The sequence below is a fragment of the Aedes albopictus genome, chromosome 3 (genome assembly GCF_035046485.1).
Source record: "Aedes albopictus strain Foshan chromosome 3, AalbF5, whole genome shotgun sequence".
NCBI classification, from domain to species: domain Eukaryota; kingdom Metazoa; phylum Arthropoda; class Insecta; order Diptera; family Culicidae; genus Aedes; species Aedes albopictus.
This window is the reverse complement of record NC_085138.1, coordinates 229,954,373-230,204,372: the sequence shown is the minus strand read 5'-3', so window position 1 is coordinate 230,204,372 and position 250,000 is coordinate 229,954,373. Positions and strand designations below refer to the sequence as shown.

The window sequence follows — 250,000 nt, the reverse complement described above, 5'->3', positions numbered from 1 at the left end:
TCAAAGTCTCATTTATCTATTGTAAGCACAATGTATTCAACGCTCACTCTTCACTTGATTATAGTAATGGCAAGAGAAGTGTCACACAAATATTCCTATTATAATGATTTATAATAATAAGGAACATAATAATTGTAAAAATAACGTTTGATGAATCGCGTTGGTCACAAATTCATGTAGACCGGTGTAAATTCCAATGTGCAAAAATCAATCTGAATCGATTGGAAACGAGCCAACGTTCCACCAAACGTTATCACCATTATGCTTTGATCGCGTAGCGTTATGGAAGAGACTGTTTTGGATAAACACATAATCCAGCGCGGAACAAACCGCGCGTAGTAAACGATTAGTCCAGAGCACATATTTATAAACAAATCATTTGCTTTCGACTTCCCTGATGCTACTACGGTTATGCTTGGCAATGGCACTCTAGCGCAAGATCAATGTCAATTATTAAGCGTATGATACGCAGATCGCATACATTCAGAATATTTTAGGGAATGAACGGTCAAGTTATATTGAATGAAAACGTTTTCATATTCAGGATCAATCATGATCTTTACTACGCGTTTTCATATTCAGGTTCATTCATGATCCTTATGATGCAATAATTCTAGATGTGTGGTAGTACAGAAATTAGATCGATTCATGTAGGCATCTCCGGTAATACGCATGCGTGAGATGAATTATGCGATCGGATTTGATATTGCGCTCTCAGATAAAGACTTGCCACTTATACATAAGCACTATGATTAAGCAATATTGTGAAACCCTATTAAACCAAACAAGCACCGCTAGGATTACAATTGTATGCAACTATCCATGCTCACCACCAAGAGTTAATCCAGGAAAACTCTAATGTATTGCAGAGGCTTAATTGCTGAAAAGATTCTCAACTCGGCAAAATTAATTGTAAGCAAGATTTGCTTGGAAGGTTTATAGCAAGATTATATGTATGCAAGTTAGAATCTCGATCGATCATGGCAAATTAATGATGTGAAAAGGATGAGCATACTTTATGGATGGCACATATACAAATGGAATAGTTTTCCACAGGATCAGGAAAAAACATGTTAAAAAGAGAATGCGAAAATGTCTGGAGAGGTCTGGACGAGGGTATATAAGGAGACCCCGTTTCATGAATAAAGCATTCGCGGTAGATTCTAGTACGAGTCAAGTCAGACTCTTTGTTTTGAAATATCCGAAACCACCTAATTCTCTTCGGGTAACCAGTCCCTTTTGGAGGAGAATTTTGTTTTAGAACTAGCCACAGAGTGGATCTCTTCGGGTAACCAGCCCCTTTTGGAAGAGAAGTTCAACCTTAATCCTCTTCGGGTAACCAGTCCCTTTTGGAGGAGGATTAACCCATCAGGGAACAATCAGTGAAGCTCTTCGGGTAGCCAGTCCCTTTTGGAGGAGGCCACTGACCTTGATGGTTATTGTCGTGAGAGTTTTTGAGGTACGGAAATTCTGTATCTGCTCGACGGCAATAAAGAGGAAATCCTTCGCTTCCTCTAGGTTGAACACTCCCTCACACCCGTTGTGGTATGGTCTATGAGCTCTCGTTGCGCTTATGCGTTCATTCCCTCTTCTAGGGCACCCCTTCCTATTTCATCACCTTTCCCTTTCCTAATCCCGTTCCATTCCTTGTCCCATTCCCTCAGGTAAATGATGAAATAGGCTTATATGTATGGCGATGGCACAAATGTCCCAAATGGAGGATAACGTGCCTCTGGAGCCGGCCTTCTTAAAAAAAAGTTCAGTTTTTAGAGCTATGTACTGGAATGTCAATTATTTCGTTTTTCCAAATTTCATGGTGTTCAGTTCTAGGTTATCAATAAAGTCCTAAATACAAATATCCCCATTTTTCCCTAATAGAGAACTAATTTTGCAACAACTTTGCCGAAGGCAGTATTCTGTTTTATCGAATGGGTGAATTTATACAGCCGTTTCTATGTTGGGGTCACCCCTCCGGCTTCATAGGGTTAAATTTTGTACGACAGGCTATCGCATAAGTAAACTTAAAAATTACAATTTATAGCCTCCCACTCAAAAATCTATTATCTCGTATGGTTCATTTTTTGGGCGTTGGAGGGTTAAATAGTAATTTTGTCTTATTTGTGCAACAATATGTTTTACTCAAAACAACATGCAAGATAACATGTGCCAGAAGATAAATCACGCTGATCTATCGCCTAAAAGCTACTTCTAAGCTACGCCTAAAAGCTTTCTATAAATTATATAACTAATATAAATAAATATAAAAAATACTCACTTGTTCGTTATATCCAGCACGTCGGAAATTCTCAGCCTATACTTCTTGACGAAGCTCAGCCCCACGGTGGTGCGCAATATCAGCTTGTTCAGAAACTCGGTTAGCGCCACAAAGTAGACGAAGCCCAAACTGATCAGTAATGCGCCCCGCTGGACCGTGATTCGATCCGATGGTTTCAGCTCCCACAGGCTGGCACAGGCCAGCCCAAAAGATCCCAACGAGTAGAGCAACGGAAAGATGCATCCCCGGGGATCGGTTTTGATTGCTCCTCCTCCACTCATGGCGATGCGATTTCTCCTCCTGGCGCCGCCGACACGTCTGTTCTTTACGTTGGCTGTAGGTATGGGTCGAAAAAGTTGACGATGCCCGATAAGCCGCTGCTCTAGATTAGATGTTGCGTCGTTGTTTTTCTCTTGACTGTTTCGTTTTTTTTTTTTCGCGTAGACTATCTAATTAAGTCGGTAGGTACTTTGTAGGCCCTGCTTCGGATTCAGTCATGCGTTAAGCAGCAGCAGCAGCTCTCTTGCACTTCAGCAGGCGGGGTTTCTGCAAAGGTGATTGATAGAAATCGCTTTAATTAATGTTTTGATGCCATCTAACTAGATCACACATAGGGTCAGATCACGAAATATAAGTAGGCCTAGACTGCCTTTATCTATAAAACATCAACTTCACTCAATGGATTAATATAGATTAAATGCGGGGTGCCTACCTTTGAAATAGGTCATTTGTTACACAATTCCTTTATTTGTTCTTGAATTTGGACTTTGAACTTTCGTGATTGTTAGCTAGGCATCTAGATGCCTATCTAATCGTCATATTGCAATCTATCACAAACTAGAATCGGCCATAAAAGATGGCCATGGATTGAAACCTTGTGACTCTCGGCTTTCGACCACCCATAACATCATATACAACAAAAATTGCCGAAAAGATACACATATCAGACATTATCCAGTTTGTCTTGGAAAACAAAAGCTTATCACATTTCCATACAATATGTTACGCAACTAAAATGACCCATATTTTACCAGGCTATTCTTGGGTCATTCATAATATTGCATCCCGTAGTAAACACCCACTTAAAATGTATCATCTTTTTGTGCGGAAAAATAACATTTACACTTACCCGCGGATGCAAAACTCGATCAGAACATTTTGCGCTGCTGAACGATGGTGCAAACTACAGTAATGATAAGAAAAAATTGCGCTTTGCGACTAAAAAAATCCACTAATCCAAAGCGCTCTCGACTTTTGCTGATGTTTTTCACACCACCCCCAGGTAGACAAACTGCATCACCGTTGTTGCGCTCGGCGCTCGCTCTGTCGCCGTTTGCGGAAAATTCTCAGAGATGTGAGGCGATTTTGACAACTGTTACAAGCGTTATTCTACACGGAGAAAGAAACTACACGGAAAAATATTATAACCCAAAGAATAAGTTTTAAAAACTCAAATTTGGCTAAACTGCTTAAAGATTTAACTCAAAGTTGGGTTGTTTTCTCCCTCGCCCCACCGCAATGTTGTCGAAAACAAAGAGAGAAGCACCGACGCATCCGCTGCTCTTCCGTGGAAGAAGCCAAATTTGGGTTTTCTTGAGTTAACCCAAATTTGCGTCATTTGAGGCCTCCGTTGGGTGAAAATAACTTACCACTGGGTTAATTTTTTTGCCGCTCTCAAACGAGAACTACTCACTCACCACTTTCGCTGTTTAACGCAAATTTGAGTAATTCTACGGAAGACCGGGATTGCGTCAAAACAACCTAAATTTGGGTTGATTTGTAGTTCCGTGTATAGAAAAAATCCAACGGGGTTGCGGTGGTTTCGACTAAAGTGTCTCGAGTATACCAAAGTGGCGAATCCTGGTCGTTTTGACAGGTCTCCTGCTCGATTGGAACTATGGGGATGACAGCAAATCGGCTGTTCCAATTTTGACGTTTCTCCTCTTTGTTATTCCAGACTCGTTAGTTTCGACTATTAATAGACACTATAGTAGACGCTATAATATTATGGTTTTGGTTGAAATACGAACACTCAGTAATAAAAGTATACACGGAATTACTATTATTGCTGGTTGCTTTGAAAGATGGATTTTTGATGCACTTCATCTATCACACTATTTTTGTGCTCCAGCACGGTTGCCGATATCAATTTTATAAATTACACATTTTATGATCTTTTTCTACAAGAGAAATGCATAAACCTGTATGTATCGAGTAAGTATTTAGTAGTAGGTATAATCATTGACGGTATAACGAACAGACACCACTTGTGTACGACAACCGTTCTGTCGATCGGGAGTCGAGTCAGTCTATGTTCAGACGCGGCGTCTATCGGACACCAAGGAAGCACGGGCATCAAAGCACATCTACGGTCAAAGGTCTGGTTTCCCGGCATGGATAAAATGATTGAACAAACTGTGAGAAGCTGCAAACCATGTCAAATGACTGGACTTCCCGATAAACCAAATCCAATCACACGACGCATACCGACAGAGCCGTGGCAAGACCTTGCGATGGACTTCAAAAAAGGATTGCCTTCAGGAGAATCTCTACTCGTTGTAGTGTGTTATACCAGCAGGTTCATCCAAATCGAACCGATGTCTCCAGCAACGTCACAAAAAGTTATAAGAGCATTGCTAAAGATGTTTGCATCATTCGGGATTCCTCGTTCTATTACAGCAGACAATGGTCTTCAGTTTCGATCATCAGAGCTCAAACAATTTTGTGCGAGTTTCGGTATACATTTAAACCTATCTACGCCGTATTGGCCGGAACCAAGGGGGAGACGCTGAGCACATCTTTACTTGTGCCAATTATTTTCAGTGTGCCAACGGGTATTCAATTGTGCCTCAGTGTGCCCCGAAGTGCCACTGCTTGATGATTCAGATTTTGCTTGGCAACTACCAAGACAACCAACTGTTTGTTTTTATTTTGCAGGTCAAATGCACATGGTTGCCTAGTTTTTTCACCCAAACTCAAGTGTCAAAATTGTGCCTCAGAGTGCCTCGGTGTGCCACACAGCGTATAAGACGGTGTGCTTGGCACCTCTTGGCACAATGTTCCAAGCGACTAGCCCCTTGGCCGGAACAAAACGGGGCCGTAGAACGACAAATGAGGAATTTGGGACGTCGAATTAAGATCAGCACCATCCAGGAATCAGATTGGAAATCAGATCTCTTGGAATATATTCTCATGTACCATTCTACACCACAAGAAACAACAGGTATCTCTCCAGGCCGAATGATGTTTGGAAGAGAATTGAGGAACAAAATTCCTTCCATCCACAAAAACCAAAGTTTGTTTTTGGAGGAATCAAGGGATCGCGATATGATGCTGAAAGAGAAAAACAGGATAAGAGCGGACTCAACTAGACGTGCTACACCACACACGATTCAGGTAGGAGATACAGTGATCATGAAAAATTTGAAGCAGGGATCGCTACAGCCTACTTTCACTTCCGAAGAGTTCATGGTCACTGAAATAAAAGGTGGGGAGATAACTGTAAGATCAGCAGATTCTGGTAAGACATACAAGAGAAATAGTACACATTTCAAAGTATTGAAAAAGGGGGTAGAGTGTAGAGAGGTAGAGGAATCTATGTTACACATTTCAGAAGAAGAAGGTTCGGAAACACAAGAAACAAGTGAGGTACTCGGAAATCAAGGTACTGCTAGACAACGACGATCAGTTCAAGTGCCAGGAAGATTCAAAGATTTTGTATTGGAATAGTTCTAAAGTAAAAGAGTCTGTGACTACACATGTAAGGGTGATTCACAAAAAAAATTATATATAAGAGATATACAAATACAAATAAGACAGTTCATATTCAACTCGTGTATGGCACATCCGAAATTATTTGAAGCTAACCAATTACTTTAAGTTGGGAGAGATGTATCGAGTAAGTATTTAGTAGTAGGTATAATCATTGACGGTATAACGAACAGACACCACTTGTGTACGACAACCGTTCTGTCGATCGGGAGTCGAGTCAGTCTATGTTCAGACGCGGCGTCTATCGGCCACCGGGCGCGACTCGTGAGAGTGAAATCGTATTGGTCGATACACTGTATAACTGGCCACCCGGTCATGACTCTGGGTGAGAAAAAAGAAAGAAAGCCAAATGCGTGGGTTGTCAGATGGATGAGAATCAAAACAAAATCGAGAAAGAATCAGGCGAAACACACACCACGTGCTTATTTGTGACATTTCTCGACGTCAAAATGCTGTCAGAGAGCGCGGTTGCACTTATCGTCACACTTTTCAACCGTCACACTTTCATACTGTGCAGTTCGATTTAGTGGGAACTGTGCAATATTTATGCATTTTGTATCCGCATCTCTCTCACTCTCTTTCTGTTTTCATGCTATCTAGTGCTTCTTCTGGGTTGACGAAACAGTTCTCTTCAACCCAGGCTAAACGGCAGATAGCATGAAAACAGAAAGAGAGTGACAGAGATGCGGATACAAAATGCATAAATAATAGTAATTCCGTGTATACTTTTATTTCTGAGTGAAGTGACCGAACGTGCGAAAATTGATTTTTAACCTACTTAGAAATGTCGCAACTCAATTTGGATTAGTGCATATTGTTGCTCTTAATAAGCTTAATGATGCGCAACAGAAAAAATAGATTCAAATTTATTGTCTATCCGGTTGGAATCAAGACCGACATTCAATCAAAAATTGCTATTTTCTTGGTCCACAAGTGTCGCAACTGTTTCGCATCTAGTGCGCTGTGTTGCTGACAACAACGGGAAGGATGCGCACTACATTTGACATGATTAAAAAACGTCGCGAGTTGGGTCGCGTCGCGACTTGATTGTGCGAAGTCCGGTTTGGTGGCGGCCCGACAATACTTCGCTGCTGCAACTTCGCATGTGCTTCTAGCGACGACTTCGATTTGGTGGTGCGACGATAATATAGGAATCTATAGATTCCATAGACTCGCGGAGACATGGTTGAGTAATACGATTTTAGTGTGTTTTGTCGTGAATTTAGAGTGTATCGAGCGAATATGACGTCACGCAATCCATTGTCGCTATTGAAATCGTGACATCATGCTCGTTTGGCTGCACGAACTGACAGTTCGTTTGGCTACAGTTGTCTTCGTCTCCGCGAGATTATGGAATCTATAGTGTCTGTGATGCTCTCCACCTGGCCGTAATCCGCCGGATTCCGGAATACCGAAATCCTCCGAACCGAGCTTACCGTTTCACAATACACTTCGAATCCTGTTCAATCCTGTGGTATCTGCTCTTCCGGCTACTTCGTTAATGTTCTCCCCGCTCAGATAGTGCACTGACAGATCCTACACTCTCAAACCCAAAATACTCATTTTTAGGAGTTTGTCAACCTTAGTGTCAAGGTGAATGAATGTTATAATTACAGGTCACCACATCTCCCCTTTTCTACGGATTTGAAATATTTGACTGTTTATAATAATCTAACTTCAGACTAGATTGTCGTTACTTCGGCTAATCATTTTTAACCAAAATCCTAAATACAAAATCATTTATGAGATTCACTCTTATCAAATGCAAGTTTGCAAAATAATAAAAACTGTTCTTATCCTTTGGAGTTTTTCTGATTTAATACTCCGACCAAATGAATCCAATAGACCATTCCCGTCTGACCTTACCCCTCTTTTTTATATTTTTCTTCGAAAGACAATCGTTTTTGCTGATTATTACCGTTTTTAGATTTTTTTTATATGCTCTCCTGATTTTCATACAAATTTTCAAAAACTGAGATATTCACCACATTTTGAAATAAAAATCACCATGCGAAGTAATTTTTGGCTGATTTTGGCAACCCTGACATGGTGATCTACTTTTTTCACCTCAGAAAATTAGCTGCATCTGGGAGCCCTGCTCATGTTTACTTTCAGAATTGTCAAACAGCCATCAGCCATCAGAAATTCCTTTAAATGCAGCAGTAAATATCGAAAATACTAACCCAACTGGTTCCAAATGAATCTGCGGCAAGCGTGTACTACGGAATCCTCAATGCGACCACCCGAGCGCCGACTGGATTAGATTGTGCCTTCATTGCCGCTGAAATGCGCCAAATTTACCGGCTGTATCGGACGGGGAAGTTGGTTTTAATAGGTTCTAACATGATCGGGATCGAACAGCAGATGGTGATATGGATTCAAAAGAGAAAACTGGAAATTAAGGATAACCAATCACAGAAGAATCGAACTGGACTTTCGCAAGGTATAAAATAATCTACGTGACTCTTCGTATGGTCCTGACGGGCCATCGAGCTAGAATTTGCCGACAAACAGTCTAAATTGGTGAACTGAAGACCGCTACTACACCTACGATGGTAATCAAGGCTTTTTTCCGGAGCCAGAACTGCTGCCACTGTCGGCGACGACCTAGGTCGAACTGCGGAGGATATGGCGGAAGTGATTTCATGAACACACATCAAAGTATGACGGGAGAATTTTATTGATGCTCCTCCATGGATACATATTGAAGAAAACATCCGGACGGGTTACTATTCCGTTGGAGTCGAATCTGTACTGCACCTGGAAATAGTACATTAAAATCGCATGTGCAAAAAGGTAGATGGCCAAGTATCTCGGTGATCTCCGAGTACGTTAGGGGCTGTCCTTGTCCATCAATTACGTTTGGGTTTATGGGAGGAGGGGGGTTTGGAAAATCTTACGAGCCATACAAAAATGTTTGGGCTCTCATACACAAAATCTTACAAGGGGGGTGGGGGTGTCGAAAAATTGTCCAATTTCCTTAACGTAATAAATGGACAGCCCCTTAGCCATCAATTCGAATTTAGCTCGTTGAACTGCCAGTGCGAGATGGGGTCAAGGTTTGTCTAATATGACCTGCAGTGGAAGAACGGTATGAATTTATTAATGATATTTACGAGCTAGTATGGTAAGTGGGGGCAGGATGGGTCACCTAAGAAATGGATCCCTATAACATTCTGAATATAAATAGCATTTCTCTGTTTTCTATCACGACTTCCAGATACACTAGTCAGCTATGATATAAGGGTATCGAAAGGTCATACAGTTTGAAACCTGCTTATTGACAAACAATTGTCAAAACATGACCCATCTTGCCCCACCTCATTTGTACGGGGGCAAGATGGGTCAGCTATCAGAAATTCGATTTTTCTCCAACAAAAAATACTAGATCTTCTATTTTTTCTCTATACATCTAAGCTTCACATACGTACAGATTACATGAAAGAAGTGTTGAAACAAATCGGTAGATTATTCTCAGAAATAGAATATTTTTATTCAGGTAGCCATAAAAAACTTAGAAAACTTATATTTTTTGTAGAAAAATATTAAAAATATGTTCACAAATTTTCAGCGCTCTAGTCGCTTCGATAATGTAGGTCACATAATAGCCTTTCTATGAAAAATAAAACATTTTTAAAAACTATGCAAACATACCGAAAAATTAGGGTGACCCATCTTGCCCCGTCTACACATTACACGTAGTAAAGGAATGTATAGCATAAGGAGTATAACGAAAAAATATTTTATTTTTTTTCTGCGTAAGAAACGTAAAGAATTTTAAAAACAATATATCACTTTTTTGTGTATCCACGTCGTTCATCTGGGAAAATTATAGAAAGATTCAAAAAATAAATAGTACGGTTGAAAACGGTACTGACCCATCTTGCCCCCACATACCATATTTATTATACCTTATAGGTAGAAGGAGAAACAGTGACGGTAACGACAAACGAGGTCGTGCAACAGTCGATTGTAATAAAACAAAGGCATTGACATAGTTATAGCAATTTTGGCCTTGTCGCCTACACCATCGGAAGTTCGCCCAGAGTTGGTGTCTCCATACTGGCATGTGGCCAAGTCGATCGAGTATTTTTTGAGTGGCTTCCGGTTAACCGGGTGTACTTGTGATCCGTCGTCAGCGCCACGTTGCGACCGGGGGAATTTCGACGACTCATAACCGGTACCATGAGGTCAAGTACCGAGGTCGATTCGTAGAATCAGGGTGACAGTTGACATCCTTGATGACATCTGGTATTCTGGGGTCCGGTGATCAACTACTGATGCAATATCGCATTCGTTTTGGTATAGCCTTCGGCGTCAATGGAAGTTCTATGAGAATCGGCACTTAGATACCGACGTGTTAGATGCCGCGGTTGATCCAGCGGTTTCGGTTCCCCGATGACGACCCGAAACCGATGATACCTTCCAGGTACTTGATCTAGGCCACTCCGACGCATGGTGCTATGAGATTACACTTCGTTCAATGTTGTAGTCGCCGTGACTGTCTAGGTCGTCGTAGCCAATGCGCGATTCTTCAGTCACCATGCCGTTGCAAGCCCAAAAACCTGCTGTCAGTTCGTCCGTTTGTACTCATGATTTCCAGGTACATATATATCAGGTCTCCTAGGATGGTGCTGAGCACTACATGTCGATTCCGGTAGTGCTGATGTTCCATACAATTTCTGAAAGATTGAAGCAGAAATGGTGAGGACATGATGTGCATCTATATGTTGATTACAGTTCTCAGGTTACAGTAAGGGTTTTGCTACCGGATAAACCCGAATAAGTAGGTAATTGCGCGCAGAACACGAATCCGAGCGGTCACCTGAACTGATGAGAGTAACTTACCGGCGGGCGTTTGTACCGTTTTGTTGTTGGCTGAGGCTGGAGGCGTTTTCATTGCTGCCGCCGCGGCGACTATTCGGTTTGCTAGTCCTCCATATTATAGCAAATTAAAAAAAAACCGTCGGGATCGTCTGCGAGTGGGCGTCGGAATGACAGCAACAGAATTGCTTGTAGCTAGTCGATCGTGTAGCAAATAGGACGCGTGTAACTAGCCAGATGTATCGGATGATATTCATTTATTTTCTAAGAATAAGGCCGATGCAAATATTATTTTTCTTTTATGTCCGAGACCTCTCATCGGGTACGAGGGGGGGGACAAAAATAAATAAGGAACAAACAAAAAAAACTATTCAAACATTTTAAATTTTACCAACTATTGAAAAAATATTTTTCAACTATTGAAAAATAGTTGTTTGTAAACATTTTTTCTATTGAAAATGAAGTCATGGGACGCCATGTTTTTTTTTTCGCCCCTTCAATATTTTGGGATTTTTGAAGGGGGGGGTGACATAAAACAAATTAAATATTTGCATCGGCCTAAAAAATGGAAAGAAAAGTATTTAACTTTAGCTGATTATTCTTAACTTACTTTCTTCATCAGCTCCTTTATGTCGACAGCGTTACATCTTTGAGAGTAACCGCTCCAATCCAAACCGTGATTCGATAGGGTGACGCTGCTGCTGTTCAGGCTGATATGGTCGTCTTGTCGGATTTTAGCATTGCACTATGTGGCAGTTCGTTTGGCCATCTAGACTGTTCTCGGGTTCGATTCGAACTATCGCAGCTCGTGTGTTGGATTCCCTTAGCTGTTAGGGCATATAGACCGCTGGTTGGTGTCGTGCAGTTGCACGTCAACTGTTCGATCACTATCTTCTCATGTCGACGGTGCTGTTTTTCGTCATGCGGATTACTCTTCCGGGCTAACGACTGGACTACTCCACGATTGCTTCCGTTGGTTTCTTGAACCTGCGCGAATCGAGGCAAAAATGCTGGCCTTTGCTGCTGCTTGCAGTAAATACTTTTTCACACACACTGAACTCTTGGATTACACGCCGGAATCGGATAAAAGGTCAACGGCGAGACCGGCTTGGCTTCGCAACATGCTCCGGTTTGTTGGTTCAAAAAAAAAGCGGATCAGCGAATCTTCGGAACCGATTTGTATACACACATTTGACCGATTATCAAATCAGAGCAAAACGATTGCGTAAGAACAGCGCCACCTCGGTCAAAAAGGATCCTACCGAATCAGACCAATGACTGGCATTCCTGGTGTCTGTCAGTTCATATAAACTCCTTATGCATTCAGGGTTGGACTACACTGGTTTAAACACTTTTGTCGGCCCTCTCCGGTCGGTCCCATCAACTTTCGTCATCTATTTATCGTGTTATCTCGACACGACAGCACCAACACCTTAAGCGGGCCACTCAGCGAAATCAGCTTCCGATTTGGGAAAAAATACCCCCGTGGCCTCGATATTTAGAACCACAAACTCATAAATGAGATTGTGATAGAACTGTTCCGCCTTCGGTTGCGTCAGATGAACCTGCTTCCTGGTTACACCAGCATACCGATCGCTTTTATTAGCCGCTCCACCATCCCATAGGTACCGGGTTCTTCGAGCGGTGGCAACGCTCATCTTGATTACTCCGCTTGCATGGTTGGATTGCTGATTGGCGACGAACGTTGAATGCAATTTCGACATTTACCTAAATATTCAGGTTCTCGATGTGCTGCTCTCAGATCCGAAAAACTGGGCCAACGGAAACCCAACCGAACACGATTAAACGTTGCAATTCCCCCGTCGATTTTTTTTTTCGATGCGAAACTGATTCAAAACAAAACAAACGTTTGACAGTTTGCTGATTAGAAACTCACCACATCGCTGTGGTCGAGGCATAGAGGAAATTGGGGTGCAACGGAAATTGGGGTGAAATAAATAATAGGAGATAGTAGAGCTAAAGTGCTACTTCGCAGGTTTTTCGCTATTTTTCAATAATTAGAGGCGTCAAAACATATGGGTTCCTTGGGAAACTTTGCTCTATAAATTGGCGGAAAGCCGTTGAACGCATAAAAAAATTTGACGGGAATGGTCTATTCTAAAATTTATGACCCTCAACTTTATTACTTTTCGCGTCACGATACTGTTTTTCAACCATATCTGCGTCCTTTTTTCAACAAAGATATCTTCTATTTATTTTTAAATGGACTTGATGGTCTAGTGGCTACCGCTTCTGATTCGTATACAGAAGTTCTGGGTTCAATCACTGGTCCGTCCCTTTCCTCATACTTTGTATCGTGTACTTTCTCTCTTTCTCTTCTCTACATATACAGCACATGTATATTTTTAAATCCATAGCCATCGCTAGAACAGAAACGGGTTGGAAAAGCCATTTCGCTTCCTTCCAACTTTCACAAATGTATCTGTTTGTTCAAAACACATGGAATTATCAATTCTTCACATTACACAAACTCACACCTTTGTAATAGTGTCATGTTCTCTTGTGCCTCCGCCATGGCAGGACGGCAGAATATTCAACCGTCGTTTTATTTCAATTATTCCGGAAACACCGAAAGAGGTCCGCCCGTGCGCGATCAGTATCATATAACGCCTACAAGTTGTCAACCAAACGATCTGTGCTGCTTCTCCTTCAGAGTAAAAGTGACTCATAAATCTCACATCCTACCCCACTAACAATTACCCTATCCGTGCTGGTTATGGGGACTCCGAATGATCTCGGTCTCTAATAGCAACAATTATCACACTCTACTATTCTTTTTCCTTCCCAACTGACTGTGAAACCTGACCGACTGCTTAAATTGCACTTTTAGAAATAGTGGAGCCAGCCCCTTATATCATAGGTTCCCAAACTTTCAGGTCGCGCGACCCCCTTTTGCCAGCAGCCCTAGTTTTCGCGACCCCCCCATAGAAATTGCCTCATTTGTTGTCTGTTACAGTAAAATATTTTACTGTCCCTCGCGACCCCCTGAATTAAGACCGGCGACCCCCCTGGGGGGTCGCGACCCACAGTTTGGGAAACCATGCCTTATATAGTTGGATCTCAGTACAATTCATAACTGTTCAGATCAATCACGGAGGAGCAACTATTGACATGTACAGTCAATCTAAGCTAAGCTATCTGTTTTCTATTTGTTTTCCTAACTTTTATCTGAACTATACTCCATAAACAACACGATGATTCATATGGAATACTTCATCACCTTAGCATGCCGAGTCGAGACATTTTCCACTGTCATCGGAGATCAAATGCCCACGCCACTGATTCTCTCTATCAATCCATGTAGTAGGTTTGCCCATCGTACCGAGTGCAGGCTTCTAGCTCTGACACTACAGCCACAGTTATTGTTTCGTTCAATTTCAACGTAAGTTATGTTCACACTGCGCTTTGTTTTTCTCCAAATTTCTTCGACTGAAACTAACCATAATGTCTTGTCAACAAAATCATACTACAGCTGTTTTTTTATTAGTTTCCACCGTCTTTCCGTTTCTGTCAGGCCCGCCTACGCGGCTGCATCAGCGCCTCCTAATATCCGTGTTCCATCTAAACAAATCCGGGAAAACCAACATTGGTGCAATATGCTTTCATAACACGAAGCTTTAAAGATAAATATAGCGGCTTTTTGTCTGTGGAACCAGTATTTCGTTTAATAACCCTCCTAAAACTAAGCCACACAATGCATTGGCCATTCAATTCAGAAATCTCTCCAAAAGCAAAACAGTGCATTTTCCCCAGCCGTTCTTATTGGTTAGTCTCTGGGATCTTTTCCCCTCTAAAGGACCTACTGTTTCAATAACTTCAGTCTCCAGGACTTTCTTTCCCTTTCCTATAACGCTCTCCGGGAGCAGAGCTGTGCCTTGCACCAGCTTTTCCTGTACGGTCTCCGGGACCAATTTCTCATACCAATTAGTCTATGGTGCCATGCACCAGCCTATTAAGTACGGTCTCCGGGACCAGTTTATCGTTTTCATCACGCTCTCCAGGAGCATCACTGCGTAATCTGCCAGCCTCGTTTACATCCGTTACTACCGATTACGAGGTTTCACTACTTCGCTTCCCTGTAATCGCAATAAATTCTGGGAACAACACTCCATCACTCTATCAGAATTACCGAGATGAATCTGTTAATTTTCCATATCCACACAATCACTTTTCAGAAGCCAGAAATCATCCCTTTTCAACAACAAAAACACTCCGCCACTGTCTAGGCCACCGATTGTAGCTCCATCCTTCACGTCGATTCAATCGTTGGGGAAATAACAAATTGTTCTTCTTTCCAAATCGAATCCCATCCCTGTCGCCACTGTGATGCTCTCCACCTGGCCGTAATCCGCCGGATTCCGGAATACCGAAATCCTCCGAACCGAGCTTACCGTTTCACAATACACTTCGAATCCTGTTCAATCCTGTGGCTGTGGTATCTGCTCTTCCGGCTACTTCGTTAATGTTCTCCCCGCTCAGATAGTGCACTGACAGATCCTACACTCTCAAACCCTAAATACTCATTTTTAGGAGTTTGTCAACCTTAGTGTCAAGGTGAATGAATGTTATAATTACAGGTCACCACAGTGTCTATAGTTTCGACCGCCGCAGTCGTTCCGCAAACGTCAAAAGTGCTCGGTGCACGCTAAAAAGCTCTCACTCACTTGGTTGCCATAAAATTCAAAAATAATGAAAATTGTTTCATTTATGGTTTTTGTAATCACAATTGCTGCCACAATATGTAACTTATTTTTAAACTATATTAGGTGTAGTTTCAGCACTTTTGTATGCAGCTGAACGCCATTAAACATAATTTAGATTTTCAGCTATTTCAGGCCAAACATTGCAATAGGTCCTATCTGCATTTGAGAGGCTCTCTTTGTTCACTTTCTCTTTCAATTATTGCAAAATAATGGTACACTTTTCAACTATTTTTGCAGTACAAATCAAAAGACGATTGTTTGGACCATCGTTCAATGCAAGGAGACAATCATAATACAAATAAACATCTGAGATATTAACGAAAGAGAGGGAAACCAAAGAGAGCCTCTCTTCTGCTGCAGTGTGCAGCAGTTTGACGTTTGCGGAACAGGTTTTCTTTGTCTTCTTCACTCCGCCAGGTTGGATGATTTCTCTGGATAAGCAATAAATGTAACCTAGTACAAAAAAAAAAGATAGGCTCTTTTCACATAGTTTGATAGAACTGGAAATTGACTGAAATGATCACTTTTTTGCTTGCTTTTTTGTTTTTGTTTCGAACATAAACAAGGACTGTAACTATATTTCAACGGGAGAATCCTTCACCAATTTCTACCGGAAGTTTACCAGTAGCTCCATCCAGTAAATCCTTCAGTGATTTATACTAGAAAACTGTATGGTGATTACATTTGAGGTAACCACCAGCAATGTTTTCGGAAAAATAGGAATCCTTTTTTGAAATTCAGTGGTAGATCGTTCCCAGGAATCGTCCAGCAATTCTTTCCGAAGAATCTTCCAGCAGTTCGTTACGCCTTAAGCTTTTAATTCCTAGAAAGTTTGAGCCTCCAGCTTCCAGAGAACCCATCTGTCATTGCCTCCGGCCAACCCACCAGCAATTTCTTCCAGATAACCACGATCCGGAGAAATTTTGAATGAACTCCCGCAGGACTTTCCGAAAGGAATTCTGCGAGAATTCACGAAATAAACTTCGGAGGAATTCGCCCAATGCAACTTATATGAAACTGACGAAGAGATTCTCAGCCCGTAACCCCGCAATGAGTTTCCGGCAAAAATTTTATATTATGGAAAAAAAATATATGAGCAGCTTTTAGGGTAATCTGCTATGTGATGCGCAAACTGTTTGTAATAATCGGAATCTCCACCGATACTCCATTTACAGTCGCATCTTCCAGCTATCCTTACCGATTATCCTTCAGTAATTCCAGCGGCGTCATGGTCGCATTTTTTTCCGCAGTCAAGTTCGCAGATTGTGAACAATCCTCGGTACTCACTTTGCGTAATTTATGTTTAGTCCCTTACTGTCAGAGCTGTCAGATCAGTGTAACACGCTAAATAAAATTTACACGAAAGGCAATTTACACGGAAAAAAATACACGGTTATGAATATTTATTGGGTACCGGACTGGTCACCGAAAATTTGATCGTTTTCTTTGGTACATCGAGGTTTTGAAATTAGTCTATGGTAATTCCTTCCAAACAACCTTATTGTTCACTAACCCTCCATCGAGCCCTCCATCAATTCATTCCAGAAAATCCGACAACCCGCTGGATATTCCTTCCGGAAAAAATTTCAGTAAACATTTCTTATGATGAATTTTACAACAATGAGCTCCGGAATACCTCCTGTAGTTCTTCAGCGATTTCTTCCCGGAAATCCTTCAGCTCGAGCTTCAGCTATACATTGTGCGAATGCTTCTGTTCGGCAAATCCCCCAACAATGCCTTCCGTAGAAACCTCCAGTAGTTTTCTAGAAAATTTGCCATCAGAACCGCCGTGGAACCCCACTTAATCCTCCATTAATTCCTTCCGGGGATTCCATTTGCCATTTCTTTCAGGCAATCCACCAGCAATTCCTTCCAACCAAGATGCGGAGAAAAAAAACTTTCGATTGACTTCCCGAAAAATCCTCCACAAGAAGTCACGATAGAAATCCCGGAGTTATTCCCAATGCAACTCCCGAAGTAGCTCCACAAGAAACGGAAACAGTTCTCACCCAAGTTCTCACCCTGGAACCCCGAAATGAGTGTCAAAATCTCTGATAGGAAAGGGGACGTTCAAAAATTAAGTCCAACATTTTGGGGAGGGGGGGGGGGGGGGTCTAGGAAAGTGTGACAGTACATGTATAAGGTATAGGGAAATAGCGTGACAGAGGGGGGAGGGGGGTCTACAAATCTCGAAAAACGATGGACGTAATAAATGAACCTTCCCAAACCTTTATTGAAATCTCGAGAAAAATATTTGTAGGAGCCCTTGCATTCCTCAGTTCCCGAAAATATGTCCGGAATGGTTCCTGGGCTCATCATTATCCAGGTTTATCTATTCAAAATCTATAAACAACCTTTGGATCAGTATGGTATGCGTTGCGCAGTTTGTGTTTAAAATTAAAAAAAGATCCTTGATTCCGATAGAAGAAGTTCTGACCAAGGTTCTGGCTTTCGATAGCAGTTACAGGATTCCAGGAAATAAATCCAGTGCACAGTAGCAATGCAGTTACCCGTTGGCACACTGAAAATAATTGGTAAAGATGTGCTCAGCGACTTTCCATTGTGATAAAGCGATCATAACATGTATGATTCCACAAAAATTTTGTTCGAGAAAAATGGCATTTTTGAATGGTAACGATACTTAACAACCCATTCGGTCTATCATCGAAACACCGAAAATGATAACTGCTATAATGAATACGATATGTCGTATCATCTATGTATCATCCAGTTTACGATAACACGTATGATCAGAAAATGATACACTGTTGAATAGGAGGCAATCAGTGAAGTACTAGATTGAAAGTAGTGAGCTGGATTTTAGTATGGTGAGATGATCAATTCTTCAATTCTGCAATGAAATGGAGCAAACAGCGTGGGTTATATGATTTCTTGACTAATTTGATGCTATTTGAGCAAAAGTTTGGGTAACTGTGATGTTGTATTATTTATTTCTTGCAACTTCAACAACACAATTACCCAAACTTTTGCTCAAATAGCATCGAGAACAGCATAAAATTGGGCATGAAATCATATAACCCACGCTGTTTGCTCCATTTCATTGCAGAAATGGAGAATACACTGAAAGGCGGCTTGCAGTAATGACAAGCATAACAATGTTTTTAAATTTACCATGGCAAAACATGATCATCGACCCACCAACGCTTCTTGTGTGCGTTTTGTTTCTTCTCCCATCAACCGGTTCGATAGCCGAGTGGTAGCGTGCGAGCCTGGTGGTGTCAAGGTTCTTGGTTCAAATCCGGTTGCCAACAGAAACTTTTTTTAATTGAAAATCGAGTCCATGGTAAAATTGAAAACATAATTCTGTTGAATTGAAACGAAAATCATTCTGCACAATTTTAGTGGCGTTGTGTATTTAAATTGACCCTCAGAATAGTAATTTTCACCGCAAGCCGCCGTTCAGTGTAGGACGCAATCAGTGAAGTACTAGATTGAAAGTAGTGAGCTGGATTTTTGTATGGTGAGATGATCAATTCTCCATTTCTGCAATAAAAAGGTGCAAACAGCGTAGGTTATATGATTTCTTGACTAATTTAATGCTGTTTGAGCAAAAGTTTGGATAACTGTGTTGTTGAAGTTGCAAGAAAAAATAATACAGCAACCCAGTTATCCAAACTTTTGCTCAAACAGCATCAAATTAGCCAATAAATCATATAACCCACGCTGTTTGCACCATTTCATTGCAGAAATGGAGAATTGATCATCTCACCATACAAAAATTCAGCTCACTACTTTCAATCTAGTACTTCACTGATTGCGTCCTATTGATCATCTCACCATACAAAAATCCAGCTCACTACTTTCAATCTAGTACTTCACTGATTGCTTCCTATTGTGTATGATACCGTTTTATTCGGGATTGAGTGAATGTTTGTATTAGTGTGCTCTGGTTGCGCATGATAAGCGGCATCAAAATCCGATCACCGTAGCATCCCCGTGATCGAAATGCACTGCCTGCACAAATTTGACACTTGATTGCTTTTTAATTGCAAACACGTGTCAAATTTTGCAATTAGCGGACTTGCAACCAAAAAGCATTGCAATTAGCGGGTTTGCAACGAGCGAACGGGCGCTGTACGTAATGCACGTAACGTTTACTCGACGAGATGTGAACGGGTAAACCGACGCATTTTTGCGTCGTCGCCAGTCTGTCACCGTCACCGTCGTCCTGTCGCTGTCAGACGCGCAGTTTCATTCGGAAGACAGCTCGGTTCGGTCGCGTAATCATTAGGCTCTCACAGAGCACGGGTCGTCACAGTAGGCTCACGGGTTGACAAAAAAATCTATTTTTTTTTGTGTGCAAGTGAAAAACGAAGATTTTGCACTTTTCCAAGGAGTTTTCGCAAGTGACTCGATTGGGAACGCAGAGTTTACGGATTGTTGTACTGTTCGAAGACGCGAGTGAAGTGAAAATCCAGGTGGAAGTTAAGAAAAAATCCAAGTTCAATTCCTGGTACAGTGGGAGAAAAAAAAACATGAGCAGAATGGTGAGTTTCTTTTTTGTTTTGTCCTACGAAAAGAGCGTCGTGTTCAGTTCAGATGCGTTTTGATTTCATTGCATCACATTTCTCTTTATTATGATGCATTTGGAAAGTAAAAAGCAAAAAGTTAGCAATAAAAAAATAATTCAAAACGTAAAAAGTAACATAACCAAGAAAAAAAAATATTTTGATCCACTCACACTCACACATTCAAGCGGCAAACGAGTGCGATCGGAAATGTCACTCCCACTGTGTGGAAGCACCTGCTCAGCTGTTCCTCCGGAACGGCACATTTCGGTGGAAAATGCTTGAAATCCAGCCCGACCGGAGCTGGTTTCCCGTTGGGTGTGGTTTTGCTTTATCGATCGCCGTCCCAGACAGCTATAGGCTGGAGTTTGGTCGAGGGTTGTAGAAGGAAATTTTCTTAGCGCCCACCACAGCGCGGCAGCCTGTCGCGCTCGCATCGTGGGATGGGGGAATATTTCCACATTGTCGCTAACCACACCGTTTGCACGTTGTGTTGTATAGTTATGTACGGGTACATAATCGTTCGCCGCCGCCGCGCGGTTCAAAGGAAGTGGAAGGAAGCAGCATAACACATGGAAGGACATATGGGTTTTGGGGAGCATGTAGTATCAAGTGTTTTTTTAGATTATTTTTTTGTTTTTAATTTAAACCAATATTTCTGGTATACCTATTATATAGTATATCATTTTGTTAAAAAAAAATCTCGAAAAAAATAACAGGATAAAGGCTAATTGGGGATCATTCCACGTTGAATATATTGAAATTACACATAATATGCAAATTGAGTTTCAAACATGATTATGTTCATTTATTCAATCACTTATTATAGCACAAGGGCATGGATTTAACGAGCAGGGTCGGGGTGAGTTGGCCAAGTCGAATGCAGAAAACAACGTTGAGTCTTTCGCACATCGTATAGTCAGAATGATTCTGATTATACTACACTAGTTCCATTAAAATATCATAGTCCAATCGTGTTTATATGCCAAAAAATGATTTTTGAAAAAAAATGTTGTTTTTGCGTTGATTTTGAACCGTCGGGTTAATTGAGCGAGCACCTTATTTTCAATGTAGAATTTATATCACCTAACGTAATACAAACTTAATTTGCTTCGATTGATATTGAATCATATAGGGAACGTTCATAAATTACGTTCAACATTTGGGGGAGGGGGGGGGCTGCTAGAAAAGTGTAACAGTACGTGTATGAGTTATAGCGAAATAGTGTGGCAGAGGGGGGAGGGGAGAGGGGGGTCTAGAAATCCCGAAAAACGATGGACGTAATATATGAACCGTCCCAGGTCGGACTCGATTATCCGGGTGACACCAAAATTATTTTACCCCGGGTAATCGAACCACCCGGATAATCGAGCCATGCTTTTTATCCTTCTTACATCCATAAGAAGAGTATAAATACCGCTCGAAAAAACGACTTTCGATCCGAGGCCCGCAGAGCCGAGTCTCATCATATACCAATCAACTCAGCTCGACCAACTGATCAAATGTCTGTGCGTGTATAAACTTTTTGAGATTTTTAACAAAATGTATCATAATAAATATCTCAGCCGTCTGTCAACCGATTTGGGTTCTCTTGGCACCAAATAAAAGCTACAGCATCCTAGTAAATCGCCCAAAAATTGTATTTCGATTGGACATTTGGTTACAGAGATATCTTTCAAAGAGTACTTAGTACTTATACAACTAAACTTTTTGAGATTTTTGTCCAAGTGCATCATAATAAATATTTCAGCCGTCTGTCAACCGATTTTGGTTCTCCTGGCACCAAATGAAAGCTACAAGATCCTAGTATGGTACCTGTACCAGTTATCGCACTACCTATACCTAAGAAGAAATCAAGAAGGGTCAAAAACTAGTTTTTAGTATTTATTACCGCGTGTGCCAATGATAAGAACCCTGTACCAGTTATGGACACATTTGTTAAATTGGGTTCCACTTCGCACTATTTACGTGCATTCCTTGGCTTATGGGATTAGCCATAACTGGTACACTATGGCGAAATAGGGTGCAAGGAAGCCGAAAAATTAAGAAAAATGATTTTGGTTCCGTTTCGGTTCCTGAGTATCTGTGCAAAATTTGAGCACGATCGGTTGCATCTACACTTTGCGCATTGCAATTGAAATTTGTATGGGATTTTATATGGAAAAACATACTTTTTTGCATTTTTGTCATAAGTTGAAAAAGTTTGTCTGAAACTTTTTAACCGATACTGCAAAATGATGGCCTAGGATGTTCTGAAAAACTTTGTTGAAGACCGCAAAGCGATCCGATGCTTGTGAAAATAGTTATGACCAACGAACTGCATGCATGAGTTTATGTTTTAACATGTAAAGGAATAACAATAGCAACAAAATCATGCTGTTTCGCCTAGCAATGCCAACGCTATATCTTTTTTCATAAGCATCAGATCACTTCGCGGTCTTCGACAAAGTTTTTCAGGACACCCTAGGCTATGCTTTCACTTTATCGGTAACGTGGTTTTAGAAAAGTTCGAGCTTGTTATAGGAGAAATGCAAAAAAGTGTGTTTTCCCATGTAAAACCCCATACAAACTTCAAACGCGATGCGCAAAACGTAGGCATAACTGATCGTGCCCAAATTTTGCGCACTTATTTGGGACCTGAAATGGGATCAAAAAAGCTTTGATCTGATGGGATACCATTGAATTTTTCATTTTTCCATATAAACGATGACCCACTCTATTGGGTACGTTTCTGTTGCCTTGCCACTTTAATTTCCAGAACCTCCAGATGAAATTACTTGAGAAATATACAGGGTGTTAGGTTCGTGAGTGCAAACTTTTTAAAGGGTGATAGAGGACCATAAATGGTAAAACAATTGTTCTACGCATATGGTCAAATCTCAATCGTTACGTAGTTATTGAACTTTCTATATTTTTGATTATTATTGCCTTAACTGGCTATAACTTGAAAATGGTCAAACTTATCGCAGTTTTTGACCCTTATTCAAAAGATTATTGAATTTGAATAGTTAAATAATTAAGTTTTCTAGAGCAAAGTAACTCAAAATAGTGTGTTTTAATTTGTTTTTGTCAATTCTCTTTGAAACATGCGTTATAAATTAAAATTCCTTCTCCGGCAAAATTGTAGCTCCTGTTCCACTCTACAATTCGTTCTTTGACACCAAACGTCTATCTCTTATCGTTTTCTTGCAATTTCGGTTTAAATGTGCGGCACAGTGCGCAAAAAAGTGCTTACCTTGACAGTTGCAAATTTATGATCTGAAATACGATGTTTACATCGAAATTACAAGAAAACGATAAGAGACAGAAGTTTGATGTCAAAGAACGAATTGTAGAGCAAAGCAGGGGTCGCAACTTTCCCTAAGAAAGAATTTTAATTTATTACGCATTTTTCAAAGATAATTGACAAAAACCAATTAAAACACGCTACTTTTGAGCTATTTGCTCTAGAAAACTTAGTTTTTACTAAACCAATCGATTCAAAGATGCCATTTGATAGAAAATTCAATAATCTTTCAAATAAGGGTAAAAAAAATCTGCGATACGTTTGACCATTTTCATGTTATAGCCAGTTAAGACAATAAGAGTCAAAAACATGGGAAGTTCAATAACTACGTAACGGTTAAGATTTGACCATATGCGCAGAACAATTTTTTCACCATTTTTCCCTGGCCAAGATCACAGGGTTCGACGGTATTAAAATGAAGGATGTTAATTGTAATTCTTGTAATGAAAATATCTCCTTTAACACTTTAATGCGCCTCCAACGGTTCATTGCGAACCGGCTGCTACAGATGGAGGAGTATGGCTGATTTATCAGAAATGCTCGATAAACAGGAGGGACCTACTGGGGCCTAGTAGATTCTATACCCAGAAAAAAGTTCCGGTCGATTGAGTCTGGGAAGGTTTCCAGAGTCGTTGTGAATCATTAATGCAAATTTTTGTGTTTTGTGACGAGTATCGGAATCTTTTTTGAGTCAGCAGACTTTGAGCTGTTTCCTGGGCTTCCCATTATTCGGTTAATTTTAACAAATACATGAGCATGAGCATGAGCGGTTAATTTTAACAAATACACTATACAAATACAAATTTAATTCAAATATGAAATAATTAGTAGTATCTCGCGTATTCAATTTGCTAATATGTACTTCGACTTTGACTAACGTAGACTATTTATGACAAATTAGAAATTTTTAAATTTTTCGACTGAGTGTATGAAAGGTTTTCTTTAATATGGACTTATTTGGACCGATGCTGATAGTGCTAGGGATGTGGACGAAAGACAACTTTCAAAGATAATAAAAACAATATTAACCCTCTAATACCCAATCCCTCCTGTAGACGGGGTATAGTTTGAGCATTTTTGTAATTTTTGTTTCGTGGAAAATCAATTTTTCAATATTTTTGGCTGATATTTAGGACTGTTCTGTATATCTCTAAATGGTTTTTGGTGTATTTTAAAGCGTATTTACATTTTTTAAAAATCATTGAAAAATTGATGTTTTAGTCACCTTTTGAAAGTCATTGTTTATTTTGTATTGAATCGCTACAATTAACACATTTAAAATTTTTCCCAAATCATTCTATCCTTGTTTAATAGTTTAAGGGAATCGAATACACTCTAAAATTATTTTCCTTAGAATTACACAGAAAACAAAATTTGCTGCGAAAAAAAATTAAAATAATATTTCAACAATACTCGTAAAATCTCAAAATGTTTTCATCTTAAAAAATCCGTTCCCCAAATTGGGTTTTTAAATTTTGAAAAATGTATTGATTTTTTGATTCTATTAGAAAGAGCACCTTTTTCTGAGCCACTATGACTTTATTCAGATTTTTAGAGCTTTATTTTGGTACCTAAAATCAATTTCAAAGAGATTTTTCGAAATCATCTTTTGACAGCTGGGCAACTGCTTGACAGCTCCGCGCAGTACAAATACAACGAGGGGTGATTCGACAAATCGCTCCCATACAAACTTCAAATTTATTTTTAAATAGGTTCCCGGGCTCCAAAAATCATGAAAATTTGGATTTCGGCTAAGTTTGGCATGTAGATTCAGAATATGGAGTTATCTCAACACCCCTAAAGAAGCCAATTGGCTTCCAGGAAAAATACAAAGGTGTGGGGATGTTCAAAAATAAAAATTAGAAAAATCAAAAACTGAAATTCACGAAATCGAGAATTAAAAAGAATCATCTTCTAAAACATGTTTAAATCGATTTTAGATGACGAAAAATGATATGTAGATCAAAATCAAAAATTTGGGTATTAGAGGGTTAAAATGAGGATCAACGAAAATGGACATATTTAACAAACACATCGACTATCTAACAGATCATAGGCACACCAAAGATTACTAAATTATAGGGCACAGCATAAATATGAACAATAACATTCTTTAAACCTTGACATGACAAAAAAATCAAATACAAAATTGGCCATATGACAACACCGAAACATTCACACCTTCTATCGTAACCTTCTGAGTCAGTACGCAACAGTGTCTTACTGCACTGTAAGATCAAAGTACTCTTTAAAGGGTGAAAGAGTACCCATTTCGAGAGTAACTAGGTGAACTCATAAAAAGAGTAAACGACCTTTACCCTTAAAAGAGTAAGAGACCTTTACCCAATTTAAAACAATACGTACGAGAATACTTTATTTTATCCAAATACAATAGGAAATGATCATAAATGACTACACTTTAACACTACTTGTAATGCGAAAACATTGTTTTAAAGTGCTTCATTGTGAGGCCGATCTTGCACCAATCCTTACTTCGCTTTTGAACTATACTGCAGTAATTGTCCCCGGAAAGTAATTGTGCTGCATTCGCTTGTCGAGATGTTCCGGAGGATCTTTCGTATGGTGGGGGAATCTTTTGGCATCCCAAGCTAGATCCCAAATTCTGGAAGGATATCGGCGTTTCAAATAAAACCTGCAATAAAAGAGTTATTTTCTCGATGATTAGAGCATGTTTCAAATATGTATAAACAGGACTTACCATCATTTCTGCAACTTCAGTTTTCTAACTTTGACGAAAATCTAATTTAAGATCTGTTCCTGCTGCTTTACCGAAAGGAGGACAGAGAAAAAGTTCAAGATGTTTTTCACCCACAAATGGGTAAGAGCTCCATTCATCAAACAGGGCAAAATTTACTCTTTTCGCAAAATTTAAAATTACCCTGTTTTTTGACAGCTCCATACATCTGCAAAAAATGGGTACGTTTTGCACTTTAAAGGGTAATGCAGAGTTCGCAGTGTGGACGACATGTTTCGTGCACGGCTGGTGAACTGCTTCTGAAGGATCACGTTCTCTATCCTATCCAAAGGCCTAGTGAACTGTCGTTGTCCGCGCAATCGCGAGACGCTTGTGCGCACAATGATGGGAGAGGTTTCTACGTCCGTCGGCGTGCCGCTAGGAACCTTCAAAAAAAAAAAAACAATTTTTTCACCATTTATGGTCCTCTATCACCCTTTAAAAAGTATGCACTCAGGAGCCTAACACCCTGTATAGAGGAAATCCCGAAAAAAGTACTGGGGAAATATCTGGAGCAGTTCCAGGAGGAATCACAACAATATTGGTATGAAATGGGTTGATAAATTTCAGCATGAATCTCAGGAGAATTCAGAAGCAATACACGCAGAGAAATTTCATCTTATTGAATCAAAAAAAAATATTTTTGAAGCTCATTATTGTTATAAACAGACTTTGAATTCTACAATTTTATTTTGTTCATTCAACTATAAAATTTGTTGTTTTCAATACGACAGCTGAACGAGACAAAAATTGTAAATAAAAAAAAATATTTTTTTTGTTTGAAATACTTTTTTATTTTTAATTCTAAAAAAATATTCTAGATCCAAAAAATGTTCACGTCTAAATGGCAGGCAGCTGACATACTAGTGTATGTGAAAAAGATTGCAACTTTGTAAGTGCCATCTGCCAAATTTTGAGCGTTGTTGGCACCAGGGATGAGAAATGTACTGGAAAAAACGGTTACCGGCTGTACATTTGACATTTTTCTACACGAAAAATAGGCCCAGCCAAACTCAAACTGTTCGAAAAATAAATGTCATAACATTTTTTTTTCCAGCAGCCTTCTTCATCGAAATGGTTTCCAAGCGCGAGAGCGCCGGTACTCGAGCACAACGACGACAAAAATTTCTGTCTCTCCCATTTTCGCATTTTTCTGCGTTGCAAACCGCTTCTAGACAAACTTCTTTATATGCATCACAAAGCTAGGAGTGTGCTCTAGCTATTTGTGCAAACAGATTCAAATTATTCACTAAAACAAATGAATGAGTTATTAGCAGTTGAAAATATTTAACATTTTTCGCAATCACCCGCCTCGGCATGACTGCTCATAAATATTTTTGTGGGGAAGCGAAAACTATCAAGCGCCAGCTTGACTGCCGACGGCGCGGCTGCTGATGGTATTGGTGCTGCCGTTGTTTTGTTTTTATTTTACTGTCGGTATCGATGAACGGAAAAGAGAAAAAAGTATTTTTGCCATACCTGGTTGGCACCTCCAACCATGAGGAAAATCACGCTAACCGATAATTTATGATCGATCATGTTTGGGCAATATCGGAAAGCGTCAAGCGTCCATAACGTAGAAAGTGATTCACAATTATTGATCAATTTTCAAGAGCAGTTGTGGCTATAATGAACAACGCGAAAAAGATTTTTCTGCATGTAGTTTTTCGTATAGGAATACCAAGAGGTAACCCTGAAAAAAATCCAAGAGGAACCCCATGTAAATTCATAGACGATGCCCAATTGGGAAATCTAATAGAGGAATTCTAGAGTAATTCCTTTATGAGTAATAACTGAAGACATTAATAGATTTATATTTTAAGAAATTCCTAGAAAAATCCCTGAAGAAATTCTAAAATGAATTCTTGAAAAAATCCTTAGGAAAATCGCTAGAATTATTTATCAGTAGGTCCTCTTGCCCCAGGAGCCCCCGTTATCATCCATTTGGGAAATTTGTGCCATCCGTAGATTTATTCGTGGATGAATGCACGGAATAATTCATGTAGGAATTATTGCAGAAATATCTACTGAAATCTCTGAATGCATCAATAGAGGTGTTCCTGTAGAAATTACTGAATAGAGTCCTGCAGGAACATCAGCAAGAATTTCTGGAGAAATTCCAGTAGGAGTTCCTGACGCATTTTTTTGGGGTATCATAGGAAGAATGCATGAACCATTTTTTTTTTATTCCTTGTTGGGTATATAAGTCACTGCGACCTGTTTTTAGATCTATTGTGACAATGAACCATTATTAGGAAAATATCTGAAAAGGTTCTTTTATAGAAATTAAAAGAAAATGTTGTAAAGGAACTCCAGCAGAAGTTACTGGATCAATCAAAGCAAATATATATTGTACATGTAGAAATTCCAGCATGATTTCTAAAAAGAACCCCTGGGAAAATCCCTGGATAAATCCATCTAGCAATTCTAGGAGGAACTATTAGAGAAATCCTTGTAGAATTTTTCGGAAAAAAGTCCTGCGGGAATCCCAGCAGGAGTTCCAGAAATAATCTCAAGAAAAGCTTCTGGAGGAATTACAGGAGCAGGGATGGAAAGTGTCGCGGAATTGCATGAAAAAAAAAATGTGATGACATTTTTTCTATTTACACCACTTTCGGTGTAAATTTCTGTTCGTCCGCATAACCAGTCCCCATAACGCTTATTAGTTATGTATGGATAATCAATGATGTCACCGATTTCCGACAAAATGCAATGAAATTAACAAATAACGAAATTACATTTTTATGACATTTCCCATTCCTACACAGGAGGAATGCCTGGAAAAATTCTTAAAGAGAAATATCTGAATAGATCGGTATAGATTGATTGATTGATTTGTTTTTATTTAAGAGACTTTCAGCCCTTGTTCGGTATAGAATCGCCGGAAGATTTCCTGGAAGAATTCTGGGAAGAGAAAATTATTATATATATTAGGAAAAAAAGGCCTACAAGAAGCGAATCATGAATACAACCGTTTCTGCAACATCCGACAGGGGCAAAATTTTGCCAATTGAACTTGAGTAAACACAAAATCCGGTTGTAACAATGTTTGGCAGAATCAAGAATACCAATGGTTGATAATAATGATAGAGGGTTTAATCTTGGTTTGAATCAAAGCAAACATAACTTAGGAAGAACCAAATAATTTAGGTAAAAAAATTGAAAAAAAAAAACATTTGTTTTGAATAGAACCCCAACGCCGAAACAAAATATGTTTACCTTGGAGCAATAAAAATCGAGCTATGAAAGTCAACCAAAATCTTGGTTGCTTCAAACTATTTAGTTTGATTTCTCTCTGTGATGAGATGCAAAATGTAATTGCGTACCACCCAGTGCTCTATATGTGTTATTATCAGCAGAATATATTGAAGCAAACCAAGATAGGGGATAGAAAAAATGACAGGGACAGGCAAAATTTTCACCCCTCAAAAAATTTCAGGTAGCTGTAACTTTTCGAAAAGTGCATCAAATATTCTCAAATTTTAACTGTAAGTTGATCATTTAGTTGTGTATTAGTGGTCCAATTTTGGAAAAGATCGAGCCATTCTGCACGAAGCTATAAAGATTGTAAGAAAAAGGTATATTTATCCGATAGCCAACTTTGAGCTGTTATATCTCCAGATTCAATGAACCGAATGAAATGAAATTTTGACCAATTATGACTTACATAATGAGCTTTAAAAAACTTTTGACGTAACTTAACATTCTTAACACAAAAGAAAATTATAACGGTTAGATTATTTTTCTAATAAAACACAAAATTATTCAAAACTTCAACATCGTTTCAAAATTCAATATGCAAATTATAGTTCATTTTAATTCTCTCTAAATGACTTATATATAAATGTGTTTTGAAGGAAAGTAACAACATAGCCGACAATAAATTGAGAAAGTAAGGGGATGCATATTAAAAATGGATCAATTTACTAAAAAATCGTGAAATAAATGAAATCGCTATAACTTTTTCCCTTGTTAAAAATTTCAAGTTAAGTCAAACGTTTTTTAGAGTTCATTATGTAAGTCATGAATGGTCATAAATTCATTGAAATCAGTTCATTGAACACGGAGATATAAAAGCTCAAAGTAGGCTATCGGATAATGTTACCTTTTCTACAATTTTTTAAAACTCCGTGTAGAATACCCCGAACGTTTTCAAATATTGACCACTATTTTACAACTTGTTGATGAACTTACATAAAAAATTTGAGAATATTCGATGCACTTTTCGAAAAGTTACAGCTAGTTGAACATTTTTTGAAAAGTGAAAATTTTGCCTGTCCCGATCATTTTGTTTATCCCCTGTATGTAGAATCCTTTGTGGGGACATTAACAGGAAGCAGCTCTGTTTGGCATTACCTTATGTTCAGTGGTACCGCACTTGTGTTCAAACAATTCGCCATTCCAACACAGTTCACCAGTGGCGGTGCTTATTTAGCTTTCGGTTAAATAATTAGGTTCACTGGCCAATCTCCCTGTGCATATACTGAAATTATAATATATGCGTCTTCCTATCTGTATCTCAAACGATACGCGTTTACTCACACCCTGTTCTATGTTGTATATTTGCAGGCCTCCAAGAAATCGTCCTACGGTTACGAAGACGATGAGGAAAATGATGACTCCTCTGAAACGGATTTTGACGATGACGAAGATCCAGATGCGATTGAAGTTCCAGGTAAGGTTTCTCTTTGGCATTTGTAATGTTGTTTATTTTTTATTTTATTTCAAACGTCCTACATTACGTGACGTTTTGGCGTTTCGTAACTTCACTTTTTACCTGTTCAACGACACTAAAGCTTGCATTTGCGAATAATTCAGGAGCAGAATCAAATTGGAAATGGACAGAAACGGCTATTTTCGTAATTTTCTACAAATTACAAGCTAATTTGATGAGAAAATTTAAGAATTTACGTTCGTTGAACAGGTGGATTTGAGCTTAGGGAATCGCTACTGGCCGTCCATAAACTATGCAGACTTTCCGAAATTTGTATGGAGCGTAGACTTTAGTCAGAACTCTTGTGATGGCCAAGACAAGATGGTTCCTATGAAGCAGTTCCCAGAGATGGTGGAGGGGATCATCGAGGGGCTTTTTCCGAGTCAAGATCCTAGTCCTTGGCCTCCTTTCGTAGGACAGCTGAAGACTGGGGCTGGCGATGTCCTACCTTAGCGTAGGTAAGGCCCAGGTCCGGACGGAGTTCCGAACTTGGCCTTGAAAGTAACTAGTGCAAAGGCTCCCGGGATGTTCAGGTCTGCTATGCAAAAATGCCTGGACGAGGAAGTTTTCCCAGAAGTCTGGAAACGGCAGAGTCCGGTTCTATTGCCAGGCGGGAAAACCACATGGAGACCCGTCTGCCTACAGATCAATATGCTTGATCGACACGGCGGGGAAGGCACTCGAAAAGGTCATCCTCTACCGAATGTGCAGGCACACTGAGAGTGAAAATGGTCTATCGAGCAGCCAGTTCGGCTTCCGGAAGGGGAGGTCGACCGTAGACGCTATCCTGTCGATTAAAAAGGCAGCCGAAATAGCGCTACACTTTAAGGGGAGGGAGATTCGTTACTGTGCAGTAATGACTCTGGATGTAAGGAACGCGTTCAATAGCACCAGTTGGGCGACTGTTGCTAATACGATCCTGCATCTGGCGATACCCGGGTACCTGTACAAAATTCTCGCAAATTACTCCCAGAATCGATTACTAGTTTACGACACAAAGGTGGGTTGGAAGAGCTTTCACATAACCTCAAGAGTCCCGCAAGGTTCCTTCCTGGTCCGGTGTTATGGAATGTCATGTACGATGAGGTGTTGGTTGAGGTTCCCGGTGGAAGTGGCAATCGTAGGCTTTGTTGTGAAATTACGCTGTAGGTCAAAGGTGAATCGATCGAAGAAGTGGAATTGACTGATGCCCACTCGATCGCAGTTGTGGAGGAGTGGAGTAGCCGCATGCGGCCCTCAGGAAGGTTTGGTGCGGCCGGTGATCTGATTTTGAAATATATTAGAATATGGCCCGCTGATAGATTGCAAAAGCTAAAACATTGTTATCAATCAAAACTCTTTAAAGAAGAAAAAAAAAGTTTCCTGTCAATACTGAGTTTTGTTTATCTGGGCATACCAATTTCCCGAAAATATGTTGAAAGTTATCCAAGACGTCTTTGAATATCCTAGATACGTATGTTTGACATTATAATGAGTTCAGAATTTTTGGCCAATTTAAAAAAAACATGTCTGTATTATTACTTCCATATTATGGCTTTTTAAACTTTAAGAGCACCATAACCTCAATAGCCTAGTTCCGCTAAGATAATAATAATAATACTAAATAACTATGCCTAAAATTTTGGCTTTTTCATTTTGACTTTGGAACATTATTCTGTAGAATATGAAGGATAAATTTTATGTCGAGGTTTAATCGTGAAACTATTAAAATTCGTACATAATAAATTTTTAAATGCTTTGTGGCCCTCGACTTTTTTGAATAATTCGCGCATGGACAGTAAGCCTGAGGACCACTGATTAGTCAGCTAGGCCAATGGTATTAGAAACTCACTTATGTAACATCGTTTTGTACCATCCGGCAGAGGGGCAAGATGATGCGTGTTTTATCAACGCATAAGAAAATATTTTAGCTAAAAAGAATCTTCATTACTTCATCCCTCATGTCCAACAAAAAATCAATCCAGCAAAGTTCACCGGCTTAGCTTGAAAAACAAAACTTTCGCTTCTTGTGGTAGACTTGCTTCACTGTGTCAAACTTTACGAAGACGAGACAAAAACATCAACATAGATGCTCCGTAAAAAACACTTCAAAATTTATTCCCGACAAAAACAATTGTTGTTTAAGGCTGCGGCCAGAGTGGACGCGTCACGCGACGCGACGCGGTGCGGCGCGTTTTTGACGCGGCTTCCAACGCGGCTTGATAGCCACAGTGAACGCGGTGCAACGCGTCTGTTCGTAAAGCAAACTGAAAAGTTTTCATAATTTCCGTCACCTTTGCACATGAATACTGACCATAACTATTTTATTTATTAACTACTAGCTGTCCCGGCAAACGTCGTACTGCCTGCCTACTGCGTTTTTTGACATGCAGCTCCGTAGAAAAATGCCCCGCACAATGAAATTTCAAACTTTCTAGTTTTCGGTGCTTTCCTGGTTGATTGTTCTAATTCTTTTTTCGCACGAACACGTCGGAGCCCTGCACGAATAAAACACTGAAAGAATGGTGCAGATTCGTTGGCCCGTTTTCGAGCCTATTCGTGACATACAAACACCATTCCATTTTTATTTATATAGATTTTATTAAACTGACCATAATTATGTCATCTTTCAAAATACAACAAACGGTGAGAAGTTTTGATAAGATTTTTTGGATATTGGATCACTTCACACCATCAATGTATAATTTCCAACTCGAGTTGCAGAGACAGATTGTGACAGGTTCGCCTTGACAACCAGTAGCACACAATCAAAGTGAGCTGTCTCCTCTCTATCGGTTTAAGAGTCATAACATTTCAACAGTTTTCTAGAGGTTTTTGATGAAAAATTTCCAAGAAATATGTGATTATTGTGCTCAACCTAAAATTAAAAATGAACCATTTATCTAAATTTACCTTCAAATGCTATTTACTTCTGATGATTCAAAAGAGGTGTACATTTGGGACAATGATGATTCCCTAACCTCAAATCTACCCGTCCTTTAGGTACAAATTTTAAAAGTTTATGAACAACAAGATTTACCGTATACAACAAGAGCTACCACAGGGTTGTATACGTTAAAAATGGCGCCCTACGTTTATTTTTAAACAGCAAGGCAATGGAACAAGTTTGTTAACTCAAAATAGTATATTTTTATTTTGAAACTATTTTTTAAGCTTACAGCCCTAGTAGAATACTTTGAGATAGTAAAATAAACGAGAGGGTGCAAACGCATTTTTGTGCATGAAACATGGTAGGGCTAATGTGAAAGCTCTGCTTGTAATGGGTGTAGAATGACAGAGATTTTGATTATTTCCGTTAAGTCTTTAGTCATAAATTCAAAGGAATTACTGATTTTGATTAACAGAATAGGTGATAAATGAGGTTACGAGACGCCACCGGATAATAAACATGTGGTATTATTCATGTTAATATTTTTTACATTCACATTCAAATGCATTTGAAAAACAATTTCGTAAAATAACCGCCATGATTTGGTAAAAACGGACGAAACCCACACAAAAATACAAAATTCTCCGCGCGAACCGCGTGACTTCCGCATCAAAAACAGTGCATGCACTGTTTTGTCGTGCGTCGCGCGGCTAAACGCTTTCCGCTTCGCATCGTTCCGCGCGCACTCTGGCATGTTATGATTGTTTTCCCTGTATTCCAATGAACGGAGTTCTGCCGCGCGTCGACGCGCGACCTGTCAAATGCCGCATTGCACCGCGTCGCGCCGCGTGACGCGTCCACTCTGGCCGGCACCTAAGAGTTGGTTCCTGGGCAAGTATTGCCGTAAATCGCATTTCTGTCCGATATTCATAGCAAATCCAGCAAACATGGGACTGATGCGATTCACGGCAGAGAACGCTGTAGTAATAGCATAGCACCGAAACATTGATTTTGTATTTCTATAGCCATCGTCAACCATCCATTGCGAAGTGCGGGTGGCTTTGAGTAATTTCCATTTACAGATATAATTAGCAAATTATTATAGGAATTGAGCGCAGGCTAGCCCAGTTTGTCCAATAAAAGAGGGAGACGGCGTTGCACATTGACTTGAGGAAACGAAGGGTTGCCTTCGAATATCGAATAAGGGTGGTGTGATATGAGTATTGTACGTTGTCCACACAGGTCGATAGAGGAGCATCAAGCAGGTGGAAGCATCACCTTAGCTCGCCGGGATGTATAATAGCCAGGAAGAGGAAATAACTACCGAGGATAATAAGTTAGAATGAGGAGTAGCACTGGAGGGTGGGTTTCAGTTGTTGGCTGTATTTGGCATCTGTATTTGCTCGGACGTATATAATAAAAGGATTCACATTATAATATATGTAACAAGTTTGAAACGTCTTGCAGATAAAGCCCCCGCGTCTCGCGAAATCTATTTCAATGACAGGTTAATTTGCAGTATTCGACGAATGGTAATAAATTGATTTTGCTAGAGCAGCAATTTTGCATAGCGCTTTCCAGATACAGGAGTAGGTATTTAAACATCCAACTGTTATCTATTATTCATGCTCAGTTTTATAGGATGAAGTTTCTTCAACATGCAATTATACATTTTCATTGTATGTATAATGAAATTCTACAGATTCACTTCACAAGGCAAAACCTCAAATGACGTTTTTAAAACTTTCAATGGAGATTGTCAATCTCAAAACCATACTGTATACTGTTAGGTAATATGGATGTTTCTGTTTGTAATTCCCAGACTTCTTATATGTTACATGTTAACGGTCAATGTGTTCCCAACTAAGCAAGATATTTACTTATAAAAAAAACAGGTTTGTCGTCTTCGCTAGTTTTCAGGGACGGAAAGAATTTATGAGAAAAATGATTGATGCAACTTCTTTACAAGCTTTTCATTTAAATTATAAACATTTTGTGTTAGCTATAGTTCTAAACATTAAAACAATTGATGTTTCTTTTTCCCAAATTAGGTGGTGGTATAGATTTAGCCACAGTGGCCACATTGACAAAACAGAAAGTGGACACTGCCCTGAAGGTACCTATGGGTAGCGTGCCGGCGTCGAACGTATCATCCAAGTCGACTGGTAAGATTCCCAGCGGCTTAGTCACAAAACCAGTCACAACTGGGGGCGGCTACGAAGTTATCCGACAGCCAAATCTTCTCAAACAGCCTGGTGCTGGCGGCAGTGGTGAGTATTGTGATCGTTCACAAGGCATTTAGTATCTGCTCGGCTAGGGACAAACTAATGGCTGGTAGCGGTACGCAATGACCATACGTGTTATAATGTATTTTGTGTATTTTGTCTCTCTCTCATCATCCTATCGCGGCTTCCGTGGCATAATCATGCAAATCATCTTGCGAACATGTTATCTCCACCCTTTACATACAACCGAACTCCCATTCCGTGCAAACGGTGATGGACAAATATGAATCACGTCTTCGCTTCTCGAATAATTAGCATATGGAATGGGTGGTGGTAGCAGTGGAATGAGTTCCTCATCTTCGGTTGGTAGTATTGGTAGTAGTTTGTCTAATCCGGGTGCTAGCACTACTGTCAAGATGGCAATGCAATCTGCGATACCCACCGGGACGCTTCCACCAGGAGCGACCAGCATTTTAGGTGGGCTTGGTAGCTATTATCCACCAAGTATTGCCACTCTACTGGCGCAAAGTAAGTTTCTGCTTTCTTCCCTTTTCATGAAATTATGTTATTAGTTCAGTTATCATTATTTGCATTCAGCTGGTAGCTGGTAGAATGTGGCATTATCCAAATACATTGTTATGTATCTGTTAGTTTTAACTTTAATTATTATAATTATTATCATTTACAAGTTCCAAATCTGCTAAATCTCATAAATTTCAAAGCATACAAGATCAGACAAATGCTAGCATGTTATCCGTTATCAAGTATCATTTTACAAAAGTTTGAATATAATTAATCTGATCAGTGTAACCAACCGTCACCGACACTACACTGCTATCTAGGCTGATCGGTAAATGATGTTAACATTTACGTCCTAACATATTTTGCGCACTCAAATGTTCATGACTCTATTTTCTTCAATTTTCACCCGATTTTGATGAAAATTTTACAGAACAACCTACAATTACACTTGTTTACAGTATTTTTGATCTCGGTAAGCTGATGATCATTTTTGGTGTAGAATCATGCCCTGAGTTCGAAAACACGAAGGAAAACAAATTACAGTAGAGCGGAATTTCCCTGGGGGCACCAAGTTTCTGGAACATCCGTAGAAGTGCCCAGTGTATCAAAAATCTCTAGAAACATGGTTCAATAGTCTAGTTTTGCAAAGTCATGAAGTTTGGAATGCCGCAAGCTAGTTTTCGAAGATGAATTATTATAGGTTTCGCCTCTATCTGTTAAGGAGGAACAACGAAAAAATCCGGAATTTTGTCATCAACTGTCAAAATTTCCTTGACTTTCTTTTTTTTTTTTTTTGCTAGGTTTCTAGCTGCACTCTGAATAGAGTTGAAACCTCTACACTAGGCCCGAAGATAGAAAAGAGTACGTAATCTTTGAGAAGCAGTTTGCCAGCCGTACGCGGAAAATGATATCCATTAAGACACTGTTGCACTGACTCAAAAAGTTACGGTAGAAGATTGGAAAGTTTTCAATTGGTCAGTCAGTCAGGATTTGCCTATGTAGTGTTATGGTCACACGGTTTGTGTTTGTCTCCTTGTTTGATTTTGTGGTATGGTTAAATATGTTTTTCTCCTCGTTAAGTCAGTTGTCGTATGTTTGGTTTTTTTTTCATCGAATCAATCGAACCCTGTATGTTAAAATATAGTCGATCCTGTGTCAAATTGTTTTCTTGATTTCGCTAATCGTTTTCTACTAGTGTTCATCTCTTGTGTCCTTAAATTGTCATCGGTCCAATATTCACAGAAACATGTAACTGAACTTCTGAACATCTAAGAGATAATTAAAAATAATTCGTCCAATTGTCCTATCGGTCCTACCTAGATGAACCATGTCATTTTCTCAAGCATAGCCTAGAAATGTCAACCTAGTCATACACAAGTAACGTTGTTCAGTTAATATGAAGCAGTCAGTTTTTGTCCAAAATTTCATGTCGAACGAATTGACGTCAACAATGCGTTTAAGTGTTCGCACGTTAGCTTCGAATCTATCAGCACAATTAAGTGCTGCAAATCTCCTTCCCACTATTGATTCTTCGGTCGATTTTAATTGCTTTATTTAAAGAAAATATGACCAACTAACGTGGAAAAAATTCGAAAAAGCGATTATGACATTAATAAATTACTAATCAAAATCAACCGAGAAACGTGGGAAATAGAGCCCAAACAACATTTTGAAGTCAGCTGGCTGTAAAAGGTTCCAAAACCTGTCACAAATCCTATAATACTTTTATTAGGATTTGTAACGATCATCAAAACCTTCTCAAATCCAACCGACTTGGAACTATTGCTTGGGAATAGACTCTACTGAGCCCCGGCGGTTCCTCCTGTTTATCGAGCATGTCTGATGCATATGATCAGCTATACTCCATCTGCAGCAGCCGGTTCGTGATGAACCGTTGGAGGTGCATTAAAGTGTTAAAAAGGTAATATGTTTCACTAAAGAACACTACATTACAATAATCAAAATGAAACTGCGAACTTGGCCAGGGTGTCAAAATTTCCTTGACTTTCGTTGAGAAATGGCTGAGTCAGAATTTCAAAGATTCGAAATTGGGTGCAAAAAGAGGCTCAGGTACATTATGTGTTGAAGAGACTTTCCTAAGTTTCGTATTGAGAATTAGTCAATTTGTATAGATGACGTTGACGATTCCCAACACTGTTTATTATAGTCCCTATTGAGTTCATTATGCGTATCGACCCATGGGAGTTTACAGTTTACTGTCAAATTTTGAATCGATAAATTGATTAATTGCATTAGAAGTTCCGATTCGAAATCGAATCGCTATAATTATAATTTATTTACTGTATATATCCGCTGTCGAACCGTCTATATATTTGTCAGTCAACGCAGCAAATTCAACTTAGGAAGATCCAACAGTGAATTGGTTCTACGTCTTCCATATCCTTGGCGCATTTTCGTTGGATTCCCATCCTACTGAAGCACTGTCGCTCGGTTGTCCTCCCGTTGCATTCCATATAGGGGGGTCTCTATCTCTCTGCTACGCTAATTAATGTGAGCCATCAATGTGTATGCAAACATCTTGCAATTGAATTAGCGCTGCTGCACCGGGATTCAAGATATATAAAGGAACATTGCGAAAACGCCGCTGTCCACGTCTCATGAGGAGGATGTATTGATTTTATGCATGTCGCTTCTTATTAGCTGCACCCTCTTCAGTTCCATTCGAAGTAGAATATCATCTAATATGTTACATACTGCGCAAAGATCTCATTTAGAAATTGCTAATCGTATTTCGAAATATTAATTTCATATTTGCTCTTTTCTCACCCCCTCCAAAAAGTGGGTATGGCGGCATCACTCGGATTCGGTGGCAGTTCGTCGATGAACAACATAAATCACATGACAAGCAATCAAATCCTAATGGAGCAGGTGAAGGCACTGCTGACCGCCAACCCGCACTACTTGACCAGTGGTATACCGACGAACCTAATCTCCCAGATCTTGATGGCCGACACAGCAAAGGTACAACAACAGCCGGTGTTCAATCATGTATGTGGTATTTTCAGTTTCATTATTTTTTGTTAAGTTTTACATAAGTTTTCATGTTTTTAATTATTGCCGTTAGATAAATCTTTACTTGTTCAAAGATACAATTGTTACTGTAATCTTTACTTGATTTTCTGTTTTTTTATTAGTTTTTGTTGCATCTTTTAGCCGAATATTCCAGATAATTTAGTCAGTTGTTCGGCCTATTTAAATATATTATATTTAAAACGCCACTCATCCTGCCATATCTCGTTTTTACGGAGGTTAGATGGGCCAGCTAATAGAAGACGCAATTTCTATTAGCTTTCTGTTGAATTTTGTTGATACATCAAACAATTTCTTTGTTGGACTAATTGTTTTAATTTGCTTTCTTGTTTTGATTAACAAAAAATCGAAACTCTTTAAATTCTTTGTGTAAATGCAGCTGTCCATGTAATAACAGAGGAGCAACCGCGGGCGATCAATCATGCTCATGCTCACAAAAAATCGAAACTCTTTAAATATTTGTCTATGTTTAGGTCTCATATAGTCTATAAATTGTCTTAATAAGTACGCATATGTGATATTTACTTAGTATTGGATTTTGGTACGCATATGTGATTTTGGTAATTTAGACGAACTATCTAAAGTTAACTTTAACTAATAAATAAAATAAACCCAATAGTAGTGAAAAAAAAACAAAGAAAAACATGAAAATAAGGATTTGGTTAGTTATAGCAAGTAAGCTATTCAATTCTACCTTTTCTATTTTCCGTAGCTTATACAGCCACCAGAAGAAGAGGAAGCGGAAGAGGAAGAAATGGGCGTTGCCGAAACGTATGCCGAATATTGGCCGGCGAAACGTGAGTGTTCATACTTTCGGTAACTCACCTATCGATCAGCTTACTCAAAGCGCACTCATTTCAGTGAAAATCGGCAAAAAGCATCCCGACCCGGTGGTGGAGACCGCCTCGCTGTCTTCGGTGGAACCGTCCGACGTGTATTACAAAATATCGATACCGCCGGAGCCTATCAACGCCGGCCAATTGAGCGCCCTCCAGTTGGAATCGATTACCTATGCCAGTCAAGCACATGACCACCTGCTGGCGGATGGTTCTAGAGCTGGTTTTCTGGTGGGAGACGGCGCTGGTGTGGGTAAGGGTCGAACAATCGCCGGAATAATCTATGAGAACTATTTGAAAGGTCGGAAAAAATCTATCTGGATCTCAGTTTCCAATGACCTACGCTATGATGCCGAACGGGACTTGCGGGATATCGGTGCCAGCAGAATTAACGTGTACGCTTTAAATAAGGTTTGTGTGTTTGTACAGTAATGTTCCGATTTTATCACGGCCTCCACGCGTCTGTCTTTTATTTTTCATTTATTTGCTATTACATTTGATAACAAGAGTTTCCCCTCTTCTTTAAGATAAATGCTGAAGGCGCGTTTTGCAACGCTAAAAATATTAAATATGCGTATAGATTTTGTGGAAAATTTAAAAGCATTTTTGAAAAGGGGCGTGATAAAATCGGAACAGTACTGTAGTGAATTCATGAACCGAATTTTTAATAAAATACGCCTTTCAGTTAAAATATGCCAAAATAAACTCCTCCGCAAATAACAACATCAAGAAGGGTGTCATATTTGGCACCTATTCGGCGTTGATCGGTGAATCGCAGAGCACTACCGGAAAGTACAAGACTAGGCTCAAACAGTTGCTGCAGTGGTGCGGCGAAGACTTCGACGGCGTAATCGTATTCGACGAGTGTCACAAGGCGAAAAACCTGTGCCCCGTGGGATCGAGCAAGCCAACCAAGACTGGTCTCACGGCGTTGGAGTTGCAGAATAAGTTGCCCAAGGCTCGTGTAGTTTATGCTTCCGCTACAGGAGCTTCGGAACCTAGAAATATGGCGTATATGGTGCGTCTCGGAATCTGGGGAACGGGAACTGCGTTTTCAAATTTTATGGATTTTATCTCTGCTGTCGAAAAGAGGTTTGTAGCTTGGACTCTTCCCCGTTTGGCATAATGACATTTGTAACACTAAGAACTACTGATTTGGAAAAAAAATGAGAATAATTATTGTTATGCCAAACGGCATTATGTCAAATGGGTAACCAGAGCCGTAGTTTGGTGTTTCCGTAAGCTTCGAGGGGAAATTTACGGATAAACTTTAAGACCACCCTAATCTAAACAATTCACATTTCAGAGGCGTTGGGGCGATGGAGATAGTGGCAATGGATATGAAACTGCGTGGCATGTACATTGCACGGCAGCTGAGTTTTCACGGGGTCACCTTCAAGATAGAGGAAGTACCGCTGACGAAAGACTTCCAACGAGTGTATGATGAGTCGGTAGAATTGGTAATTGTCAGCGAACCTAGGATGACACCCTTTCTGATACATGCTTTCCCTTTTTTTTCCTGTTGCATTTTTAGTGGGTGGAAGCCATGCAAAAGTTCACGGAAGCCGCCGAACTGATCGATGCGGAGAATCGCATGAAGAAGACCATGTGGGGACAATTTTGGTCGGCTCATCAACGGTTCTTCAAGTATCTCTGCATTGCATCCAAGGTCAACCATGCGGTGCGTGTGGCGCGGGAAGCTATCAAGTATGGGAAATGTGTTGTCATTGGTTTGCAGTCCACAGGCGAGGCTCGTACCCTGGAACAATTGGAGAGAGACGACGGAGAACTGACTGATTTTGTGTCGACGGCAAAGTAAGTGATTATTGCATTCAATGTAATTTATCCGGTGGTATCACATACAGTAGAGAATTCGATCAGTACAGTTACCGTCAAACGGGGTGACTTGCAACGGCGGGGTGACTTGCAACACTTGATGTCTTCTGTCTATGTTCATCAAAAAAACATAAAAATCGGACGTTTACATACCAAAACTCAGTTGAACTATAAAGTGCACATACTATCTGAGTAGTAGCCATGATTTTTACTTTTATGAAAATAGTTCCAACAAAATATTCATGAATTTAATATTAGTCTGAAAAAGTAACAAAAATGTGAGCCTCGAATCGTTGCCTGCAAAAGAATGAAAACAAAATTTCCCAAAAATAATATTCTATATGCGGATTCTATACATAATGAGCTATAAGAATTTCCATTTTACTTCATACAAATATTACAATATCTTTGTTATATTCATATGTTTTGAAATGTTGTATCTAGACGGGGTGACTTGCAACACTCATTTTCTTAACAATTCAAAGTCCAGAAAAACGAAATATTGTTGTTTAACTAATAATTAACCAGCAAAAATCTGAAGGATCATTATATGAACTGAAAAATACATGAAAACTTATATTAAATTAACAATTAGTAACTTGGTGTTTTTGAGCCCAATATTTCCATATAAAAATTCACAATTCCATTTCCTATGTAAAAACAAATGTAAAAATAAGTATGTCAGCCCAAACGATATCACAATAGTAGCAAGAATACATATCAAATATGCTTGAAACTTAAAATTGATATCTGCGTGTTTGAAAAGGGATTTACATTGGGTGTTGCAAGTCACCCCGCACGACGTCTTGTATCAAAAACGACCTTATTTGGCTTTTTCAACATGAAAAAATCAATCAATCTATAACTTGTTCACTTTATTTTATAGAGGGGCCGGCTATTAAAACTATTACAAATAGTTTGAATTTTAAAATTGAGTTTAATCAACATTTTTTGTTAGTTGAAGCTGAAAAGTGTTGCAAGTCACCCCGTTTGACGGTACGTTAATCAATGATACTAAGAGCAAAAGATGTTCGTTTTGTTGAAACCATTGCATGCAGTAGAACCTGTGATTAGCATCTTCATAGTTGGAGGGCAAACATTGCAATGACGTCCCGTACCATTAAGTCGAGTTCCAGGAGAAAGTTCATTCCGGAAAGTGTATTCTAAAGCCTCGTAGCAAGTCACTTTTAGTGCCTTGATAATTATTTTCCAACCAGTCAGTATAAGGTTTTGTTAAATGTTACTATTTTCGGCTAGATAATGCACATAAATTTCTACTCCACCGGAAAGTAAAATGTTTCCAATCGATATCGAATTGCTAACGAAGACACCTAGAAGCTAAGAATATTCAAATTCTAACTAAACACCTGAAGGAGCTTTTTATGGATTGTTTTTATAGTAGTATCGAGTACCGTGGGGTACCCCAATTTCGCGCGGGTCCAAATTTCGCTCACTGCACTGATAACATTTAGAGATCATAATCATAAAACTAATTGCTGAATTGTCCAAATTTCACTTCAGCTATAAAGTGAAATTTGGACAATTCAACAATTAGTTCTCAATAGGACGCCATCAGTGATTGAAAGTAGTGAGCTGGATTTTTGTATGGTGAGATGTTAAATTATCCGTTTCTGCAATGAAATGATGCAAACAGCGTGGGTGTTATGATTTCTTGCCTAATTTGGATGCTGTTTGAGCTCAAGTTTGAGTAAATGTGTTGTTGTATTATTTATTTCTTGCAACGTCAACAACAAAGCTACTCAAACCTCTGCTCAAACAGCATCACATTAGGCAAGAAATCATAATACCCACAAAAATCCAGCTCATTACTTCCATTCTAGTACTTCACCGATTGCTTCCTATTCATTAGAAGATGATAAGTGTATAGAAAACTTGAATTCAGCTTCTTGGGATTTGATTATTCATGAATTCTGGAATTATCTGAAGTTTCCAGAGTGTCTCAGGAACTTTGAAAATCCATAAATCAATGGGGCACGTTCGGTGTAGTACTAGATTTGTAGTAGTGAGCTGAATTTTAGTATGGTGAGAAGATCAATTCTCCGTTTCTGCAATGAAATGGTGCAAAAAGCGTGGGTATTATGATTCCTTGCCTAATTTGATGCTGTTTGAGCAAAACTTTGGATAACTATGTTGTTTATGTTGCGAGAAATAGAGAAAACAACAACACTGTTGCCCAAAGTTTTGCTCAAACAGCATCAAATTAGGCAAGGAATCATAATACCCACGCTTTTTGCACCATTTCATTGCAGAAACGGAGAATTGACCTTCTCACCATACTAAAATTCAGCTCATTACTACAAATCTAGTACTTCACCGATCTGTCCTATTACATTTCTTGCATTGTAAAGAATACAAGATACCAACATGTACAAGCATTTTTTCATCCACTTTCCAGGGGTGTATTCCAATCACTAGTTGAAAAGCACTTTCCGGCGCCGGACCGAAGTCGCATCAATCGCCTTCTCGGGCTGGAAGGACCCAAAAAGACTCAGCTGGAAAGCCTACTAGAGGAAATAGACTCGAAACCATCGGCGAGTGGTGATCTCAAGCGTAAAAATTTGCTTTCGAAAAATGATAGCAGCCCTCCTACGAAGCAGAAGAAAACGCACCGAATTTCGTCCGGTAGCGATTCGAACAGTGATTCCGACTCTGATGCGAAAGCATCGGATAGCGATCGGGATGATAGCAATAATGATTCGGATAGCGGCCAAAGCGATGACTACAATCCGTTTGGATTTGCAGGATCCGACAGTGATGATGATCCTTGGGTTGGAAAGGCCACCAAAGCCAAGCCAAAGAAGCCGAAAAGTCCGAAAAAGAAACCAGTTTCAACGCAGGACAAAATTCAAGCTCATCTATCGAAAAAACAGTCTGAAACGAAGCCGGTGCTGTTCAAAGCGAGCAACGGTATCTCTATCCAGCTTGGTCCGCCACCCAAGGATGCCATCGAGCGGGCTTGCCAAATGAAGGATGAATTGCTGGCGAAAATTGAACGACTTGGGGACCGTTTGCCGGCGAACACTCTCGATCAGCTGATTGATGAATTAGGTGGTCCAGAAAATGTAGCTGAAATGACCGGTCGAAAGGGCCGAGTAGTTCAAACAGATGACGGGGTTCAGTACGAGTCGCGATCAGAGCAGGACGTTCCTTTGGAGACTCTTAATATAACGGAGAAACAACGCTTCATGGACGGCGAGAAGGACGTCGCTATCATATCGGAAGCGGCATCTAGCGGTATTTCGCTGCAAAGTGATCGACGAGTGAGAAATCAGCGTCGACGCGTTCATATTACCCTTGAACTCCCCTGGTCGGCCGATCGCGCCATTCAGCAGTTTGGCCGAACGCATCGATCCAACCAGGTTAATGCACCAGAGTACATGTTCCTTATTTCCGATCTCGCTGGTGAGCGACGGTTTGCGTCAACGGTAGCTAAACGACTCGAATCGCTGGGTGCCCTGACCCATGGAGACCGACGAGCCACGGAAACTCGAGACTTGTCACAATTCAACATCGACAATAAGTATGGTCGGTCAGCACTCGAATCGGTTATGAAAACCATTATGGGCTACGAGCAACCGCTAGTTCCTCCACCAAGCGACTACAGAGGCGACTTTTTCAAAGACATTGCCGGAGCCCTGGTCGGGGTTGGTTTGATCGTCAACAGCGAACAGATGCCCGGGATGTTAAGCTTGGACAAGGACTACAACAATATTTCAAAGTTCCTCAATAGAATACTGGGTATGCCGGTAGAACTGCAAAATAGACTGTTTAAGTACTTTACGGACACCCTGGCGGCCATTATCGAACAGGCCAAGAAACGAGGACGATTCGACTTGGGAATTTTGGGTAAGCTAATTTGCTTTCATCACACAAAGTAGAATAAACTAATTCGTCAATATCTTCCATGCGTGTTACGCAGATCTTGGAGCGGCTGGTGAAAATGTTACGCGGATTAAGATTACCAAATTCATCCGGAAGCACTCGACTGGCGTAGCCCCCACGGAGTTGCACACTGTTCAAGTTGAACGAGGAATGATTTGGCAAGAAGCCATTGATAAGTAAGTATCGATATCATGAACTTAATATGAATACGTCTTTAAAAATCCAAACAGTAGATGAAGTTGTAATGTTGCCTTTCATTATCATTCCAGGTGGGCAGATCTGGGCGGTGAGAAAGAAGGATTCTACCTGTCCAAACAGGCGCGAAATGCAAAGCATTCCGCAGTGTTGGCAGTGGAAGTAGAGATCACAACCAGCGCCAACAAGAAGAAAACGGAACCGAAGAGCAAGAAGGACATCATGTTCCAAATATACCGACCGAACACTGGCTTGCAGGTCAAGCACGAATCCCTGGACGAACTGGAGAAAAAGTATAAGAAAGTTCTCAGCGATGAAGCCGAACCGCACTGGACGCGGCAGTTTGATGCCTCGGTCAATACCTGTTCGCACAGCTACTGGAAGGGGATGTGTCGATACGTGACTATGGGGCAAGATTGCGAGGTAATATTTCTCTATAATTGTGAATTATTAGTTAAACCCACATATTCTTTACTTTTGGTCTTTTTAAAATATTCAATCTAATCAAACAATTGTAAACAAGTTTACCCAAGTAATTGAATGTTGCGCTTCCTATAATGAAACACACTTTGAAGTTCCACGCAAAGTTTAAATAAAGTTCCAAAAAAAAGGGATAACCAACCCTGCAATTAAAACAGATGTTTCTATTTCACCCAGCATTTCATTATTATCAGTTTCGTCAGAAAACCATGTTAGAAGCACATTCGAATATTTAAAAATCGTTAAAAACATCTATCGGAAACACGTTAAGCATATATTAATTATAATTTCAGATCGGTCTTCGGAGGAGAACCTACTACGTTTTGTCCGGTTCTGTACTGTCCATATGGACCCGAGTGGAACGGAACCTTGCCGCTCGGGCGGGAAGCCAAAACCGCATGCAAGTAATTCGACTGAAAACCAAGGAAGGCAACAAAATTGTTGGAACGCTTATTCCCAAGAATTGCGTTGAACTGTTGACTACAGACTTGGCTAGTGATTCGGAGAAGGTCGAAGAGCAGTCCTTCATGGGTAAGTAAATCAGGAGGATGCATTTGACCGTCTCTCCCGAAACAACCGATACACACGTGATAGTACACCTAAGCGAGTCCTGTGTGAGTAGATATTATGATTATTGTGTAATAACTGGTCTGAAAACGAATCACTCGCTGGTTATCCAGCGCCCATCTCATAATCCGGTCAATCTTTACGGAAAACTATGTATGTGTTACACCTTTTATCAAACTGCAAAAGCGTAATCTTTATCATTGACAGTGGAAATGTATCCCATTAGATGGAGAATAATCTTAGCCTCAGCAAAATAATTATGTGTGCGAGTGAGTGAAAGTGATTTGTTGTAGATTACAGTTATCGAGTGACAGTTATTATGGTATATATTAACAAATTTTCCGCACGAAATGTTTTACAAGCCAAAAATTCGTACGCCCCTCGTTTTGTTATTGTTTGGTATTTTTGTTTTCTTTAGCGTTGGTCACCCTTGACTTCCCTTTCTGACAAATAGCTACTGAATGAAATTTGGTACACACAAGGTTTATTTTTAAAATTCAAGTTATTATTAAAATGTACAAAATAAATAAGTAGAAGTTAACTCGTAGGGTTATATCAAATAGAATATGACATTTAAAATAGAGAATAAAAAACTCATTGTGATGAATGGAGAGAAGCATAGCGGTTTGTTACTTTAGAGGGAATCCGAAATCCATATTTTCTTCTCATTTAAATGCATTGAAATACATAAATAATTAGGTTAGATCAAGCGTTCTGCCTTTATCACAATTGTTTGTCATATATTAGGATGATGTCTTCGTCCGTTCCACTAGCCTTTCGGGCTTTATCCATGGCATCGAAGGACATGAAGCATACCTCTGCAAAGAAAAAAAAAAGCAGAAAAATGTGTATTGTAAGAACAAGACGGTAACCGGAACCGGTGTTGCCTGTACTGCCCCCACTCGCATATCAGTCCCATTTGATTTTTCATCACTTTAGAGTTAACGACTTTTGTCGCCTGTGTTTTATGATGATGAGTAAATATTTGTGATTAAGGCTTTTTACGGCATCATCAGCATCGACAGCCATGTTGGATATGTGGCTCAAAATTTCAAAGTGATAATTCTCAGCCACGAAAGCCAATATTCGTATGAAAAAGTATCATCCCATATGCTCACTCGCAGTGATTACGATGATACTTTTTCAGCTGCGTTACTGCATAGTTAACAGTTATTTATCACTTCAAAAACGTGAGGCAAATAATCATTGAAAAGCAAAAAGTCAATGATTCGTTTGAAAGCCCAGTGATGCATCAAGACACCTTAATGATGTAATGTTGAATATTCCTGTTGCCTGATTGATTTTTCTTATTGAGTAATTCTCGCTGACACCGGCCCACTATTTACACCTTGTCTTCAAAAATATTTTGAGTGGCGATTTTCTGAAAGTCCTCGCTGAAAAAGTAAAGAAAATGCATTTGATTACTCAAATTGATGGACCTCCCGTTGGTTAGAGCCACAAAAATGTTTGCAGACCCCTCGATTTCGATCAAATAATGGCTCGTTTAAACCGTTATAATTTAAAAGTTTTTCCAAAAAACACCTCAAAACGAAATGTTGTTGAAAAGAGGAAAGATAGAGCTACTATTTACAATTATAAAACGTTTAGTCGGCCATATTGGTTTTTGGCCACCCTCTTGGATTTTTATACCTAAACTTTTTTTTTCACCATGATGGCAACCACCGATTTTTAAAACTTTTGCATCAATTGGAAGCTAAGACTTTAATGCATAAAATATGAAAAAAGTAGAGATGTCTTTTTCTTCATTCAAAAGTTATCTGCCGTTTTATAAACCATGCCGCTTTTGCGCACTGGGCCCGATACCGGCCGTTTACATGAATGTAGCGTTCTTGCGCAGTGTTTATGAACACGGTTCAAAAGCTTTTCAAAATATTAAAAAAGTTATAAAAGCAACGCCCGCATCATTGAGAAACAGTCAAAAACGGAATCGAACCTCCGATTTTCCTAAATTTTGCCTTTGTGTATACAAGCAGGTGTAAACTCTAATGCTGTTGCATGTCGTTGCCGGTGCGCATGGAAATGTATGGAGAAAACGTGGCTTGAATTACAAAACTGCAGAAACCTTTTGATATAAAAAAACATCTCTAATTTTTTTGATACGTTACACAAGTTTACAAAATAAAACGAAAGTCGTGAACTTCTGTCAACGACCAAAATTTTTGAAGCACAATTTAGTGCTGATTTCGAAACCGACCTTCAAAAAAATTAAAGTAGAACAGTTTTTGAGATTTAGCTCAATATCGAGTTTTGCAACTTTTCAAAATATGTAATTTACTAAAATTCAAATATATTGCGTTTTGTTCAACCAATTTTAAATCTTTTTCCATAAATTAAAAGCCGAATACAATACCATTCGGTCATCTGAATACAGGTTTTGCGTCAGATTGATGAAATTCAAGATATTGGCGAGTTTTAGGGACGATCTTCTTAAATTTTAGCAAAATTCCCTAATTTTTTTGAAAAAATGTATTTTTTTGAATAAGAAAAAACTAACTTAAAAATTCTTTCTCGACGTTTATTTGACATATCATATGTAGGCGAGATACAGTAAAAAATTCAGCTCAATCGGAGCATTGATTACGGAGAATGAGGTGTGTGAAGTGAGCGACGTTGCTTAAAAATAGAACAAAAATCGATTTCAAATCATCAACCTTGTATGGAAAGTCGAAAAATTTTCCGCTCTACTGTATTTTTTTTCCTTCGCGTTTTCGAACTCAGGGCATGATTCTACACCAAAAATGATCATCAGCTTACCGAGTTCGAAAATGCTGTAAACTAGTGTTATGTACAAATGTCTCAGCTTTCAATTGATGCAAAAATTTTGAAAATCGGTGGTTGCCATCATGGTGAAAAAAAAGTTTTGGTATAAAATCCAAGATGGCGGCCACAATCAATATGGCCGACCTATTTTTTTTAAATTGTAAATAGTAGCTCTATCTTTCCTCTTTTCAACAACAAGTCGAGTCAAGTACAAGACACTGAAGACGACCTTACAGTTGAGGTCGAAATAGGGTGCGGGCATCGGTTTTGGCCAGTCTAAGGGAAATAATTTTTATAAAAATAACCAATAATGCAATGAAAACAACCAATGTGTTAAATGAAAGATTTCGATCTATTCTTTATTAGAAAAATGCACTGCCCATAACTGCATATTTGTAACATTTGCAGTTTTTGTCAATATTGAGTTAATACCGGGGATTATCTCCAAATCATCAGTGCTTTCATCCACCCAAATGAACTTGACAAGTTTGTTCTATAAAATGTGAAACAAATACCAAGTCGTTTTGTCTCATTATCAAATATTTACGAATATAACCGCATAACAGTCACACTGGGAATACAAACAGGCCTCATTGCATACCGCTAATCATATTTTGATCTAATTATTTTTTCAACTATATGCCCAGCATGGAAGAAGAGTTATAGAAGATTTCATTTCAAAAGGATTCATTTTTAATTTTTGGCAAATTTTTGAAATTTCGATCCTTTTCCATACTAACGCAAACTGCAAACTTTGAGCTACATTTTCTCCAATACCTACTTTTGTCGAATGTGACTGTTATGCAGTTATGGGCAGTGCAGAAATCATGCTAATACTTGATGTTCGTATTAAAAGTGGCACTGGCCAAAATAGAAGCATTGTCGCAGTTTTGGCCATATTCTCAGCTTTGGTTTCTATTTTGGCCAATCACGTGTATTTCTTATGGGAGTGGCCAAATTAGAAGCACCCTGGCCAAAATAGATATATGGGAGCTGATTTTTTAAGAAAAGATATTTTTTTCTTCCAGTTTTTAATCAAAATGTATGGTTTTCACAGCTGTAATCATCATATTATATTAGAATCTACTGGTAAAAAATAAATTTATGCCGATTTAGATCGTAACAGGCTGAATACCGCACTATGGCCAAAACTCCGGGCTGGCCAAAACTGAAGCTTCTACCCTACGTATCTGTCAAAGGATGCAAATTCTTAGTTGAATTCAAAGGAACCGTACTTAACCCGATTTTTTTTTTATTTAACATTTCTTTTTTTTTATTTCTTTGTATTTGTGAATTTTAACTTAATGCTAATTCTTCACACAGCTCAACAACATTTCGTTTTGAGGTGGAAAATAGAAACTTTAAGCATTTTTAAAGACAAGGTGTAAATAGTGGGTCGCTCTCAGCGATAGTTACTCATTATAGAATAAGAATAAACTTATAAGTCAGTTAGAGCAAATAACAAATGAATGAATCTGGTTCGCGTAGCTGAACTTGTGCGTCGGCACGATCTCGAAGTGGACCCGAACATCTGGACCAGAGGTTGATCACATGTGGGTTAATCCTCGGTTTGCAACCAGATATGTCGGATAAATAGCGTCTTATGGAACTTCGGAACGGCGTAGCCAAAACCTACACGACGGCTGGGTGCTCTATTGAATAAAACTAGTCACAATTATGCACGTTTGATAGATATTAGCTTGTGAGTGCTGTCATTGTCAATGGTGGTTACGTCAACTATGCGATTATGGGCAGTGGGCATGCTTCGCATTCGTGAGTGTCATGGAAGTGTGTTGAACAACCTTGACGGTGCCATCGGGGAGACTTGTGGCCGTTCGTTGCCCTTAGTCCAGCTTCGGATCGTAGTGTGCATGAAGTAGACCCGAGGAGAGAATTGGCTTGAATTGCTCAAGCGCTTGACGACACTCCAGAGTGCACTCAAATTTCGCGTCTGTTTTCAGGAGATTGTCAAGCTGTTTGTTAAGCTCAACTCTTGGATTCGCTTCAAGACGTTCCGCAGGTTGCGATCGTGCCGATAATGATATCATTATGAATGCGGTATACGCACGGTGTGTTGAAACAGGATTATTATCGCACTTTCATGAACCTAAAATATTTTTTCGTTATAAGTTAGCCTTAGCAGTATATATTAAGATTCTGGAGGTTAAAAAATCTTTCATCGGGGAAAATTAAAATAAATTCGATTTTAGTAGTTTTCCACTTTTTTCATATAATTACGGTATTACGCAAATCTAATGAACCTAAACTCCGCAAGAAAAAGTCCCCTTTCTAATAATAAATTTGAAACCATTTAGAGAGAAACGGATGCAAAAGTCTTTACAACGAGTTTAATTTTGTTCGGCGTACGTTTCATGTGTCCAGCCCACTACAGTCTGCCGAAAATCTTAAATTATTAAAGTCTACATTCCTTCCATTTGTCTGGCACATAGATATTTGCAATGGAGGTAAACAAATACTTCCCATTAGTGCAACCCCTACATTTGAGGAAGCGCCATAACCCGTGACTGTGACAGACCATTTGCAGCACATACCCTTCATGTGCTAATTTGACTGAAATGGCGGGTATTAATTGAACATACTTTGCATCTCAAACCACATCCACATGGATATTTGCAAAAAGTGTGAGTCGACTATACTGAATGTGCATAACTTATTTGTAAAGGTTCTGCCTCTAATCTGTTGAAGATTTTCGTCCATACAAAATCATAAAAATTTCAAAGACTTATTGTTACTCCTTGTTACTTATAAATTGATACCTTTAGGGTTGAGTGGGCTCTAGAGTCTCAAATAACAAAAAGTTGACACAAAATACATTAGATTGGCGATGTCATATTATGTTCATGCATTTAAAAATGATAATTCAACATTCGGTTTAAAATAAGGTACACCGGGGCAAGTTGAAACGGGTGGAATGAGATGAAACAGCGTGTTAACGTGATATTATCTAAGCAATTTGAATTTCATTACATTTTTTTTTAATCAAACAATCATTTGGTCAAGGATAATTATACAAATAGTATTACAAACTTTTTCAAAACAACACAAGTTTATTATTAAGAAATTACTTTACCGAATGAAACGCATGCTTAATATATCTCAATGTGAATGACATCTGATAGTATAAGCCTAAAATATATTGGAAACATATCAATTTGCAAGTAATACGATGAATTTCAATAATAGTAGTCTCGTGTAGTGATTTTTTTTCTATGTTCGTAGTTTTACTTTATAAGACACTTTGGTCTTGATAAAAACTTCATGCATTTTAATGGTTTCAATGTTATGACTGCATAAAATAAAATTTCTTTTTCCAAAGTAAAATTCCTTCTTTTTTTGCAAAGTGAGTTTGGCAACAGATTTAGTAAGGAGAGAAGTGTCACTTGTCCTTGCAGAGCGTGATAAAAACGAAATAAAACGACTAGTCATAAAACTGAAAAACCACTGCACTGTACTTACAAAGTGGAAACTATTCATTAGAATTGAATTAAAAAGTCACCCGTACACTCGATACCTTCCAACCATCTTCTATGTATTATAACTATTAAGCTATCAAAATCTATTCAATGATTCCGAAATGAAGTATAAAATAACTAATAAATATAATAATAAAAGTTCTTAACAAGTTGTATTGAAACCTCAAATTGCGTCAATCTTGCCTCCCTTTTCCCAGAACTGACAACGATGACATTTCCAGAACATTGATGTCTTTTTAATCTTGTTCTACATTTTCAATTTTTATTTTATCTGTAAATTTAGTTAAATTTGTTCTCAGCATAAACAACAATGAGCATATTCAACATGAATATATCTAAAACTAAGTAAAAAGAAGATAGAGTTAGGGGTTGTTTCTTTTAATTGCACTTCGATTTTGCATTCTTTGACAGATACGTATTTCGACCTCAACTGTTAGGTCATCTTCAGTGTCTCGTACTTAATCCGATATAGGTCTTTTCATGTGACAGATCCGTGCATGCATTTGTTTACAAAGCTTGAACAACAGCTGCTAACAAGAACGTGTCATCTTCATAGAAGAACTGTCAAACGCCCGAACAATCAGCTGATTTAAGACGTCAAATGAAAAGGCCCATTCTTTTTACGTACATATATTCCGCTAGCATGCCCAGGTTCATCATCATCATATCTAAAACTGTTTCAATCAAACATTGATTGATTTCACAACAAAAAAAAGTGATTACAAATACTTACCTAAAAGTATGTGTATCAAGGGCGTGTGCCGAAAGAATAATTAAAAGCTATTCTCTAAGGGCCAGGGATGGGAACACTCACTTGCGAAGAGTTACACTCACTTGCTGTTTTCTCAGCTCAGAAGCGTGCTATCAAGAAACGATGTATGGGCGACTTTTGCCTTTTGGTTTTTTCTAAAAGTTTGCCGAACAAAGTATGGGTCGCACACGCATATCGAAGGCGTGAACGAGCTGAGAAAGCAACTCTCCACGAGGTGAATGTAAATTACACTCACCTCGTGGAGAGTCGCTTTCGCTGCTCTGTCACGACTTAGGTATGGGTTTGCGACTATAGACACTATAGATTCCATAGACTCGCAGAGACATGGTTGAGCAATGCGATTTTAGTGTGTTTTGCCGTGAATTTAGAGTGTACCGAGCGAATATGACGTCACGCAATCCATTGTCGCTATTGAATTCGTGACTTCATGCTCGTTTGGCTACACGAACTGACAGTTCGTTTGGCTACAGTTGTCTTCGTCTTCGCGAGTCTATGGAATCTATAGTGTCTATATTTGCGACCCGTACTCTATTCGACAAACTTTTAGACAAAACCACAAGCTACAAGTCGTCCATACATCGTTTCTTGATAGCACACTTCTGAGCTGAGAAAACAGCAAATGAGTGTAACTCTTCGCAAGTGAGTGTTCCCATCCCTGCTAAGGGCTGATTTCTTCACCTCGGATTAACCGGTAAACCAGGCTTACCCATATAGTAAAACCTGGATTAACGCTTTAGTCAGGGTGAAGAAATAGGCCCTATGTGTCCAACTTGCGAACAAAAGTATTCATAGGATAAATTTTCACTTTTTAGTAAAACATCGAGCCCTACAAAATCAGAGCACAATATACATAAAAGTTCTTATTATATTCGAAGAGCTATCAGTATTTCTGCTAAACAAGCTCAAAACAACTAAATTTACAGTTTTTACATGAATGTAAAAAAGGGCCCATATAGCCGAGGCGGTAAACGCACGGGTATTCAGCATGACCATGCTGAGGGTGACGGGTTCGATTCCCGGTCGGTCCAGGATCTTTTCGTAAAGGAAATTTCCTTGACTTCCTTGGGCATAGAGTATCTTCGTGCCTGCCACACGATATACACATGCAAAATGGTCATTGGCAGAGGAAGCTCTCAGTTAAAAACTGTGGAAGTGCTCATAGAACACTAAGCTGAGAAGCAGGCTTTGTCCCAGTGAGGACGTTACGCCAAGAAGAGAGAGAGAGATAGATGAATGTAAAAAAATACGGGTGATTAAGTCACCATGCAATCGAATCACCTTTCGTGGCCGTTGGATCGTCGTTTAGGTGTATCGTTGCATGGTGTGGCTTGCAAAATATGTGCAACTAATACCCGTAATTTTAGGCAAATTAGCACATGAAGGGTATGTGCTGCAAATGGTATGTCACAGTCACAGGTGTATGGCGCTTCCTCAAATGTACACAGATCGAAAAAAGAGTGCAAAATTCTGTGACATATGATGCACATAATTGGAGCGTGGGATATCGCAGAAGTTTACATGACATATCATGTAAAGTTCATGAAATATCATGTAAACTTCCATTATATGTCATGTAATTCAGCATGACTTTGAGAGTTTACATGACATATAACACAAATTTACATGACATATCATGTAAACCATCATAACACTAAGTTTACATGACTAAAATGAAGTTTACATGACGTGTAAATCTCATTATTTTTATCTGTGTAGGGGTTGCACTAATGGGAAGTATTTGTTTACCTCCATTGCAAATATCTATGTGCCAGACAAATGGAAGGAATGTAGACTTCAATAATTTAAGATTTTCGGCAGACTGTAGTGGGCTGGACACATGAAACGTACGCCGAACAAATTTAAACTCGTTGTAAAGACTTTTGCATTCGTTTCTCTCTAAATGGTTTCAAATTTATTATTAGAAAGGGGACTTTTTCTTGCGGAGTTTAGGTTCATTAGATTTGCGTAATACCGTAATTATATGAAAAAAGTGGAAAACTACTAAAATCGAATTTATTTTAATTTTCCCCGATGAAAGATTTATTAACCTCCAGAATCTTAATATATACTGCTAATGCTAACTTATAACGAAAAAATATTTTAGGTTCATGAAAGTGCGATAATAATCCTGTTTCAACACACCGTGATACGTAGTCGTTTCCTCTACTGCCTACGTTCTTTATGACCTTCCGGTGATAATCGATAAGCTCCTTCAACCTTCTACGTCAAAAAGCTCTTGTCCATATCCCTGCACATATTGGTTCGCATCATGAATGCGTTGGAGGCTTCGGGAAGATTTTGTATTTTTTGAAAAAGGACATTGCAGTTCCATTTCATTACACTCCACTTCTTCCAGGTGACGTTTGATTTCTCACGAAAGAGACTTTGTTGTTTGGGAAGCTTTATCTAATGAGACAATTTTGCGCAGAACGGGTAAGCAGGTCAGCTGCTTCTGCTTATATTTGTTTCTTTTCATGTTCTGTCTGGTTTCATGCTGCAGCATTTATCGCTCGGTCTGCGTGCTTCTCATAAACCTGCCAATTTCGTCGCACTATTTGCTGTGTCGATTCCGTTCTACGTAACCAACGGTGTTCTTGGTTGGGTCGTCGATGACTGCTTTCCAAGGTTGTAAAATGTCATTGCGTTGTATGTTCATTTCACTGCCCCTAGTAAAAAATGTGTATAGACTGTTACCCAAATCAGGGTTAAATTTACTACACCAAACATTAGTAGTTTTCCTCCAACTTTAAATAAAACAACAATTTTTTTCAACTTTGATCGCATTTTCTCACTAATTCCATCATTTTTGAAGACTATATGTACATTTTACACAATTTTAGGTTTTTACCTGAAGTTGCTACATGACTCGAACTTTTGCCCCACTATGTGTAAAATATGATTTCCAAATCTTTTTTGCTAAAAGTTATACATGCTAAAGCATCCAAGGATGGGAAAAAATCATTCATTTATTGTGTATCCCTCACTCACATCCACGCACAATCTGATGCGAGTGTGCTTCTCCCCTAGCCAAGCAAAATCTTTCCACTTTCATTGCCCATTCTTTCTAATCGCCGAGCGCCGGGCGACGCAAGCAACGACGGCCGAATTAATCGCTACCGAATCTGAGTGCCGAAGGCGAACGAACCAAGATTGAACGAATGTTTGCGTTGTGAGTCTGGTGCGAGAGCATTCATGTTGGAACGTTCATTTAGCGTTCAGTGGAAGCATTCAGTACTGGGAATTGAATCAGTGAGTGCGTTTTGATTCAATCAGCTGAATGCCACTCGGTAGTCGAGAGAGCGAACGTTCTTTCCGTTGTACACGCAGAACTCGATGTACACAGCGCAACGAGTAACTTTCACGCAGCGAGCAAAAAGACAAGAATTTTCACGCAGATTTGTGTAACACCGGATCAACACAAAAAATGTGCTGATCCGGTGTTACACAAATCTGCGTTAAAATTCTTTTGTCTTTTTGCTCGCTGCGTGAAAGTTACTCGTGCGCTGTGTTGTTTCATTTAAGGGTGTATACCGATGCAAGCTGATTCGTTTTGCACTCTATTTGTTTCTCTCCTGATTCGCTTCGGTGGCGTCGGTTGCGAGCCGTTCGTGTTGCGTTCGTTCTTAGTGTGCCGTGCTCTCACTCAGCATTGGGTTGTTGGCGTTCTTTTTGCTATTTTGCATCACCGACATTCGGGTGAGCGAATGAGTTTTCCCATGCTTGAAAGCATCTTCAAAATATACCTAGTTACGCCCCAAAATAAAAGACCGAGTTCGATTTCATTACAATTCCAATCCATGCGTTTGAAGCACCATCGCAAATTACATTTTTTTGATCAAAAATCAACGTTTTGTCATAACTACGAAACATTGATCAATATTCATAATTTTTGGAGTCTCTTTTTTAAAAAGGTTTCGAACAACCTTGACACCCGAAATCAAAAGAAACTCTTGCCCCACTCGAACTTTTGCCCCACTTTACTCTACTAAAGCAGTATAAGGGATAGGAATTCAGACAAAATATAAACATAATCGGAATATTGGTTGTTGAGATATTTAAGCTAGGGTATGTGTTCCATCATTAATCTCACGATCCCATATTCATCCTATTCGAAAACAAGCTATTATGGCACCGATTGTTTCCGTTCTTTTTGTTTTCATGGGTGCTCACTTCTAACAAAAAATACAAAAATAAGAAACAAGACAAACAGCGCTTCAATCCTTTGTTTTTCGTAGGATGAAAATGGGAGCCACATGCTTAACCCTCTAATACCCAATACCGCCTTTAGACGGGGTATAGTTTGAGCATTTTTGTAATTTTTGTTTCGTGGAAAATCAAAATTTTTATATTTTTGGCTGATATCTAGGACTGTTTTGTATATCTCAAAATGGTTTTTGGTGTATTTTAAAGCATATTTACATTTTTGAAAAATCATTGAAAAATTGATGTTCTAGTCACCTTCTAGAAGTCATTGTTTATTTTGCATTTAATCACTGCAATTAACATATTTTAAATTTTTCCCAAATCATTCTGTCCTAGTTTTATAGTTTAAGGGAATCGAATACACTCTAAAATTATTTTCCTTAAAATTACACGGAAAATAAAATTTTCTATGAAAAAAATTTAAAATAAAAATATTTCAACAACAATCATAATATCTCAAAATGTTTTCATCTCAAAAAATCCGTACCCCAAATAGGCTTCCAGGAAAAATATAAAACTTTGGGGATGTTCAAAAATAAAAATTAGAAAAATCAAAAACTAAAATTCACGAAATTGAGAATTAAAAAGAATCATCTTCCAAAACATGTTTAAATCGATTTTGGATGACGAAAAATGATATTTAGATCAAAATCAAAAATTTGGGTATTAGAGGGTTAAGAAGGGAACCAATACCCTATAAGTAGGATTTTTTGAATGAAATACATTTGTTAAACAAAAAAGTATGAAAATATTCAATTTACTATGTTTTCAAGGCATCAGTCGAAAGTATAAATAATGCAGTTTCAAATACAGAAAATCGCTTTTTTATAGCATTGTTGGCTTGACTTATCGTTATCTGAGTTATCGGAGTTAAAACATCTTCGTTCTTTGAAGGTTCTTTCAAATATCGTTGCAACTCATTCCAAATTTAACAATGATGCCGGAAATAAAACTTTACATGCAGTTATGTTCAAATAAGGTGTATTATCACATAGGATCAAGCACTGTTGAAGATAAAAAATAATAAGCTTCTCTAGAGTCGAAAAGTTTCATTAATGGGGCAAAAGTATGCAATTTTTCACTATGACCATCATTAAGGATCAAATTAATGATAAAGAATGTACATTAAAACATATTTTTCTTCGGCATAATTTAGAATGTGATTATCTACTACACTGGATACATTTTGAACTGAATCCGTAGTGTTATTACATCACTGGACACAAATAAGCATTTCTTATAATTTTCTTTGAAAACAAGTCAATTTACTATATCAAACTGAATAAAGCTTGATGAGTTATTACTGGCCAATTATTAAGCCCTACCTTTAGTATAATAGTATAAGATTCCAACACATTAAAAATATCATGCAGATGTAAAAGTTAAGTATGTGGAAAATTATGTAGAATTTGAGCAATCGGTTTTCATTGCGGTCTAACGAAAACCGCTGCAGTTACACAATAAAGGACATTTTCTATCATTTTATATTTTTCCTACATTATAGAATAGCTAATGAAAGCTATGCAAAAAACCGATAACGATTTTATTGACAAATCAAAAAGATGTCACATAAACAAGTTGTCCGTTTTATAAATTGAACAGTCCTTATTCCGATATCGTTGTTTACCATATCCATAGCATAATTGAAGGTTTGTGTTCACGGGCGGAAAATGTCATGAGTTTTTTCCATGAAATTTCCGTGACATTTCACAGCCCTGCTGATGGCACTTCAGCCTTATAGTTAACCACCATACGACAGTCTATAGGTCGATATCGTACATTGTTTTTGCTCCACACCGCTTATTCGATTCGTAACCAGATTCTATGCCTTCTGCCAAAATTTGAACTCATTTGATTGAAAATTGAGACTGCACAAGCCTTTCAAAGTTAGTATGGGAATTATACTATGGGAAAACGATGTTTTTCATTCAAAAGCCCGTAGCATTTCCCCAAGTGTCCTAGAGGGTTAGTTGACCTTGGCTACTCTATCAGCTACAACTTTGCCGAAGACCGCATTCAAATCAGACGCCTCACTAATTAGTTATCGATTTGTATCCATCTGGACAAACTTCAACAGTGATCCTCCAGCTTGCCAGCAGGCAACATTGCTGCATATGGCGCCAAAGATAGCACACTGAAATCATGGCTATTATGTTTCACTAATGCAGTGATGCCCACCGAATAGTTTAACCATCATGAGTAAAGATTTCGATTCTGGTACAGTCATTTTAAGTCAAAGCAAAGTTTAGTTAGAAAAGCGTTTCAAGCATTTTAGCTTGAACATTTTTTTACGAAATCAAAACTGAATAAATCCAAATTGTGTACTTACATAACATATGTTTCGCAAACATAGATTTTTGCTAGATATGTGTCATAAAATCATAATTCATATGTGTATGGGTGGAATTTTTTAGGTGAACTAAAAAAAAGTTTTGATTGTTTATCGATAGTTTTAGAAAAATGCCAATTCAAAATTTCACAAAAAAAAAATTGAAAAAAAATACCGCAAGGTTACCGTTACTCACCCTTAGGACGCACCCTAATCACCACAATATAGAATTAAACTTACTGTCCTTGAATGCAGGGTTTCGGTATACAAATTTCTGTATTCTTTGGTCATATCCGCATAGAATTACATAATGTCCCATATATGCCGCTTTCAATCCTAGACACGATCTACAAAACAAGAACGACACAGATTAATGATTTCTCTTTCGTCGCCCATCAAGAACGGCTCGTACCTCAGTTCAATGGAAAGCTTGTTAGCCTTACAAAGATCACAGTACAATAGAGAGGCGTTGGTTAACAAAATGATATTGCCATGGTTAGCTAAATGCTCTTGAAGGAACTGCTGCGTTACCGATTTGATCTCGACCGGAATGCCACAGGACGATGCCTTGTTAAACTTTTCATTCACTCGCTCCTCATCCTATAGAAACAAGAAATCAACACACGGGATAATTAATTAGCTAAGCTTTTTGGACTAACAAAGATCGTCCTTGACCTACCGCACTGAAGCACTTGTAGTACTCCTTCCCCAGATGCGATGGATTTGCTCCGAATGTAGTAGTGAGGTACTTGTGCTTTATTCCAAAGTCCTTGAGGATGTAGCACAGGTCGATGGTCCATGTACTGAAATGGAAGACCTTGAATTACAATACTAATCGAGAGTCTTCCAACGAACGGCTATAATAATACCTTTCCCCAAATCCCCCTTTTTCACAAATGTCTTTAAAGTCAGCCAAAAAAGATCTTTTCTCATTACGACCCAAAAGCATCAGGATGCACGATAGGCCGCAGTCCCATTCGTACCGTTGTCGGAAGTGAACCAAAGGATGTTCCACGAATGCTGGGATTATTTCTGTCGAAACACAAAAAAAATATGCGTAGAGTTATTGTTTTTCACAGAAAGAAATGAAACGTACCTTTCATTTTCGGCTCGGAGCAAAATTAATGATTCCTCATCGATAGTTATCGACATGTGAGAACCATGAATCAGTCTTATCAGTCCCGACGTAATGTTATCTGCTTCATTGTATATACCTACACTGACTGACTGACTGAAGGAATGACCAACCAGCTACAGCTGTACGCATCAATGTTGTTGTACAGTGTGCAATGGTAGAAAATCAGAAAAAGTACTTGCTCCGAAGCGGACGACTACATACATATGTTATTGATTTTTATCAGGATGTAAATAATAATCGTTAAACGTAAAACTTATTATTTATCATGTTTCTGGGTACATAGTTATTTATGTAACGGGCAATAGTTATTTATGTAACGAGTTCCAAAAAGTTTAGTTTTTCAACACGAGTAGTACAATTATCCAACGAGGCTTGCCGAGGATGCGTGATGTAATAAGGTTAAAAACATTTTGCACAAATTGGACTGATTTTTAAAAATTTTGTTTAGCACTTTTTCTTTTATGTGAAAAAATACGTTTGGTCCTGAAAGTCCATTCAAATTCAAAAAGTTATTTTTTACCGAAAAACAATTTTTACAACAACCGAAACGAGTCGCAAAAATTATACTAGAACATGTGTAAAACTTCAATTCAGGCCAAACATGTCTAAAGGTCCTATCTGCAGAAGAGAGGCTCTCTTTGGTTGCCCTCTCTTTCGTTAATATCTCAGCTGTTTATTTGTATTATATGATTGTCTCCTTGCATTGAACGATGGTCAAAACAATAGTCTTTTGATTTGTACTGCAAAAATAGTTGAAAAATGTACCATTACATTGCAATAACTGAAAGAGAATGTGAACAAAGAGAGCCTCTCAAATGCAGATAGGACCTATTGAAATGTTTGGCCTGAATTCAATGAATCAGGATGCCTCCTTAGGATTAGAAATCCCTAGGGGGCCGTTCATAAACCACGTAGACTTTTAGGGGGGAGGGGGGGTGTCTGACCAAAGTCTACGCTTCATACAAATTTCAAAATTTTTGTATGGAAAAAAGTCTACGAAGGGGGAGGGGGGGGTCTGAGATGGGCAAATTTTGGTCTACGTGGTTAATGAACAGCCCCTAGACCAAACTCAAGCTATGTACAACGCTGGGAACAAAAAAAAAAACAATTCGCTAGAAGAAATACGAACGATTACAGGAATGGCTTATGGGCCAAGAACAATAATGAAACCTCGTCATCCGGGGATGGGACTTCGCTATCTATTTATGTTAATAGTTTGTTCTGTAGTTTGTACATTTGTAGGATTCTGTGAATAGTTCGAAATGTGTCGCCCAACATGGGACACGTAGTAATCCTACATTATAGAGATCTGCGGAGGCGGCCATTGTGAGCCAATCGTGCAGAGAGAACTGTCAAAGTGTGAGCCAAATGAACATGCTTATCGTTCGTAGGAAGGCGTCGTTTGAACGGTATTGCAATTGGAACTAAATAAATTAAAATTATTTATTTTTAATATCGAGATATTGGCGGCATATGTATGTTTAGTAAAAAGATAAAAATTTATTATTTCTGCTTTCAAAAGCTCATGCTTATGACGACACTTTTGTTGCTGAACTTGTCGAAAAAACTTCCATTGCTGCTTCTTGCTTCACTTCTGCCGATATGATTAGCGTAACACTCTTTTGCAATGAATTTCAGATTTCTTTGATTGCTCCGCTATTTCAACAAAATTTTGAAAAAAAAATCTACCATAATTAGAAAATGTAAACAAAACAACTTGAGCCACAACGAAGTCACGCACAAAGTTTGAACATCTAGCTTTGTAGCAAGTGTTGGCAGCTGTTGTAAACAAAACAAACAGCGTTGCCGAATCGACGTATGTAACTTCCGCTCATCTCTATGTAGAGGATTTCTAGGGACACGATGCATTTGTAGTGTTCAGCAAATTTTTATCCGTTATAATTTGCCTAATCTTCTGTTATAATCAACGCACCCCCGGGCCGTGGCCAATCTGCGTTGAATCGCTGGGCGATACGTCTACCAGCAGACTCAAGATACAATTGTATCAGCCCAATGATAAACCGATTAGCAACTCTTTCTATCATAATGCTTTGAAAATTCCGAAATATTATATATAGTGGAAATCATTGAGATACCGTAAAACGGGGTAACATTGATCGGGTTGATCGACCTTATGAAATGTTCAAACAAACATTTTTCATTACATCGGTTTATGTTCACGAATAGTATTTCGTAAGCTGCTACCGGCAATAGTACAAAAGTATCAACGTTAACAAAGAAGAGTAGACAGCAGATAGCAAAATATGAGAAAATTATAGTTAAAAGTATTTACAGGGTGGCCACTGAACCGGGAAAAACGGGAAAACCGGGAAAAAGACGGGAACTCAGAACGACCGGGAAATCAGCGGGGAAAAGCCGGGAATTTGAGATGATTACCGGGAAATTTATTGTTGAGAGAAATTTGGTGAACAAATTTGAGTTTTGTACAACTTAAGAACTGTTCATTAAAGAAAGTAGACATCTGTTTACCAATAGTTTAGAGTTAAAACTAAACAAAAGATTGTGAATTTTTGCTCAGTGTTTAAAAACATTGTTCACTTCGGCAACACATTCAAGGAAAACGGAAAAAGTGAGACATTTTGAGCGATGGGTTGGATTAGCTTAGCGACCAGCAGATAAATTCTGCACAAATGGTGTTCCAAAAAGTTGTCGTTTCGAGAATTAGCATACTAGTACACTTCAGGTACCGCAATTTTTCAACGCTGAGCAGGGGACAGATGTGCTGGATGATATTGAGTACATCAGGGGGTGAATTCCGGCGCACAGTTTCTTCGAAGAGAAGAAATTTTCTTTCACTGCTCACCAGCAAGAAAATTTTCTTCTCTTCGAAGAAAATGTGCGCCGGAATTCGCCTACAGAACCGAAAAATTTGAGAAAAAGTTTTAGGTGTGGCTAGAAAATTGTTCATGCGGCTTAAGGGCGAACGGGACGGTCGGGGAAATATCCGCCATTGCTCTGTTGTTACTAAGATCGTAATCTCAGATTCTACTTCATATTTTGCAACAAAAACTTATCATTGTGTATGCTCACTTGCAGTGCATATGCTGATTGTTTTTCAGTATCTTCAATGCGATAGAACTCGAGATTACCATCTTCAAAATCGCGAGGCAAATTGTTAGAAAGAGAGGCAAGATAGGAAAAATAACACGGCGTCCCGTTTCACCTTAAACAGTTCTTCGTATTTCACAACAGGAACGATCAACGGTGAAAATAACATAAAGGAATGCATAAAAAAACGACTTCTACCCATCTATCGAAAACATACGGATCCTCCATTGTTTTGGCCGGATCTGGCATCCGCTCATTACGTTTCTTCTACACTAGAGATGCTCAAGACGGAAAAAGTCGATTTTGTCGAAAAATGGCAAAATCCATCAAACTTCCCTGAACTGCGTCCTGTGAAAAGATACTGGACTATAATTAAGCGGCATCTCAAGAAAGATGCAAGAGAAGCAAGTTCTGTTGATTGCCTCAACAAAATTTGGTCTGTGGCACAACGAAAGCTTACGGAGAAAGTTGTGCAGAATCTAATGGGAGGTGTCAAGAGGAAAGTCCGAGCGTTCTTCAGAAATGCGAAGTAAATGTTCAAACTCACGTGAATTCGGCCACATGTATGTTGATTGTCTTATATAAAAAATAAACTTATGAATTTGTTCGAAAATAAATCTTTTCTTTTGAAAAACAGGTGTCCACTTTTTTTAATGAACAGTCCTTATCAATAATCTGTATAAGCGAACTAAATTCCAAATTTTCCATATAGATCTTGTACAACCTTGCTTTTCTCGAAATTTTGCTAATTCATTATAGAATTTGTAAATAAATTTAGAACTTCAGCATAATTTCAAACATAAACAATTTCATGAAAGAATAACCCTGTCCTTCCCACGATTTTGAACGACTATTTTCGCATGTCAAGAAAGCGTTTCCGAAAAAAGTGCTCAAACAAAACTTATTCTACATTTATCGAAATTTTCTAAATCAACGAAAAAGTTTTACACTTGTAACTCATTAGTTGTTTGATTGTTTATCAATAGTTTATCAATAGTTGAAACGTGTGAGTTTACCTAATAAGATTACAATTGTATGGTAAAAACTATTGCATCATATTTATTTAATACCGTTTTTTTAGTTCGTCGAACATCGATGATGCTCTAGAGCAACCATGGGAAAATATTGAAGGTGAATTTGAAGAGGAAGAATTGTGTCTTTCGAACAGAATATTTAACATTTTCGACGAACTTGAGACAAACGGAATTAGATGTATTAGTTTTCAGAATATTATTGTAACGGTAACCCCATTAGTTTTGGATTAACTACTAACTACTTATTTAAATAGTGGAACCATTATCAAAAAATCCAAAACACTATTAATTTACAGCTATTTCAAAGGAAGTCAATTTGCAGAAATTGTTGTTCAGGTTTTTTTCGGGTATGCTTTTTTTGGCTGTTCAAAGGCGTAAGAAATTAAATATTAATTCATATATTTCTGGTAGCAAGCACGTGACTACGTCTTTAATCCAAAATTATTTTCGGACTTCTGTGATTAGAATCGATATGTAAAATTGGACAATTTTTTTCGGCTCGTTTAAAAACTTAAATTTACAGAGAGCAGTTCAAGTAAAATTTAAGTATTCAGAAGCAGCATAAGTACCAACCAGGTTTTTCTGTTCAACGTTCACTTAACGATGCCACGAAAATATCAACCTAATCTTCAAAAGGACCGTATTCCCAAAAACTTTTCTTTGATACACTTCCAACATAAATTGGCACTAGAAGCTACAGTATGCACGTGGGCAGTACTTTACTCACACTGTAAGATCCTAAAAACGATTCGTTTGATTGCATATTACTCGAATTACTCCACATCTGATGTGATGTGATTGATGTGAAATTTGTTATAAGAACAAATTTCTGTAATTTAGTTAAACATATTTGTTCAGAATTACCTACCCTTGGTTTCAGATAAACTTTTTTTTTATCCCCGCATTAGGGAGATATTAGAGGAAATCAAGCTGCGTCCAATAAGCTGAGCTAACATTGACTGAGAATATTTATAATCATTGGTTGGTGATCATTCTTAAAAGACGGAGAGGGTAGAGTATTTCTTCATTGCAGTGTGAAAAACAGTTAAACCTCACGTAGAAGAAAAATTTGAAAAAAAACCTTAATTCTAATCATAATTTAGAACGTTGTTGCAAGACAGTGCTAAAACAATTTGATTGTTTTCAACTATATTTTTTTACATTGTTCCAATTTTTACGTAAAACGAGAGATGGGTGTTACATACTCCAAAAATGTTCATTTTGAAAAACCGGGAAAAGTTGAAAATAACGTACCGGGAAAACCGGGAAAAAGACGGGAATACCAAAACTAAAATTGAGTGGCCACCCTGTATTTAGCAAAACTGCAAAAAAGAAAACAATAACAAGTTGAATGTAAGAAAATAATTGAATAAACAATAAATATGAGGATAAGAGTTGGAAGAATAAGCTATTATGGTCATATCAAAAGGAGACCTCAAAATCATCCACTAAAAATCACATATAGATTCAAGCTTAGCCGTAAAAAGGAGGGAAGGCCAAGTTTAACATGGAAGGATTCGCTGAATAGAGATCTGGGAAGATATAGATTAGGCCTGTCCACCTTTCCAAAAATGTTCTCTGATTCTCAAGTCCACCCCCATATTTTGATTGGCATCCTAAAAGAAGTAACTGCCCTACTAACAAAAGTAGCTGCATAAAAGCTTATGGAGCAAACGCCCTTGGAAGAAAGCTCGCTTAAGCTCTTATACAGCAAACATGTTAGTTGGGTGGTCAAAATTTCAGCCAAATCAATTGAAATTAAGAGGTGAATCAAATCAATTTTGCGTTTTCGACTATTTTTGAACTTCAAAAAAACATAACTACACTAAATCTTGCCAAAGCTTAATTCTTCCGGCACAAATTGAAAGATATATGGTATGTGGGGGCAAGATGGGTCAGGGGGCAAGATGGGTCAGTACCGTTTTCAATCGCACAAATGTTTTGAATCTTTCAATAATTTTCCCAGATGAACGACGGGGATACACAAAAAAGTGGTATATTGTTTTGAAAATTCTATACGTTCCTCGCACAGAAAAAAATAAAATATTTTTTCGTTATTCTCCTTATGCTATACATTCCATATAACTACGTGTATTGTGTAGACGGGGCGAGATGGGTTACCCTAATTTTTCGGTATGTTTGCATAGTTTTTGAAAATGTTTTATTTTTCATGGAAAGGCTATTCTGTGACCTACATTATCGAAGCGATGAGAGCACTGAAAATTTGAGAACATATTTTTTAAATTTTCCTTCAAAAAATATAGGTTTTCAAAGTCCGTTTATGGCTACCCGAACAAAAATCTTCTAGTTCTGAGAATAATCTACCGATATGTTTCAACACTTTCTTCATGTAATCTGTACGTCTATGAAGCATAGATGTATAGAGAAAAACAAGAAGATATAGTATTTTTTGTTGGAGGAAAATCGAGTTTTCTTATAGCTGACCCATCTTGCCCCCGTTAAAATGAGGTGGGGCAAGATGGGTCATGTTTTGAAAATTGTTTGTCAAGAAGCAGGTTTCAAACTTTATTACCTTTTTATACTCTTATATCATAGCTGACTAGTGTATCTGAGAGTCGTGGTAGAATACAGAGAAATGCGATTTATATTCAGAAAGTTATAGGGATCCATTTCTTAGGTGACCCATCCTGCCCCCACTTACCATACTTGTTTCCTTCAAGTTCTCCGAACAACGTATGCCAATAAAATTGAAGGAAACATGTGTAAATTATCACATTTGTAATCAGAAAAACCTTAAAAAGTTGATTTTTTGATAGATTTTGTTCTGGAACACCCTAATATACCTACGTAATAAGTTGGATATTTTAAAACGGTATCATATTCTCTCATGTTTTATGGTTATTTGCTTCTTTGACATCAATGCTATAGGAAGTGAGCAAAAATTCTGCTATTCTGCTATTATCCACGCATCCCCTGGCTTTCGCCCATCTGCGTTGTCTTTTCACTAGGCAATACGTCTACCAATTGATGTTTATGGGCTTGCCGGACCAAGTCATGTAGCTAAGCCAAACACCCCACCTACAACTGTTGGGTAGGCACCATTGTCCCGCCCACTGGTCTTTTACAGCTAGTTGTAGGTGCATGTGTGCGTGTGAGTATTGGAGTGTGTGTTAGTGTTGGTGTATTGTAGGCGCCAACTCGTTCCAATCCACTCTGATTGCTAACACCCTATTGAACCATTACCCTTAAATTTGGCAATTCATGAAATAGAATGAGTTAAACGCCTCTAACAAACAGTCAGTTAAATCAGACAAGGAATATTAGTATTAAAGCGAAGATACAACGAAGCAACGCCCCGAACCTCGCGAGCACAAACCCCAAGAACCAAATGACAGGCAGTGCCGATAAGTCGATCGACTGGCCACCATCAGTTAATAACCAATCGAGCAAACCCCCCAGCACAAACTGCCACCAGCTCTCCCGACCTGCGCCCAACAAATCCGAGGCACAGCCCAGCCTTAGCTTCATCATAAAACCAAACTCTAGATTACAGAGCACAATACTTCCCAAGTAACCACGCAGCTCAACCCGCAAATCACGCACAACACGGCACAAATAAAACAAACACTACCCCGCCCGTACAACCGAAACCGACCTAAATAGAGTAGAGAAGGGTCTCTTTTCACTCCAACCCTGGCTCAACTTCACCGACAGGGCAGCGCACCTCACACACACCGCACTCATTCATGCATCACTGTCCGAGCCGCACGGTCACCTGGGTTGAGTCTATCTGCATGACCTCGCCCAACCCGTAACACGGAGTTAACCTTCCGAAGGTGCTCAAAAAAAGTTACGTTTAAGGTGTTCGGGTCATATTGACCCGGATTTAGTACAATGATTTAACCGTCATTTCTCAATAAAATAATAAAGTTTTTGTACTCAAAAATATCGTTAGGGCTTAAATTTTGTGGATCCGGCTCTAAGCTAAGGTTCGGTTGGATGTTGCCACTTGGAACCGACGCCAGAGGGACCATGGTTTGGCCATTTTCGCTGGAGGGTATTTTTCGCAATAAGTTATGCGAAATGCAGCTGGTTTGAATGTTTGGAGTGCTAAATGCACCGGAAAAGCAGCATCAAACTGCCCCAACCACTAAGCTAACTGACCAGATGAGTTTTGGCTATCAGGTGGCCACAGGACTAAATCTTGAGGCCTCGGAATGGCTTCCCGGAGACCCCCGATAGGTGACCATTTTACAAATATGGTGAATCCATGCGTGCGACATATCAAAAGTTGCAGAATTTTATGGAGAATACATCAGTGACCATGTCAGAAGCCAGAAGCAAGATTGGCCACTTGGTGGTCCCGGAACCGATTCCCGGGACCCCGGAAATGTGGCCAATTCTCGCAGTTTATATGAGCTTGCCGTATGGCACATCGAAATTCGCAGAATTTCATTGATAATTCACCAGTCATCAAACCAGCAACTGAAGACAACATTGTCCGCTTGGTGATCTTGGAACCGGTTCCCAGGGCCGGTTCCGAGGCCCCCGGAAATGTGGTCAATTCTCGATTTTTTTTTACTATGCCGTGCGACATATCTAACTTTGCAGAATTTTGTTGCGAATATATCAGTGGCCACATCAGATACGAAAAGCGGGATTGGTCACTTAGTGGTCCTGGAACAGGTTCCCGGTAACCGGTTCCCAGGACTCCAAAAATGTGGCCAATTCTCGCAGTTTGTATGACCTTGCCGTATGGCACATCAAAATTCTCAGAACATCATGTGTAGGTAATTCATCAGTCATCAAACAAGCAACAGGAAACAACATTGTCCACTTGGTGGTCCTGGAGCCGGTTCCCAGGACCGGTTCCAAGGACCCCCAAAGTGTGATCAATTCTCGAATTTTTTTTCCATGCCGTGCGAATTTTTCAGAATTTTGATGCGAATGTATCAGTGGCCACATCAGGCACGACAAGCAGGATTGGCCACTTATTGGTCCCGGAACAGGTTCCCGGGACCGGTTTTCAAAACCCCGGAAATGTGGTCAATTCTTGAATTTTCTATAATCATGTTGTCTGATGCATCGAAATTCGCAGAATTTTGATGCGAATCCATCAGTGCTCACATCAGATATCAGAGGCAGGATTAGCCCCTTGGTGGTCCCGGAACCGGTTCCAGGACCCTGGAAATGTGGCCAATTCTCGCAGTTTGTATGGCCTTGCCATATGGCACATCGAAATTTGCAGAATTTCATAGATAATTCATTAGTCATCAAACCAGCAGCTGAAAACAACATTATTCGCTAGGCGGTCCCGGAACGATGCATCTACATTTGCAGAATTTTGTTGCGAATATATCAGTGGCCACATCAAATACGAAAAGCAGGATAGGCCACTTGGAGGTCACGGACCTGGTTCCGGAGGCTCCGGAAATGGTGCCAACTCTCACATTTTGTACGACCATCCCATGTGGCACATCAAAATTCGCAGAATTTCATAGATAATTCATCAGTTATCAAACCAGCAACTGAAGATAACGTTGTCCACCTGGTGGTTCCAGAACAGGTTCCCGGGACCGGTTTTCAAAATCCCGGAAATGTGATCAATTCATGCATTTTCTATGATCATGTTGTCTGATGTATCAAAATTTGCAGAATTTTGATGTTCACATCAGATATCAGAGGCAGGATTAGCCACTTGGTGGTCCCGGAACCGGTTCCCAGGACCCCGGAATTGTGGCCAATTTTCGCAGTTTGTATAGCCTTACCGTATGGGACAACAAAAATCGCAGAATTTCAAAGATTATTCATCAGTTATCAAATCAGCAACTGGAACCAACATTGCCCACTTGGTGGTCCCGGAACCGGTCCCCAGTACCGGTTCCCGAGGCCCCGAAAATGTGACCAATTCCCTGATTTTGTATGACCCTGCCATGTGGCGCATCAAAATTCGTTGAATTCCATGGATAATTTTCCAGTTATTAAATCAGCTACTGAAGGACCCTGAACCGGTTCCCTGGCCTCCTAGCATTATGCCAGTTCTCGCATTTTCAATAACCATGCCGTCCGATGTACCACAATTTCCAGACTTTTTGGAGAATGCATAAGTTTTCGAGCCAGCTACGGGAAGCAACATTATTCACTTGGTAGTCCCAGAATATGAGGACCCCGGATATGTAATAAATTATTTTATTTATGTATGGTAATACCACAGACAAACAGACGTAACACCTTGAAAGATTTTCATGGAAATCCATCGCCCAGTTCACACTACCATCGCCTGGTGGAAAAGTTGCACGAATCACTGTGTTGTGCAATATCGTCAACAGAAGGCGCTAATGTGAAACGTCAAACGCATAGAAAAACGATGCGCGCGCCTCTGGTTGTGAAAGTAACAACAATGAAAATTTGCCTATGTTCCTCTATGTTGTTTTGCCTATGTTCCCCTCGTTCTCCACGACCTGCAACCTGAAGCGCCATTCTCGCCAAAAAATAGGACACTACCAACACTGAATATCCCGAGCAGCTATCTCATTGGTTCCTTGTGTGAGTGAAGCTGATTTGGCGATACTGGTGTAGCAACTGCTGGCGATTAATCAAGCTCAAGCTCATGGCACATCAAAATTTTCAGACTTTCATCAATATTCAGAATGTAAAAGAAAGTTAGCATGTTCCCGATCAGAAAGGCATAACAAAAATGTAACAAAATTATATCAACGGTAGATATATATATCACCGTTTGTTATATTTAGATATATTTGACAAAAATTATTTGGAAACCTGATATAATTATATCAGAATTATAACAAGGTCAATTATAATACAAATCAATTTATTTTGATCATCTTTATATTAACATTATAACAAACTCTGTTATAGTTTTGAAAATGCAGTTTATGTCAAATAAACATTTTACAGGTGGTGTTTAGTACGTTGTTACACCGCTGTGCGGTGCTACTGTGCTTTCAAAATACAGTTTGTATCATGATCCAGACCTTTAGGAAAGCTCAGATAGATATTGTCGCACTTATCCCGCGTTGAACAATTCGTCAATGAAATCATCGCCGTCATCAAACATTTGAAAGCAGTTTTTTCTAAACCAAAGTCTTTACTATGAAAATATATTCACTGTACTCCACATGGGGAATAGAATGCATTGAATATATTTTCATGGTCGATGTTTTGATTTACAGCGAGAAAACTGCTTTTTATTTTCCGAAAATGACAGGTGCTTAAGCCTTAAGATCATCAGTATCTTAGTGATGAGGCCACAATAGTGAGGTCGTAAGCAGTGATTTAACCCTCCTAAGATGTTAGGTTTTTTGAACCACAATGGCGCAGTGCACGTTCAGTGTGACTGTCTGGGTCATATTGACCCCAATATCCTACTAGGGTTAATGCAACTCTCAAGCGGTCACATGAAGCTATGATATGTGAGGCAACAAAATGGATATGAAAAGAATGATTTTCATTGAAACTGTTAACATTCCTGAAGTGAGTTTTAAGTTTCACAATACTCCATAGGTTTTGTAGTCCCATTCATGATTATTTTAATAAAGTATTCTGAAATTAGAAGTTTTATTATTGTTATTGAATTAACATGATACAAATGGATCAATTAGTCGTCTGCAAATTAAAGTCACCTTAGTTTTTCAAGAATTGATTGATAACAAATTATTTGTGGAGCTTTGAAATGTATATCTAATTTCGTCACATCATGTCATAAGTCACGTTTCAATGCCATGCAATTAACGTCCATAATAATTCAGTAAAAATACAACTTCTTATCATCTGCAAACATGTGGATATTACATACGTTCAAAGATGATGGAAGGCCGTTGAAAAATAAGGTTAACATCAATGGCCCTGAAACCGATCCTTGTGGCACTCCCGATAGAGTACCGATCGGGCATCAATGATTTCCTTTAACTTCCACATTTTGAAAGCGGTTATTCAAATAGGATTTACTCAATGAAACAGAATCTCAACTGAAATCAAATAGGTGTGATAATCTGTGCAGTATTTAAAAATAGGAAACTCTGTTAAAAGCTTTTGAAAAATCAATCAATAGCAGAAGGCTATTTCTTTTTTACCAAAATGTTGAAGGACATCGTTATGCATTTTCAGCAAATTCCGAAGCAAATGCCGAATAGTTGTTTTCGACTAGTGGGAAAATTTCTTGTTTAAACTATTTTTGCTAAAAATGAAAACATTATATGAGATCACGAGGCAGAACAAACGATACAGAATTGCTTTAGTATGTTAATTGTTGTCGGGCTGTTTGCAGTTCACAAGAAATTTCTCAGCCTATCTTGATGCATGGGAAATTCCTTGCCTGAATCCCTCAAGAAACAGTTTTTTCTTCGATCGCAGTAAGTAGTTGTGAAGAAATGACAGTTCAAATGGCATTCACCGGAGAAAGTATCTGCCAGGAATCACTCAAGAAGTATCTTGAGCGTTTCCTTCCGAACTCGAAACTGCGCTTGTATCATGTAATGTTAAAATTGTGCAATAAAACACTTAATTTTTTATTTCAGAATTAGATGGCTTCTGAATCTCAAGAAATGCACACGAAGCGGTGAAATTTTCAACCACAAGACTACTGCATAACTTTGCAATAGGCAGAAACTTCCTTGACGGTGAGAAAATTTAGATAATTATTTCATAACACATGTCAAAATGTTCTAATTTAATTTATTTATTTATTTATTTATTTGTTTATTAACTCATCTGACGGGTATTATTATTACTCGCTTGCACCAACAGAAGGTGAAATTGTATACCACTATTTTCACTGTTGAAGAGCCATTAACTATCTCTACAACTTTGATTAAGATACGACATTTATTTCTGGTCTGAATCATGAGATGAAGCCAAAATACAGAGCAAATTCTTGAGTTACAATTATAACTCAATTATATTCACTTTTGTTATTATATCTTAAGATGACGTAATTGCGATCAATAGTAGCAACAACACTTTTATGTGACGTCATAAGTTCTCTCCCCTGTACGTTGGACAAACGAGTCTATTTATAGACCAGCCGCCAAAACGAAGAACCACATGACCATATACCACCCTTCACTTCAAGTGCTGAAATGGCCTCATTGGTAAAGGCGCCGGATTGCAGTTGAAGGCTGGCGTCCTTGGTTCGATTCCCGTCTAGGTGAGGGTTTTTTATATACTGAGTGGGGCAAGTTTTTTATACAAAAAACTTTTCGCTAAAAATAAATAACACTCTTAATAAATTTTTGGGAGATTTTGGCTTTCTCAGTCTAGGGAATCCAAACGATTAAATTGGCATTGCCCGACGTTTCGGCCTAATTTATTTGGCCTTTTTTCAAGGGTAAAGCTGTCTATCGTTTTTTGTTATAAATTATAACAAAAAACGATAGACAGCTTTACCCTTGAAAAAGGCCAAATAAATTAGGCCGAAACGTCGGGCAATGCCAATTTAATCGTTTGGATTCCCTAGACTGAGAAAGCCAAAATCTCCCAAACATTAAACTTCCAGTCGAAAATCTTACGCAAACTCTTAATAAAAATTACCCAAAAAATGAGTTAAAATTTACCCATGTCAATTTTTACCCAATATATTTATATCAAATTTATAACAACATGTGTTATAATTTTTTGATCATTCCAATATTTATTATATCTCACGTTGTTATAAATTTGTTAAAATTGTATCAACAACTGTTATAATTATGTTATGGCTAGAGCAATTTTAGTTATATTTTTTGTTATTTTAACACCTAACCGGCGAATTTTATAACTCATTCTGTTATGAAAAATCTTTGAAATAAATAACTCAATCGGTTATAATTTTGTTATGCCTTTCTGATCGGTAGTAATCGGTACTAATTAGTACTACATGTAAATATTCGCCTAGCGGCGTAGGACCTAGTTTCCGGAAAGTTGGAAATGCAGCAAATTTGCACATTGCACATAAATGTGGGTTTCAGGTGATCTATCCATTCATTCAAATTTCGCTGGGAACTGCGACAAGGTGACGGACATTCGCCTAAAACACGAAGCAGCAAAGGTCGCAGTGGTAGTGAATGCGGCACAAACAAAGTACATGCTGGTAGGCAGAACGGAACACGACCAGATCCGTCTAGACAGTAATGTAACGAAATACAGGGATACCTTCGAGGAGGTGGAGAAATTCGTCTACATCGGATCTTTACTGACAGCTGCCAACACAATAAGTCGTGCAATTCGAACGCGTACCATCAGTGTAAGTAGCTGCGGTCTAAAAGGTTCACTCACGCACCAAATGTACCATGAACAAAACGCCAATAAGACCGGTGGTCCTCTATGGACACGAGACACGGACCATGCTTGAGTGGAACCTGCAAGTATTTGGAGTTTCGACCGTTGCGTACTAATCTTCGGCGGTGTGAAGTAGAAGGGTGAGTGGCGGTAAAGGATGAATCACGAGCTCGTTGCACTGTACGGCGAACCCAGTATTCAGAAGGTGGACAAAGCCGGAAGTATACGATGAGCAGGGCATATTGCAAGAATGCTGGACAACAACCCTGCAAATTTGGTGATCGGGTTAGCACAAAAATTGACAACATTTCTCCGAGAACTGGTTCCGGGACCATCAGGTGGACAATGATGTTTCCAGTTGTTCGATAATTGATGAACTATCTATGAAATTCAATGAATTTTGATAAGTCTCACGGCACATTCCAGGTGTCCAGGGACCCGGGTTTCGAACCATCTAGTGGCCAATCCTGTTTTTGGCATTCAACTTGGCCACTGATGTATTCGCATAAAAATTCTGAACGCAACACTTCTTCCTTCGCTCTGGGCGGCTTTAGTTTTGGGAGCTTCTTTTTCCCCAACACTTTCTCCCTTCTGCGCCTTGAACTTTCGGCAATCGCGCCGCAGGTGACCCGGACGCTTGCAAAAGTGGCACACGCGAGACTCTTTCGGTTTGTTATCGATCGACCGCATTGCCTTCTCCGATTTCGAACCGGAACCACCACCGTCGCGCTCCAATCGTCGATGATATTCATCCGTCAGTTTGGATTTGACGATATCCAACGAGATATCATCATCTTCACGGCTATCAAGAGCCGACACAATGCCATCAAACGACGGGGGCAAACTTCTCAACAGCATACACACTTTAGTATCCTTGTCCAGCTCGGTACCGGCCGCGTCTAACCGATCGAACAGTTCGTCCACCTCGCGTAAATGTTCCTCTAAATTACCGCGCTCGGGGAGGTTAACCGCACACAGCTTTTTCAATAAAGAAACTCGTACCGAACGCGTCGTCTTTTGGTGGAACGATTTCAACGCGCGGAACACTTCGTGGGCACTCGCACAGTTTTTAATAAGCGACAGCTGGCTGTCTTCAAGCAGCAGCACCAAAGTGGCTTTCGCTTTCCGATCGGCGGTTTTCCACTCATCGTCCTGGTCTTCAGCCTCCGGGACGGCTTCACTCACAACAGTCCACAAATCTTCACGTTGAAGCAGCATCTCGATGCGCACCTTCCACGTGCCCCAATTTGTGCCATTCAACTTGGCAAAAGCAAATCGGGAATCAGCCATCTTGGCGAGCACTGTACCACTGTCCCGTTATCCCACACTCGCGACGCTTGTCGAGAACAAAAGCTTTTTCACCAAAGCCACCGGCGGCTCCGCATTCAGCAGCAGCAGCGCACCGACACACACACAAACGCCGTCGAACTTTCGCGATACTCCGTCACTTTCCGACCGGACTATTTCCTCCGTGATTTCTCAAATCCGTCTGCTTCCTGGGCCCATAACCTGACGACGATACGACCAGGCGGAGTAGCACAGCAGAATCAGCGAAGCGGCAGTTCGGATTTGCACGGGAAATAAAACACGCGAGCTAACTAATTAACGGTATAATTCGGGAGAGAAAATACAATATTGCGACATTTGCACCCATTTAGACTCGGCCGAAATTCATTATCATCACAGTCGAATTGCTCAACAGGTAAACAAAACAAGTTTGATTATTGTGAAATTTCGCTGGGAAATGATGATTCAGTGGATTCTCAAATTATCACAGTAGTCTAAACATTGATGAGAAACCCAATACAACCGTACGCGGGAAATGTGCTTTTGGAATGAGGGACAAATGTCAAACGTACCTGGGGGTACACAAATGCTTTTCTTGTAGTGATACTCACGGGGGGTGCTCGAATGCACCGCAGGGTTGCCAGGAGGTAATCATCGTTCCTCAACAGGCCAGCACAAATTCGTGCAGTGGACCATGACCCGAACACCTTAAGGTGAATATATAACGAAGCCACACCTCGATTTTTCAAAAGCACAAATCTGAAGAACCGAATGTTGGTTTGCGCTGAAAAGTTGATCGATTGGTTACCTGCTGGTGGTGACCAATCGATCAACTTTTCAGTGCAAATTGACATTCGGTTCTTCAGATTTGTGCTCTTGAAAATTCGAGGTGTGGCTTCGTCATATCTTCACCTTAAACGTAACTTTTTTTGTCCAGCCCTTCAGAAACGGCCAAAATTATCGGTCAAAATTTTAAAAATAAGTTTTTGGCAAAAGATTTAAAGTCTTCAAAGCTATAGCAAATCAGGATCAAAAGATATTGCTCCTGAAAAGTGCGATCCGGGTCATATTGACCCGAACACCGTAGGAAGGTTAAAACCCCTCTCTTGCATTACAAAGTGCTCCCTCTTCCCAAAAGTCTGTGCGTGGTATAAATGAGATCTTAAGGCTGAAGAAATCGTCACAAATACAACCGCCAACACTAAGCACTCAATGATGTCGGCCTTATCAACGACGACCCCCTCAGTCCCAAACCCAATTATCCCACACTACCCAAGTAACCACCCTGCTGAAGCCGTATGCACTGCACGCACAAAGCACACACGCCGACACGCACCACCCCACACAAACCACCAAGGCCGAACAAAAGCGGAAAGCGGTGCCACCATTGCTGAATCACGACTTTTTCAGTATAATTCAGCAATCGTAGATCCATTCCCCGACCCTACTCAGCCCTAACGGCTCATAGCAATGCCTGTCAATATATGCGCCTCACACATGCAACCCCTACACCCTAACAGTAAGGTCACTTGGGTATCCCTGGGTTTTTGACATGATGGTCAGGGATCACAGCCATCAAAACGTTCCACACTTTATCAGGGCTTACGACCTGTAGACATGATGATTTCTCAATAGTTTCAAGCTCTGTCGGACCTTCCGCTATGGGAGACCATCATGGCTAGCGGTGTTATCAATGCTATGGGAAGTGAGCCAAAATTATGAGAATTCTGGAAAGTCAAATACGTCCCAAAAACTAGCTTTTTGGAGGCAATCACGCAGTGGCGCGAAATTGTACTGAACGTAGTAGCTTTGCTTCCTTGTAGTTTGCCTTAGCTAACCCCTACCATGGGTGTCAACAAACAAGCGTGTTGACAGGTGTTGGCTATCAATAAATATCAGTGCTGACGCGATGTCACTTTCTGCGCGCCAAAGCGTGATTGCCCCCGAAAAGCTAGTTTTCAGGACACATTTGGCTTTCACGAATTCAAGTAATTTCTGCTCAACTCCTACAACATTGGTATCAAAGAAGCAAATAACCAAAAAAAAAAACATTAGAGAATATGATGCTGTTTTAAAAAACCCAACTTATTACGTATATTAGGGTGTTCCATAACGAAATCTATTAAAAAATCAACTTTTTATGGTTTTTCTGATTACAAATGTGATAATTACACGTTTTTCCTTCAATTTTTTGGCATACGTTGTTCGGAGAACTTGAAGCAAACAAGTATAGCTTTCAATTTGTGGCGAAAGAATTAAGTTTTGACTAGTTTTAGTGTAGTTATGATTTTTTTGAAGTTGAAATATAGTCGAAAAACACAAAATTGATTTTATGCACCTCTTAGTTTCAATGAATTTGGCTGAAATTTTGACCAGTTACTTCTTTTAGGATGCCGATCAAAATATGGGGATGGACTTGAGAATCAGAGAACATTTTTGAAAAAGTGGACAGGCCTAATATAGATGCATAAGCAAAGATGAGTGGAAAGTCTTTCGCAAAAAGATAAAGTTAAGTTGAAAGAAAAAGTGGAGTGAAATTCCAGACGAAGACTTAAAATGAATGGAATAAGAAAGAAACAAAAACAGTTGTAAATGGATACAGAGGTAATTTTTAGCTTAGGATTGTAGTTTTTATTCAAAAAAGGTGATAGTTATTTGATAAATAATTAGTTAAAGTAATTGTTTTTGCGGGTTTAATTGTTCATTTGCTCATCTTTCAAATGAGTATGAATAAATATTGTTTTATTTATGTTTATCATTATCGAGACATTAATTATTTAATTATTTAAAGAATTTTTAAAACATGCATAAGTTATTGCAAGACTTATTTAATTATTTATATATATATATTTATTTATTTATTTAATTATGTATTCATTGAAGTTTTTTTTAATTAGTGTATTATTTACTCAATTGCTGGCTTAATAATTTAATGTTAACGTTTGCATGCATGAACAAATGAACAATAAAAAAGATAACAATTGGAAGAGTAAGTTTAATTAATGATAGGGTAACCAATATAATTTGGACCCCCATATATTTTGGACCCCCTGGGTCGTATTATCACAACTTACACAGGTTTAATGATAGGATGACGGAAATTTTTAGAATCATTCACTAAATAAGATTGCTCTGCACGGGCAGCAATCATTTCCTTACTGGAAATATCCTTATTTGCCTTGAAATTATTTTTTGACGAATACTACAAAGCTGCAGTAAATCTGGAATACTTAAAATAACTAGGGGTTGTGTGCTAGTAGTGGACCCTGCGCCTATAGTGGACCCCTTCAGAAAAACTCAAATATAAATGCCCAAATCAACTGTTTCCCGGCAACTACCACCGGGGGAACATCAATTACATTGCTACACAGCAGTTCCTGGCAAACAAATGACCCAGTGGCCGCAACAATCGGTTATTTTAACTATTTAATGAATGTAAATACTCAAAAGGGTCCACTATACTAAAGACACTATATGCAAAGACACGAAATGTTCCAATTGGAATTCCAAATTTGCTGTCAATGTCATTCCAATCGAGCAGGAGACCTGTCAAACGCGCTTTAAAAGCATTGCTCGACAGCATCATCGTCATGACGCGACAATCATCATCAATAGCAACAATCATCAGATTTCGTGTCTTTAGCATACAATGTCTTTACACTATACGCACACTCAGGGAGGGTCCACTATAGGGCACTGCACTGTTTTGATTTTGTATGGGATTTTGACGTTTCGTGGCCTTGTTGTTTACAAAATGTCTGTAAGAGTAAACGAGAAGGAGATAATTTCATGCACTGCCCTATAGGCGCCAAGATATTTGTAAATAATCCTATAATGGACCCTGGTGGTGTCCATTATAGGCAACATCGATGCGTGTTTTCAAATGCGTATTTCACTGGAATAATTTATTAATGTTGTATGTTTGACGGTCTTAACATAAAGAGGGGACGTGAAACTTATTTAAAAAATCCACTTTGCAACAATCCACTGCCTTAACATAGATAAAAAGCCGCAGAAGTAAATTTCGATGGCTTAGGGGGTACCCAAACCCTACCTTCTGTTGTATATTCAACTGATGAATGGTATATTCAATAGTGGAGACAACAACCTTAACAAGAACACAACAAAATTGTAAAACATACCATATGTCTTCTTATAATAAGTATTGTGGTGTTTCTCTCTTGACAGTTCTACTAATAATGATCTTTCCAAGCACACCGCCTACTCAGCGGACTGCTAAACTACCACATCTCCTTTTCTTTAACGGAAGATGTTTGTTTTGTGACTGGTTTCCATTGGCGTAGCTAAGGGGGGTTCCAGGGGTGCCTGGCACCCCCTAGAATAAATTTGGCACCTCCTAGAATTTTTCCAGTCATGTAAAATATAAAACTGCACACAACATGTATTAATGGCACATTTGAACATATCCTAAGCACACCGGGAATTAATTTTATATATACATATGATATTTTTTTAAATAAAATCACTCATTAATTTGCTTTATGATTCGTTTAGTTCCATTTGGTTTTATTTGTCCGTTTTCCTAAGTTTTAGTAACATTTTGATAGAATTTGAGTTTGGGTTTCATCTTTTAAGAAGTTCTGCCGATTTTCCGTAAACTGTTACAAAATCCTCTGAGATACAGTCCCCAACAAAAGTTGGGCAAACCTAACACCACCGGTGGTCTCTCTTCACGAGAGTGGCGCATAAGCCACCGTGATTTAATTGAATCTCTCGAGCAAGTTTGCGAATGGTTACAACCTGTTGTACGTTTTGGCGTTTTGGATATTGGTAAGAACAATTAACAGACTTTTCCAAGGATTCCTCCAGAAATTCCTCTATCTATTCATACAGTGATTTTTCTAGGCTTCCTTTATGGATTCCTCCCGATATTTATACAATTAACTTCCCTTTGGATTCTCCAGGCAGTCCTGATGGCGTAGAAATTTCTGCAGAGATTCATCCAGCAATTTCTCCTAGGATTTCTTCTAGGGATTTCTCTAAAAAACAACTATTGGGATTCCTTCAGGAATTCCAAGTGGAATTATTCAAGACAATCTTCCGGGTCCTTTCAGAAGTTCCTCCGGTGATTCTTCCAGGAATCAAATCAGAGATTTTATACAGGGATTCTTTCAGAAATTTCTCATAGAATTCCTCCAGGAGCTTTTATTGGACTTCCTCCGGAAGTTGTGGTAAGGATTCCTCAAGCAACTCCTGCTGCGATTCTTCCAGCAATTTCTCTTAGAACTCCTAGAAAACTTCTTACTGTGGTACCTTCAGGAATTCTACAAGGGCAGTTCTTCCAGAAAATTTCCCTGGGATTTAAAAAAATCCCTTCGGCGATTCTTCTAGAAATTTCTTCAAGGATATATCCACGATCTCCCCCAGAGGTTCTTCTAGAAATTCCACATAGGGTTTTTTTTCAAGAACTTTTATTGACTTTCCTCCATGAATTCCAGCTGGAATTCTTCAAGCAATTCCCATTAGGACTCCTTCAGAAATACTTCTAGGGAAATCCTCCTGCGATTCCATCAGGGATTGCTATATTGCTACCGATTCTTTCAAGGAGAATTGTAGGTATTCTTTCAGACATCTGTTAGAAGGACTTCTCTAAGGATACCTCCGGCATTGCTGATTCTAGGATTTCTAGAAATAACTTCAATGATACCTCCTGGGATTCCTACAGATATTCCAGCTGGGATTCCTCAAGCAATTCATGCGGATCTTCCAGCTATTCTTCCTTCAGAAATTCTCACCTTGGTACTTCAGAATCTATGCTACGGATTCTTCTAGAGCTTTCTCCTGTTTTTTTTGCTGTGATCTTTCCATAGGCAATCTTCCTTAAATTATTGTAGAAATTCCTTTGATTGTTCTACCACGGACTTCTCCAAGGACTCATCCAGGAATTCCTTCAGAGATTTTATCTTAAAATTCCTCCTGAAATTCCTCATACCTCAAACAACTTCTCCTGCAGTTACTCCAGAAATTCTTACTATGATACGTCCAGAAATTCTTCTAGTGATGCCTTTACGAATTTATCCTAGCATTGTGGCTGGATTTTTTCCGGGAAATCTTCCTGAGATTCCTTCAGAAATTCCTCCTGCGAATTCTTCAGGGCTTTCTCTACAGATTCTTCCAGAATATCTCTACCGGTTCTTGCAGGGACTTCTCTAGGTATTCTTTGGATTCCCCCAGGCATTCCTGATGGGGTTTCTCTAGAAATTCCTGTATATTTTCATTCAGCAATTTCTCTTAGGATTTCTGCTGAGATTTCTACAATGATACATCCCAGAACCCTTCTAAGAATACCTCCTGCGTTTTTTTCTGTGATTTCTTGAGAAGCTCTCTGGTGATTTCTACAAGACTTTTTATCCATGGATTGTTTCATAATTTTCTCATGGGATATCTCTAGGAACTCCTCTTGATCTTCCCTTCCTCCAGGAATTTCAGCTGGATTTCTCAAGCTATTCCTGCTGTGGTTCTTCCAGAAATTCCTCCTGGGACTCCTAGAAATTCCTACTGTGATACTCTCGGAATTCTTGCAGGGATTCTTGCCTGGAATTACTCCAAATATTTATCATTGGATTTCTCCAGGAACACCTCTTGACTATCATCCAGGAACTCCTCCTGGGATTCCATAAGTGATTCCTGCTGCTTCTAATGTTTCATGAATACCACCTACTCCCGTTCTACGCATAATTGTCCCATGTTATAAGGGATTCCCATATGGCAGCTATATTATCGCTCAATTAAAAATTAGAAATTAGCAATAAACTTGATCAAAAACGCCTAACACTTTGTATGAGTGAAGCAATATAAATTCAGGTTTTTGTTGAATGACAGGGAATTCTATGGATATTTTTCAATAGTTTTTTGTGTAGATGATAAAAAGAAGGAACATCTCTCTGTTGGTAAAGACTTTGAATGTTTTTAAATATTTTTTTCTGTGAGATATTGGCTATTGCTAGTTTTTGCCGTTTCAGTGCGCGTTAATATTTTTGTCATTCCATTCCCATATAACATGGGACAGTTGGGCGTAGAACGGCAGCCTAGGTCTCCTCCAGAAATTCTTATTGTGATACCTGCAGGAATCCCTCTAGGGGTGATACACAAATTATGTCACGCAAAAATCGACCATTTTCAACCCCCCCTCCCCCCTATGTCACACTTTTTGTATGGGACCTCATTATTTATTGTATGGGTCGTCACGTTCTGTGAAACCCCCCCTCCCCCTAAAAGCGTGACGTAATTTGTGCATGACCCCCTAGGGGTTTCTCCTGGCATTCTTGCTGGCATTTTTTTAGGCAGTTTTCCTAGGGTACTTCCAGAAATGCCTTTGATTCCTCCAGGGATTTTTCAAAAGACTGATTCAGGAATTTCTCTAGAATTTTTATTCATGGGTTGCTCTAGATCTAGAAATTAATCATGGTTTACTCCTGGAACTCCTCTTGGCCTTTTTCAAAGAGTTCTAGCTGAAAGAATCCCAATAGAAACCTCTTGAGGAATCCCTAAACGAATTTAGGGAAAAGTTGAAATTTCCAATGAAATCCTAGGAGATGTTACCAGAGAAATCTCTAGTAAAATCCTATATGAAAAAAACTTGTAATTATAAATTTTCGAAGAAATCCGCAATCATCAAAGAAATTTCTAAAAAAAAGGAGGAATTCCTCAAAGTTATTGCCGTAAAATCCCCGTGAAAAGGTTTTTTATTTCAAATAAATTCCCGAAGGAAATCTTGAAGAAATTTGCCGAATTAATTTCCAAAGGAATTACCGAAGAAGTTCCCAAAGTAATAATCGAAGTATCATAAATTTCTCAAGGAATTGCTGATGAAATTTGCAAATAAATTTTCAATGCATGTAACATCGGAGTTGCCGAAGGTATTCCAGAATCATGTGCTGCAGGAATTCCGTACATAGTTACTGGAGAAATCTAGAAGAAATTGTCTAAAGAATTTTTCAATAAAATTATAGAAGCGATTTATAAAAGAATTTCCGAAGGAGTTTTTGAAGCAATTAGCGAAGGAATACCGAATAGCATGCTCAGATAATGAAAGTCCAAAAAGTTGACGAAAATACAAAAAAACAAAGAATAACAGTAAAATGAAAAAAAAATGTGAGGAAGTTTCCAGAGTCATTGGCGAATGAATTACCAAAGGCTTCACTAAAATAATTCTCAAAAGAATTTCGTGAAGAGTAATTGGAGAATTTAAAAAGAGTAAATATCAATGGAATAGGGTATCGGGATGCTTCGTTGGCATAGTCCCCTCGTTCGGCCTATCTTAACATAAACCAAAATCTGAAACAAACCCGCATAACTGGAGATCGGAAAAGCTATGCGCCAGACAACTGTAACATTTCGTTTCAATTTTAGCACTTTGGAGCATTAAAATTGAATGAAAATGTCACTTTGTTTAGCTTTTGTAGACGCCATGATTCTTCTGCTTAGTGGGTAGTCAATACACATGATCATAAATGTCTTGATTCTGGGATATTTCGAATTGACTTTTGAATAACTGAACATTTTATGTGACGGTCAAAGACGCTATTTTGAACTTGTATATTTGTTTTCAACAAAAAATAACTATTTTACAAATTAAATGTGGGCCGAATATTGAGGACATTTTTTTCACTATGTACCCAAATCTTGGCCCATCTGTAAAGTTTCGTCAACAACACCAAAAAAGTGACGTCAACAACATTGCTTGCGAATGAACCAGAAGAAGCGAACAGGAAGAAAGATTTTATGTGCGGAGATTGTAAAAATATAGCACAATAATAGGGTTGCGTTGATTTAGATACCAAATTAAGAAAGAGCTTTAGTTTAAGTGATTTATTTATAGTTATATGACAATTTGGCTCCGAATATGTAATTGGAAAGCAAGATTGGTGAACAAACAGTGATAATACTTCAGCAGAAATATTAAAAAAATAGAGAATAAGTTGTTCTAGTGCTTTGAAAGCAATAGGCCAACGTTGTATCCACTAATAGGCCAATTTTTGTACCGTAGACCAACGTTGCATACCATCGCATTGGATCTTCTCAACGTAATTAAGTAAGCTCTAGAGTATTTACGTTAGTTTACTTCCAATTGGAGAAACATGCACTGCTTAGAGTGCGTGATAGGGTCAACACATCATTTCTAGTGCTATTAATTTACGAGTTATGGTCAAAATTGTCAAGGCGACTGGCATATTAGGCCAAGGAATGGTACATATACCCTATATTGATTCCGGAATGCTGGCTTTCTCAGTCTTGGGCAAATCAAAACCCCTTGAAAAAGGCTTAATTTGGATTTGTCAACGAAATAAAAAAGCAAAATAAACTCCTAGTCCTAATGGAATTGCCGATGAAATTTTTAAAGAATGCTTGAAAGGTGTTTAGTATCAAATTCCAAACATATTATTGTCGATTTCCCCCCTTATCGAACGCGACGATTTTTCTCCGTCTCGGGTGAAACCGTCGCCAGAGTCGTTACCAGCCAATCAGTAGGCGGGAGTCTGACGTTTCTCCGATCTCACTAACACAAACGGCAACAGAGGTGGTGCTTGATTCCTCGCGATGATTCAGAAAGGAAATCACTGAAAGATTTCTGTTCCGTCGTGGAACGGGGATTTTGCGGGGTGAACGGATTCGGGACCGGTAGTTCGATTGGAAGTGTGGACTGTATAATTTGGGTTTGCACTGGTGAAGGAAAACGCGGATTGTTAACTAAACTAAACTAAAACTTGTATTTCGTTATTCGGTACACGTCGGGGCGATTCTATAATATTTCGGTGCGTACACGTCGGTGGTTGAAAGTTGACTGTTGCGGTGGCGGCGTCGAGCGATGGAGATGAGATGGAAGTAAAAGGATGCATGACGGAGACGGTCTTGGTGATGGAGGAAAATTCCTTGAACATAAGAAGCTGATTAGTTCGGGCGTCGATGATGATGGTTACTGCTGGAACATGAGGACGATTGATGATTTCGGGCATGATTTGCGGTTGGCACATATTGATCACGTTGTACATGAATGGGCGGTTGTTCTGTCGTAACATGATTGTCGTGCATGATTGATCATGTGATCGCTCGGTCGCACACTGGAGTAACAGGGTCCGATTCATGGCCAAAAAGTTTTAACACGTTTTTATGGTGTATTATGCATGTACTAGCGATAAAATTGTGAATTTAGATATTGAGGAAGCCTTTTGGATTATAAATAGCCATATTAATCCACTTAAAGGCTAGAAATAATTTCTTATAACCTCTCCAAGGACAACGTTTATTTTCACCCCCAAAAACCGCTTGAAACGTCGAACATTTTTGTTTGACAACAGAAAACTGAAAAATAATTATATTTCCATGAAAAATATTGTTTGGAAACAAGGGCCACCTCGTTTCATAGAAATTCTCCTAGAAGTGTGAGAGAAATTCAATTCTTTTTTAAGTGTAGATAACGTGTTTATGTCTTCAGCAAAGTTGTAAAGATTGTCATAATTGGGAAACTTGGTGAACAATTGTTCTATCTTCACAATTTTTTGGAATATGGGCCGTTATTTTTGAACGGCCCCTTAAACTTAGTTTAAATGTTGTACCTTTTTCTAGATATTTTGGGAATCACATTTTCATTTTTGAGTAACTTTTATAGTGCCCTGGAAAACACATCAACACTCAAAAATTAATCATGGATTGAAATTTTAGGAGTTTGAATATGATGATAGAAGCCGTGTGGAATATATCAGTTTGAATTTTTCTATTAAAACATGGCATTTTAACACAATTTTATACATAAAAGTAAGTTCGTGGAGTACTGAGTGAAAAACTCAATGAGTTTAGCTATAAAAAAAAAAAATTTTATCTGAAAATATTTTCTTAACGGTGCATCAACATATGATGACATGCTACAAATAGTGAGCTCTTTATTTGAGTTGTTTTTGATTTTTTTTATAACAAATTTTGAACACAACAGTTCTAGCTGCATTAGATTACTGCTGCATTGCATACATTTAGGCGTTTATCGGTGTATGGAGATTTCTGCCCAAATTTACTAAATTAATTTCATTTGACACATTTTGTTAAGAGATAGAAGACCAGATTTGTATTCTGCTATGATCTATCTACCGAGAGTAAGTGACCGTTCATTGAAAAAGTAGTCGAAACGAAGTTGCTTTTTCGAAATTAAACCTAAATTGTAACTAAAAACTAGTCAAAAAGGTGTAAATTTCAAAATGATTTATTTTTTCGTCTGGTACTTTCTGGTACCCGTTCTCTTGCGATTCACAAAGGATATGCCTTATATTTTATTGTAATTTTATCCAGATCGCGGAATGCTGCAGAATCTGAAAACTTTTTAAATGCTGAAAATGGTTAAAAATTGACAAAAAACATGATTTTGAAAACTCTTCTGTAAGAGAGCAAAATAAATGAAACCAGGTGAAGTTTTTTGTTTAAATGATACACCCTTATCAGGAGAACTGTGTTACATACTCAGTTATTTTTCAAATTGTCAATATTTCGATAATTGAAGTTCTTCCGATGAGTTATGATGCAAATGAAAAAAACAGTAGAGAAAATCGGCAAATTTCGGCATTTATTCTTAAAAAAATATGCATCCCAAAGTATTTTATTGATTGTCACATGATGAAGCATTACTTCATTTATCTTTAAAAAATATTAGACTATGGAAAACCCTGAAAAAAAATTTTCGACTTATGGCCAGGAATTTGGCCCATTTACGCCTGTGTGGGTCGGTTGGAAGGGCAGCCGAACGGCGTGGAATAAAGTAGGGAAATTGATGGCAAAAACATTCGTGCTATTCCTTCGCGTTGGCGCGAACAATTTTTCAAAAGAATTGAAATAAATTGCCATATTCCCGGCAATCACCGAAAGATTTTTTTGTTGCCGAAAACACAAATTTCTTGTTTTAAAGGTATTGTACCATTTGTCAGGTGTACCTATTTTGGGCACTTGTCTCTATAACTAAGTCAATTTCAAACCGATTGATTTGAATTTTTGTACAGAGTTAGATACTGTACGTGCTTAACCTTCCGTAACTCGCGCGGTTGACTACCTGCGTCAACACCACGCTAATGCTGAGTACAAAAAGCGAGATTTTTTTCAACGTGTTGTACAAAATACAACAGCGCGATTGCTCGCGGGTTAACTCTGGACAAAAATTCGAATCCAGCGGTTTTAAATTGACTTAGTTATAGCGGCAATTGCCCAAAATAGGTACACCTGTCCAAATGGTACAAGACCCTACGTACAAACCAGACTCGATACAATGTTGGTTTTACGTAAGTCAAAATTTGCGGACTATTTTTTCCCGCGACGCAGTATATCGTTATACTAAGAAATTGAGGGTGGATCGGTATTTCCTTTGACAAAAAAAACGCAAAACAACCAGAAAACCGATAAAACTGGCACCCCCTAGGCACCCCCTAGGAAAAAATCCAGGATACGCCAATGCTGGTTTCTTCTACTACACGGTAAAAATTCTGCACGCTAGATGTAAGGGAAAAATCCCTTAACTATTCAATGTCGTAATCAACATGATCAGAAGTGCTTTTCCTTTGAGATCGCAATGCTGACAGTGTTGATTTGAGGACCAAAACAAACCCACCAGAGAAATCAACAGAAAATCCCTTCGATTTGCACTACTGTAAAAAGCAATACGATCCAAAGTGAAAAGTTGTTGATTTGTTAATGACTGTTTTGGGCATGAAAGTAAATATAGATGACAGGCGGTAGAAAGTGCTTCGCTTCGATTCGCACCTCTCTATCAGATGTGAAGCAGTGTAGTGGTAAAATAGTTGATCGTGACTCTAAAGGTCCTGGTATCGAATCTGGGTGCGACTGTACACATTTTTTTTAAATTTTAGTTTTGAAATCAAAACATTGTCAACAACGAATTGATGTGAAGTTACATTAAAATTGAAGAGGCATTGGATGTTCTTTGTCAAATGATAAGTAATTGATAACAAACTGATTGAACAGTAGTGCGAATTCAAGTGCCAATCAGTTAATATCACAGTGCAGATTTTTTACCGTGTAGTGGTTGCATATCAAACACCGAGGAAGGAATGCAGCAGCTCCCTTTTCGGGCGTGCTTCTCATCTCATTTTCCACCTGACTCAACAGATTGCATCGTGAGCGATTCGGCGCTGTAGTCTCTGACTTGCGCAGGCCTCCAGCTAGGTACAACTATTTATGTATTAGATGGCTCTCGCTGAACCCTTCCAACAGACCCGAGCACGCGTCTTCGTACACGCTGGAGAACGCTTTGGTGGGGAATTCCTCTTCGTCCTCTGAGGGAGTTAGGACGCGAGGCATGTGGCGTTCCATCAAGAAGCGATTGGTGTTATAAGACACTAACGGCGGTTAATCGGACAAGATGAATAGATCTTACATGGCGATGCTACCAGAACTTAGTGATTAGTTCCCCAAGGATACCTTAACGCGACGTTTGTTGGTCGCGGACTTTCGTAGCATGAGTACGTGGTACATACTTCGGTTTAGACTTGGAATAAGGTCGCAGACTGGATGGCCGTTTGCCACACTTGGTTTTGCCGCTGCACGTTTTGCGTTTGCTGTTGTTTTGTCGCTGCCGTCGTTACCTCCCTTTTTCTTCTGCCACTACCGTTAGTGGTAGATGCAACGGAATTAACACTAACCGAATCTTTATCATCCACACTCATCGTCGACGCCGTGGATTCCTTCGATCGGGTTTCTCCCGAATTCAACGTCCTTTGCTGACTTCAGTTTCAACGTCCTTTGCTGATATTTCGACTATTTTCCAAATCCTGCAGATGGAATTTATTACGACCACCGGACCCGACAGATCGTATCTGCCGCTACGGTTGCTCCCTCCTAGGTGAGCATTACTTCGCTGGACCCAACGGATCGAATCCGTCGCTTCAGCAGCCCCCTTCGAAAAGCGAGCTTTTTTTTCAACTACCGGACCCGACAGTTCGAAACTGCCGCTTCGGTTGCTCCCTTATAGGCGAGCATTCTCTCGCTGGACCCAACGGATCGAATCCGTCGCTTCAGCAGCTCCCTTCGAAAGGCAAGCTTTTTTTCAACCACCGGACCCGACAGTTCGAAACTGTCGCTTCGGTTGCTTCCTTCTCAGGTAAGCATTCTTTCGCTGGTCCCGACGGATCGAATCCATCGCTTCAGCATCCAGCTCCCTTCGAAAGGCGAGCTTTTGTTTAACAACTTCCGCCGGACCCGACAGATCGTATCTGTCGCTACAGCAGCCCTTCTTTGAGGCGAGCTTTTATTTTTTTGCTTGCACCGGCCAGATTTTCATCCGCCGGTGGAGCATCTTATTCCTCTTTTTATCTGAACCGAGCAGATATTATCCGTCGGGATCAGACTACATATTTACCATTTATCATCAGAATTCGGAGTTAAATCACAATTAGCTTCAATTTTCTGCGCTGGGTTCTTGTTCGTCGTCGCCAATGTGGTGTTTCTCTCTTGACAGTTCTACTAATAATGATCTTTCCAAGCACACCGCCTACTCAGCGGACTGCTAAACTACCACAAGTATGATGTCACTTCGGTTGGAAAACGTTGGTGCGAGTCTGTTATTCACAACCCCCATTTTAGTAATTTCGACTATAAAGCTGTTTTCAGTGTAGTCTGCTAGTTTTAGCCAAAACTAATATACTGAAACATTATTGAGTTCTTAATTTCATATTATTGGCATTTTCATTATTTGTCCATTCCTTCGAACGAATTCCGAACAAAATTGCTGTTTTTCATACAATTTGGCTATACGCATTCTTGGCAGCTGCAATTTTCCTTATGTCGTTTTCGTTTTTGTGGCGGTGCTACACCGCTTCGTGCTACACTTTTCACTACAAAAACGAACATTTTCGGTGCAGTTGTATTGGTGTGCGTGAATAAAAACCAAAATATTTACAACTTTGCAAGCGTTGATTGGTGGACACGGTGTACACCCGATACACTCTCGAATTTTTGAGTGCTGCACTATTTTGAGCGGTGAAGAAAAAGTGCAACACCGGTGTAGCATGAAAATCAAAAACAAACACTATCGGTGCAAAAGTGCTACACCGGTGTAGCACCACCGCAAAAACGAAAACGACATTAATCAATTCTTCATACTTAGACGAGCGTTTGCACCGAATATCTGCGCTAGGAGTAGATGGTAGCGATTTGTAAGACACTTTGAAGTTGAAGTATAAGAATTTCTCGTACTAATAATATTTGATGTTTGCTTTGAAGAAAAAAGTTTTGTTTTGATCTCTTTTTTTCATTGCAGGTGCCTAAGATACACAAGAACTTACGAATATAGTTCTGGAAGCCATTGAATTATTTTTTTTCCTCATCTGTAGAGCCTTTTAACCACTGCGTCCATTATTTAGGAATATTGTGGTATAACCCATATTTAATTTGGTGCTAGTCAAGTATCCTGTCACAATTGAGCTGTGATGACAATGGTTGATATAACACCATTGAATTACTTATTTTATTAGACTTTTGAAGTGGTTGAACTTGCTTGTGTTCTTCAAAAAAATCAGCAAATTTTCCATCAGCAACTATTTAGCGCTGTAAAAAGATACAAAGTCATGATTTCCAATTTATTTAAAAGACAGTCAATGCTTTTGATATTGTAAATGAATGTTCGATATACTGAAACCCATTTAAAGGATGTTCAAAAATTGAGTTTCTGCCAGCTTTTCTCAAAATTGGACCATTGTGCGGTGGTCCTCTACGGGCACGAGACATGGACCATGCTCGAGGAGGACCTCCAAGCACTCGGAGTTTTTGAGCGAAGCGTGCTAAGTACGATCTTCGGCGGTGTGCAGGAGAACGGTGTGAGGCGGAGAAGGATGAACCACGAGCGCGCTGCACTTTACGGCGAACCCAGCATCCAGAAGGTGGCCAAAGCCGGAAGGATACGGTGGGCAGGACATGTTGCAAGAATTCCGGACAACAACCCTGCAAAGCTGGTATTTGCAACTGATCCGGTTGGCACAAGAAGATGTGGAGCGCAGAGAGCACGATGTTGAACAAATAAATGTATTGTCGGGCCGCCACCAAACCGGACTTCGCACAATCAAGTCGCGACGCGACCCAACTCGCGACGTTTTTAAATCATGTCAAAAGTAGTGCGCATCCTTCCCGTTATTATCAGCAACACAGCGCACTAGATGCGAAACAGTTGCGACACGTGTGGACCAAGAAAATAGCAATTTTTGATTGAATGTCGGTCTTGATTCCAACCGGATAGACAATATGTAATGTATGGTTCTGATTCGTCGTGTTCAGTTAGCAAATCCGTGCACAATATAATTACCAAAGTAGGGTCTGGGACCATTTGGGCAGAAGCACCTATTTTGGGCACTTGCTGTAATAACTCAGTAAATTTTGAACCGATTGACTTAATTTTTAGGACACGATCAGGTACGTACAGTAAATATCTATCCATGTTCATGTTCAAAAATTCAAGTCAATCGGTTTGAAATTGACTGAGTATAGCAGCAAGTGCCCAAAATAGGTGCTGGCAAAGGTGCTCTGGGACGATTTTGCGTCATATAGCGACCTTATGAAATTCATTCGAAACATTATGAATAATTCAGGCCAAACATTTCTATAGGCCCTAAGTGAAAATGAGAGGCTCTCTTTAAGTCTCCTCTAGTTGGATTATAACATGCTTGTATTTATAAATTTTTATTTACTTTCTACGTCGGAAGGTAGATTAAACCATCTTTTTCCGATCTACACATCACAAATTGTCGAAATGTCCACTGTCACATCGTAACAATTTAAGAGAATCGGAATCGATATGGACCAGTAGGTCTGTGCCAAAAAAGGAGATAAAGAAATAATCTGAACCAAGAGAACCTCTCTGTCTGTGCCTCTCTTTTGCAGATTGGACCATTAGATATGTTTGTCGCCAATTTAAAGGCCGTTTCATAAGTTAGGTCTAATGGAAATCTTAAGTTTATTTGGCTGAGTGCACGATTCGAAGCGAAATCGCAGTTTTTTCCACAATCCCGCACTTAATATGCTAACTGCGATAATGGTCCAGTGGGGTGGGAAATGCGCAATATGCTCTGTGTGCTCAGGCTAATTCATTTTGGCAGCACTGGTGATAATGTATAAAGAACGCAGCCATAAATCGGTCGAGACGAGCGCAGCTGATTTTGACGTTTCTCTCTGTGATGTTTTACTCTTTTGGCGTTGTTTTGCTCTCCCGTCCGTTCGGTTGCTCATCTTCAGTTCGCATTCGCAAACACAAGAGACAGTGATCACTCGCTTTATTGTGTAACCATGCTGACCCGGCATATTCGAACGGTAATTCCCCGGCTAGTTCCGATTCGCTTATCTAAAGCGTGCTACTCGGAACAACATCAGAAAGAGCGCAGTGAAAAACCGAACGAATCCGGAACTACCCATTTTGGCTACGAAACAGTGAAAGAAAGTGAAAAGTGGCAAAAGGTGCACAAAGTATTCGAACAAGTGGCGTCCTCATATGATCTGATGAACGATGCAATGTCCTTCGGGGTTCACCGGGTATGGAAGGACATATTTATGGAGCGTTTGGGGCCGATTGGCGGTGGCAATCGGTTGCTGGATATGGCCGGTGGAACCGGTGATATTGCTTTTCGGTATCTGAAATATCTGAACAACCAACAGCCGGAAGCCAATCAAGCGGCGAACCACGTCACTGTATCGGACATCAATCAAAATATGCTTGATGTTGGCCAGGAGAGATACAAAAGGTATGTTTATTTTTAGTGAACAGGAAGAAATGACAATTTTATTACATTTCTTCGAATGAGTGTGATCAGTTTCGTACCTTTTAATTCCGCCCTAATTGCTTATCCTGTGACAGATACGCGTATTTCGACTACCACAGTGGATAACTGACACTGAGGAAGATTACAAGTGGTAGTCGAAATACGCGTATCTGTTAAAGGATAAGCAATTTGGGCGGAATTAAAAGGTACGAAACTGATTACACTCATTCGAAGAGGGTATTCTGCTTAGAGGATTCGAAAAGTCGGTACAAGAATTTTATTACATTTCCCATCTCTAAATCACAGAGAAACAGACGTCTCACTCTACTCACTTCTCATCGTTTCCCTTTTTACCGGATAATTCAAATATTCTTTAGTTCGCAAATCGGTCGCTTACAGCGCTCGCATCGTTTTCGCTCCTGTTTGGCGTTTGTTCACTACCGCCATTTACTCAGTGAGTGTGCGAATCACATCATAATTAGCATTGGGCGATTATGTTTCGTGACGATGATTTTAACCGCATTTTGTTCCAAGTGATACGTCTGTTTGTGTCTAAATTATCAAACATAAAATATCTAGGAAATACAAAGCAAAGTACAAAACGTGTTATTCATTTTTCATTTTCCAGATTAAGTATAACACCCAAAAACTGCACAGTAGATTGGGTTTGCGCCAATGCAGAAAAACTGCCATTCGAGGATAACTCTTACACCGCATACACAATTGCATTCGGAATCCGCAACGTAACGCACATCGACAAGGTATACCAAAGAGAGAAAAACATTTCTTATGGACAACATAATCTTTCGTGCATTTCCTACAGGTGCTTTCTGAGGCTTACCGAGTACTTAAACCGGGTGGACGCTTTCTCTGCCTTGAGTTCAGTCATGTTTCCAATGATTATTTGAGATGGTAAGTAACTGTATTATGTTAAGGATGCTAAACTAGTTTTATTTTACATCTATTTTTTCAGGATTTACGACCAATACTCGTTCCAAGTTATCCCTCCCATGGGACAAATCCTTGCTAGCCAATGGCAGGCATATCAGTACCTAGTGGAGAGTATACGAAAATTCCCCAAGCAAGAAGAATTCAAAGCAATGATTCAGGATGCAGGCTTCAAGTGCGTTCAATACGAGGATCTTACGTTCGGTGTCTGTGCAATACATTCTGGATTTAAGTTGTAACTATGTTAGTTTGAATGGTATACAAAAGAAAAACGATGACTTCCATTTTACTTCCTTACTTACGTGTATACGTTCAATTATTGTATACCTCAACTACATTGAAAAAACTACACTCAATTGCAATACAATAATTATTGTTAACATGTTTTCATTGGCACACTACAAGGAAAACTATTCAATGCGTGATATGGAAAAAGGGTGGTCTCAATCATCAGTAACATTTATAACGTAAATGAATCTAGCTTTTATTTTCAATTCAAATATTTCATTATAATATACTTATAATTATTATTTATTTGCTTTTATGTTTAACATCAGGTACAATGAAATTTTAGAATTAATCTTTCGAACCAGTCGTTTATTGGTTCCACCTTGGCTAGGTGGTGCACTTCTTCATAATATTTAGGGTTCATTATTATGAAAATTTTAGCATTTAATGTTATGAATCTCTCGGAATCTCTGGGAAAGTTACGAATGAGAAAGTCACGATGGTTGCGCACATTTCATTTTTCTCTTTGGCACAAGTACGCAGCCAGTTTCCATTTTTGGTGCTTTGCGTGCCTCTAACGTCGAACATCAGAAAACTGCTTGCGTTGATCGAAGGCGTCTGCCGCCTTTTCTTTCATCGATCGCGCTCATCGGGGGTTGGTTGATCGATTTCCCAGCCAGCTTGTCAAACAGTTCGCTGAGAGAGCGCATCGCGTGCAGTGGTAAAAGAAAAGATTGCTCTTGTTGTGTTGCAACAATTTTGTGGACTTAAAAATTTGCAAATATTTCTTGTGTTTGTTTTTCAAAGCGAGTTGAATATTCGACGCTAAACTGTTGGAGGTTTACTGCAGCATTGATGCGGAAGTCAATTATGGTGGTAAGTAAAAATAAATTTTAATTGCACCTGAAGTCATCCATCTTCAGCACGTCGTCAAGCTTCAGCCAGATTCCTACACACTAAAACAAACACCCAAAGCATGTACACGGAAAATTTATAACACTTAAAATGAGTTAGAGATGGTCTATTCCCCGAGTTGATTCTTCTGCAACAGGGTTTGGATAGAAATTTAACCTCAATTTTCTTCCCGAGAAAGAAGAGAACGGCAACGAACGGGAATCAAAACAAACCACCGGAAACTGTCAAAATTCGTGTGGGAGAGAAGAGGACTGGAAGTAGTTAGTGAAGCAAACGTTCATCCGTGACGTCATCGTGCAAAATTCAACTGCGGGCACTGTTTACACAAAATGACACATTCATGAACATCCATGGATTGAAAGTTCACTAGATGTTCACCGGACCCACAGTTACCGTTTCACATCTTGCTGTTCGTTGACCTGTGACGTCACCGTGGACAATTTCATATAGGCCTAGGCTGACCAGATTTGTCCCGTTTAAATACGGGACACATGCTGGAAACTCAACAAAAAATAAATCAATGTCCGAAAACAGAATTGGATGTTTAAAATAATGCTATTTCAGGCGGAAAGAACGAATCAATCACGTAAAAACATAAACTATGTTCCAGTGGCGAGTATTTGAAAATTAAGTTGTCCCGTTAAATACGGGACGGATGGTCAGCCTATATAGGCCTAAATCAGAAGACGTTTGAAATCAGCTGATTTTTGGGGTTTTTGACAGTTCTCCTATCATGGAAATGACAGTTCAGCTTCTGCGCCTTTTTTCGGCAGTTGTACAGCGTGGATTCACTGGTTGGGTCCAGGGGGGGAGGGGAAATTTTTCGTTAGCAACGAAAAAAGTTTACCCGAAGCTGAGCCGAAATTTCTTATGGCAAACCCGATCAGCTGTTGGTGAGTTTTTGGAAAGTGTCGAAACATCACTGAAAAGTAGCAAACACCGATAGTATTTGCTACCAGATCGCATCAGAGGGATGCTAGCTTGTAATGGACCACAAATAACTAAAACGGCCGCTATGAAATGAACAGATAGCGCCACCGTAGCCTTGTGTGTTTGACGTAACTCGACTGCTGTCACTGTGTTACCGTCCATATACGATGGCGCTTTTGTTTTGATGCGGTGAGTAGCGGAAAAGTCGGCTAACGATTTCCTAATTTATTTTCACATTTGAAGAAATTTTCTGTTTTATGGTGCAAAAAGTTTCAATAACAAATTTCAATCGTGAACCCAAAGAACAGAAAAATAATAAGAAACTTAGAAAGTTCACCGAAAAACGGTAAAATTCACCAGCCGCCGATCACGCACACGACCATACTATCATTATACCAGAGAAGAGAAGGTCCTCTCCCGAGTCAGAAATTGATTAAAATTTCATGCTGTTGGTCGTGACACCTAGCGGTTGAAACCAAACTTTTTACACGGAAAATTTCAACCGTGTTGACACGATATAGCAAAGTATTTTGGAAGCAGGTATACCAACTCAAAAATTGATTCGCACAAAAGATTGTGTTCAATTAGAATGTATTTCGGGGACACAGTCAACGTTGCTTATTAATTAAAATCGTAAAAAGGGTACGCGATACAAAAATGCGGGGAATATGCGTATGGTAATTAAGAATTAAAGACATCGTTGGTACGTCTGCCATATTATTGCCATAGTGGTCGAAACAACAATTGATATGATCTCAATGAAACAAATTATCAAAAAATAAAAGAATAAATCATCGATATGACGTCATTTATTCATTAATTTTGGTTATACCTGAAAGTAATCAACATACTTTGAGTCATGCAGTTGTTTTGACGTTTAGACACGATGGAAACGAAATGAGCAGAAACAACATAAATCGGGTCGATTTTCGACGTCAAAAATTTATCAGTTTTCGTGTGGTCGATTTGTTCTAAGATGCCCTTCTCTTCTCTGTTTATACCCTATTTCAATATATCCTGGGTTGGGTCACGACTGCGCCCCGATTAGCTAATCGTGTCCGTTCGTTGGAGCAACTGACACCTGATCGAAATATAGGAGTTGCGATGCGACGTCGTTCAGACGTCAAACTCGTTTTGACATCTATTTTGACAGTGCTTTTTAGTTGGGGTTTGCCCCAACCAGTGAACATCCAACCATCGAGACACCCCATCTAACGGGCACTAAACGAGCGAATCAGCACTGTACACGGCAGTGGCATGTACTTGTCCTTGATAACGTCCCACACTAACGAACAGCAAGATGTGAAACCGGTAGCTGCGGGTCGTGTTGACATAAATCACTGCCTGCGTCTTGCATCCGGCGAGATTCGGTGAACGTCCAGTGAACTTCCGGTTGCTTGATGTTCATGAATGTGTCATTTTACGTATTGCGCATTTAGTTCACTACTGGACTGCACAGTGCACACTCAGTCTAAGTGCGAAACGTAAATGGTACACTCAGCGAAAAAAACTAGCAAAATTCATCGAAATACCTTATGAAAATTTGCTATAACTAATTCTTATGGATGACATAAGAATACCTTATGAAAATTGATCGTGCTTGCTATGACAAATTTCATAAGATAGACTTATGAAAAGAACAAAAAAATCTTAAAATGATGCAGACTGGATTCGATCCATGAACGTCGGGATCACCGAGCCCGTGTTTTATCCACACGGCTACCGACGCTTGAGAAAACCATGTCGCTAAACATGAATAGAAGCCAAGCTGTAAGACGATTTTACGTCATAGAGTGACCTTATGAAATTCATCCGAATCATTATGCATTATTTCAAGGCCGTTTCATAAGTTGGGCCTTATGGAAATCTTAAGGTTATTTGGCTGAGTGTAGAAGTTTTTGAGAGTCGACCCCGCTGTGGTGTCAAAATTCGCTTGTATTGGTAGAACGCAATTGGGTTGTTTAGTGAATAAAATATTATTGTGGATTTACCGGTTATTTGTATTCTACCGGTCGCTTCAGTATAAGCTCCAAAGTAGCCGTTTTATAAAAAGAGTAACTTAAAAATGATTTTAAACATTTTTATTGTATGCGCTATTCCTCGTTACCATTAGCTACTCAGCGACATTCATTTTTTGACAATCGAGTTGATTTTTATATGAAAACGGCTACTTTGTAACGGCTACTTAAGTAACCGGTAGAATACAAGTAGCCGGTAAATCCACAATACTATTTTCTATAGCCTAATCGATAGAGCTTATTTTATTGAGTATAACGTGATTTTATTGGATTCCAATAGCTTTGTTTTGATGGTTAAAACAACAAACCATTTTTAATTTTCGTGGATAGAATGACAGTTCAATCGATAAAATGACAGTTCGATCCGAACAAAAAAAAATCCCATACAAACTATAAATTCAATTTTAAAATAGTTTCCGTACTCCGAAAAATATGAAATTTTGGATTTCGACTAATTTTTGGGTGGAGAATCCGATTATAAAAAAAATCCGAATACCCCTGAAGAACCCAATTGAATGAAACTTAATGAAATCCTGAATAAATTTCCTATGAAGTCCTAAAAAAAATCCGGAATCTCTTTGAGGAATTGTAGGCAGAGTTGTGCATGTTCAGGATGGTTAATGTTAAATGACACTCACTCAAACCATCACTACAAAAGACAAACGCAGTCCATCTGAACAAAATCGATCGACTCGAGCCCAACAAACTCAAGCGCTAACCCTCGTTCGAGACAGATTCGACTACCGTCTACCCCCGTTGGTTTGATCGACATCTCATGCAAACCAACGGGGTTCATTTTTTAAATTAAAATTCTAGTAATCCCGTGGACATCGAAAAACACACTGGTGCTAACCCTTTTTGCTGTTTTAGTTTTGATTCTGCGTTCCGTTTCACCACGTTCGATGAGCAGAATAACGTTTGAACTATTTTTAGTTTGAACGATGTGCAGATTAAGAGCAGGTCAAATTAAAAAGTGTAAAAAGTGGGGGTAGACAGTACATCCAACAGCAGCGATCGTCCCTTGGGCTTGAATCAAGCGATGAAACGAGAAGCATCGCCTAGAGATGATTTTTCGTTCTAGGCCTTACATTTATATTCATTTGACGTGCTTTATTTGTGTTTGTTGCGCTGGGTAATACCCGTACAGTGCGTTCGTCGCGAATGTGTTTTTTAGTTACAAAAAGTTGGTCGGCTGTTGGGAGAAGAAGGTAAATGTAGATGTTGCGGCTTTTTTTTGTGTCAAGATGGTGATGGTGCACAAGACTGATTTTAGGTATTCCTGCAATTCTCGATCAACCCTAGGAAAAAATCGCAAAAAACTCCTGCACGATTTTTCGAGAAGCTCCTGGAGGAATTTCCAAGGAACTGCTGAAGGGATTCCCGAGAAACTCCTGGAGAAATTCCCCAGAAAAATTTGGAAGACTTACCTTAATAGTCATTTTACATAACATACACATACACAGGCCCGGATTAAGGATTATGGGGGCCCGGGGCCCGAGCAGTTGTGGAGGCCCTTCGAAGGTACAAATGTGATGACCAATACAGTTTTTCTTTGTTTTTGAGCAGTACTTGCACCAAAAATGGTTTTTGTGGGGGCCCTTAAAATGTGGGGGCCCGGGGCCCTGCCCCCCCTTAGATCCGGCCCTGCACATACAACAAGCAATAAATAAATTCGCATAGATAAATATATTTATAGAATTGAAGCATTCAAATTGGCCATAACTAGGGTTTGTGTGCCATCAGTAATCTCATGCTCCCAATTTCATCCTATTTGAAAACAAGCGATTACGGCACCGATTGATTCCGTTCTTTTTGTTTTCATGCGTGCTCACTTCTAACAAAAAATACAAAAATAAGAAACAAAACAAACAGTGCTTCAATCCTTTGTTTTTCGTAGGATGAAAATGGGAGCCACATGCTTAATAAGGGAGCTAATACCCTATATTCCCTCAAGGATGCTTCCAGAATTCTTCTGGATTGCTTTCTAAATTCTTCTGAAATATTTCCTGATTCCTTATGTTTTTTTCCAGATTCTTTACGGTATGCTTTCAGAATACTTCTGCTATGTTTTGAAATTTCTTATACCAAGGTTCCAGAAATCTTAAGGTATGCTTCCAGAATCCTTCAGAGATATTACAAAATTTCTTCTGGGATGCTTCCAGATTGCTTCTGAGAAATCACTAGATAAATTATCTGATAAACACCTGTAGAAGCTTCTTGAGAAATCACTGGACGATTCCCTGAAGAAATCTCCCGAAGAACTCTTGAAGGAATTCCTACAGCAATTCCTGGATAAATGATAAAACTTCGGGAGAAATGCCTGGAGAAATTCAGTTATTCCTGGTAAAATTCCCAAAGAAATTCATGGAATAATCACAAGAGGGATTTCTGTAGTTGGCATTTCTAGAGAGGCCACAGTGAGAATCCATGGAAAAAACTCAGAGAGAATTACTGAAGTAATTATTTAAAAAATCCTTCGAAAAATTCTTGGAAACATACACGAACTCCTGCGTGGAAAAATCTAATCAGGACTATTCGATGAAATTCCTGGTGGAATTTTATCCGGTATTTGTGGAGAAATTATTTTAAGATTTTATGGAAGAAGGAAATTTCTAAGGAATCCTTGGAAAAAAATCTTTGGAAACCAAATTTCTTTGGAGAATCCTACAGAAATCCATAGAGAAACCACAGGGAAAATTCCTGGAGGAATCATCAAGAACTTTTTGAGCAGTTACAGCAGGCATTCCAGGTCTCCAGTTAGCCTAGTGGTTAAGGCTATGGATCACCAAACCGGAGACAGCGGGTTCGATTCCCGTCCCAGTCGAGGAAATTTTCTCGACTCCCTGGGCATAGTGTATCATTGTAAGGACTGTTCAATTTATAAAACGGACAACTTTACAAGACTATAAAAAGGAGACGCGTAGTTCAAATTTAACACCCTTGTTTCGTTGTTCAGTACGTCATCTTCCATTATAGTCATCATTTTTGAATCGAATAAAAATAGTTTTATTTTATAGAAAATCGGCCAGGTGTTAAATGAGGTGAATTTTTCGATTGCTGAAAATTGAAAATGTATATAAAAATACTGTTCACATATGGTATATCGTTTTTAATACCAGAAAAGTATGTACCATGCTGCAGCAGCATGAGTTATAAACATTCTGGCAAAATTTGAACTCAATTGGAAAATTAAGTGTTGAGATATTAAAGTCTCAAGTGAGATTCGATTTTTTGAATAAAATTCAATTGTAAATCAAAAACGGCATGAAAATATTGAATAATCAATTTTTTTATGCATCCAGTCGAAAGTGGGAATAATGTGGTTTCAAATGCAGAAAACTGCGTCTTAATAGCATTGCTGGTTTGATTACTATGCGCCATTACAGACACAGTAATCAAAACAGTTTCGTTCTCTGAAAGTTCTTCCAAATAACCATGCAACCCAATGCAAATTTTGCATAACAATGATGTTGGAAATAAAAACTTTGCAACCGATTATTATTAAATAAGGTGTACAATAACATAGGACCAACTTTGTTGAAAATAAATAATAACAAGATTCGCTAGAGTCGAAAATCTGCATCAATGGAGCAAAAAGTATGAAATTTTTTAATACGACCATCTTTATGAATTAAATTTTTGATGAAAAATACAACTAAAAGTAAATTTTTCTTCTGTATCATTCAGAGAGCAATATTCTTCTACTCTGGACAAATTTTTAGCCGAATCAGTGATGCTATTGCAACACAGGACTTAAATAAACATTTTTTAAAAATTTCTATGAAAACAAGGCAACTCACTATATCAAGCTGGAGACTGCTTGGTGCGTTATTACTGATCAACTATTGAGCTTTACCTTTAGTAGAATAGTATAAGCTTCCAATTCATTTAAAACTTCATGAAAATGTGCATGTTAAGTATGTGGAAAGTTATGTCGAATTTTGAGAAATGGGTTTTTATTGATGTTTTACGAAAATCGCTTCAGTTACACAATAAAAAACAGTTTGCTTAATGTTACATTTTTCCTACATTTGAGAATAGCTATAGAAAGTTATGCAAAAAACTGATAATGATTTTAATGAAAAATAAAAAAGATATCGCACAAACAAGTTGTCCGTTTTATAAATTGAACAGTCCTTACTTGCCTCACAATGTACAAATTCATGTAATGGCAGGCAAAGAAAGCCCTTCAATTAATAACTGTGGAAGTGCTCAAAGAACACTAAGTTGAAGCGTGGCTGTCCAAGTCCCAGTGGGGACGTAGAGCCATAAAGAAGAAGAAGAAGCAGGCATTCCTAGAGAAATTCCAGCAGATCTAAAACCCAGTAACAATTTATGGAGGAATCATAGAAGACAGGAGGATCCTTGGATAGATCTCACCTTAAAGAACTCCAGGATGACTCACGAAAGGTTTAAGGTGAAACCATGATTTTTTTTGTTTGATAACGAATACGTAACGATTTTTTTTTTATTCGTAGAATACGAAGCACTCATTTCTTCTACCAAGCATATCTTTCTACGTTGTAAGCTTCGTAGATAAATGGTTAGTTTTTATCCGGGTTTAATGAGGAACTCTATCAGGAACTCATGGGTGAATTCCTGAATTAATTCTGGATGAATTACTGGAGGCATCATCGAATGGAGAAATTTTTATTTTCCACTGCGGTACATTCCTGCACCACATACTGCCTAGCAAATATTTTTACAAGAGTGGAACAAACCACTCTTAAACAAACTTTAGCTTATAAGAAACTGTAGTTCAGTTGGTTCTGCTTATTGGGTGAGAAAATGTCTTACTTATATTGCGGATTTTTAGAAAAATGTCCACTCTGCGGTAGCCGCCGAGTTCTACCGCAGCTGTCAAAGTCCTACCGCAGGCTTGAAAGTCATCCTATCATTGAAAATGAAGGCCAAATCAAAGCATGCTTGCAAGGTGAATTGAACTGAAAACAACAACAAACAATGATCATCGGCGTCGTATCCAAGGCTATCCAAGGCATCGCTAAGGCTCGCTAGGGTAGATCGATGATACCTCAGTGAAAATCAGTAGTCTGACAGCTGCGGTAGCTTTTCGTTCTACCGTAAAACGGGAAGTTTTCTCTAAATTAGCAATAATCACATCAACAGATAACAAAGGATGTTCACGATCACCTAGCAATCATCTGACTCATTTGTCTATAACTCAGTTGAGAATCCTAATATTACGAAGTGGTGTTCGGCAAACTTGTAGATAAGAGTTTTTGCTACAATAGGCTCCTAAAGTCCTATCTGGATTCTATTTTAAACCACAATATATGATACAAGAGTACATATTTACTCATTTTTTGACGTTTTTACTAACCGTAGTTGAAAATGTATAATTTTAATTTTTTTAGTCTTTTGTCTCGTCCCTAGCTTATAACAAACAGTTTAAGTGTTTTTTTTCACCATGTATGTCAGATAGGAACATTTTTGAATTCCCAGTGCGAAAAATGTCGAGCTCCGTCACACAAGGTTGACCTCAAGTGTCAAAGTAGAACTATTTATCATTTTACTTATTTTGAATTTTCTCATTATTCCTTTGTTTTTCAAGTTCGAGTGAAGTGAATTCCGATTAGAATAGCATGCTTGATCGTATTATTCAATATAAGCGAGATTTCGTTTTTAATTTTAGGACCCTATTATCACCCAGGAAGCCGTATTCTATCTCTAATAAGTATTTACGGCGTAAAAGTGTGAGTGCCCGAGTAACCATAAGCAAGAATTAGACTGAATATCAACCTTCGTAATGCGAAATACAGTAATTTTACACTTGTCATGCAATAGTCTTCTAGATTGGCATTATCAATGTAATGATGCATTACATTTTTCTTTACATTAGGGTGCATTAAAAGCTGATATACGATAATTCAATAATTCAACACTGCAAAAACTGAATGAATGCTATGTAAAAAGTAGCAAAGGTTGCTCTAACAATACAATTATATAAGCTTGACTCTAATGGTAAACAAATATAATCAAGAAGAGTGAACAACTTTACTCTAGCAGTCATCAACACTTCTGGTTCGACTCCCGACCAACTTAATCCCCGTTTGAACCACCGATCTACAACTTTTTTCAGCAAAACCTTTTTAGAGATTACCTTTTTTTCTGTTGGCTGCTATCGCATGCCAATAATAACGGAAACCACAGTTAGCATGTGAGCAGTGTGCGAAGGGTGTTTTAATTTCCTTATATTGATTAAATATATTCTAAAATGCATTATGTATTTATCAGTGACTATCAAAATGTGATTAAAGGGATTCTATTACATATGGCATAGTCGTTTTTCCCTCTACTGCAATGATTGAGGCAGAAGAACAGTCTCTTTGTAGTTAATGAAAATTTAATATCTGTTGTTATCACTGCAGCAGAAACGATCCAAGGCGCCAGCGCTTATGGAACTCATCTAGCGGTCTTTAACACTTCTGGCTCGACTTCCGACCCGGCGACAAATAAAAAAAATAATGGTTAAAACATTCATGTGTGGGGGCATTAGTACCATCGATAATGAAGCGATGATAAAAATAGATTTTTGTTTTGGTTTTTCGTGTTGCACGTATTAAGCATGTGTAAATGCAAATGTACAGCACAAGAATTTATGTTACTTTAGCAATAGTTGTCAACGTGCTGCAATATGTGGCACTAATTTGATTTTAGTGGGGCCCTTTTCGACTTAAATATTGCTTCAATGAGGTGTTTAAAGTAATGCAGCATTATCTATATTCACAATTTTAAATATCCATATATAGTAAAATTGATGCGCTTATATACGGCTTCGTGGTTACTTGGGTACCACCATAGACTAATTTCTACTAACCTACTCAATGACCTCATTTTTCGATCGTTTAGTATGAGTAGGTTGCACTCAAGCCCCCCTCCTTACTATCTAACGTTTTTTTGTATGAAAACACTAAAATTTGTATAAGGGCTGTAACGCACGGCCATACTCCCAACCTCGCCCTGTAGCGTTACCTAATTTGTGGACGGCTCCTGTTATGAAACATAGTTCAGATGGCTTACGCAGTTATTTAATCTAACTGTGAATCCCCCCAATATGAATCAACTGTGTTGCTAAATCTTTAACCCTCGAGCGATCGCGCTGTTGTATTTTGTAAAACACGTTGAAAAAATCTTGCTTTTTTACTCAGCATTGGCGTGTGCTGACGCAGGTTGTCAACCGCGCGAGTTACGGAAGGTTAATGTTTTATCTTCAAAACTAAAATTTTAATAAATCATTTTACACTGCCATCATTAAGAAAGTCATGCTTGAACTTGCACTTCTTTTTAATGTATGATAAGTACGCAGCCACTTGCATCTTTGGCGATTTGCGCACCCCCTGTGTCGGACACCACACAAACATGTTTTCATCGACGGCGTTTGCCGCCGAACACTCTCACCGGGTGATGGTCGATTTTACACTCCTGCTTGTCAAACAGTACGCTGAGAGAGTGCATCCCGTTCAGTGGCGACGACGGAAGTTTGCTCCAGTTGTAGACAATAAAATTTTGTAATAGCCAAAATTCCGAACTTTATTATCTTTGCGAAGTGAATTCAGCATTGTTTCCTAATGCCAAAGTACTGTGTGAGGTGTTGAGAGCTGTATCATCGAAGTGGTAGTATGGTGGTAAGCGATTGACGGCAAATTGCAGTTTAGTTAGGGCTACCGTGTGTGGGAATCCGTAGCGTTGTGATCCAAGAAAGCGATGGCTGCTGTTGTTCGTTGATTGGCAAGCGGCGGATGCGCCAAAAGCATAAACACAGGTAGACTGTACGTCGATTTTTACACTCGGTTCGGCTCGGGTGGTGGCAAGAGAGGAAAACGAACAAAGTGAGAGACGTCACAATAAAATCGATTAAGAGTGAGAAGTGAAAATCGATCAAAGTGCTTCCAATAGTGAAAAATAGTCTTCGTCACCATTTTGTAAGTGACCGCAGCGAAGTACAGTTCAGCAAATAATCAGCGCATAGGAAGAATAGTGAAAATATTTTTTATTTCATCTGACATCTTTTATGGTTTTCGGGTAATGATTGGTTTGAAATGAAAGCTTTTTGCACAAATAGGCTTCTTAAGTGAAAGGATCGTGTACAGTTTTTGAATAATGTTCACTTGTGAACATTCATGAGGATTGAAAACTACGCAGTGTAACATTCCGTTTCTTGTTTCGCTCTTTTGATGAAGTTATTTTTCAAAGTGTGTTTAAAATACTTTCTTATCGTTCTATTTTCATAACTTAATAGTAATATGAGCTTCCTGATCTGGATGATGACGAGAGGAATATAATTTTTTGACTTTGTAATTCCGTCTATATCACTTTATTTGTGTAGTACATAGAGTGAAATGGTTTTTAAATAGTGCTTCGCAAATATTGATGGGTGATAGTGGGTGATATTTGAATTGAAGTGGACGATTTTCTAAATATTCAATTGTGTTACATTGCAGCATTGTTCACCTAAGATTTTGATAATTGTTTTTGTATTTTGCTGTGGTAAGCTGCAATGCCGGGCAATATGAAAGATGTATGGGTAACCTGCTTTTTTATTAGCATTTAACCAGAATTTGTCCATGTGTGCAGCCTTGTGCATACAGTGTCGTCGCGTCACGCACACACCATATACGAATACAAAATGGTGCTTGTTAGAGAAAGGCAGTTCGAAATATTGAAGTGATCGCGAACAATGAAAGCAAACGTATTTTTGGGGAAGCTTTCGAGTGCAAGGATTTGAACTTCTACCCAACTCTTGTAGGTGTTTGACTTTTTTGTGTAACACAAGCTTTTTTTCAAAGAAAAACGCCAACTCTTGATAGAGTGATTGATCGTTTTGATGTCAATTGGGTTTTTAAATTAAGAAAAATTCAGTGATTTTATATATTGAAATGATAGAGCACCTTTTTTTGAGCCACTATATTTTTTTTCAGATTTTCAATACCTAAAATTAATTTCAAAGAGATTTTTTTCAAATCACCTTTTGACAGTTGGGCAACTGTATGACAGCTCCGCCCAGTACAAAATCCAACGAGGGGTGATTCATCAAATCGATCCCATACAAACTTAAAATTGATTTTTAAATAGGTTCCCGGGCACCAAAATTCATGAAAATTTGGAATTCGGCCCAATTTGGCATGTAGATTCAGAATACGGAATTATCTCAACATCGTCAAAAAAGCCAATTGTTTTTCAAAGTTATGTGATGCATATGTCATCGTTAACGCAATCGAACGCTACTTTTAATTATTTTTTTATCAGTATTGTAGGGCTAAAATACTTTCGTATGCGAAGTATGGAACATGCAAAACCCAATTTTGTTGGTTTTGAAATATCGTAGCTAAAACATACGGTGTCTACATATAAGGCAAGAGATGCGGCAAGGTTTGAAACAGTGTGCTAAACACATCCCTGTGGCAAACCGAGATATACATTTGACATTTGCATTGACGTGAAAAACTAGGCAACAATGTGCATATTCCCTGCAAAATGAAAACAAATGTCTGGTTGCCTTGGAAGTTGCCAAACAAAATCAAAATCATTTTTAGACTATCAGCGATGATATAGCAGCGACACTTTTTTTTATAGCGGCGCTCTAAATATAGTTCGCCCATTTAAGTGTGCAGAGGGACTCGTCTCCAAGCTAACTATTTCACGTTGAGTCTACATGTACCAACACAATAAACGCAGAAAAAGCTCTATTATTCCGTGAAGAAAAGTTAGGTTGTCAAAATTACTTGCGGAAAAGGGGAAATTTTACTTGAGCACTATTTGGGAGCAGCAACTTGCTTAATATTGAGGAAGTTGTAATAAAAAGTAATACGACGATAAATCAATTCCAAGCTTTATTGGGAGTTCCTTTTTTACTAAGAGCTTTGTTCAGAATGATCGGCAAATTGAACAACATCAAAAGTCATTTAAGTACAATCATAGATTTTCTTTGATTCATTGATTTTAGGCTATTTATAAAGTCCGTAAGTATTCCTTTTAATTCACAGCGCTCGAAAAAGGTCATGGTAATGCCAGTGGTAATGTAAAGTTTTTTTTTTATTTGATCTGTTCTGGTTTCGATTGTTTTCTCTTGTGATTTTTTTCCAAAGTTGGAATTGAAAATACCAACTGATTTCAAATTTATTTCGATGCGAATAAACGGAAAATATGTCTGTTGTTATTATTAATTACAGAATGGTGCTCTTCTTCTTGAAGTGTCGCTCTGAATGAAGTAGAGCCTGCCTCTCATATAGTATTTTGGGAGCACTTTCAAACTATGAGCTTTCTTGGGATATTGGTAGGTCTAAGAAAATCTATTAAAAATTAGATTGGAATGCAACATTTGGCTGCAAATATCTAGCGTATGAATTATGGGCATCTCAGTTGATATGATTATTCGGATAACCCTCAATTCTAGAGCCGTTTGATGAGATGAGGAGAAAATCGTATGTTCACATTAGAAGTTCATTTTTCGCTCTAGAAGTTGCTATTTTCCATTTGCAATGGCTTTTAATATCATCATTCTCGATGCCCATGCCGACGGACTTCGGATTGGCCAGCAAGCAAAAGATCCGGAAGATTTCCCGCCGGAGGCATAGCAAGAGCTCTTCAATTTAATCACATAAATTGTTCGTAAGTACCTACCGGATCTTAGCGCTCCTGAAAGAGAATTCAATTTTCTTTCCAAAAAGTTTGATTCTCTACAATGCAGAATTTGATAAGAAAAAAGTGCACTTTGCCTTTGCCTATGCTGCGCCTTGGCAAATTTTGGCGGAGTCACTCTTTTCATAGGGTTCTCATTCGTGCCACCAGAGAAACGAGTGATCGTTAGCTTCCGAAAAAAAAAATCTAAAGATCATCTACAGTACACTATTAACTATTAAGCTTTTTGATTCCAAGTAGACTCCAAATTGTTGCTACACAGCAAAAAATAAATGCAACCCGCCCGATGTAATTCATTCCGATGTACTAAATAATCGATGTAATCACGATTCCTATGTACGATTACATTGTTTTGATGTAAAATCTTTTGTTCTTATGTGTACATCGTCCTGTGTAATATTTATGCAGCCGACGTATTGATCGGGTTGCAGCAGTTCAGATGTAATATTACACAACATTTTTTTCTGTGTAGTGCCAACAAGCTCTATTTTAACATGGACTAAGGTTATTATGACGGTGGTCTTCATATATCAAAACTTCAACATCAAACAGCTTACATAAGTATCTTGTAAACTGCTTTTGATTTACGAACATAAAAACTATGTAAACTTTGATTATTAATGGATTATTTGGTTAATTTGTTTTTGAAAATCGTGTCCAATCTGTGTTGCATTATTGAATCTAGTTTTAACAAAAGCAAATTCGAAACTAATTTCATGAAACATTCCGAAACAAATTCATGAAAGTAGAACTATTGAGAACATGTTCATCTATCTTTGTCTATTGGCGCGGCTAATAATGCTGACTTATCTCAAATCAAACATAGAGGTGGCTTGACAGAAACTCATCGGTGAATAAATGTGAAACCGAATTTAGCTATTTTCTGAGGAGCAATGACTAGCAATAAAAAAGGCTCAAAATGCATTCCACCAAACCGTAATAAGCAATGACTAGCAATAAAAAGGCTCAAAATGCACCGCCCCAGAACATGCTGACAAACTCAATGGAGTTTGAAAAGTATCATCGCGCTTACCTAACTTCGGAAGTCGGGCGCTCTAAAGCACATCCGGATGCGACTCGATTTTACCACTTCCGAAGTTGTTTATCTCGCATAGATTTTGAGATTCTAACTTTCTACAGCGCCGGCAATGTTAGCAAAGAATTTTAAGTATAATCAAGTAAACCTGTACATTGGCTCTTTTGATATGCAAATGGATTTGTTTTATTCTATGCACAATCATTTTTTGCCCAATACAACTAAAATTTCTGTGCAGCCCGAGTATCTTCTGACTTAAGCTGGATTGAATTGGTGCTGTTCACCAAAGAGGTGCGGCTCAAACAGCGTCTGTTTTGGAATCCAGCGGCTGAGTATGCAATACTGTATTGCGTTAGCTATAACCTAAAGAGAAAGCACCTTCAGCGCGGTGTAGAACGCATAGAAAGTCCCACAGATCATGGAATTATACACAACATCAACAGGGTATACTATAGTGACAGACATAATCTGCGTGAAGGCGGGGGAAGGTGGGCGAAAAGTGAGACAGTACGTGTATTAGGTATTGAGTTGTCCAAAAAAGTCTCACGAAACCTACTGCAAACCTATCCATATACGTGAGAACAAAAGATGTTTACAAAGTTCTTACAGATAGAATTGCACGGTGAATCTGAACACAAACCACTACCACACAGGAATTTGGATTGGTCAATAGGAAAACAGTGCGACAGAAGGGAGAGGAAAGATATAAAAGGGTCGCAATGGACGAAACATATGATTCTTCTCCTAGCAAGCATCAATGACTTGATGAAGTTGTCAGTGCTGTGTACGATGTTTGTGCTTTGGTAAGAGAAGTCGCCTTCATCGTGAGCGCTTCGTGAGGTCTCGTATTACGTCAAGTCATTCTACTGTAGTTTGCTAAGATGGCTGGCAACAGATTATTACAATAGTAAGATATGTAATATTTACACACCGTATTTTTTAACACCTCATCATCAACAAAACTGACTTACAGATTCGTTGAGCGTACCAGGCAGCACCGCTATTTCTCCGATAGTATTAGAACATTCCGGTCGACAGTCACTAGAGAAGCTAGATAGTGCTATATAATGAGATAGAAGACTCCAGAAGATCAGCTGTAATCAGAAAGATGCAGGAGTAGAGCACGCAATTGAAAAATAATAAAATAAAGATGATCATGAGAAGTTGTTAAGTGCTTTGACTGAAGAAAGAGCTCGTTTTTATAACAGTACGAACCGTTCCAATTCTTTCCAAAACAAGAATACAAAGAGCGTTTCTTGATAAAGAGGAAAAACGACAGTAAGTCTTCGATGGAGTCGACGCGATCTCGGGCTTTAAGGACAGACTTGTTAGAATCCCAAAATGGCCGCCACAATGGCCGACTTTGACACCTACTCACGATTTCGAGGGCACAAATCTCTTCGTAAACAAAACCAGCGCACCTGAGTTCCATATTTGAGGCTTATTACACGTGAGTAAGAACAGAATAATAAAATGCACTGTTGTTTGAAACTTGCTTCAAGAGATTTGTGCGATTTAAGTTCTGATGTACTGTTGAAGCGGGATTTCATTACGCTTGTCCTTAAAAGAGCTTCAAAAACTGGATGATGAGTGGAATCGATTGAAGGAGCTCGAGGAGGAGAATCAAAAACCAACACTCGAGTTGAAGCGTTGTAAAATTTCTAGCAAGAAGAAGAGACTATAGAGATCAGAATTGAGAAACATCGATGTTGATTGGAATGGTAAACATTTCGTGTTTAATGAAGATGATTTTTCAGAACCCCCGGGCATAGCAGAAGGTCTGCAGGAGAATTACTCACGAAGAACTCGGTCAGAACTTACCCTGATAAAAAAAAGATCATAGAGATACAACATAATATATTGTTACAACACGCTAAAATGAATGGTATTTACCATTAATTCAATTGTTTAAAACGATAGAGTAACAACAGACATTGGTGAGCCTAGAGACAAGTCTGGGATTGGGATTGAACAAGCGGTCAAGTTTGTAATTGAATACAACAGGGTGAAAGGTGTGCATCCTACATTGATGCACAGTCTTGTGCAGAAACTGCCTTCGTATTATGCAATAGAATGAGTGAAATAAATGCGACACACGCAGTCGGACGACCTAGAAACATTAGGTATGTTCAATGATTCAAATATTAGCCTGTGTATGCTGGCAAAATTCTTTTGTTCTTTGACTTTAAGGACAAACTTCTTAACATCCCGCTTTAACAGTGCATCAAAACTTCAAACGCACAAATCTCAAGAAGCAAGCTTCACACAATAAAGTATTCTATTATTCTGTTCTTGCTCACTTGTAATAAGTCTAAAATAAGAAGATCAGGTGCGCTGGTTTTGTTTACGAAGAGATTTGTGCCCTCGAAATCGTGAGTAGGTGGCAAAGTCGGCCATTGTGGCGGCCATGTTGGGATTCTAACAAGTATGTCCTTAAGGCGAGCTCTGTGTTGGTGCTGTCCTGTTCAATCTCACCGGAATTTTGAACACAGTGCTCGCAGTAAAAGGATAAGTCAAAATCTCACAGCATGCAGAGGCTAATACACCACACTCTTGTTAGGGTGCATGATCAAAAAATGCTTAAATCTTAGAAAAAGGATTTACAAAATTTTATTAAAAAGAATTTGCTTCTTCATTAAAAAATGATTAAGCTATCGCCTACCTAAACATCTGTGTCCCTTCACTTTAGCTTTGAACTCAGTAAAGTTTACGACACAACTACCTAGTTATGATTTCAGGTAATGCATCCATAACATTTTTTTTTCTGTGTGAAAAGAGACGAATTTATGACAAAAATCTACCGACAATCTCGTCGGGTAGACATATTCAGGAGTTGTAGAGAGAAAAAGCGTTGTTGTGAAACTGACATTTTTCGTAGTACATATATTATAATGCGCGGTTTAGTAAATAATTTTCTCAAAAGGCGCTAAATCATTTGAACTTCACTAGGTGCTATTATTTAACAGATTCAATGGCTACAGTTGTGTACTAATTACTGTGTACAATTTCTTTTTGTTGTTTTGTTACAGGCAGCATCGTGCCATAAATAATCATGGCTGAGGAAGAAGATCGGTCCGTCCGGTACGAAGAGGTATGGAACCGGGTTAAAAAGTACATCCCGTTCCTGCAAGAGCTGATCAGCTACTACAAGAACGATACCCACCAGAATCGTGAGCAACAGCTGCAGAAGATCATAACTATCTATGATTTGCTTACCAACCAAAGGTACTTATCCTTAATACTAATGTTTGCCCATTTACAAATCATCAAAATGGTTGCACTACTTGTGATTTTTTTAATCGTAATAAGGTAATAACTTATGGATTTTTTTTTGTTCTAGGTTGAATTGTCAGTCTCTGCTGAAATGCGAAAATGTGCTGATCAAGCTTTACAAAACGGTTTGTATTTTAATTTTTTTTATAAAGTGTCAACATTAAATAATCACTTTTGCAGAATCCATTGCAGAAGAAGGGTGCGTCTGAAGGTGCTTCGAGCAAAGCTTCGAATGAACCAGACACTCCTGCATCGCCTGGTGACCCCGAAGATCTACCCGAATCCGACGAAAAAGATCGAGATGCTTCGGATAACTCAGACGGGCCTCCAGGCTTGGAATCGGTTAGTCCCACTAAACCTGCTTCATCCGAAGCAACCATTCCGGCAAAGCCGGCGACTCCAGCTGAACCGGATATCCCTCCTATACCGGACACTCCGGCAGAACCGGACTCCCCGGCAGAACCGGACTCCCCGGCCGAACCTGATACGCCAGCTGAGCCGGACACTCCGGCTGAACCAAACCTGGAGCCGCTAAGTCCGGATACCGATACAGAGTATTGGGACGATCCGCCACCAAGGAGCAGCAAAAATAGCGCTATGAACAAACCTCCATTGTCGTTGGATGAAATTCAAAGACTGATCACGAACAAACCGGAACCTACTAACTCGAGGATGGCGAATAACAGCTTATCAAAGGTTATTAACGATACCTTGAAAGTTCTATCGAAGGATTTTCAAAGACCGACATTCACGGACAATGATCGCAATTTGTCACCGCCATCCAATGATCCACACAATGCGCGAAATCGTAATGTTCCTTATTCTCCAACATATCCACCACAGGTGTCTCCAAATCAGCCATTTTCCGGTTCCCCATGGGAAAAGGACAATGATAACTATGGTGCCTTCCCGCATCCAGTGAATAATTCGTTTCGAAATTTTCCCAACCGAAACGGTAACCTTATCGACCTAACACCTCGAGCGCATTCGCCTCCATTGTATCGCCGGCGCGATGACATGCATCCACAAATCGACCAGCGTTTCCAAGACGACCGAATGGATATCTCACCAACATATTCCTCACCGTCCGATGGTCGGTCTGCTGGCGGCCCTATGTCGATGGCAAACATCAAGGATCCACGTTTGCGGAAAGCCGTTGAAAGCAACATGCATTTACATTCTCCCGAACAAGGTGGTCCTCCCGGAGTGAGTCCATTTTTCCCGACCGTTAAACCTAACGATCCTCGGTTCAACCGAACCAACACAATTCCTCCACCTCCGACGACTACTCCAAACGAACTGCCGAAATGTGTTGCACCAAACCCCAACTTGCCGCTTGAATTTCCCAAAAAGGAACCGCCCAAACGACGACTCAGCATTTGTGCAAATCAAGTCATCATCGAAGAAATACCTCCTGAACCAGTTCTACCGCCACAGCGACAATTCCCCCCTCGTCGACAAAGCATATGCCAAGAGTTCAACAACCGCAATAACGAACCATTCCATGGAACATCATTCCTGCCTCCGCCTCCTCTCCCAGCATCGCAACCGCCGATGATGCCACCACCACCACCGCCACCAGCTGAGCACTACGGTCAGCCCATTCCACCGTTAATGTCGACATTTGTCCCTCCACCGTCTCAACCAATGCCACCGACAATCCATTCCGCTGAACCTATGATCACCGAAAGGGACCCCCGGCGAAAGCATATGGCATTGGGTGGACCACCACATCCAATCCAACCACAACCACAGCATCAACCTCATCATCACCATCAACATACCGCTAATCGGTTTGATCGGCCGATCCCCAGACCTCTCAATGCACCGCTTACGTATCTGGAATATCGCCGACAGAAGGAGTTAAACGACAAGCAAAGACGGGAGCAGAACAAACAGATCAATCGTGAAGCCGATAAGGTCAAAGAAGCACCGGAGAAACCCGTCGAACAGAAAGATGACAAACACAAAGCCGGACACAAGGAGAAGAAGCAGTCAGAAGAACCTGATATTACGATTGGCATGGTTCCCAACAAAAGCCGTGTTTCAGCAAAAGCATACGCGAAACCCGCAAAATCATTCATACCGAAGGAACGCCACTTTGCTCCTTCAATGAAGGAAAAGCATCGAACCGATCACAAATCCTCGTCAAAACCGCACAAATCCGACTTCACTTCACCGTCGTCATCATCATCACACAAATCGGACAAGAAGCGCGATGAAACGGAAAAGGACAAGATCAAGGCCGTGCCAAAGTCCAAAGACCTTTTCGGTGAGCAACTGTCGCAGTTCGATAAGATGTATCGCAGTGGTGACTTCTCAAAGAAGGCTGCACCTTCGTCTGGCATCGGAGGGTTCAAAATTCCAAAGATCAAGCGTGTCGAAAAACCCGAACCGCCCAAGGAACCGCCAGCAAAACCCGCGGAAGCTCCTCAGCAGGTAGATAAACACAAAAAGAAATTTAAATCACCGGAATCATCGAAAACCACCACTATGGACGACGATGATGAGATGTGGGACAACGTAGGCACCAATATGTCCGTTGCTAACAAACCACAAGCGAAGGCTAGCTCCAAAGACAAACATACGCCACCTGCCAAACTTCAGTCCCTGGAAGATGATGACCTTTGGGATACAGACACAAGCTTTAACGTTACCAATGAGTCTGATCAAAGTATATCCGCTCTTCACGATCCAACGAGCGAACCGAAGGAAGATGAGCCAAAGAAAGACAGTGCCGATAAACCGAAAGAAGCTCTCGAAACGCCAAAGGAAATAGTGGAAGAAAAGCCAAAAGATACCTTCCAGGTTCCAACTTTGCCTGCCCCTCGTCGAATTCTACGCAGGCGAAACTCGGTTGCGGTTCATCATAACGAATCCGACAAATGGAACCAACCTCCGGTGCCGTCTCTGGTTCTACCTCCTCGTATCACTAGGCGTCGTAATTCAATAGCGGTGTCGCAGCAACTGGAAGACGATGTCAGAAATACGGAAAAGGTTGAGAAGGAAGCACCTCCGGCGGCGGCGAAACCAGAGGTAGAAACGGAAGCAGAAGAAATCGTGCGACCGAAACGGGGTCGTAAGCGAAAGGCTATAATAGACGATGATGATGAAGACGAAGCAGGCAAGGCTAAAGCCGAAGTAGCAACGAAGGAGAGCAAATCGAAGGTTAGCGCAGATGACAATAAGGAGCAGTCAGCCACATCACAAAAGCCAGCAGTTGCAGCAAGGGAGGATAGCAGTGACAACGTCGTCTCAAGCACCACCAATGAAACAGCTGCAAAGAAGCGTACACGACGCAAAAAGAAGGATGGGCCGACAGCGGTTGCCGACATTTCTAGTGATACAAGCCATAATCAGTCGGATATGCTGGAGGATGCGCCAGACGAGACTGTGTCATCCGTTGAAAATGATAGCGTGGTGGATAATAAGAGTAATGTGCTGAAAGAGGATGATATGAGCGAGACCGTCAAAGAAATCAAGGAGGAGAAAGAGAACAAGGAAATGGTAGAAGGGCTGATGAAGTCTTCAGACAACAAAGCACAGCTGCTAGCTATGTTGCGCGACATGCTCGATGAAAAGAAACTGAAGAAAATCCAAGAGATCATTGACAGCCCGAATGACAAATTGTCGGACGGAAACTCTGCAGAGACATCCAAGACTGAAGAACCGGAGAGTGTAGGTGAAAGCAGCAGAGAACGATCAGAGTCAACCTCAATCAGTTCTACCAACGAAGTCGGCGAGAAAAAGAAACTAACACCCAAGGCCAAGAAGTCTGAGTTGGACAAACTGAATGAAGATATTGCTGAAATGTACATCAGGGATGGTGTGCTGAGTGCAACTGGTCGCAGAAGCTGCACTAGGCGCAGGGAAGTTGTGCCTGCACGGGCCCCCGCACGAAAGTCACCTGCTGCGAGTGTTAAACCAGCGCAGGTGTCAAAACTTACGAAAGTCGCAAGTCCTGAGCCCACCCCAGTTGAAACTGCTAAACGTGGTCCAAAGAAAACGGCTAAACCTGGCCCAGTGAAAACCGCTAAACCTGGCCCAGTGAAAACCGCTAAACCGGCTCCAGTCGTAAAGACACTCCATAGAGGTATGCAACTCGATCTTACAGAAACGTATCTTCTGAAACCTTTGAATGTGGTAATTCAAAAGATCGATTCGTCCCAAATAGAGGTGCTGTCTAATCAGAAACGAAAGAAACCCGAAGATGATTTGGCGTCGATAGCATCGAGCGGAACGTCAACTTCGCCGAAATCGAAGAAGAAGAAACGTAGCGTCTGGGCAACTGGCATTACACAAAGGCGCAAGAAGAAGGCTGATGCCAAACCAACACCCGCCTCTCCGTTGAAATCGTACGCGGCAAAACCATTGACGAAGAACGTGAGTCGCGATTTAAACTGCAAGAGCGACAAATCCAAGTGCTGCGCACTGTGTTCCTATACCGGCTCGATGACTGGAATCGTTCAGCACTATGTACGATACCATCCGTTGCATGAGGTATATGTAAGCCGCGTTCCCAATATGATAGCGACCAAACTCAAGAAAGAGCCCATGATTGTGACTGGTTCAATGAACGAGCAGAACATCACGTTCAAGTGCATCTTTTGTCAGGAGGTGCTCAGCAAGAAGAAATACAACTGGAAACTCCATCTGGCCAGTCATACCGGAGAGTACCGTTACAAATGTACGAACTGTGCAGTCAAATCGCTGGCTCCGAGTACCAATGCGCATGACAATGAATGCGTTGGTCCCGATATGGAAGTGGTGAATGATGCCATGTTCGAAGAGAATCACATCTACGGTTACATGTGTCGGTTGTGCAATTATGTGCAGCTCACGCGATCCAATCTAGATACGCACTTGAGAGAAGAACATGGCCGCAATATGACTGGGAAAGGAATGTTGCGGTTCAGTATTTTGAACTACGAAGAAGTGACGGATCAATCAAAGTCGCAGGATACTCTGGAATCGGACATCTCTATGCCGGAACTCACTCCACAGGCATCCGCACCCAGTCAAACCGATATGTCCGCCTTTATTTCAAGTGCAAGTGATGAAATTGAGTCACTAAAAGTGCTCACCGATGGTAACTTTGCGTCGCCTACAAAGCCGCCATCGATTGCCGACAGGCTGAAGAAGAACATCGACGAAATGAACCGAATAGACGCAGAAAAGGTCACGAAGAAGTCGGCTGATGACGACGAATGGGAAGACATCGAGACACCACCAAAGGCCACTCAATCGCAAAAGTCAGCATCAAAACGAGCCGAAAAGGCGAAACGATCGTTGGCTGGGTCGACATCTCCGTCTCAGGAAATCCCCATGCCAGCACCACTTGCATTGAAAAACGAGAAAGTCGACATATGGGAGCACAAGCAAGTCGTGGCGAATGTCGGCTTTAGCAAAGCCAACGATACAACTTGGTATCTGTGCGTGATTGGAGATTGCAAATTTGCTACCGAGTCACGCCCGGAAATGTATTCCCATGTAGAGGAACAGCACGGAAGCATTGTTTGGGATGGCTATTGCTACCTCTGCACGGCCCAGGTTTCGACCGAAGACACCAGCATTCTGGCCAAGGAAATTAAGCACATGGCGGTTATACACATCAAGGACAGGACCGCCTTCGATGAGCTCCTCGAGCCGGACGCAGCTGCCGCAGCGTTGAGCATGCTCGAAGAAGATCGTTCGACGCTGAAGCTTCGCCGATTTTCCGGCGACAAATTGTCGATCGGTGTCACAGAAGAGCCGATCGATCTCAAACCGTGGCTCAGCAAACCGACAACGAAAAGTCGTGCCCATTGCGAAAACATGCTTGAACCGCGCAGTTTGTTCTGCTTCTTCAAGTGTATGGGCGACGGTTGCTGCTTCACCAGCACGACCGAAGTGGCCATGGAAAAGCACATCGATAACCACGAGCTAGTCGCAGACGTCACGGGAGCTCCGTTGAAGACTTGGCTGGAATGCGCCTATTGTGATGTCATCACTGAGGATCGAACCGATTTGTTGCGACATCTGCGGATCGTCCACAGCAATAGCGCCTTCCAGTGCGCCTACTGTTTCTATCGGAGCCGCGAGGCGTACAACGTGATCCTGCACCAGAAACTCCACCACGCGAAGGAAAAACCACAAGTTCTTGTAAACGAAACGGACAAGCGCCCGTTGACAGCCGCGGACTACGAAAGATTGAACCGGCGCCCGATCGAGAATATCCTGCCGTTGATTTGTACGGGTGAGTACTCTAAACTATGTAGTTTTTGTTGTGAAAACTATTCCTTTGTCTAACAATAAACGGTTTTCGCGATTTTTTCATACGATTTGACGGTTCTTGACTACCATGCTTCCGTGAGCTTGAGGTGAGAATTTAAGAAAGTAGACAACCGAGAGTATACTATAGCACAGACGATGCATTGTATATAAGGGATGGTGTCGCCGTCGGACTGTCAGCGCTGGAATCTTGATGCTATAAAGGTTTTTGTCTGCACTTTTCGTTGCTGGCGTCAACTGAAAGCAATCAATGAAAACAGCAATCATTCTATTGTCCCAAAAGAACATTCATTAAAAATGAAATTCCACCCATACATACAGGATTGCTGCGCAATAATTTGAGATTTTGTCTTTGTTAGACATCGCATAAGCGATGGATAACCGCACACATCGTAGTTGCTTAATAATCACTCTTTGTGGGTCGATGTTAACACAATGAAACAAACGATTGTTTGGCATTAATCGCACCCTTTCGATCGTTCCGATTAGATAATTGCGTGATTGGGAGCCAAAGACAGTCGCGATATTCATCCTACACGGGAGTAGTGCACTCGCGAAAAAGAATGTCGTAGCAAGTCGAGAATACAATCACTGTTTACTTTCCACGCTGAATAATGCACTCCCGGAAAACATTTTTACGAAACTAGCTGCGCACAAGCCAATAGGAGGCAATCAGTGCAGTACTAGATTGAAAGTAGTGAGCTGAATTTTAGTATGGTGAGATGATCAATTCTCCATTTCTGCAATGAAATGGAGCAAATAGCGTGGGTTATATGATTTCATGTCCAATTTTATGCTGTTTGAGCAAAAGTTTGGGTAACTGTGTTGTTGAAGTTGCAAGAAATAAATAATACAACATCACAGTTACCCAAACTTTTGCTCAAATAGCATCAAATTAGTCAAGAAATCATATAACCCACGCTGTTTGTACCATTTCATTGCAGAAATGAAGAATTGATCATCTCACCATACAAAAATCCAGCTCACTACTTTCAATCTAGTACTTCACTGATTGCCTCCTATTACTATAGCATAGACCATAGAACGAACTCATCTTTGTGCCTCTATCTATGTATATGTCTTCGTGTTTTGCCGTGGTCTGTGTTTATTGGCATGCTTCTGCACAATTCTTTGGACTTTCCATCGGCGAATGAAATAATTCGAAAAATAACGCAAACCCAGAAAAAAAACAAAATAAAATCACCACAAATGCACGCACGACGTATTCTTGACAATGCTCTCAAGCTGCCAAGCAACCGCACACACACGCGCGAATCGGAAGAGGGCAATCGTACACACGAAAGACGACACGACGAACAAGACTAAAAAAGCGAATGATCGGCTTTAACACGATCGATTCGAACCACGCGAGCATTTTACTTTATTCTGCGTCGAACAATGCACTCCCGGTAAAGAATAAAATCCAACTAAAACAATTACCTTTCTTCTTTTTTGATTTCAGTATGCAAGGCAGAGTACTGCGTTTTGGATGCGTTCATGTCCCATCTGAAGGATGAGCATCCGGACGTGACGACGATCGTGTGCCAGTGCTGCAAGGAGAACATCCAAAAGCTTAAAATCCCGCGGCATCTGCTAGTGCACAACATCGGCATCTACGAGTGCATCTATTGCCACTTCGGAAGCAACACCATGGAAGCCGTGCAGACGCACGTTGTGAACCGGCACCCGCAGGAACCGCTGTACTGCTGCATCCGGTACAACAAAACGCCGGGAAAGGTGAGTCCAGGATGTATGGTTTTTACCATTCAGAAGTTTTAATCCGTGTTTTTACGCAGGTCAAGGAAGCATCACTGAAATCGCTGTTCGAGGTGGGCGTTGAGGAGAGCGCCATGGTGAATTGCACTTTCACCGCGGAAGAGCTCAACTACAAATCGACCGACACGAAGAGTAATCGCGATATAAACTTCACCACGAAGTCGGGTGTGATACCGTTGCAACTGCCACCCATTCGAATCGGTGGAACGAACATTCTGCTCAGTGCTCAGATTCCATCGGTATCCAGTTCTGAAGCTGCCACGAACGAATCGGTCGTAGTAACAGCTCAAACGGCTGAAGTCGTTAAGATGCCCATGATATCGTCCGTTTCCGGTGGAGTTTCACTACCGGGAACATCTTCCGTGCCCATCATCACCGCTGTCCAAGGAAACTATCAACAGCCGGTCACAAGCCCAGTAACAACAGCACAGCCAGCGCCCATGGTTATGCCTGTGATATCGCAGGTAGTAGGAGGGGCAACCGTCCCTCCCATCAGTATGCCGGTCATCACCAGGGTAGAAGGTGGGGTTGGCGAAATAGCGTCACTAAGACCTGCTTCCTCCTTGGTAGGTACCAAAATTATAATATCGCCAAACAAGGGTTCCGGTGTTCCAATCATTACTAACGTATGTAGTATCGGTCCTTCAACGGCTAATCAGGTGCAAGCGCCGCGGGAAGACGATGCCATTATGTTGGAGGCGGAGCGTGTTGCCATGGAGATGATCAAAGATACGGGGTTGCCGAAGAATGTGATCTACAAATGCGTCTTTAAGGGTTGCGCTTCGGTTCTCCCGGATGGAATCGGAATGCGAAAGCATTTGACCTTCTCCCATATGCCCTCGACGCAATACACGTGCCAGCATTGCAAGGGCAAGCCATCGTTCCAGAACATCATGAACTTTACGCAACATCTCAAAACGCACGAAGCGCAGCGTATTTTCTGTTTCATGTGCGACTACAAGGGCTCCTTCCCACCGGAAGTGATCAAACACGTTAAAGATGTTCACAAGACTAGCAAGCCGACTATCCTGTTCCTGAATCCAAAGAAAAACGATCCCAACAATGACATCATTCTGTTTGCCCCGGGAATACCGACAGATGCCGAACGAAAAGCATACTACAAGAAGCTGATCGATCTGTACAACCACAAGCTGCAGGCGGCTCTAATACATCTCAAGACCCATTTCGCTCCGGAAGAGTGTGAAAGTCTGCCGAAGCAGGCGATCTTCAGTCAAACGGTGTTCTGCAGTAAGTGTCAGTACAGTACCAAGGTCCGGTTGAACATGTATCGGCACCTGAAGGGACACTTGAACGACATGCCGGTGTCAAACATGGACCCCAAAAACCCGGTTCCGTGCTGGGGTCAAGGTGAGAAGCACTTCGATCGGATGAGGAATCCTGCCGCCAGTTCCCAGGAGGACGACGATCTAATTCAGTCGTTATGTTTCGTTCAGGAGAACAAGCGATACATTTGTGGAGCCCCGGACTGTCGCTATTTGACCATCAACGAGACCATGCTAAGGAACCACCTGAGCACCCTTCACGTCGATGTCAAGGAATACAAATGCCCCCACTGTCCGGCGGTTCACATCTTCTCCGCGCAACTCAACGTTGCCAAAGTGCTAGAACACCTCAAGCTACACGACAAGGAACTGTATCGTTGCAGCAAGTGTAGTCTTTTCATGAACAAAAAGAACGAAATTGAGCAACATGTCAACGAGAAACATCCGGCGCAAAATGCGGCCGTCTACGTGATTCGAGATGGTAGCACTGCCGGCAGTGCAGCATCCGTTGGAACATCTGAAGACGGAGTCGTATTCAAATGGAAATGCGACGTTTGTAAGTTCAAAAGTTGCACACTTAGTGAGATGAAGTCGCACATGCAGGAAACGCACAGCATCACTAGCAAATACCGGTGTTCCAGATGTTTGTACAGCTGTTCGAACAAGTCTGCATTTACCACGCATTTCGATAACCAACATCCGGGCTGTGAAATTGTCATCATATCTTTGTACAAAGCGATCGAAGGTGATGACAGTCGGGCGGACACGACTCCCCTATGGCGGAGAGAGACCAGCAAAACTCGAAGCATTCGAGGAATTCTACTGGAGGACGAAGACGAGGATGAAGATGAACCGATGCCAGAGATGGCAACCATAGCTGTCGATGCGCAACCGGGACCAAGTGGACTAAGCATTGGTAGAAAGCGCAGAAGCACGGAAAACAGCGAGTCTGACGTGTCACCGAAGAGGCTCAAGGAGGATAGCTACAGCTCCGCAGTGAGGGCATTCAAATGCGGGTTTAAAGGTTGCAGCTACGTGAATGACTTCGGGGCCGGGATCGTGTCACATTTCCGAACGGCACATCCGAACGAGAAACCTTCCGTTCTACGAAATGCTCTGGCTAACCCGGAACAGTCTCGGTTCGACTACTTCATGAAGTATGCTTGTTTCTATTGCGTGAAGAAGGCGGACACCATCACAGATCTGCTGGCGCACTGGAGATCCATGCACAAAATAGCCGGCCGGCGCAGTCAGGACAAACCGTTCCTGTTCCGCACGTCAAAGATCATTCTCTGCTTCTTCTGCAGGAAGGGAGCCGTGATGCCGGAAATGAAGTCGCACTTCGCAACCAACCATCCGGGAAATCAACCGATCTACCTGGACTTCCGCAACCCGAAGCGGTGTGCCGAGTGTGACTTCACTATGGGATCAGACAAACTGGAAATGGTTACGCACTTTGCCAACGAACACAAGAAAGAAAACGAATACGCCAATGGGTGGATCGATTTCCTTACCGACGACATCGTGGACAAAATTCTCCAACTGAACAGCGTGGTCTATCGTTGCGAAAAGTGTGATTTTATCACGGATAACAAAACGGATTTCACCATCCATTACGCAACGAAACACCCGGGTTTCCGTGTGGAGTTCAACGAGTACGAAATGGAGAAATCCATTGTCTACTATTGTGCGTTCAATAACTGCAAATCCAGTCACAACTCGGCACAGGAGTTGGCACAGCATATCCAGTTCCACATTCCCTTGTTCAAATGCCAGTGTAATTCTCCGCCGTGTGGGGCCCAGTTCAGGTCGTTCGTTATGCTCTTGCAGCACTTCAACACCACCCATCCTCAGCACGATCTGCACTACGCACTGAAAACCCCGGACGAGTACAAGTCCGTACTCCGGTCAATCAATATCCAGTTCTGGAACGGCTTTGTGATGACGCTGGATGATGCAAGGCGCGCCGGCAATCGCTACGGAAGCTACGATCACTTTTTCAAGTACATCGACGAGCTTTGCGCCAAATCCGTGGCCGCTGCACTACCAGCTAGTTAGGTATAAGTATTTAGTCCATCTCATCTATCATGCGAAGCAAGATGCGTACCGCAAATGTTCGCTACAGGTACAGTTTCGTAAATTCGGTGTAAATATATGTTCAAGTTTAATTTCAATGTTTGTTTTATTTTCTCTTCTGTTTCCGGTAGGTACTGCTTACTAATAGTAGATAAAAGAATGCAAGAAAGAAAACGAGAGGCGGCACAGAATATCACCATCCCTGCGAACACGATCTTTTTACCACCAGATAAGGTAAATTTTATGAACCACCTATTTTCGAAGTATAAAATCATCAGTTTTTTATTCCAGTTATGGTTCGTTGCTAAAATGATTAGTATCAGTGTTTTAAGACTACCTCCAAAATTCGTAATACTTAAAATATATTCTATACCCGTATTGTAAACCAATACAGTCAGGCATCGATTCTATCATAGTAGTTTAAGGTTTATTCTGTTAAAGATGATCATCGCTTCCTTAAAAACCATTTAAATTGGCCAGCTGTTTTAAGTATTTTTCAAAACAATAAAAGAAGAATCAGCAATTGAAGCACAACCAACTGGTTCTATAATTGGCATAAGGATATAAATAAAGTTTCGTGAACATTAATTTGGTATAATTCGTATGACAAACTTTCAGAATTACCGATTTAAAATAGTTTTTGGATTGTACACTGGAACTTGATAACATCATTATCTCACTGAATATTTCTAAAGCGTTAATCGCATATAGACACCTTACGTCCTAAGGCAAGTGACGAACTTGGGTTCCTACACCTACATATGCTGCACTTCGTTCGTAACTTTTCCTCCGGACGGTCCTTCCGGGTCGTCATATTTCACCGAGAAAGCTGGCGTTCTAAAAGGGTCTGTTTTGGCAGTAAAGCTCTTTCTTGTGGCAATTTTGATGCAATACAGGATAATATCTACATTATAGTTTACGTAGATGATGTTCTCATCGTCGTTGTCGCTTCTGCTCCTACTATGAACAGCTACCGGAGGAGTGGAAGGAAGGGGTAATCTGCCCCATTCACAAGAAAGGCGACCGTTTGGAATGTGCGATCTTCACGGCGATCACTATTTTGAATGCTGCCTACAAAGAACTATCCCTGATTATCTTCCGTCGTCAGTCCCCCAAAACGAATGAGTTCGTGGGAAGTTATCAAGCCGGCTTCATCGACGGCCGGTCGACAACGGACCAATTCTTCACCGTACGGTAAATTCTACAGAAATGCCTTGAATACCAGGTCCCAACGCATCACCTGTTCATCGACTTCAAAGCGGCATACGAAAGTATCGACCGCTCAGAGCTATGGAAAATCATGGACGAAAAGGGCTTTCCTGGGAAGCTGACTAGACTGATTAAAGCAACGATGGAGGGTGAGCAAAACTGCGTTAGGGTTTTGGGTGAACTATTCGATTCATTCGAATCTCGCCGGGGACTCTCATGCATACTCTTCAATATCGCTCTGGAAGGTGTGATGCGACAAGCCGAATTCAGCAGCCGGGGAACGATTTTCATAAAATCCGGTAAATTTGTGTGCTTTGCGGACGACATGGACATTATCGCCAGATCATTTGAAACGGTAGCAAAGCTGTACACCCGTTTGAAACGCGAAGCAGCATAGGTCGGACTGGTGTTGAATGCTTCAAAAACAAAGTACATGCGGATAGGCGGAACCGAACACGACCGGATCCGTCTGGGTAGTAATGTTACGATAAACGGGGATACCTTCCAGATGGTGGAGGAATTCGTCTACCACGGATCCTTACTGACGGCTGACAACAACGTGAGTCGTGAAAATCGAAGGGGCATCATCAGCGGAAGTCGAGTCTACTACGGGCTTCAGAAGAAACTGCGGTCTAAAAAGATTCACTAACGCACCAAAGGCACCATTTACAAAACACTAATAAGACCAGTGGTCCTCTACGAACACGAGACAAGAACCATGCTCGAGAAAGACCTGCAAGCACTCGGAGCTTTAGAGTCACGCGTGCTAAGGACGATCTTCGGCGGCGTGCAGGAGAACGGTGTGAGGCGGAGAAGGATGAATAACAAGCTTGCTACTCTACGGCGAACTCAGCATCCAGAATGACGGATGCATAAATACGGTGAGCAGGGCATGTTGCAAGAATGTCGGACAACAACCCTGCAAAGCTGGTGTTTGCTACTGATCCGGTTGGCACAATAAGGCGTGGAGCGCATGGGTGGACCAGGTGGAGCGTGGTGAGCATTGGGCGAGCCCGAGGATGGAGAGTGGTAGCCACAAGCGGAGTATTGTGGCGTATTATTGATAATAATTTCTTATCTTAAATGTGATGTTAAACAAATAAATGCATGTATGTACCTACCATGACAGCGATCCGTGCTCAGGCTGCAGTCAAAAGAGTGTCAAAATGGGCATCTGACTTCGGCTTCCAGCTCTCTAGTAAATGTGTTAGATGTCCGCTCGGCCATAGAGTAAACGGTCTACCCAGAACAATTGATAGACAGGCAATTCCGCTGCGCAAGTCGATCGCATCTTTAACGCCGTAAAATTTGCCTGCCGAATGAGATTACAAAAAAAAACTTGATTGACCGCCCGCAGTTGCAACTCCAGTATCGCCAGATCAGCTACACTCACACAAGGAACCAATGATCTGGCTGCTTGGGACTAACAAGCATCTTCAGTGTGTGAGCGTTAGTGGTCTTGAATTTTAGGCGACAATGGCGCCTGCTGCGTCAGGTTGCTGGTCAATGTGGGGAAGGGGCGGGAAATGATGATTGCAATCGCTTGTTGCCAACAGGCCGTTGAGTCCTCTGCACCTGCACAAGCTCATGCGGATGTCGGTGTGTTGGTGGGAAATGTTTTATTTTTGGCACAGGGCTCATGTATTGGTCCATGGATGCCAGGCGTAAAGTGATAGATTGTGTGAATATTACTGTGAAGCGCGGCACAGTTCGCTTGGTTGCATAACATGTAGGCGTTATAAATATGATAGATTGACACTGTGCTGTGATGAAAGTTGGAAGGAAGGGAAACGGCTTTTATTTTCAAATCCGTTTCTAGTTCTAGCGATCGCTACAAACATACGATTATACATGAGATGTATATGTAGGAGCGAGAGAGAAAGTAGATAGAAAGATACAAAGTAGGAGGAAAGGGATGAGCCAGGGATTGACCCCAGGACCTTCTGCATATGAATCAGAAGCGGTAGCCAAGAGACTACCAATCTAGTCTTTTTGCCTGCCGAACGAGATTACAGCCGATAAAATCCATGGCACAAATTTCCCAAATAGGTAGAAGAGAATGTGCCTCTAGAACCGACCTGCTGAACAGGCTAGTTAAAGTCCCCATCCCTGTCTACAGTTCGACTGATCTCCAGTTTGCTACCTTCAACTCCGGGAGACTGCCGGAAGCGCGAAGAGTGCGATCTTCTCCAGCCGAAACACAACTGACGACAGAATACTGCTTCTCGTCGAGGGGAACAGACCTCTAAACACTGAAGTCAACATGGGTCTCCCTGCGATTGCAAATATCCATTAGCTCGGAGACGGGATTTGGCATTCCGTACCGCCAACAATTGACAATCGAATCAATTGTCCGCCGCCGGCTGTAACTTTGCGCATTAGCTGCAAAACGGTGAGTTAAAAAGGAGAGCGTCTAACATAGCTCTGATCCTCAAGTTCCTACCTTATGCTTCCACGGGTCAAGCGATGACAAAGACCGCCAGCTAAGAGTTGTGTGCTTAGCTGGTAGTGCAGGCTGGGCACTGTTGTCCTTCTGACTTCAGCTAGATTGAGGAGGTACGTTTCGAGCGTCTGTTCACCAAGGAGGTGAGGCTCACACAGCGTCTGTTCTGGCATCCAGCGGCTGAGTATGAAATGTTCCTCCACCGGAAGCCATACCTAAGGTGGCAGCCCCGCCACGGTGGATAGGGGACCTTAGGCCAACAACCTACTGTTTCCGAAACCCAAAAAACCGTTACTGAAACCGAAAATGAAAGATTACGAACTGATTCAACGGCAACAACTCGTCACGGAAAATCAAATCGACCATATCTGCATCAGCCGAAAATGCAGACGGAGCTGACATTGTGTCCAACCATCATCTCTTAATCGGCGAGATCCGACTGAGCATTGCTAGGATCCATTGACCGGAGGGGAAAATCGGGCGCCGGTTCAACACACGCCGACTGGAAGACGCTGTGGTGGAAAGGTTCTTCGTCGAGGAGCTAGAGAACCGTGCTGCGAATATTTTAGAAGGTGTAAGCGTAGAAGATCAATGGACCGCCATCAAGAACGCCTTCATCGCCACCGGCGAGAATAATTTGGGTGAGAATACGCACCCGAAGAAAGCAGTGGATCACAGATGATACCTGGAGGAAGATAGAGGAGCGAAGGAATGCCAAAGCCGCGATAGAGCGAGCGAAAACATAAGGAGTTAAAGCCGTAGCCCGTCACCGCTATTTGGCTCTCGAGAAAGAAGTGAAACGCTCATGTAGACGGGACAAAAGAGCGTGGGTGAACTCCCTAGCCGACGAAGGCGAGAAAGCCGCAAACACCGGTGACATCCGTCTCCTCTACGATGTCTCACGTCGCCTTAGTGGGACCAAGATGAATGCTACGTTGCTCGTGAAAGATACGTCTGGACAGTTACTGACCGACCCGGCTGACCAGTTGAAACGCTGGTTCGACCACTTTAGAAACCTTTTCCAAGTGTCGGCCGCTCCATCAACACCTCAGCATGATCCGCCAAGGATTCGACGCATTACCCGAGTCAACACTGAAGCTCCATCAGTGCAGGAGATAGAAACAGCCATCCGTAGCATGAAATCGAACAGGGCCCCCGGGGTCGATCGCATATCAGCCGAGATGCTTAAAGCTGTAGCCCTGTAGTATCCGCACAACTACTGCATCAATTATTCTGCAACATATGGGAAACTGCGACATTTCCGGCCGACTCGGTGAAAAGCGTCTTAATGAAGGTACCCAAGAAGGGTGACCTGACTGTATGCGATAATTGGCGGGGCATCATGTTACTGTGTATCGTTCTCAAGTCCTTGGTAAAGTGATCCTTAACTGGATACAGGAGAAGATTGACGCAACTCTCCGACGGCAGCAAGCACGATTTCGTGCCGGACGATCCTGTGTGGACCATATTGTCACGCTCCATATCATTTTGGAGCAAATCAATGAATTCCAAGAGTCTCTCTACCTGGTGATCATTGATTACGAAAAAGCTTTCAACCGTCTCAATCACGGAAAAATGTGGGAAGCCTTCAGGCGCAAGGGTCTCCCTGAGAAAATCATCGGCCTAATTGAAGCACAGTATAGGGCATTTTCGTGCAGAGTACTGCACAACGGTGTTTTGTCCGATCCCATCCGGGTCGTTGCTGAAGTGAGGCAAAGATGTATACTATCACCGCTACTGTTCCTCATCGTAATCGACGAGATCCTGGTAGGTGCGATTGATCGTGAACCAAATCGTGGATTGCTTCGAATTGGCTGATGACGTTGCTCTCCTAGCTCAACGGCGCTCCGATATGAAGATCAAGCTCGATGATCTTGCCAATCGCTCCTCAGCGGCAGGTCTAACCATCAACGTCAACAAGACCAAATCGTTGGATATAAATACGGTCAACGCTTCCAGCTTTACGGTAGCTAGGCAAGCAAGCAGTGGAGAATGTTGATAGCTTCCAATATCTTGGTAGCCAAATGGCGGTCGATAGCGGCAGCAAGGTCGTCATAGGTGCACGGATCAAGAAGGCGAGGGCTGCTTTTGCGAGTTTAAGAAAATTTGTATGGAAAAACAATTAGATCAGTCGACGTACGAAAAGAATTTTTAACTCGAACGTGAAATCTGTGCTGCTATACGCCAGTGAAACCTGGTGTGTATCAGTGGAGAACACGCAACGGCTGCAGCAAGGAACGCGCTACAACGGACCAGATGTTCGCCATCCGCCAGGTGTTGCAGAAATGCGGTGAATACAACGTGCTAACACATCACTTGTTCATCGATTTTAAATTGGCGTATGATACAATCGATCGAGACCAGCGAGTGATGTGCGTAGTTCGAGTATCAGGGACACTTTCGAATCCCTTCGAATCTAGTAAGAGCATTCGTTTCGGTAAGATGATGGTCTTTCGTGCTTGCTGTTTAACATCGCTTTAGAAGGTGTAATAAGGAGAGCGGGGATAAACACGAGTGGAACGATTTTCACGAAGTCCGTTCAGCTGTTCAGCTGCTTGGTTTTGCTAATGATATTGATATTATAGCTCGCAAATTTGAGACGATGACGGAAACGTATATCCGACTAAAAATGAAGCCAGGTGAATCGGATTAGTCATTAATGTATCGAAGACAAAAGTATATGATGACAAAGGGCTCTAGGGATGAATTACCGCGCCTGCCACCCTGAATTTCTATGGACGGTGATGAAATCGAGGTGGTTGAAGAATTCGTATACCTCGGCTCACTGATGACCGCCGACAACGACACGAGCAGAGAAATTCAGAGACGCATTGTGGCAGGAAATCGGACTTACTCTGGAATCCACAGAACTCTACGATCGAACAAAGTTCGCCGTCACACAAAGTTATCTATCTACAAAACGTTGATTAGACCGATTCTGGACGTGCAGAGGTCCAACGCGCCCTTGGAATTTTCGAACAGAGGGTGTTGCGCAACGTATCTAAATATCAAGGTAAGATACTCCAACTATTATTCATGTATTAGGGCCGATTTCTTCACCTCAGCTTAACCGGTAAGCCAGGCTTACCCATATAGTTAAACCTGGTTTAACGCTTAAGCCAAGGTGAAGAAATCGGCCCTTAGTGAGAAAACGAAAAAAGCAAAAAATAGTTGAAAAAATTTGCGCAGATTTGTATGGGCACATAACTATTTAGCAAACTTTTTTCAGAAGTTAAATTCTCACATCATAGAAGCAATTATTAAAATGCGTCTCACTAGTTAAAAAGTGACTTCCATGCAATAAATCAGAAAATATTGAAAATCAGTAACATTTTTTTTTAATTTGTTCTAAACATAGTTTTACAGCATTTAGAAACGTCCAAACTAATAAAACTTCACAAATTTTGCAGAAATAATGACATTCTAGAGTAAAATCACCAACTTTTCATAACTAACGCAGATGTGTTGGTGGGTCTCGTTATTGACATTTGCGGGAATATCTTACCTTGGTATTTAGATATGTTGGGTGTTGCGTACCATTTACGGCGGAGTGTAGATAGAAGAAGAGGCTTGAAGAAGGCGAATGAACCACGAGCTGCATGAACTGCTGAGAGAATCAAGTTGAATGACATTTTTTTCCAACCGGAAAATCCGCATATATCCGTTCCTAACCGTCGCTAACCGCTGCTAACTGAGCGGCAGTTAGACGCGGTTAACGACGGTTAGCAACGGATAAATGCGGATTTTTCCGGTTAGCAATAGAAGTGTCATTCCCCCTGGCGAGAACCAACCATCGTCCAAACCACGAATATCGGGAGGCTACGGGGGCGGTTCACGTCATCAGGATGTCGGATAGCAACCTGATTAAAATGGTCCTCGATAGCCATCCGACCGGTACAAGAAGATGTGGTGCGCAGTGAGCTAGGTGGGTCGATCAAATACAGGATTGCAGAGTGCGAAACTGGAGTCGCACAGCCATGGACCGAATAGAATGGAGACGACTCCTACGTACAGCAGAGGACGCTCAGGCATAAGTCTGATCAGTAAGGTAAGTACATGCAGAGCGTTAACGGAGCTGTGTCCAACCCCATCAGGTTAGTCAGCAGTGGCGATGGTCGAAAATTTTCAATATCTTTGCTGCATCAGACGGCAGAACCAAGATCGGAATAGAAACACTGATCGAGAAAGCCAGGACTGATTTTGCGGGTTTACGAAATATATCAGACTCAACTAGATCTAAAATATTGTACTCCATCGACAATGCCATCAGAAACCAATATCGGCAGAAATACAGCCGGGACCCGTGTAGCTTTTGGTTATACGTTTGCTTCGTGATTACCAGCCCCGGAACTTAAAATTTTTCTTCAGCTGCTCTTCCCCTCGAAAGCGACTGACACTGATTCTCGGACTCAGATATCTGGACATCGACGAACTGCAACTCATAATGGACCCTAAATCGGACTGGAGAAGCAACCACAGTTAACTATCCACATCTTCGTGCTCATCAATCTACCATGTAGGCATAAAGGCAACCAGTTTAATATAGTACAACACATGTAGGTGCTGTAAAAAGCGTAAGTGCAACTGCCAACTGTAATAGCTCACGTAGTGTGGAATGGTGGAAGCAGCACTGCGACGAACACCTGAATGGTGCGGGGAGCGCAGACATGGAGGATCATGGCAACGGAAGAAATGACTACGTCAGTACAGCTGGGAGGAACGACCAGCCTACTCTCACGTTGAGGTAAGTTAAGGATGCTATTCAGCAGCTCAAGAACAATAAGTCAGCAGGTAAAGATGGTATCGGAGCGAAACTCATCAAGATGGGACTGGAAAAGTTGGCCACCTCCCAGCAGTGGCTAATAGTTTGGATCTGTGAGACCGAACAGCTACTGGAGGATTGGAAGGAAGGGGTCATGAGCCCCATCTATTAGAAATGTGACAAGTTGGGAGTGCGATAACTTTCGAATGATCACAATTCTGAATGCCGCCTACAAAGTGCTGTCCCAGATCATCTTCCGTCGTTTTTCACCTAACCAAAGTTAAAGTTTATGTAGTTGGCGCCCTTGAAATTCGTAAGACATATCAACGATTATTTTTATGTCTGCTAATATAAACTGTATGTCGGGGTTTTTCAACTTCATGTTTGCGCAAACATAAATATTATTGGTGTTTTCCTTATAGTTAAAATTTATATAACTTCACTTATAATTATTATGATTGGCTTAGCCAAGAACTCAAACAAATTTCCAACGGTCATAATGGTTATAACCAGCAGGATCTCCAGCGATAGAATTTACTCTTCCGAAGGCTGATTCGGCTACATAACATCATAAATGTAAGTAGTTGTGATAAAAGTTATTGAATTGCAATCATAACTGCTATTTTTACAGGAAATTCATGAGAATTCCCAGGGAAATACGACCACCTTTAGGAGGCAGCAGCAGGAGCACGTCAATCCTCTGAAATGTTCCGTTGATGCCTTCGGCATTCTGCATTCGTCGTTCATTTGCGTTTCCTGCAGATTCCGGAACCTTCAAAAGATCGCAATTACAATTAATTAGGATGAGCGTATGTAGGGTTACCATATTGTTTACACATGAAAAGAGTACATTCAAGAATTCTGATAAGGGAACGTTCAAAAATTACGTCCAACATTTGGGGGAGGGGGGGGGGGTCTACAAAAGTGTGACACTACGTGTATTAGGTATAGGGTAAATGCGTGACAGAGGGGGGAGGGGGGTCTATAAAACCCAAAAATTGATGGACGTCATATTTGAATCTTCCCTAAAAGAGTACAGTAATCGAATAAATATTGATTTTTTTTCGATTAAATACTGTTTGACACTCTTGAAGTTGTTGATATTTAAATTCCGTAAACCATAATTGACACCTAAAGGTAGGTAAATATTCAAACGAAGTGAAAGACTAAAGCCGTGTCTACTTAATACATCACTGAATAGTTATTACAGCAGTTTATAATCTCACATTTTTTCAGTATGCATGCCAACTATTGACCAATCGAAATACTTGTGTGTTAGTGATTTGTTTCCAAATTCCTGTCGTTAAGAATTAGCGGGAACTGTCAATTTTTTTGTTCTCCCGTAGATGGATTTCGTGCAATAGGTTTCGTAAGACACGTGACGCTTACACCGGGGACCTTGGATCGAATCCAAATCCCTACAAACTCGCAAAATTTGAGTTCTTTCTTCGGAGGGGCTAAAATTTCGTTAATACAGATTACAAACTTCTTTTAAGAACTCCATGGAAAATGTAACTCACGGCTTCGTTCAAGACAGTTTAAAAATTCAGCCTGCTTCCAAAAGCTAACATATTACAGAAACGAAATGCTTTCGTTATTATTTAGCCTTCCGATTATTGCACGTCAAAGTGAAGCCATTTTTGCAAAACAAATGAATAAACGACAGTTTTAACAACGTTTTTCAGCAAGGAGCAAACCATAATCTGAATGAATTAGTGTGATTTCGATGGATGAAAGGGAAAATAAAGATGGCCTTTCTTCTGCAGATAAGACCTATCGTTAAGTGGTTCTAATTTGTAGCATACTGATTGTTACTACTTGTAAGGTTATTCTAATTGATATGTATATATTTTATCAGAAAAATGTAATTTTGCAGAAAAGAGTACAATTGGGCCCACTTTACCAAAAAGAATAGTACGCCCAATTTCTTGCTGAAAAAGAGTACAGAGTACATGTACATGTAAAAGAGTACGTCTGGTAACCCTACGTATGGGAGTGAAATTTGGCGACCGTAGGAACTGAAAGGATGAAAAAAAATTATTCCTTTATTCACTGAAACTTTCAGTTCCTACGGTCGCCAAATTTCACTCCCATACGCTCATCCTCCGAGGTAATTGCGATCTTTTAAATGAATTATTAAGGGATTCTCTGCAGTGATGTAAAGGCCACAGCACCGTCGGCTGACAAATCCACCTCGGGCAGAGCCTAGGGCAGGGTTTTTAAATTTACCATGTCAAAACATGATCATCGACCCACCAACGCTTCTTGTGTGCGTTTTGTTTCTTCTCACATCAACCGGTTCGATAGCCGAGTGGTAGCATGCGAGCCGGGTGATGTCAGGGTTCTTGGTTCAAATCCGGGCCAACAGAAACTTTTTTTAATTGAAAATCGAGTCCATGGTAAAATTGAAAACATAATTCTGTTGAATTGAAACGAAACTCAGTCTGCACAAATTTAGTGGCGTTTTGTATTTAAATTGACCCTCAGAATAGTAATTTTCACCGCAAGCCGCCGTTCAGTGGGGTAAAACTTCGTCGGTGGTAAAACAGCCTATTGATTGATGCACCAAGCGAAAAGAAGTTTTGACATCCAAGCCGTGTGATGTTCACATCCATCGACCAATCAGCGACGAGGATCTCATCGACGGCACACCGCTTGAATGTCAAAACTACTTCTTCTTTTCGCTTGGTGCATCAATCAATTCGCGACTACGAAGTTGTCGAATGTATTTACGTGAGAAAAAACGAGAGGGAAATATTTTTTGCTTTTTTTTTCACGCACATTCTGACAGTTCCTTACGAGGTTTTTCATCAGAGCGACAGAGTTGGAATCTCTTTTACCTTCGTAGTCGCGAATAGGGTATTGCATGCAATTATCTCCTTCTCTTTCACTCTTACAGAAATTTTGTAAACAACAAGGCCACAGTGCCCTATTACGATGAAAAGTTGCAAAAAACAACTTCCTATGTTGTAAACTCGACATTAGAAAAAAATCTTGTAAAAAATTGCCCATGAAATAAATGGTCATTTGAATTTAGAATTCAACCGAATTTACAATAATAATACTAAATAAAATATAAAATTTTTACGAGTTATTTTTATTCACAAACAATAATTATGTATTACCGAAGACGGCTAATAGCTTATTAGCTAATAAGCTATATTAGCCGTCTTCGGTAATACATAATTATTGTTTGTGAAAAACCGTTGAGACCGAGCACACAACATGTTAAAGATAAATACTGGAAAAAAAATAGATTATATCTCCCAGGACATCTCCAATATTAAACTGCCGCTGCGAAGGAATGAAGACAGTTTTTCTGTAATTTTTAACAAAAAAAGATAAAAAAAATAAGACTTATTAGTAAGAGTCCCATCATACGTACGTGGGTAAGTCCCGTAAGTCCATGGTTCCTGATTCCACATTGTTCTTTTTTTTATTCCCGGAAATGAATACGTTCAACCTAAGCGAATTATATTCAGCGGGAAAATTATGAATAGACATCAATGAAACAGAATAATATTAAATACAATACAATATTATGTATTGTAATTAAATAATCCAATAAAAACAATATTTTTAAATAAGGATGATTTACAATACTTTTCCCATAACGAAAGAAAAAATCACCTTAACATCCGCAGCGCTCCACCTCCACGCGAGCACATTCGTTCACAGCTCTCTCTGAAAATCGATGAAAAAGCACGCAGCCAGTTCGCTAGATTTTGTTTTTGTTCCGCTCTTGTGAGAGGCTTCTTCTTGTTGTTGTCAAATTACCCGCCACCACACCCTTAAATGAAACAACACAGCACACGAGTAACTTTCACACAGCGACCGAAAAGACAAAAGAATTTTCACGCAGATTTGTGTAACACCGGATCAGCACATTTTTTGTGTTGATCCAGTGTTACACAAATCTGCGTGAAAATTCTTTTGTCTTTTCGGTCGCTGCGTGAAAGTTACTCGTTGCGCTGTGTACATCGAGTTCTGCGTGCAGCCGGCTTTTATTTACCTTTCTCTCAGTACGTTGAATGCGTTGTTTCCGCAATGGCTCGCTCTCACTTCACACACGGAAAGATCGATGTACACAGAGCAAGGAGTAACTTTCACGCAGAGATCGAAAAGACAAAAGATTTCATGCAAACTTGTGTGAAAATTCACGCAAATTTGTGTAACACCGGATCAGCACAGTTTTTGTGCTGATCCAGTCGTACGAAAATATGAGTGAAGAATCCTTTGTCTTTTCGCAAGTTACTCATTCGCTGTGTACACCCTTAAATGAAACAACACAGCACACGAGTAACTTTCACACAGCGACCGAAAAGACAAAAGAATTTTCACGCAGATTTGTGTAACACCGGTTCAGCACAAAGTTACTCGTTGCGCTGTGTACATCGAGTTCTGCGTGTACTTTCGTTTTAGGGTGCACTCGCGGCGCGGCGAGAAACCGGTCCCGGTCCGAGAGGGGATCCGATGGGAGCGAGACCACAGAAAACGAAGAACGAAGAAGCATTTTCAGTGCAAGTTTGATCGCCCTTGCGGTGACTGGTGAGTGCTTGTGTCAGAGAAAAAAAAAAGTTCTTAAAACAGTGTAAAGAGGTGTAGAGTGATTGTGGCTGTTTTTTTTTTCGTTCAGTATTTCGCACGAACATGAAATGGTAAGTGTTTATACTATTTTATTATGTCCAGTACTAGGTATTAAAGTGCAGAAGAATCGTGAGAGTTTATTTCATTTGTTTTTGCGTCGGCCCCTAGACTTTTGGGTAGTGCGTTATGTACTGGTGTTTGTACGGTGAAGTTGGTAGTATATAAGTCATTGCAATGGTGTTAGTATGGTGACTGATTCCTTTTGTGAGAGTAGTATATAGAAGAGCGTGAGAGGAAGTGTTGCCAAAACAGAACAGAAAATTTAATTCGATATTTTTGTTCCGAACATTCATGATAAAAAAAAATATCTCGTGAACAATCGTCACGCATGTATGGATAAGTAAATAAGTCGCAGACTCTCAGGTATAACAACAGATTGATGTGAGTTTGTTTACTACGCTTTATCCAAGCAAGTGTTGTAATAAGAGGACTAAACAGTTTACATTTTAAATTGCTGCGTAAGCTATGATTTTCTGTTATTTAATATGTTTCATGAAATTGCGAATAATAATCAAAGATTGCCTTGGTGATCACAACGTTTAATCAGGATAAACTTCAATAAGCGGTTCACGCTTATGGATCCCCTAAATATATTACTACATTATATATAGTTTAAACACTACATTTATGTTTTATATAGCGTAGTATATTATGCTGTATCAATATAGCTGTGTGAGTGGAATTAATACAATAATAAAATGTATTATATGTAGTGAGATCTAGAACAAATGAGTGCCAAAATATTTGGTCTATCTGTGGATGTGATCGTTTGTGGTTTCTAGCTGTTTCTAGTGGCAAACAAAGGCTCTGCTCAGTGACTTGGCTCGAACTTGCTCGAGATTGCTTCAACTTGCTTGTATTTTTCGACAACAAATAGCTATCAAAGCTACTTTGACTCACATAAGTTTTTTTTTCATTTTTATAATTTTACACCATTACCATTGATGTTTATAAAACCAACGTTAGAAAAGATTTTTGTTTGCTTCTTCAGCTTTTGAGCGAAGTTTCAAATTTCCAAGCTCCATCGGGCAGCTAGAATCAGGTTGGACTTTTTTTGCCGGAGCTTCGGCAGCTCTAAGTAGCTTTGACCTGGATCTATGAACACAAGTTCAAGTAACGCGAAGTATGTTGGAGGGATGAATGTAGTAATTCAACGGAATTATTTCCTCTTTCATTCACCTTCGGTTAACATAGCCACTTAGCGTGCGCTTGCTTTTTTATTCAAATGCATTGTTCAACTGAATTCAATAGAGGCTTGCAGCAAAAACCTAACCTCATCGAATTCTCAAACGAATTGTAAACATTGCCCTCATTTTTTTTTTTGAGGGCAGGGATGGCTTTATTGGGGATTTTGAAGGTGTTGATTTTGTTTGCGGTTTTCTGTGAGAAAGTGAAGGAGGGAAGATTTTTTTGCTTTTTTTTCACGCCCATAAGAAACCCCATAGGAAGAAAGAGTGTTTCCCGGCTCTTCAACCTTTGTAGTCGCGAATGGACCGACGCCGAAGGAAGGAAAAAGAAGGAGACAATGCTGACGTCACTGTGCAAACGCTCATAGCATTTTGCCGCTAATTTTGACTCTTCGAATTACTAAAATTTACAACATAAACAGATGCATCAGTCAAGGTCGAGCCCATGTGTATATATTACTTCCAACCAGTGAGCGTATTGTAAGCAATACCGTCTGTTGAAGTGCGATTGATTGTAATTTCACTAGCACCCATCAAACAAATTAGTTGAAGTTGATAGATATGTGAGTGATAACTTAATAAGAGTATTGCAAAGAAGTGTAATGGTTTTTTATAGTGCAAGGAAGGAAAAGCAGATAAGTAATTAGTCAAAAAGTGACTTAAAGAATTGGAAAAGAAAAATGGAATTGGCAATAACTCACCGCAGAAACAAGAATGTGAAGTGAAGCCGGATGAGTGAACAAACGACGACGTGTTTGAATAAAATAGGCATATTGGCGAAAGACCTGAAGTTAAGCCGTAAAAAAATGAATTCAGTAACACATTTTGACGACGTATAATCAATGCTATACCATTGATTATACGTCGTTTTCAAAATTTGTTACTGAATTTGGAAAAAAAAATTGCAGTTCCCAAAACGTGGGCGGGTTGGTTAGTCGGCGCTAAAAGTAAACAATGTGCGCGAAAGATTCGGAATCTAGCTTGTCGGGAGTCGGTTAGTCGACGCAAACAGTTAACAGTGTGCGCGGAAGATTCGGAAGTTTGCTTACCAAGAGTTGGTTAGTTCCTGTAAGAGTAAACATTGTGCGCGGAACATTCGATGATTCGGTTGTCGGGATTTGGTTAGTCGGCGCAAAAAGTAAACGCAAAAAGTACGCGTAAAACGAGTGAACATTCAATATAGTACCTTCTGGAACATTTCCGGTGCGCACGAAATCCCAAACATGAGACGCTTGTACCAGAAGAGCCCTTTATGGGTAATAAACGTCGTAATATGCCGACTAGATTCTTCCAGCTCCACTTGGTGAAATGCCTTCTTAATGTCCAGCCTGCTAAAATACTTTGCCTTCTTCAATTGCGGGAACAAATCCTCTCGGGTTGCAATAACATGGTCAGTTTCATCGATGATTGTCTTATCTTTGGAGAAACTTTAGAGGAACATGATCAGGCACTCGCGAAAGTTTTGCAGACACTCCGGGAAAAAAATGTTCTACTGAACCACGACAAGGGGCGTCTTTCGAGTTCAGGAGATCGATTTTTTGGGCCACCATTTGTTTGGAAATGGCATACGACCAACAGATGACAAACTTGCTGCTTTGAAATCGTTCCGGGCACCACAGACTGCAGAGGAACTAAGGAGCTTTTTAGGTCTGGTGAACTACGTCGGTAGATTTCTCCCGGACCTGGCAACAGTATGTGATCCACTACGGCTGCTAATCCACACAGGAGTTCCATTCACATGGGGAAATGAACACGAAGCCGCCATCCGTCGACTGCAATCTATGATCTCGGACATATCAGTAACAAATTTTGTAAACGACGTATAATCAACGGTGTAGCATTGATTATACGTCGTTTTCAAAATTTGTTACTGATATCAACGTTACACTATTTTGACAATTCTCTTCGCACGCGAGCAATTGCCGACGCATCGCCGGTGGGCCTGGGTGCCGTACTGGCACCGACGAACCGACGTGACAGTGGTGATTCAAAACTGACCCACCCCCCCCCCCAAATTTAACGGTCGACCAGCGAAGCGAGCGAACGCTTCTGTCAAATAAGCGCAGACGCGAACCTCTTCCTATATGAATACACGGGGGTTGGAAGTCAAGCTATCAAAACAACGCGAACCGTTGTAGAAGAGCCGAGAACTGAAGAAGAGCCGTTCAACCGTTACGTTGCGTTGGTTTGTACGGTTTGAGCTGTAAGTACCAGAAACGAAAAACATGAAAAATTAAATTATTAATGAAACGTTAAAATAGCAGGAGTGAAGCAAAACACGGAAAAGCAGAGGAAAGTGCAACGAAAACCAAGGAAGAAGTTGGATTTGTAAGGAAGGAGGAAACTATTTGTGTGAGTTGTGGGATGATAACAATATGTAGTGACAAAAAACCCAATAATGTTATTTAAATAAATTTCTGTTTTGAGCTGCTCTGAATAGCTGCTGCAAGAAAGTAGTGTACCCAAACAATCTAAAAAAAAATTAAAAATAAAGAGATTTCGGTGCCCTCCATCACGATGAGTGCTAAATCCTTGGATCTGACGACTACTCCCTGCGCGGACTGCGGGCAAACATCAACCAAAGATGAAGCGATGATAGCCTGCGACGGATGCGATCGCTGGTTCCACATCCGTTGCGTTGGATTAACGACGGCGCCGCAGAAAGATAAGAAATGGTTCTGTAAGGAGGCTACCTGTCAAGCGGTTTATGTGGAGTACCAGAAACAGAAGAAAGCATCTCGTACCAAGAAAATCGCCGAGGAGTTCGACCGACTGAGCCAAAAGCCTTCCGATCGCCAGCCACCGGCCCTGAAAGCAATGGAAACGGAAAAGAAACGTCTCGAAGAAGAAATGGATGCCGAAATATTGTTGCGTGAGAAGGAGATGGAGATGAAGAATGCGCTGAAGGCTAGGCGAATGCGAATGGAACGAGAGCTGCGTGAGAAAGAGCTGGAAAAGGACCGGCTACTTCGCGAGAAAGAAATCGAAGAAAAGGAAATCGAACTCCAGAAAGAGCTACAGGAGAAGGAGGATCACCTGATCCGTATGAAGGAAATGGAGAAGGCATATCGCGAAAGGATGTCCGTCGTTGAAAAGCAACTACACAAAGCGGAGATCGTCGAGTGCAAGAAGAAGGATGTATCGGAATCAGTACGGCCACAAGAGGGACCCTCCGGCATGTCGGAACCTCCAATAGTCAGCAAATTGACAGAAGCAAACTTGAAGCTTCTTACGGAGCGCGAAGAAGATGTCAGCGAAGAAGAAGAAAGTTCGGACAGCAGTGACGAAGAATCATCCCTCGTCAAAGAAGATGGAACGGAGATCACCAGCGCTTCCCAAAATGGACAGCGGCGGACTGGACCGAGCAAGGCACAACTTTCCGCCAGAAGTGGACTCACAAGAAAGCTCCCTATCTTCTCTGGAAAACCAGAAGAATGGCCTCTGTTTTTTGGAGCGTATCAGGCGTCGAACGAAGCTTGTGGCTATACGGAAGTGGAGAATTTGGTGAGACTCCAAGACAGCCTGAAAGGCGCAGCGTTGGAGGCGGTACGTGGCCAGCTGCTACATCCCAAGTCGGTTCCCAGAGTGATCGCGAAACTTCGTCAGCTGTACGGGCATCCAGAGCAGTTGCTGCAAAGCCATCTGGATAAGGTCCACAAGCTTGAATCTCCGCGAGCCGACAAGTTGGCTACATTCATCCCCTTTGGAAATGCCGTTGAACAACTTTGCGAGCATCTAGAAGCGGCGGAACTCACGCTTCACTTGGTGAACCCGATTCTTATCCAGCATCTGGTTAGCAAGCTTTCGGACGGTGAGAAGCGTCAGTGAGTGCAGTACAAGAAGAAGAAGAAGGTGGTTACACTGCGAACCTTTACAGATTTCGTGGCGGGAATCGTATCGGATGCATGCGAGGCGAATGTCAGCTTCGATTACAAGCCGGATTCCAGAACTACCGCTGGTGCCATCGGACGAAGCAAACCAGCAAAGGAGAAAGGCGCGTTATATAGCCACAGTGAGGTGAGTCGATCGGGATCCAATGCTCCAGAACGTAGAAAGCAGAAGCCATGCAGAGTGTGTCAGCGAGAGGATCACTGCATACGGTTCTGCCAGGATTTCAGGGATCTACCTTACGCAGATCGAATGAAAGTCGTGACCAAATGGAAGCTGTGCAACATTTGTCTCAATGATCACAGCGGACAGTGCCGTTTTAAGATCCGTTGCAACGTGGATGACTGCAGAGAACTGCATAATCCACTACTTCATCCGGTCGTAAGTGTGGTTGGCATAAGTGCGCACATCAGAACTAGCAGCTCGATGATGTTCCGGAAGATTCCGGTACAACTGTATTGCGGCAAAAGGTCGCTGACTGTACTTGCCTTTCTGAATGAGGGTGCTTCGGTGACGCTGATTGAGAACGGCTTGGCTGAGCGGCTGGGGCTGGCCGGAGTAAAGGAGAAGCTCACTATCAACTGGACGTCCGACATTTCCCGCGTAGAGAAAAATTCAAGACGCGTGAATATGTGGACCTCGGCGGTAGGCGGAAGAAATCCCGAGAAATTTCTGATGCAGACGGTTAACACGGTGGAAAAGCTCATGTGAACACACCAAACGTTGGACGCCGTTGAAATATTGGCACAGTATAAGCATATGCGAGATTTGCCGATCGCATCCTTCAATGGCCGACCAGGAGTACTAGAGATAAACAATATCCATGAGTTTGCTCCACTAGAAGCGAGGATTGGAACGACAAAGGAATCAATTGCTGTTCGTTGTAAACTCGGTTGGACGGTCTACGGACCTCGGCAAGTGGACTCAACGTCCCCTAGTGGCTTCTTGGGCTACCATCACGGAATATCCAATGAAGAACTCCATGATATTCTAAAGAGTCACTATGCGCTGGAAGAATCTGTGGTGAAAGTGGAGAAAGAGTCAGCCGAAGATCAACGAGCTCGGTCGATCATGGAAAGTATTACGAAACGTGTGGGACAGCGCTTTGAGACAGGGCTGCTCTGGAAAACGGACGAAGTGAGCTTTCCGGACAGCTATCCAATGGCATTGAAGCGCTTGAAGCAGTTAGAACGGAAATTGGAAAGGTCTCCGGAATTATACCAAAACGTTCGTAGGTAGATTACAGAGTACCAGATGAAAGGATATGCTCATTTAGTTACTGAAGAAGAGTTTAACGGTTCCGATAGCGATAAAGTGTGGTATCTTCCGCTAAATGTCGTCGTGAATTCCAAGAAACCCGGGAAAGTTCGACTGGTCTGGGACGCAGCGGCATCCGTCCAAGGATTTTCGCTAAATTCACTGTTGAAGGGGCCCGATCTACTCGTGCCATTAATATCGGTGATCACCGGCTTCCGCGAAAGGAGAATCGCCTTTGGTGGAGACATCCGAGAGATGATCATCCATGAAGATAAGCAAGCCCAACGCTTTCTTTTCCGGAATGATAGCAGCAAACCGCCGGAAGTATATGTCATGGACGTCGCCACCTTTGGTTCGACGTGCTCTCCGGCATCGGCACAGTTCATCAAGAACAGGAATGCGACAGACCATGCAGTACAGTATCCAGAAGCAGCAGCAGCCATTATAGGTCGACACTACGTCGACGACTACTTCGACAGTGTCGATACAACCGAGGAGGCGATACAGCGAGCTGAACAGGTGAAGTACATTCACAAACGAGGCGGATTTAACATTCGCAACTGGGAGTCCAACTCGCCGGAAGTTCTAGCAGTTCTGGGAGAAGACTGCTCGTTTGGACCGGGAAAGGTGGTTTTCCAGCAAAACAAGCAGTCATCCAACGAACGTGTACTTGGAGTATTCTGGGACCTGGAGCAAGACATGTTCGCCTTTTCCGTTTTGCGCCGTGAGGAGATTGAACAGTACCTGTACAATGATAAGCTGCCCACGAAGAGAATCGTTTTGAGCTGTGTGATGGGACTTCTCGATTCACTAGGCTTGCTATCCCCATTCACTAGACTTGCTATCCCCATTCACGGTTTAATGGCAAGGTCATCATTCAACATCTTTGGCGAAGTGGATGCGATTGGGACCAAGACATCGATGACCAGAATTGGAGTAGATGGAAGCAGTGGACCGAACTACTGCCGAAAGTGGAGGCCTTACGAATTCCGAGATGTCCGCTGTGTCTTCGTCGATAGAATCGCTTGAGTTGCACGTCTTCAAAGATGCAAGCGAGCACGCTTATGGTTGCATCGCATATCTGCGGTCAACACTCGGTAGTACAGTGAGGTGTAGTTTGGTCATGTCTCGGGCAAAAGTAGCCCCCCTGAAGCGGCAGTCGATTCCGAGACTCGAATTGATGGCTGCTGTCTTGGGAGTCCGAATGAGCCAAACGATAGTCGGAACGCATTCGCTAGCGATCGATCGAACCATTTTCTGGACCGACTCACGAACCGTATTGTCGTGGATGCAGTTAGACCAACATAGATTCAAACAATTCGTTGCGTTAAGAGTTGGCGAAATCTTGGAAATAACAGGATCACGAGACTGGAGATGGGTGTCGACGAAGCAGAACATTGCGGACGTACTCACGAGGTGGGGCCGTGGTCCTCCGTTAGAAAACGACTCTGAATGGATTACCGATGTTATACCAACCGAGCGAACAATGGCCTACTACTGAGCCGGTCGAAGAAACCATAGAGGAAGCCAGAGGAGTTGTGCTGTTTCATGCGGTGGTTGAAGCGGAAACTATTTCTAGTCGGTCAAAGCTTGTGCGCGTCACAGCAATCGTAGTTCGCTTCGTATCTAATTGCCGGCGTAAAAAGGAAGGATTGCCCATCGCTACTTCTCGTTGTACGGAGCACCATCTTCAACTTATTAAAGCTGCATACTCGTCGGAAATAAAGCCTTTTCAACAAGAGGAACTACAAAAAGCAGAGAATATTCTTTGGAGACAAGCGCAGTTCGACAGCTTTCCCGATGAAATGAGCGCACTGACGAAGAACAGGCTGCAGAAACCTGGTGAGCCGTTGGAGAAAATCGAAAAGTCTAGCAGCCTATACAAGCGATCTCCAGTGCTAGATGAAGAAGGTGTTCTGAGAGTACGAGGTCGATTGGAGAAAAATGAGGAGCTTCCCTTCGATAAACGATTTCCGATCATCCTATCAGGACGGCATGACATCACGACGAAACTAATTCTGCATTACCACAACAAGTTCGGTCATGCAAACAGAGAGACCGTATTCAATGAACTGCGGTAGAAGTTCTGGATATCGAAGGCTCGCTCTGCTATCCGGCAGGCGACGAAGGAGTGTATGTGGTGCAAAGTGAATCGCTGCAAACCGTGTGTGCCGATGATGGTGCCGCTACCCGTTCAGCGCACCACTCCCCATTTACGACCGTTTAGTGCAGTTGGTGTTGACTATCTCGGTCCAGTCGAAGTATCAGTGGGGCGAAGAAAGGAAAAGAGATAGATTGCCGTATTCACCTGTATGGCCGTGAGAGCTGTGCATCTCGATGTGGTGCACAGTTTGAGCACACAATCATGCTTGATGGCCATCAGACGATTTGCGTGCAAACGCGGTGCTCCAGAGCAAATCTTTTCAGATAACGCTACGTGCTTCAGAGGAGCAGATGATTAGGAAGACTATACGGAACATCAATGAAGAGTGTGCGGAAAAAGTGATATCAGCCGTCACAGCGTGGCACTTCAATTCTCCCGGTACGCCGCGCATGGGGGGCATCTGGGAACGGATGGTTAGATCCGTTAAAGACGGGCGTTAAAGACGACGATGGGCGGAAGCTGACAGATGAGATCTTGTCTACTAGTTTAGCGGAAGCCGAAGATATGATCAATACCCGACCGCTGACGTATATTCCACAGGAAGCAGCCGATGAAGAAGCTATAACGCCGAATCATTTTCTGCGTGGAACAGTGACTAGTGCGGATATGCTACTGGAGGAATCTGTGGACTACGCTTACGCACAAGCCCTGCACAACGTGTTCAAGCGGTCAGAGTATTTGTCCAACAAGATGTGGGAACGTTGGCTGAAGGAATACCATCCTTCTCTGAAGCACCGGACGAAATGGTTCGAAGATAGGAAGTCGCTGATCTTGTGTTATCGGAGATCTTGTGTTCGTTGTGGATGGGAAGAACAAAGAAGCTTTCGTGACAAAAATCAGATCGTCTCACTAAACATGCACCGTATAAAATTCAGTAGCCTAAAATGTTTAAAATAAAAATGTTTTTATTGTGTTTCGGATGAAAACCAAGAACTTACTTGATACTTGATAGGAACTCTTATATTTAAAATATCTCATCAATGTCATCAGGGAACTACTCACCATTTCAAAACCGCAAGATATTGATAATTTTCTAGAAACAATAAGCGCTTTACATCTATTTTTTCTCTATTTTTGTATTATAACAATATTTATTACTTTTTTATCCCAACCCATAATATTGTCTGTTTCTTAGTGGGCCTGATAAGAAATTGAAACTGAATCGGAAAATCGGTTTTTGTTCAACCACCCTAATCTAATGATTTCACAAAAAATATCTAGATCGGTCAATTTTACTACATGAACTACGAGAAATAAGTATAAAAACAGAGCCGATTTACATACAAAATAATCATGTTTAGGGATCATAATCTCTTCTTCTATACAAAAAGTGTCTTTATACATATTTGAATCTGAAAAGTCGATGTAAACGTATACATGGATGACGATTTATATTACTAACCAACATTCTATTTTTTTATCTGTATTAACGAGATTCTTAACCCTAGGCTAGTTCATCTCGGGACCCACGCTTTATTTCCCTTCCGAAGGAAGAACCCACATTTTGTGAGTATGTCGGGAGTGGGATTCGATCCCAGGTCCTCGGTGTGATAGTCAAGTGTTCTAACGATTACACCAGGTCCGCTCCACAAACCAACATTCTAGTTATCTTAAGGTTGAAGCCAAAATTCCATAAGCATATGCTCTAACGGACCCGAAATCTTGGATATCGGCTAACGGCAACTCCTAATGGACCCCCAATCGGACTGGAGAAGAAACAAGAGCCACACATCAACATGCTCATGCTGATCATTCTACCATGGACAGGGTAGAAAAGTGACAGCAGTGCAAGGCAACCAGTTCGATATAGTAGAATTATAATAGAGTGTACCGTGTCAATTGGAATCGCTCACGCAGTGCCCAAGTGGACAAAAGAGCTGTAAATTAGGTTAAGTGGTTGAAGAATTAAAAAACATCTTTTTTCAAAGAAAATTTATAGTGAATCTTGCAAACAAAACACAGATTGCTTTCCATTTTTTTTTTTGGAAATATGTACCACTCTTATTTTCATTACATTGAAAAGGGAAACTTTTCAGAACAACTTTTTAGAAGACCATATTTGTCTAAAAAATCATGTGAAGGTGCCGAATGCTTTTTTTTTGCTCATTCATCATTCCATTTGGAGGAATCACCCTAAGCCAAAACTTAAAATTGACCTACTACGTTCAAATTAAGAGCTAGATAAAAAGTGTCTTCGGCAAAGTTGCTTGAAATAGCACTGCCTACCAGGGTTCGTAATTTTCGTTTCAGCGATACGAAATATGCTATTATCACGACGGCGGGAGAGCATATTTTCACAATTTTGCTTGAGGAACACTTTTCCCCTCCAGCACTTCTTTCGAGAGCAGCAATTCATGATAACTGAAAATCGCAGCAACCTGCGGATAATTTCTTTTTGTTCTGTTAAATTTTAACTCACCCAATTCTCACGAAAATCTTTTTAAAGCAGATTAACAAAAATTGTTCCCGCGACGGGATTCGAACCTGGAACATTACTAAAAACAACCGTGTCACGCACACTCTATCCACACCATCAAGCCAACCACACAGAGGGAGTAGAAAATTTACTGCATAAAACCAATTGTCGTCGGCGCCATAGGAGTCCAGGAAAGACAACTTGATCGGCCGACGAAGGGTAAACGAAATTTTCGCCGCTTTGGGAGTGAGTGAAAATATATTTTCACTCTTCTCTTTGTGTGGGAGATTTTTCAAGCCAGATTTTCGCTGAAAATTGGCATGAGGGAGAATTCAATTTTCATGAGAATGAGCGAAAATTCCAAACGCTGCTGCCTACAACTTTGCTGAAGAACTGAATCGCATGACTTAAAATAAAAAGTTTCACTCCCAATTTGAGTTAAGACGAGGACCACCCTAATCAACATTTTTTGGAAAACATGCAGCAAACAGATGTAACCAATTTCTCTGAAGACACCAAAAACCTAAAATTAACGATAACAGGGATAGGGATTTTTTTCCTGCTTAAACGTGGATTCGGACCATTGTACAGTGTGTACTGAATCGATGGTTGAAGCAAACTTTTCCGCTACTCGCCGCATTAAAACAAAAGCGCCACCGTAAATGGACTGTACTGTACCACCATAGACTCATTTCAGTGACAGCAGCCGAGTTACGTCACACACACGTCTACGGTGGCGCTATGTGTTCATTTCATAGCGGCCATTTTAGTTATTTTAGTGATCCATTGAGAAGTGTTATTCCTTTGTAATTTGCACACTCCAGTCTATGTCCTTTCTCGTATAGAGGTCAAATGCGTCCATTCAACCAACTAGCAGGCTGTTCTTCCTCTTCCCATATCTTCAATATAATAAGGTGTAAGGGTTGATACAGCTGCTGAATGCTGTGCTTGAGAAGCTCGGTTGGGAGTTCGTCCCTCCCAGCAGCCTTGCTGTTCTTCAGTCCTCTAATAGCGGTCTTGATCTCGTCTTTTTAATATCAAGTTTTACAACTTCTTAAAATATGAAATCTACTCAAATTCAAACATCTTGTGTTTTTTCCAACCAATTTTAAATCTTTTTCCATAAATTGAATGCTAAATATAATACCATTCGATCATCTGAAAGCAGGTTTTGCGTCAGATTGATAAAATTCAAGATATTGGCGAGTTTTAGGGACGATCTCCTTGCAAAACTTCCTAAAATATGAGAAGAAATGCATTTTTTTATAAGAAAAGAAAACAATTTAAAAATTCTTTCTCGACGTTTACTTGACATATCATATGTAGGCGAGTTACAGTAAAAAAAAATTCAGCTCCATCGGAGCATTGATTACGGAGAATGAGATATGTGAAGTGAGCCACTTTGCTAAAAAAAAGAACAAAAATCGATTTCAAATCATCAGCATTGTATTATGCCTCTCAAGAAAAATCAGAATATGGCGATTATCTGCCTCTGGCTTCTGATATTAGCGCGACAGTCACTAATCATAACAGCGTCACCAGATTTAAAAGTATATAATTCCATTATATGGGGTTTGACAGCAAGAACACTCATTCCACTGAGCCACTCTTGCCGTTCCTCACAAATACATTCAGAAACATCTGTCACTTCGCGAAACCCACGTGCTTTTGCTTTTGGCGGGAACACTTCTGGAGCTCGATCAGAATAGGTCGTATGTGATTTCTTCGATATAAAATTCGATCAGTTGGATTCGCTTATTGAAGCGAAAGCTGTTGAAATTAAACAAAACTTATACATACAGCCGATTCCTTACAAAACAGGCTTTCTGTTCAATCACTAAAAGTCCTCGAAAAATAATTGATATTGCTACAGTAACTAAAATAAACTGATCGAATTTTATATCGACGAAAGCACATACGACCTATTCAAATCGAGTTCTAGACTTTTTCTTTTGTTTTGCCTTGCTACTGTCATGCGGCGGTGTGCCTAGCGAGCGTACGACCGCCGCAGGACTCTAATAAAAGATAAGCGCGACAATATGGAAAGTCGAAAAAAAAATCCGCTCTATTTTTTTCCTTCTCGTTTTGGAACTCAGTGCCGAAAACGATGATTAGCTTACCGAGTTCAAAAATGCTATAGACTAGTGTAATTAAATAAATAAATAAATAATAAATACATACAATTTGTAAAAAATGAGACCATAGATTTTGTATAAAAAAATGCAAAATGTTTAATAAATCTGTCATGCGCGGTACCACGATACCACTACGTGAAAACCAGTGTTAGTGAATGATATTAAATTCAATTAGGTATACGCTTCACAATATTTCAATATGAGTATTTGTGAGCTCGCATATGCGTCCTATTTTTCCTGCGATTAACCCGACGTGGAAGAAGTTGTTGATTTTTTTCACCATCGGAGCATTTAGGAAGCGAGCGTGAAAGTTTCGTTTGTACACGAGAGACCCGGGAGATGAGGGAATCGAAAGAACTCTCTTCTTTCTCAATCCACACCGTTAGTATGTTTTGCACGCAAGGACTGAATTATATTCAATCACCCAGATAGGGGGCTATGCTAGCAGCCGTCAGTGTGTCGTCGTAACCATCGAAAAGAAAACGAAACTAAAAGTATGATCAAGTTTACTCTCACGAGAGCGTGCACCATCCTTTGTTCGCGATCTGCTTCTCCAATTCGTGCTTAGAAACATTGTGCATTATTAAATATACATAGATGTAAAGCAGGCCAGAGAATATTGTAATAGGATGTGATGATGGAAGTGTAAAAATAATGGTTGTGATAAATAGCGACATTGCTTTGTTGGGCGTTTATTATTGATAAGATGAAGCTAAAGTGGCTTCCACAATGGATACGTTTACGTCGAAAGTTTCCCATGTGTTAACTTTAAAATTCGACGAAAACGTACGCTGTGTTTCAAGCTTAAATTCGTTTGCAAAGTAGCAATTCAATTCGATTAGCGTAAAGCATACACATATGTTCATATCTACATATCTTCTACTCAGTGGCTAAGATGGTCTTAATCAGAAATCTAAAAATCCTTTGTTTTCTTACTCAGTTTCCGTTAAATGTGCGACAACTCATTGGCAATGGGTTGTCCCACTTTTAACGGAAACTGAGTAAGAAAACAAAGGATTTTTAGATTTCTGAGTAAGGCCATCAACTCAGTCACTGAGTAGAAATATTTGACGGTGTATGTTCATTGATCAGCTCGGATTGGATTACTATCACTTTCGAGCTCGTTTTTGCCGTTCATTGAGTCATTCACGTTCGAATCGAATCTTCCTACTTCAATTCGCTCGGGTTTGTGTTCATTGATCCATGGTTCAAGCTATTTGGAGTTGCACGAAATAGCTAGTGTTCGAGCCATAAGCTTCTCAATAACGTCGTCACAAGTTTCCAAATCAGTAACAAATTTTGAAAACGACATACAGGGTGTTAGGTTCCTGAGTGCAAACTTTTTAAAGGGTGTTAGAGGACCATAAATGGAGAAAAAAATTGTTCTACGCATATGGTCAAATCTCAACCGTTACGCAGTTATTGAACTTCCCATGTTTTTGACTCTTATTGCCTTAACTGGCAATAACTTGAAAATGGTCAAACTTATCGAAGTTTTTTTACCCTTATTCGAAAGATTATTGAATTTTCTATCAAATGGCATCTTTGAGTCGATTAGTTTAGTTAAATAACTAAGTTTTCTAGAGCAAATAGCTCAAAAGTAGTGTGTTTTAATTTATTTTTGTCAATTATCTTTGAAAAATGCGTAATAATTTAAAATTCTTTCTTTGGCAAACTTGTGGCCCCTGTTCCACTCTACAATTCGTTCTTCGACATAAAACTTCCATCTCTTATCGTTTTGTTGCAATTTTGATTTAAACATCGCATTTCTTATGATAAATTTGCAACTATCATGGAAAGCACCTTTTTGCGCATGGTGCCGCACATTTAAATCAAAATTTCAAGAAAACGATAAGAGCTACAAGTTTGGTGTCAACGAACGAATTGTAGAGTGTAACAGGGGCCACAACTTTGCCAAAGAAAGAATTTTAAATTATTACGCATGTTCCAAAGATAATTGACAAAAACCATTAAAAATACACTATTTTTAGATATTTTGCTCTAGAAAACTTAGTTATTTAACTAAAACAATCGATTAAAAGATGCCATTTGATAGAAAATTCAATAATCTTTCGAATGAGGGTAAAAAAACTTCGATAAGTTTGACCATTTTCAAGTTATTGCCAGTTAAGGCAATAAGCGTCAAAAACATGGGAAGTTCAATAACTACGTAATGGTTGAGATTTGACCATATGCGTAGAACAATTTTTTTCACCATTTATGGTCCTCTATCACCCTTTAAAAAGTTTGCACTCAGGAACCTAACACCCTGTATAATCAATGGTGTAGTATTGATTATACGTCGTTTTCAGAATTTGTTACTGAAATCACCTTTTGTTATTAAATATTTTTCTATCATTTATGAATTGGCAAAATAGTTTGAATGGTTTGGTATTGTTCTTGTTTTGATTTTTACGCGACACAATAGCGAACGCGATCGATTATGCTGAGATACTCACCCCTTACAGGAGCGATGCATACACAGAAAAAAAAACAACACAACATTGAACACTAAACACCCGTGCATCTATTGTTTTGATTATGCTGTGATACTCACCTCTTACAAGAGTGATGCAACAGAACAACACAATACTGAACACTCGCGCATCACTGTAATTCATAAAGTATTTCTTTAACCTTCACGTACCGGACTCCCAACATCTCATTTTCAAAATGCTGGCATACCTCCGGAATGGTTCCGGATATTATATGGACACTTGAGTGTAATAAACTATCACCAATTTATGATCGATTGAGGGCGATTTAAAAAAAAAAATCGGATGAGAATTGACGAAATGCAGCATTTTAAAAATGAGTTGTGGGGTGTCGGGTACGTGAAGGTTAAATATCTGGAGGAATTCCTGGATGCATTGCTTGAGAAATTTTAGCAGAATTTCCCGAAGGAATCCCAGGAGGTTTGAAGGAATTCCAGGTAATTTTTTTGGAGGAATATCAAGTAATACAAAGAGGAATTCATCACTGGAAAAAACCTCGCTTAGAGAAATCTATGGAGGAAATTCTTGAAGAATCCCAGCCGGCATTCTTTGAGAAATTCATGGATGTCACGGCATCTTTTAAAAACAGACGCAGGTTTTGTATTTTTTTAGCTGATACCTGCTGAGACGAGATTCAACATTGTTTGCCCCTTTTCAAATATAACGCGACAATTCAGCGCAAAGCTTCTTGCAACATACGAGGGAAGGTGCAAGTTTATATTCCCTGAATAAGGCCGAGTCCAGTGGCCGAAACGTCGGAATTAAACAAGTAGTACTTGTCTTGATTAATTGTTAGACTGAAAAGCCACCCGAAAACAGTTGATTCTACAGTCGATCCTAATTCCAAAAGATATTAATCGAAATTGAGTTGGATTGTAAAATGGTAATGCTGAGTGTAAAAAACTTTTATTTTCTTGTTCAAAATACGCTAAACAATCGACTAAATCGGGGAAAATCGAAATCAGGGGCATACAAAATAGGGTCAGCACTGTGTTGTAATACCAAAATAATTAAAATTTTTGCTTTAAAATATTAAAAAAAAACGTAATAAAAAAACTCCGGATAATTTAGTTTAAAATTCCGGATAATCGAGTTCGACATATATATATTAGGGCCCCTAATTTAGGGGTACTTACTAAACAGATTAAATTGCTGCGTAAGCCATGATTTTCTGCTTATTTGAAATGTTTCATGATTGACCGGGCCCCAGCGGGAGTGGTCCAAGCGCGGTCGAAAAAAGTGATAAATCAAGACCAAGATTGCGACCATTCATTTGCAAATATTTACATTCATTCGCTATTATCTCAGTTCAGAAGCATGCTATCGAAAAACAATGTATGGATGAATTTAACCTTCTAGTTTTATCTGAAAGTTTGCCGAATAACATTGGGGTCGCACACGCATACTAAAGTCGTGAGGGAGCTGTGAAGGCAACTTTCCACAGCGTGAATGTAATTTACATTCACCGCGTGGAGAGTTGCCTTCACAACTCGCTCACGACTTTGGTATACGTTTGCGACCCCAATGTTATTCGGCAAACTTTCAGATAAAATTACAAGGTTAAATTCATCCATACATTGTTTTTCGATAGCATGCTTCTGAACTGAGATAATAGCAAATGAATGTAAATCTTTGCAAATGAATGGTCGCAACCTTGATCAAGACCAACAATCGAAAAGGCCACAACAACATTTTGTAAACAAACATGTTTCTACCGACTTGAGGCCTTTTGAACTCCACCCACACACCTCACCACCACTAACAGAAAGCGCAAACATCAAGCTTTCTGTTAATGGTGGTGAGATGCGTGGGTGAATCCCAGAAAGCCCTAAGTCGACAGAAACGTGTTTGTTTACGCAATGTTGATGTGGCCTTTTCAATTGTTGGTCTTAAAAATTTATGAGGAACAAAATAGGTAAATCCAACGGAAGCAAACGATCCCTCCGCATCTGGTGGCAGGAATGAGAACCCTATGAAAAACGTGGCTCCTCCAAAATTTCACATGGCTTAGCATAGGCAAAGTGCACTTTTTTCACTGTTTCATATCGAATTCCGCATCGTAGAGAAACAAACGAGCACTTTTTGGAAAGAAAATTTACTTCTCTTTCAGATGCGCTTAGATCCGGTAGGTACTTACGAACAATTTATGTGATTAATTTGAGGAGCTCTTGCTATGCCTCCGGCGGGCGATCTTCCGGATTTTTTGTTAGGTGGCCAATCCGATGTCTGTCGGCGTGGGCATCAAGAATGATGATGGTGGAAGCCATTGCAAATGGAAAATAGCAACTTCTAGAGCAAAAAATGAGTAAAATTTGACGACAAAAAATTGACTTTTTTATGTAAACAAACGATTTTCTCCTTATCTCACCAAGCGCCTCTACAATTGGGGGTCATCTGGATTAACCTACACGGTAAAAATTCTGCACGCTCGATTCAAGGGAAAAATCCATTAATTATTCAACATATCAATCAACATGATCAGAAATGCTTTATCCTTTGAATTCACAATGCTGTCACTGTTGATCTAAGAACCAAAACAAATCCACTGGAGAAGTCAACTGAAAATCACTTCGATTTGCACTAATGTACAAAGCTACACGATCTGATGTGAAAAGTTCTTGATTTGGAAATGACTGCTTTAGACATGAAAGCAAATCTAGTTGACAGATGGTAGAAAGTGTTTCGCTTCGATTCACAGCTTTCCAACAGTTGCACAATGGTCGGAAAAAGATAAAGTTCGGCCAAAACTCTTTTTATGTGTTTAAACGAAGTTATAGGTTGTCTAGATATGTTATATAGTATTTTTAGTGTTTCAAAAGGTGTATTAAAAAATTACGTAACTTCAATAATTTAAAAATCTGTATAAGTCAGTAAACTCCACATTTTTTGAATTTTTTGTTAGAAAATCAACTTGAATTGAATTGAATGATCAACTTTCGATCAAATCCAATCAAGTTTGTTCAAAACGTGTAAGAAATGTGGAAAGATAAATTTTATTTCAGTCAAAAATGGAAAAAAATACGTAAAATATATGAAAAAACATAATTTTTTTAAACAGCTCTAATTTAAAAACCAGCAAATTTCTGCAAAATATTTAAACGTTTTTATGCAGCCTTAGGCATGATTTTTAAGATGTACTATTCGAAATTGCGGCGACACGTGACGACACGAACCGTTTTTTAACTTGAAAATTACTAAAATTCCTAAGGTATAATATATGAAAATTTTAAATGTTTTGTCACATATTAATTTTGCACCATACATGCATTCGAACTGTTAAACAACAAGCTTTCATATGCTGGATAACATTAAACCCATATTACATTCTCAAAATATTAATATTTTACTTTTTTCGAGTGGTTTATTTTTCAAATTTGTGACATAGGCTACTTTTGCAGTGAAAATGTCGTTGAAATATAAAAGCCGGCATGCTTTAAATTAAGAGTCATAAAACTACAATACATTAACTTTGTTATAAGATAAAATAAAGTTTAAAAATATCAAATTCGTTTTTTGGTAGTTTTGGCCGCTCCTTTCTATGGAGCCCGACCAATGTGCAGTTGTGAAGCAGAGTAGTGGTAAGGCTAGAGATCATAACGGTGAAGGTCCGAGTATCAAATCTGGGTTTGGGACGAACTGGGCAACTATTTTTTTTTTTATTTTCGTTTTCAAATCAAAACATTGTCAACAGCGTATTGAAGCGATGTTCCATTGAAATTGAAGAGGCATTGGATGTTACTGTCAAAATGATATTCTAATGATACCGAATTGATAGGCAAGTAGTGCGAATTCAAGTGCCAATACCCTCATATCAGCGTGCAGATTTTTTACCGTGTATTGCATCGGGTATCGCGAAAAGGTGGTGTCTGCAATAAATGCGCTACTCCCGCTACTCTCATCAACCTCGGCTACTCTCATCAGCCTCGCCAGAGTCAGTGGACTACGCTACGATGCACTCAGCGAAAAAAACTAGCGAAATTCATCGAAATACCTTATGAAAATTTGCTATAACTAATACTTATGGATGGCATAAGAATACCTTATGAAAATTGATCGTGCTTGCTATGACAAATTTCATAAGATAGACTTATGAAAAGGACAAAAAAATCTTAAAATGAAGCAGACTGGATTCGATCCATAAACGTCGGAATCACCGAGCCCGTGTTTTATCCACACGGCTACCGACGCTTGAGAATACTATGTTGCTAAACATGAATAAAAGCCAAGCTGTGAGACGATTTTACGTCATAGAGTGACCTTATGAAATTCATCCGAATCATTATGAATTTTTTAAAGGCCATTTCATAAGTTGGACCTTATGGAAATCTTAAGGTTATTTGGCTGAGTGTGGAAGTGGATGAGATCTTTTTGATTACATTATTTTTATGTATACACATCTACATATAAATTGAAAATTCGCTATTTTCAACATTCGTTCATCTATTGGAAGCTGCTTCAGTTCTGGGCTCTTTCTAAGTTGATGAATGAATTGATAAGATAAAAATTCAACTTTGCAACTCCACCCAAGATTTGTGCAAGTATGCATGCTATGCTAAATATGCTATGCTATTTGAAATGTTTCATGATTTTTCGTATGAAATAATCAAAGATTGCCTTGGTGATCGCGACGTTTAATCAGTTTAATTGATTTACGCTGTTAAGTGAGTCCCCCTATTTTTTATCTCGTAATTCAACTTACACAAAAAAGTATTGAACATTTATGATTCTAGGCTAAAATAATAAAAAAAAATAGTTCGTTCAAATAATTTCTCTGTTACACATGGCCAGTAAAAGTTGTAGGATCACCGTGTTCTTAAAACTCTCACGCTCCCAAATCTATCCTATTCGAAAACAAAGCGAATACGGCACCGATTGATTCCGTTATTTTTGTTATTATTCAGGCTTATTTTTATAAAAAAATAACTAATCGCATTTCTTTCCTTTGTTTTGAGTAGGATGAAAATGGCTAATAAGTAAGGAAAAAGATAACCTATCAAGAAAAAATATTTTTTTTTTCTTATTATCAGGTCTTTGAAATACAGGGTGTTAGGTTCCTGAGTGCAAACTTTTTAAAGGGTGATAGAGGACCATAAATGGTGAAAAAAAAAGTTCTACGCATATGGTCAAATCTCAACCGTTACGTAGTTATTTAGCTTCCCATGTTTTTGACTCTTATTGCCTTAACTGGCAATAACTTGAAAATGGTCAAACTTATCGAAGTTTTTTTACCCTTATTCGAAAGATTAATGAATTTTCTATCAAATGGCATCTTTGAATCAGTTGGTTTAGTTTTCTAGAGCAAAATAGCTAAAAATAGTGTATTTTTATTGGTTTTTGTCAATTATCTTTGAAACATGCGTAATAATTTAAAATTCTTTCTTTGGCAAAGTTGTGGCATTTGTTACACTCTACAATTTGTTCTTTGACACCAAACTTCTAGCTCTTATCGTTTTCTTGCAATTTTGATTTAAATGTGCGGCACAATGCGCAAAAAAGTGCTTTCCATGATAGTTGCAAATTTATGATCTGAAATGCGATGTTAAAATCGAAATTGCAACAAAACGATAAGAGATAGAAGTTTGATATCAAAGAACGAATTGTAGAGTAGAACAGGGGCCACAAATTTGCCTAAGAAAGAATTTTAAATTATTACGCATTTTTCAAAGATAATTGAGAAAAATAAATTAAAACACACTACTTTTGAGCTATTAGCTTTAGAAAACTTAGTTATTTAACTAAACCAATCGATTCAAAGATGCCATTTGATAGAAAATTCTCTTTCGAATAAGGGTAAAAAAACTTCGATAAGTTTAACCATTTTCAAGCTATAGCCAGTTAGGGCAATAAGAGTCAAAAGCATGGGAAGTTCAATAACTACGTAACGTTTAAGATTTGACCATATGCGTAGAACATTTTTTTCTCTATTTATGGTCCTCTCACTCACTCTCTCTCTCTCACTCTTCTTGGCGTAACGTCCTCACTGGGACAAAGCCTGCTTCTCAGCTTAGTGTTCTATGAGCACTTCCACAGTTATTAACTGAAAGCTTCCTCTGCCAATGACCATTTTGCATGTGTATATCGTGTGGCAGGCACGAAGATACTCTATGCCCAAGGAAGTCAAGGAAATTTCCGTTACGAAAAGATCCTGGACCGACCGGGAATCGAACCCGTCACCCTCAGCATGGTCATGCTGAATACCCGTGCGTTTACCGCCTCGGCTATATGGGCCCTATATTTTATTTATGGTCCTCTATCACCCTTTAAAAAGTTTGCACTCAGGAACCTAACACCCTGTATAGTCGTCTCCTGTAATGAACCTATGCATGTGTTCATCCAATTGATTTATGGGCGAAACTGTGTTATCTAGGTGATCGTGGAAACGGCACCGCTAAAACATTGAAATGATAATGCGTTCATTAGGTATCCTTCACAAATGAACTTTTTCATCAAAAAGTTCATTTGTCAGATTACTTAAATATAATGTTACCGCGCTTAAGATTAATACAAAATTTTCTTTAAAATAAACGGAAAATTGTGAATAATAAGCTATTAGTTAAATAAGCTATACTATACTATACTAATACAAAGACAACACAAAAAATCGTTTAATTTTCTTTTATTGATCAGCATTTTGACTTAAAATCGATTTTTTTCATAATGCTCTTTTGATTTATATACGTGAGCCTTTTAGTAGTAAATGTAAAAATGAATATTATTGCTTACCGTCTGAGATGTTAATGCTGAAAAGAAAAATAGTTTCTCTTTCTTGATTTTCTCGACGTGTTCATTTTTTATTTTTTTATTTAACTCACACTTCCGTAAGCGGTAGTTGAGTTTATCCAAATATGTATAACGCTACCTAGCACATTATAAAAAAAAAACAAAAAGAAAAAAAGTTCAACATGCCATTTGCTCAGTTCAATAGTTCCTTGTATATAAGGTATATAATATGTAAAGCTTTTCATTGTCATCATATTTTTTCACCCATGTATTAGTAAGGCGCATTAAATTCGAATATTCCAACTCATGTATGTGGTTGTGACATCGATGGCCTAGCCGCCAACGCCTTCAATCACAACCCTCATAAATCAACGGAACCCTCATGCAACTGCAAAAGCAAGATGAACAGATTCATACACCATCGCTTCAACACAGCTAAGTGTGAGCGCAATCTCAAAGTTCAAATACCAACCATGGGAGTCCGAGCTCAATCCGACCGAGCTCTTTTCTCATGACGACAGCAATCGTGATGATATTATTTTCAATCATCCCAGCTGGTGCGCTCACAGCGATAGAGAATGTGCGGGCGGTGTGGTGCTGTGCTGGTGCACGACGCGCCGGGTTGACTTGCTCTCGCCTACCTTTTTTCGCTCTCGTCCAATGTTCCTTTCGCTCACCTCTCAGCGCGTACGGTTTGGTTGGTACATAACGAGTAAATAAGCCGCGTCGCGTCACATATGCATGCAGGAGACGGTCGAAAAGAGCACCCGGCTGGACGGTAAAAACATGTGCTTCCTTTCCGACTATCGTTGGTGAGAGTGGTGAGAGGAACCGATAGTAAGCTTAGGTGGCTTCAGTCGAATCCAACAACAAAAAATACGCGTCGCAAACGTTGGCCGGATTCGCTTTCAAGTGACGGATTTGCTTCGTTGTCGTTTTTACTTGCGGTGCTATGAATACTCTTCGCTCAACCTCTTGATTTTTCGCTCTCTTTCTACGGTATTGATTCGACCGTCGGTAAAGCGCTACAAATACTATGATAATATTTCGTCGCTTGAGCTATGTAATAAAATTTTTATTTCGTGTGAGTTCAGTTCCAATTCGTGACCAGTACGTTCTAGAAGCGTTTCATCGTTGATGAAAAATCAGACATTCTGATTTGAGAGGTAAATTTCTTATTTAACAACTGTTTATATTTTATTTTACACAATACTTTACGCATTTAGCTTAAAATATTGCTAATATCATATATTTCCATCTATTGATACACAAATATAAATGGAAAATTATTTTTAGGTAAATTTTGACCTCTCATTTACACTAATACATACGCATTCTCTTCTCTTTCAGAGATGACTTCTATAATCCAAACTTCAGCGTTTGACGAAGTTCTCAGCGCGCCATTGTCGTGGTCCCGTGGATCGGTAAAGCAGATCGTCGTCAGTCGGAGCAAGAGGCGCTTGCGTCCTCGCTTCGGTACGAAACAGAACCGAAAGCTCATCGATCGTCGTGAGTTGCTCGGGCAACTCGACGCTTGTTATGAGGAACTGTCGGTTGCGGTAAGTTGTTTTTTTTTATATAAAATGCATATCTTTTTAGGTTTTCTGATGAACCGATTTAAAACTGTTTGATAATTATACTCCTCGAGTCAGTGTTCGTAAGAGCTCAAATCTCATGGTTGAGATTTTTTTACGCGCGATTATTTTGTCACCGAAATCATCATCGCAAAAAATCATGCATGAGTTTACTTATGCTCTTTAGAAATTTTCAAGCGAACGCAATTTTGGCGCTTGGCTCGTGAGTGAATGATTTCGTATGAAAATCTCTCGAGAGGTTCATGATAGGGATTTGACATTGATAGCACATGAATACTGTTACGATTTTCGATGAATATGGGTTGAGCTTCATGTTGTAATTCGCTTCGTCACATCCTCACAGTCACATCGTGGGATGGAAAATTATTGAAAGAATTTGTTTTAGGTCCAATTTTCAAAAGGTACTCCAAAGGAAAAATGTCATATGAACATTATTGTAAAAAAAAATAACCGGTTGATCAGGTCAATGTGGGTACATATTTCAAATTTAAAGGAAAAAGTACTTCACGTTAAATATCGGTCATTTTTATCGATGAGGCTCAGTAGTATGTAGCACTACGGAGCCGAAAATGAATATAGTAAATTTAAAGTTTCTCATTAAGAAAGGTGAGATAAGAACAAAGAACAAAGAGTGAGATAAATACAGGTACTATTCGATATAAGGTACTCTCGATATACAGTGTCGGACAAAATAATAAGACCACCGGTCCTATTTCATACAAAATGGCCAAGTTTGACGATACGGTACTTGGTTTCTAGTAAACCGATTTGGCTGAAATTTTGACAGCCGACATAAAATTACGGGAATTTTGATTTGTATTAAATTGGTTGAGTTCTGTTCACTACTTTCAAAGTAACAGATATACGGTGCGACAAAATTCTAGCACCAAATTTTTATGATGGTTATTTGTGATTAATTAAATAAAAATGTCCCCAAGTTTAAATGACAACCTTAATTTTAGTTTACTACTACCGACACACACTCAACGCACTATTCCAAATTCATCAAATCACTCACATCAACACAAAATTGCATCCTTCAATCACATGATACACCGAATGCAGACACTTCCACTTAGTGAAACAGGAAAAACGAAAGAACTTAATTACATTTTCGAAACAGCACAGTTGAACGGTTACACAAAACAAACAATACAACAGATCATCAACAAAAAGACACAACAACAATACAGACGTTCTTTGACTACACTGACACGGACAGAACCTACACTTAAACGGATAACTGTGAACTACAACAATGACACCAAAAAACTCCGACCAATTCTCAGAAAGTTTGGTTTTGAATTAGTTTTCACAAGCAAAGCTAACCAACTTCAAATTCTCTTAGGATCTACGAAAGACCCGTTGGACAACTTAACAAAATCTGGTGTTTACAAAGTAACATGTAATCACTGTGACAAAATATACATAGGACAAACAAAACGCACACTCAACACACGATTCAAAGAACACATAACGGAAGTATCAAAAGCACACAGAGACACAGACAAGGGACTCATTCATCATTTTAAATCTAAAGTTGCTGATCATATTTTCAATGAAGGACATTTTATGAATACTTCAAATATTAAACTCTTACGACACATTACAAACCCATGGAAACTTGATGTTGCAGAAAGTTTAGAAATTTACAAACAAAACAATAAAAAACTACTTAACAAGGATCAGGGCAATGGGTACACGTGGCTGTTTAAATTTTTACCTAACACACACAATACACAAAACACAAATTGACTACCTACCAAATCGGCAGGGAAAAAATAACACAACAAACACCAATTGACTACCTACCAAATCGGTAGGAATTTTCCTAGCTTTAGGTATCTTATTGACACCCTGTTTTCTAATAGGCAGATACACCCCTTTTTTACAAATATGTACCTACAATTTTGTACCTACATTTTTATACCTACACTTTTACCCACACACGTACCTACACATACACTCCTAGTATAAATACCACAACGAATGCGAGGTTTTCTTCAGTCGAGCACTTGACACTGAAGAAGTCTGTAAGTCACAGACGAAATAGGCCTATCTGTCCGAAGATAAGCACAGTAGTAGAATTAAAAGGAATTTGCTCGTCCTTTCTAGTTTTTCTTTAAAAGAGTTATTCATTTTTTATTTTCTTTTGCAAAAGTAAAGTATTAGTGAAGTGTTTTTAAATTAAACTAGAGTCTGAATTAATTTTAGTACTTGTTTATCAGTCATCAAGTATCAGATACTTACATATATCCTTTGGTAATGGCAATCTGAAAGTGGTCCTATTATTTTGTCGTTTCGCATATCCATAACTTTTGATGTAGTGAACAGAACTCAATCAATTAAATACAAATCAAAATTCACGTCATTTCATGGCGACTGTCAAAATTTCAGCCGAATCGGTTCACTAGAAACCGAGTATCACATCGTCAAACTTGGCCATTTTGTATGAAAAAAGGGTGGTGGTCTTATTATTTTGTCCGACACTGTAACGTACATTTCAGACACGAATGCCACATAAGTGGTAAAGTGTCTTTAATAAATATTAATAATAATAATAATAACGTACATTTGCTTCGATATAAGATACAGCATTAAAAATTTCATTTTTTCCAGTAATAACTCCCAGATAAACTAAGTAATCACTTGAATCAATGTTTTGTTACAGCATTAGCCTTTTCACCCAGAATTAGCGCAAATTGGGGAAACAAATTAGTGTACGTTATATCGAAGCATAAAAAATGAAATGACTTTTGTTGTGAAAACTCATGTTTTTCATTATTAGTTTTGTGAATTGCACCGAAATCATTATTTGGGGTTAATTTCACGTCGAATCCATCAACATATTAGCATATTATTTTTTTCTCTGCTTTGATATAACGTACACTTCGGTATAACGTACAAAGAGAAAACAAATTGCACGTTATATCGAAGAGTACCTGTAGAAATTTATTCGTGTATTGCTTAACAACTGAAATAAGTTATTCAAAATGAGGAAAACAATGTTGTGTTTGTTATGTAACTGTTTGTGATTGACATTTTTAGTAAAGATATTAACATAGGTAGAATAATATTGCGTTTATCAGAAAATGTGATCCTGATATGCATAAAAGTGGAAAGGGTAAGTTTTGTCATTGTTGTTCAAATTAAAAAAAAAAAAAACAAAAGAAATTAATGAAAAGTGAAGTTTTACAGTGCTTGTTAAATGTTTTTGTTCAAATAAAGGTCGCACTATGGGCCAGAAATCGAAATTCCGCGACAAAAGTAAAAAAAAGTTGATTTTCTTATTTTAAACAATTTTCATATATGTATGATTGTTTGGGCTATGTTTTATTGTATACCGACTGATTTTTTCGATTTGTAACATAATTGTATCATTTTTTTTTGTATGGAGAAACTTCTTATAAGGGAATATTCTTGATTTTAACCAATATTAAACATAATGTGATTTATGGTGAAAAATGTGCCCAACAAGTAAAACGCATAAGTTTGCATATTTGATGCACAAATTGCGATGATTTCAAGTAAAAATATAAATTTTACAATATTTATCCAAATTTTACGGTTCATTTACTTTGTTTGTTCAAAAAGTAGGAGTATTCGACCATATTCGACATGCACCGGTCATTTCATTTATTTAGTTAACATCAAATTCATGATAATACTGAATCAACAATTTGCCGCCATAATACTCGATTTGCAGCTGCAGCTCTCCAACGCCGGTCACTCCCAACACTCGCCAGATCACACTCCACCTGGTCCGCCCATCGTGCTCTCTGCGCTCCACGCCTTCTTGTACCAACCGGATGGTTAGCAAACACCAACTTTGCAGGGTTGTTGTCCGGCATTCTTGCAACATGCCCTGCCCATCGTATCCTTCCGGCTTTGGCCACTTTCTGGATGCTGGGTTAGCCGTAAAGTGCAGCGAGCTCGTGGTTCATCCTTCTCCGCCACACACCGTTCTCCTGTACGCCGCCGAAGATCGTCCTTAGCACCCGTCGCTCGAAAACTCCGAGTGCTTGCAGGTCCTCCTCGAGCATCGTCCATGTCTCGTGTCCGTAGAGAACCACCGGTCTTATTAACGTCTTCTACATGCTACATTTGGTGCGGGGGTGAATCTTTTTTGACCGCAGATTCTTCTGGAGCCCATAGTAGGCACGACTTCCACTGATGATGCGCCTTCGTATTTCACGGCTCACGTTATTGTCAGCCGTTAGCAAGGAACCGAGATAGACGAATTCTTCTACCACCTCGAAAGTATCCCCATAGACTAATTTCAAGACCTCGATGTACCAAAGAAAACCATTAAATTTTCTGTGTTCAGTCCGGTACCGAATAAATATTCATTACCGTGTACACGTTTCAGGCGGGTGTACTGTTCTGCCACCGTTCCAAATGTTCTGGCAATAATATCCATGTCATCCGCAAAACAGACAAATTGGCTGGATTTCGTGAAGATCGTACCCCGGCTGTTGAGCCCGGCTCGTCGCATAACACCTTCCAAGGCGATGTTGAATAGTAGGCAGGAAAGTCCATCACCTTGTCGTAGTCCCCTTCGAGATTCGAATGAACTGGATAGTTCACCCGAAATCCTTACACTGTTCTGCACACCGTCCATCGTTGCTCTTATCAGTCTAGTCAGCTTCCCGGGAAAGCTGTTCTCGTCCATAATTTTCCATAGCTCTGTGCGGTCGATACTGTCGTATGCCGCTTTGAAGTCGATGAACAGGTGGTGCGTTGGGACCTGGTATTCACGGCATTTCTGGAGGATTTGCCGTACGGTGAAATCTGGTCCGTTGTCGATCGGCCGTCGATGAAACCGGCTTGTTACCCACGAACTCATTTACTTTAGGTGAAAGACGACGGAAGATTATCTGGGATAGCACTTTGTAGGCGGCATTCAAAATGGTGATCGCTCGAAAGTTCTCACACATTAACTTGTCGCCTTTCTTGTGGATGGGACAAATTATCCCTTCCTTCCACTCCTCTGGTAGCTGTTCGGTTTCCCATGCAACCGGTCTAGGATGCTAGTTTAGACTCTTCTTTTTCGAATGCTACCGAACTTTTTTTGCGGGAAACCAAGTTAGAGTGATTTTGGTGCATGCGCTAATTTTACATTTCCACGCTGTGCTTCAATAATCATCCACTCCAAGATCTACTTTTACCATTACGACGCAATCTGTTTATGGCTTCCGAAAAATACATATAGCAACAAACAACTATTATTTGGGAAGGCTTGGTTTCAGATATGACTTTGATGTACCTTTAGATCATAGGTGATTTTTTCAAGTTCTACTGACGTGGAGAACAGTAGCACGATCGTTTAATCTTCCGTAACTCGCGCGGTTGGTCACCACTGCCAGCACCACGCCAATGCTGAACACAAAAAGCGAAATTTGTTTAACGTGTTGTACAAAATACAACAGCGCGATCGCTCGAGGGTCAAGTTCTCCATTTCTCCTTCAGCCAAACGCCATTCAGCCAAATGGCGTTCGGCCAAATGACCCTTTCGGCAAAATGGCGTTCGGCCAAGCGGCATTCAGCCAAATGACACTCGGCCAAATGACTCAGAGCCGGTAAATATTTGAACAATACATAAATTGCGCTCGCTCTTCGTACATACAGGGGATGGCCAAAATGTTTGGGATAGGCAACTTCTTTCTCTCTCACAAAAAAGTTCAACAAGCTATAACTTTACATAAAGCGCATCAAAAAATCCCAAATTTTGACTATTTGTCAACCTATTATGTGTGCATCTTTGGTACAAATTTGGGCTCGATTGATTAATATTTCGCAAAGTTAGAACCGTTCGGGTAAAACACTTTTTTTCAGACAACTCATTTTTGAGGTGTCATATCTCGTAAACCAGTGAACCGAATTGAATGAAATTTTGAACGTACACCAACAATATGTAAATGCTTCACAAACTATTAAAACACTAGCTGTCCCGGCAAACGTCGTTCTGCTTTCCTACTGTGTTTTTTGACATGTTGTAGCACTGTAGAAAAATGTCCCGTCAAATGGAATTTCAAACTTTTTTCTTTTCGGTCCGTTCCCGGTCGATTTTCCCAATTATTTTTTCGTACGAACACGTCGGAGCCCTGCACGAATGAAACACTGAAAGAATGGTTTAGATCCGTTGACCCGTTCCCGAGCCTATTCGTGACATACAAACACCATTCCATTTTTATTTATATAGATAGGTATTTTTAAAACGTAAATGTTATCATGGATTGACACTTTTTGGATTTTTCTCGAAAAAATGTATTTTTCTACATCAATGTCAATAAATTTTAATGTTGATATCCAAAAATTTTCCACTTCTGTTCTCAAGTTATCTCCAAACAGATATATTAGAGCCTATTTAGATTGAAGGAAGAACACATTAAGTAATTTTTGTGTGGTATTGTAAATTTGACTTATTTTCCTCTATATGGGTTAAAATTTCAATCCGGTATAATTCAATTCGCCGTAAGAAAATATTACATTTTATATATTAAGTATCAATATATTGTTGATAAAATTAATTCAATTCGGTTCACTGGTTTCCGAGATATTACACCTCAAAAATGAGTTGTCTAAATAATAGTGTTTTACCCGAACGGTTCTAACTTCGCGAAAAATTAATCAATCGAGCCCAAATTGGTACCAATGATGCACATATAATAGGTTGACAAACAGTCAAAATTTGAGATTTTTTATGCACTCTATGAAAAGTTACAGCATGTTGAATTTTTTTGTGCGAGAAAAAAAGTCCCAAACATTTTGGCCTTGCCCTGTATGTACAAGTGGGATTCATTTAATTTGCGATTAGGGGAAAGATACGATTTTCCTTATAACAATAACAATAATAACACTCCTAGTCGTGCACTCGCAGGGTGAAGTCGATCATCGCTCTTGCTCCGGTTCGCGTTAATATTTAGCTTTTTTCCCCACATTGTCGTTGTGGTTTTTTGCTACCGTATCGCGAATTACAACGTGCATTGCGAGAAGAAGCTAGAATATCTAGCAGTTTGTTTCCCCGGTTCCAATTAATTGGCCCGGCCCGAAATTAGTTGGGATATCAGCAGCGTCACCAACAATCGCCGCAGCTGAGTACGACGACGTCGACAAGCAACCCAACGAAGCCCATCATCATCTCCATTGTGGCTGGCGGCTTTGTTTGCTGTTTTGCCGTGCCACAGCTACCTATATGCAGCGCAGCAGCAGTGAGGGTACCACAAAGCAATAGCTCCCGCAGAATAATTTCACATTGGATGCTGTAGGTATTACATTCGTTTGCTATCTTTTCGCCCGCACTGCCCCCCTCTACCCTCTTATCAGAAGGCTATCGTGCACAGTGGTGCACTTACGGTTTTTTTCTAGTTATAATTTTTTTTTTCTCTTCAATTTTTTTTATTATTCACGTTTTTTTTTTCGCTGATTTTGATAAACAGTAAATAACAGAATATTTAGTGTGGCATAGAAATACGGCCAACCTTTTTTTTTTCTTTTTTTTCGTTATATATTTTTTTTCGTTACATTTTTTTTCTTGTTATTACTTTATTATTATTATTATTATTATTACCATTTTTTTTATTTTTTTTATTCAAATCTTGTATAACTACCTAGTTTTAGTTATTTTCCTCTGGATATTGGTATCAGGTATTAATTATTGTTAGGTTGTGTGAGTAGTCCAACTAGTGCCTTGTTTCCTTGTGGTAGAAAAATAGGACCGCATGGAAACAAATGATACTGGCGGGGATTCGCCCGAATTCGTTTTTTCATCTGATGACGAGCCAGCTTCATGCCAGTCCACGGACTCAATAGTCCAAACCCAGAACCCAGAGACCATGGATACTGAAGTAAATGGAAAAGCTACTTCTTCCCTGGTATCTCAAGCAGCTTCTGCTCATCCTGGGAATATTCCAATGGTTACGCTGGTGAACGAAACACGGCCAATAGAGCAAAATCCGCTGAATAGTCTGCCATCTCATTTAAACCAATCCCCAGTATACCCCTCTACTTCTGATTCTTCTTCTAATCCGGCGAATCCCCGTCCAAAAGTTTACCCACCCGGATCTAAGGGTCCCTTTCTGGTTTTCTTTCGGCCCAAACCGAACGGAAAAAAACTTAACAAATTACAAATCGCAAAAGATCTGGAGAAATCGTTTCGAGGCATCCTTGAGGTTGACTCACCAAGTCGCGATAAATTGCGCGTTACTGTAAGCGACCGCGACCAGGCGAACAGGATTGCTAACTATGAGCTGTTTTCGAGGGAGTACAGAACTTACCTGCCTAGCCTCGAGATAGAGTGCCATGGAGTGGTCACTGAAGATAGTTTGACTCGTGCCTCCATCTTGGCTGGAGCTGGTGGGTTTAAAAATCGTGCCGTCCCACTGGTTCCAGTACTTGATGCAGTTCAAATGAATAAGGCACAACCCGACGGCTCAAAAAAACCGTCACAATCTTTTAGGGTGACCTTTCCCGGCTCGGCTCTACCAAGCGTTCTCGTGGTTGGGCTCCTTCGTTTACCTGTTCGTCTCTACGAACCGAAGGTCATGCACTGTGAAAAGTGCCGGCAGTTGGGCCACACCGCACTCTATTGCAGCAATAAACCACGTTGTGGTTTGTGTGGAGAACAACACGCTGAGGGCCCCTGCAATATGGGGCCAAAATGTGCTACATGTGGCCAAACGCCACCTCATGATATAAGTGCATGTCCAAAGTACGTAGAGCGGGAGAAACGTTCTATAAACTCTTTGAAGCAGCGGTCGAGGAGATCATATGCAGAAATGCTTAAAAATATCACCTCGACTGCTGTACCACCTACCCAACCTCCAACTAACAATAACATATTCGCATCTCTGCCAGATGACGATCAAGGTTCTGACTCTGAGGGAGGTGGAGAGTACACTATAATTGAGACAGGAACGAAAAGGAAGCGTGCTGTCGCAAAACGGCACATGCAACAGCGAGCTTCTCAAAACGTTCCTGTTGCTCAACCAACTCTTCAAACCCCTCTGGTAAAATCAAGAAGTGGCGGAAATACCAAAAAGGTAACGCCTCCAGGTTTTAAATTTTCGGCTGGAGATTTTCCGTCACTTCCGGGTGCATCTAAAACCCCAGTTGCTCCAGTTTTTCGCCCAGAAAGCCAACAAACAAGTCATCAGGAACGCCGACCGAATCCAGTCGACCTATCCGGGAAATTGACTCTTTCTGGGATAGTGGATATCATCTTCGAAACGTTGAATGTCTCACCCACTATTAGAAGTTTGATAAATATGGCACTTCCTTTCGTGAAAACTCTTCTGAAGCATTTAGCTTCAAGATGGCCGATTCTTGAATCTTTCATATCTTTCGATGGCTAATTTGTCCAGTGAGGTCGGAGATATGATCGAAGTACTACAGTGGAATTGTAGAAGCCTAATAAAAAATATGGATGCGTTTAAATTTTTAGTTCACAGAACACGTTGTGATATATTTGCTCTAAGTGAAACATGGCTAACTTCCGATAAAGATGTCTCTTTCCACGATTTTAACATTGTCCGTCGTGATCGAGGGGATGGATATGGAGGGGTGATCTTGGGGATCAAAAAGCTCCATTCCTTTTATAGAATTGATTTCCCCCCGATGAACGGCACTGAAATAGTTGCATGTCATGTTACTATACAAGGGAAAAGTTTTAGCATAGCCAGTGTATATGTACCGCCCAGCACAAAAGTATCTCGAAGAGATCTTGCGGCTATATGCTGTGCTATGCCGGCGCCATGGTTGATCCTGGGAGATTTTAACGCACACGGAACAGCCTGGGGGTCTTCCAAGGACGACAATCGTGCCACCTTGATATACGACCTCTGTGACTATTTCAACTTGACAATTTTGAACTCCGGGGAAGCAACGCGAATTAAACCTCCAGATCCTCCAAGTATGTTAGACCTCGCAATATGTTCGAATTCACTATCATTGGATTGCACGTGGAATGTAATTCAGGATCCCCATGGTAGTGATCATCTGCCTATCAAAATTTCGGTTACCAATGATGCGTGTCAGGCTCGCCAGATCGACATCGCGTATGACCTCACGAAGCATATTGACTGGGGTAAATATGCCGAGTTGGTCTCCGAGGGCGAGCAGTCAGTTGACGTTCTTCCACCACAGGAAGAATACCAATTCCTGTCCGGGTTAATCGTCGATAGTGCTCTTCAAGCGCAGCGTAGACCGGTTCCGGGAACTTCCATACGGCGAAGACCCCCCACATTGTGGTGGGATGAAGAATGTACCGGAGCCTATCGCGAAAGATCTGCCGCGTTCAAGAACTACCGGAAGCGTGGCACACGGGAAAACTACGAGCGGTATTCCTCCCTTGACAACAAATTCACGAACCTCGTGAAGGCGAAGAAACGTGGTTATTGGAGGAATTTCGTCAACGGTTTATCGCGGGAGACGTCGATGCGGACTCTCTGGACAGTCGGAAGGAGAATGCGCAACGCGGTATCGGTTAACGAGGATCGAGAAAGCTCGCCTCGATGGATTTTCGATTTCGCAAAGAAAGTCTGTCCGGATTCGGTCCAAGTTCAAGCGAATATTCGTCGTTATCCACCCGAAAGGAGTGCGATGGATTCACCCTTTTCGATGCTAGAATTCTCACTCGCGCTTCTGTCATGTAACAACTCTGCCCCAGGAATGGATAGAATAAAATTCAATTTGCTCAAAAGCCTCCCAGACGTCGCGAAGAGGCGCTTGTTGAATTTATTCAATCTATTCTTGGAGAGCAACACTGTTCCGGATGACTGGAGACGAGTGAGAGTTATTGCCATCCAAAAACCCGGGAAGCCCGCGTCGGATCACAACTCGTACCGTCCTATTGCGATGTTGTCGTGTTTACGGAAGCTGCTGGAGAAGATGATTCTCCATCGGCTCGACAAATGGGTTGAATCGAACGGCCTTCTATCAGATACTCAATTCGGTTTTCGCAGAGGCAAGGGAACGAGCGATTGTCTGGCGTTGCTTTCTACAGAAATTCAACTGGCCTACGCTCAAAAAGATCAAATGGGTTCAGTATTTTTGGATATTAAGGGGGCTTTTGATGCAGTTTGCGTTGATGTCCTTTCAGACAAACTCCACGAATGTGGGCTTTCTCCGATTTTAAACAACTACTTGTACAACTTGTTGTCTGAGAAGCACATGTTTTTCTCTCATGGAACCTCGGCAACTTCACGAATTAGTTATATGGGTCTCCCCCAGGGCTCATGCTTAAGCCCCCTTCTTTACAACTTTTATGTCAGAGATATCGACGAATGTCTCGTGGAAAATTGCACGCTACGACAGCTTGCGGACGACGCCGTGGTTTCTGTCACCGGACCAAAGGCGGAAGATCTACAAGGACCATTGCAAGATACTCTGGACAATTTGTCTGCTTGGGCTGTAAAGCTGGGTATCGAATTCTCTCCGGAGAAAACTGAGTTAGTTGTCTTTTCTAGGAAGCGTGATCCAGCCGATCTAGAGCTTCAATTTTTGGGTAAGGAACTCACTCAAGCTCTTTCGCATATGTATCTAGGGGTCTGGTTCGACTCTAAAGGCACCTGGGGAAAGCACATTAATTATCTGTATCAGAAGTGCCAACAACGAATCAACTTCATGCGTACACTCACCGGAACATGGTGGGGAGCCCACCCGGAAGATCTGATAAAGCTTTATCGTACAACGATACTGTCGGTTCTCGAATACGGTAGCTTTTGCTTTCAGTCCGCCGCGAAAACACACATCTTGAAGCTAGAGCGTATCCAGTATCGTTGTCTTCGGATCGCGTTAGGCTGCATGAACTCGACGCACACAATGAGTTTGGAGGTACTAGCAGCAGTACTCCCTTTATCAGATCGTTTCGTGGAATTGTCGCTAAGGTTCCTCATCCGCTGTGAGGTGCTGAATCCATTGGTAATTGAAAATTTTGAAAAGCTAATCGAACGACTTCATCAAACAAAATTTATGACAGTGTACTACTCGTACATGACTCTGGAGGTTAACCCTTCCTTGAATGTTCTCAACCGCGATTGCTTCCCAGACTTCTCCGATTCCACTATAGTTTTTGATCTGACCATGAAGGAAGAAATCCGTGGAATCCCAGATCAGCTCCGATCGGAGCACATTCCAAGAATTTTTGCAAGCAAGTTTGGTCATGTAAGCTGCGACAGAAAGTTTTTCACAGACGGGTCTAAAACAAATGATTCCACTGGATTTGGTGTATTTAATGAGATTCATAGCGCCGCCCATAAACTTCGAAGTCCTTGCTCAGTATATGTCGCAGAATTGGCGGCTATACACTATGCATTGGAGCGAATCGCCTCTCTTCCCTCTGATCAATATTTCATTTTCACGGATAGCCTCAGTTCAATTGAGGCTATTCGTTCAATGAGGCCGGTAAAGCACTCCCCGTATTTCCTAAGCGAAATACGATCAATTTTGAGTGCTTTATCGAATCAATCATATAATATCACCTTGGTTTGGGTCCCTTCGCATTGCTCGATCCCGGGTAATGAGAAAGCGGACTCGCTCGCTAAGGTGGGCGCTATGGAAGGCGATATTTATGACCGTCATATCGCCTTTAATGAATTTTTTTCGATTGCTCGTCAGCATGCCTTGGCCAGTTGGCAACAAAAATGGGATGCAGGGGAATTGGGCAGGTGGCTACATTCAATTCTCCCACAGGTATCGAAGACGGCGTGGTTCAAGGGGTTGGATGTGGGTCGAGATTTTATCAAGATAACGTGTCGACTTATGTCCAATCACTACTCTCTGGGATCACATTTCTATCGAATAGGGCTCACCGATAGCAATCGTTGTAGCTGTGGTGCAGGCTATCAAGACATCAATCATGTCGTGTGGGAATGTCCCGAATACGGTATTGCCAGATCCGATTTATGTGCATCCCTCAGGGCCCGAGGGAAACCAGAAAAGGAAGACATTAGAGATGTGTTGGGAAAACTTGATCTTGAGTACATGAAGCTTGTGTACGACTTTTTGAAACAAGCTGAAGTCTTCGTTTGATACCCCCGTCTTGTTGTCGCACTTGTCCACTTCGTGTCCCCTCGAAAACCGTTTGTTTGTATCGTTACAGGTTGTTTGTCCACTCTACGTTTGACTAGCAGCAACTTCGCCACCCCATGCTGCTGAGAGTCAACGATAAGCCCCAACATCCCATCCCTTCCTAAAACATTATTGTTCTCCCTAACCTCGACCAAACCGCGAGTTTTACGGTTCCCCAAAACTAACCTAGCAAATAAGTCAAAAGTATGAAATTGTAAAAAAAGTTTCAAATGAATTCGGCTCCGTTATGCCAAAATGGCGCATGAGCCTTAAATAAATGATTAAGTAAAAAAAAAAAAAACAATAATAACAACAACAGTAATAGTCAGTTAAGCACTTGTGTAGCATTAGTATATAAGGGACGTGAGTTAAAATCTCACCTGAGCTGTGAATTTATTCCTAACTTTGCTAATAATTTATCCATCTGTACATATGTACGTAGAGTTAATTAAAAATCCTAATTGATCACATGAATTGATATACCGAAACTTTGCCCATTGAGTTAGTGTATGGTCTTGATATAAATTCACATTTATATCTGAAACAAAACCTTCTAGCTTAATAATAGTTGTTTATTGCTATGTGTATTGTTTGGCAAACCATAAAGTGATTGCGTCGTAAAGGCAAGAGTGGATGGGATATTTTATTACCGAACAGTTTGGGACGAAGGGTCTCTGATTTTCATGAAAATTTCACCAGAGCTAGAGGTCGTGGATTATATGATCATATGGAATTCAAAAAAATCATAGTGGACTATTTTCCCGGAAAACGCTAGATGAAATTTCACGATTTTCCAATATCTCTTACCGTTTTAGAGATATAGCCGAAAAACCAACGGCCAGTCGTTATATTTTCATAAGAAGCCATCTACAACAGCGGCCGTTCACTTTTCCCAAATTCTGTTTTGACTATTGGACACATTGACCTTTTTCATCACTCTTTTTTTTTTGAGCCATAACAAACATGAATTGGTTATTTTAGAACAAAAAGTCTTTGACAAAACTGCCTTCACCTCAATATAAGCTTGAACTTTGGTTGTGGCAAACAAATTACAAATCTATTGATGGCGAATGAAAGGTCTATGTTCCTTCTACTCGTGGACAAAATTTCAGCTAGTAAAGCAAACCACTACCTTAAAACACTCAGCTTTTTGAAAAATTGTACTAAAATAAATGATCATGTACTAAAATGACAATATCTTTAAAAAATCATCCAATCGTGTCTCAATCCAAAAGTTGTAACTCATGAATGTTGGTTCTGATGAAGTGCAATTACCTGTCAAAAAACTAGCATGATTGATTAACGCATTCCGAGCTACAACATTTCAAATTTTCTCGCCGAAAAACTGAAATTTAGACCTTTTTTTCATACAAAATCGATCGATGTACTCCACCTCATGTACTTAATATTCCAGTATAGTTCGAGTTGATTCCGTGCCTGGTTTTATCGACCTTATAAAGGGTTAAATGCAACAACTTATCAAATTTTGAAATCAATGAATTTGTAACTAAAAAGCGTTGCAAATAACAAGTTTACAACGAGCAAACGCATATTGCAACATGTTTTTCCATTTCAATCAAAGCAATCATATGCAAACCGATAGAGATGAGTGGATATCAGGTAGGGTCTGGGACCATTTGGGCAGGAGCACCTATTTTGGGCACTTGCTGCTATAACTCAGTCAATTTTGAACCGATTGAATTGATTTTTGAATCACGATCAGATACCCACAGTACCTAGCCATGTTAAAAAATTTAAGTCAATCGGTTTGAAATTGACTGAGTTATAGCGGCAAGTGCCCAAAATAGGTGCTCCTGCCCAAATGGTCCAAGACCCTAACTGGTCTCTTTACACATATAAAGCTTTGTTTTCTTTTTAGTGTTTTGTTGCTTAACCTTCCGTAACTCGCGCGGTTGAGCACCTCCGTCAGCACCACGCTAATGCTGAATACAGAAAGCGAGATTTTTTCAACGTTTTGTACAAAATACAACAGTGCGATCGCTCGAGGGTTAAAATTTCATTGGTATGTGGATTCTTCTATAAACTATAAAGAGATCATTTTCCACTCAATATTTAGTTGCCTGATCTGTGCATAATGTGTTTGTTTAAGGACAAGGTATTTGGAGTACATAGCTCAAAATTTCTAGAACACCGTTTTTAGAACCGTTGAACGGATTTGGATGAAAATGCATCACGCTAATTGTTCAGTGATTGTCAACAGCGTGATGCATTTTAATCCAAATCCGTTCAACGGTTCTAAGAAATTTTGAGCAATGTACTCCAAATACCTTGTCCTTAATGTGCTTAAGAAGAAACTTAAGATAACTTAACATAAATTCGATAGATATACCACAGACAAACAGACGTCTCACTCTACTCACTTCCTATCGTTTCCCTTTTTATCGGATTATTTAAATATTCTGTAGTTCGCGGCAGTAGTCGATGTGCGCGCGCGGACGTTTCGAATTTTCGCGCTGTAATTTTTTTCGCGTCTGAAAATTTTAAATTTTGGAAGTGGTGGTGATTTTTCATATTTCAAGACCAACAATTGAAAAGGCCGCATCAACATTGTGTAAACAAACACGTTTCCGTCGACTTAAGGCCTTCTGAGCTCCACCCACGCATCTCACCACCATTAACAGAAAGCTTGATGTTTGCGCTTCCTGTTAGTGGTGGTGAGGTGTGTTGGTGGAGCTCAAAAGGCCTCAAATCGACAGTTTTTTTTTGTTTGCAAAATGTTGATGCGGCCTTTTCAATTGTTGGTCTGGATTTCGAACTAGGTCCCGCTGCTGTCGTCGCGTTGGTTTGATTTTGTTGTGTGCGTCGTCGTTTTTCAGTGTGGATGATGGATTTCCCTCAGTGAATTCCAGCGTTTATGAGACGTTCTGAAGTGGTGCGGCGGTTTTGAGGTGTTCTGGCTTGAGGAATAAGATTTTATGTCTTCAAGAGACAAATTTGGTGAGATCTACCTAATTTTTCTTTTCGTGGTAACCAGGTAAATGATTAAATCATGAAAATTTCTCATACGCTTTTTCGCCAAGGAAAGCACCCCATTAAACCCTATCCAATTTCCAACTCCAGATATCTATGAAGTGGGCCAAGTTCTTGGACATATTCTGAGTAGATATCTAATCAACATTTCCTCCCCATCCCCGCTGATCGTAAGGACCTGGCCAGGTGTCGAGAGTTCGTTAAATGAAAGGTTTGTCAAGTCCCAGGCAACTTTTCTGGCGCATTAAACGTCTCTATCGACAGCCACCCCAGGATGTGTACGGTCGGCTATGCTATGCTATGCTATTCAAATATTCTGTAGTTCGCAAATCGCTCGCTCATGGCGCTCGCATCGCTTTTGCTCCTGTTTGACGTTTGTTCACTATCGCCAATTTATGATTTGAACGATGTCTACACTCAGAAATAAAAGTATACACGGAATTACTATTATTTATGCATTTTGTATCCGCATCTCGCTTACTCTCTTTCTGTTTTCATGCTATCTCAGATAGCCTATCTGTTGCTTCGCCTGGGTTGATAAATCACTTCGCTTCAACCCAGGCTAAACGGCAGATAACAAGAAAATAGAAAGAGAGTGAGGGAGATGCGGATACAAAAGGCATAAATAATAGTAATTAATTTCGTGTATACTTTTATTTCTTAGTGTAGATAAGTGGGGGTCAAATTAAAAAGTGTTCAGATTAGATGCGGTCAAACCAACGGGGGTAGACGGTATTGGGTTTTCAGTTATTATTTATTTATTTATTTATTTATTTATTTTATTTTTAACTTTTAATTTTGTAAGAGGGAAAAGCCCCTTTGAGTGATTTCCAAATTTACATGCTGAAATCGTTCTCAAAAAGGCATAAAACCTCTTAATCTTTTCGAAATACATTATAAACATTTTTTAAAAACTAAATAAAGGCTCCTCCGGAAGGTCTCAGTTATTAATTGTAATTGTATTTTGTATTTGTATTTATAGATTTGACGTAAGCCTGGCAGTTATGAACTATTTTTCGGTTCAAGGAAAGAATCACATTTTCATTTTGGGGTTACTTTGATAGTGGCCTGAAGAACACATCAAATCCCAAATATATATTACAGATGGCAATTTTAAGAGTATGAACATGATAGGAGATGCCGTATGGAACACATCAGATTGAATTTTTATTACAAAACATGAAGAATTTTACAAAAGTACACATATAAAAGTAAGTTTGTGGAGTCCTGAGTGTAAAACTCAGTGTTTTCAGCTATCAAACATATTTAATTATCTGTGTAAAATATATTTTTAACGATACATCAACATATGACGTTATACTACGCATAGTGAGTTTTCTTTATTTTTGTTGTTTTTGAATTTATATAAACAAATTAAAAAATCCACAAGTTTAAACTACATGTAATTACAAGGACATTGCATATTTTAGGGCGTTTATCGGTGTACACTGAAATAAATTTTGTTGTGAAAACTACCGATTCCATAGTAAAATTACTAACCGTACCTATGATTCTCAACCGACAACAAAATCTGTTAAGGTAACTGAAATATGCTTGAAATTACAATGCATTGTAGTAAATTGAACTAAAAGCGTAGTCGTCTCAACAACAAAACATTGTTATTTTTTCCCGGACACGCATTTTACAACACAGTGTGGTTAAAAATACAATGCTCATTTGTTAAATTAAGATTATTTTTAGTAATGTTAACTGCACTGCTAGTTAAGTTGACAGTGTTTTAGTAGAATTAACTGGAAATTGTTGTCGGTTGAGAATCATAGGTACGGTTAGTAATTTTACTATGGAATCGGTAGTTTCCACAACAAAATTTATTTCAGTGTATGGAGATATCTGTCCCAATTTACAAAATTGATTCCAATCCGTAAAAACACGCTTTGTTAAGAAAATCAAAGCCAGATTTTTCATCTACTATGATCGATGTATCGAAAATAAGTGGCCATTTGTTGAAAAAATAGTCAAAACATTGTTGTTAAGGAGAAACTTCAGAGAATACAAATATGGCTGCCACAATGGCCGACTTGGACCCCTACTCACGTTTTCAAAAGCACCAATCTTAAAAATTCGTAAACAAATGCGCTCGATTTGGAAAAGCTGCCTCTTTTTGCAAGTGAGCAAAGCCAGGATAAACAAGTGCGGCATAGTTCGATGCTACGTTCGTCAGATTTGTGCCTTTAAAGTTTGTATGCAATATTGCAATGGAATTTCTTGAAGATTCACCTTAAGCACATTGTTTGAAGGCGTTGACAAATGACGAAAATATCGACAATTTTTGTTTTTTGCCCAAAAAGTTTTATATCTGCTTGGTTGTCATGAAAATACCTTTGATATTGACTTCCGTATGTGTAGTTGTGATCTACGTCTCCCTTTTTCCAACTGATTGAAGGAATCATAGTTATAAGATAAAATATACAATGCTTGCTTGATAGTTACCCGCATTATCAACGTTACCCCATTTTACGGTATTAGTTCTCTATACAGATTTGAGCATAGCATTTGATCCCTTAGATATTCCTTTGCTACTTTTTAAAACGTACAAGTTTGGCATCGGAAGGCCCGTATAGCCACAGCTGTAAAGGCGTGGGTATTGGGCATGACCATTCTGAGGGTGACGGGGTCGATTCCCGGTCGGTCCTAGAACACTAAGCTGAGAAGCAAGCTTTGTCATAGTGGGGACGATACGCCAGGAAGAAGAAGTTTGGCATCAAAACAGAAACTCTTGAATCATTCACAAGTCTTTCTGAATCTCTTCTCTTCCTTATTTTCGTAAACGACATTTATTTCGTTCCCATAAGTACAAGTGCTGACATATGCCGATGATATGAAGCTCACGTGCTGCATTTGAAACCACTTCCATTCGATACTCTCTAGACTGTTTTACCTACATTGGGCAACAACGTCGTCGTAAATCGAATTGATTGTGTTCTCACACAACAGAATTCTTTGACGATTTGGATCATTATTTTCCCACTGTAGGATATAAATAATATGGATAAGCCTAATTTTATTCTGCACTAGCTGTCCCGGCAAACTTTGTCTTGCCGGTTGTGGTGGTTTGACAACTGTTGAGGTCATTGCAGCACCGCACTCTAGATTGGATTTATTTCGATCGTGTTGAATTTCTTCCCAAATCATAAAAATCAGTAGTTTCACAGTTTTCCTACTTTTTTAATTGATTGTCTCAATTTTTACTACTTATAAACACAGCCACCATGAATACGAATCAAACCATGCAAGAACCATCCTGGTCGGTTCAGCCGTTCTTGAGTTTTGTTGCCTCAAAGGAACTCCAAACTCATTTTTATATATATTCTGCATTATAGAAATGACCCTATTATTAGGAACAACTTTGCGGAAGACCGGTTTTGTCCAAAACATCATTCAACTGTATGTTCGGTTTCTGAACCACTGTGCCTTGCGCCAACGCCATTACTACCCGCGCGAGCTGCGTTCAATTTGAGTCGTTTCCAAAGGCAATAATATTCATCACACGGGGTGGCGAAAACAAGAGAGCACAGCGGCTTCTGAGTACTGGGTCGAGTGAGTAAACGAACCACATTCGCTATCTGTTTAGGGTGGCGTTTCTTGGTCTTGCTGAATGTGTAGCATGCGATCCTTCACGCGGTTCAAATAGTTGAACATTCTTTTGTGGTCACTATACAGAAAAATAAAACTGCCTGGTCGTCATTTTTTGTATGCATTTTCAGTCACTGTTAAGACTAAGTTACATCGTATATTCGTATGCTACATATTTAATATCGTAATTCAGAAGTCACTGAAAAAGTTTTGAGTTAGGCAAACAACTCATCAGTTGTTTTAAGCTATTTTCAAAACGTTCAGTTTTATTTAGCTAAACTGATCTGTTTGAAAACAATATGTAAGTATGTGTAGTGAAAAAAGAGGAGAATAACATTTATAAACTACGTAAATGACATTGAACTTTCATGAACAATTTACCTCTAGTTTACGGTATTTATCAATTCATCTACGAGTGAACGAACAATTATACTGCGCACCTAAGTTACAATAATCTCGTAGAAATGATTTGGCGATGCTGTTGTTAATCATGCTTTAAATTTGTAAATTTTAATTGATTATCATTTGATTTAATCCTGTTTAATCATGTTCTATTTCAGTGCTGGCTTGCGTTTCCCCGACACTGAATTTTTCCACGTCTTCCATACTTCCTCCTGACCTTGTGTACGACGACGACGGCGGCGAACGTCACACACAACGGAAACTAAATATAGGGCACCGCACTGTTTTGATTTTGTATGAGATTATGACGTTTCGTGGCCTTGTTGTTTACAAAATTTCTGTTAGAGTGAAAGAGAAGGAAAGAATTTCATGCAGTGCCCTATACCAAACTCACTACTATCCAACCGTCCCTCCGTATCTGCTTTATTTCATACTTTTTTTTCCCTCGAATAACCCCTGCCGAGCGAGGCCGACCTATACCGAACCGAGCGCAGCTCGGTCGTTGATCGGACCGATCATTTTTGTCGTCGTCGTCGTTCGTTTGTTCGTTCGTTGGGTACAACCACACAGAGTGCTGTACATTTTTTCAGTATTAACCAAGCCATCGTGCTGTGCAGTGATGCTTGCTTGAGTAGACTTTTATTAGCTGTAGGAAAAGTAAGTGGTGATGAAAGTTTTATTTTTTGGTTTTGTGTTTGACGAAACGCAAATTGATTAGGATTATTACAATCTCGTCGCATTTCGTCACCATTCATAGTCGATTGTAATGTGAATGGTTTCAATCTGTTTCCCTTTCAGCTGCGTTGGAGAACATTCGAGAACATTCGTTCATCAAGACAAACCTTGGAAAAAGGTGTTGTGAAATAGCTGGCCTACTTCGCAGCGAGAAAAAAGCCAATGTGCAGACTGCTCGAGCGTGGTGGTGTAAGTGTGCATCCAGTTGTAGAGAGGGAATGTTGAAAAGACGATGAATCGTAAAAATGGCGGTGCCCGTTTTGCGTTGTACAGTTAGCAACAGAGCAGCGTTCGTAGCGTGTGCTTCATAGGGATATTTTTATTATCGACGTGTGGCGATTGTAGTTTCAGTGAAGCTTTATTCGTGTAGTGACCTGATTGAATTGAATGATGGCGATAGCGTGGAAGTGTGGATTACGTAATTTGAATTAAAATTTCATCATCAATTGAGGGATTAAATCGAAAAAGATTCAGGTGTGAATACAAAGAGTTAAGTGATAACCATTTGATATGTTCAGTTTTTTCCATCGTTAGAAACGAGCTGAAATAACGTATCCGACTTTCAATGTATGGAAGTTCCCTTGTAAGTTTAGCAGATGGATGTACATCATTATATATGTGATTTTCATTCGATGACTGTACCGCCTGATTTTCAAATGTTGAATAAACTTATTGGTCGGCGTTTTGAACTCTAGAATTGAAAGACATCAATTATCTAACCACAGTGATTTGATATGCACATTGAACATTTTTGGTTTGCTGCGGATGATTAAACTGATAATCTCACAAAAAGTTCTTTTCGGCAACGAAATTCAAGGAACCAGTGAAGTTTTTACTAGCCCGTGCCGCATTTGTTTGGATATTTTTAAATTGAAATGGGACAGGGATGAATATTTATTGAAGTTTTGATGGGAGTATTTCTTCTAATTGGTGCACTTTGCTGTGTAGGTTTTGCGTTCGAGATATCTTTAGAATGTACTATTTGATTTGGTTTGAGAGTTCTAATGTCATTGTAGTTATTTTTGCTGTGCATCGGAGGATTCATCACATATGAGTGGTGAAGTATGAGCTAGGGTTCTAACAACGGATAATTTTCTGTTTTACATAATGGCTGATGCAAATATTTTGTTTTCTTTTATGTCCGAGACCTCTCATCGGGTACGACCCCCCCCCCCCTCGAGAAAAAAATTGAATTTAAATGAAAAAAAATATTAAAAATTTTAAAAAATATTGCAAAATTGTTGCTTCAAAAATTGAAAATGGAGTCATGGGTCGCCATTGTTTTTTTTTGCCCTTTCAATATTTTGGGATATTTGAAAGGGGAGGAGGGCAAAACAAATAATTTTTTTGCATTGGCCCAACAACGATTAACGAACAACAAGTTAATTGAACAATGGTTTAGTTTTTGATTTTTTCTATTTATCATTGACATATTCATATTTATTTGTATATTTTTTAATTTTTTTTGGTTCACATTTTTATTTATGCAATGTTCAACTAGGTACAACAAGAAACAAGATCAAAATCAACTTTTTCACATTTTTTTTATGAAAACACAATTATAGGATTGATTTGGGAGTTCAGTATTCTTTAAATCATTCGATATTCTTAGATTGTTAAAATAATTGAAAACTGTTTGTTTTATGTAATCATTAACATGCTTTATAGTTATTACTTTGTGATTGAGCAGAACATTCGAAATTTCTAAAACAACTCATTTATGAGATTTGAGAATAGCGTACTACGCTCAATCTGCACAGATCGGTGTTAAAGACCATCTCTGTATCTTCAACGGTTGTTTTTCTTATTTTATTTACAAAACGTTTTTCAATTATAATTATTTTAATGTTTGATGTAGTCTACCATAATATTGAGAAAATAATAAGCATTTTTATTTTATTCCAATGATAGTTGTTTTTGGATAGCCACCTCAGTAAAGATAGTTTCCAAAGTCTCAGCGATATTTATCGGATGATGGTTAAAAAAATAGGATTTTCACCAAACCAAACATTCCAGAATAATTAACTAGGGAGTCCAGATTCGTGTGCCGTAGAGTTGGTGAAGCAGTGCTCGCGAAAAATTAAAAAAAAAAGTTTACTTGCCGGAAGTTGGTTAATCGGCACAAAAAATAAACAGTGTGCGAGGAAGACTTGGAAGTTCGTTTGTCAGGAGTTGGTTAGTGGGCGAAACAGTAAACAGTGTATGCACGGAAGATTAAAAAGTTTGCTTTCAAAAGCTTTTGTATTTGACGGAAATCGTAAACAGTGAGCTACCAGTTCGCTATTACTTTGGGCAATCAGTCATCGTTTCGAGTTTGTATACGGATGGAGAAGCAGCAGGATTCACGCACGCTGGCTTTCGGCAATTCTTTCGATGGTTCCGGTTTATCTATCATTCGGCGACTGGAGACTTTGCGAGTGGTGTGAACGAGTGAACAATCGATGTGAGTTGGAGGACATTGTCAACCTGTTGGATGCTACAACCAGAGACAAATACAGAGGACCAGCTGAATAGAATTATCTGGTGAGTTCGTTCTTTGCTATTCCCTTTTATATTTGGACATGATATATACTTAGGAATTTCGAATTTTTGTCACAAGAAAGCGTTATTTTCCGAAGGTCTTCAGTGAATTTAATTTACCATGTTACAACAAATCATCAGGTAGATTATTCCGTTCCGGGGTTTCCTTGCGCTGATGGTGGGTACACAATCATCATCATAATCCGCGTACCGTAGAGCTGGTTTTGTGATATCGTGATGGATACTGCGCGGTGACTCAAAATTCTTTATTTTTCGTCAGTGATTTAAAAATGATCATATTCTCGTTCAAAATAGATGAAATAGTTGAAGTGTTGACGGAGCACTTTCGGGTCTATATAAAAATCTCTAGACTGTTAATCCCATTATTTTTAAGTTGGGACAAACTTATGGCGCATTGGGTGGATTGTCGCAACAAATATAGGTTGCGACATTGTCATTATTGCTGCACAATGGTTGAATTTTTATTCAGTGGCTTTAACATTTTCAATAAATGTACGTTACCTTGTTCTGTTGCACCCCGCTATTCAATAACGGTTATGTTCTGATAATATAGTTGACAGTAATTTGAAAATCACTATTTGTCTCAACGGATAGTTAATAACCGACCGTGTGCATAATGAAAGTAAACGTCTTCTGTCTTCTGACCTTGCTTATTGGACTACACAAGTTTTTTTTCCATGGACAATTATCATGTCGGCCCCCAAAAAGATGCTTTTTTTCCATTCAAAAAATGTTCAACTTTCCAAATAGTTTAGTTTTGAGCTGAGCGCTTAAAATCGTGAGCAGGTGCAAACACCTGCCATTGGTCAACGAACCTGATTTACGATGAAAGATGCATTCAGTGTCTTCAAATGAATTTTAGACAAATATGGTCTTCTACAATATTATTCATTATAAAAAAACATTTCCAATGTATATGAAAATTAGGGTGGTCCATATTTTCAAAGAAACTTGAAAATAAATTTCTTTATTTGGAAGAATAACTATATACGCTCTTTGGAAAAGTTGTAGATCTATCAATTTTGAGCAAGTTTGCTGAATACAGTTTTTATATGCTCGGGATTCGAATGAGCTTATCTTTGAATATTTTTCACAGCATATTATTCTACGCAGACCTGCTAAATATCAGACTCAGTGCCTGTTTTTCAGCCGAATATGAATGACTGCGGCGGTCGTTTTCAGTTCCTCGATGTGAGAACTGACAGAGTCCGAGAGCTCCATTCGTGAGCGACCCAACAAGGTCAGTTCCCAATCATCCACACACTACTCATGTTGACTGGCCATTCGTCTCAAGCGGTGGCTTGTGAGAGTGAGTGCCCTATACGCTACCACGGGTGAAAACACTCAACAAACTACAGAAAATTGAATGGAAATTTAGCCCTGTCAGCTCTCGTTTTCAGCACGCTGCGTGCGAGTGTGAGTACCTATTTCATTTCGCTCCCGTGTTGCTGATTGGAAAACAAGAATGACAGGAAAACCAAAACGGAGAAAATGAAAAAAGCAAAATATCCAAAATATCGCTATTATAAAGGCCTGTCGAAAAATTGCAGCCCTGATTCTACGTGGTCATATAATGACAAGGCGCTGAAGTTATGAAACGGATGAATGTACGGAGAAGAATTAAAAAGTGTTGTTATATTTTCAGTAAATTTATGAGTTTATGGTACTTTTCTATGGTGTTACGACTTTTGCTCGTGGTTGCTAGAAATGTATATGTTTTACTTTAGAGTATGCTAACGTAACCGAAATGATATTAAGCTCCGTGTTGGTGTAACGCATTAGTCCACGTATGCTTTTGATAAATTGTTAATCGTAGCCACGTAGAATGGAGTGTGTGGCTTCGTGGTCGTGCGGCTAGTGTCACCAAGCATTTAGTCGCATCGTGCTTGGAGCGCGGGTTCGACTCCCGCCGCAGCTGTCAGCTGTGCCACTGGGCGTTGCATGCTAGTCCGTTGTCTAGTGTCTTGCGAATAGCTCACTGGAAGATCTAAACTATAGATAGTAGAGTAAACATAGATCCGCTAAGATGAATCCGTTGTATCCAAACGAACTGTCAAAATCTGTATCCAAACGAGCATGACGTCACGATTTGGACAACATCAATGGAACGCATGACGTCATATTCAATCGTCGCACTTTTGAAAATTACTACTTACACGCTTGTAACATTTTAGTCAGCGGTGTCCGCGGATCTATGTTTACTCTACTATCTATAATCTAAACGTGTCCGTGTCTTTAAAAAGAAATACACAATCAGCATCTGGTATATTAAGTTCCAGGAGATCCCGGGCGTTTGGAATGATATCAACATCAACATCGATGATGCTTCTTTGGATAGACTACGTAAATAATTCCACACATTTATAAAAACATCTTTTGTGGTATGTCGTTGTATACTGTTGAAAAAAAATATAAGTAAATCGATTTAGTTAGTTTTGAAAGAGGGGAGCTCCTGTATTTTTGTATTGCGTGGAATGCCGGCAGGGTACCCAGGTACCCACGAAATTAAAATGACCATATCTCCATCAATTTTTCATCCATTTTTTGAAATTTTTGGCTCATTCCACACAGAAACTCATTATTCTTAGTGAAAATATTCGTTTGGAGGAGCATGTCTTTACCATTGATTCCCACATTATTGTGGTGAGGATTCTTTAACCCTTTAATACCCAATCCCGCCTTTAGACGGGGTATAGTTTGAGCATTTTTGTAATTTTTATTTCGTGAAAAATCAAATTTTTAATATTTTTGGCTGATATTTAGGACTGTTCTGTATATCTCAAAATGGTTTTTGTTGTATTTTAAAGCGTATTTACATTTTTTAAAAATCATTGAAAAATTGATGTTTTAGTCACCTTTTAGAAGTCATTGTTTATTTTGTATTGAATCGCTACAATTAACATATTTTAATTTTTTCCCAAATCATTCTATCCTTGTTAAACAGTTTAAGGGAATCGAATACACTCTAAAATTATTTTCCTTAAAAGTACACGGAAAATAAAATTTTCTGTGAAAAAAAAATTAAAATAATAATGTTTAAACAATAATCATAAAATCTCAAATTGTTTTCATCTAGAAAAATCCGTTCCCCAAATTAGCTTCCAGGAAAAATATAAAAGTGTGGGGATGTTCAAAAATAAAAATTAGAAAAATCAAAAACTGAAATTCACGAAATCGAGAATTGAAAAGAATCATCTTCCAAAACATGCTTAAATCGATTTTAGATGACGAAAAATGATATTTAGATCAAAATCAAAAATTTGGGTATTAGAGGGTTAAAGTGTTCATGGCCAACCAAGGTCCCACGGGAAGCGTGTTCCGAAATCACAGTTTCGAAGTCAACGCGTTTTTTTATTCTATGCTGGTCAGATACTGTTGGCCTCCTAAAGAGAGGTTATGTTTTGTGATATCCCATTTAGTTTTTTGTGATTGAGTCGTTCCAGATAATCTTTTTTTTATAAAAACCGGGTAAACTTGCCAAGAAATGATGATTAGGCTGGTAGGGAATTGGTATTTACATTTCAAACTTCCAAATATTAATGACATATATTCTACTTTTAATTGCTAATATGCTGTAGCTATTTTAGGAAGATTGATACCTATATTGCTACTAACCTACTGAAAACTACGTAGGGTAGGTAATCAAAATTTGAACCAAATTGCGGCTTTCTGGAGCAGTGTAAATTTTAAGTGTTTTTTTCTCCCACATGGAAATAATTTACTACGGCAAAATCGTATGTACATGAAAGCCACGGGTATAAGCTTTCTGTTAAATGGAAAAAAGTTTGTATTTGCACCGAATTTCATTGAAATATTTGATGTTTCATCAACAATGATTTTAATCTTAATTTGAACCATCGTAATCATAATTGAACCAATTTTAATCTTAATTTGAACTACTGGCGGCAGCAGCTCGGGCAACTCACAAAACAGCCAATTCCATGCTAAACAATGAAAAATCACATGAATCTGTTAATTCTCATACCTATTTTTCATTAGGCAGTGGAATCCCAACTCAGAATGTTCGAAATTCTTTAGGAATTTGGAAACTAAATTTGGAATTTTTCATCCCCCAAGAGTAAACAAAGCAACCACTAGCGCAATCTACAGGCCAACACTAGAAACTCACCGCCGTTTACTAGTTCAAATTTAGATTACAAATGGTTCAACTTAAGATAACATTCTCCAAGTAAGAATCACTTAAATTTGATAATTTTATGACAAATAATGCGGAATATTATTCGGTTGGTCGATTCTATAATAAATAAGCTTTCATTTGACGTGTTCACATATTGCGTGTGATACAATGCATGAGCTGTACGAGTGCACCGAAAATGTGCTTTTTGTTGGGGGAAATGGGTGAAATCACAGTGATTTTTCAATTGCCTGTTTTCCATGACAAAAATGCTTTTTTCAATGCTTTTAAAGTCCATGTTATCAGGTTATATTACGGAAAGCTGTTTTACATCTTTTTCGGGACAATATTTGCCCGAAAAGTACTTCGTTTTAATGAATTTTGAAATGGTTCAAATTAAGATTACAATTTGACTAGTTCAAAGTTTGATTTCTTACCCTACTTTGTATAATATAAGAACGTGGTCCCGGAAATTCGGATTTTCCAGCAGCATCCACGATGCCCGGACCGGTCCAACCGAATATTATCTCGATAGATAATGAGTTTCTGAGTTGAATGAGCCAAAATTTTTCGAAATCGGTGGAAATTTCACGGAGATATGATCTTTTATTTTCGTGAATACCCGGGTACCTTGCCGGTATTCTACGGTTTGTTTTTTGGTGGCCACAACGGTCACGCAGAAAAATCCATGGTAAAATCACAAATATTTGAGGTAAATTCAAACAAATTGTCAATTTGTTCATGCCACAAAAATAAAACTGTTTGAAACAAATCAAACGTCAGATTTGAAGCAAATGCAATCCATGTTTAAAAAACATTTTTTTATTCATTTCTGACAGGTTATGTTAGAAATGAATGTAGAATTTTTTGTTTTGTCTGGCAAGTCGGCCCTTCGGGAATCTACATATGTTTTTCCATTAAATTTACTAATTCTTTCCCTTTGCTGGAAAATCTCACCTCACCCGTAGAACTTAAACTTTCAATGCAGCATCATGTAGATATCATACTCATAAACAACGGAATTTCATTGGAACATTTGGGTAGATTTGATTTTTTTGCAAGAAGAAATCTTCGATCGTGCAGCTAGAACTTGTGATTTTTGAAGTTCACGACGGCGAAACGGGGGGCTCCTCAATGGGTATTATAGAAATCAATGTTGAATTAAAAAAATATTAGTTTACCAAATTAACATGATGTTTCAAACGAACGAAATTTGTCTCCGTATTTAATGAAAATACCTCCTATCAGTTGCGGTGGATCCTTATAAAAACCGAATACAGAAAAAAACATCAAGTTCCTGGTAAGTATTATAAACGAAAAGGAAATATATAAATGAGAAACGATAAGTTATTCTTCTTAATTTTATTATAAGAAAACGTATTACAGTTTTTATTTAAAGATCAACAATGTATCTCTTTGAAGTGTTAAATTCTTTACCTTATTACGCTACAGTGATAGATATTCGTTTAGTCGAGGCCCACAAATTTTCAAAAAAGAGTCAGGAAACCCATACATAAATTTTTATAATTAAACATTTATCGAGTTGATAGTATACCCAATACAGTTTCATGAAAAGGTGATGCATTACATATACAATGAAACATAAATGAGGGCAAAAACCCTTCAAATGTCATTTTTGCCTAGACATTCATTCGTTAGGCCGAGGCTCGGGCCGAGATTAATGAAAATTTGATTTTCTTTAGAATTATTGCAGTTTTGTGAGTATTTCTATAGAATATACGGGTTCATAAGATCCCGAGCTTGCTGGTCTAGTGGCTACCGCTTCTGATTCATATGCAGAAGGTCTTGGGATCAATCCATGGCTGGTCCCTTTCCTCCTACCTTGTATCTTTATATCTAATTTCTCTATACTCTCTTTTCAACATATACATCTCACGTATGTTCATAGCAATCGCTAGAATCAGAAGCGGATTGAAAAATTTGCTGTTTTCCTTCCTTCCAACTTTCACAGCACAGTGTAAATCTATCATGTAACTTATGCAATCAAGCTAACTGTTTCGCTTCACAGTAATCTTCACACAATCTATCACTTAACGCGTGTCATCAACGCACCAATGCTTGAACCCCTGTGCCAAAAATTCACATTTCCCAACAACACTCCGACATTCGCATGAACTTGTGCAGATGCAGTGAACTCCGCGGTCTGTTGACAACAAGCGATTACAATCATCATTTCCCTCCCCATCCCCACATTGACCTACAACCTGACGTAGCGGACGCTAAATATTGTCGCCTAAAAATAGAATATCATCAAAACTTACACACTTAAGATCCCAAGCAGCTATCTCATGGGTTCCTTGTGTGAGTGTAGCTGGTCTGCCGATGCTGGAGAAGCATCTACGCTGCCCATATTCGCATAGTCGATGTAAGCGCCACTGTAGTTTCCAATACACTTTTGAATTTAGAGTATGAATGAACGAAGTTTAACATTGTTTCCATATTGACACCTAACTAATGGTTAGATCTTGTGCCCTATTGAAGAAAATTGATCACAAACATACACTGGCGTTAGATATTGGCTTGCGTATGCCGACATTGTCAATGGTGGTTACATCGACTATGCGAATATGGGCGGTACGGTCGGTCAATCAATTTTAATTTTCATTTTCAGAAGTACCGTGAGGTGCCCATATTTCGTGCACTTAAGAATTCTCAAAGTTTGATAAACTGTAGAAATTTTACCATAAAGTATATTAAATTTTTTTCTTCAATAATATTTAGTGCTGGCACAGTAGCTCCAAAGAAAAATATAAATTAGGCAACTTCACATTATACAAGATAGTTACAGCATTAATTTCGATTTGTTTGAAAGTGCCGAATTTCGTGCACGGGTTCCAAATTTCGCTCAAAATGGGTCCAAATTTCGTTCACTCTAAAATACGTGAAATTCGCCTAAATGTGTTAATTTTCAAAACGTAGCATACTCGTATAATACCCATGAAACCGTAACGTGTAGATAAAATCGATATCCGTGACGAAATATGAGTGAATATTTGCTGTTTTACATGTTCGTCCTGGATGTTTACATTAAGATTTCCAAAAATCCTTTGTTTTACTCTTTAATTGGCATCTTAATCAAACAATATATTGTTTGCTATTTGAATGAAATGTTTACTAACTTTACTGATGGTCAAAAATGTGAATCAATTCATTTTTGTACCTAATTGTAGCTTTTTACCTTTCTATTATGTCACATAGTTTATGTGCCATTAATAGGCACATTCCTCGGGAGGTTAGTTCTAGTAAAGTGTCATCTTCCAAATTTGTGGTCTGGTAATAAGGCTTACGGCAATAATTTGCTTGAATGAAACTAGCGGCTGTAAGCTTCTACTACCAATGTTTGGATAAACAAAATCATCCCGAGCTTACTTAGTATTCCCACATTTATAAATTTATTTATTTATTTTTTTACTTTCTACATAGTTTATGAGCAGTCCCTAGCTAATTTTAAGCCAATTAAAATAGTTATTAGAACTATTATTTATAACCGAATCATGCGATGGCTACAAGTACACATGAACCTCTAAAACAAAGTTATAAAAAAGAGTGCACGAAATTAGGGACCCATACAAATTGTGAGTTCCTAATTTCGCCAACAACATAAATGTTGAAACAAAATAAGAAAACAACATTTTTAAGTAATTTTATTGCGTATTATAATAAAACATATTGTATTGAAATAATCAAACATAAATTGGAATATTTACTTTTGCTAGAGATCGAAATACTTGTTCACTTCAGTGAGTGTTGATTTTCTCGTATCTCTGAATATAGCATCTGCTATTTGCATACATTTGCAATTTATTTTTCAATCTTTGACATATATCAAATTTTTCATTTATTTTTTGTGAATTGTATTGAGATCAAATGCAGTTTTGAGGTTATAGCAAATTTTGGATCATTCCGCAGTTAATTAGATTTTTTTTTTTTTTTTATCTGTATTAACGAGATTTTCAGCCCTGGGCTAGTTCATCTCGGGACCCACGCTTTACTTCCCTTCCGAAGGAAGAACTCACATTTTGTAAGTTTGTCGGGAGTGGGATTCGATCCCAGGTCCTCGGCGTGATAGTCAAGTGTTCTAACCATCCAACCAGATCCGCTCCAGTTAATTAGATAATAATGCTCTCAGATGTCAGTAGTTAACGAAATTTGGACCCGCACGAAATTAGGGCACCCCACGGTACGCCAAACGGGCAGTGGCAACTATGTTGCCACCTCAATATTTAAGAGTTTAGTCCAGTTTCCTGTTTAAAAGCAATCGCTCAACAAATTACTTGACTGATTCCTGGCAGAAACTTTCTACAGAGACTGCCATTTGAATTGTCATTCCTTCGCAACTGCGTACTGCGAACGAAGAAAAACGGATTCTTGGGCGATTCAGACAAGGAATTTCCTATGCATCAGGATGGGCCGAATTTTTTTTTGTGAGCTGCAAACAGCCCTTTTCTTTCAAACAAATAGTGTTTTGTACAAGTAATCATTTCCATAATAGTATGCATTGACAACTCTTATAGTTTTCTCGGCCTTATAAAGGGTTAACCCAAGAGCGGTCGCATCGTGTACTGAGTACTCGCACCATGAACAATGCACGCGTGTGGTACACAACGTGAGCATGGTGGCTAAAGGTGGTGGAAGACGTGACATCACTGAGTCTTCGAACGAATCATTGACTTTTTGCTTTTCAATGATTTTTTGCCTCGCGTTTATGAGGTGATGTAAAATGGGCAATTCTACAGCAATGCATCAGAAAAAGTATCATCGGAATTACTGCGAGTGAGCATATAGGATGATATGTTTTCAAACGAATATTCGCTTTGGTGGCAGAGAATTATCAATTTCGAGCCACATATCCAACATGGCTGCCGATGCCGTAAAAAGCCTTAATAAGAGCTCATTCGTTATTTTTTTTCTCGCGTTTGATAATTCTCAATTCATTCAGATTTCGTTTTCAAACAATCAAATCGTTGTATGTATTATGTTTTCAGAGCAAAACCAAATTAGCAACATTTTTTCTTTTACATCCGCTGCTTTTGCCTTGCGTTAAACACAATGTCGGACGAAGTAAGGCAAAAGCAGTGAAAGTAAAAGAAAAAAAAAAATGTCGCTAATAAATTCGGGTTTGAACTGAAAACATATTAACGATGCAAAGTTCTGCAACGACATAACATACAAATGCAATCAATTCTGTGACTATAGATCGTTGTCTATTTCTCTCTATTGCAGATAATGGCAGAGCTTGATGAACGAGAACGCATTAATCGCGAGCTTCGCGAAAAGGTCCACATCATGTTGGACAATGCACGGGGGCTGATAGTCAGCTTCCAGGGACCACAAGAGCGAAGGATACTGCTCAACACGCAGTACGATAAATTCGAAGGCATTTGCAGTGACCGCACTAAAAGGTATGTACATAGAGCATTGCGAGTGGGAACGTCTTATTTAAGGCTGTACTTTTTTATTGCTATAGGTTGCGGACAAACACTCTGCAGAATCTTATCAAATTTGTGGGCAATTTGATCAAGCTAGCTGGCGGAACCGTTGAGGATGAACCGATGGCTGTGGTGGAGCAAACGACACCGACGGCGAGCTTAGCGCAGATTGCTCCCAAGCAAGAAGCCATGGATGTATCAGAGAAGGAAGCTGAACCCGTCTCGACGAATACTTCCACCAATGTTCAAACCGTTCCCATCGTGACTCCAACGCCGGAGAAAACCAAAGAAAAATCAATCGTCATAGAGGTTCCACCCGTGAAAGCACCGATCGTGTCGCCTGTACCAGCTCAACAGGTGACAGCTAAGGAAACTGTCGTAGATGCTGTCAAGAAGAGTCCGCAACCTACCATTGCATCTCCTCCGAAAGCAGCAAGTGAATCAACAGTACCCGATACCTCAAAAAGTAAAATAATGCCCGAAAAAATTATTGTAAAGGAGGTGATTTCGGAAGAGGCGAAAATGAGACAGAAGCCGCAGATCCCATGGAGAACTCCTACCAGGTTGGAACCATTGCGGATAAATAACAAGCAAGCAAATGAGAAACCTAAAGAAAAGTCAAAAGAAAAACAGACGCAACCGGCTAAGACGCCAATCGACCACTTCGTGAAACCCATCGAAAACGCCAAGGAACCTGAGAGATTGGCTCTGAAGTATAAGACCAAGATAAAGAAACGGCCAGCAGAAGAACCGCCCAACAACGACATACTGTTCAAGAAGCCAACCCTTCCCAGCGAAGCATTGTTCCAAAGGCGCCATCAACTGGCACCGGTAGTATCCCGCACTAACCACAGGGATCCAAGGACATATGGGGAATATTGCCGTATGAATCAGCAAAGGTTTGAGAATCAAAACCATCAATACTTCAAAAATCGACCACACGCACCTCCTTCTTTCGAGAAACCGGCGGCTACAGCGTACAAGTTCGTACCTCCTGCTCCCGTACTTCATTCGAATCCTCTTCTGCCTCGTTCGTCCCAGCGGCCGGCAACCGCAACTCGTCCATTTGCTCCACCATCTGCAACCGCTCCTCCAAACCAGCAAGTTACTCCAAGAGCATCCGTACATCCAACAACTCGACCACCAGCTCCGTCGGTTGCTCCAGTCGCTCCAGTAAGTGCTGCTCCGAAACCCGCCGCACCCAAAGCGGATGCCAGGAAAACCAATCCCGTGTTTTCGAAGGACGAACCGATTCCTCTCGGCAAGAAGGAAGCTCCCAAAAAACCGACGATCATGGCAAAACCTGCTCCGGCGGCGACGGTTCCTGAGAAACCGCAAGAAGAGCTCAAAAAGGATGACACTACAGCGAAAACTAGCGATAAGCAAGCGGCGCAACAGGACAAAAAAGTGGAGGTTTCAAAGGAGAAGGATCTGCAGAAGAATATTATGGATCTGTTGAAGGAGATTGGTGATGAGGAGAAAGTCAAACAGATTCTCGATGTGATGAACAAGAAATCCGATGACGAATCGGAAGACAAGAAGAAAAACAAGAAAGAAGGCAACAGCGAAAAAGAAACCATTAAAGAAGCAGAGGTGGCTAAAGAAAGTGCTGTAAAGAAAGATGAAGCAACTACCAAAGGTAAGAGAGGTCGAAAGTACAAACGAATTCTTTCCAAGCCGGAGGTTGATTCTTCATCAGAAGATGAGACGGGCAAGAAGGACGAGGGAAACAAGAAGGAGAAACCGAAAAAGCGAACTTCCGGGGGAAGCCGGGAGGTAAGCGCTCTGATAGAAGATGTTTCCGACTGGATATCCAAGGGAGCTGAGACAACGCACTACACCCGCCGGAGGGGAGCCATCATTCAACCCACATCGGTCATTACGGATAGTCCACCACCGAAACAAACGAAGGGCCGTAGATCGAACGAAGAAATCCGATCGGATGATGAAATCGTGTCGGATGACGCCAAAAAGCAGCCTACGGAAGATGAAGATTCGTTGCTTACCGTTACGAAATCGCCTCCTGCGCCGAAGGGCAGACAGAAGAACAAGGAGGGCAGCTTCGTTTACAACGACAAAGCATCGATTCATTACAATAGCAATTATTCGAGCAATTGTGCCCTTTGTTCGTTCAACGGTTCGGCCATTGTGGATCACTACGTGTACGAACACAAGCAGTATGAAGTGTTTGTGAGTCGAGTTTCACCTAAGATGGCGGAAATCATCCGAAAGGATTTGTTCCTCACCAACGGTTCAGTCATAAACGAAGGCAGCGAAGATGAAAAGATCAAATTCAAGTGCTACTTCTGCTTGACATGGAAGGAGTTGAGCCGCGCCGGGTGGATTGACCACATGGCTGCTCATACCGGTGAATACCGTTATCGTTGCACCAGTTGTCCCGTGATGTCCAAGACTCAGGAACTGGAAAGCTGCTTCTATCACGAGAAGACATGTCTTAAACCAACGCTGGCACTGTACAACAACATCGAGTTCCAAGACAATCACATCTACGGATTTATCTGTAACGCCTGCAATTATATCCAAGTCCGCCGTGTCAATATGGAGCGCCACCTGAAGCGGGAGCATCCATCATCGGATGTCACCTGCAGTCGGTTCAGTATCGTTAACTACAAAATCGATGCCAAACCAATAATCGACGAAGACCAGATAATGGCGGACCTCGACTCCACGCCTCCACCGACCGTTATGATCCCACTACATCCCAAGACGGAACAGATGGAACCTTGTGAAATCGTTAATCAACCATTCACCGAGGATGATGAGGAAATGGCTGAAGCCGAATGTCTACCACCTCTTCCACCGTTGGCTCCTTTACGACGACGCACCGATATTCGTTTGGAGTCGGTTCACATCGGACCGGCCGGAGTGCCGAACGACTTCGGCCATCGACCGTTTTCATTCAAGATGGAGCAAGAACTCCAGGGCAGCCAGATTTCGTCCAGCTACGAATCTCCCATGTCTCCGGAGCCTATTTATGCGGGAATACCATCATCGGAAGCAGAAGCGGTAGTGCCAATAATCCAGATTCAATCGGTTCAAGGTGGATTCGATCTGGAGAGGGTGCTATTCAAACATGATAAGGATACCGAGTACGATTCCGATGCCAGCGATAAGACCACGGACTTCAATATGTCCGATGGAGTCGAAGGAGAAAATGGAGAGAGTGCTAGCGACAAGAGTGGCAGCAGCGGAAATCAGCAAGGAGAGGGAGGTTCCGGATCGGCTGCGTCCAGTGGAAATGGCGGAAGTGGAACTGCTCAATCAGGGGGCGGATCTAGCACCGGGGGATCAGCTGGAGCTGGAGGAAGCGGCGGCGACGACGGCGACGATCGTAGAAATAATGAATTCCCACTGCCATTCAGCATCAAGGTGGAAAAAGATGAGGAGGAAAAGAAGAAAGAAGAAGAATTGTCGACGATTCCGGAAAATGTTGTTATTAAAACCGAAAAACCGGACGTTGATGATCCAGTGGATCCACCTTCGGCTCAAGGGGACTTCAATTTCATTGAGCTAGTTTTGGACAGTACCCGAATCGAGCACGTGGCGTACGTGGAGCATCAGTCCGAAATCTTGTTTCTGTGTCTGGTGCCTCATTGTCAGTATATATCGAAGATCTCTCAGGATTTTGCTGCCCACGTCAGTCGAAAGCATGGCACCACCATATGGGATGGCTATTGTCATCCTTGCCAGGCTCAGATCGTAATCGCGGAAAACTGCACGATCAACAACGAACTGGTGCATCTTATGGATATTCATGCAAGAAGGAAAACACCAACGGCAGAAATACCTGTAGCCAGTGCTCCCAATGTGCTTCGGATCCGACGCATTCCGGGTGATACGCTTTCGAAGGACCCGCCTCCTCTGGCACCGATCATGCCGACATCCGGTGCCATCATAGCCGGAAACTCCGGCATGTCGATGGGGACGAGCCCGCTCATCATAACGTCGGCAAGTTCGATTTCGCCGGTAGTTAGTATCGCTGGCAACACTATCATAACGCCGACGCACACGATACCGGCTCAGATTAGACCGGTTATACAGCAGGTGAGTCATGCTTTTTTTAGGCACGTAGGTCTTGGTTGATTATGGAAATTTTGCATGATTATTCTGTTTCGTTGATTTTCAAAAAGGGGTTCCAGTGGATCTGCCGGAACAATTTTAGATAGAGATCCGGATGAGATCCTGATGATACCCTTGACGTCTACAGCATAGCATTATTACTCCATCGCCGAATATATATTAGAGATATCCAGTGTTTGAAAAGGTGAAGCGTTTTTTTTTTGTATGAAGCAATTTATTCCCCTTCGACCGGCGTTATTTAACGCAAAGTGGTAGCTAGATGCCTTCGTTGGTTGAAATGCTTCAGATGCAAGTGAAAGTAGGAGCAATCCAGTTTTTGACTGAAAGTGAGCAAGGGTGGTTCAACGGTGGGTTGCTGTCTGAGTCGCTTTCTCCGCCGTTGTACACGGCATCGAATATACATGATTTTCTATTGTTATTTCACTGAAAACGCCCTACACATATTTGGAATCAATTATGAATATCACATCCAACCTTCTCTTGTCAGAAAACACATGGTTTTGACAATTTTTGAGCAATGAACGATTCAGCTGAATCACCTTTGCATGTTTGTCCTCACCGCAGCAAGTCTCTTCAGTCATTTGATTGAACTTGATCAACCAACCAAACGATGAGGAACAGTGGTTGCAGCACTGGTGGAAAACCCCATCCTGTATCGACTAGTTTGTCCGGCCATTCAGTCCAAATTATCAAAATCATGTTTTGTAATGCTGAGTCAGTCGTATGGCAATTATGCTAAAATCGAATGACAATCATCTCATTTATGTATGAGATGAGGCACGCTGTGTGAATGAGTATTGGTTACAAAGCGAAGGTAAGGTTGGTGGATTTTTTTTGTCTTTACTTGAACATGTCGTCTTTTGGAAAGGGATGCCTGCAAGGGTGCAATACCCTTTTCTAGAAAAACAGCAATGAATTCCATTTTCGCATGACTGTCATCCAATTTGTTATCTTTGAATAATGATTGGTGAACCATTTAGTTTTCAATTGAGTATCGAACAAAGTCGCGACCTATCGCTCCTCAGTCGATTTCGGGATGAGAGTTTCGTTCAGTGTATGCGCGTTCATTCGTTTACTATAGTGGTGGAGGCTGATGATGAACTAGCCGATCGTATTTTTCAAATTCACCTAAATTCAAGCACTGGGCTTTGGGGATGTTTCCAGATCTTAAGTCAAGAGCGCTCAAATGAAATCTTCCATTCTTACGCAAGTCATTTTTGGCAACTGACCCAGGAGAATATGGGATCATTTGAGCATATGGTCGTATTTTGAAAACGTGCCACTATGAGCTATAACTCAGTCAATTTTATAAAAACGCCCTTGCCAAAATAATCATGCAAAATTTCATTAGAATTTACAATGATCATAAATTTAATAACAAAAAAAAAAATTCTCCTGTATAGGGAACGATGACAAGTGTCATGGCTACTGCGTCTCAGCCTCCTGCGTTGGCCCCCGTTACCATGACGACCAGTGGCAATGCAAGTTCCAACTCGACCGTTTCAGCCATGGCCAACCTAAAGCTCAGCACGGTCCGGCTGAAACCCTGGACGAACATGGTCACGACCAAGAACCAGGAACACTGCCGCAGCATGCTCGAGGAGAAGTCACTCATGTGTCTGTACAAATGTATGTCCAGGTCGTGTGCGTTCACGACGAACAACAGGTTCTTCATCGAGCAACATTTGCAGTTGCACGAGAATCTCTACTGCAGCAACACAAACACTCGAAAGTGTTGGTTGGAATGCGCCTACTGCGACATCATTGCCTCCAACAACAACGTCCTGCTGGCGCACATTGACGCCGAACATGCCACCTGTGGGTTCCAATGTAATCTGTGCTTCTACCGAAGCCGAGACCCGACCAACGTGGTCGTCCATCAGAAAACGTACCACCCGCTGGGAAACGTGCAGAAGCGGATACTCATTATGCCGGACCACCTAAAGAGCTTCGGCGATGACGAATGGAGAGCGATGCAGGAATCGCTTCGGAAGAATGTCCTTCCGCTCCACTGCACCAGTGAGTATCTCAGCGCTCTGTTCGAGCAACGACGTTAGGTTGACTTCCGGATAAACTTTTTTTTTTCTTTTTCGTTTTTGTGAACCATTGAAATTATGTTGCTCTCTTCCTCGATTGGAAGGCGATGTTGTAAATAGGCTTTAAGCCAGTCTCGTAGATGCCTAGGATGTAATTTTAGCTTTTCGAACGTTAAATCTTTAGCATTTGCTTTGTTCCAATAGAGATAAAATTAAAGAATAAGATTTTTTCGCTTTGCTTCGATTATCGGAAGTAAATTAGGTGACAATTCTCATATATTTTGCTGTAGTAACGAGACGGACGAACGAATTGTTCCGAAGGAAAGAGAGAGTTCAAGTCAGTGTTCAGAGAAGAATAAAGATGCAAATGAATTTTAAAACCCGTATTCATTGAGTTTTTATTTTGTATCATGTCACCACCGAGTTCCTGCAAAGTCTACTGTGTTTTACTAGACATTATAGCGGGTAAGCATCCTAGGCATCTGCGTTGACTGTTTATTGTGCTTGAAAAGTTTGTTTCATAAGATTTACAAACATTACAGTACTAGAAATATATCTAGAGAAAATGACTAGCTTGATCCAAGATCAGTTCTGACGCAGATGTTGAGTGTGCAAACTATAATGTCTATTGAAATCTATAGTAGTTGGCTGAGTGCTGATCATACCTGGGAGTAAGGCTAAGGTAAGTTATTGAAAGATTATTACCATTGTTTGATCGAACATGCTTGCTAAGATAAGCCGGATAAGCCACACATTGCTCACTTATTATATATGTATATAAAATCCCAGAGTTGTCTGTCATTTCGCCACGCTTTAGAATGTTTTATTGAAATGTTTTACACAATATGACAGCTAGACCATTATAAGTGCATTCTTGCATGACTGCATAGTTTCGCTGGTGCATCGTTGAATCGTTGCTTTGGTGCATCATTGTACTGGTCTATCATTGCATTGCTGCCGCAATCCAGTAGAAAGTTGTAGAAGTTTTTTTTTTCAAATCTTGGATTAGAACCCTACAACAGTCATTTACGATCCAAAGTTGGATACATATGAGTATACCTTCTGGCGCTTCTCAATGAGCTGTCCAATGATGAGGAAAATGTTTCACACATGCATCACGCAGAAAAATGAGACTTGTTTGAAACAATAACACGCATGGTTGATTTTCAAACTGAGCATTTACTTATTCGAAAGTTATATTTCGTTGTTATTACTTAGAGTTTATCGATCAAAACAACCAATTCCCATCATTCCATATAACGTTAAAATCTTCATTTGTTTCAACAAAATGGGGATTATAAACATGGCCCAGAAGCACTCACACATCATTAAAATTCTTACCCCAGCATCGCCACAGCGAAGAAAGTGTAGCAAATCCATCACTCCAACTTCCAAAAGCAATTTTGGCCGTGATGGATAACGCGCAGGTATACTCAAGACCGCATCCACAAAAAGTTGATCGGTTTCGATTTTATGCCTTTTTTTATTCGTCCTCGCTTCCATCCGCTTGCCGAGTGTCTAAAAATAGATTTCCGAGCTGCCGCAGGAGCTGCCGTCACCAACACAATCACTTCCCGGCCTTGTTATTGGCAAAAGTGCAGTCGTTTAAAACAGTCTATTATTTTATGTTGAAACTACCAAATCTCTGTTTGTTCTAACAAACTGTCAAAAAGTTCGACAAATGAAAATATTTGTATTATCAAACAATGAAGCAGTTTAGTTTAAACTAGACATAAGTTTGTCGCTATAACAAACTGAAAAATCTGTTTTTCTGTGTGTATAGAAGGCTTTTCAATCGGAGCTGCTTATGATGTGATACGTATAACGATTCATTTGAAGTGAATTTGTCAGACTAGGGGTAAATTGTATGTGTAGCGTCTGATGAAATAGGCTCTTAGAATTAGTTCAGTGTAGTCACCGGACAGACAAACAGGGCTATTATATATATGATTATATATATGATGATAGTCTGAAAAATGGTTCAATGACAATTACTAATGGTCCTCTACAGTATGAGAAACATTGCATTTACAGTTTGTAGTTATGCGGGAAGTCAGTTCATTCTTATTTGATGAGAATTGGCAGCAGATCAGAGCGCTCATGTCGTCAAATATTTACAACAATTGATTAAGATTCAAGAATCATTATCAATAATCTACTATTCAAAAGCAGTTTTCTGCCCAAAATCACAAAGCCGTTATTGAAAATGGTTTACTGTTTCCAGATGCTAATAAGAATGCAGTTTTTTATCAACATTATTAGAATATTAAGCGGAAAGACTGGAACACTGGTTTAATCTTAACCTATAATCTTCTGTAAGTTATAACTTTTAATAATTATTATGCTACATAGCTACGAAGTCTGATTCTACTTGGCTACAACATTAGCACCAATACTGAATTAAATATCAATACATTAGTGAGCCGATTTTGTCAACCCCTTTCGGGAAAAAAATGATCTTAAAAATCTTAACGGTATTTTGATGATGAACATGAATGAATTGGTCTAAGTTTGACTGTAAGATAATGCGAATAAAAAGTGCATCACAAAATTTAAATAAAAAAAAAACATAAAAAGTACATTTAATAAGCCATACAACAGCACCAAAGACTTAGACATTTTGGTGAGCTAAGTCAGTTGCAAAATATTTAGTACTAGCTGTACCAAATGTCGTACTGCCTGCCTACTGTGTTTCTGACATACAGCTCTATAGGGACGAAGAACCTTCCCCGGCCCCAAAAGAACCCACATACTAAATCTCACACCGATAGGTTCAGTAGTTTCCGAATGCATAACGGTCAGACAGACAGACAGACAGAAATCCATTTATATATATATATATATATATATATATATATATATATATATATATATATATATATATATATATATATATGTATATATATATATATATATATATATATATATATATATATATCCAGCTTTTTACGCTATAATGAGGGGTGATTCAATTTTGACAATTCTTGCCGACAGCCTTGCAGCATCAGAGCTCATCAGAGTAGCCGAAAATTTCAGTTCAACAATAGCAAAATGTCATAAGTTTTCACCTTGGATGTTTTCAAGTTTTTCTGTATGAATTAAAAGTTTTTTCTACAATTTTAGGAGATTGCCGACCATTTAAAAAGCCACAATAAAAGGAATAAAACTTGTAGACAAAGGAACTTGACGTCGAAGATCCGAATGGTTTCGTTCAAATAGTCACAATGTCATCAACCGACTACAAATCCAACCCGCTCTACAGAAAAAAAAAACCTACAATGGTCCACTGCACGAATTTGTGCTGGCCTGCTTACTCCCACACGAAATTTGACGTTTGAGCGGTGTCGGCACCGCTCAAACGTCAAATTTCCTGTGGGAGAAAGCAGGCCAGCACAAATTCGTGCAGTGGACCATTGTGACACTCATCATGCTAATAATCTAGCGGAATCCTTGACCGTTTTTCTAATCCTTGGTGTTGGTCTCTCTATTTTCCTGGATCCACAACCCATGCAAGACCCTATTATGATATCGACATATGCAGTGAATTCTACAGATTTAGACCATTTTTTCTTAAGGTCTGACTGTTGGAAGACGATTCAAGTTATTGAAAATCTCGACGTTTGATGAAAAGTGGTAATTCTCTATCATACCCACTATGTCCATGTGACGCATTTGAAATTAGGTTTCCAAAGTCATCGTGTCTTGCATTGTGATAACCTTTGGCATTTTATGCAAGGTTTCTCTAAAAATCCCTTCCCGCAACGTTTCTGTCCGCAACTAAGATGTTCTAGAATGTAATTGACCATATCAATTGAACTATTCTGGATAATTCCCTTTGGAAATCTCAGATATTGAAACAACTCTTACGGGATAGGTATCATACTACAAAGTTTCCGACCAGTTCCCATATTTTTTTTATATTCCTCACGAAAAAACTGAGAGGGAAATTTCATTCGGCCGAGCGTTAGGAGCAGGTTAGGTGTTATTGATTGATGAAGTTGCGGTCATAAGAATCATTTGATGTTTTGAACTCGACTCATGATATTTCCTCTACTTTTTCGACTCAATTAATTGTGGTTTTACAAATGGCTGCAATCACATACCTAAAATTAAAGAAAATACATTTATTCAAATAACTCATTAGAAAAACTCAGGTAAAACTTGAAAACATCTAAGGTGAAAATTTTTGACAGTTTGCTGAACTGAAATTTTCACCTACTCTGATGAGCTCAGATGCTGCAAGGGCTGTCGGCAAGAATTGTCAAAATTGAATCACCCCTCATCATAGCGTAAAAAGCTGGATATAAATATATATGTATATATATATATATATATATATATATATATATATATATATATATATATATATATATATATATATATATATATATATATATATATATATATATATATATATATATATATATATATACATATATATATATAGATAGATTGTACTAACAACTTGGACCACTTTTTGGAACTTTTGTAGTTATTTTGATTATATGGTTTCGTTCAAATATTGCTTACTTTGAAATAATTGACCAATCGAGTTCAAATTCACACAAATAACTCATGAATATTAGGGCAATAACCTGTCAAAAAATCAGCATGATGGATAAACGCATCACAAAATAACAACATTTTAAACTTTGTTGACAAAAAGTTGAAATTTAGACCAATTTTTTTCATACAAAATCAATAATCGATTTTTTTGAAAATAAAAACGTTTTTGTTCATTACACCACATGTACTTTATATTCCAATATAGAGCGAGTGGATTCCGTGCCTGGTTCTCTCGGCCTTATAAAGGGTTAAAGAAATTGACCCAGAGGTGCAGAATGGCCATGACCCTGAAAGTGGCCGATGGGGTATGTACAACAATTTTGAAATAGGTAATTTCTAATTGACCTATTTTGCAAAATCATAAAAAAATGACGTGTCGCAAGATGGGGTTATTTGCTGTACCTATCTATTGGTTCAATGTGCAATATTGTTTTTGTACTGGTCAATCACGGAGAAGCAACTTCGAGTTCTACAGTAATCAATCTTATGTCACGCTATGTCTGAACTAGCAGATTATAAAAATTGAATGTACATCGGGTTTTTTTTCCACATAATATCAGAACTCGTGCTATATTATCGTATGCGGAAACTTTTTGTAAGATTCAAGATTCATATCTTTGAAAACGTAAGACATTCTTAAGCCGAGTATTAAAGACAACCGTGTTTGTTGCTAGTCAGTATCAAACTGATATTTATTTTATTTGAGATACCAGACGAACTCATATTCTCCTAATGGGGTTTTGAGAACCCTTCCAAAGGGTTCGGTAGTTTTACCGCATGCATCTGGTTACAACAACTCCTTCCTCCTTTAGTTATGACTTATAATGAACAATTATTGTTGTTATGTTTTATAAATTTTTTTCTTGGATAGTCAATTCTAAACGACATTAAAATGTTACATCAAATATCATGTAAAACAAAAACTCGAAAACTGAACTATTCAGTACAAGTAACGCCTACACAAACATTGATACGTTTCACTTTTCTCAATGAAATTATCACTATGTTCGAATGTTCATCTCTGGAACAATATCTTCACAAATTCGCCGTCAGAAAATCCAGTCAAAAGCAGCAACACTGGTACAGTTTAGCCCCGTGTAGATTGCATCCCAATCTCCGCATTCACTTCCTCCGATAACGACTGATCGGCTGCCGTAATCCTTCCTCCAAACGTTATCACATAGGCATATCATCAGCTGTTTACTAGGTCCATGAGCGCGTGTTCTTTGCCACCAATTAGTGTGCCACAATAGCATAATACTCTCCTTCGCCGTACAGAAAAAATACTCTTCCTCTCTGGCCTGCCTTCGAAATGAAAATCTACTGATTTTCCACAAAAGAAACCGAAGCAGACGAAATGCAGATGGTTTGTTTATTATTGGCGATGTTCACAATCCAGCGAACTCCATCGCAAACACACGAAAAATACAGTCGATATAAAAGTGCCACAGTTGATTACAACTGTGAGCACCTGTGAGCACCAAACCATTATCGACGTTCCTTCTGTTGGTTCCATGGTGAATAGTAAATGGTACTCCAAATCATATAAAGCAAAGATTTAAAACATGGAGGGCAAAAAAAAACCTTACATAAAACACAAAAGCGCACCTCCCATAAAACACAAAATGGTGAAAAAAAGTGATTCTTACACCACACAAAAAAAACGTAAAAACATAAAGCCTTTTCTTAACATCCAAAATGAAACAAAATTGGTACACGCAAAAATTATTTTTTTTTTATGCACCGTTACGTAAAAGCTTTACAAGTCAAAAGTGTGGCTATTGTTAAAATATAAAACTGTCAGAAAATTTGGTATACTGACCACACAAAAAAAATACAATTGAGCCACACAAAACAATAACCACAAAAAACACAAAGAGGCGTAATTACAAAAAATATCAATGTGTATATCTTCAAATAATTCAAATAATCTTCAAATTCAACGCCAAAAAGCACAATGATACTGCACACAAACAAAAGAAAATCATTAGCACGCTGTTCGTAATATTTTCAACGCCGCAAACATTCACTTTCTCAGCAAAAAACACGATGGTCGGGAATGTGCGGCAAATTGGAAATTGATTTTTTTCCTCGTCGACAGTTGTAAGATTCAAGATTCATATCTTTGAAAACGTAAGACATTCTTAAGCCGAGTATTAAAGACAACCGTGTTTGTTGCTAGTCAGTATCAAACTGATATTTATTTTATTTGAGATACCAGACGAACTCATATTCTCCTAATGGGGTTTTGAGAACCCTTCCAAAGGGTTCGGTAGTTTTACCGCATGCATCTGGTTACAACACTTTTAAAATATTTCATCGGGGAAATTTTGATTTTTTCGTCTTTTTAGCTGTTTCTCATACAAATTTGCACGCAATTTTTATCTTCGGCCAATTTCTCTCCCATACAAAATGTATGGAAAAATTTTCACTGATAGAATATTTTGAAACCTTTTGCAAATGAAATTATAGCTTGAATACTGATGTTTGGTGGAAAGAAACCCGATGTACATTCAATTTTTATAATCTGCTGGTTCAGACATAGCGTGCATGTTAAAGTTCTCGCTCACTACTCATAAAAATGTCATAAATACCCTTTTTTGGGGTAACGGATTATTCGTGGAACTGGCTTTTGAATGTTTTTGGGAACACATTCGGGGAAAAATATGATAAGTTTAGGTGGCCTTGTTTTTTAAGAGCGACTATCATTTGTAATTGAGCATTTATCCGGTAGTTTATGATAATTATTACCGACCTTCATTATGTTACTAATTCTCTACATTCCAACGTAAACCTTCTCCTCCACAGTATGCAAGGAATCGTTCTACATCCTGTCGGCGTACATGACCCATCTGATGGGCCATGAACATGCGATGGTTCCCTGTCAGGTGTGCAACATGACGGTGGAAAAGAAGAGCATGGCCCGGCATCTGCTGTTGCATTCGATCGGACTGTACGAATGCGTCTATTGTTTGTTCGGTGCCAATACCAAATCTACGATGGCCCTGCACGTCAGCAATGCCCACAGTTCGAAGCCACTGTACTGCTGCGTGCGCTACAATAAGAAGGTTAGTGTTGGAACTGCTTTATGTGACTAACCCGGGATTATAATGCTTCTATTTCTTTTTTTTTTTATTGTTGTAGAGACCAGATGGAGTGGACTATCCCCCGAACAAAATTGAGTCGATGGAGCTGAAAACCATGAGTTGCACGGTGTCTCCCGATTTGTTCAAGAGATGCAACTATACTCCCGAGCAGTTGAATTTCAAGCCGATCGGTCTTGAGGTAAACCAAACGATGGCTTACCCAAACTGCGAACCACCGGTAGTGACCAAGATTCTTTCCAGTGCAATTGCTACACCTGCCGCAGCTCAGCCGGGTTCATCTACGGCATCGGGTCCAGCGTCGAACATTCAGATTCAAATCACAGATGAAGCAGGTCGTCCCTTGATTATATCCATTCCGGTTCAGAATGCCAAACCGCCACCGGCATTGACCCCAGCTCCAGTTGCGGCTCCAGCACCGGGACCATTACCCACTGTACCCACGAATACCACTCCTCAGCCACTACCCATCCAAATGCCGATGATCAGTTCGGTCCAGGGTGGGGTTCAGAGTCTCGTTCCTCAAACTCCGGCACCGCTTCCTGTGATCAGCAGTGTGCATGGCATGGCCAACCTGCCTCCTCTAACGGCCATTCCACGTAATGACGGTTTGCCGGTGATAAGCTGCGTTCAAAGCGTGGCGCAACTTCCACCGGAAGCGCCTACGGCTCCACCTGCCACTACGCTTGTTCCGAAACCGCCCAGTATGATGACCATCACCTCCACTAGCGGAGGTGCGATCACTTTACCGAATATACCCGGTATTACGATCACTGCTAAAACGGTGACCCCGGCCGCAGGAAACAATACAACAACGACTCCGATAATCACAAATGTCCAGTCTATGGCCCCGGCTACACTCCAAAAACTTCCCACGAAACCCCAGCCTCCGGCGCAAGTCGCAGCATCGCCAATCGCACAGCTACAAGAGATGGTCTCGAGCACCACCGTATCATCAACTTCAGCACCAGCACCGGAGCCTAAGTCGGACATGTACGCCACTACGGTGGCCGAAGCGGACACCCAATCGAACAACGGCAGCAATGGCAACGCGGTCGAATCCGACGATGAGTCCCGTTCTCAACCTCGCTCGGAACGCAGCAAATCGAATACCCCGGTCCCGTCACCATCACCAGCTGTCACCAGTAAGGAACCATCGTCGATGGCAAAGAAGTTTGCCAGTACCACCCAAATCCGTATCGATTTCCTCTTCAAGGGTACTATCGACAAGTTCGACCGGTTGGAGAAAAAGGTCAGTAAAATGATTGAGCATACCGGGTTCTACGGAACGGCGTTGAATATCTGCGGGGTGGAGGAGTGTCAAAGCAAATTTAGCGACCCAGTTAAGCTGAATCTGCACCTGTTGAAATTCCACAATCTGTCCAACTATAATTGCTATCACTGCACGAGTCGGTTCAAAACAGCCCATGAGCTGATTACCCACGTGAAAACCCATGGACGGCATCGTTATTTGTGCTTTTTGTGCGACAAGAAGAGCCACTTCCTGAAGATGATGATCCTGCACGTTCAGCACGATCACAACAGTACGGACGTTATCCTAACTTATCTGCATCCGAAGAAACGAGACATCCACAACGATCTGGTGGTGATTTGTCCGCAGAGCGTGACCAGCGGACAACTACAAGACTACGTGAGCAATGTGCTCAAGGATGACGAGGGAACGAGCGAGAAAAAGCGATTCGCTCCGAACGAGGTTGATCAGCTTCCGGCGGAGGAAATATTCGCTGAAGATATGTTCTGCTCCAGTTGTGACTATGCGACAAAGCTGAGGAAAAATTTGAAGCGTCATCTGGAGAAGGCTCACGAAGCGTCTCCCGTTGCGAGCTCGCAAGCACTTACGGAACCCATATCCATTGAGGTATCCGACGTGCCGGTGGAACCCACATTCATTGTTGCGAGCCGGGAAGTGTCTTCGGCCCCGCATATTCCTCAGCGAGTGGAACCCATTAAGCTGTATCAGTGTGGTCTATGCCAGTTCACTTGTCCGCCGGTGTTCTCCGACCTGCGAACCCACCTGTACCGGACTCATAGACACGAAAACCATTATAAATGTGCTCATTGTAGCGCCACTCTCAGCGATGGATTCATGTGTATCGATAAAATAGCGAATCACTTGAAGTTGCATGGTGACAATCTGTACAAATGCAACCACTACGCAGATTGTGAGTACTACCGGGAGGAAAAGCATCTGGTCTTGGCCCACATCAAACAGAGCCATGGTAACGTGGGAGCGGTGCTGATTCTCCGCGAATCCAATGCCACCGTTAGTGCGGAATGGCAATGCGATCTGTGTGAAACGATTCGTCCGACCAAGGAGGAAATGATAGCGCACATGGTAGACGATCATAAGCTAACCGACAAGCAGTTCAAATGTTCCTACTGTTCGTACAAATCTTCGGATAATGATTCTTTCAAGTCTCACTTTACGACCAATCATCCTAATAGAGAACTCCTCATAATATCCCTGTTTCATGAGATGCCACCCAAGGTTATCACGGTAAGTTCGGGGCTTACACCAAACCCGGAGCAACCCGTAAGTGTAGAGAAGAAATTCAGCTGTGGAATCGAGTCTTGTTCGTTCGCATCGGCCAAGGAAATGGAAACCAAGGAACACTTCCTCGAACAGCACCCCGAACAAACTCTGGTCGTGTACGATGATTCCGGCATCGAAAAAGAGAAACGGAAGCAATTCGACTATTTCGTGAAGTATGTTTGCAACTTTTGCCAGGAGAAGTGTGATCTAATTGACGACATTGTGCAGCACTGGAGCAAGCTGCACAAAGCAGAGAAAAAGCTCCTAATGTTCAAACTGTTCAAACTTGTTCGTTGCTTCTATTGCGATCAGCTATCGACGTATTACGACTTAAAAGGGCACTCGGAAACCAGCCATCCCGGTCAAATTCTGGCCTGCGTCGATCATCAGAATGCTTTTAAATGTGGCGAGTGCCCCCATGTGGTTACCGGTGAGAAAACCGATTTGCTCAAACATTTCAAAACCTATCACAGCACTAGCAAATGCGAAGATCCTTGCGACTACATGGACGACGAGTTCCTGCACAGAATGCTCGAGCAGAACAACACCCTCTACACATGTAACCACTGCAAGATAACGTATGAAAGCCGCTACGAGTACGAGAATCATATCGACATCTGCGCCTTTGCCGGGGAAGCCAGCAGTTTCACTCCAACTTCCAAGTCGGTACGGATTCGTTACATTTGCAGTTGTTGCCCGGAAATGTTCCCCAACGAGTACAAGATCGCCAAGCATATGAGAACACACATCGCCCAGTACAACTGTCGTTATTGCAAGCGAGAGTTCAAGCATCTCGGCCAGCTCAACGAACATCAGATGCTGTTGCATGATGCCCGCGATAGCGACTTTGTGCTCAAAGATCTCAGCCAGTTCCGGAGCCAATTCCTGCGAATCAAAATGCTGTTCCCCAATGGTCTGGTCCTGAGCAAAGTCGATGCCCACCGGACCGTGTGTGGATCTGTCGAGGACATCATCAATTACGCCCGGCGCGTCAACGAAGAAGAAATGACCGAACTCATGTTCAGTCGTGCTATCGAAATGCCCCTGACTTATGAGGACGAATCCGGAAAAACCGTAAAAACGGTCTGCAAGGACTTTATCGAATCACGTCCCACCATGGTGTTAAAAATGGAGCAACTTTCCGAGATACAGCTGGAAGAAATTCGCGAACAGGTTTACCTTCTGGCCAAGGCGTCCGGCGGTGCAAGCAGCAGTACCAGTTTAAGTACCACTTCCAGTGCAAAAGGGAAACGAGGCAGAAAGCGGAAGAAGCTTACCGCCGCGTCGAGCAATAGCGATGAAGATGATGACGACGATGACGATTGGAGACCCGATCGAAAGCGACCGTCGTCGAAAGTTAGGGGCTTGGCGACACCCACCCCTCCCATCAAAAAGGAGAAACCTGAAGAACCGGAATTTTCTGAATCGGACGATGAGCTGTTGATCACTTTTAAGAAAGAGTCTGCTTAGTTTTATGTGATACAATAATTTAGTACTACTACGTTCAGTATGTATTATTATTCAAGACTTCAGAACATCACCAGAACGCAAAACACGCATTCACTGACAAAGCAGAATAAACAAGAATAAGTATTATCAAGTTGTTGGTCGCTGGTCATTCATCCGAAATTCAGTCATATGAAGCCTCATATGAAATTAGTCTCTCCGCCGATGACACATTTGTACTTTCTACAGCATTCCGGGTAAGGCTGGGAAAAGTCCCGCTCGATCTCTACGCAATCCGGACTGTCGACTCTAACAACGCCGCATCTGCAATGAAAGGTAAGGATACATAAGAAGATAATTTAGTGTTAATATCTTGGTTAACATTGTTTTATTTTTTTGCTTCTTCTTGATGTAACGTTTCAGGACAGAACCTGCTTTTCAGCTTAGGCGCTGTCCATAAACTGCGTTTTGGCTCTATTTTGGAGATCTCAGACGCATCTGCAAAATTTGCATTGGCCGTAGACTTTGGCCAGGATTTATCACGAATGAATGATTTATGGTTTTCATATCGATTTTGCTTTGACAGTGCACTGCCTATGATCGCCTATCAGTCCCATATTTGCAGGATTTCTTATTCATATGGGACAGTTGTACACACAATTGAAGAAACAGGCTTGTAATCGAAATATATCATACCGAAGAAGCGTTATAGTGCGTCCTCGTCAAATGGGGACGCATTATACAGCACGAAATCAACTTCTTCGGTAAATCAGGGAGAAGACTTCAGTGCATTAAGTGACGAACCTTGAACTTAAGAATGGGGAAATCTGCAACAGAACATTAGTTTTGCTTGTAGATTCTGTACCTACATTTCATGGAGTTTTTGGACAACCTAGGATATCCGTGAAACAATGGGACTTGGCCTGGCCTCGTTTCAACTTAGTGTTCTTTGAGCACTTCCACAGTTATTAATTGATTCTTTGGCCGCCATTGCATGAATGAATATTAGCGTGGGTCATAGAGGTCGTTTTTTCAGATCAAGGTTTTTTTTGACTCCATTCCGGGTCCTGAAAGACTGTACAAAATTTGAACACGATCAGTCATGTCTACACTTTGCGCATCGCGATTGATATTTGTATGGGATTTTATATGGGAAAACTCACTTTTTTGCATTTTCCTTATAAATTAATAAAATTATTCTGAAAGTATTTAACCGATTATGTAAAAGTATAATCTCAGATGTCCTGAAACACTTTGCCGAAGAGCGCAAAGCGATCCGAATCTTGTAACAAAAGTTATAACCTACTGATCGCCTGAGTGTACTTATCTTTTAACATGTAAAGGAATAACATCAATAATAAAATCTCAATTTTTGGCCTGACATTCGATGAGTGTATCTTTTTCCACATGTATTGGATCGCTTTGCGGTCTTCGACAAAGTTTTTCGACACATCCTGTGCTATACTTTAACATTAGCGGTTATATGATATAGGACAATTTTGAGCAACTTAAAAAAAATACAAAAAAGTATAATTCCTCATATAAAATCTCATACACACTTCAATCGCTATGCGCAAAATGTAGGCTAAACCAATCATGTCCAAATTTTTCACAGATATTTGGGACCTCAACGGTCATTTTAAAAACTTTGATCTGATTGAATCTGATCAATTTTAAATTTTCCCATACATCGTTGACCCACTGTAATGAATATATAAGCGTGGTTCAAAAAATCGTTTTTGCTCCACACCGTTTATTCGATTCATAATCAGATTCTATGCATTCTCCCAAAATTTGAGCCCATTTGGTTGAAAATTGAGACTGCACAAGCCCTGGTTTCGCCGTAAAGTGCAGCGAGCTCGTGATTAATCCTTCTCCGCCACACACCGTTCTCCTGCACGCCGCCGAAGATAGGAATTAGGAAGAAAACATTAAAAATATTTAATTTGTGAATTTATATTGTAGGAGCTAGAAAGAAAGCATGAAACAATATTTATTTGATTCTTGATTCCATGTGCTACATAATAATAGTAGTGGTTAGAATTATATTAGATAAATAAAAAAATGAATTGCGCGTTTTGTACCAGTGCAGCTGTTAGAGAATTCAACTACGCTCCACGATTGCAAGTATGTCAATGTCAACGAGCGAGCAAGAACCAGGTCTAGCGCGATTTACACTGGTGTGCGTTCCATGCGTGGCTCATTGTCAGCCGTTAGCAAGGAACCGAGATAGACGAATTCTTCTACCACCTCGAAAGTATCCCCGTCTATCGTAACATTGCTGCCAAGGCTTGTCCTGTCTCGCTCAGTCCCACCTACCAGCATGTACTTTGTCTTAGCCGCATTCACCAGCAGTCCGACCTTTGCTGTTTCGCGTTTCAGGCGGGTGTACAGTTCTGCCACCGTTCCAAATGTTCTAGCAATAATATCCATGTCATCCGCAAAACAGACAAATTGGCTGGATTTCGTGAAGATCGTACCCCGGCTGTTGAGCCCGGCTCGTCGCATAACACCGTCCAGGTCGATGTTGAATAGTAGGCAGGAAAGTTCATCACCTTATCGTAGTCCCCATCGAGATTCGAATGAACTGGATAGTTCACCCAAAATCCTTACGCTGTTCTGCACACCATCCATCGTTGCTCAGACTGATAGGTAAGCTTTCCGGAAAAGCTGTTCTCGGGGGGGGGGGGGGGGGGGGGACAGATTATCCCTTCCTTCCACTCCTCCGGTAGCTGTTCGGTTTGCCAGATCTTGACTACTAACTGGGGCAGACAGGTGGCCAACTTTTCCGGACCCATCTTGATGAGTTCTGCTGCGATACCGTCCTTACCAGCCGCTTTGTTGTTTTTGAGCTGGTGGATGGCCTCCTTAACTTCCCTCAGCGTGGGAGTTGGTTCGTTCCCGTCCTCTGCTGCACCAACATAGTCATTTCCTCCGCTGCCTTGGTCCTCCGTGCCTACATTCTCTTCGCCATTCAGGTGCTCGTCGAAGTGCTGCTTCCACCTTTCGATCACCTCACGTTTGTCCGTCAGGAGGCTCCCGTCCTTATCCCTGCAGATTTCGGCTTGCGGCACGTAGCCTTTGCGGGATGCGTTGAGCTTCTGGTAGAACTTACGTGTTTCTTGTGAACGGCACAGTAGTTCCATTTCCTCGCACTCCGCTTCTTCCAGCCGGCGCTTTTTTCCCGGAAGAGACGGGTCTGCTGCTTCCGCTTCTGACTGTATCGCTCCACATTCTGTCGGGTTCCATGCTGCAGCATTACCGCTCGCGCTGCATCCTTCTCCTCCAGAACCGCTCTGCATCCTCGTCGAACCAATCGTTTCGTCGACTCCGTTCTACGTACCCGATAGTGCTCTCGGCTGCGTTGTTGATGGCTGCTTTGACTGTACTCCAGCAGTTCTCTAGAGGGGCCACATCGTCCGGCAACGCTGCCTCGAGATTCTGCGCGTATGCGGTGGCGACATCCGGTTGCTTCAGTCGCTCTAGATCGTACCGGGGCGGCCGCCGGTACTGTACATTGTTAATAACGGAGAGTTTTGGGCGCAGTTTAACCATCACTGTCCATAAACCACGTGGTCATGTGGGGGGGGGGGGGGGGTGGTTCGGGCAATAAGCATTTTGTATGGACGAATAAAAAAATTTGTATGGACTGATGACCACGGGGGGGGTTCGGTCAATGAGCATTTTGTATGGACGAATAAAAAAATTTGTATGGACTGATGACCACGGGGGGGTTCGGGCAATGAGCATTTTGTATGGACGAATAAAAAAATTTTATGGACTGATGACCACGGGGGGGGGGGGGGGTTGGGGGTTGAGAAGTCCCAAAAAAATGACCACGTGGTTTATGGACAGCCCCGAAGATGCTACGAATGACCATGTTCTTGGAGGCGGCGAAATCGATTAGGCGTAGACCATTTTCGTTCGTCAGCTGGTGGGCGCTGAACTTTCCAATCGTCGGTCTGAATTCCTCCTCCTGGCCTACCTGAGCGTTTAGATCCCCTATGATGATCTTGACGTCGTGGTTTGGGCAGCGGTCGTACTCGCGTTCGAGCTGCGCGTAAAATGCGTCTTTGTCATCATCAGTGCTTCCGGAGTGAGGGCTGTGCACGTTTATTATGCTAACGTTGATGAATCGGCCCTGGATCCTCAACCTGCACATTCTTTCGTCGATCGGCCACCAACCGATCACGCGCCTCTGCATGTCGCCCATAACTATAAAAGCTATTCCCAGCTCACGTGTGTTGCCGCAACTCTGGGAGATGGTAGCAGTGGAACATAGTAGCCTAGTAGCCATGATTTCAGTGTGCTATCTCTGGCGCCATAAGCTGCAATGTGGCCTGCTGGGAAGCAGGATGATCACTGTTAAAGTTTGTCCAGTTGGATACAAATCGATAACTAATTAATGAGGCGTCCGATTTGAATGCGGTCTTCGGTAAAGTTGTAGCTGATAGAGTAGCCTAGGAGTACCAAGGGTTAACTAACCCTCTAGGACACTTGGGGAAATACTACGGGCGATTGAATGTTAAACATTGTTTTCCCATAGTAATTCCTTGAAGGGCTTGTGCAGTCTCAATTTTCAACCAAATGAGCTCAAACTTTGGGAGAAGGCATAGAATTTGGTTACGTATCAAATAAGCGCAAGATCGAATTTTTGAACCACGCTAGTGTATATTGTGAGGCAAGTACAATGATACACTATACCCAGGGAGTTGAAAAAAAAAAAAAAATCCCGACCAGCTCGAGCCATTCCAGCCCTTGGTACATATTTTTATATTTCCTTTCAATTGTCTTGGTATTTTAAAGAACAATCGAGTTCTCTAACAAATATGTAACTTAATTTTTCAAATTTGCACAAAGGTGTTTTTCAATGGTTTCAACATTACTTATCACTAAATACCAAAAATTATCTAAATTTTTATCACATTCGAAATATCTTTATTATCAATACAGCAATTTCATTTGTGTTTGGAAATTTAATATTTTATCTGTAAGATTTTTTTCTTTTCTACTATGCTACATTTTTTTAGCCCTATTTTTTAACTTTTACCAGAAACATCAACATAATTGGGTTTTTAAATTTTGAAAAATGTGATGATTTTTTTCTTTTCAAACGAAAGAGCACCTTTTTCTGAGCCACTATGATTTTTTTCAGATTTTTTTTTAACTTTATTTTGGTACCTAAAATCAATTTCGAAGAGATTTTTTTAAATCACCTTCTGACAGCTGGGCAACTGCTTGACAGCTCCGCCCAGTACAAAATGCGACGTGGAGTGATTCGACAAATCGCTCCCATACAAACTTTAAAATGGTTTTAAAATAGGTTCCCGAGCACCAAAATTCTTGAAAATTTGGATTTCGGCTCAGTTTGGCATGCAGATTCAGAATATGAGATTATCTCAACATCGCTAAAGAAGCCAATTGGTATTATTTGCTTCGTTAGCATGCTTACTATAGGAGCTAGAATAAACTTTCTTGGATATTGTGCTCAAATTGAAATGGCAGTTAATCGTTGGTGTATTTATAATTTCTGAAATGTAGTAGTGACGAGAACTTGAGAACTCGCTCAGAGATATCGAGTGATAGTACGAAGAGAGAAAAGGGAAAATAGGAGAAGTTCGGCAGTGTAAGAAATAGGAGAAATATAAGATATAAGAACTTTAGTGACTACCAACGAAGTAACACCTGTTTTAATTTATCGTTCCACATACCAGAAGTTTCTATACCTCTCGTTAACCAGTCATTTCAGTTGGCGTACGAGGATAGATTTTTTAGTGAAGTTTAATTTTTTTTTTTGCATGAGATTTTTTTTCGCGTGTGAATTAGCGTGCAACTTTAGTGGATTGGAATATATTCCACGAATTTCATCCAAGGAGCTCGGCCACATTTTTTCCGAGGATCACATACACCACCACAATTTTCTCAGTGTGCGAACCAGTTCCCCAGACGATTCCAGCGACCGGGAACGCAAAAGAGAATTTCCGAACGAACTCTGACAGTTCCGAAGAAGTGTGCGTAAGCTGTGCGAGTGCGAGCAACGGAGCTCACCAACACCGACAACCCGAACGACGGAGCTAGTCGGCTGGTCGGCAACTGGCGAAAGTAAACACCAACGGCATTAAGTGCATCAGAAGTGCATCGGAGGTCAACGAACTCGGTGTGTTAGTGCATCGAACAAATTCTGCCGCCACCGGTGGAAAAGTTTTGTGGTCAGCCGACCGGGATAGTGAGTTGTGCCTGAAGTTGTGCTGCTGCTGTTGCTGAAACGATTCGTCGGAGCTGTGCATGTGTCTAGTGTTGTGATTTAGCCATCATCGATCATCGCCTGCTGGTTTGCTGCTGTGTGGAGTGCACTGTGGATTGTGGATGCACAAGTGCATCTGAAGGATTTTTGTGTGCTTTTGGCTGCTGCTGCTGTTTTTTCGGAAGGATTTGAACCGGATTTTGGTAACGGAGTGCAACGTTTTGCCTACAGGGCTGTTCCCGGATCGTTATTTTTTGCATCGTAAATCAGGTACGTGGTTTTTGTTTACCTTTTGTGAGTTTTTTTTTTGAGAGATTTTTTGATTTTATTTTCATTGTGGATTGGGACCAATTTTAATTTGTTTTCGTGTATTATTCTTGTGCATTTCTTTGGAAAGGATGACTTTAACATCGATTGCGGATCCTTATGTGCCATACTCAATGCCATTCAGCCAATACCAGGAACAGCTGGAATGGATTTTTAAACATAACGAATTTCCAGAGGACCGCTACAAAACGTCATTCCTAGCTGTTTGCGGTAAAGAAGTTTTTATTGAGTTGAAAAGGCTTTTTCCTGGGAAAAATTTTAATGAGTTAACTTACAAACAAATAACGGATGAACTAAAGAAACGCTATGATAAAAATGACTCTGCTGTTGTACACAGCTACAAATTTTGGACGAAGAGGCAAGGTCGGAATGAATCGTTAGAAGATTTTGTGATAACCGTGAAAAACTTAGCTGAAAGGTGTGATTTTGGAGAATTCAAGGACAGGGCTATTCGCGACATGTTGGTGATTGGAGTTAACGATACTCAGTTGCAAAAGAGATTGTGTGACGAAGAGGATTTGTCTGCTGCGAAAGCGGAAAGACTGATTCTCAATTCCGAGATTTCAGCTAGTAGGACAAAGCAACTAAATCGTGATGATGACAGACGTGTAAGCGTTGTAGCAAGATTGGGTCACCGACCGGACATTTCGCGATCAAGGAACAGATTCCGAAGTAGGAGTCGTAGTTTTGACAGGAACCGATCGTTTTCGTCCAGAAGTAGAAGTAACAACAAATATCAAAGCACAAGAGGTTCAGGTAAACCAGTTTACGTTTGTTCCTATTGCAAAAAAACTGGACACACTAGGAAGTTTTGCTACCGTTTACATGGCAAAAGCCCGCGTAAAAATCAGGCCAGCGTGAAATTTGTTGATACTCCAAAAGCATCCTCTAGCAAGTCATCTAGCTCCACCAAAGATTCAGGACTTTTCAAGAGATTAAAGGAAGATTTAGATTACGAGTCAGACTATTCCGACGGAATGCCTTGTCTTATGATTTCGTCCGTCAACAAGATCAGCGATCCCTGCTATGTGGAGGCTTTAGTTAATCGGACACGTTTGACCATGGAAATCGACTGCGGTTCAGCGGAGAGTGTGATTCCGGAAGAGTTGTACCTGCGAAATTTTGCAAGCTGCGAGCTGCAGCATTGTAATAAGAAGCTAGTTGTGATTGACGGAAACAAGTTAAAAGTTGTTGGAAGAATTTTTGTGGAGGTACAGCTCGCTGGGAATCAAAAACAGCTAAGCATGGTTGTTTTACGTTGTAAAAACGATTTTATCCCGCTGGTTGGCCGCACATGGTTAGACGAGTTCTACACCGGTTGGAGAAAAACGTTCACCAACCCTCCTTTGACTGTGGGGAACATTGACCTGGCTGACGAACAGAAAGTTGTTGAAGAAGTAAAGAGTAAGTTTGCGACGATTTTTACAAAAGATTTTTCTAGTCCGATAGTTGGTTTTAAGGGAGATTTAATCTTGAAGGAAGACACACCCATTTTTAAGAAGGCCTACGAAGTTCCATTACGTTTAAGACCACAAGTAATTGATTTTTTGGCAGATTTAGAGAAGCAAGGAGTCATCACGCCTGTTGAAGCCAGCGAATGGGCTTCACCGGTTATTGCCATAGTGAAAAAGGATCAAAGTATTCGTTTGGTGATAGACTGCAAAGTCTCCATCAATAAAGTTTTGCTTCCCAATACGTATCCTTTGCCTGTAGCGCAGGATCTGTTTGCTACACTTTCGGGTTCAACAGTTTTTTGTTCTTTGGACCTAGAGGGTGCTTATACCCAGCTGCTTTTAACTGACCGTTCGAAGAGGTTCATGGTGATTAATACCATCAAGGGCCTCTATACCTACAATAGGCTCCCTCAAGGGGCCTCATCTAGCGCAGCAATATTCCAAAAGGTCATGGACCAAGTGCTTTGTGATTTAGAGAATGTTTCGGTTTATTTGGATGACGTGCTGATAGCGGGGAAGGATTTCAACGATTGCAGGAAGAAACTTTTTTTGGTTTTGGAAAGGCTAGCCAAAGCCAACATAAAAGTAAATTTGAAAAAATGCAAGTTTTTTGTTTCGCAATTGCCTTACTTGGGGCATGTTTTGACAGACAAGGGATTGCTTCCCTGCCCCGACAAAGTTAAAACCATCCGTGAAGCGAAAGCTCCACGGAGCGTTTCAGAATTAAAGGCATTTTTAGGACTTGTTACTTATTATTCTAAGTTCATTCCTAATTTGTCCACTCGCATCAGCTGCCTTTACAATCTTTTGAAGAAGAACGTGACGTTTTGTTGGACAGACAACTGTGAAAAATCATTCAACGATTGTAAAGGATTTCTTTTAAACCCAAACCTTTTGGAATATTTTGACCCGTATAAGCCTATAGTTGTAGTAACAGATGCCTGTAGCTATGGTTTAGGAGGTGTCATCGCTCATTTGGTTGAAGACGAAGAAAAACCAATAAGCTTCACCTCATTTTCCTTGAACACCGCCCAGAAAAACTACCCAATTTTGCATCTTGAGGCACTAGCAGTTGTAAGCACCGTAAAGAAATTTCATAAATTTCTTTACGGAATGCATTTTACTATTTATACCGATCACAAGCCTCTAATCGGTATTTTTGGCAAAGAGGGTAAGAATTCTATTTCGGTGACACGTCTACAGAGATACGTTATGGAGCTTTCAATTTACGACTACGATATTGTGTATCGGCCTTCATCCAGGATGGGAAACGCCGATTTTTGCAGTCGTTTTCCTTTGGCCGAAGAAGTCCCTAAAGAGTTGGCACGAGAATACGTCAAAAATTTAAATTTTTCTAGCGAATTTCCAATCGACTACAAAGAAGTGGCTAAAGAAACTTTGAATGACGAATTTTTACAAACGATTTTGAAATACCTTAAGCAAGGTTGGCCACAGAGGTTGGAAAGGCGTTTTGTCGACGTGTATTCTCACTACCAGGAGCTTGAAGAGATTGAGGGTTGCGTTTTGTTCCAGGATCGCGTAGTGATTCCTGAGAGTATGAAGAACAAGGTACTTAAAATGCTTCATATGAACCACTCAGGGATCAGTAAAATCAAGCAACTAGCGCGAAGGACCGTCTACTGGTTCGGACTAAACAAGGACGTGGAGGACTACGTAAAGGCCTGCGTGATTTGCCATCAGATGACAGCGATCAGCAAGAAGGCGCCCTACTCCCGGTGGATTCCAACGATTAAACCTTTTAGCAGGATCCATGCCGATTTTTTCCACTTTGACCGAAAAGTTTTCCTAGTTGTCGTTGACAGCTTTACCAAGTGGATTGAACTAGAGTACATGCGGTATGGAACCGACTGTAATAAAGTCTTAAAGATTCTTTTAGGAATTTTTGCCAGGTTTGGACTGCCGGACGTTGTGGTTACTGACGGAGGACCACCGTTCAACTCGGACAAATTTGTGACGTTTTTGGAAAATCAGGGGATTTTGGTGATGAAAAGTCCACCGTATCACCCGGAAAGCAATGGACAAGCGGAAAGAACTGTACGGTTGGTTAAGGATGTTTTGAAAAAGTTCTTCCTTGACCCGGAAATGAAAAGTTTGGACATTGAAGAACAAATAGCTTATTTTTTGTCAAATTACCGCAACATTTGTTTAGATAAAGGCCAGTTTCCTTCTGAAAGATTACTCTCTTATAAACCAAAGACTATGTTGGACTTAATTAATCCCAAGAACAAATTTAGAAACCACTTGACTAACTCGCATGATGATCCTGATTTACACACTGCAAAGGGTAACAAAAAGGCTGATGCATTTACCACACTCAGGAACGGAGATCTGATTTATTACAAAAACATAAACACTACAGACATCAGAAGATGGTTACCAGCCACCTTTTTAAGACAAGTTTCTGATGCTACTTTTCAGATTTCTCTTGGGGGAAGGATGGTGTTGGCGCATAAGCGTCAGCTCAAGCTGCCGTCTTATACTCACCGCAAAGGAACATTAGTGTTCCCATTTGGGAGTGTGAATGCCCCTATAAACGATCCAGCACTCATTTTATCGCCAAATCCGGTAGCAGCACCAGTTTCGTCATCTTTAACAAATCAAGCACCCATTTTGTCATCTGTACCGTCAGTAGAATCTGTTTTGTCATCGTCTCCGGTAAGATTGCGTAACGATGTTCGTAGTACGAGCAAAAGAAGAAGAGAAGAAGATGAACAAGATTCTGAAGAAGTTTCAAATCCAGATTTTGAGTTCTATGGCTATCCTGCCGATTCTTTTATTTTTGCAAGTGATGAACCTGAAATAGATTTGCAGGATCAGGTTTCTGATCCACTTCCAGTGGTTCCGATAAGAAGATCAAGAAGAAGGAATAAGAAGCGAAGAAGGAGTGATTTTGTCTACTATTAGTAGTTTCGAATTAACTAGAAAATTTTAAATTGTAAATATGTATATTCCGATTCTTTTAGAAGTTAAGCATAATGTGCTCTCGAACATTTTAAAGTTCAAATGAATTAGATTAACCTTTTAGAAATAAATGAATTATTCTTGAACTGAAGGATGGAGGAGTTGTAGTAGTGACGAGAACTTGAGAACTCGCTCAGAGATATCGAGTGATAGTACGAAGAGAGAAAAGGGAAAATAGGAGAAGTTCGGCAGTGTAAGAAATAGGAGAAATATAAGATATAAGAACTTTAGTGACTACCAACGAAGTAACACCTGTTTTAATTTATCGTTCCACATACCAGAAGTTTCTATACCTCTCGTTAACCAGTCATTTCATGAAACAGTCTACAATGAAGACAAATCAATCAATCAATTTCCCGACCAGAACGGGAACCGAATCCACCGTCTCCGGATTGGCGACCCATAGCCTTAACCACTAGACTATACTAACTAATATCCCTTTATGTTGTGGAAATTCTTCAAGCACATTCCTTAAGGACAAACGTCTTGAAATCCCGCTTCAACAATGCATCATAATTTCAGACGCACAAATCTCAAGAAGCAAACTTTAAACAATTGCGCATTTTATTATTCTGGTCTTGCTCACTAAGAAGCTTAAAATAAGAAGATCAGCTGCGCTGGTTTTGATTACAAAGAGATTTGTGCGCTCGAAGTCGTGAATAGATGCCAAAGTCGGCCATTGTGGCGGCCATTTAGGGATTCTAACAAGTCTGTCCTTAATATTAATGAGTCACAGTTACGTCACTGTTACATATACAATAGGCCCGAATTCGAAGGAATTTGGAGGCCTTAGAAGCGCTCATGGCTTGTCAAACATGTACTTCATATAATCCTATGAATAGGTACAAAGCATGACGTACCACGTGCTCGTATGGTGCCGCCCCATAGTGCACTCCAGAGCTCTATATTAACGCGGTAGGGACAAATTTGTGTGAGGGATGCCGCCCAGGTGCCCTATAGAGTATGATCTTACTAATAGCTGTGCCACTGAATATTAGTTTTAAAAACAATTATTGTGGACAATCTGAAAAAAAAACTGTGAAATGCACCTACCATTAGTAGACCGTAGTTTTCCGTTAAATTGTTCTGCTAAGGATTCAGGCCGGTAATATTTGGGATTATAACTCTATATATACAATAGAAATCAGAACAATGATCAGTGTTGGTAAAAACTCAAATTCTCAAATCTCATGCTTGAGTTGTTTCACGCGCGATTCTTGACTCGCCAAACTCACCGCCGAAAAAATCATGCATGCGTTGACTCGCGATTTCACTCATTGCGTTATTTCTTGGTGTTCTTATTATTTACATCGAAGTTTTTAGGATTATATGATAGAACAAAAGCAAACCTATCGTACAACAACATTGGATGTCGTTCAAATTGATTTGGATTCGTTTTACAAGCGAACGAGATTTCGGCGCTTGACTCGTGAGAGCGAGATTTTGCATGAAAATCTCGCGCGTGAGAAAATGTTCAGAATCGCGCGCGAGTTTGCTCACGCAGGAGCGGTTCATGAGTGTGATTTGAGTGTGATTTTACTAACACTGACAATGATGCTGGATGAGTCCTTATAAACTTGACTGAAATCAAGGACGTATCTAAGGTGCATTCGAATAAGTTCAAAAGAAGATCACAGATCGTCAGATGTTCACGGTAGGAAGCACGAACCCCCGCGTGAAACCTGATTGAAATATTTACATATTGCCTTCCATTTATCAACAACAACTCTAAAGGCATGTCAACAAAATGATTCAAAACCCGGCTGCCTGCATCATTTCACACTTAGTTCTAGTGGAGCCTGCCGGCACGTAAGTCACGACAACGCTTTCGCGAAAACTACGACGGAGGAGGACGATGAGGACGTTGGCTGTAGTGAGTTTTGCTCTCTGCTGTTTGATCGCAGTAACCTTTGCCGGTCAGGGTGTCTTGCTCAAAGCGACCCATCCAGGTTCGTAATCGAAGTTGGCCTGTTGCCGTTGAAGATAATTGATAACGAAAGCAGCAATGATTTCTGCGAATTTGTTTCCAGATCACCCAGGCAAGTGCTATGACGAAGGTTCAGGATTAGTGTTTGATCCTGACGAGGAGAAATCCATCCCCGGAGAATGTACCATGGCATATTGTTCAAAAGGCTTCTCGTTGACATACACCAGGTAAAAGTGTTTTTCTACTTAAATGATACAAGGAAATTACATTCATATTCGATTGCAGCTGTATAAAAGCAGTAGTAGATGATCCTAACTGTGAAAAAATCAAGCAGGACCTAACTAAGGATTATCCGGAATGTTGCCACACATATAAATGCGTATACGATGGGAAAGTGAGTTATCATTGATTGGCTCAGAATACTCACCGTTCAATAAACTAAGTGACATGTGAATAAAATGGAGCTTGCGTTTCGTTTTAGTCATTTAGAAAGAAATAGTCAAACATTTGTGTTGTAGTTGTGAGATTTCTAAGCCAAGCTCAAGCTTGATATTTATTGACCACCTTTAGTTATAACTCCAGTAGTGTCATATATGACACAATGAACCAATGAGAAATTGAAATCTTCAATTTCTTTGGTATTTTTTTTTTGGAAATTTTATCGATAATTCCTTGGTGAATTTCTTCAGTAATTTATTTGATTTTTTTCAGCAATTCCTTCGAGAATAACTTTGAGAATAATCGAAAACTCCTTCAGAAACTGCTTTGACAATTCTTTTGAGGATTCAGTTCAGAAATTGACAATTTCTTCAGCAATTAATTCCTTTCGGAGTTATGTCAAAAAATACGTAAATTTTTAAAACTATATTTTTTCGAAAATGCTTCAGTAAGAAAAGTAGATCAAATCAATAATGAAGGAAATTTCCAGGAATTCCCAGGAAAATTCCAGATAAAGAGCCTAATACATACTTAGTTTTATTTCACGACCTCGACTGTGCAAATCTCGGTTTCCCAATTTTAACCGAGACTCAGCTAACAAATTGGTTGGTTTCTTGGTAACGAACCGTGACATGCTGAGTCTTGGCATAACTGAGATCCCATGAATACTTTTTGCTGACTTCTCGGTTGCTCTAATCTCGGCACTTTTAAACCGAGCTTCGGTGTGTATTTAGAATCGCTAATGAAATTTACAAAGAAATTACCACAGCAGTTTGCATAGAAATTTCCAAAGAAATCCTTAAAGAGTACTCTGTGAGGTATACTGGAAGAAATAAAGGAAGAATTCCTAAAAGAATTGCTTGAGAAATTAAAAAAAAATGCTGATGGTATTGTTTAAAGCTATTTCCGAAGGAATTATCAAAGGCATGTTTCACGAAAATTCGCGTCAAAAAATCTCAAAGAAGTTTACACACTTAGACTTTATTACAGTATTCGGTAATTTTTTACCGAATTTTCAACAAGCTGAATGTTCGGTAATCTAAACGAGTACCGAGCATCCGATAAAACAAAATTTCGAATTCTGCCAAAAATTACCAAATTTCTCCGGTAATGTGTGTTTTAGAATTACCGTAGGATTTCGGTGGTTTAATGTTTTGTTTTGATATTGATAACAGTTTTTCATTATAAGTAATAATAAAAGATGCAGCCTAGAGAGTTTGAATGTTTTTATTCAACCAATTTTTGCGAGACATTTCAATGACTTTATGAACAAGTTTCGTCGAATTTACTAATTTCGTCCTGGCATTAATTTATAGCATGAGTCAGAGATTAGTACCAAATCTTTGTGCTTCGGTTCGGACGGAAAGGAGGCTACCCTTATAAGGGGCTGTTCATAAACCACGTAGACCAAAATTTGGCCATCGCAGAACCAACCCCCCCCCCTGTAGACTTTTGTCCATACAAAAATTTTGAAATATGTATGGAGCGTAGACTTTGGTCAGACCCACACCCCCCCCCCCTACCCCCAAAAAGTCTACGTGGTTTATGAACGGCCCCTAACAGCGGTCTAGGATTGTACCACCTACTAATTTGTGCTATTTGCTTAAGGACGAACGGGACAATCGAGGAAATATCAGCCATTACTCTGTCGCTACTTAGATGGTAATCTCAGATTCTACTTCACATTTTACAACAAAAACTTATCATTGTGTATGCTCACTTGCAGTACATATGCTGATTGGTTTTCAGCATCTTCAGTACGATAGAAATCAGGATTACCATCTTCAAAATCGCGAGGCAAATTGTTAGAAAGAGAGGGAAGATAGGAAAAATAACACAGCGTCCCGTATCACCTTATTGCTAATGCTAACGTTACACAACCAAATAGGATCCATGAATTGTTTAACTCTCAAGGGTCACTCCATGATAGTTTTGTGATAATTTAGATCATCTAGTCTTTCATGGAGTACACAACTTTATATTTACGCTTGCAATGCTAGCTGCTACATTGAATAATGATATTAATTCATATTTATTAATATTCTTCAAATACTAGTAGGTATTGTTCTGTAGCTTTAAAATATTTAGGGTTATACAAACTTTTTTGATACTAATGTATTGAAATTTGCATTCATTGCAGTCATTGTTTGTGCTATGAAAAGCTACGTTACCTAATCTTACCCACCCAGATCCGTGAGTTTCACAGAAGATCTCGGGTCATTCTAAAACACTTACATAACACATATTTCATGATTACCATCAAACGGGATGACTTGCAACACTCAGCTTCAGTTAACAGAAAATGCTGATTAAACCTATTAAAAAAAACTCTTTGCAATAGTTTTAACCCTTTCCCGCCCATGGTGTCTGTAGAGCACCATAAGTTTCAACCCTTGTATCTCTGAAACTAATGAAGTTTTTTGAATGTTTTTAATTGTAAATCATGATTTCACATGTTGTTCTCTATCTAAAGGCATTACACTAAGTATGCGCTGCGCATACAAATTCAATGTCTTTGTCAAAAAAAGTTTTCACGAAAAGCTATTTTTTCGACAAAAAAATAATGGCAAACTTTGACGTCTTAATTAATGGCATAGTTATCCTCATGGGTTGAAATAAATTCCCTAACAGATTTACTATTAATTTGTGTAGTCTTACGTTGAAAAAAACTGAAATGTGTATTTAAACCCATAATTTGATACAATATGAATGGTGCATATATGCACCACTGGGCACATGGCGTTCCAAAAATAAGCAATTTTCCAATGTAATCATTGTTTGTATACCATTCTAGAATTCTGGTGTCATAAAAGTTCGAAGTTTTTGAGAACAACTTGTCTAGAATTGTAATGAATTTGTATAAAACTGGTTCGGAAAGTGATTTTCTTGGATTGTCAAATGAAGCATCCTGTGCTTTGACCATTTTTAACGAGAAAAATCATGAAATATAGTTCTTCATATGCCTGGTGGTGCTCCAGAGCACCATCTCATTAGCGTGGTTCAAAAAATCGTTTTTGCTCCACACCGCTTATTCGATTCGTAACCAGATTCTTTGCCTTCTCCCAAAATTTGAGTTCATTTGGTTGAAAATTGAGACTGCACAAGCCCTTCAATGTTTGTATGGGAATTACTTTGGGAAAACGATGCTTTTCATTCAATCGACCGTAGTATTTTCCCAAGTTCCCTAGAGCGTTAGTTGACCCTTGGTATTTCTGGGCTACTGTATCAGCTACAACTTTGCCAAAGACCGCATACAAATCGCATGCCTCATTAATTAGTTACCGATTTTTATCCAGAATCGAAATCTTTACTCATGATGGTTAATCTAATCGTCGGGCATCACTGCATTTTGCAGTGAAACATAGTAGCCATGATTTTAGTGTGCTACCTTTAGCGCCATATGCAGCAATGTTGCCTGCTGGGAAGCTGGAGAATCATTGCTAAAGTTTGTCCAGTTGGATACAAATCGATAACTAATTATTGAGGCATCCGATTTGAATGCGGTCTTCGGCAAAGTTGAAGCTGATAGAGTAGCCTAGGAGTACCAAGAATCAACTAATCCTCTAGGCCACTTGGGAAAATGCTATGGTCGATTGAATGAAAAACATCGTTTTCCCATAGTAATTCTCATACAAACTTTGAAGGGCTTGTGCACTCACAATTTTCAACCAAATGAGTTAAAACTTTGGAAGAAGGCATAGAATCTGATTACAAATCGAATAATCAGTGTGGAGCAAAAATGATTTCTTGAACCACGCTACCATCTCATATTTAAGTTGTAATAGCCTTAAACGATAATTTTGGCATAGAAAATAAAATTTTGTTCTACCATTTTGAGCAAAAATAATAAAAACTATTTTTAAACACTAAAAGATATCATGGGCGGGATAGGGTTTGTGGTGCGTCGACTTTCTTAGATACATCGTAAGCAAAGATGGGATACTTCCACTACCGGATCGTGTCAAGGCCGTTACGAATTTCCCGGAGCCCGGCACCGTAAAGGAATTACGCCGGTTCCTGGCCCTGCTCAACTGTTACAAACGGTTCATCGCACGCGCCACAGATTCCGGGAAACAAAAAGAACGATTCCCGAAAGATTGTGTGGACTGCTGAGGCGAAGCAGTCATTCGAATTGTGCAAGACATCTTTAGCCAAGGGCACTCTCTTGCACTATCCCGACTCTTCCAAACCGTTGAGCCTGCTCATAGATGCTTCTAACACCGCGGCAGGAGCCGTGCTACAGCAGTTCGACGACGGCAATTGGGTTCCATTAGGATTCTACTCACAGAAGTTCTCCCCGTCACAGTTGAAGTACTCAACGTTTGGCCGAGAGTTAACGGCCATGAAGATGTCGGTTCAATATTTCCGCCACATGTTAGAAGGAAGACGCTTTGTCATTTTCACCGATCATTTGCCACTGACGAACGCTATGACGTCAAACCCAAGCAGTCGTTTACCGCACGAGGACCGGTATTTAAGGTACATTTCGGAATTCACCAACGACATTCGCCATATAAGTGGACAAAACAATGTAGTAGCAGATGCTTTGTCGCGAACCGCGACGGTGTCCATGCCTTCGCCGATTGACTATACACAAATTGCTACAGACCAAGCCGATGACAGTGAATTAAAGGACCTTCTGTGTTCGCCTACTGCGCTTAAGATGGAGTTACGTCAAACAACATTAGCACCGAAAGCCTTGTACTGCGACGTGTCACGGAATACGGAACGGCCCTATATTCCGCCACAACATCGGCAATCAGTCCTGCGTCATTTCCATGGTTTGGATCATCCTGGGGTACGTGCTACTCGCCGATTGATCTCGGATCGATTTGTTTGGAAGAATATGAACAAAGATGTGAAACAGTTCGTTCAGAATTGCCTTCAATGTCAGCGTTCCAAGGTTCACAGGCACACAGTAGCTCCTCTCCAGCGCTTTCCATTGCCCAACAGTCGTTTTCGTCATATCCACGTGGACATTGTGGGACCCTTGCCGCCATCGATTGGTAATCGATATTTGCTGACAATCGTCGATCGGTTCTCCCGTTGGCCCGAAGCGATTCCACTAGAAAACATGACAGCTAACACAGTAGCATATGCGTTGTATGAAACATGGATTGCTCGTTTCGGGGTGCCAGAGACCATCACTACCGATCAAGGTAGGCAGTTTGAATCTGAACTATTCCGTGAGTTATCTGGAGCGATGGGCTCCGAACATATCCGTACAACAGCTTACCATCCACAAGCAAATGGCTTGGTGGAACGCTTTCACCGTACCCTGAAGGCGGCTATAATGGCTGTCGATTCGAAGCACTGGTGCGTTCGATTGCCCATGATCATGCTAGGATTACGAGCGGCTTTCCGACCAGATTTCGATTGTTCTGTCGCCGAGTTGGTTTACGGACAACCATTACGCCTTCCTGGAGAATTCCTGAACTGTCCTAAAAACGAAACAAGTAGAACGGATTTTGCAAACGAATTAAGAGAGACTTTGATCAAGCTGAAGCCAGCCGATCCGCCACATCATGCGAAATCGTCGGTTTTTGTGAATCCTCAGTTGGTGAAATGCAGTCACGTGTTCGTCAGGATTGATGCAGTTAGGAAGCCGCTTGTACAGCCGTATGAAGGACCATTTGAAGTAGTGAACCGGTTCGACAATTTCATGGACGTGTGCATCAACGGAAAGACTCAAAGGATTTCAATTGATAGTATCAAACCAGCGTTTACTGCAGACCAGGGATTAAGTGAGCATCCGTTACCAGACGATAGAACTAAAATTACACCCTCAGGACACAGGGTCCGATTTCTAGTGTAATGGGGGGGATTATGTGGTGCACGCTGCCACCACTGTGTGCACCCCTAGCTTCAACCCTGATTGAGAGGAAGCCGAGCGTAAGCGCCGCCATGTTTGTAGTTTGTAGTTTGTCAACAATAGAGAGTAATAAACACGCGATATATTTTACGACTCGTCTCTTGTTTATTTTATCCGGTAAAGTTCACCTGTCGGTTCCCACAGGTTAATAGCCAGGCCCTATATAAAATAGAGTGAACAAGTTGTCAGTTGATATATTTTATCTTGTTGAAAAAGTCAAATAAGGTCGTTTTTTTTATAATAGACGTCGTGCAACACTGAATGTAAATACCTTTTTGCAACTTTTCATCGTAATAGGTTATTTTGCCTCACGCAAATCTGACTGATTTGCGTTGCGTAATGAACCATTACAGCACTGTTTTCAGTTTTGATCAACTTCTTGATGCTTTCTGGACGCAGGTTTGAAAAATTGTGACAACTGCACAGTATAACCTGCTATGATCAGACTTCCTTAATCATGGCTATGACCATCAGTGTGCAGTATGATGAAAAAGTTTAGTTAAAAACTATCCTCAAGTGGTAATTTATGAAGGTGCAAAAAACGTTGTACGCAACTCGGTGCAGAACTCGATTTTTACAGCACTCGTCGTATTATCCAACTCGGCAAGCCTCGTTGGATAAATGTACGACTCGTGCTGTAAAAATCTTCATTCTGCACCTTGTTGCGTAAACTACTATTTCATACACGCAGATATTTATTTTTGGTTTCAAGCATGTTTGATAAGTATTCTTGTTACTATTGTAATATCGTTTAGGTTGACATTCATATTTTTGCATTTGTTTTTTTCATATAATGATTCTATAGGCTGATACTAGTAAAATATTAGTTAAACAACAATATTTAACTTTTCTGGACTTTGAATTGTTGAGAAAATGAATGTTGCCTCGTCTAGGAACAATATTTCAAAACAATTGATTATAACAAAGGCATTTTTATAGTTTTACAAAGTAAAATGGAAATTGTTATAGCTCATTAGGTAAAGAATCCGCATATGGAATATTATTTTCGAGAAATTATTTTTTCATTCTTTTGCAGGCAACGATTCAGAGCTCACATTTTTGTTACTTTTTCAGACTAATGTACAACTTATGAATATTTTGTATACAAAATTGATAACGAAGGTTCTCAGAATTCAATGATTTTTTTCACAGGTACGGGTCATATATATGAATAAAAACTAAACTGGAAAAAATTCAAGGTCGCCTAATTTTCCGGAAAACTCCAGTGGAAAACAATCATTTTCCACAGACACAACCTAGGGTCTTGTACCATTTGGGCAGGTGTACCTATTTTGGGCACTTGCCGCTATAACTAAGTCAATTTCGAACCGTTTGATTTCAAATTTTGTATAGAGTTAGGAACGTACAGTATCTAACTCTGTTCAGAAATTCAAATCAATCGGTTTGAAAATGACTTGGTTATAGCGGCAAGTGCCCAAAATAGGTACACCTGCCCAAATGATATAATACCCCACTTTAAAAAATCATAACTCAAGTACTGCTTCGTAGACACATTTTTTTTGTGAAATTATAAACAAATTTTCTCAGCAATTAAAAAAAAGTACAAAATAAAAATTGTTTTCCACACAATTTTCCTCTGTTGAGGATAATCGATTGGAAAAGTCGGAAAAACTATTTTTGAAGTTCGGAAAAAATCCCAAAAAAAAATTAAAAAGGAAATTTTATAAGCTATATTCTGTAAAATTTTCAAGATGTGGGTTTTCTCCGTTCCTTTGTTATGACCAATTTTGTGGGAATTGTCCAGATGTGCTATATGAGCCGTTTGTTTAAAAAATCATAACTTAAGAATGGAGCATCGTAGACACATTTTTTTTTGTGAAATCGTGGGCAAATTTTCTCAGAAATTCAAAAATAGATAGGGTATAACTGAGTCAATTTCAAACCAATCGACTTGAAAGCATCGTACACATTTTTTTGTGAAATCGTAGGCAAATTTTCTCAGAAATTCAAAAATAGATAGTGTATAACTAAGTCAATTTCAAACCAATCGACTTGAAATTTTGTACACAGCTAGATACTATACGTATCTCATCGTGTTCCAAAACTTATATCAACTGGTTCAGAATTGGCTGAGTTATAGCAGAAAAGTGCCCAAAATAGGACCCCGATATGGTTCCATTTCCCTACAAAATGAAAATTGCTGTCCACAATTTTTCCACTGTTGAGGAAAATATTTAGGTTGGAAAAGTTGAAAAAAAAAACTATTTAGGAAGTCCGGAAAAATTCTTATAAAAATATTTTTGGAAGGGAACATAAGTGAAATTTTCAAGATGTGGTTTTTCTCCGTTTCTGAATTATGACCAATTATGTGGAAATTGTCCAGTTGTTGGTTGTTTGTCGATCGTCTCTACTATTAATTTTTACATTTCACAATGAATGGGACACCAAATATTCGATTTATTTGATTTTAATTTGTTTCGCATTTATATAAAATATCAATCGTATGTCTAAGTAGTGCATAACATATCTTACTACGAATTTGAGTCATGTTCTATCAAATATAATTAACTTCTCCATTGCGTACGCATTTGTACTTATTACAGCATTCTGGGTAGTTCTTAGTGAAGTCCTGTTCAATAGGTTCGCAGTCTGGGTCATCGTCCATAACGGCCACTCCGCACCTAAAACGAGATGCGAACATTTTATTGTAATGTGAATGAAACTTTAAAATTGTGGGGTGAACCACTGAACCAGTTCGAAAAGAAGGACAAACGGACTGAAAATCTCGAAAATAAAGACAAATAATAATTATGTATAACAATAAGTTTTGTTAAACGTGTTTTATCATGGTATAAAAATCTCCTAGGTTTGATAGAAAGACGTGCGCAGATCAACATATGCAACATCTGTGCTGAATACACTTCCATGAAACAAAAACCTGTTATTCATGTAATGGGTACTTCGCCTTATTGTGGCCAGATTGTATTACTGACAAGCAACCCACGTCACCCTGTATGAATTTGCTAGCTTATTATAGACTAGAAACTAATAACGCTTTCTCCATCTCGCATGCACCAGAATTTTTGGCAACATTCAGGGTATTTCTTAGTTAAATCTTGTTTGATTTTGATACAGTTTGGGTCAACTGAGGAATGCGATTTGATACAGCTGAAAGCGAATATAAAAAGGTTAACTTAAAATAATATTATTCAAAACAAAAGCTATTACGTGTGGAATATCAAAGAATAATCTTCCGAGCAAAGAACCAGCATGCACGTTCCCGGTAATGTTTTCTTTTCATCTACATCGAACACCAGGCCGGAACTTCGGTGATAGCACTTGCCCGGGTGATCTAGAAATAAATCATAGCAATCGTAGGTAGGTATGTGGTCTGATGCGCATTATCAATATTTAACGAAACGCCAACTTCGATGATGATAACGAACCTGGATGAGTGGCGTTAGGCTGGATCATCCTGGCGGCGAGGGCTGCTGCGATCAAGCAGCACAGCGTGAAACTCACTGCAAATGCCTTCATCGCGTTCTCTATTGGCGTCGTCAAGTGTCGTGACTTTGCTATATGCAAGCTCGTCTACTACTAAAGTGTTAATTGATGCAGACAGCCGGGGTTTGAATCACTTTGTAACGGCGCCGCAGACTTGTAAATAAACATACTTGATAACCTGTTTTTTTTTTATTATAAATATTTCAGGGATTCTGGGAGAAAACATAAACATCAAACTGTTTATAAGTGTTTCAAACGGATAGTTAAGCGTAGTTCAACATTTCCGTACCACTTTTTGTTTTTCATTTACTTCTTGAAGTATCGTGCATGTGCTATGAGCACTTTTACATTTATCAACCTAAGTCTTCTCTGTCAATGATCATTTGCGCATTCGTGTATGTGTGTCATGCACGGAAATTAAGGAAGTCAAGGAAATTTCTATTACGAATAATTCCTGGATCTACCAGGAATCGAACCGGACACCCTCAGCATTAATTGTCTGCATGAAAATCATTGCGTTTACCGCTTTGGATATTTGGGCTGTTCGTTCCATGTATTGAACCTTTTTCGTTATATGATTGGCGAACGTATTTGAAGAGATGGTGCTTCGTGTAATGCAATTTAACATTTTATAGCGTTAGTCTACATTTTGCGGACCACTGCATACAACAGACCACGGCACGGTAAAACCTGTAATATTGGTCAGGATGAGAAATTCAGACCGATAATTGGAAAGTTCAGTGTCCTCCTGCTGACGAACGAAAACGACCTACGGCTCATCGATTTCGACGTCTCCAAGAACATGGCCAAACATAGCATCTTTTTCTAGCACAGCCTCCCATTATCGTTACACTTGGAGATCACCACAGCAGACGGAATCGCAAATCGACCAGATTCTAATTGATGGACGCCACGTCATGAACTATTGTGACGATAGCATCGACTCTGGCCACTCTCAGATGATAGTCAAACTGCATCGGCGACATTTCCGGTACAATCTAAGGTGGCTGATTCAACTGGATGCCTACGCGCAGAATCTCGAGGCAGCATTGACAGACGAGGGTGAGCTCGCAGTTATCCATATTTAAACGCATAACCGAGAGCATTGTCGGATAAATGGAACGCAGTCGAAGGAACGATTGGTTCGACGAGGAGGGAGTAAGGAGCGTTTAGAGAAGAAGATCACTGCGTGGGCGGTCATACTGAAGCATGGGACCCGGCAGAATTTCAAATCGAACGTTACAAACAGAAGCGGAAGCAGCAATTCCATCTTTTCCATGAGAAGAAACGCCGCCTAGAAGAAGTGGAGTGCGAGGAAATACAACTGCTGCGCTGTTTTCGAGAAGCACGGAAGTTCTACCAGAAGCTCAACGCATCTCGCGACGTCTACGTGTTGCGAGTCAAAATCTGCCAGGATAAGGACAAGAACTTCTTGACATATGGAAGAGAGGTATAATCGAAATGCGTAAGCAGCACTTCGCCGAACATCTTGCAGAGAACGCAGGTACTGAGTATAGATAGTAGAGTAAACATAGATCCGTGTTGATGAATCCGTTGTATCCAAACGAACTGTCAAAATCTGTATCCAAACGAGCATGATGTCACGATTTAGACAACATCAATGGAGCGCATGACGTCATATTCAATCGTCTCACTCTTGAAAATGACTACTTACACGCTTGAAACATTTTAGTCAACGGTGTCCGCGGATCTATGTTTACTCTACTATCTATAGTACTGAGGATAGAGGCTGCGAAATAGATGACTACATCAGCACGGCGGGTGATGTTAACCCAACCAAGTCTTTCGTTTAGTGAAGTAAGGGATGCCATTCAACAGTGAAAGAACAATGAGGCAGCTAGTAATGATGGTATTGCAGTTGCATTTATAAAGATGGTAATCGAAAAGTTGGCCATTTTCTTGCACCTGCTGATCGTCTAGATATAGGTTACAAGAAATCCGGATAGTACAAGGCAGGAAAATCTGTATCCTATACAAATGTAAATCTGTATTCCATACAAACGCAATCTGTATAGATGCTCAAAAATCTGTATAATATAGATAAAACTGTATATATGGCATCCCTGATCACATTAAACAAAGCGGGCTGATCAGGTGAAGATGTTGGCCGAAATCAACACTTTTGAGTATATTATTGATACGTTACACTAATTACACTTCATTCACTCACCCGAAGTAGTTAATAGAGAAATCCGTTCCACATGTCATTTCTTCGCACAGTCCGGTCCTTTGGCGAGATTCACCGGGTTTGAAGTGAATCTTCGTATCCGTATCGTAACATTCACCGGGAAATTCTGAAATTTGGATACTTGTTACCTTGATATTTCTCATATAGAGCACTATATTTCAAACCTACCTTTACTTTCAGAATTTGGGAAAATAGCGGTATAACCTTGGCAGCTGAGTATGAAACCACTGATAATAATTAGACAAATCGATTTCATGTTGCTGGCGGCTTGAACGCGTGTTTATGAATATTCCAAACAACGAGCTGATCCGGAGCACGGTACCCTGTTGACTGATTTGTGTTGTGTCCAATATTTTAATTACACGTGATGTCGTTAGTCCAGTTTTGTTTTCTGCTTTGCTCTGCTGCCGCCGATGGGTAGACGTTCTACCATCATTATAGCAAAATAAATATGTAATAAAGATTATTCTGTTCGCCTTGTGAAAGGTTATCACTCAATGTGTTTGAGATTCGGAAAGAGCATATCGATTGAGTCGTTTGCCGGTTGTTGATGTGGTCAGTGTGAAGTAGGGGAAGATTCAAATATTACGTCAATCGTTTTTGGGGTTTTGTAGACTCCCACCTTTCCCTCTTTTACGCTATATTGCCATACCCAATGCACGTATTGTCACGCTTTTCTAGATCCATTTTCCTCTAAATATTGGACGTTATTTTGGAAAGCACCATAAGACCAATTAACAGTTTCTAAGATGAAGGTGTAAGATCTCTCCTGTTTTTTTTTTTTAAATCGGTGTTGACAAACAGAGATGATGGAATGGGGTCGAGATGATTCATCAAAATAACTTTCTTATTAGCAATAACGAAGATACCGTGATGCTGGGTAAATTGTTTATTAAGATAATTTGGATCACTGCTCCAGCTACGGAGGGATGTCAGAGGCGTTTTAAAGCGTTTCATAACACTAGTTTACAGCATTTTTGAACTCGGTAAACTGATGATCGTTTTTGATGTAGAATCATGCCCTGAGTTCGAAAACGCGGAGGAAAAAAATTACAGTAGAGCGGAATTTTTTTCGACTTTCCATACAAGGTTGATGATTTGAAATCGATTTTTGTTCTATTTTTAAGCAATGTCGCTCACTTCATACATTACATACTCCGTAACCAATGCTCCGATTGAACTGAATTTTTTACTGTAACTCGCCCACTTATGATATGTCAAATAAACGTTAAGAAAGAATTTTAAAATTATTTTTTTCTTATAGAAAAAAATTTATTCTAATATGTTTTTTGAAAATTTTGCTAAAATTTAAGGAGATCGACCCCAAAACTCGCCAATATCTTGAATTTCATCAATCTGACGCAAAACCTGCATTCAGATGATCGAATGGTATTATATTCAGCTTTGAATTTATGGAAAAATATTTAAAATTGGTTGAACAAAACGCAAGATATTTGAAGTTTTTGAAATTCCATATTTTAAAAAGTCGTAAAACTCGATATTGAGCCAAAACTTAAAAACTGTTCTACTTAAAAATTTTTGAAGCACGGTATCGAAATCAGCGCTAAATTGTGCTTCAAAATTTTTGGTCGTTGACAGAAGTTCACGACTTTCGTTTTATTTTGTAAACTAGTGTAACCGTTCCAGGCGATTTCAGAAAGGATTCTAGACGTCCCAGACTGGTTGCGCTTGTAGATCCGATGACACGCGAACATTTCGCGAGGATGAGTCTTTATCAAATCATCAAATCATTGGAAGCAAAACCAATTGCTGGTCATCGTCAATTCTAGTTATAGTTCGGAGCTGTTTGCCTACTCCATTTCAGGCTACCCGATCGAGAGCATTTCCGTTTTGACTATGGTAGGCGTTTATGCGGTCGAAGACTCATTTTGGATAAATCCGGAATCCGGAAGACATTGTTGAATATCTACCAGGCCACGCAGGATGTCTTCGCTTCTTGGGACAATTTTATCAGCAAGTTGAAGACCTTAATATCCATCTTCAAAAGTGCCTTGTCGCAGGCAACTACCGTATCCTTTCTGCTGGATATCACTTGGTTGGATTACTATAAGCGAGCCGACATGCTTCTCAGCGATCACAGCATAGCGGAAGGCAGCCAAGCACCCAAGTCGAGGGATTCATAATTTAAGGAAAAGCTGGAACGTCGACGGTACAAGTAGTTACATTGTCTACTTACTTACTTACAGATGACCAAATCGAAAGATCTCCATCCTGGGCGATTGCCAGCTATAGCCTTGACCTGTGGCCAGGTTAAATTTCTGTCGATTTGCTTTATTTCGTTGTTTAGCCTGCACCACTATGGTCTCTTGGGTCTGCCTCTGTTACGGTGTCCTGCTGGGTTCCAGTCAAACTCTTGCTTGCTGTGGCAGACTTCTCTCTACTTTCGCTCCTGAATTTCTGTTGCTATCGGCTTTTGATGACATCGACGATGGAGCTCCACATTAGAGATCCAATTGTGAGGCCACCTGTAGCAGATGTGTACACACCAAGTTTAATTGGCGTACAGCAGCACAGATTTCACGTTGAAGTTGAAAATTTGGATTTTGGTGCGTCGACTAATCTGGTTGTTTTTCCATTACATTACATTACATACATACAGGAGATAGACAAAATGATCGGGACAGGTAAAATTTTCACTTTCCAAAAAGTGTTCAAACAGCTGTAACTTTTTGAAATGTGCATAAAAAAATCTGAAATTTTTACTGTAAATTGGTCAACTAGTGGTCAAAATTTGGGAAAGATCGGGCTATTCCACATGAAATTAGAAAGATTCTAGAAAAAGCCAAAATTATTCGATAGCCAACTTTGAACTGTTATATCTCCGGATTCAATGAACCAAATGTTATGAAATTTTGAGCGATCATGACTTATATGATTAGCTTTGAAAAAAAAAAAATGACTAAGCTTGAACTTTTTAATGAGAAAGAAAGTTACAGCGATTTCATTTATTTTATGATTTTTTTAGTAAATTGGTCTAATTTTAATATGCTTCCCATTACTATTTCAATTTACTGTTGGTTATTTTGTTACTTCCCTTCAAAACATATTCATATTTAAGTCAATTAGAGGGATTTCAAATAAACTATAATTTCTATATCGAATATTGAAGCGATGTTAAAATTTTCGATAATTTGGTTTTATATCGGAAAAATAATCAAAGCGCTATAATTTTCTTACGTGTTAACAATTTAAGGTTATGTCAAATGTTTTTCAAAGCTAATCATATAAGTCATGATCGCTCAAAATTTCATTGCATTTGGTTCATTGAATCCGAAGATATAACAGTTCAAAGTTGGCTATCGGATAATTTTGACTTTTTCTAGAATCTTTCTAACTTCATGTAGAATAGCCCGATCTTTCCCAAATTTTGACCATTGATACACAACTAGTTGACCAACTTACAGTAAAAATTTCAGATTTTTTGATGCACTTTATAAAAAGTTGCAGCTGTTTGAACATTTTTTGAAAAGTGAAAATTTTGCCTGTCCCGATCATTTTGTCTATCCCCTGTACATACATATGTCAGGGCAGCAGGGACGAAAGTCCTGGGGCCTGACGAACCCCCCCGCTTGCGAGTCAGCCGCGTAGTCGCCGGCTAAGAATAGGACTACTAACCCCAATTCAAGGTGTCAAGCGACCCGTGCTGAGAAATGAGTGATCGAGGGGGTGAAAAAGATGCTCGATCTTTAACGGAGCCTGTGGGGTACCTGGGCACCCCCCACAGTAAGCTGTCCCTTACCGCGTTAATGCAGGGCTCTGGCGTGGTGGACATTCTTTCCCGTGCGACTCGTGGGATTAATCATGAAATCAAACAAATCAAGCAATCAGAATTCAGGTGGAAGTAGTGGTGGGATCAACCCCTTCGCAAGAAGCGGGTTGATGAGATCTCCGACAAGGAGAAGTGAGGAGATAGGCGCTGGGAGTTGCGTACGCAGCTCAAGCGTGGGTGCTCCAGTCCACTTCCCGGTAAGCCAGCCGGTGGAGGTTATGGACGGAGCGTGGTTGTTGAGGGCCGTCAACCGAATATCCAAAGGACGGTCCGCAATAGAGGTGGCTGAGCAGCAGCTTGGCAAAATCATCGACTTTGCGTCCACTAAGTCGAACATAAGCAAGGACCTGAAAACGGCCTTGCTTCGACTTAGGGCGTCGATCGACGATGCCAAGCAGGAGCACGCGGCACTCGCGTTGCTGACTGCTGCAGCTGCGGAGCCTGCAAATGAGAAAGTGCCGGAGTTTACCCAAACGGAGGCCTTCTCCTTCGCAGGAAGTCCGAATAAGGCGGAAGCGACTGCTCGCGACAAACGGGGCAAGCAATCGCAGAAGCGGGCGAGGCAACCGTCAGGCGAGGAGCTGTCTGGCGGTGCCCGCAAGGCCAGGCGAATCATTACCCCGAAAGTCGGTAATAATGCCGGAAGGTCGGACCCCAGCCAGGGTTCCCGGAAAGCTGGGAAGGGTGGACCTGAAAAGGCTGGCCCGTCCCGGAACGATGAGATCAAGGGGTTGCGACCGCTAGTGGGCCCTCAACAGCCACAGAGTAGGGCGATCCAAGGGGAGGACCCCCCTTGGACGAAGGTAGAGCGGAAGAGGAAGAAGAAGGAGAATCCGCAGGTAGTAGCGCAGGACGCCAAGCCAAGGAGTAGGAGGGCAGGTGTGAAGCGCGAGAAAGGCGACGCGATCGTCATCAAGACGGAACAGTCCAAGTACTCGGACGTCTTGAAGATGATGCGAAGCGACGCCAAGCTTGAGGGTCTTGGAGCTGACGTACGCAGTATTAGACGTACTCGTACGGGCGAGATGATCCTGGAGTTGAAGCGCCAGAAAGAGCACAAGGGCGCCGCCTATAAGAGGCTGGCAGAAGAGGTCCTTGGTGAGGGTGTGCAGGTGAGGGCTCTGACACATGAGGCGACTTTGAAGGTCAAGGACATTGATGAGATCACCGAAGTGGAAGAGCGCGTCACGGCACTGCGGCAACAGTGCGAGGTGCAGGTGGCCGCCGCAGCCGTTAAGCTACGGAAAGGGCCAGCAGGGACACAGATAGCTTTGGTTCAGCTACCTGTGGCGGACGTCAAAAAGTCCGTTAAAGTAGGGAGCATAAAGGTGGGTTGGTGTGTATGTCACCTGACATTCCACGAGCCACCAGAGGTTTGCTTCAGGTGTCTGGAACTAGGACACAAGTCGTGGGACTGTAAAGGCCCCGACAGGCGCAAACTGTGCAGGCGATGCGGCGCTGAAGGTCATAAGGCCCAAAGCTGCACGAGTCCACCCATCTGCATGATCTGTACCGGGAAATCCTCGAACAACAGACATCCGATGGGTGGTCCAAGGTGCCCGGCCTTCAAGAAAGCCGCAGTGAACAACAAATCACAGTGCAGGTAACGCAGCTGAACCTGAACCACTGTGATGCGGCTCAGCAACTGCTTTGTCAGGCGGTTTCTGAGTGGGAGACGGATATCGCCATCATATCGGACCCATACCGAGTACCCGCCGGCAACGGCAACTGGGTCGCGGATGGGACCAGAAAAATGGCGGCGATATGGACGACGGGTAAATACCCCATCCAGGAGTTGGTGTCTGCTACCTATGAGGGCTTCGTGGTCGCCAAAGTAAACGGGGTCTTCTTCTGTAGCTGTTATGCGCCTCCGCGGTGGCCGATCGAGCAGTTCACGCAAATGCTGGACCCAGGCTTGATAATCCTCCTCGAAATCAAAAGAGTTTTGCAACATGCTCTAGAGCGGTGTTTTGCTTTTCCCTCGCCGCGAGGAGCGAACGAAGCCCAAACAGAGAGGCAATAAAAATTGAGCGAGGAAGAGATGAACGAAAAAAGAGCCGATGATTATTTCGGGTTTTTGAGTGTGATTTTCGCCTCGAGAGTCTTTCTTTGTATGGGAGTGGAACTCGCGAGAGCTTTTTGAGTGTGAGTGGACGTGAGAAACACAACAAGTAATTATGAGTGTTGGACGAACTCCTCGCTGTGCGGCAAGCTCGCGTTCGTTGCTGTTGAGGATTTGCGTTGTGATTTCTGAGTTTTATTTTCACTCCTCAGAAAATCGCCAAAATCGCTTCCTCATTTTCTCGCGAGGGAGTTTCTGTCAAGGCTGGCTGGACCGCTTAACGACCGTGCTAACAGGGCGAAGGCCGGTGGTAATAGCGGGTGACTTCAATGCCTGGGCCGTGGAATGGGGAAGCCGTTTCACGAACCAGCGGGGTCAGATCCTGCTAGAAACACTGGCCATCTTAGATGTCGACTTGGCTAATGTCGGTACCAAGAGTACCTTTAGTCGAAACGGAGCGGAGTCAATTATTGACGTGACCTTTTGTAGTCCTGGCCTAACAAGTAGTTCGAACTGGAGAGTAGATGATGGCTACACTCACAGCGACCACCTGCCGGTTCGCTACAGTATCGACTACAATAACAGCAGACAGCGGATAGAAGAAGAGGCGACTAGGCCAAGGCCAAGCCCTCGCAGGTGGAAGACATCATACTTCGACGAAGGGGTATTTAGGGAGGCGGAAGACATCATACTTCGACGAAGGGGTATTTAGGAAGGCGCTCCGCCGTGAGCGAAACTTTATCGGTTTAGACGGCGACGAGCTGGTAGCGGTGCTCTCACGTGCGTGTGATGCGACCATGCCTAGGCGAGTCCACCCTAGAAATGGGAGGCCACCGGCTTACTGATGGACCAGGTAAGGCCCCAGGTCCGGACGGAGTTCCGAACCTGGCCTTAAAAGTAGCCATTGCAGAGGCTCCCGAGATGTTCAGGTCTGCTATGCAGAAATGCCTGGACGAGGGAGTTTTCCCAGAAGCTTGGAAGAGGCAGAGCCTGGTACTATTGCCAAAGGCGGGGAAACCACCCGGAGACCCGTCGGCATATAGACCAATATGCTTGATTGACACGGCGGGGAAGGTGCTCGAAAAGATCATCCTCAATAGAATGTTGCGGTTCACCGAGGGCGAAAATGGTCTTTCGAGTAACCAGTACGGCTTCAGGAAGGGGAGGTCCACCGTAGACGCTATCTTGTCGGTTACAAAAACCGCCGAGAAAGCACTCGAGCCTAAGAGGAGGGGAATTCGCTTTTGCGCGATAGTGACTCTGGATGTAAGGAATGCGTTTAATAGCGCCAGCTGGTCTGCTATTGCCGATGCGCTCTTGCGTCTGGGGATACCGGAGTACCTGTACAAAATTCACGGAAGTTACTTTCAGAATCGTGTACTAGTCTACGACACGGAGGTGGGTCGGAAGTGCTTTCACATAACCTCAGGAGTCCCGCAAGGTTCCATCCTGGGTCCGGTGTTATGGAATGTCATGTACGACGAGGTGTTGAGGTTAGAGTATCCAGTGGGAGTGGTGATTGTCGGATTTGCCGACGACATTACGCTCGAAGTCTACGGTGAAACGATTGAGGAGGTAAAGTTGACTACCAACCACTCGATCAAGGTTGTGGAGGCGTGGATGCGGTCCAGGAAACTGGAGCTGGCTCACCACAAGACAGAGGTGACAGTTGTTAACAACCTGAAGTCGGAGCAGCAGACGGAGATCAGTGTAGGAGAGTGTACTATCCTGTCAAAGCGGTCCGTCAAACACTTGGGCGTGATGATCGACGATAAGCTTACCTTCGGTAGCCACGTCGATTATGCCTGTAAAAGAGCCTCCACAGCTATTGCGGCACTGTCCCGGATGATGTCCAATAGCTCTGCGGTGTACGCCAGTAAGCGCAAGCTTCTGGCTAGTGTTGCTACGTCCATACTTAGGTATGGCGGCCCGGCGTGGGGTACCGCGCTAAGTACTGAATGCTACCGACGGAAGCTGGAAAGTACTTACAGGCTTATGTGTCTGAGGGTTGCAAGCGCGTACCGTACCGTGTCACACGACGCTCTCTGTGTCATTACTGGTATGGTGCCTATCAGCATTCTTATCAGTGAGTACATGGAGTGCTTCGAAATGCGCGGCACAAGAGGCATACGCAAGACTGTCAGGATGGCCTCTATGGTCAAATGGCAGCGCGCGTGGGACAGTTCCACCAAAGGAAGGTGGACCCATAGGTTGATACCGAGGGTAGATAGTTGGATCAATAGGCGCCATGGGGAAGTTACATTCCACCTGACACAGGCCCTTACAGGTCATGGTTGCTTCCGACAGTATCTACACCGTTTCGAGCATGCGGATTCTCCCGAATGCCCAGTGTGCAATGGTTTAGAGGAAACGGCGGAACACGTTTTGTTCGTGTGCCCGCGTTTTCGCACAATGCGTGACCGCATGCTTGCCACATGCGGGGAGGACACAAACCCGGACAACTTGGTCCAGAGGATGTGTAGGGATGAGTTTGGCTGGATCGTCGTTTCAACGGCTATCACCCATATCGTCTGGGAACTACAGAGGAGGTGGCGCGTGGACTCGGAGAGTGGCTTGTCCAGATGCAGTACAAGAGGTGGTCCAGGGGTTCGGAGTCGGCTTCGTAGGTCATACCGGTGCCCTGCGGTCGAGATCGACCCTTACAACGATTAAGTGGCCGCGGAGAGGAAGTCCCGGTAGCGGTGCTATCGTGGCGTCGGTCTACTGGGTTGTATCCGACCCCGCGGTTGGAAAGGGGTCCCCGGCAAGGGTCGGGGTAGGTGAGATCCTGCTGTCTGCAACCTACGGGTGCATCTGATAGGGCCTGAAGGGTAGTGATACCCTTCCTTACGGGCAGGTCAGATCGGGTTGCACGTGGGCATCAGTTCTTGATGTCCGCTCAGCAGTAGGGCGCGGGCGGGATTGACCCTGCCCGCCTTCCGAGGACAAAGGGAGTGGCGAGGACCACTCGGGAAACTGGCTAAGCGCCAGCATGCTACCGTGATGGACTCTCCAAAGTGAGTCATCGATGTTCGTTGCTGCAGGCTACGCAGCTAACCTTGTGGGTGCGATGTGCACTAGCCCCTCTCTGAAGCAATACCTTCTTGGTGGTTCCGGAGAGACGTAGGGTTTGGCGACCATAGGAATGGTTTAGTGGGTACGAGGAGAGAGTAGTCCTGGCTTTTACTTTTGTTGTAGAAGACGGCCTCAGACCTACACTACCCTAACCTTCTGTTAGGGTGTCTGTTGAGCAGATTATCCCCCTATGGTTTAGAAGGAAAAAACAAATCTCCTGCACTAATGGAGCTTCGGTGTTGCGGGTAATGCTTCGAACCCTTGGTGGATCATGCTGAGGTGTTGATGGCGTGGCCGACACTTAAAAAGATTTCCAAAGTACTCGAGCTAGCGCTTCAACTGGCAAGCCGGGTCTGTACTCCGTCAGTAAAAACGAGGGACAACGGTCTGAGAATAGTAAACTTTAGAACTCTTAGTTGTCCCATCGACATCGACTTAGATCACCCAGCCAACAAATTGATTCACATAACTCTGCTGCAACTGTGCTAAGTGAACTCTTATTTGCCCTGAACACATTGTATAAGATGCACCAAATATGCTCTATTCGCACAAATTTGGAGGCCATATACGTACATTTTGAGAAAACCACTTTGTGCTATACAACTTCAGGCGAATTCATTTGGCATGTAATAGAACTTCTTTTTATAACTTTGTTTGGCAGTATATACGATTTCCTTTTTACATGTTCAAATATAAAAAAGAAGTTTTCAAGCCTCGATTTTCCTACCTGCAGCTCATTAATGTGATACCCTACCACTGTGTCAATCACTGACTGTTGTAGGACGTGAAATTTAAGCAATTATCAATAATTAGAAGGCTGGTCTGAATGGCTACAAGTACCAGTATTGGGTTATAAAATTGTGCACCCAAACCCAGCTAACAAATTGGTAGACGTTACTCTGTCGCAACTCAGTAATGGATATTTATTCATTCAAAAGGGAATGTTGAAAATGGACAATATCATTTTGAAACATTTAATTCTAGGTGAATTCATTCGACGTATTATATAATTTCAAGTATAACTTGGTTTGAGCCTTTATATGATTTCGTTTTCACAAACAATAAAATGACAACAAGTCGTGTCCGAGTCTTGTTAAAAGTATGAGTTTTTGCAAAAATTGTGATGAAAATTCAAGCAAAGTGTGAAATTGATGTTGGCGTCTGCGTGAATTGCTTTAATTATGTGGATATCAAGCTATGCAGAAGCTAAATGCAGAAATCGTTCAGGGAACGAGAGAAACATCTCCTTGAACAGCGCAGCTGCTGATCCGCGATACGGCTGGGCTGGTTTTTGGTTTTGTTTCCGCGATTTGGCTGGGCTGCCCTTGAAGCTGTCAGTAGGACATTCAGGTAGGTGAATGTAATAAAATTCGACTCCATCTGTGTTTAATTGAGTTAAACGATGCGCCTTGCGAAATATTTCCTAAAACACTTTATTTTCATCATCCACTAGAACCCCTTACCGTATAATTTCATTTTTACAAATATGACCCCATATATAATCTCGCATTTAAGATTACATTGAAGTCGCAACAAGTGCATTTGAAGTTGTTGAAGAATGTCAACTTGAAGTTGCATAATTGTTAACGCAAAATTAAAGTAACTAATGCTGCCAAATGAAATCGGATAAAATTGTGGGAT

The 250,000-nt window shown here is 40.3% G+C and overlaps 8 protein-coding genes and 1 long non-coding RNA gene across 22 annotated transcripts; 5 read left to right on the top strand and 4 right to left on the bottom strand.

Moving 5' to 3' along the window:
* Positions 1 to 2,275: 2,275 nt before the first annotated feature.
* On the bottom strand, positions 2,276 to 3,603 carry LOC134291518 (uncharacterized; the record flags this gene model as incomplete). The annotated part of the gene is given in 2 exon segments (XM_062859382.1): positions 2,276 to 2,821; positions 3,405 to 3,603. A coding segment is annotated over 1 exon segment (281 nt), but the record flags the coding sequence as incomplete, so codon positions are not given.
* Positions 3,604 to 19,796: 16,193 nt separating this feature from the next.
* On the top strand, positions 19,797 to 47,978 carry LOC109399598 (protein strawberry notch). 4 transcript variants are annotated; one of them, XM_062859377.1, is made up of 14 exons: positions 19,797 to 20,102; positions 30,734 to 30,839; positions 35,799 to 36,017; positions 36,288 to 36,500; positions 39,295 to 39,476; positions 40,258 to 40,342; positions 40,407 to 40,792; positions 41,067 to 41,473; positions 41,688 to 41,841; positions 41,916 to 42,196; positions 44,634 to 46,084; positions 46,158 to 46,296; positions 46,390 to 46,738; positions 47,089 to 47,978. In XM_062859377.1, the coding sequence occupies exons 1-14, from the start codon at positions 20,091 to 20,093 to the stop codon at positions 47,332 to 47,334; spliced, it is 4,230 nt and encodes a 1,409-aa protein (XP_062715361.1). In that variant the 5' UTR covers positions 19,797 to 20,090; the 3' UTR covers positions 47,335 to 47,978. The 4 variants fall into 4 exon arrangements, with proteins under 4 accessions (XP_062715361.1, XP_062715360.1, XP_062715362.1 ...); XM_062859376.1 differs by having other exon boundaries at positions 39,295 to 39,503; XM_062859378.1 differs by lacking the exon at positions 36,288 to 36,500 and having other exon boundaries at positions 39,295 to 39,503.
* LOC109429054 (uncharacterized) lies at positions 25,767 to 28,560 on the bottom strand. Its single transcript, XR_003898777.2, has 2 exons — positions 26,129 to 28,560; positions 25,767 to 26,062 (listed from the first exon to the last, which is right to left on the bottom strand). It is a non-coding gene; the product is annotated as an uncharacterized LOC109429054 (long non-coding RNA).
* On the bottom strand, positions 47,846 to 62,196 carry LOC109405347 (protein GUCD1). The gene is made up of 6 exons (XM_019678404.3): positions 62,038 to 62,196; positions 61,811 to 61,973; positions 61,621 to 61,744; positions 61,354 to 61,541; positions 61,182 to 61,288; positions 47,846 to 48,180 (listed from the first exon to the last, which is right to left on the bottom strand). The coding sequence occupies exons 1-6, from the start codon at positions 62,042 to 62,044 to the stop codon at positions 48,086 to 48,088; spliced, it is 684 nt and encodes a 227-aa protein (XP_019533949.3). The 5' UTR covers positions 62,045 to 62,196; the 3' UTR covers positions 47,846 to 48,085.
* A 32,695-nt stretch (positions 62,197 to 94,891) lies between these two features.
* On the top strand, positions 94,892 to 96,651 carry LOC115264539 (2-methoxy-6-polyprenyl-1,4-benzoquinol methylase, mitochondrial). The gene is made up of 4 exons (XM_029868288.2): positions 94,892 to 95,443; positions 96,090 to 96,222; positions 96,285 to 96,373; positions 96,435 to 96,651. The coding sequence occupies exons 1-4, from the start codon at positions 94,992 to 94,994 to the stop codon at positions 96,646 to 96,648; spliced, it is 888 nt and encodes a 295-aa protein (XP_029724148.2). The 5' UTR covers positions 94,892 to 94,991; the 3' UTR covers positions 96,649 to 96,651.
* Positions 96,652 to 97,312: 661 nt separating this feature from the next.
* On the top strand, positions 97,313 to 126,971 carry LOC109399646 (uncharacterized). 4 transcript variants are annotated; one of them, XM_062859365.1, is made up of 7 exons: positions 107,940 to 108,146; positions 115,225 to 115,420; positions 115,536 to 115,593; positions 115,649 to 121,703; positions 123,201 to 123,475; positions 123,535 to 124,080; positions 124,174 to 126,971. In XM_062859365.1, the coding sequence occupies exons 2-7, from the start codon at positions 115,248 to 115,250 to the stop codon at positions 126,853 to 126,855; spliced, it is 9,789 nt and encodes a 3,262-aa protein (XP_062715349.1). In that variant the 5' UTR covers positions 107,940 to 108,146; positions 115,225 to 115,247; the 3' UTR covers positions 126,856 to 126,971. The 4 variants fall into 4 exon arrangements, with proteins under 4 accessions (XP_062715348.1, XP_062715349.1, XP_062715346.1 ...); XM_062859364.1 differs by lacking the exon at positions 107,940 to 108,146 and adding an exon at positions 97,313 to 97,513 and having other exon boundaries at positions 123,535 to 126,971; XM_062859362.1 differs by having other exon boundaries at positions 123,535 to 126,971.
* Positions 126,972 to 139,772: 12,801 nt separating this feature from the next.
* LOC109400448 (uncharacterized) lies at positions 139,773 to 214,668 on the top strand. 6 transcript variants are annotated; one of them, XM_062859356.1, is made up of 8 exons: positions 139,773 to 139,945; positions 163,547 to 163,755; positions 196,502 to 196,680; positions 196,746 to 198,265; positions 198,296 to 200,772; positions 202,212 to 202,827; positions 210,219 to 210,478; positions 210,555 to 214,668. In XM_062859356.1, exons 2-8 carry the CDS (start codon positions 163,549 to 163,551, stop codon positions 214,536 to 214,538), a joined length of 9,243 nt encoding a protein of 3,080 aa, XP_062715340.1. In that variant the 5' UTR covers positions 139,773 to 139,945; positions 163,547 to 163,548; the 3' UTR covers positions 214,539 to 214,668. The 6 variants fall into 6 exon arrangements, with proteins under 6 accessions (XP_062715340.1, XP_062715338.1, XP_062715339.1 ...); XM_062859354.1 differs by having other exon boundaries at positions 139,774 to 139,945; positions 196,746 to 200,772; XM_062859355.1 differs by lacking the exon at positions 139,773 to 139,945 and adding an exon at positions 162,762 to 163,362 and having other exon boundaries at positions 196,746 to 200,772.
* On the bottom strand, positions 214,568 to 239,824 carry LOC115253693 (uncharacterized). 3 transcript variants are annotated; one of them, XM_062859361.1, is made up of 3 exons: positions 239,601 to 239,824; positions 239,415 to 239,538; positions 214,568 to 214,838 (listed from the first exon to the last, which is right to left on the bottom strand). In XM_062859361.1, the coding sequence occupies exons 1-3, from the start codon at positions 239,686 to 239,688 to the stop codon at positions 214,715 to 214,717; spliced, it is 336 nt and encodes a 111-aa protein (XP_062715345.1). In that variant the 5' UTR covers positions 239,689 to 239,824; the 3' UTR covers positions 214,568 to 214,714. The 3 variants fall into 3 exon arrangements, with proteins under 3 accessions (XP_062715345.1, XP_029724624.2, XP_062715344.1); XM_029868764.2 differs by lacking the exons at positions 214,568 to 214,838; positions 239,415 to 239,538; positions 239,601 to 239,824 and adding exons at positions 235,234 to 236,400; positions 236,948 to 237,071; positions 237,166 to 238,920; XM_062859360.1 differs by lacking the exon at positions 214,568 to 214,838 and adding an exon at positions 235,245 to 236,400 and having other exon boundaries at positions 239,601 to 239,810.
* On the top strand, positions 227,290 to 227,911 carry LOC115264547 (uncharacterized). Its single transcript, XM_029868340.2, has 3 exons — positions 227,290 to 227,470; positions 227,552 to 227,675; positions 227,734 to 227,911. The coding sequence occupies exons 1-3, from the start codon at positions 227,377 to 227,379 to the stop codon at positions 227,855 to 227,857; spliced, it is 342 nt and encodes a 113-aa protein (XP_029724200.2). The 5' UTR covers positions 227,290 to 227,376; the 3' UTR covers positions 227,858 to 227,911.
* Positions 239,825 to 250,000: the final 10,176 nt, after the last annotated feature.

Excerpts from the sequence above, each read along its gene's own strand:
- LOC115264539 (XM_029868288.2), top strand. The coding sequence starts at position 94,992 with ATGCTGACCCGGCATATTCGAACGGTAATTCCCCGGCTAGTTCCGATT. Across the intron at positions 96,223-96,284 it reads ACGTAACGCACATCGACAAG|GTGCTTTCTGAGGCTTACCG; the intron begins GTATACCAAAGA and ends CATTTCCTACAG. Across the intron at positions 96,374-96,434 it reads TCCAATGATTATTTGAGATG|GATTTACGACCAATACTCGT; the intron begins GTAAGTAACTGT and ends CTATTTTTTCAG.
- LOC109399646 (XM_062859364.1), top strand. The coding sequence starts at position 115,248 with ATGGCTGAGGAAGAAGATCGGTCCGTCCGGTACGAAGAGGTATGGAAC. Across the intron at positions 121,704-123,200 it reads CCTGCCGTTGATTTGTACGG|TATGCAAGGCAGAGTACTGC; the intron begins GTGAGTACTCTA and ends TTTTGATTTCAG. Across the intron at positions 123,476-123,534 it reads ACAACAAAACGCCGGGAAAG|GTCAAGGAAGCATCACTGAA; the intron begins GTGAGTCCAGGA and ends GTTTTTACGCAG.
- LOC109400448 (XM_062859354.1), top strand. The coding sequence starts at position 163,549 with ATGACTTCTATAATCCAAACTTCAGCGTTTGACGAAGTTCTCAGCGCG. Across the intron at positions 163,756-196,501 it reads ATGAGGAACTGTCGGTTGCG|ATAATGGCAGAGCTTGATGA; the intron begins GTAAGTTGTTTT and ends TCTCTATTGCAG. Across the intron at positions 196,681-196,745 it reads TGCAGTGACCGCACTAAAAG|GTTGCGGACAAACACTCTGC; the intron begins GTATGTACATAG and ends TTATTGCTATAG.
- LOC109399598 (XM_062859376.1), top strand. Across the intron at positions 46,085-46,157 it reads ATTCGACTTGGGAATTTTGG|ATCTTGGAGCGGCTGGTGAA; the intron begins GTAAGCTAATTT and ends CGTGTTACGCAG. Across the intron at positions 46,297-46,389 it reads TGGCAAGAAGCCATTGATAA|GTGGGCAGATCTGGGCGGTG; the intron begins GTAAGTATCGAT and ends TTATCATTCCAG.
- LOC115264547 (XM_029868340.2), top strand. The coding sequence starts at position 227,377 with ATGAGGACGTTGGCTGTAGTGAGTTTTGCTCTCTGCTGTTTGATCGCA. Across the intron at positions 227,471-227,551 it reads GCTCAAAGCGACCCATCCAG|ATCACCCAGGCAAGTGCTAT; the intron begins GTTCGTAATCGA and ends ATTTGTTTCCAG. Across the intron at positions 227,676-227,733 it reads TTCTCGTTGACATACACCAG|CTGTATAAAAGCAGTAGTAG; the intron begins GTAAAAGTGTTT and ends ATTCGATTGCAG.
- LOC109405347 (XM_019678404.3), bottom strand. Across the intron at positions 61,289-61,353 it reads AAGCTTTCCATTGAACTGAG|ATCGTGTCTAGGATTGAAAG; the intron begins GTACGAGCCGTT and ends CTTGTTTTGTAG. Across the intron at positions 48,181-61,181 it reads AAACCCTGCATTCAAGGACA|AGGTATGCTTCATGTCCTTC; the intron begins GTAAGTTTAATT and ends TTTTCTTTGCAG.
- LOC115253693 (XM_029868764.2), bottom strand. The coding sequence starts at position 237,256 with ATGAAGGCATTTGCAGTGAGTTTCACGCTGTGCTGCTTGATCGCAGCA. Across the intron at positions 237,072-237,165 it reads GCCTAACGCCACTCATCCAG|ATCACCCGGGCAAGTGCTAT; the intron begins GTTCGTTATCAT and ends ATTTATTTCTAG. Across the intron at positions 236,401-236,947 it reads TATTCTTTGATATTCCACAC|GTGCGGAGTGGCCGTTATGG; the intron begins GTAATAGCTTTT and ends ATCTCGTTTTAG.